The following is a 264,258-nucleotide window of genomic DNA, read 5'->3' as shown; positions in this document are numbered from 1 at the left end:
GTCATGCTGCTGGAATCACAAATCAGTCTCATTCTCAACTTTCTATGTAATTCATGTCAAGCAACCTTGCTATGGTGTACAATCAAACGATGTTTAACCAGTAAAACCATAAACAATCTGTAATACTGTGATCTCCAACCTCTCCTGTAGGATAATAAAATGTGAGGCTGGATGAACACAGCAGGCCAAGCAGCATCTCAGGAGCACAAAAGCTGACGTTTCGGGCCTAGACCCTTCATCAGATGTCAGATGCTCTGATGAAGGGTCTAGGCCCGAAACGTCAGCTTTTGTGCTCCTGAGATGCTGCTTGGCCTGCTGTGTTCATCCAGCCTCACATTTTATTATCTTGGAATCTCCAGCATCTGCAGTTCCCATTATCTCTCTCCTGTAGGATGGCAGCTTGTGTTAGCTTCCAAACCAAAACGTAAAATATAGATTGATTGCTTCATCAAAGTTGATTTAAAACATCAGTAGTGATTTTTTTGCATAAACCTCTGTTCAGGCCTCAAGGTAGCATAAGGAGTTTATTTTAATATGTAAACTAATTTTTAATATTGCTTATATTAACATGCAGTTTCCTAGGGTTCTTGTTGAGACTGTACTGTTCACCTATGATGTGGTGATTGGTACAAAAGGTGTCATAAAGCTTTGTTCTGGCTGTCAATTTAAACTTAAATTGCTGAAATAAACAAAATTTTGTTTTTGTCTTGCACTCATTAGGACAGGATATAAGAATACTAATTTAAGGGAAAAATCAGGATTTAAATAGTACGAGTGGAGAATGCTGACTGGTAGTAGAGAATGCACCAGTAATTAATGATTAGAACATAGAACATAACAGCACAGTACAGGCCCTTCGGCCCTCGATGTTGTGCCGACCTGTCATACCAATCTGAAGCCTATCTAACCTACACTATTCCATGTACATCCATATGCTTGTCCAATGACGACTTAAATGTACTTAAAGTTGGCGAATCTACTACCGTTGCAGGCAAAGCGTTCGATTCCCTTACTAAAGAAACTACCTCTGACATCTGTCCTATATCTTTCACCCCTCAATTTAAAGCTATGCCCCCAGAACTGCTGAATATTAAAAATCCCACAGCACTACTCAATGAAAAAGTCAGCACTCTTTCACTCTCCTAGTTAACACTAAAGCGCAAGCACCAAAACCAAATGCGGTCACCTCAAAGGCAGTTGTGAAATACTAATGTGTGCAAAAATCTTATGCTTTTGCATTAAATAGTAACTTCACAATAGGTTTCATTCTGAGAGCGCAAGGAGCTTTGGGGAGGGGTGTAGTGTCCTGTATTTTAAAGGCATAAAAGCTATTGAATCAATTTCAGTTCTTTTTTCTTTCACTGGCACCCTCTGTGCTTGAATTTTAATGGATATCAATAAAACAGGAGCCTGGTTATGGCTTTTAAAGATGAACTGGAAGAGAAAGGGGGAAATTTAAAAAAGCATAGATTACAGTCAATAACACCAAAAAAAATTAAGATTACAGCAAAAAAAGTTGAATGACATCAATGCTGCGTAGAAATATCCAAAGCAAGTTCTCAACCTGCCTTGACGAAAACGTGTCCTTCAAATTGACATCTTACAAACTATCTGGTCACAATCAACCGAACAACATTTTCTACATTACAATAACAATTACACTCCAAAGGTACTTTACTGGCTGTAATTCATACAGATGTCCACTGGTCATAAAAAGCATGATAATAAATGCAAGTCTTTCTTCCCCTGAAGATATTATGGTCAAGACCTTTAAATTGCTCTGTTGGGGATGATCAACGGACTACTGAGGATAATCTTAATAAAAGTGGCATTTCACAACTGTCCAGAACATAAGATTTTAGGAGTCTTACATAAAGGCACTTTTAAACCAGAAACAATCCTGACATCAAAAAATAAAAAAGTGTAATGCAGGATGCAGAAGAAAAATAGGTATTAGAAGGTTTGTAGCTCAGGTTGTGGATGAGGCTGGAGACATGCTCGCCAAGCCAGCGGGCTCTGCTGTAAATGTTCCGTCACCCTGCCGGCCAACACCGTCTGTGTGTCTCCAGTGGAGCGTCAGTGTTCCGTCCCACCTACCATCCACGTGTCTCGGCCCGCAGGGGCGGTCCATATTACTGGAACTAATACCAGATGACAAACCAAACTTGGGTTCAATCACCTTCTGTGATTAAACACACAAAACCAGAAGAAACCCATCAACACAAATGATATCCTTACTGGGATAAAATTCATGAAAGAGAAGAACCAACTACCCTTCCTGGACATGATGGTAGTTACCTACCAGGCTTTTTTTAAACTTTAAACAAAGCAGATTGACTGCTCAAGCCTGTGCCCGGACCAGTGAATGTCTATCATCTATTTTGTTGAGTTGAAATGGGTAGAATGTGTGTACATATTCTTTCCATCAGCAAACAACAGGGCCCTGTATATTACTATAGCTTCTGATACATGCAAGTGTGCCACTACAAGCCTAACTGACAATCCTAAATTGGTTGTCATTCAGATTCTTTGCATGCAGGATTGTCCAGCAAATGCTGTCTAATTGCAGAACATCTAATATTGGACATTGTTCAAGTATTTTGAGCAGTCTCTGTAGTCAATGCCTTGTTTGCTGCAAGCAGTATCTGGCATGTGCTGTAAAAGGTGCTGGTGAAATGAAATCTAGAGAATTTTGAGCAACTTTAATCCTCTTAAATAAGAGGATTACATTGGAGGCAGTTCAGAGAAGGCTCACGAGAATGATCCCCAGTATGGAGGGATTATTTTATGAGCAAAGGTTATTCCGAGGGTATTCATTGGAATTTGGAAGGAGGAGAGGGCATCTCATTGAAGCACATAGGATTCTTAAGGGGCTTGACAGGATATATCTGACAGGATGTTTTCCTTCATGGGAGAATCTGGGCCAGAAGGTGTAGCATCAGAAATAAAGGGTGCCAATTTGAAACTGAGATGAGGAATTTCTTCTGAAGGTGAGCATCTTTGGAACTTTTTGCCTCAAGAAAGCTATAGGGGTAGAGTCCTTGTGGTTATTCTTGATCAATAGGGTATCGAGGGTTTGAGGCAAAGGGCAAGAAATTGTAGATGAGAGAAGTGTTGAATCAATCATGATACTGTTGAATGGTGAAGCAGATCTGAGGGGCAGAATGCCCTACACCTGTTCCCATTTCTTACAGCTCTTACGATCTTCTGCTGTTGGGTACAATCCAAGACAGGCAGCCTTTGGAGTGTTGTAATAAAGCTGACTACACAAGCTTAGTCATTAGTGAGTCTGACTTGCAACATGGATGGTCTTCGGCTGAGGTGATGTGCAGAAGCATATTTTACATTGAGCACGATGAATATGGTCTATCACTTGGCTATTCACAGACTGAAACAAGAGACAAGCTGATAGTTTTTTTTTGTTCCATCTCCAGGTATAAGAGGTTGCAAGAAGAGAAACCTGTAAAAATTCTCTCAACATTCAGAACTAACTTACTGTACCTGAGATAATGGGAACTGCAGATGCTGGAGATTCCAAGATAATAAAATGTGAGGCTGGATGAACACAGCAGGCCAGTTCGTCCCCTCCCCCCACTGCACCACACAACCAGCCCAGCTCTTCCCCCCCACCCACTGCATCCCAAAACCAGTCCAACCTGTCTCTGCCTCCCTAACCGGTTCTTCCTCTCACCCATCCCTTCCTCCCACCCCAAGCCGCACCCCCCGCTACCTACTAACCTCATCCCACCTCCTTGACCTGTCCGTCTTCCCTGGACTGACCTATCCCCTCCCTACCTCCCCACCTACACTCTCTCCACCTATCTTCTTTACTCTCCATCTTCGGTCTGCCTCTCCCTATTTATTCCAGTTCCCTCCCCCCATCCCCCTCTCTGATGAAGGGTCTAGGCCCGAAACGTCAGCTTTTGTGCTCCTGAGATGCTGCTTGGCCTGCTGTGTTCATCCAGCCTCACATTTTATTAACTTACTGTACCTATTGGGCTGTGCTTTTTAAAGATTTTCACTCTATAATACTGCAAGTCCAGTTCTGAGTTCCCAAATCAATCTTGGCGTTATCATTCTTCTCAGGCAGTCATCATGACCCTTCTCCTTTAAAGTTTATTATTCTGGAAATATTTGACACCAAAAACTTAAGAATGCAAGGGTAGTCCCAGGAAACCTAAGATAACATCCTCAATCCTGGTTCTGACAATCTTTGAGTTAGCTATAAACTGCTGCAGTATGTGAAGGCTGTGCTGCTATCAAAATACTGTTAACATATTAATCCTGCACCAGGATTCTTAACAATGCATCGTTTTGTGTATATAGACATGCCTCTAACTAATGTTTACTATGAGGTTGTGCAGGCACATCTGACCTGCAGTGCTAGTACTGTGTTCTATTTACAGAATCACAGAGCAATGCATCATGGTCAGTCTCCATTATGGGCAGCAGTTTTTTAAAAATGCTCCCAAAAAGGATCATGCACATCACAACATAACAGAGATAGTGAATTGTGTGAGTGTTAAGGTGCAATTTAACCTAGGATCTTGAAATATTAAGCTTCTAGCTTAATCCCTCTTCAAGGATATGATTGTAAATTTGTCCTTTGTGTAAATGTTTAAAATTTATGTTGTTGCCAAAATGAATATTCTTATGGTGCCCAAGTGACTTGTTTGTGGAGGGTGCCACTTCTCAAGTGTTGCCAAAGAAAACCTTGTTAAAAGGGCTAAATTCCTTTATACATTCTAATGCCTGTATTCCACAAACTCCTGTTGTTCGTGAACCTGAGAATTTTAAGGACGGAAAATAATAGGACCAATAGAAGGTGATAGCCAAGCAAGTTGATGGAATGTACCTACCTAATCAACACATCCCTAAACACTATGGTTAATTGGACTGTGGGAGGAAACTGGAACAACCAGAGAAAACCCACACAGGCATGGGGAGAATGTGTAGATATACAGTAACCTGAGAGTGAACTTGAACCTGGGTCCCTGGTGCTGTGTGGCAGCAGCGCTAACCATGAGCCACCATGCTGCCCTTTAGTTGCAGGTAGCCAGGGTGGTGAAGAGGTGTTTGGCATGCTTGCCTTCATTGGTCATAATATTGAGTATAGGAGTTGGGACATCTTGTGACTGTAAAAGATGTTAGTAAGGCCTCTTTAGTGCATACAGTTATGGTTACGTTTCTATAGGAAGGATATTGATAAACTTGACAGGGTGCAGAAAAGATTCAGAAGGATGTTCTTGGGATTTGAGAGTTTGTTATAGGGAGCAGCTGAACAGGCTGGGTTACCCCACCCCCAAGTGTCCAAAGCTGAGGGTGAGCTTAGAGGTTTGTAAAATCATGGAGGGGCACAGATACGGGAAATAGCCAGTGTCTTTTTTTCCAGGGTGGGCATGTCCAAAACTAGGGGGCATGGATTTAAGGTGAAAGCAGAAAGATTTAGAAAAGACCTGAAGGGTAACTGGGTACATGAACAAGAAGGGTTCAGAGGGATATGGGCTAAATACTGGGACATCTGGTCAGCTTGGAGTTGAAGCGAAGGGTCTATTTTTTTGTGATTATTAAGTGATTAAACAGGTTCACTCCAATACCAGTATTTCTCTCAAAGCCTTGAGCATCATGATGCTCGTGTGCAGTGCAGGGGAGGCCGTGTGTCTGGCCCATTGTAACAAGTGCAGTACCACCATCTCCCAGGAAATCTAGACTGTCACGTGCCTGTTGTGGCCTAAGGAACTGGCCAAGCATACTGTGGTGGAGGGGATATAGATGGTGACTACTCTAGCTTCAAGTGAAACACCATCTTGCTTCCAGGTTGTGTTTTTTTTTCAGTAAAATGGGACATATGAATCAAGTAGAGTCCTGCTGTCATTCAGTAAGATCCCAATTGGCTACAACCTTGATCCACATTGCTGCCGACCCATAATTACTCATTGCTTAGATAGGATCTATCTAGGGTTGCTGCTAAATATTCAAGGAGTCTGTTTTAATGATGAGAGAGAAAGTTCCAAAGATTCTAGTCCATCTGAGGAATAAAATGTCTCTATGAATTAGATGGTGACTCACACCCACCCACCCCCCACTTTTGCCATTTTTTAAAACAGCAATCTCTAGTTATAGATTCTCCACAAGAGGAAATGTCCTTTACACATCTATTCTAATTTTTAAAACAAAACCCCTGCTGCCCCACACTCAATGACATATTTTACTCTAAACTTCAGTGCATAATATTCGAGCCTGTCCAACCTCCTCAGCAGACATTTGTGTAATCTAGAGACTAAGAATGAAAACCTATTACAGGAGGGAAAAGAAAACATCGAGGGAAGCAAAGTTTTGATGATAGGATATTTTATTTTAAATTTTGTTTTCTTGTGTTTCAGTAATAGACCAACTTTCAGAAGCATTGGTCTTCATAATTCTGCAAATCTGACAAAACACCACAAAGACTAGATTGTCCTAATGCATTCAATATTAAACTGTTTCTAATGCACACACAGTCACAGATTTATTAACAATACCTGTGAAGACAAAAACATGCTCAAATTCTTACAGTGGGACAATACTTCATGACATCTAAAACACAACACAGGAACAAGCATACAACCCACTCAACATAGTGGCAACAGCTTTGGATGATTACAAATAGTCTAGGTAAAATACTAAGGAAAGTCAGTGGAATTCCTGCCAAAATGCATGCTGGACATCTCACTTAAAAACAAACAGTGCAGATACAAGAGATTTCATTCTAAATTGAAACTGGGGAAGAGGGTGGGTGGTGGGAAGACATTAAATGACTTCAGATAGCTTCTTTCACCAATATAACACAGTCAATCCTTAAAAATAAAGGGGGTTCACTGAACATAATTCCTTTTTCACTGGAATTAACAGAAGAAATTTCATCCTCATCATTCCAAAATCTCTAGATCATACATAATTTTATCATGCCCCATAGCTGTCAACATTTTTGACCTTTTCACAGCAAGAGCTATGGAATTGCTAGTTAAAATGAAAGTCAGCCATTGTGAATACATTTACAGTTTTACAGGCATGAATACCAAGAATATTAACATTGCATATTTTGACTGATCAGTTCTACTTTTACTGAGATGCTTTAGGAATTCCTGAGCTAGTGTTTGGAAGAAGCATCAGGTAATATTAAGTGCTTGGCTTCTGCTGGAACATTTCTTTCTTGTACCACTCTACATCTACAGTTTGTTTAATGGATGACAGGAATTTCTCACTGTCACGTAGAGGAAATAATACTCTTGACAACTGTGGGTCAGTGTGTCTCTGGCTAACTAAAATCAAAAAGTCTGACCATTTTTAAATAACTAATACTTTTTCTAAAAAAAAAGTTGCTGAAGTTTTGATGCTTCAAAAATCATTTGCTAACACTTCCAACCAAGCAATATGTGGCTATTTTTCAATAGTATTGAAAGATATTCTCCAGGAATACAAGTTATTTAAAATTATTTCACTGTGATCACTAACTTTATTGTGGCAATTCACTGGATGATACTGTTGACATCTGCAGCAATAAATTGGATTTGCCCATTAGATTTCCAAAGTATTTTTCTCAATCTTTTGTGTATATAAACCTTAATTTTAATGTTTGTGTTAAAGTTGCAATGGAAGTCCTTTTTTTAAAAAAAACAAACCTATCATGAAGAGAATGGTGAAATGCCTGCCATGGAGCATTTTTATCTACATTTGTTCTAAATTAGGAATTCCTTTCAATGAAATTTATCACACTTGCTAAATTGAGTCTTTGCAACAATTTGAAATGGTGATCCCTGAATTCTGTCTGATACGAGAAATTATTTTTTACAGCACCATTTTAACTCTTTTGCTGTTGCACAATCCAAAATGACCTGCCCATACAAATTATATAAATCAAATAAACATCAGATTTTAGTTTCTGTTCTTTTAGTCAAAAATAAATAACTTTAATTCAATATACATTCTTTAGACTAAATAGTTGAAGATTTAGTTCTGTCGACAAAATAACATAAAACAGATAACTAAATGAGACAACTGAACAGATGTGGATATGCAGAAATGAGGAAAAAAAGGACAATAAGTCCTCATTAGCAATAAAGCTCTTGCTGCTGGACTGACCTGCAGTTTTCATTTTGCAGACTGAATAAACAGAAATTGTTGTAACTGAAAACACACCAATATCGGGACTGAGTTCATTCTTCAGTACACAATATTTGCATTTTACACAACTAAATATTTTGAAACACGAAACACATGCAAAATACATCAAGTCAATTCTGTGTTTTCACTGAAGAGCCAAATTTGAAGACCTAAAACAGCTCAATGGATTATAGGTTTTTATTCAAGGTTATGTTTCATGACACTGTCACAAACATGGCAAACAAACACCAGTCATGTCTTTGTTGAAGATGTGTGTATCACAACCTTAGGAAACAGCTCATTGACCAGCTTCTTTAGGATATTTTACAAAACATCCACATGCTTACATATAAAGTGCTCAGCTTCTGAAGATTGCCTACAAGAACAGAATATTTATTTGTCAAGTGTAGCTTAAGGAGTTGGACACTGAATGGATTTGAATTTCCTTATCCCTCCATGCCCGGAGGTCCTATTGTTACCTTTCAATTAGATTATTATCACTACTTAATCACTGGTAGACTGGTCATTTATTTACACAGTCTTTAAAGTATTAAAGAATAATACTACTCAATGAAATCCATATGTCAAGGATAATATTTGATCTGTGGAATCAACTTTTACATGGATTTTTGCAGTGGAATAATAAGATCTAGCATCATAATCGGTGTTTTTCCATAGCATAGCTAGATGTTTCACAGAGATCACTTCGAGCCTTTGTTTTAGGATGTTTTACCTTACAAAAGATGTTTTGCAAAATTGTTTCCAACAAAAACTGTTCACAACGGAACATGTGCCCGGGCTAAAACGGCACCGTATACAGCAAAAAGCAGCACACTATTAGACAAGGATATACTTTAGGTTGTTACAAATACATAAACACATGCATGCAAGCACGCACTCAAATGTGGGGGGGGGGGGGGGGGGGGGGGGTGGAAATTGTGGAAGCCTTTCACAAAATATTCAGTTCTAGATTTACAAAAAGCTTTCTTTTATATAAAACATTACATAGAATATTTGTGTAGTTACAACCCATTTAGACATTTTGCAAATTGGAAAAAAAGTTTCCACATTTTCAGCTGCACATAGGAAACAGAAACAACTGGTTATGTAATATGGGAGCAGCCACCAGTGTGATGCAAGCCTTTTCCATTGTGTCCAGGAACATTATAAAAACTTAAAATAAAATATGTAACTAGAATAAATGGTTAAAAGAAAGCCAGTTTTAAAAAACCTACTTCAATCATAAGATGAAGTATCTACCACTTAGCAATAAACTGTTTTAATACTTTCCTAAACCATTCTGAAAGTTTACACACCATTAAATTCGTAACTAATTCGTATGACCGATGAAAACCATTTTCAAAAATACAAAATGAAAAGGTTATATTCATCTTTCCCTTTGTATCGTTATAGTCATCTATTAATCCCGGCATTCAGTAAAATAAAAAAATCAAAGCAACTAGAATGACTTATCAGCTGCTAAATATAGAAGGAAAAGTGCAGATTAAGTTCTCCAAATGGAACATTTTGTATCCTATGAAATCAACATGTCTTTTTTAATGTTAGTTATGTGCCATTTGGTGAACTAGTGCCATGAACTTTAGGAGTCTGCGGAGTATAAAATTTTCAGAAATTGTACTCCACCTGAGTTTCTTCAAATTCCTTTCCTGCAGCATTTAGCTACCACCCAATAAACTTTCACAAGCACAAAAGAGGAAATTTCACTAGCATTCAGAATGGTTGTCACGCAAAAATGTTGGTGTGTCTTAACCATGCCCTTTATAATGATGTGATGCTCACGGCTGGGATTTGTTCCCAAATTGAGCATTTATGAGCAGAATGGAGAAAACAATATATTTAAATGATACATTAATCAGGCATATTAAACAAAAGAAACAAAACTGAATTATTAACATTGAAAAGATATATCCACAACCCAGCATGCACAATAGCATATCACAATTGGCAAAATGTCTCAAGTGTATGCAAAGCTATTTCACTTGAGGTCCCCTTCTCCATGAATGGACTTTTTGATGCGTAGTAACATTGTTGTCAACCATTGATCCAGTCGTGATATAGAATCAAATTCCTTCACCTACAGACAGAGACAGAAACAAACCCCATTCAAATTGATAACAAGGCCTAACAAGAATCTAACAAACCTCTGCTGAAACATATTCAAACCCCATCTCCACTGTCTTCAGAGGCAGAGAATTCCAAAGTCGTACAAACCTCCTGGGGTAAAAAAAAATGCTGCTCGTCTCTGTCCCGACCCCTAATCTTTGAACAGTCCTGGATGCATCCACAGGTTGAGACATCCTATCCGTGAATACCTTGTTAAGAATGTTCAGGATCTTGTGTACTTCAGTCAAATCACTCTCATTCTTTTAATATTGGGATAGAAACAATGCAGTCTTCCAACATATTCTCATAATACAACCCACTCATTACCAGTATCAATGCCGTAAACCTCAGACCTGTTGTCAATGCATTCGCATATTCCTTAAGTAAGGAGACCAAAAACTACACGTGCTACGAGATGTGGACTCATCAATGCTCAAACCGAAACAGGGCATTCTAACTTTTATGTTAAATTTCTCCATCTTAATCTTTACGCATCTTAAATATGTAAATTGATCTGTGCACTTTTCACAACTTATCGGTACTTACTGCTTCAGTGTAAGCTTCGCCATTTTGTTCTTCGTGAGCTTCGAGCAATTTCTATTCACAAAGAAAAAGAACAGTCAATATTATTGTAAATGTATATCCAGAGTCTGTCTCTATCACACCAGCCCTGGAGTATGAAGTGACAGTGCAGAGGTGAAGAGAAAAGTTGTGTCATGGAGTTAAGGGGGATATCTAGGGCAATTCTGGTATTTGGGGGGAAAAGAAGGGCTTGAAGGATGGCTTTTATGAAGAGGTTGTTCGTTAATCTTTAGGCATATAGTCGGCAGAACCACAGATGTAGACAGAAATTAAAGACAAACAAGATATTCAGACTGCCAAAGCTAGTTATTCACACACTATCAGTGGCATTGGGTAAAGATCAGGCAATGCTTACGAAAGGCTACGCACAAACAAAGGTACCGGGAGAAACACGGACATTGTAGTGTAAGAATCATAAAATGCATGCTTCAGCCTGTGTATAAAACTTGAAGGTGTACTGCAAACTCTTTCTTTGACAAACCGTCAATGCAATTATTCTCAAGCATCACCTTTAAAAGTTTGCATTCTCGCGAATCGGAAAATGCTGGAAACATTTCTTCGTACTTCTCCAGAGCAAGCTGTGACAAAACAAACATTTAATTTTGTTACATATTCCTGCACCGGGTCAGTTTTTGTTTGTCTTGGCGATATTTACAATTGCTTGGTAGAAGAGGGCATTGCTAAAAAGAGGCACAATATTGAAGCATTCCATCTTGCACACATCAAGATGGGAAACATGAAAGCAGAGTTAGAAAAGAAACAACAAAATTTAAACAGCACAAAAAGAGGGTGTTACTTATTTGGAGTATGGTTGGCAATGGAAACACAGTAGGAAGTGTTAATTGTCAATTTTCACAGATTAAATTTAAACCAGGCAGGTGGGTCAACTAACTAAGATTGACAGTATCTTCAATAGTACTTACACTCTAAGGAGCACTTTGAATATGATTTAATAATATATTCATGCACATAACAGTGCTGGCATCTTCATCACAGGTATCTAGCACCTCCAACCTGATTACATTTCAGTAAATTACATGCCCTTACAAAGGCATGGGAACAAATGCTACACTGGCTCGAATTTTGCAGTGAGCATTGAAGGAATGGACTTTTCCATTCACCTCAATTGCAGTTGCTGACAGAGTTTTAGCAGACCCATCAGTGGAGACTTCCACATGTCCAGCATCCACAAGGAGCATGCTCTGCATGGTGTCTTTGGAGTTGGTGAGAAGGGGAAGAAGCAGGGGAGCCCCTCAACAAATCAGATTGAGGAGACCTCACAGACACTCAGACAGAAAAACAGGAAGCTAAAATAAAAAGCATGTACAAATTACTTATATTGCAGAATTACACCATTTCCGACACTAGCGTGACATCTCCATTAGTCTAAGCAAGCCATTTTGTTGCTTCCGTCAAGCTCTCAGGTATAATGTATTATAGGGGCCTAGAGAAATTGGGTTTATGCTGTTCAAAGTATTTTCATTTACAAGCAGCAGAAATAAGTTTTCAACACACTAGCCAGAATTTGATTCTTGGCCATATCTCGCTGTGCACCCAGTCCCCAAGCAACAATGACCTAGAATGAAGTTACACCCACCTTAGCATTGAGCTCATCAACAATAAAATGGCACAACGCTGCTTTGAAGAAATATTCCTTTGCACTATATTTCAGCAGTGGATTATCCATGGTATTGGTCCCAACCTGAAGGACAAAAAGCACACTTTACTAGTCATAGCATTTAACAGATTATTCCTGAGAAAACAAAAGGGAGAGAGATATACTGTTGATGTTCTTGCCCTGAGCTCATCATAACAAGGGCATGAATACCAAATCTCAAAAGGGAACAACAACTTACACCACATGAAGTGGTGTAAAAGACTGCTCAGCAAATTGATACTAATTGGTTGAAGGTGCATTGCCAGTGATATGCACCAGAAATCTATTGTGTCCCATACCACTATCAGGTTTCCCTTATAAATAAAAGTGCTCTGCACTGGTTATACAGCATTAAAGCACTTGAAGTGATGAGAAAATGTGTCCCCACAAGTTTCCTTTTAATTATTCTGTCTCCTTCAGTTAGTTAAGAGATGTTATCCGTATAGAACTATATCAGGTCACCATTAGATTTGCTTGTTTAAGTGATTCACCTGATATTTTTGAACTTGAGAATTAGGTGTGCTGATTTTAGTTCCAGGGTCAAAATCATCAGGAGAAAATCCAGCATCTGAAAGTGATTTTTAGTGTTTGTTGGGTGCTTTTCTGAACCCCAAAAACAAAACAAAACCTCAAGGGTAGAATGAGACTCCCTCAAAATGTTCAAAGAGGTGAGCCACCCCCATAAGAGTAATCTGATTTAAGAGAATGGAAATGATCCAAGGGAGAAAAGGTTCAAAAGATCAGAAATGACTACAGTGTCATTTCCATTGTAGTTTTCAAACAATGTGGAGGGATACATTACCGAACTGGGATTAGGAACAGGGACAGGAATCAAGGGACCTACAGCCCCAACCCAAACACAGTGGCTCCATATACCTGACTCCAATGTTAACCCTTGTCCTGATTAGGATTAGATAAATGTGACGCAAGAGGTGTGGCAGATGCAGAATAAAACAAGTCCCTTGTTGTAACTGACCTGCTCGTAGATTTCTATCGCCTTCTGATACTGTTCTAGCTGAGCTGCATAGGCAGCTACTTTCAACAGACACTTGTTAGCGGAACTGAAACAAGAATGGCCAAATCAGCAGTGCTTCCGTAATGTTAACAGAAATAGGACATGTGTGTTCACTAGCACTGATAAATACCTGTTCGATTCTTCTCCTTTATAGTAGTCTGCAGCTTGTTCATAGTGAGCAATAGCCTGAAAAATTAAAACAAATACATGACACTGTTTAAGAGTCACAATTCCATCTCTTTGCAGTCTTTACCAGGCTCTGATAATCTCTCCGCTATACATTGCGCAAGAAAACCTCTGTATGTTTTCATAAAATGCTTTATTCCGTCTGCCCCATGGATAGGTTCTTCCTCCAACCCCTAGTGCATAGGTAGAATGTTACACTATATTGGAGGGGATACTTGTTTATATTGTCAATCTTTTCAGAAAATGCAACGATGCAATTATTTACCCTGTTGAACAGATAAACTGTCTCACCTTTTCAAAAAAGTTCTGGTTGTTGGTAAAATTAGCAGTGTGTAGCAAAGATAATTTTGAAGCCTATTTCAGCAAATTATCAAGGCCACTTCATTATTCAAGGGAGATAATCCAGGAACGTCAAAAACTTAGTCATCTAACTGGTGAGAGAGATATCGAAAACTTTTACTGGGAAGAAAGTGGCAAGCGTACGTCGACAAACAATTTTATAGCATCCCTCAAGTGTGGAAACTGTCCATTTAACCCAAAAGGTCCACATCAACTCTCCAAAGAATCACCGAAATTCACCTCCCTACCCTATCCCTGTATCCCCACATTTCCCATGGCTAATCCACCTAACCTACACATTCCTGAAACTATGGGCAATTTAGCAGGGCCAAATCACCCAACCTGTACACCTTTGGACTGTGGGAGGAAACCAGAGCACCCAGAGGAAACCCACACAGATGTGGGGAGGATGCGTAAACACCAGCCTGAGGCTGGGATTGAACCCGGGTCCCTGGCGCTTTGAGGCAGTGCTAACCACTGAGCCACCGTAATTTTTCAAAGCAAATCTCCTGGATTTATAAAAGGATCAGTCGCTAACTCGTGCATTTTTAGAACACAGTTCTGTTACGATCCACATAGAGACAATAAATTCAGAAAGAAAGGAACCCCACAACTCCAACTGAAATAAAACTGTTGAAAAATATTTTGCTTTGTAAAACTTTTACTGTAACAAACCAACCAAAGTCACAGCGAAAACAGTATTTAACAAGTGTACGATATTTCAGATAAAAAGGTAAGTTTCACTTCAAATAGTCAATGCAAAGATATACCTTAAGTAGTTACAAGCCTTCTAATGTGACACCATATCCAAACTCAAGAGGCTTTCCAACTCTATTTCCTACTCAAATCGGTTCTGCCTTTTAATACATTTCATCAGAATTCCATCCAACTACCATGGATGCTGTTAATACCAACAGTTATAGCTCCAGCCTGAGTCATATCAGTGCTGAGGACACAGAATCCCCAGAAACTCCTTTCTCCTTCCAACATCATTCCATTAACCTTGTGCTCCGTAGCTTTTTGTTCCCATCCCCATGGCAATCTCAGGTCACACTGACATTTATTGGTCTATGGATGTCACAATCAGGAAAAAACAACACTCTTTCAGAATAGTCCAAGTTCATCTTAGTCTTAATAGTCTAAACAGGACATCACACTAGACTATAGTCTTTTCCCAGAGCGACCGTAACCTGATTATACAAAATGAGTATGACAGAGTTTTTGCTATTATAGTGAAGAGCAAGGAGTGTGTTTAAAAAAAACAATTTAGTCTAACACAATACCTTTTCAATATCTACCAATTCTGATTCATAAATCTCTGCAATGGTGATATGGTGTTTTGCTGCAATTGTAAACCTCCCCTGTAAAATAAAGAAAAACAAAAATCAAAAGAATCCAGTCAGTCATTTCTTCAGTCTTCAAATGGAATTTATTAGGCAAACATCATCTGTTACTCTGCAGAGTCTGCATATTGATCTATTTCTGAGCACACAGCAATGTTAATGAAGCTTCTTACCATATCTGTGTATATATCAATAGCAGCATTTAAGCAGTTGATGGCCTCTGTGGGGAAAACAATAAAAGCTAAATCAGAAAAGCAATGCCTCCAGTGTTTCAGTGTACAGCTTGTAAAATATATCTCCGTTTTTTTTTACATGTATACGTATCTACTTTTTTACATGTATAACATAGGGGATGAGCTAATAAGAGCACAAGTACCCCACTCATCAATCCTGCTCCATCATAGCTCATCCAATTTACTCCACACTCCTATCTGCTTTGATGACTTTTCACCCTTGCTTACTAAAAATCTCCTTCTACTGTAAAAATATTCAACATCTCTGCTTCCATTGCCATTTAAGGAAATAAATTCCTAAGACTCATCACTACTTGAGAGAAAAAAAACAAACCTTTCTCCACACTCTGATGAAGGGTCTAGGCCCGAAACGTCAGCTTTTGTGCTCCTGAGATGCTGCTGGGCCTGCTGTGTTCATCCAGCCTCACATTTTATTATCTTGGAATTCTCCAGCATCTGCAGTTCCCATTATCTCTGATACTATTTAAACCTTTCTCCACATCTCTGTCTTAAATTGCCCACTCCATATTTTTAAAAACTGACCCCCTTAAACCTAGATTCTCCTGCAGGAGAAAAATTCCTAAATTGATGCCAAGACCCCAAGATCCTGCCAAAATCAGGGGCAACATAGTGGCTCAGAGTTAACACTGCTGCCCCTCAGCACCATGGGCTCAGGTTCGATTCCAGCCTCGGGTGACTCTCTGTTTGGAGTTTGCACATTCTCCCTGTGTCTGCATGGGTTTCCTCCTACAGTCCAAAGATCTGAGCTGAGGCGGATTGGTCATGCTAATTTGCCCATAAAACCAAAAAAATAGGGAGGACTTTTAGAGTTTCCTTTCTCTTGGTTCCAGCCCATTTCTTTCTCATTTTGTAGCCAGTTGAGGGGGATCTGGGTGACTGTAGCAGTCCCTGTTCACCATTGGTACCAGGGACTTTCAACTTCAAACTGGACCATGCTCCTTTGCTGCATCAAATACAGAACAATTGACAACAGCAGGGAATCAGCGCCCATATCTATCAGTAACATCAATGGACCAGCAATGAGGAAACCCAAGCTAATGCTGAGAGGATAACAAGGTGTAGAGCTGGATGGGCACAGCAGGCCAAGCAGCATCGGAGGAGCAGCAAAGCTGACGTTTCGGGCCTAGACCCCGAAGGAGCGTCCAGGCCTGAAACGTCAGCTTCCCTGCTCAGCCTGCTATATTCATCCAGCTTCACATCATGTTATCTGGATGGACGCAATCTGTCGTCTTTGAAGCAGAGAAGGCTGAGCGGGGACTTTGGGAGAGGTGTATGCGGGAGCACGGACAGGGTAGATGGGAAGCAGCTGCTCCCATTACACGAGGAATCGATATCAAGGGAGGAGACATATATTTTAAGGTGAAGGGCAGGGGATTTCATGAAAATGATTCGCACCCAGAGGGTGGTAGGAATCTGGAATGCGCTGCCTGGGTCAGCGATAGAGGCTGTAAATCTCAACTTAAAATGTATGTGGATGACCACTTAATGTCATAACATTCAAGGCTATGGGGCAAGCGCTGGAAAGTGGGTTGAGCAGAGATAGGTCGGCACAGACCTGATAGGCTGAAAGGAATGATACAAGCTGTATGATCCAATAAGGAAAATCTGCCATTCTTACTTAGTTTGGACTAGACCCGCAAAAATGTGGTTGACTCTTTTATGCCAATCAATTTAAGGGCAATTAGGGATAGGCAAGAATTGCTGGCTTTGTCAGAGACAAACAAATGCTGTAAAAGAATAAATACCTCTTGCTAAAGCTGCAACACTGCAGAATTTAAACACTCCCCAGTCCAAATTCCAAGGCTGCAGGGCCAAACTTTCACGTGCCAAAAGCCAGTATAAATTAGAAGCAGAGGGGCCTCCGTTGCAAGACTCAACACAGCATGCCCTCCCAACATCTGCAGCTGAGCGTATATTGCAGCAGGCTCTCCCCTCTCTTGTACAGCAGATGGTCTGGTGCAGTCCTAGTTTGGAAAGCTGTGTAAATGCTTGGTCTGCGATGCTTGTTGCTCTGATCAACAGGATAGACCAGATCTTTCCTTTGCAGCACAAGGCATGGGCATGTTGGCTGCAAAACCAGTTACTTCCCAGCAGTTTTAGCAAGAGCTGGAAAACAACTGGAGACAGAGGGGCAGAAGTGCTTAAAGAAGGGTTAATATGGTTCTGTTTCTCCTGCTCGTTTGAACAAAATGCTTGAATAGGTAAATCAGGGCGGAGTTCTGCATTATAAAGTCACCTACCTTGTGGATCTGCCTTCTTATACGCATTTCCAGCGTCCACAAAACTGGTGGCAGCATCGTGTTTGCTTTGTAACTGTAGATGCAGCTTGGCTGCTTGGCAAAATGCATTCCCTGCAGCTGGTCAATGCAAAGAAAACAGTAAAATCGGATGCAAATCAGCACGTGGTGAAATAGCAACATTGTCTATGGACTCTGTGGAAAGGCCTTCTTATTCAGAACATCTAAACACATTGTAAAGTGTAACACTGGCAACAATTAAATTTTTCCAGTCTGTCAACAGTTCTGCTCTACAGCACTGCACACTAGCAGGACACCTGGACACGTTTTGACGTAATTTGTTAATGCAATAGCATTATTGTATATCAACAATATAACAATTTGACACATGTTCTCCTTTACCAATTTTAAGGATCCCCTAATGAAATAAAACTAGAAACCTAGACAAGGCATGCAGAATGCTTGCCTTCAATGGTCAAGGCATTGAGTATAAAAATTGGCAAATCATGTTGCAGCTGTAGAAAACTTCAGTTAGGCCACGTTTGGAGCATGGATTTCTGGTCACCACACTACAGGAATGACGTGGAGGCTTTGGACATGGAGCAAAAGATATCTACCAGGATATTTCCGAAGAAGGGACCTGACCCAAAAACGTCAACCCCATTTCTAAAGAAACGTCAACTTTCCTGCTCCTCTGATGCTGCTTGGCCTGCTGTGTTCATCCAGCTCCACACTGTATTGTCTCTGCCAGGATATTGTCTGGATTGGAGTGAATTATCTGTGAGGAAAGGTTGGACAAACTTGGATTGTGTTTGCTAAAGTGTTGGAAGCTGAGGGGTGACCTGATAGAAGTATATAAAATTACGAGAGGGCAGGTAGTTGGAGTCTTTTCCCCCCCAGAGTGGAAATGTCAAATACTTGGGGGCAGAGGTTTAAAGGAGATGTGAAAGGCAAGTTTTTTCTTTAAAAACAGAGGGTGGTAAGTGCCAGGAAAGCATTGCCAGGGGAAGTGGTAGAAGCAGTTGTGATAGCAACATTTGAGAATCATTTAGACAGACACAAGAACAGGCAGGGGATGGAGGGAATAAGACCAGATATAGATGGATGAGATTAGTTAACAGAATGGCATCACAGTCAGCACAGATATGATGGGCCAAAGGATCTGTTCCTGCGGCATAATGTTCTACATAATGTCTTCATGAGATATCCTCTGTCCAGATATGAATGTCTAGTTGAAACAGCTTAAAGAAGAACATCATGTGAAAATTTTAAGGGTTCACCCATGTGTCACAAGTGGTCATTTTGAATCTACAATGTCTACAAAATGCCCATAGAAATGCCTTGGCAATTTGAGTGTGCCGAATTATATTGCGTACTCCACGTTAGCAATCCTTCATTTAATATAATTTAATACCAGTTCATTGCTGTGTGTAATGAACAATTAATTATCATAATTATTCACTTATCTCAAAAAAGTTGTTCACCAAAGTTGTTCACAGGAATGCTTCTTGTTTGTATTTTGAAAGTTAAAAATCCTGAATCATAACTATAAGGACATGGCAGGTTGCTAACTTTTAGAACCTGTTGGTTTCTGTTTCATCAGAATAACAGCGATTTTATAATACCTTCACATGTCCTGAAGTACAACTAAATTTCTACTACAAGCACTTCCTGCCCTTAAATTGCTTATTTTTAACTCTTCTCTCATTTCTTTCTGTTTAAATCACCAAGCGACTACATAAATCAACTACGCTTTCACACGATTCAGCTTATTGAGGGTGGGGAGAGAGAGATATTGGGAACTGCAGATGCTGGAGAATCCGAGGTAACAAAGTGTGGAGCTGGATGAACACAGCAGGCCAAGCAGCATCTTAGGGCGGCACGGTGGCTTAGTGGTTAGCACTGCAGCCTCACAGCACCAGGAACCCGGGTTCGATTCCAGCCTCGGGCGACTGTCTGTGTGGAGTTTGCACTTTCTCCCCGTGTCTGCGTGGGATTCCTCTGGGTTTCCTCCCACAGTCCGAAGATGGGATGTTTCAAGGGGCGGTGTGGACTTGTTGCGCCAAAAGGGCCTGTTTACATACTTTAGGGAATCTAATCTAATCTTAGGAGCACAAAGGCTGATATTTCAGGCCTAGACCCTTCATCAGAAAAACAGTTTCACTATATTAAGCAGTGATGTCCTTGTTAGTTACTGCCACTTCCCAGGATAATAGGTCAAAATAAAATTGTAACGCTCTTGTGGCACAGTGGTAGTGACCCGACCTCTGGATCAGACGGTCTAGTTCATATTCCTGCTGTCCCAGGCAAGTGATTTAACATTTCTGAACAGGTTGATTAAAAACCCAGTCCAAGATCACGGTGCAGTAGGACTCCCGTGCCAGAGTTTGTCCGCTGTAACTGCTTTTCTTTTCTTTCTCCTCTCTTTTTTAAAATTACTCACCTTGTCCTGAGCTCAGACAACACCAGCGGCGGTGGGAGCCCAGGGCACGGACCACAAGCAGGCCCAGCGTCAAGGAGAATGGGCCTAGCCTGGGCCTCAAGTAAGCTCCTACTCATTTTTCCAAAACAAGCACGGGTCCCGGGATTGGCAGCAGCTACATTGCTGCTCGGCCTGCCTCTGCCAATGATGGCACCTGACGTTTGGCAACTCACAGGTTGGTTGGGTCCAGCACCAACAAAATGGTAGCAGAAGGGCATCACAGCGACATCCATGAGGTGGGCCCAGCGGTGAGGACATTGGTTGGTCTGGCACAGGAGGCAAAGGAGTCAGCCCAGTGTCAAAGACAGCGCCTGGTGCAGACAGTGGAAAAGCAGGGATGGTAGCTCAGGCGTCATGGTGTGATGCACTGGGTCAGGACTGATGGACCTTCTTTATGCTTTATCCTTTTCCCTCATTAAATTATTCAAACCAGCACCATTTTGGGAGATAAATGAAAGCTTTTCACCATGCTTTCTTTTATTCTTACTGTAAAATACACATGACAAAGACAAAATCAAAACCAAAACATCTGAAATGCAATAGTCAATCGGCCAGGGTTCCTACTGTTACTGATTAACATCAACACCACTAGAGATTCACATCTATCAAACCAGCTGAGGATTTCGATTACCCTTGCTCACACAGACAGACCGTGCTCACACATTAACTGTCCAAACTCACAAGGGAACAAGAAACAAAAGCATGAACTCTGAAGTGGAGTCATACCAGGCTCAAAAACTTAAACTTGTTTCCTCACACCACAGATGGTACTAGGCCTGCTAAATTTCACCATCATAGGGAATGGTTTTGTTTCAGTGATCTTAGAGAAGGATTGGTGTCCTGCTAATAGCACCCTTGAAACCAAGCCAATATTTTTAGGTGAAAAGGAGAAGAAAATAGTGTGAAAAATTCGCAGTGAAAGGAGTAAAGGAAGAAAGCAAGTGTGACAATAAGTGTGATTACATGCTGTCCTCTCAGGGAGTGGTCAACGATAGAAAACCATACATACTTAATAACCAACCCAGTACCTCCCTCACTCACTCACTGGAGTTTAGAAGGGAGACCTTACAAAAACCTATAAAGAACTCTAACAGGACTAGACAGATTAGATGAAAGATGGATGTGCCCAATGGTGTGGGAGTCCAGGACCAGGGTTTATTGGTTAAGGATAAAGGGTGAACAGTAAACATTTTATGACTACGATAAGGCGAGACTTCATCCAGTGAGTGGTGAGCCTGTGGAATTCACTACCACAAAGTGGTTGAGGCCAAAGCATTTTGTGTTATCATGAAGGAGGTAAATCAAACTCTTGTGGCTAAAGGGATCAAGGAATACAGGGATAAGAGCAAGATTAGGTTACTGAACTCAACGACCAGCCACATTCATATTGACTGCTGGAGCAGGCTCGAGGTGTTGAATGGCATACACCTATCTTCGCCTTCTACATGACCACGGACTAAAGCTGCCTCCATCGTTAATAATATTTCAACAAGTTTGAAATCTTGGAAACCCTGACACATCCCAATTAATTTTGGCCCATCCTTGAAAATGTTGCTGAGGATACCTCAGCACAAAATGAACTGAACAGACCCTCGCTAAATGTTGGTGGCATCGCCATTTCCCATTTTCAAAGACTCTATTACATTTTAAACTATCCTCAATCCCTTAAGCACAGCGAAGACCATTTTCAAAAAGATACATGTTACAAACAATATTGCTCAAAGGCACACACTATGACAAAGACTGGAGAGAAGGAATTAAATCTTAATTACTCCTTGCCTTATCAGATCTTCAAAAGATAAACCAGACTTTAAACAACGAGTGACTGGCACAAAATACAGCTAGATAGAGTATAAATTGAAGTCCATATTTACAGGTAATATTACTGATCGATAAGGCATTGTGCTAGAGATTACATGAGAAAGTGAGCAAGAGTGCCCCAAGAGAGAAATGACTGTGAAGTTCATTAGCAACTGCAAAGAGATACAGTCACCAAATAGAGCAAATGAAAAAAATAGATTCAAATCCAGAGAAGGTTAAGGAGAGACCCAATAGCACCACTCAAAATCATTAGGGGTCTTCTTGAGCAAGTTGGAAGAATGTGCTTCCTCTGCTAAGTGTGTTGGTAACCACAAGTTGTAGATCTAAAGTGCAGTGGAAGTCAATTGTATTGCAGATGGTGAAGGTCAAAAGTATGGGATGTTATGGTTGGACTGCTTTAATTTATTTTTTAAAATGCCTCTATTCTCAAATTTTCATTAGCAAAATTAAGGTTAAAATAAAGGTTTACCTTTAAGCAATGAGACTTCCCCAGACTGTCAGCGATTTTAGTTGAGGAAGGGTCACTCAACCCGAAATGTTAATTTTCATTTCTCTCCACAGATGCTGCTAGACCTGGTGAGTTTTTCCAGCAATTTCTGTTTTTGTTTGTGAAGGGAATTCCGTGATTAACTGAACCACAACGTAAGGGACTCCGCTTATAATTGACAATAAAAAAACTACAGAGAAATTAAAAAGTTTTCCCCTACACTCACACAAAGGTATTTCATGAAAGGATGGTGGGATCAGATCCCAGTTCAGTTTATGAAAGGGCAGTTGGACAATGCACTACTAGAGGACTTGCTTGCACGACGATGCATAAGAAAATTTAGGATGTGGGATGAAATTGGACAACTCTTTCAAAGAACTGGTACCAGTACAGTACAAGGACCAAGGGGCATCATTCTACACTGCAACTTCTGATCCATTACCAAAATTCCATTACGCTAATATATCAAAATGGGAGGAAACCAACTGATAATGTAATAAATTGCAAAACTCAACAGTACACACTATCCTTTTGATCTTAGAATAGCAGAATATGACAGTAATAATAATAATATGTAATCTGCAGCAATCCTAGATTTTGTACAAAACTTGATTTCAGACTTATAGCAATTGAATCAGAAATATGCAGAGGAAATGAGGATAAAAGTTTGGGAAAACAGTAGCAATAAGAAAACACAATGAAAGACTTCCAAAATAAATTTGTTTAGATTTTGCAACTGGAAAGACAAAAGACAGATGAAATGGAGCATTGTGAAATACAACACATTTAAAATAAGAAGAAAAATTTTAATCACAAGTACACAGCAAATTGACCCAGGAAAAGATAAGAGGAATCTGGGAGTAATGGTTGGCATGTCACTCTCAATGCGTACACCACTTACTAAGATGCTTAGTTAATATTATGTTAATTTTACAATGAAGTTGAAGATTGTAGAAGTAGAAGGCACTGTTGGAGTAGGTACTTGGAGCACATATGAAGTTAGGCTTGTGGAACGCAGTGTTAGTTACAGGGGCCAGACTTTTGCAGTGTTGTACTCTCTCAATCCATTTAGTACACATTTATTTACATGAAAGATTGGTAACTAGTTCCCTGTTTCTTGGCTATCAGAGATTTAACAGTGTAAAATCAGAAATCTAGATTAGAGACTTTAAGAAATCATGCTCAGAATCAAAACTTTATGGCTCAGATGACAATTATAAACATTATATTCAGCTGTGGGCCACAACATATAGATATGCCTTTAAAATTTATTCCTGAGACCGGAGCGTATCCAGCAAGGCCAATATTTATTAACTAATGCTAATTGTCCTTCATCAGGCTGTGCCAAGCTGTCACCCTCAACCACTAAGGTCAATGTGGCATAGGTACAGCCACAGTGATGTTAGGAAGGGAATAAAAGGTTGTGAGCCATTGACGGTGATGGAATGGCGGTGGGGTCAGTTCCAGATCAAGGTGATAGGTGGATTGGAGAGGAGCCTGCAGGTGATGGTGTTCCTCCTTTGTGCTGGCAATCAGTGGCAAGATTTCTTCCTCTGACTCCCATCAACCTCTGCTTTGCCAGGGCTCACTGATGCCCCACTTGGTCAAATGGTACCTTCATGCGAAGAGCAACCATTCTCACCTCACCTCCTTTATATAAATGTTGTAAAGGTTTGCTTTTTAATAAGTGAAACAGATAATGGAGTGGAAAGAGCAAAGAGTAGGGAAACTTTAAGGCTTGCAGTCTAGAAGGAAGATAACTTAGAAAGGGGATTTTGTGGCTGTGGGAAAGGGTCATAAAAGTATATAAAATATTAAAAAAAGATATTGATATGGTGAATCCAGATTACTACTACAAAGTTAAATTTGCAAGTAGAACAGAATGGCATAAATGGGAATTGATGAGAATCCAATTTATGTCAGGAAAAACCTCGATATTTAATTAGTCCTAAATCCTTGAGATTAGTGACATTAGCAGATGCTCAAAATCAAAACTGAATACTGAGAAGTACTCAGGGTCATGAGATGAATGTCAATAGCCCAAATTAAACTGTTCTTTCTCATTTCCGTGCTCGTCTCAGTTCTGAAGCAGCAACACATCAGATTCAAAATGATTTCTGAAGAAGGGTCCAGACCCGAAACTGCAGCTTTCCTGCTCCTCTGGTGCTGCTTAGCCTGCTATGTTCATCCAGCTCTATGCCTTGGTATCTCAGATTTAAAACGTGAACTCTGTTTCTCTCCCCACAGATGCCGTCAGACCTGCTGAGTTTCTCCAGCACATTCTGTTTTTATCCTTGCCCCTGATTTTTCTGCAAAGGGATGGGGTTCTGCATAACAATGTTCAAAACACACTGTACTGTAACCAAATGTAATCAATGTCTCAAACAAAGGTTATCTACAATCCAGTTTATTACAACACTGGGTATCTCAACATTGACCATTAATGCGGTTGCAATGGTAGGCCCAAGACACCTCACTGTGGTTCTGATTCATTTTGATGCGTAACAAAAACAAAATATGGCTAGATAGGACATTGGTTGGGTCACTTTTAGAATACTGCATTCAATTCTGGTCTCCCTCCCTGTTAAACTTGACAGGGTTCAGAAAAGATTTACAAGGATGTTGCCAGGACTGGAAGATTTGAGCTATAGGAAGAGGTTGAATAGACTGGGGCTATTTTCCCTGGAGCATCAGAGGCTGAGGGGTGACCTTATAGAGGCTTATAAATCATGGGGGGCATGGATAAGGTGAATAACTAAGATTTTTTTCCCAGGGGTAGGGGAGTCCAAAACTAGAGGGCATAGTTTTAAGGTGAGAGGGGAAAGATTTAAAAAGGGACCTGAACGTTAGCCTTTTCATGCAAAGGGTGGTGTGCGTATGGAATGAGCTGCCACAGAAAGTGGTGGAGACTGGTACAATTACAACGTTTAGAAGTCATCTGGATGGGTTTATGAATAGTAAGGGTTTAGAGGGATATGAAACAAATGCTGGCAAACCGTGCTACATTGATTTAGGATATCTCATCAGCATGAACAAGTTGGACCAAAGGGTATGTTTCCATGCTAGACATCTCTACAACTTAACCTTTTGGCACCAGACAGTCAAAGTTTTTGAAGATACATCAAATTTTATACATTGGTATGAAATGTATTAGGCAAAATGAACCAGAATCTATTAGAACCTATTTAAAACTTGGCCCCTTTTTGTTTTATTTTCAAAAAAACAGAGACCCATCTAATCATGTAATTGATCTAATAGTTGAGAGAGCTGATCACAATAACACTCAGGGTTGAGACTCCTGCAAGCACAGGTTTCAGAACCCACATTTGCAAGCGCCTCTGAGTAGATAAAGTCGGCGAATGTGCTGGGAAAAATTAAATTTTAAAACACTGCTTTCTAAAAACCAGCAGCACAATCTTGAACACCCGCACATTGCAAGAGCAGGAATGGAGAGCTGTACTAGAAATCTTTCTGCCATTTTAGGTGCATGTTTCAGCGCAAGAAACTCTAGTCTGAATAAAATCCAAATCAATTTCAGCAGAGTTTGACACAGTGTCACGCCTCAGTGGGGCACTAGAAGTCACTACTCATGGAGTCATCACAAAGTTAAGAATGTTGTGCAAGAGACCCCAATTTACCTGCTGGTTAAACTCAAGATAACAAAAAACACAGACCAGGTTCCTATAGTGAACAAGAGCTGCTTAACAGGAGAGGCTATTTTCACTGGGGCTGAGGATTTTATGGGGTGATCCTATAGAGTAATAGAGGTTTATAAAATCATGAGGGGTATACATAAGGTGCAAGGCAGGTGTCTTTTCCCTTCAGTGGGGGATTTCAAGACTAGGGAGCATATTTTTTAAGGTGAGAGGAGAAAGATTTAAATAAGACATGTGGGGCATTTTTTATAAAGAAGTGATTCATGTGTGGAATGAACTTCCAGAGGAAGTGATAAATGCAAGTACAGTTACATTTAGGTAAGTATATGAACAAGAAAAGTTTGGAGGGATATGGGATTATGTTCGACATGGACTGGTTGGACAGAAGGGTCTATTTCTGTGCTGTATGACTATGACTCTAATATTTACTATAGATAAAGAGATTCTGACTACAGATAAAACTATGAACTGTCAATATGTAACTCGACTAGTTTAAGACTCTATCCTTCCCTACATACATATTCAGACAGATATAGATATACCCAAAAAAAAACTGGTGAAAAAGATGGAGGAGAAAGAAATATGGAGATAGGTGGATGCAGGTAGGAGGTTATTGTGGGAAGGTGGAGTGGAACCAGGGGTTTGTAGTGGGGGAAAGAGGCTGACTGAGCTCTCTTTGGAGAAGAGGAAAACTCCTGCTCTCATCATTTACACCCACAAGCTGGTCCTCTGTCCAAGAACCAATCAGATAGTTCTCATCATGCCTTTGGCATTCACAATTGGTCACAACTCAGCAAACCAATCAGCAACCTGTTGCTGGCTGAATCTTACTGGATACACTGCCTTGTCATTGGCCCATTCACAAACAGCCTTGAACACTGCAACACTGTAAACACGACTTAGAATTAACTTCAACGGCAATTTTTTTTTCAACAGGGCAGTGATTCCTCTATCAGTTCCTTGGTATTAACAGTCCTTATTCTAACTCAGCCCAGAATACAGAAAAGAAAGATAATTTGGTTTTCACAATGTGCTTACGCTAAAGAAAGCAACTCATGTCCATTTACTTGAGAGGTGACACTGGACTAATCTGATCAACCTCTCTCATTTCACATTTGTGTGCAACAGATGGATCATTGCAGGGCTATGTAGAGATATCAGAAAGAGGAGATATCTCCAGATAAAAGTAAATCTACTCAGTCCAAAAAGGAGAAAGGAACAACATTTAGAACTAACATTCCTCATTAATGACTTTTGTCAGCAGTTCTGCCAAAAGTTCAACAATCTGAAATGTTACTGTTTTTCTCTTTTTAAGATTAGATTCCCTTCAGTGTGGAAACAGGCCCTTCGGCCCAACAAGTCCACACTGCCTCTTGGAGCATCCCATCCACACCCATCGCCCACAATTTCCGCAAACCTGCTGAATACTTCCCACATTTTCCAATTTTATTTCAAATCTTGAAGCATCCCCAATATTTAGAGTTTAGCCTCTCCGTGGGGCAGCACGGTGGCTCAGTGGTTAGCACTGCAGCCTCACAGCACCAGGGACTCAGGTTCAGACTGTCTGTGTGGAGTTTGCACACTCTCCCTGTCTCTGCATGAGTTCCCTCTGGGTGCCCCGGTTTCCTCCCACAGTCCAATGATGTGCAGGTTAGGTAGATTGGCCATGCTAAATTGCCCATAGTGTTCAGGGATGTGCAGGCTAACTGGGGTACCCATGGAAAGTGTGGGGGTACAGTGATAGGGTGGGGGGGGGGGCAGGGAGAGAACGGGTCTGGGTGGGATGCTCTTGGGAGGGTTAGCGTAGACTCAGTGGGCTGAATGGCCTGCTTCCACACTGTAGGGATTCTTTGAATTTATTTGGGTGGAGGAAGGAAGCAAAATTCAAATAACAAGAACAGTTAAGAAAATTAAATGCTGAAGCTAAATGGAGAAACCCATGTTTGTTTTTCAACATCGCACACTATCACATTACACGGTAATCCATCGGAATTGCAAACTGTATTTCAAGTTAAAAGTTGAGCTGTTAGCTCCAGTATTAAATAAAATGGCAAAAATCTGTCACTTGGGTTGTGGATGAGGTTGTTGGCTTGCTCGCCAAACTGGCTTGTTTCTGTTCAGATGTTTTGTCACTATGCTGGATGACATCATTAGTGAAGCCTCCAATGAAGTGATGTTATTCTACTCTATTTGGAATTTATACTGTCCAGTCAAACACAGACACACAAGGGGATTCCTAGAAACATGGTTCTCCACCCATACATCAAATCATATAGAATTAGACCCTATTATATAAACCTAACAGATCAAAACCAGAAATGACACTACTCAGTATCGCAGACCTGGCAGTATAAATTCCAAGTACAGTAAAATAACATTGTTTCTTCGGAGGCTCCACTGATGATGTTACCTAGCATAGTGACAAAACATCTGAACAAAAACAAGCCAGCTCAGCGAGCAAGTCAACAAACCTCATGTCAGCTTGAGCGCATGTAGGTACAAACATAACACCTATAAATTCACAAGCTGGAAGGTACAATATTAAAGATAAATCGAGATGGAGTAGCAATTATTTTCAATAAGATAAATCTTACAAATAGATTATGCAAATTAGTGTTAAAATCCAAGAGGCAATTTTGAGCTTCAAGTCGAGTTTCACTTCCTCTCTGCCGGCAAGTGGCAGATGATTATATTTTACAATCGCATTTTTACGGAAAGTCTCAGTCATTGCCTGTGTTTTAGCTTAATTTATACAATATGACATTCCACACACTAAGGCTACTTAATATTATTCCCAAGAATGCAAATTCTTGGCTGATTTCCAACATGATGGACTGGGTTTACATGTAGTCAGAGCTGGTCAAAACACCTCTAAGCACAATAAGCTGACATTTAAAAGGGAAGACATATTTGAATAATTAACACTGCTAGTTAAAATCTGAATTGCCTTTCAAACTCTCAAAACAGTTCACCGTTTCATTGCTGTGTGATTACTGCAAACGTCACAGTTAATCCTCTAATCTCCTTTCATCTATTTGGTGGTTTATTTCACATCCTTCCAACTGCAGATTTATTTTTCTGCTGAACTCCTAGGTAATCTGTGTACTTTATAAATCTGCTCTTCCACCTATTTAGAAGATCCTAAGTGCCGTGCATGCTTGTTTGATGTTAAATTTACCTTGCAAATGGATGATGTTTGTAAGAGAGGTTGTTTACAGATATATCATTTAAAAGAATATTTAAAGCTCTTTCCTTTCATGCTTCGAAATCAATATTACTTATAGAAATAAGCAACTAGCAAACAGAAATGAAATCTGTGACGTGCATTCTAATTTGTGAAATTGGCAAGCAGTACCAGAAATATCATATCCAGGCAGCACAATGACACTGGCTCGATTCCACTCTCGGGCAACTCTCTGTGTGGAGTTTTCACATTCTCCGTGTCTGCGTGGGCTTCCTCTGGGTGTTTCAAGCTACACCTTCTCAGTTTCTGCGCTCCGGTTTCCTGCCACACTCCAAAGATGTGCAGGTTAGGTGGACTGCCCAAGTTAAGTTGCCCCACAGTGTCCAGGGATGTGCAGGCTAGGTGGATTAATGCAGGATTATGGGCATAGAGTAGTGGTTCGTATTTGGGCTGGATGTTCTTTGGAAGGTCTTGGTGGGCTGAATGGCTTGTTTCTATACTGTATGGATCAGCGGCCACACATTCAAAAACAGTCACTATACCTGAAACATTAACTCTGCTTTCTCTCTACATATGCTGCCAGACCTGCTGAGTTTTCCCAGCAATTTCTGTTTCTGGTTCTGGTTCCCAGCATCCCTCAACAGTCACACATGCTTGACTGCAACATCATTTACTTTTGACAGGAAGCCAGTGGTACAGTGAGATAAACCAGAGTCAGTCTGTCACTGCAGCAGATGTGGAGGAAGACAGCAAAGTACACATCCCCTTGTCACATACACAAACACGTCGCCCAAAATGTGCAAACTGTGGAGAATTTTCATTCCAGATAATCAAACCTTGCCCCTGTCTTACACCAGATCTATCAATTACAGCTGCACTACAAAATGCTAAGGGCTAATGTTAGTGGAGGCAAAATGTGGATCATAAAGATTTCTCCAACGATTATTTGACAAGACTGTAGAAATACGGTGAAGCCTCAGAAATGGAATGGAGGCACCGATTTTAAATGCAACTTCACCAATGGTAACTTCAACTATGAATTATGAGGCCCTTACAGTTCAACCCTTCTTAACAGGTAAAAATCCCATTCCCTTCGAACATCATATGCTGACCCTAGTTGTTTAAGCATGATTATCACATTTGCTTTTAACATTTTTAATAGCAACATTGAGAAAGCAATCACCCAATAAACAGTAATCCAGATTTAAACATGTAACTCACCACTCCAGTTTTTAGCCATCTTGAACATGTTTGCAGCTCTGGCAAACATTTCACACGCCTCTTCTACTCTTGCATTTCCTCTGTTAAGAAATAGAAGGTTAAAAGATATAATGCACGACAAAGCATTTATTATCCTGTTCAACTTTCTCACCTGAGGTGTTTAGTCTTGCCCCCAGAATTACCAAATTTCGGCCCAGTCAGTGTTGGAGATGCATTTGTATGGCATACCAAACATGAGCTGTAGCAGACCAGTCAGCACCACAGCTGTTGCTTGATTCAATAAGATCACGGCTGGTCTGTTTGCGTTTCAAATTCCGCACTCCCATCTGCTCCTAATAACCTTTGATTGTGTCCTAACAAGAATCGAACAAACCTGTCTTAAAATATTCAGTGATAATTGGAACTGCAGATGCTGGAGAATCCAAGATAACAAAGTGTGGAGCTGGATGAACACAGCAGGCCAAGCAGCATCTCAGGAGCACAAAAGCTGACGTTTCGGGCCTAGACCCTTCATCAGAGAGGGGGATGGGGAGAGGGAACTGGAATAAATACGGAGAGGGGAGGCGGACTGAAGATGGATAGAGGAAAGAAGATAGGTGGAGAGGAGAGTATAGGTGGGGAGGTAGGGAGGGGATAGGTCAGTCCAGGGAAGACGGACAAGTCAAGGAGGTGGGATGAGGTTAGTAGGTAGGAGATGGAGGTGCGGATTGCAAGAGAGTTGCAGTGGGAGAGAGATTCCCTGAGGTTGGTCCGGAGGGAGGATGGTAACTTCTTCAGGTTAGGCATCCCTGGAAGAGGCTTCGCAGTGAGGTAAAAATTGTATCAGAGATAATGGGAACTGCAGATGCTGGAGATTCCAAGATAACAAAGTGTACAGCTGGATGAACACAGCAGGCCAAGCAGCATCTCGGGAGCACAAAAGCTGATGTTCATCCACTTCACCAACACCTTCCACCCCAACCTCAAGTTCACCTGGGACATCTCCAACACATCCCTCACCTTCCTGGACCTCTCAGTCTTCATCTCAGGCAACCAGCTAGTTACTGATGCCCATTTGAAGCCCACCGACTCCACAGCTACCTAGAATACACCTCCTCCCACCCACCCTCCTGCAAAAATTCCATCCCCTATTCCCAATTCTTCCGCCTCTGCCCCCACGATGAGGCATTCCACTCCCGCACATCCCAGATGTCCAAGTTCTTCAAGGATCGCAACTTTCCGCCTGCAGTGGTCGAGAACGCCCTTGACCGCGTCTCCAGCATTTCCCGCAACACATCCCTCACACCCTGCCCCCGCCACAACAAAGAGGATCCCCCTCGTTCTCACACACCACCCCACCAACCTCCGGATACAATGCATCATCCTCCAACACTTCCGCCATCTACAATCCGACCCCACCACCCAAGACATTTTTCCATCCCCACCCTTGCTGCTTTCCGGAGAGACCACTCTCTCCGTGACTCCCTTGTCCGCTCCACACTCCCCTCCAACCCCACCACAACCGGCACCTTCCCCTGCAACCGCAGGAAGTGCTACACTTGCCCCCACACCGCCATCCCAGGCCCCAAGATGACTTTCCATATTAAGCAGAGGTTCACCTGCACATCCGCCAATGTGGTATACTGTATCCATTGTAGCCGGTGTGGCTTCCTCTATATTGGGGAAACCAAGCGGACGCTTGGGGACCGCTTTTCAGAACACCTTCGCTCGGTTCGCAACAAACAACTGCACCTCCCAGTCATGAACCATTTTAACTCCCCCTCCCATTCTTCAGATGACATGTCCATCCTGGGCCTCCTGCAGTACCACAATGATGCCACCCGAAGGTTGCAGGAACAGCAACTCATATTCCTCTTGGGAATCCTGATGCCCAATGGTATCAATGTGGGCCTCACATGCTTCAAAATCTTCCCTCCCCCGATTGCATCCCAAAACCAGCCCATCCTGTCTCTGCCTCCCTAACCTGTTCTTCCTCTCACACATCCCTTCCTCCCATCTCAAGCCACACCTCCATCTCCTACCTCCTAACCTCATCCCACCTCCTTGACCTGTCTGTCTTCCCTGGACTGACCTATCCCCTCCCTACCTCCCCACCTATACTCTCCTCTCCACCTATCTTCTTTTCTCTCCATCTTCGGTCCGCCTCCCCCTCTCTCCCTATTTATTCCAGAACCCTCTCCCCATCCCCCTCGCTGATGAAGGGTCTCAGCCAAAAACGTCAACTTTTTTGCTCCAGAGATGCTGCTTGGCCTGCTGTGTTCATCCAGCTCCACACTTTGTTATCTTAAAATATTCAGAGACCTCCACCTCCACTATTTGAGGCAGAGAGTTCCAAAGTTCTTCACACCTCTTGTTCTAAATCGGGTGACCTCTGACTTTAAAACAAATTACACTTTCCAGTTTTAGTCTTCCTGTTACAGAAAGGATTTTATTAAGCTGGAGAGGGTTCAGAAGAGATTTACCAGGATTTTACTGGGTATGGACAGTTTGAGTTATAGGGGGTGGATGGATAGACTGGGACTTTTTTCACTGGACCATAGGAGATGGAGGGCTTACCTTATAATGGTTTATAAAATCTTGAGGGGTACAGATAGAGTGAGTGAGGAAATAGTATCTAGGGTGGGGACTTTCAAGACTAGGGGGCTTATTTTTAAGTTGAGAAGCAAAAAATTTAAAGAGGACGTAAGGGGCAATTTTTAAAAAAAGACAGAGTGGTTCGTATGTGGATTGAACTTCCAGAGGAAGCGGTAGATGTGGATACAATTACGATGCTTAAAAGACATTTAGACAAGTACATAAATAAGAAATGTTTGGAGCGGTATAGGCAAAGCGCAGGCAGGTGAGGCTAGTTTAGTTCGGGATTATGGTCGGCATGGACTGGCTAGACCGAAGGGTCTGTTTCCAAGCTGTATAACTATGACTCTGTAGTTCATGACTCACCTGCAAGTGGAAACGTCCCTACACATCCACCCTTTTGAGGTCATTTTGAAACTTACACACTTCAATCAGCAAATCACCCCTCCCTCTTTTAAACTCCAGTGGCTAAAATCCTAGAAGGTTCAATCTTCCCTCATTTCCATCTCCTCCGAACTGCCTCTAATGTAATTACAGCCTTCCATGAATAATAAGACCAAAACTGCACACACTGACGTGATCTCACTGATGCCCTGTATAAGTAAAATATTACATCCTTACTTTTATTTTTCAATTCCTCTCATAATAAAGAATAGCATGCCATTAACCATTTTTATAACTTGCTGTACCCACATAGTACCTTTGCAGGACGATCCAATTAGAGACAAACACAACTAAGTGTGTTTCCCAGTGTCACTGCACCTTAGCTTACTTCTATCAATCCCACATGACCAATGAAAATAGCTACATTTGATCTAACTGCAATCACTATTGCATTGAAGTGTGAATGGGAACTCTTCAATGTTCAACACTGTGTGCTCCCCAAAAGATGATCAGCAAACTTGTCTTTGTTTTCGTCAACCATTTCTACAGTGCTACTCGATAGGTGTCAATGTTTACTGATATATGCCTGAAGAATAAAGCCCAAGCAAAGTCAGGGTTGAGATTTTATACATAAATAAAGCGCGCTTCAAGACTCAAGTGATAGAGGCGTTAGTGGTCCCTGTTTAATTGGTATATTATTATTGGTACCTCAAGGCTATGCAGGTACTGTATAGATTAGAGACAGGGTGTTCAAACTGCAGCTCACAAAATTCAGGAATGTCATTACTCTCTGTACTTACAGTTCTTTATCATTAACTTAACCTATTCAAATTTCAGGCGTTTAGGGACTTAAATTTACACCAAGATGGAATCAGAAGATCAAGGCATTTTTTTTAAAAAAATGTTAAGTGTTTATGGTAAATGTAAGTGAATGGAAACACAGATTTGAATTTTGCACGTGACAGTAAGGTTTCACAATATTGAGCGGTCTATGAAAACAATAAGCTTGGGCACTCCCAGAATCAAAAGGAACAGTTTACTTTTTCTAGGCTCGACACAGTTCGGGAAAGATATATAGTTTCCTCGCAGAGGGAGCACAATGAATGTTCACTGGATCAATTCCTAGGCTGAAAGGGTTGTTGTATATGAGCGGTCAGTCGAACTGGCCTGCACCGTCTGGAGTTTGGTGGGCTGAGATTTGATTCAGAAAGATAGAGTGGGGGGGAAGAGAGAGAGAGAGGGGGGGAGGGGGGAGAGAGAGAGAGATAGAGGGGGGGAGGGGGGAGAGAGAGAGAGATAGAGGGGGGGAGGGGGGAGAGAGAGAGAGATAGAGGGGGGGAGAGAGAGAGAGATAGAGGGGGGGAGAGAGAGAGAGATAGAGGGGGGGAGAGAGAGAGAGATAGAGGGGGGGAGAGAGAGAGAGATAGAGGGGGGGAGAGAGAGAGAGATAGAGGGGGGGAGAGAGAGAGAGATAGAGGGGGGGAGAGAGAGAGAGATAGAGGGGGGGAGAGAGAGAGAGATAGAGGGGGGGAGAGAGAGAGAGATAGAGGGGGGGAGAGAGAGAGAGATAGAGGGGGGGAGAGAGAGAGAGATAGAGGGGGGGAGAGAAAGAGAGATAGAGGGGGGGAGAGAAAGAGAGATAGAGGGGGGGAGAGAAAGAGAGATAGAGGGGGGGAGAGAAAGAGAGATAGAGGGGGGGAGAGAAAGAGAGATAGAGGGGGGGAGAGAAAGAGAGATAGAGGGGGGGAGAGAAAGAGAGATAGAGGGGGGGAGAGAAAGAGAGATAGAGGGGGGGAGAGAAAGAGAGATAGAGGGGGGGAGAGAAAGAGAGATAGAGGGGGGGAGAGAAAGAGAGATAGAGGGGGGGAGAGAAAGAGAGATAGAGGGGGGGAGAGAAAGAGAGATAGAGGGGGGGAGAGAAAGAGAGATAGAGGGGGGGAGAGAAAGAGAGATAGAGGGGGGGAGAGAAAGAGAGATAGAGGGGGGGAGAGAAAGAGAGATAGAGGGGGGGAGAGAAAGAGAGATAGAGGGGGGGAGAGAAAGAGAGATAGAGGGGGGGAGAGAAAGAGAGATAGAGGGGGGGAGAGAAAGAGAGATAGAGGGGGGGAGAGAAAGAGAGATAGAGGGGGGGAGAGAAAGAGAGATAGAGGGGGGGAGAGAAAGAGAGATAGAGGGGGGGAGAGAAAGAGAGATAGAGGGGGGGAGAGAAAGAGAGATAGAGGGGGGGAGAGAAAGAGAGATAGAGGGGGGGAGAGAAAGAGAGATAGAGGGGGGGAGAGAAAGAGAGATAGAGGGGGGGAGAGAAAGAGAGATAGAGGGGGGGAGAGAAAGAGAGATAGAGGGGGGGAGAGAAAGAGAGATAGAGGGGGGGAGAGAAAGAGAGATAGAGGGGGGGAGAGAAAGAGAGATAGAGGGGGGGAGAGAAAGAGAGATAGAGGGGGGGAGAGAAAGAGAGATAGAGGGGGGGAGAGAAAGAGAGATAGAGGGGGGGAGAGAAAGAGAGATAGAGGGGGGGAGAGAAAGAGAGATAGAGGGGGGGAGAGAAAGAGAGATAGAGGGGGGGAGAGAAAGAGAGATAGAGGGGGGGAGAGAAAGAGAGATAGAGGGGGGGAGAGAAAGAGAGATAGAGGGGGGGAGAGAAAGAGAGATAGAGGGGGGGAGAGAAAGAGAGATAGAGGGGGGGAGAGAAAGAGAGATAGAGGGGGGGAGAGAAAGAGAGATAGAGGGGGGGAGAGAAAGAGAGATAGAGGGGGGGAGAGAAAGAGAGATAGAGGGGGGGAGAGAAAGAGAGATAGAGGGGGGGAGAGAAAGAGAGATAGAGGGGGGGAGAGAAAGAGAGATAGAGGGGGGGAGAGAAAGAGAGATAGAGGGGGGGAGAGAAAGAGAGATAGAGGGGGGGGAGAGAAAGAGAGATAGAGGGGGGGGAGAGAAAGAGAGAGAGGGGAGAAAGAGAGATGGGGGGGTGGAGAGAGAGATAGCGAGAGAGATCGCGCGAAATAGAGAGAGCGAGAGAGAGCGCGAGGGGAAAGAAAGAGAGAGAGAGGAGAAAGAGTGAGCGAGAGCGAGCGATCAACAGTGAAGATGCTGAGACCCCATTTCCTATTCTGGAGAGTTCAGGAGTAAGGGCCACAGTGTCAGTTGGAGAATGATGGAGGTAGCTAGTTACAATTGAGATGGCAACATTAATCTCTTAAATTCTCTGCCTCAGAGGGTTCTGGATGCTCATTCATTGCATTGAAGGCTAAGTTTCATAGATATTCGTTCAATGGAAATCAGGGGATAAGCGAAAGGATAAAAAAAAGTGAACTTAAGGTCAAACAATAGCCAACTAGTTACTGAACAGAAGAGCAGGTTTGAAGGGCTCTTATACCCCACTCCTGCCTGTGTTATGTTCCATATGAGAAAATAACCATTATAAATGACAAAGTTAGTAAAATCAGCACTTTTTTTAATTTTAGCAAAATACTATCAGTTCATTAAAATCAAATGTATAGACTAACATCTTGTAATAGTAAAAATTTTGAAAGTGTGGTTAAAAGAAATAATAAATCTTGGCAAAGAGATTTATATAGAGAATTTAGCCAGTGCTGCCAATGTCTCACATCACTTTATACAATAGCTCTTTGCTATTACATAATCAACCTTTTAGTTTCAATGCTATTTTAAATTTTGAAAATCATGTACTTGCAAGAAAATGTTGTGTTGCTCACATTTAGAACCAAAAACAATGTGGTGTAATATGTCTAAATGACCTCCAGGAATTTCCCATTATCTGAGTAAGTAAATCCAACAAGTAGCTGGAACTTACAATCATGAAAGTCTAAAGTTCAGAACTTGGTCTTTGTTTGAGTTCATGATATCTGCTGAGCCAAATGTGGCAGCACTAAAATTAGGTTAAAGGGGGAAAATGGTTTATCAGTGTAGCTGCTGCTAATCATTGTCCAGTGTACCCACAATTCCTATCTCACTGGAGTGTGTGTTTGGGGTGGTGGATGCGTGTAGCTATTTGGTGAATACAGCATTGGGATAGGCTGTGATGGCCACTCAGGTCAAATAGCAGGTTGGTGCTCATCTACATAGTTCACATAAACAATGACCACTTCAATGATTCAAGGGGACATTACTGCAAGGAAGCGGAGACAGACAAAACGGTTCTGAGGATGGGTCATTTGACCTGAAATGTTAACCCCCCGCTTTCTCTTCACAGGTGCTGCCAGACCTGCTGAGCTTTTCCAGCAATTTCTGACAGAAAATGGACTCTTTTAGCCAAATTTTCTTTAATGTCAAATAGGCTGTTAAGTGTTATGTTTCACATGTGTACACCCAATAGGAACAGTGTGGATAAATAACACTTCAGTAACACCATTTATTTTACCCTAATTTCCAAATAATATTATTGCATTCAAAATGTTGATATAACAGATTACATTTCAATTACCTGCCCTCAGTTGAAATAATGAGTCTTTATAGCAGTAAATTCATTTCCTTAAAACCATAACCACTTGGGAACTTTTCAGAGACTTTTATATGCGACCACTCCTGATCAGCATCCATACAACGTGCAAAATGAATCCCAAATCCAGGAGCGTACCGAGAGGCGACGGTGTAACGTTATGCAATGAAATCCCACACATAGTAACAGTTAGAGCCAGCACTGGAGACTGGACAGCTACCGTAACCTTGACGCATACATCTTCTGCAGCTCGCCTTTGTACCAATTTTGCAGACGGAATTAAATTATAATTCCCACCCACACCGCACCGTCCCCCGCCCCCAACACACACACAAAGGAGACGTTTAATTCCCAATGGATGATTATATAACTTCCCACGCGATACTGACACCGCAGATTGTCGAAAAGGAGAAATACCACCAATCCCCTCAAATCCCTTCGTTTCAAGCAAAACATGATCTGAAATTATCCCTCTCTCCTCCACTGGAGGTTAAAAAAAATGGCAGCTAGCAAGCACTGCAGTATTTCCAAAGTAGACTCCATCCGCGGAATGTTTCAAAATAGAGATGCAGTACATATGAAAAAAAAACTGGAATATTTGATAGAATTTTTATTTAAAAATGCATGACCAATGGACTTGACTTCGCAGTAGTCGGTATGTATTAACCCCAAGCCTGTCTGCTAGAAGGGCTATCCCACCTCCTGAAAAAAAACACGACTCAAAACTAAACTGATGCTGCTCTTACCCAAACAAACCTCCAAGAAAGGAATGCGATGATTTCACCTTCTTCTCTGCATCAGCCATCAGTTGCATGGCTTCTTTCTCTTTGCCAGAATTGTCCATGTTATTGATTTTGTTTTAATTTTGAGCCTCTGGATTTTTTTTTTCAATGCAATATGTAATTTATTGCTAATGCAGAGTCAAGCCTTCGTCGAGCTTTGCAGATGCTACAAGCTTTTTTTTCCTCTCTCTTCCCCCACTTAGCCTAGAGATAGAGAGCGCTCTTTAGCCCGCCTGCAACCCACTGACAAGCCAGTGCAGTGCTTGAGTCCTGGGCCTCATCAGCTGATCGAAGGCCGCGCCCCCTCCACTGGGGCCAGTCGGCACGCGAAGCATGCTGGTCATTGTAGTCCTCTTCCACCGCAGCCTCCAGTATTTCTGTCGACCGACCGGTGGAGCGATAACTACAAGTCCCAGAGGGCCGCCCTCACCCCGCCAGCCACCCTTCGCTCCAAGCACCCACGGGTTCGGGATTGTAGTCAGTTTGTGCAGCACAGGGGCAGATAGATGTTAAGATTACTGTTCCAGCCGGTAGCAACGTTTGAAAAATAATGGTTGCATTGTCCATAACCGTGGTTTCCCACTCATAGTGGTCAACAGGGACTGTCACCCATGCTTCCACCCTTCCTTCTTCCCAAAACTCACAACAGGATGAGTCGGTCCCCCTTGTCTTCCTCCCACCAGCCTCCGTATTTAAACGATCATTCTCTGCCATTTCAGACAACTCCAGCAGAACACTGACACCAAACACACGTTCCCCTCACTCCGCCTGTCTGCATTTCACGGGGATTGTTCCCTCCGGCACGCCCTAGTCCATTTATTGACCACTAACCCCAATCCGTCTTCCCATGTAACCATGGTGGTGAAGATGCAACAGCTGCCCATTCATTTCCTCCCTGCTTACCACTCAAGGGCATAAACAGTCTTTCTGATGAAGCTGCATTTCACCTGTACCACCTCCAATCTTGTGTATTGTATTCAGTACACCCAACGTGGGCTACTCTACATTGGAGAAATCAAACACAGACTGGGTGACCACTTTGCAGAACACCTCCAGTCTGTGCACAAGCATGACTCCTGATCTCCCCAAAGCCGGTCCTTTTAAAACAGCATCCTGCTTGCACACCCATATATCTGTCCTGGTTCCAGCAAATCACAGCACAAACCGGAGGAACAACATCTCATTTTCAGACTAGGCACTTTACAGCCTTCTGGACTAAATATTGAGTTCAACACCTTCAAATTGTGAACTGACTCCCATTTCTTCTCTTTCTTTTAGTTTTACTTGTTACATTCTCTGTCACCATGTCCTCTCGCCCCTCCTGGCATGCTATTGGGACTGCTTTCTTCTTCAAGTCTGGCAGTTAGATATACAACTGGTCTGCCATTCTCACATTCTGATCCCTAACTTTGAACTATCAAATCTTTTCTCCAACAGCACTCTACATCCATCACCACCACACACCCCCGCCCATAACAACTATAATATAAATGTTTTTCCCCTCTACACTTCATTTCAGCTCTGATGAAGAATCACCTGGACTGGAAACGTTAGCTTGCCCTATCTCCACGGATGCTGTTTGACCCACTGTGATCGCCAGCTTTTGCTGTTTTCAGAATAAAACTTGCATTGGATAAAATGCATTTTATTTTTATCCTTCCATACCTCGGGCCAAAACTAACCAGTGGGTTACCTTTGACTAGAAACTGAATTTGGACTAGGCATTGTCAATACTGTGTGTACAAGAGCAGATCAGAGACTGTGAATCGTTTGGTGAGAAATCCACCTCCTATCTTCCCAAAGCCATGTCCACCAAGACATAAGTCAGGAGTGTGATAGTATATTTTGACACAACTGGAGTAGGTTCAGGAAGCTGATCAAACTGTTCGAAAAGCTACGAAATTTCTCCATGAGATGTTTTCAGTTTTCTTGGCATGCAAGTTCAATAAGTGGAGAAAACTGTGGGAGATCTCCGTAGATTGTCTTCTGTGGATGAAAGTTTATGTTGCTGAAGAGTCTGGGGCAATATCTCATGCCCCACAAGGCAGTCATTACCTTGGCACAGAGCGAGTTTTACCTGGCTGGGAACATTTGATAACCAATCCAGAAGGGCAAGTTTGACACGTACTTGTCAACTCTTCAAGGATTTGGGCTGATTTGGTGAGAATCAAATGAACTACTTAACAAATTTGCCATTGTTGCGAAGTATTGCTTCAAAATGATCTTTAATGGAAAGGGTGTGATCACCCAGACACTGAACCCTGATTTTTATTGGTCAAATGTGTACAATTCCCAGCCATTCTAAAGTGTTGGGAAACGCAGTAATGGTTACTCCTAAATCAAGAATAAAGGCGGCATTGAAATTCTTCACTTTCAGAATTATTGACCGTAGTTCAGATCATTATCATAGGATCCCTACCATGTTGAAGCAGGCCATTGGGTCCATCAAGTCTTCAGACATCATCCCACCCAACCCCTGTAACCCTACATTTCCCATGACCAATCCCCCTAACCTGCACATCTTTGGACTGTGAAAAGAATCCCACGCAGACACAGGGAGAATGTGCAAACTCCACATAGACAGTCACCGAAGGGTGTAACCGAACCTGGGTCCCTAATGTTATGAGGCAGCTGTGCTAACCAGTAAGTCAACATACCACCCTTCTATCTTCTATTGCGGCGCCAATGACTGAGAAAATCTGTAATTTCCACTTCTTTTATGCTCAATTTGCTGGATTCTCTTTGCTTTACTTTTAACAGATTGTATTGCTGTACTGCTGAAGTGGGCTGAATCACAGACACATCCCCTCCTGGACAATCTTGGCACTTGGGATGTTTCCCTGTGCCGCAACACCAGCATGATACAGTGGCGCCCCCTGCATTGTCCTCATTTTTGACAGGTTTCCTGTTGCAGAGGTAAATGCCATTTGGTTGTAGCCAACTTATGGGTTCAAAATTTGTGTCAAGCTGCATCACGGCTTTGTATTTTGCACCCAGTTTTGCTTTATCCATTAGATTCCTTGCTCCATCATTGAAATAGCTGCTCAGAGACTGGTATCCCACCACCAAGTCATCCTTTATCCACCTGTGAACAGTACACTGGCAATGGTTAGGCAGCTCGAACCAGTGGTGTGGACTGAGGAGATTCTAAATCCTTTGTTTATAGAGGTCAGATATGGCCCACGTTAACAAACCCAATCAAGGACTTCATTGACAATGAGATCCACCTGGATCCAATCACTACAATCTATTTGGACTTTAGGAAACAGAGACCATGCCCTTACATATGCGTATAAGCTCAACCCTCAATATTGCAGCATTACAAAATATAGCTGCCTTATTTAAGTCTTCAGCCGTCTGTAACAAAGCTGCTGGCTACTCGTTTGGAGTGGGTGCATTCATTAAGAGGTCCTTCAGACTAAGATAAGCATTGAACACTGCTAGGGCTGACTGAAAATCTGCCGAGCACACATCTGCACTTCACCTATTCATGATCTTGGGTTCATTTCGCAGTACAGGTGACCCCACTACACTATACTCTCACACACACACTCTCTCACACACACATGCGCATGCGCACACACACACATATTCACACAGACAAATACACACACTTTCTCTCTCTCTCTCACACACACACACACACACACACACACACACACACACAAACATAAATCTATGGGGTGAATTTGCATTTGCAGATTTGTAATTGCAGATACACTCTATTTTGTTCAAAAAGCACACAATTTGTGGATGCAGTCAGTCAGTGGGGCATTTTCTAGATTCCTGCTTTGGAAATAAAACCAGTCTGACTCCACGTTAAAACACAGATAGTTTCTAAACAAAGCCTGACACCAAAAGGCATTGTCTGACCTGAGATGTCACCTCTTGTATTCATTGATAAAACCTTAGGTTATCTCAGGACATTAACATGAAAAATTCAGAGAGTTGAATATTAATCATTTGAAACCTGCAATTCCTTTCTAACTGATTCAAGATTTAACAGGAGGGAGTCAGCCAGCTAACGTAGGGTATTAAATACATTTGAATCAATTGTATAATCCTTTGATTTTTTACATATAAATTCTGCATCTTGGTACTTCTCTCCTTACACCTGAGGAAAGGGCAATACTTCAAAAGTTTGTGTGTTCACTTAAACCTGTGCATTATAACCTGGTGTCATATGATTTTTGACCTTGTCCACCCCAGCCCAACACCGGCACCTCCACATTATGATCTGTTCAGCACTGAGTATAAAACAGTACTGATCTAGGGTTAGAGCTGATTCAAATGGAGACCTGAGGCCGTTTTGCACCTGTGGAGCTGCACTTTCCCACCTAAGTGCATGTATCACATCTTTGACAGAAACTTTGAAGATGGGTAGGGATTGATGATTGGGTGCAGACACTCTGCCACTTCTGAGTTTACCTCTTTTCAGGGGGGTGTTCACCTATTTCACTTCGAATCATTGTACTCCTAAAAACATCGAAGGATTCTTGTCTTGTGGTTCAACCTTTCCATGTGATTGTTCAATGTTGCCTTGTGGCTCTTCAGATTACTCTGAAGAAAACAATTTAATTGGGTGTCTCCACTGCTGTCAATACTTTACAGTATGTGTTCTTTAAATCTGCAAACTCAGAGCACACTTCTGCTTTCCTTTCAGTCCAGGTTTATTGACATGATGGCAAGGCATTCCAGGTATTTCAAGTTCAATCCTTCCTTGCCATACAGGAATAAGCATGTTTTGAGCTGTCTGGGTTCCAACCTCTGAGAGAGTGCTAGTACATATATTAATCAATTGGGTCAATGGGCTGATGAGTGGTTTATAAAATAATGAGGGATATAGGTAAAGGTGAATGACAGGCGCCTTTTCCTGAGGATGGAGGATTTCAAGGCTAGGGGGCATATCTTGAAGGTGAGAGGAGAAATATTTGAAAAAGATATGAGTCTTGGAGCCATATAGCTCAGAAACTGACCCTTTGGTCCAACCAGTCCATGATGAACATAACACCAAAGTAAACTTGTCCCACCTGCCTGCTCCCGGTCCATATTCCTCCAAACCTTTCCTATTCATGCACTTATCCAAATGTCTTTTAAATGTTGTAATTGTATCCACATCCAACCCTTCCTCAGGAAGTTCATTCCACATGTGGACCACCCTCTGCATAAAAAAATTGTCCCTCATGTCCTTTTTAAATCTCTTTTCTCTCTCCTTAAAAATGTGCCCCCTAGTCTTGCCTCTCAACACTCTAAGCTCCAGTGGAAAAAATCACCCCAGCATATCCAGCCTTTATTTATAACTCAAACCTTCCATACTTGGTAACATTCTGGTAAACCTCTTCTGAACCCTCTCCAGCTTGATAATATCCTTCCTACAACTGGGCGACCAGAGCTGGGGGTAGGCAATGTTTTACGCAGAGTGGTTCGTGTGTGGAATGAACTTCCAGAGGGAGTGGTGAATGCTGGAACAATGCAGTTACAATGTTTAAAAGACACTTAGATAGACACATGGATAAGAAATGTTTGGAGGAGTATGGGCCAAATGCAGGCAGGTGGGACTGGTTTAGCTTGGGATTATGATCGGCATGGACTGGTTGGGCGGAGGGGTCTGCTTCCGTGCTGTATGACCCTATGACTGCTGAAGGCACAGTTACATCACCACTTACCACAGAAGCTCAAATATATTGACTAAACCTTCTCTCTTCAGTCTTTGCCTGAAAGCTTTTGCATTGCCAGAGGATTCTGTAGCGGGCGCCATTAACCATTCAAGTTCCTGTCCTTTGACACTTGCACAGTCAGGTATCTGAAGGAACAAACTGGAAGAGTTAAAAGCACTGCCATCAAACAGTAGAGAGGATGGCATCTCAAAGACAGACTCTAGGCATGTCCTCCTGTTCTGAGTGCCAACTGAATGGCTGGAGGGTGAAACTGACACTCTCAGCTGGACCCAGCAGACCCAGATTTTGAGGCTCCCAGAAGCTGCCTTCTAACGTTGTCTCAAAACAGTCACCAAAATCCTGAAGGCCAAGGGTCAAAGCATCCACAAGAGGTATGCTGCCAGCTTCAGGAAGCCTCCCTGTCAGTGAGTGACCAGTGTAGATGATCGTAGTTTCGCCATCTGCTCGGTTAATGGTAAAATGTGTCAAATCCTACTTTGCACAAGGCACTAAGGAAAAATGTTGAGCTTCACCCCGACCTTTCCATCTGTTTCAGTTACTCTAAGGCATGTTTCAAAACTGCCACGTGACTAAGATGCAGATCCAACCTCCTTTGTGGAGCAGAGCCTCTGAGATCTGACCTGTTTTTCTTGGTGATTGTTCATTTGGGGAATGTGGCTGTCACCAGCCAGGCTGGAATTTACTACCCATTCCTAATCATCTTTGAGAGGGTGGCATTGAGCTGCCAACTTTCACTGTGTGAGCATAGTCCCAGGCACTCCAGGTGCAATACCAGAGAAATGTCAATGACCTAGTGAAGCAATACCACACCTTTCAGGTCACAGCCAATATCCCAAGAAGGAAATGACTTCAAAGCAACTGTTTTTGACTAAAATATATTTGTGGTATTTTGACGGGTGTAATTTGAAATTCTGGCTTTGGCTTCGATTCACAAATAGAAAACTCCTGAATAATTTCTTACCGGTCTAATTGCCTTACATTTCTTCCCTCTCAGAATTAGAGCAAAAAAGAGATACTAAGACTTGTACACTTCTGAAATACACATAAAGGTTTGTATCCAGTCACCAAGCCACCCTTTATTTACACATGAAAAGGGAAGTACTTGCCTCATTCAGGGTCAGCTACCAGAATGTTAGTATCGCTGACACTCCCTTTTTAATCTGTCATCCAGGGCTCCCTGATTGGACCAGATTAACAGCCCCAATCAGGGAACTCATATTCTATAAAGTCCACCTGGGCTGACCTTATTGCAATCATTATATCTCTCCCACTTTGCGTCCCAGGGCACAGGACAGTCCTTTAGGTTTCAAAAGCCTTCAGGTGAGTTTTAGCACTGGGTCAGGCTCCCCCAGCTCTGTGTCACTTACAGGTGGTGCGTAACAGACAGGGGTTCACCTCTTGCATTTGGCGTGCCTCCGGAGAATTTCATTGACTTCTTTCGGTGGTAAAGACATCACAGGGGCTACATCGGTCATGTCCGTCTGGGATTCTGAGGAGTCATCAATGCTAGATGTAGAGGGTGAATCCATGGGTTCCTTTCTGAGGGGCAGGGCATGTTTTCCACCCACACTGTTTGTGAATTTGCAGCTTTTATAACGTTGATAAGGACCATCAGACCTCCCTGAACTTTATACATCACTGGTCCTGACCCCACATTGACTATACCTCTTACCATGCTGGGCTATTTCAGTGATCCTTGCTACAACCTTCACCCCCACTGGTAAACTGCCTCTCTCGCTTGGTAGAGCCTTGTGTCTATCATTGACATTCCTGATGACATTTCACCCTCCTCCCCAGGTCCCTGGAAGATCAGACTTAACCTGATCCAGAGACTTCTACCCATTAGCAGCTCTGCCAGTGCTATCTCTACAGAGGCAGATGGGGTAGTCCTGTAACCAAATAGGAACTGGAACGGTTTGGTATCTAACAAGGCTGTAAAAGGTGTTTCTTCAAGCCTGCCTTCAAAATTTGAACTACTCTTTCTGCCAGGCCATTGGATGATGGGTGGTATGGAGCTGTCCTTTTATGTCGAATCACGTTCGATTCTTAGAAATACCCGAACTCCCTGCTAGTAAACGATGGCCCATTATCTCCAGACTCCATGTGTTTTAAAGGATGCGCACAGTTTTTGTATCATCATCCCAAAGTTTGACAAATGGACCCAAGGCGCAACCACCTTGGCTGAAAATTGAAGCCACGAAAGGAACTGTACCTAACTGATTTCAGGGTTTGTCCAGCCATTCCCATGGATGTCGGGGAGTTGCTGACAGTAAGTTTTATCCCTCTTGACATGCTGGGCACTATCCTCACCAAGGCAGCTAAGTCTGCATCCGATCCTGGTGCCAGACATCACTCCGCACCAACATCTTCATTTTGGAAAGATCTCTAGGTTGCCCTGGTGGAGTTCATCCAGTATTTGGCTCAGACCTCCTGACTCTGAGGTAGGCTCACTACCACTATGGCACCATAGCTTTAAATTGAGGGGTGAAAGATATAGGACAGATGTCAGAGGTAGTTTCTTTACTCAGAGTAGTATGGGTATGGAACGCTTTGCCTGCAACGGTAGTAGATTCGCCAACTTTAAGTACATTTAAGTCGTCATTGGATAAGCATATGGACGTACATGGAATAGTGTAGGTTACATGTGCTTGAGATCGGTATGACAGGTCGGCACAACATCGAGGGCCGAAGGGCCTGTACTGTGCTGTAATGTTCTATGTTCTATGTTCTAAGAGTCTTGTAAAAGTGGTAGAAAACAACAGCAGGTAGTCACAGGGCAGCCAGGATCACAATAAATGATTGATTTTGCCATCTTCTAGTATTATGCTAATGGAATAGTTCGCTGTTTTAAAGCCTACAATTGTCTGCTGTAGTTCCAATATGTGCCCCAAAAATGCATATAATGCAAAAAAGGGCAGTTATTTTTCTTAATTTCATCCTCAAATGAAGGAGAAATGTAAATTCGACAGACTTTGGCAAGCAGGTATGGTCAGTAAAAATATATAATGTCTAGTAGTCTCACATTGCCTTACAAAGTAAACTGTCACAGGGCTTCATTTAAACTTTTCTCTCTCAGGTTCTAACGACTTGAGACCTGACGTTTTGTAAATTCATTCATAGGATTCGGAAATCATTGGCTGTGCCAGCATTTACCACTTATCCCTAACTTCCCTTCAACTGAGTGACTTGCTGGGCCATTTCAGACAGTCGGTGAAGAGTCAACCACATTGCTGTGGGTCTGGAGCCACATGTAGGAGAGACCAGGCAAGGACGACATTTTCCTTCCCTAAAGGACATTAGTGAACTACGTTGTTCTTTTCATTTAATACAATCCACAATAGTTACATGGTCACCTTAAGGCGGCTTTGCATAGAATTCAGAGATCTAGGTGGGATTTGAACCCTTGGACCCATCGCACTAGTCTCAGTCTCTGGAATACTACTCTAGCAATGTTGCCACTATGCCCTCATTTGTCCTTCAGCTGATCTCACTGACCTCATATTTCACACCATCATCCAAGTCTTTAATTCTACCCATAAACTATTTACATATTTATCCTATCCTTGTTCCCTTAACCCCCACGCTCTCTTACACAAGAGGCATCAATTTCCAACTGTCTTCATAGATTCATTGGAGGATGTATGCTTGCTATAAGCTTCTCCTTGGAAGGAGATATCAGCAGACTGAGACTTCTGATTCTCAATCAATGCAGAAATATGATGGACAGAGATTTTCATTTTCTCCGCTTTCGTTTCCTTCTTCTTTCTAGCGCATTGGGGAAAGGAGAAGGTATTAGCTGCTCCTAATGGAAAAAAAAGAATCTCAGTCAGCTCCTGTGAAGAATTGTACTGCTATATCTTCAGCTCCTGAAACAAATGAAATATTAAATAATGGCTTATCCATAAATGAATCTGATGAATGAAGAACAAGGAATACTCTGAAGAAAGCTTACTGGTCTTCTTGCTCATCCTGTAGGAATTTTTCCTACTATGCTCTCCTCAGTGTCAATCTACTCCTCACCAGACAAGAGCACCTCTAAATCCTCAGCACAATTTGTAGTGTTACCAATCTCCATTGTAAAGGAAGCTTGAGTATTCAGAGAAATGATTCCTTCCTGTGTAAATGTAGCAATATGAAGATCTGTAGCTTTCTGGTTCCCAGGCTTCATTACAGATTCAACATTATCAGGCATTTGTTCCATAACAGCCACTTGGTCATTTGGAAGAGCCATTAGTTTTGGTACAGTTAAATATCACACAACAGGAGATTACAGTCCAACAGGTTTATTTGAAATCACATGCTTTCGTAGCACTGCTCCTTCACCAGGTTCAGTGAGAGAGGGCATGCAGACAGAGTTTACAGACAGAAAGATCAAAAGATCATACAATTGGTGTGAAGGGAGTGAACAAACATAAAATGGGTGATGGAGAACTCTGTTAGAAAAGAGACGCATGCTTTGATTGATTAAGATGCAAATTCCAGAATCTGTCTCAAGCCATTGCCCCGAAATAATTAAAGGTTTTAACAGTGTCTGCCAAACTTTCCAAATATCAGTCAGGCAGAGATACAAAAGGTGACATCTCAGGTCAGACACTGAATTGTAGGTGCGAGGCCTTGTTCAGAATCTATCTCTGAGTTTTAACCTGGAATAAGACTGGTTTTATTCTGAAAGCAGGAGTTTATAAAATGCCACACTGACTGACTGAGACTAAAAATTGTATGTTCTTTGTAAAAAATAGAAGAGTGTGTGTGTGTGTGTGTGTGTGTGTGAGAGAGAGAGAGAGAGTGTGTAAGTGTGTAAGTGTGTGTGTGTGTGTGTGTGTGTGTGAGAGAGAGAGAGAGTGTGTAAGTGTGTAAGTGTGTGTGTGTGTGTGTGTGTGTGAGAGGGAGAGAGAGAATGTGTGTGTGTGAGAGAGAGAGTGTGTGTGTGTGTGTAAGTGTGTGTGTGTGTGTGTGTGTGTGTGTGTGTAAGTGTGTGTGTGAGTCTATTCCTGGATGTTGCAGTCAGTCTATGCAGTTTATTATCACCTTAAGAGCAGTGTTGCTTTAAGAGTTCAGTAAACAGATGGGCCAAGGGCCAGGAACTCATTACATGATCAGAGATTACAGCCACTCTGCATCCTAGGCCAAGGCTACGTCTATGTATTTAATTCAGATGTAGAGTCATAGAGCCTAGAGCTGTATAACATAGAAATTCACATTTTGGTCCAATTCGTCCATGCTGACATGATACCTTAAATTAATCTAGTCCTATTTGCTAGCATTTGGCCCATATCCCTCTAAACCCTTCCTATTCATGTGCCCATCCAGATGCCTTTTAAATGTTGTAATTGTACCAGCCTCCACCACTTCCTCTGTCAGCTCATTCCATACGCACACCACCCTCTGTTTGAAAAAGTTGTCCCTCAGGTCCCTTTTAAATCTTTCCCCTCTCACCTTAAACCTATGGCCTCTAGGTTTGGACTTCCTCATCCCAGGGAAGAAACCTTGGCTGTTCACCCTATCCGTGCCCCTCATGATTTTATAAATCTCGATAAGGTTACCCCTCACCCCCTATTCCATGGTAAATAGCTCCAGTCTCTTCAGTCTCTCCTGATAGCTCAAACCCTAGCAACATCCTTGTAAATCTTTTCTGAACCCTTTGAAGTTTCACAACATCCTTCCTATAGCAGGGAGACTAGAATTGCATGCAGTATTCCAAAAGTGGCCTAACCAATGTCCTGTACAGCTGGAACATGACCTCCCAACTCCTGTGCTCAACGCATTGACCAAAGAAGGCAAGTATACCAAACAGTTTTTTCACTATTCTCTTTATATATGACTCGACTTTCAAGGTCTAAACTCAGTCTAAACTCACAAGAGAGTTTCAGGTAAATGGAATCAAGATACCTTGTTTGTATTATATATGGATAGTGTATAAGAAATGATTAAGCAGAGACGCATTGAGTTTGACCACCACTTCCTTCAGACATACTGCATTGCCATGTTTAACTGTGGCCTTGAATGTTAAGGGGCCAGTCCACCTCTCACTTACCCTCCTGTCCACTTTACTAACTCTGGAGCCAGGATCTAGATGCTGCCGTGTGAGCAATCCCTCAGAGATGGCTCCATTTCATGGTCCCACATGGGAAAACCTCTCCTATTTCCCTCCATACTTTCTTTCTTCAACCCTCCACGAGTGGGCCTGAAGTCATTCTAAAGGCCTCTAAGAGTGTTCCCCCCAACAACTTCTAGACATTGCCCCTTTCAATAACATATCTTTAAGTGGACTGCTTTAAATGGCAGCTAAGCTACAATTTTGCCCTAATTAAGTTTGTTTTTTATGTCGAGACCAAGCTACCAGTTGACTAATAATGACAGTGTCAATCTTAGAAAAGTACAGGAAGTCAAATTGTCACACAGTTAGCCAGCTTAGTAGTTATGATTATCAGCTCCAAATCCCACAATCTGCATGTATTCCAAGAATATTTCCTTTAAGGAAGGAATCTTGCTTGTTGTTCATTGGGGTAAACTGAGAGCTACTGAGTTAAGATAATAAAATGTGAGGCTGGATGAACACAGCAGGCCAAGCAGCATCTCAGGAGCACAAAAGCTGACGTTTCGGGCCTAGACCCTTCATCAGAAGGGTCCGAAACGTCAGCTTTTGTGCTCCTGAGATGCTGCTTGGCCTGCTGTGTTCATCCAGCCTCACATTTTATTATCTTGGAATCTCCAGCATCTGCAGTTCCCATTATCTCAGCTACTGAGTTAACTCCAGCTGATATAATGGTGGTCTTAGTCAAGACAGAAGACCAACACCGCAGCTACATCTCACTGACTGCAGTGACAAATTTATTCCTAATGTTGCGTGGCTCATTAAGTCTAAGAGGTAGATCTCGACTGACATTCATGTCAATGAATGCTTGAAACCACATGGTGGCAGTAGAAGACTTTTGTTCTGCTTTGTTGAACATTCATAAAGATTGCATTTTTTTAAAAAAAGGATAAACTATATCACAGTTTAGAGTAGCAACTCAGTTTTTTTTGCATCTCTTAAATATTTGAATTGTTTTATGGAAACAAATCCATCTCAGCTCCACTGGGAATTTACATGTTCCCTCTGATTGCAATGTACAACAACTGAGTCAGATTCTCAGATAACAAGGCGAAGAGCTGGATGAACACAGCAGGCCAAGCAGCATCATAGGAGCAGGAGAGCTGACATTTCGGGCCTAGACCCTTCATCTCATTTATGTTCTGATGTTCTGACATTTGTCACAGATTTTGCATTATCTAAAACAATTATCTTAGACTGCCAGCCTAAAACAGATTCACAGTATCTATGTCACACAATGACAACACACGAAATTAAGGAATGAGACCATATTAAATAAGTTCATGACGTGGATCCTGGAAATCTGACCCAACACAGAGACTGCTGCAGAAACTCAGCAGATATGTGGAGAGAGAAAGAGGGCTAATGTTTTGAGTCCAGTATGATTCTTCTTCAGAAATCTTTTAAATAGCCTTCTTCCAAACTCGTTTTAATTTTAAATGGGCACTGGTTTCATGAAAAAATTGGGTATTTTAAAAAGGAAGTACATTTTTTCACTTGTTTACAACCCATAAGGAACACTTAATTGACATGATTATTTTGCAATGATATCTGCCTGATTTTATGATATCCTGACCTTTGGTTAAAACAAAATCAACAAAGTTAGCACAGTCAGTGCTTGTATTATCTGACATCCAGGTATCAACATATACCACACATATATAAAGTCACTTTGCTTTGTAGTGTGATCAATTAATGTTCAGTATTATTTTTATCAGATCAAAACAGTTACATGTTTACATGCTAAAACATCCTATATAAAATGGATTAGATATTCTAAAGCTATATAAAAACCCTCTTCTCTTTCTGCATATCAGTAGGCTCCAGCTTAATGCCATATTCTGTGGACTCTCCCGTTAACCAGCACGTCCTAGAGCAGCATGACATAAGAATGGACATAACTTTCTCCAAGGTTCTCCTGTGAATTTAACAATGTCACACAATGAAATATATGGCTGATACCTGCTTTTATAACGTGTAGATTCCCATTTTACCCCTTCAGAATTTGTGCACTCACCTAACAATCGGTAAAAATAGTTTTATTCGTACACCTTGGGCCCATTTACTTTTGGAATATCAATGGTTTCACAGCTGAGCTTATACACGAAACAGCGTATGCAACTCATAGTTCCCATTGTACATCTTGACTCCCACAAATTGCTCACTATCCTTCCAACAGTCCGCATGTTGTAACTAAAATTGGCACGTGTCTTATTCAACAGCAGTCGAGAGGTAGCAAACAGGTTCCCCCCCTGACTATATTTGTAAGTCAATTTGTACACAGTTCAGAGCACAACACAGGACATTATAAAATAGCTGTTCAAAAGTACGAATTAACGTCACATATCAGATCTTTAAAATGAATATTAATACAGCTATGGATGGGATCTTGTTTGTAAGTTGTACATTCGTAAAATGTGGAATGCCTTTACCTTGGAAGTCAAGTATTCTCACAAATTTGTAGGTGCCAGGTCTCCAGTAAATCCTCAAGATGTCAGCATTGCCTCAGTGACAGTAGTCTTGTCTTTGAGTTGGAAAGCTGGATCTTTAGCACATGCCCTGAGCTGACCCATCAGTCCAGTTCATATTTATTCATTCAGCAAATGCAAATCTTTGGATTCGGGTGCTCACCCCTTTGCTTGCTCAGTTTACGGTGATCTATTCTGCATGACAGGGCAAGTCTGGAATCTTGTAGAGGCAATACCCCTCATAGATCCAACCTTTACCTGGGACACAGACTAATGTCAGGGGCTAATAACCAAGGCTAGTGTTTTAGAGGGCATGGTGTGTTTGGGTTATTGAAGAGCTCCTGTGGTCTTTACAAATCATGTACAGAAAGATGTCTTCTATCAAGCTACTTCAGTGTTCTTACCTTTAAGGAATTTGATTATGAATGTTACGTTAAACTTGGATAAACCACTAGTTCAATCTCAGGTGGAGTGTTGTGACATGTCTGGGGCTTTAGAAACAATGCAGAATGATAGATTTATGAGAATGGTCCAAAAAGGATTCGCCATGGAAAACACGGTGGCTCAGCGGTTACCACTGCTGCCTCACAGTGTCAGGAACATAGGTTCACTTCCATCCTTGGAGTTTGCACATTCTGTCTCCGGGGAGTTTGTCATTCTCCCCATGTCTGCCTGGGTTTCCTCCTGGTGCTCCGGTTTCCTCCCACAGTCCAAAGATGTGTGGGTAAGGTGGATTGGCCATGCTAAATTGCCCGCAGTGTCCAGAGGTGTGCGGGCTAGGTGGATTAGCCATGGAAATGTGGGGTTACAGGAATAGGGTAGGGATGTGGGTCTGGGTGGGATGCCTTTTGGAGTGCCGGTGTGAAACTCAATGGGCCAAATGGCATGCTTCCACATTGTAGGGATTCTATGCTTCTATAAATGATGAGTTGCACAGATAGGTTGGCGACATTGGGACTGTTCTCCTTGGAGCAGATAAGAGTTGGTAAAAGTATGCAAAATCATCAGGTCTCTGGACAGAGAGAGACTGTTCTCATTAGAACATCATTAGGAACAAGAGCTGGGAACAGAGTTCAGATGCTACCAAAGAAGACAATGAAGAGAGGCACTTTCACACAGCGGGCAGCTAAGATCTCAAACACACTGCCTGAGACTGAACTGGGGGCAGGACCAATGGAGACATTCAGAAGGGAGTCAGATTATTCTCAGGAAAGGAAGAACGTGCAGTTACGGAGAGAGGAGGCAGGCACATGGCACTGGCTAAACTGCTCACTTAGAGACCCACTTCAGACAGGATGAGCTGAATGGCCTCCTTCCGCACTCTGTGATTCTGTAGTTATCTAGGGGTAAGTTCAGTGGGAGCAGTTTGTGAGTTTCCTTCGCTGAAAACACAAGCAATTGAGGTTTAAATACTGTTAGCATTTCCACAATCGATGTACAAAACAATTTTGTTGGAAAGTCGAATCGCGTGTGAATCTCAGTGTTCTTTCATAACCCACACAAACATAAATATTAAATACAGGTCACATACGTTTCATAGGGACGTAGGAATAGGCCATTCGGCCCCTTGAGCCTGTTCCACCATTCAATCAGATCATGGCTGCTTTGTGCCCTAACTACCTTTGGTCAATGTCCCTTAATATATTTACTGAACAAAAAATATCTATCCCAGATTTAAAATCATCAACTGATCCAACATCCACTGACATGTGTGGAAGAGGGGTCCAAATCTTGACCAGCCTTTGGGTGTAGAAGTGCTTCCTAACATCTTTCCTGAACAGTCTAGCCCTAATTTTCAGACAAAACTCCTGTGCCCTTCAGACTATTTCATAAAGGCATACCTGGCATTTGCAGCTTTCCTGTTGAGCAATGTATGAAAAGTAAAACCTTCTGCCTTGTGATAAATGAATAGTTCATATTCGTGAAGCATGATTCCAAAAATCTGCATAAAGCTGGTTCCCTATTCCTGGTGAAAAATCCTAAAGGCACAGGAGTTTGGGTTTTGGACAAGGGTCACAAGCTCACACTGTTTGGGAAGTAGTCAAAAAGAAGTGACTTCTTCAAAATGGTCAATTATTGGGCAGAACCTAGGCTCATTGTTTTCAGTTAAATATGGAAGTTTTCTTGAAGCTGAAATGCCAAGTACATATTTGCCTTCGGGTTAATGGACAGCTAACCTGGTTTGCTGTTTTTATTGTTGTCTAATCCAGATGCTGGACTTGGCCAGTCCCAGTAGCCTTGTTCCCAGGTTCGTGCAAGAGCAGAAGAGGAAATATTTTGACAAATAAAGGACCCTATTCTGTTTCAGCCAGATTTAGAGTGTGATTTCTGTTTCCTTGAGCAGCCAGCGATATTAGACACTGAGCACAGTGTTATACAGTGTTTCCTGAAAGAATGGATAATACTGACCCTTCAGTTCTCATGCATGTTGCGTGTGACTTAAGCATTTTTCTTTTTAAAGCCTTTTGTCCCAATTTGCTTTCTCATGATCATATCCTGTCACATACTAATGTGTTTGGTTGCAAGGTTTGCATAACACAGTTTGCACCCTGTTACCTTTTTAATATTTGTGTCCCTTTCCTCTGGAGAAATATTGGATGCTGATATCAATTTGAAATACATTTTGCCATCTGCCTCTATAGTTCTTGCAAGCAAGGGTTGAATGCATTTTCAGTCATTCTCCTTGTATCTTCCAAAATCTCATTAAGTTTTAATAAATTCCTTGGGCATTTTAATTTGACTGAAGACTTAGCATAGCTTGTTTTTCAAATGCAATACTATTAGCAACCAACCCGAGACTGATTTCTCCTTTTATAATCACATCACTGCTGAAAGAATTAATCATCTCAGATATTGTAAATAACCGTGTTTGCAAAGTAATTTATTGAGGATCCAAGAAATTGCTGATTCAATCAGCTGGAATAATGATAAAATGGTTATTTTGCTTGCACTACACTAGGATTTGCTTTATGAATAAGGAATTCCCAGCCTTGGGAAAGTCAACTAGCAACACCCTTGAGGTTTGGCAGTTATCTATTTGTGTTACACCCTGATTATTACTACTGGCACCTTATCACTACTGGCCACTAGGCCAGTAGGTAAAGTTCATACTCCGGGTTGTTTAATATAATTAGCCACCATTCGGACCACCTTTGTCCAACCTGGGACTAGGACTTGCCTAATGATCACTGGTAGATGATACACCACTCCAGAATCTTCACAGAAGAGGCAATGCTCTTGATTAACAAGACAAATTATTGCATGATAACAATAAGTGCAACCACACTGTGTGTCAGATATAATTACAAGAACTCTAAGCAGCTGGTATAGAACAAATCTGTTCCCCTTGAAGGCTAGTGTAGACTATCTCCACCCATGGACTGTGTCGGGCATCAGCAGAATGGCTGCAACTCAATGTAACATGAACATTAAATGCTTCAAAACCAATGCTTTGTACAACATCTGCTCCAAGCTTCTATTCTCTCCCAATGGTGAATCAGTTTTATAATCCACCTAGGTGCATGTGACAATAATAAATCAAATCAAATCAAAACAAATAATCATATATATCAGTGTTTTACCTTTGCTGCGACCCCATTTCCGTCAAGGCTCTGGCTTCATATATACAAGTGGACTGGACATTTCCCTCTATTTTACTTTATCTTATTTATCTTCCTTTCGCAGAGCACTCTCTCTTTCAATTTGAAAAAATGTCGTCTCCTATTTAAGGACTGTTGACCTTGATCCTGCAGATCATTTTTGTGCAGGATATGTTTTTGTGGAGGATGTCTATCCTGGACTGCCTAGCTATCAGTGTGTTATCTTTCCTGGACTAACTTTAATCTCCTTAATTTCCTTCGCAAAAGATTTCTTCCATTCTAACTCAGACAGTTGTCCCCTAACATTACCTGGGGACCATTAATCTTGTGAATGTTCACCATGGGAGTCAGTTGCTCTTTTGAAACAATACTTGCTTCCATATAGAATCCTGGGTTTCTGGACCTGGCAATTTTTTAAATTAGTATCATAGACTCATACAAAACAGAAACAGACCCTTTGGGCCAAATCATCGGTGCTGATCACACATCCGAATCTGACCTAGTCCCATTTGCCAGTATTTGGATCATATCCTGAAAGCCCTTCCTATCATATAGCCATCCCCATGTTTTTTCAATGTTACAATCATATCCATCTCCAAATTCTCTTTTTTGCAAAATTCTGGTTGCTTAAACTGGTCAAATTATCCTTGACCATTTTTTAGTATGTGGGACATTGGTCCAACTCACATAGCGTTATATACAGCTCATTTTCCCCATTCTTTTGATCATGTAGGGCATCTGCACTCAACTCAATTGTTGGAGGCAGATTCTAAATCATGTTACCTGACGTTTACTGCTCGTGCAATGTTATCTTTGTCACTGGCATTGATAACTCTTCTATGTCAATGTATCCTCCAAACTGTTCCACATTAGTTAAAGGTTCATGAGTGAACTCAGATGAGTTGTACTGCTAATTTTTGTTGCCAAAATCATTTCTTTGATCAAACTTTGCTGAATTTTCTCCTTTGATCTCTCTTCATTAATGACGGGAGTGTTTTCCAGAGCTGACAGTCCACTGTCATCATTGATTTCACAACATGTTAGAAGATCTTCATCCTCCTTTGAGGTCCCAAGCCACCAAACCATTTACTGAGCTCTAGCCATTCCTGAGTGTACTTGGTTTACTTTTGCAATACATCTTACTACTGGAACAAGTGGGGTCCTTCAGGCTTCTTAAGAACAAATGAAATAGAATAGCATTTTAATGTTTCAGAACAAAATGCAATCAAAGATTTGAGATTGAACAATCACTCTAATTAATTCACATTATAAGTTTTTCTGTCAGAATAAATTCCCAAGTTTAATATTCTGCAGTCAGGATGCCTGATGAAAGGTGCACTGAAATGAAATAAGCTCAAGCACTAGCTGGTATGATAAATGATATTTACACTCTTCTTTTGACCATCAGTGTAATATGAGATGGAACAAGCACGATTTTGTCATATACAAATGATTCATCCACACAACCTTTAGGGCTTATGTAAAAGCTGGATTAATAGCTCAGAGAGTGTGAGTTTGAGAACCTGAATGTGGTTTTATTTTAAAACCATGTAATTTAAAACGTTAGTGTCAGTAAAAAATGAACATGCAGCAGTAGGATCATTGCAAACTGGTTCAACTTGCCCAGTTGGTTTATGAGTGCAATTTAGGGAATAGTTTGACCTACCTGTGATGCTAGGCTCCACACCAATGTGGTCATGCCAGTGATGTAGCCTGGCACTAAAGAGTCAGTTCGATTGAAATGAGAACAACTGGAGGTAGAACAAAGAGCAAAGAAAATTACAGTAAAGGAACAGGCCCTTCAGCCCTCCAAGCCTGCACTGTCATGTTGCCCATCACAACTAAAACTCTCTCCCCTCTGAGGACCATATCCCTCTATTCCCATCCTATTCATGTATTTGTCAAGACGCCCTTTAAAAATCACCATCATATCTGCTTCCACTCCCCCTGCAGCAAGTTCCAGGCACCCTCTGCCTTCTGTGTAAAAAACGTGCCTCGTACAGCACCTTTAAACCTTGCCCCTCGCACCTTAAACCCATGGCCCCTGGTAACTGACTCTTCCACCCTGAGAAAAAGCTTCTGACTGTCCAGTCTGTCCTTGCCCTTCATAATCTTGTAGACCTCTATCAGGCCACCCTTCAACCTTTATCACTCCAGTGAGAACAACCCAACTTTCTCCAACCTCTCCTCGTAGCTAATGTCCTCCATACCAGGCAACATCCTGGTAAATCTTTTCTGTACCCTCTCCAGAGCCACCACATCCTTCTGGTAGTGTGGGGTCCAGAATTGAACACAATATTCCAAATGCAGCCTAAAGAAGGATCTATAAAGCTACAACATTACCTGCCAATTTTTAAACTTAATGCCCTGACCGATGAAGGCAAGCAAGCCATATGTCCTGTTGACTACCTTCTCCACCAGCATTGCCACTTTTAGTGACCTGTGTACCTGTACACCCAGATCCCTCTGCCTATCAGTACTTTTAAGGGTTCTGTCATTTGCTGTCAATTTCTATTTGGATTAGCCCTTCCAAAATGCATTACTGCACATTCTTCTGGATTAAACTCCATTTGTCATCTCTCTGCCCAAGTCATCAACCTATCTATACCCTGCTGTATCCTTTGGCGGTCCTCATCGCTATTCACAATTCCATCAACCTTTGTGTCAATGGCAAACTTACTAATCAGATCAGTTACATTTTCCCCGAAATCATTTATATATATATTACAAACAGCAAAGATCCCAACCGTGATCCCTGAGGAAATCCACTAGACATAGCCCTCCATTCAGAAACACACCTACCCTCTGTCTTCTATGACAGAGCCAGTGTTTTACCCATCCTGGAAGCTCACCTCTGACCCCATGCAATTTTACCTTTTGTATCAGCCTGCCATGAGGGGCCTTACTAAAGACCATGTAGACAACATCCACTGCCCCACCCTCATTGATCATCTTCATCACTTCCTCAAAAACCTCAACCAAGTTAGTGAGACACAACCTCCCATGTACAAAACCATGTTGCCTCTCGCTAATATGCCCACTGATTTCCAGGTGGCAGTAAATCCTGCCTCAGAGAATCATCTCCAATAATTTCCCTACCACTGACATAAGGCTCACCAGCCTGTAATCAGCTGGGTTTCCTTGCTACCCTTGTTAAACAAAAGAACAACATTGACTATTTTCCAGTCGTCTAGGGCCACCCCCCACCCTGTAGCCAGTGAGGATACAAAGATTTCCTTCAAGGCCCCAGCAATTTCCTCCCTTGCCTCTCTCAATATTCTAGGGTATATCCCATCAGGTCCTGGGGACTTGTCTACATTAATGTTTCTCAAGATCCCCAATACCTCCTCCCTTTTGATATCAACATGACCCAAATAATCTATACCCTTCCCCAGACCCATCACCCACCAAAACCTTCTCTACGATGAATACTGATGCAAAGTACTCACTTAATACCTCACCCATTTCCTCTGGCTCCACACGTAAATTCTCTTCCCTATCCTTGAATGGGCTAACCCTCTCCCTGGCCACCCTGTTGCTCTTTATTTATGTATAAAAATCCTTGGGATTTTCCTTAATCCTTTGGCCAATGACTTTTCATGGCCCCTTTTTTGCCCTCCTGACTCCTTACTTAAGTTTCTTTTGACTTTCTTTGTATTCCATCCTTGCTTCGTGTGTTCCCAAACTCCTAGCCTTGATGAATGCTTCTGTTTTCTTTTTGATTTAGGCTCACAATATCTCTCGTAATCCAGGGCTCCCTGATCTTGCTGTACTTATCCTTCATCCTTAAAGGAATGTGCCAGTCTTGAGTTCCCAGCAACTTACACGTGAAAGCCTCCCACATACCATATGTTAATTTGCAATAAATGCCAGAGATAATCACATCCCAAGAACAAATTAACAACAAACTAATCCTGTTCTGTACCTTTGAATAAGAGAGGACTCTCTAGAGAAAATAGAATGGAGATTGACAGTTCCACAACTCATTCTTGACGACCATTGCTCCAAGATTGGAATTGCTGCAACATCATCTCATTCCATGACAAAGGGGTATAGGAGAAAGTGTCAGATGTGGAAGACACAGGAGTACAATCATAATTTCAATAAAGTCATTCAGAAATTGAATGATTTTCTGGGCTAATTTTTGGATCCATTTCCAAATTGTAAATGACACCTAATGCCAACTTGTCAATCTGAAGGAAGTGACCGTCCAATATTTTGAAAGGAGAAATAAAGGGGAGGTGATGGCCTCGTGGTATTATCAGTAGACTGTTAATCCAGAGACCCAGATAATGCTCTGGGGACCTGGGTTTGAATCCTGCCATGGTCGATGGTGGAATTTGATTTCAATAAATATCTGGAATTAAGGATCTAATGATGGCTGTGAATCAATTGTTGGGGGGTAAAACCCAGCTAGCTCAGTAATATCCTTTAGGGAAGGAAACTGTCCTCATTACCTGGTCTGGCCTACATGTGAATCCAGACCCACAGCAATGTGGTTGATTCTTAACTGCCCTCTGGGCAATTAGGGATGGACAGTAGATGCTGCCCAGTCCAGTGATACCCTCATCCTGTGAATGAATTTTTTAAAAATTAGGTACGCAAAATTAATTAAGTTTCTCAGAACTGAAATAAAAGCAGAACATTGAATGTTTTAAGGTTCATATTGCTGATGTGAATGTGAGAGACGCTGATCTCAGAGAAATAATGAATGCCAATATTTTTTGTTCCTCATGAGAAACAGCTGCTGACCACACCTACTTTCCCAAAAATATGACAAACAACTCGTGTAATTTTGAGTTCAACCTTGACAGTGTAAGTCCAGATTGAGCAAGTATTTGTACATACATGCACACACAGATAACACGAGCAATATCACCAGGCAGTCATTCTGCTGTATGACTGCATTGATAAGACTAAACTTGACCATGAAAAGAAATTAGTGCTTTTTAATCATGTTGTTATTAAATTGCCACGTTGTACCCGTTTATCGCGAATCAAGTACCAGAGGGCAGCATGAAAGAACGTTAAGCTAGAATGCATGGGCATGTACAACCAACAACATTCAGATTCCATGCCCTATAAGAGCACATTAAAAACAGGGCAAATCGGTTGCATGTAAAGCCAGAACCCTGAATTATAACTCAATCACCTGGAAAAGGTTGACACTGTGACAGACTGAAAACATACTCAATTCCAGCAGATCTGGCACGGCAGGCAAACAAAAACAGACCCTTTTCTCAACCACCCACCAGCACAGTCCACACTTCCGTAAAGCAATCACTGCCTCACAGTGCTTTCTGATCCAAGAGGACTCCACTAGGGCATTTTTGCCAAGTCTACTGGGCTCCCCTCACTGTGAGAATTCTCATACACAGCACTCTAATCCCAATCTTGCACCATCTCATCTCTTACTTCAGCTCACCTGTGTCATTTGGCTGGCATTCTTCAACTGCTATCATTTTATCATCAGGCATTCTCTTTTCTTCATAGAGTCATAGAATCCCTACAGTATGGAAGCAAGTCACTCGACCCATCAAGTCTGTACTGACCCTCCAAAGAGCATCCTACCAAAACCTGCACTCATACCTGTCCCCATAATCCTTGAAATCCCATGGCTAATCCACCTAGCCTGCACATCCATGGCCACTATGGACAATTTAGCATGGCCGATCCACCCTAACCTGCACATCTTTTGCCTATGGGAGGAGACCACAGACTGAACCTGGAGGAAACCCACGCAGACACGGGGAGGATGTACAAACTCAAGGGCAAGGGCATGTCATCAGAGGGGCACCCACCTCACCCTTAAACTCTTCGTTTACTTTGATCTGTTGGGTTTATGGATAATGACTAAGCTCATCTTACCTTGGTGAAGCAAATGAAAAATTCACAACACGTATCTGCTCCTGGACTGAGAGTGTTTTAAATTTCATTTCTTACCCACGGAGGTCCAAATGGAATTAGCTTACGTCCCCGCTGGCTCTGAGCTCACCAAACTGTTTGTATGTTATCCACTTTTTACAGCCGCGGCCCAAATTCAGGAAACACATCAGTTGTGTAGCTGCCATCCTCTAAACCAATCAGATAAGGTCAACAATGAACCAGTTGCAAGAGAGCACGAGGAAACTGGAGAGGAGTCATTCAATGGTTTCCACCCAAGTTGCTTCCTTTAAGATAAAGAACTGTATGTGCATCTTCATCGCTCTGTGGGAGTTCTTGCCATGCAATGGTAGCATTCCTACAATAAAAATAAAGAACTGCAGATGCTGAAAATCTGAAACAAAAACAGAAAAGAGCTGGAGAAACGCAACAGGACTGGCAGCATCGGTAAAGAGAGAAAAACAGTTTCTGTTTCAAGGCCTTTTGTCTGAACTGAAAATCGTAGAATCCCTGCAGTGGAGATAGAAGCCATTCACCCCATTGGATCTGCACCAACCCTCTGAAGAGAATCCCACCTTATCTCCACTGCCCCATATTTATTGCAGTTGCCTGCTCATCCCTGGGCATTACGGGAGAATTACCACTCACATAACCTGCACTTCTTTGGCCTGTTGAGGAAGCCAGAGCACCGGGAGGAAGGGCACACATACAGTGGGTAGAACGTGCTAACTCCACTGATGGTGGGATCAAACCTGGGTCCTGCTGTTGTGAGGCAGCAGAGCTAACCACTGAGCCACTGTGCCACACTAAACTAAACTTTCCCATCTATCTTAGATAGGAAAAGGTGATATTCAGGCTGGTGTGGGTGTTGGAACTACGGAGGTGGGAAGTGAGTAGAGAATGTGGTGCTCAGAGAGAGAGAGAGAGACAGAGAAAAAGAACGGATGAGCAAATAAAGAGATAGCTAATGGTAAGCTGAGAGAGTGAAGTAAATGCCGAATAGGGTGCTACCCCTGAGCCAGAAGTTTCATTTTCAAATCTTACCTCATGACTCAATGGCCACAGAAGAAGTGTCATATGATATGGTAAAACAGGGTCTGTGGCGGGCTGTGTGAGTGTCTGAGTTTCCTGTTTAGTCAGAACTGTGAAGGAGCAGCAGAGTGAGCCCCTTGCTTAGCTTCCAACACAAGTCCTCCTCCTGGACACCACCCCCAGGCCTCCTACCCTCCCTCGACCTCTTCATCTCCAACTGCCATCGAGACATTAACCGCCTCAACCTCTTCACCCCTCTCACCCACTCCAGCCTCTCCCCCGCAGAACGGGCAGCCCTCCGTTCCCTCTGCTCCAACCCCAACCTCACCATCAAACAAGGGTGGCGCAGTGGAAGTATGGCACACTGACCTCTACATCGCCGAGGCCAAACGCCAACTCTCCGACACCTCCTCCTACCGCCCCCTCGATCATGACCCCACACCCGAGCACCAAACCATCATCTCCAACACCATTCATGACATCATCACCTCAGGGGACCTCCCACCCACAGCCTCCAACCGTATTATTCCCCAACCCCGCACGGCCCGTTTCTATCTCCTTTCCAAAATCCACAAACCTGCCTGCCCTGGTCGACCCATTGTCTCAGCCTGTTCCTGCCCCACCGAACTCATCTCCACCTATCTGGACTCCATTTTCTCCCCTTTGGTCCAGGGACTGCCTACCTACGTCCGTGACACCACCCACGCCCTCCACCTCCTCCAGGACTTCCAATTCCCTGGCCCCAAACACCTCATCTTCACCATGGACATCCAGTCCCTATACACCTGTATTCCGCATGCAGATGGCCTCAAGGCCCTCCGCTTCTTCCTGTCCCGCAGGCCCGACCAGTCCCCCTCCACCGACACCTTCATCCGCCTAGCCAAACTCGTCCTCACCCTCAACAACTTCTCTTTCAATTCCTCCCACTTCCTACAGACAAAGGGGGTGGCCATGGGCACCCGCATGGGCCCCAGTTATGCCTGCCTCTTTGTAGGTCACGTGGAACAGTCCCTCTTCCGCACCTACACAGGCCCAAAACCCCACCTCCTCCTCCGATACATTGATGACTGGATGGGCGCCGCCTCTTGCTCCCCAGAGGAGCTCGAACAGTTCATCCACTTCACCAACACCTTCCACCCCAACCTTCAGTTCACCTGGGCCATCTCCAGCACACCCCTCACCTTCCTGGACCTCTCAGTCTCCATCTCAGGCAACCAGCTTGTAACTGATGTCCATTTCAAGCCCACCGACTCCCACAGCTACCTAGAATACACCTCCTCCCACCCAACTTCCTGCAAAAATTCCATCCCCTATTCCCAATTCCTCCGCCTCCGCCGCATCTGCTCCCACGATGAGGCATTCCACTCCCGCACATCCCAGATGTCCAAGTTCTTCAAGGACCGCAAATTTCCTCTCACAGTGGTCAAGAACGCCCTTGACTGCGTCTCCCGCATTTCCCGCAACACATCCCTCACACCCCGCCCCCACCACAACCGCCCAAAGAGGATCCCACTTGTTCTCACACACCACCCCACCAACCTCCGGATACAACGCATCATCCTCCAACACTTCCGCCATCTACAATCCGACCCCACCACCCAAGACATTTTTCCATCCCCACCCTTGTCTACTTTCCGGAGAGACCACTCTCTCCGTGACTCCCTTGTTCGCTCTACACTGCCCTCCAACCCCACCACACCCGGCACCTTCCCCTGCAACCGCAGGAAATGCTACACTTGCCCCCACACCTCCTCCCTCACCCCTATCCCAGGCCCCAAGATGACATTCCACATTAAGCAGAGGTTCACCTGCACATCTGCCAATGTGGTATACTGCATCCACTGTACCCGGTGTGGCTTCCTCTACATTGGGAAAACCAAGCGGAGGCTTGGGGACCGCTTTGCAGAACACCTCTGCTCGGTTCGCAATAAACAACTGCACCTCCCAGTCGTGAACCACTTCCACTCTCCCTCCCATTCTTTAGATGACATGTCCATCATGGGCCTCCTGCAGTGCCACAATGATGCCACCCGGAGGTTGCAGGAATGGCAACTCATATTCCACTTGGGAACCCTGCAGCCCAATGGTATCAATGTGGACTTCACCAGCTTCAAAATCTCCCCTCCCCCCACTGCACCACACAACCAGCCCAGCTCTTCCCCTCCATCCACTGCGTCCCAAAACCAGCCCAGCCTGTCTCTGCCTCCCTAACCTGTTCTTCCTCTCACCCATCCCTTCCTCCCACCTCAAGCCGCACCTCCATCTCCTACCTACTAACCTCATCCCACCTCCTTGACCTGTCCGTCTTCCCTGGACTGACCTATCCCCTCCCTACCTCCCCACCTATACTCTCCTCTCCACCTATCTTCTTTTCTCTCCATCTTCAGTCCGCCTCCCCCTCTCTCCCTATTTATTCCAGAACCCTCACCCCATCCCCCTCTCTGATGAAGGGTCTAGGCCCGAAATGTCAGCTTTTGTGCTCCTGAGATGCTGCTTGACCTGCTGTGTTCATCCAGACTCACACTTTATTAAACTGGTTACAGAGAGCTATTTATAGGTTAATTAAGTGGGCAACAAGTTTGTAATGGAGTACAATGTGGGGAAATCTGAAGTTGTTCATTTTGGAAGGGACAACAAGTGAACAGAATATTACTGACATAGAGAAAATCTGCAGGATTTTGCGACACCAAGAGACTTGGAGATACTTGTGCAAGAGACATAGAAAGTGAGCGCCCAGGTGCAGCAGATAACCAGGAAGGCTAATGCAATGTTGGCCCTTATTTCAAAGGGTTTGGAGGATAAGAGCAGGGAAGCCTTACTGCAACTGTACAAGGTGTTGGTGTGACCACTGTGAGCAATTTTGCTCTCCTTATTTAAGGAACATTATCATTTCACTGGAGGTAGTTCAGAGAAGGTTAATGAGATTGGTTCCTGATATCGAGAGCTTGCCCTATGAATAAAGGCTAAAAAGGTTGGGACTTGACTCAATGGAGTTTAAAAGAATGAGAAATGATTTCATTGAAACATGTATTCTTAAGGGGCTTGACAGTGTAAATGCTGAGACGATGTTTCCCCTCAAGAAGGGGGGATGCGAGGAAGTTGTTTCCGTTAGGCGGGGAGACTAGGACCCGTGGGCACAGCGTTAAAATCAGAGGGGGTAAATTTAAAACTGAAATGAGACGACATTTCTTCAGCCAGAGAGTGGTGGGCTTGTGGAATTCATTGCCACGGAGTGCAGTGGAGGCCGAGATGTTGGATGCCTTCAAGGCAGGGATCGACAAATTCTTGATCTCAGAAGGAATCAAGGGCTACGGGGAGAGTGCAGGGGAGTGGAGTTGAAATGCCTATCAGCCATGATTTAACTGGCAGAGTGGACTTGATGGGCTGAATGGCCTTACTTCCACTCCTATGTCTTATGGTCTTATGGTCTTATGGACAAAAGGTATAGCCTCAGAATTAAGGGGTGCCAATTTAAGACTGAAATGCGGAGGAATTATTTTTTCTCTCAGTAGGCTGTAAGTCTTTGAAACTCCTTGCCACAGAGAGATGTGTATATTTAAGGCTGAGATGGATAGATTCCTGATCAGTAGAGGAATCAAGGGTCATGGGGAAAATGCAGAAAAGTGGACATGAGGAATGTTGAATCAGCCATGATCCTATTGAATAAACGAATAGTCTACATCTGTTCCTACTTATTATACTCTTAATGGTCTCATGGTTTATGTAGGTGAAAAGAAAATATTTAGGTCCGACATATGTGGGGAGCAGCAAATGACAGAGAAACAAAAGAAATATTTTGCATTCACCTTCACAGAAAAACTTGTAGAAAATTCCCAGAAAAATTGTGTAATAAAGATAGCTGTGAAACTGAGGACCAAGAAGAAATGAGTATAATCAAAACAGTGGCACTTGAAAAATTCACTGGATTGAAAGTAGTTGAACTCCTTGGTTTAGATGAGCTTTATCCCAAAGTGGGGAAGAAAATGGCTAAGAAAGGTAATGGATGTGTTGGGGCTTATCTTTCAAAACTCCAGAGAGGGAGTGCTATGGAAGTTCAGCAGATTAATAGTGTGATTGTCTTCTGAGAAGAAATTGAAAACCTGGACTTGTATTCTCTAGAGTTTCAAAGGATGAGTGGTAACCACACTGAAATTTACAAAATCCTCAGAGGGATGACCAGGGTGTAACCTGTAGTTTGTGAATCTAAAACGAGAGCACGCAGTGACAGAATAAAAGGTAGGCTATTTAAAACTGAGATAAGGAGGGATTTGGTCACTCAAGAGGGTGTTAAATCTTTCAAATTCTCCACCCAGGAAAGTTTTTAATGCTCAATTGTTGAGCATATTCAAGACAAAATTCATAAGAACATAAGAACTAGGAACAGGAGTAGGCCAGCTGGTCCCTCAAGCCTGTCCCGCCATATAATGAGATCATGGCTGATCTTTGAGACTCAGCTCCACTTACCCGCCCACTCACCATAACCCTTAATTCCTTTACTGTTCAAAAATTTATCTAGCCTTGCCTTAAAAACATTCAGCAAGGTAGCTTCAAACACTTCATTGGGCAGGGAATTTCACAAATTCACAACCCTTTCGGTGAAGAAGTTCCTCCTGACTTCAATCCTACATCTGCTTCCCTTTATTTTGAGGCAATGCCCTCTAGTCCTAGTTCCACCTGCTAGCGGAAACAACCTCCCAATCTTCACCTTATCTATTACATTCATAATCTTAAGTGTTTCTGTAAGATCTCCCCTCATTCTTCTGAATTCCAATGAGTATAATCCCAGCCTACTCAGTCTCTCCTCATAATCCAACCCTCTCAACTCTGGAATCAACCAAGTGAATCTCCTCTGCAACACCCACCCCCCCACCCAGTACTAGTATATCTCTTCTCCAGTAAGGAAACCTAAACTGCAAACAGTTCTCCAGATCCAAATCAATACATTTCTGAAGACTAATGGCATCAAGCATTTTAAAAGTCGTTGAGGAAAGTGATATTGGATCATCTGCATGCTAATTGAACACCTCCCAAAGTCGAATCGCCCTCTCCTTTTCTTATGGTCATAGACTGGATGGGCTGAATGGACTCTTTCCATGCTGCATTATCTTATGATTCTAAGAATGTATAGAAGTTAGCATAGCGAAGTTTATGCTTTTACTGAAAAGCTTTTAATAGGAAAATATCTGAGCAGCCATTTCTAACGTAGATGGAGTTTGGGGGTTGATATTGTAGAATATTCCTACCGAATAGCGGCTTGATCAGATTTTTAAAGAAGAAGGAAATTTTAGTGATGCTTTTCCCAATCACCCTTTCGAATCTTGTATTGTTTTGTGTTGCAGTCGACCACAAGGGATCATCAGGATACTGTCAAAATACAAGAGCTTCTGATGTTGTAATGTAGGAACTGTCCTCAGGAACTGTACAGACATTACAGAAAACAAGCTTTTGACTGCCCTTGAAATCTCCCCCTCTTTTAATGCCAAATTTCTTTAACATTTTGCAGATTGATCAGGTTGAAGCCATGTTGTGGAGTTTCATTCTGGAGAAACTGGTGGGTTTGTGTGCAGCTAGAGCACGGTTAAACTGGCCAAACTGCAAAAGTGTCAGAAAATCAGTTGCTCCCAAACTCAACCTTGGAACTTAGCTTGAGCACATTAGGCATGGTGTCTCCTTGAGAGAGGCTTTTTCCTATTAACCCACAAGGTAATCATTTAATTGAAGCAATGCTTCAGTGCAATTTTTTTTTGCCTTAACGTTGTCCCCTGCAATTAGTAAAGACCAGGCCTAAGTGTGACTGCAAAGGTGCTTGTTCATAATAAATGAAGAGCACTTGGTGAGGCTGACTACAAGGGAGAGGCACCAAATGGCATTAGAGTGGGTGGCAGTGGATAACTGGGGACGTGAGGAGATTGGCGCATTACAAAGTGAGAGAGTAATGAGACAGAGTAGGTTTGACAAGGCAGACTGGGTTGGCGAGGCACTGCAGAGATACGGGGTGTGGATGTTGACCTGGTTAGGTCTTTAAGTCACTTCCGGTCCTGAATCCAAGAGTGTGACACATTGCGGCTGGCTCCTTGGCCACCACCAGCCTTGCCTTATTTATGTCAGTAGCAGATTTCTGTAAGAACTTTCTTGTGTTTTCTAAACATAACACAAGTGAGCGACGTAGATTCATTCTAAACCTACAGCTTCTTCTGGAGAGCAGTGTGCAGTTTTGGTCACCTAGTAATTGGAAGGATATTATTTAAGCTGGAGAGGGTTCAGAAGAGATTTTGCCAGGATGTTGGTGGGAACGGAGGGTTTGAGTTAGAAGGAAAAGCTGGATAGGCTGGGACTTTTTTTACTAGAGCATAGGAGGTTGAGGGATGACCTGAAAGATGTTTATACAATGACGAGGGGCATGGATAAGGTGAATGGCAGGTGTCTTTTCCCTATGGTCGGGGATTTCAAGGCTTGTGGCATACTTTTTAAGTGAGGCAAAAAATAATTTTAAAAAGACATGTGGTGCAACTTTTATACACAGAGAGTGGTTCACTGGTGGAATGAACTTCCAGAACGAGGGGTAGATGTGGGTACACTTACAACATTCAAGAGACATTTAGATGTTTGCATGAATAAGAAATGTTTGGAGGTATATGGGCCAAGCGCAGGCAGGTAGGACAAGTTCAGTTTGGGATTATGGTCAGCATGGACCAGTTGGGCCGAAGGGTCTGTTTCTGCGCTGTATGACTCTATGACTCTATTGCCAGTGGATTCAATTAAAGTTAAACAAATATATACAGCACAGAGAAATCTCCAGTGCTACAGAGAAGAGAACCAGTTATCACAGAAATGCAAGGGCATGTCATTGACAAGTGGCACAGTCTTTGCTCATCTGGAATCCAGTGTCAGTCCCTACCTACACTTGGTCCCAACTCAAGGTGCTTTGAAAGTTGAGATTGTTTTCCATGGGTTTTCATCACACAATTGATGACAAATGCAGGCTTGCTTTTAAATTCATCTTGCTCAGAGATGTTAGTAAAAACCCCGGGATCTGGTGGGGTTTGAATGCAGGCCTCCTAGCTTAGATGCAAGGCACTACCACTGTACCACAAGAGCCTGGTGACAAACACAGAGATTTGACAGTGGCTAAATTGGAATGTCATTGACAGGCACACTGAATTATTGCACAGAGGCAACATGATTGCTATCCACTACACCCCATCCTATTTCCTAGCACACCCTCACCCCAACTAGTTCCCACACACCACAGCTGAGCCCTTGTCTCAGTTCATGCAATAAGAAAAACAATCATGGATCTGTATATCCACAAGACTGTTCCAACCCCACATAAACACCAGCTCTAAAAGACAGCAGTTATCCACATGGGGAATCACAGGTGTCCCCAAACAAAAAAGAACACATTGCAAGTTCTTGAAATCTGACACAAAACAAACATTACTGAAAATACAGGATAAATCAATGAGTAAAGAGGAAAAAAGGTTAGCATTTTGAGCCCAACCTTTTGTTAATTTGTTTTTTTTTGCATTTTAAATGCTGACTTAAGTACCAAGATCTATGAATGAAGTACAGACAATGGGACACAATGGAGCACCTGGTTCATGGGTATTTCTCCTATAAAATGATATCTGAGTTCTTGTGTGAGGTGATCTCACGCTATGGAAAATCATGCCATAGAAAATCGCTAAACCTGTGCAGCAGAAAGTTTGTGTTAACCAAACAGCATCCACTATTCATCAATCTTGTTACAGCCAATTCGCGTTCATGAAACACCCGTGTCGCACACTACCTGTATTGTGGTTCTGTAGTATACAGTGATACTGACAGGTCTGAGACCCCATGCATTATGAGAATTTGGGCACATTTACCATTAGCAGACTGGTACTAGGGAGGCTGTCTCAATGATGTAAAGGTTTTGAGGTTCATCTCAACGATCCACATAAAACAGACAATGGCTATGCATAGGATGTCATCATTAGTTGTAAGCAGTTTGCTTATTGTATGTGGACTGCACCAAACTGTGCCAGTTTCTAAGTACATCTTACATAAAATGCATAAAGAGATTGTATTTGCATTTACATTGGTATCAATCTTGGCATATAGTACAGGACAGAAAGCAAAGAGTAGTGATAAACGGGTCCCTTTCAGAATGGCAGGCAGTGACCAGTGGGGTACCACAAGGTTCGCTGCTGGGACCGCAGCTGTTTACAATATACATTAATGATATAGGCGAAGGCATTAAAAGTAATATTAGCAAATTTGCTGATGACACAAAACTGGGTGGCAGTGTGAAATGTGAGGAGGATGTTATGAGAATACAGGGTGACTTGGACAGGCTAGGTGAGTGGACGGATGCATGGCAGATGCAGTTTAATGTGGATAAATGTGCGGTTATCCACTTTGGTGGCAAGAACAGGAAGGCAGATTACTATCTAAATGGAGTCAAGTTAGGTAAAGGGGAAGCGCAACGAGATCTAGGTGTTCTTGTACATCAGTCAATGAAAGCAAGCATGCAGGTACAGCTGGCAGTGAAGAAAGCTAATGGCACGCAGGCCTTCATAACAAGAGGAATTGAGTATAGGAGCAAAGAGGTCCTTCTGCAGCTGTACAGGGCCCTGGTGAGACCACACCTGGAGTATTGTGTGCAGTTTTGGTCTCCAAATTTGAGGAAGGACATTCTTGCTATTGAGGGAGTGCAACATAGGTTCACGAGGTCAATTCCAGAATGGCGGGACTATCATATGTTGAAAGATTGGAGCGACTGGGCTTGTATACACTTGAGTTTAGAAGGATGAGAGGGGATCTGATTGAGACGTATATGATTATTAAGGGATTGGACACTGTGGAGGCAGGAAGCATGTTTCCGCTGATGGATAAGTCCAGAACCAGAGGACACAGTTTAAAAATAAGGGGTAGGCCATTTAGAACAGAGTTGAGGAAAAACTTCTTCACCCAGAGGATGGTGGATATATGGAATGCTCTGCCCCAGAAGGCAGTGGAGGCCAATTCTCTGGATACTTTCAAGAAGGAGATGGATAGAGCTCTTAAAGATAGTGGAATCAAGGGTTATGGGGATAAGGCAGGAACAGGATACTGATTGTGGATAATCAGCCATGATCATAATGAATGGTGGTGGTGGCTCGAAGGGTCGAATGGCCTACTCCCGCACCTATTGTCTATTGTCTATTGTCTATTTTGTCAATACCTTTTGAGACATATTTGTATGGAGGTAAAGGCTTCACCTTTTCTGATAGTGCCCATGCTACCACTTGTACTGTCTGAATAGTGTCTGTAAGTTGTCACGTTGCACTTACCTCTTTGTTGACATGTTCATGAACCATGGACAGAACCATGGGTTGTCCTCTGGTTAGGTGTTTTGTCAAGAAGTGTAAGCGATGTGAGCTGAATTGACTGCAATCCTGCACCATTACCATGTCTGCAGTGGAGCAGGAGCTCTAACCTATCTGTTGGCCCAAGTGCCAAGGGCCATTAAATTCCTCAGGTCAAGTCACTTGCAAAATTGGATTGTGGGCCCGCAGCACTTTTGGCTCATCTTGAGCATCTACCAGTTGGAGCTAAGACATACGTATGAGTGGTGATGAGATTTAAAAGTAGGTAATAACATTTGGAATTGACCAGATGCTGGCGGTCAATCAGCTGAGAGGCTGGCAGAAAAATAAATAAAATCAAGGCACATGGAGCCCCTCCAAGCCGAATGCCTTACTCTGAGTCTTTCAGGATCTTCAAAGGGGAGGTAACGACATGACGGTAATGGCACTGGGCCGGTAACCCAGATCCCCAGGCTAACGTATGAGGATGTGGGTTAGGGTGGTACAGTGGTTGGCAAGGCTGCCTAACAGTGCCAGAAACCTGGATTCAATTCCAGCCTGGGGTGACTGTCGGTGTGGAGTTTGTACATTCTCCCTGCATCCGTCTGCTTTTCCTCTGGGTGCTCCAGTTTCCCCGAATAGTCCAAAGGTGCGCAGGTGAGGGTGGATCGGTCACGTTAAATTGACCTGTAGTGTCCACGGATGTGCAGGCTGAGTGTGTTAGCCTCAGTAAATGCAGGGTTATGTGGATAGAGTGGAATGCCGTTTGGAGGGTTGGTGCAGACTCAATGGGCTGAATAGCCTCTATCTGCACTGTGGTGATTCTATGAACTGAGCACAGCCTGGAACACGCAGGGCCCATTTCCACTAATGACACAGGAATGGGAAAGGGGTGCCATCCCTTGGGTCTTTCCTTTTTTTATAGCAGCCAGGCTTCCCACTTCTCTTGACTGCTAGTAAATGCCAATCAACTTTACAGACAGTGAGCTGATCCCTGGGGAAATGCGAGGCCTGCATCTTTTCTTTGAAAATAAACCTGTTGGAGTATAACCTGGTGTCGTGTGATTTCTGGCCTTGTCCTCTGAATGTAAAGGCCATATTGATTGCCCATTTTTATTTCTTATGGTAGAGACAAAGCCAGGTTTACACACCCTCTCATGTCTGATAGGAAAGCCTAGGAACATAGGCAATCTGCTGTGTAGAAGGAAGCCAACATGTCTGTGCTGACCAAAAGGGAGTTTTCCAGCCTGAATTCTTGCCGCATATCCATGTAGCGTCTGCACTTCAAGTGCATATCAAACCATTTCTCATACGTATTGAGATTCTCTGCCTCTATCACCCTGTCAAGCTCTGAGTTCTAGACTCAACCACCTACTCTCTAATTCTTTCACCAATTATTTTAAACCAATGCTCTTTGAGCTCACAGAATCCCTACAGCGTGGATTCAGCCTGTCAAGTCCACCCCAACCCTTTGAAGAGCATTCCACCCAGACCCACAACATCCCTGTACCCCTGCAGTTCCCACAGCTAACCCACCTGCGCATGTCTCAACACAATGGGGTAATTTCCCATGGCCAATGCACTCCCCATAACTGTGACCATCTCGCCCTATTTTCAAACCCTTCTATTTCTTTCTAGGTCATACATTACTCTAGATTGCCTCTAAATGCTCCTGTGCTATTCACTTCAAATAATCCTCATGATTGCGAGCTCCACTTTTTCACCACTTGTTGGGTAAAGAGGTTTCTCCCAAATTCCTGATTCAATTTATTCCTGACCATCTCCTGTTTGTAACCCTTAATTCTTGTCACCTTGTAGGTGGAAACGTCCCTATGTCCACTCTATTAAACTGTTCCATTGAAAACATAGGCCAGTCCCCTGTCTTCTCTCTCTGTTCAGTCCTTCCTGATGGGTATACCCTCTCAGTTATGGTCACATATTAACTCCTGAAAACAGTGCAATGGGACTACATCTGGTGGAAATGTATTGATATTGCTTACTGAGGCAGTCTCTCAGGATCGAGGATGATTTCCTTCCACTCTGGGCTCTGGCTAGAGCAGGCAAGAAGGTAGGCAGATGTGAAAGATTAGAGGCATGGATGCCCACAGCACAGAAACAGGCCATTCAGCCCATCGGCGATTTCTCCAGGTGGAAACTTTGCTGAGCTGGCGCACTGAAGGGCTGAGGTGCAGGCGGGAACTGAGGAAGCCAGGAGAGTAGGGTCCAAAATTTAAAGTGACAGCATCCAAAGGGGCAGAGGAACCATTCCTTGAAGTAACAGACCTATGTCACAAAGGGAATGACATTTTGGTGCATGAAAAGAAAGGAGGCAGTGAGAGCCAGGGAATCATTCACCCTGCTTTTTGTCATCCTTGAACACTTGTGGGGATACATTGGCTGGCCTGTGAGATATCAGACCTCAGTTGAACCCATTGATGCCACAAAGTGGTGCCAGATCAGGAACCTTCTCCTTGAACTCTGGGAGGTCTTTTTACTGTGCTGGACAATTCCCACAGCATCTGGAGATTTCTAAACATTCCAAAATCGAAGCCCCTCCCCATTGCCATGGGAACTGGTGTTTTGCCCAGTTCACGCGCTGTCCTAGACACATACAGCACAGAAAACAGACCCGTCATTCCAACTCATCCACGCTGTCCAGATTCCTGAAATTGAAAGGCATCATGGCTCACAGCAACAAGGACCCAGGTTCGGCTCCACCCTCAGGTGATTGCATGGAATTTACACAATCCCCTTGGGTCTGTACAGGCTTCCTCCGGGTGGTCCAGTTTCCTCCCCCAACCCAAAGACGTGCAGGTTCAGTTGGCTTGGCCATGTTAAATTGCCCATAGTGACCAGGGATGTGCAGGCTAGGTAGATTAACCATGGGACAAGTAGGGTTACAGTGATAGGATGGCATGCTCTTTGGAGGGTTGATGTGGACTTGATGGATTGAATGGCCAGTTTCCACACTTTAGGGAATCAATGAACGAGTCCTGGTGACTGCCTTTGGGCCATATCCTTCTGAGCCTTTCCATCCCATGTAACCATCCAAGTGTCTTTTGTACCAGCCTCCACTACTTCCTCTGGCAGCTCATTCCATACACACACTACCCTCTGTGTGAAAAAGTTGCCTCTCAGGTCCCTTTTAAGTCTTTCTCCTCTCCACTTGAACATATGTCCTCTAGTTTTGGACTCCCCTACCCTGGGGAAAAAACCTTGCCTATTAACCCTACCCTTACGAGCTTTCTGCTGAATAACCCATCTGCTATGGACCCCTAGTGGATCATTGCTGGTTTCAGCACCCCCTCCCTGGTTCTGTCAGTGGGTCCTGTGGCAGAAAGATTATGTCCATCCCAGTGCGGCCACCCTGAGCAATTCTGGCAGTGGGTATGGGGCTGCCATTGATTGAATCAACAATTGCCAAACAGCATCGTAAACAGCAGCAGCAAAGCTCTGACCATTTCCAAACCGTAGCAGTGAAAAGCCTCTTGTTATAACTTCCTGCTGTGAATATTATTGTATTGCCCCAGTTATAATGATGGCTCTTTCTTACATTTTGGTTTGCCTTTGTGCTAATCAATGATTGACTGCGCAGAGACTGTGAACCATCACTCACAATGAAATTTACTCCGGAAGGTGACTATTTATGACAGCAGCTCTGGGCATACAGAGATAAGCAACAGGAAATTTCAACGTGAAGGAACAAACTAAAATCTGGTTGTTATGATAGTTTCGAGGCAACAAAGGTGTATTGATATTGCTCACTGAGGCAATCTCTTAGGATCAAGAGTGGCTTGCTTCCACTCTGGTTCAATGGGCTCTGGCTGTATAAACCCACATGTCGGGTAGGTGAGATAACAAAGTGTGGGGCTGGATGAACACAGCAGGCCAAGCAGCATCTTAGGAGCACAAAAGCTGACGTTTTGGGCCTAGACCCTTCATCAGATGGGTTAGGTGCTGCTTGAACGTTGGGTAAGACCATAAGACATAAGAGCAGATTAGGCCATTCAGCCCATCAATTCTACTCTGTCATTTGATCATGGCTGATATGTTTCTCAACCCCGTTCTCCTGCCTTCTCTCCTTAACCTTGGGCCCAATATCAGACCCAGTGACATTGCCAGCAGTGACATGGGGCCAAGATAGACTCATGGCGATGGTAGATTTGCTTTTGAGCTGGCCCAGTACCCAGCAGCATTGGGGGAATCTGCGTTGATGAGGTCCAGTGAGCACTTACAATGGTGAGGGCATCGATGGTGGCAAGATGGCACCAAAAAGTGGGGACTTTCATTTCAGCAGCAGCAGTGTGGCAAACGGGGCTCATGACTGGCCACCAGGACCACGCCAGAGAACATAATAAGAAGGACTGTCCAGTTAAACATTTTCTTTCTTTACTTCTTTACTTTTCTGCCTTTATGTTCTACGTTTTTGTTTATTTTTCTGTGTTTTAAAATGGCGCTGGAGAGTGGCGATGTTATACAACACTTTTCACTGTATTTGTAATGAAATACATGTGACAATAAATAAACCAAATCAGACCATGGATCCCCTTACTAATCATGAAACTACCTACATCTGTCTTGAAGACACTCACTGACCTGACCTCCACCAGCCCCCTGTCACAATGCGCTCCACTGATGCACCACCCTCTGGCTGAAGAAATTCCTCCCCAACTCAGTTCTAAGGGGTCATCTCTTTACTCTGAGGCTGTGCCCTCAGGTCATGGTCTCTCCTATTAGTGGAAACATCTTCTCCACATCCACTCAGTCCAGTCCTCTCTACATTTTGTAAGTTTCAATGAGATACTCCCTCTTTCTCCTAAACTCCAAGGACAGACACAGAGTCCTCAGCAGCTCCTCATATGACAAGCCCTTCATTCCTGGGATCATTCTTGTGAACCTCCACTAGTCACCCTCCAATGTCAACACAGTCTTCCTTAGATACAGAGCCCAAAGTCCTCACAATATTCCAAATGAGGTCTGACCACTGCCTTATGCAGCCTCAGCAATACATCCTCTTGAAATGAATGCCAACATTGCATTTGCCTTCCTAACTGGTACTAAGCTTGCAGGTTAGCCTTAAGAGAATCCTAACTAGGATTCCCAAGTCCCTTTGTGCTTCAGATTTCTGAAACCTTTCCCTGTTTAGAAAATAGTCCATGCCTTTACACTTCCCATGAAAGTGCGTAAGATCACCCTTTCCACATTGTATTCCATCTGCCGCTACTGTGCCTATTCTCCAAGCCTGTCCAAGCCCTTCAGTTACCTCTCTACTTCCTGACCACTACCTGCCCCTCCACCTGTTTCTGTGTCATCTGCAAATTTAGCAACCATGCCTCAATACCTTTGTCCTAATTGTTAATATATAAAGTGAATAGTTGTGATCCCAACACATCCCCTAGGGAACTCCTGTAGTCATTGGCTGCTATGTGAGAAAGACCCCTTTATCCCCACTCTCTGCCTTCCGCCAGATATGATGTGGAGGTTCCAGTTTTGGACTGGGGTGGATAAAGTCAAAAGCTATATGACACCAGGGTTATAGTCTAACGGGTTTATTTGAAATCACAAGCTTTCATAGCACTGCCCCTTGATGAAGGAGCGGTGACAAAGCCATGCTGACTCAACCCTATTTCACCAGCAATTCCAAGTACTCCGCTATCTCTTCTTAATATTGGACTCTAAAATCTTACCAATGACTGAAGTCAGGCTAACCAGCCTATAATTTCTTAAACAGGTGAGTTATGCTAGCCATTTACCAGTCCTCTAGAACCCTCCTTGATCCCTAAAGGATCACTTCCAATGCCTCCAAATTTTGCTCAGTTATCTCATTTAGAACTCTGGAGTGTAGCTCATTTTTCCCAGCATCCTCTCTTTAGTGATGGCCAATACACTCACTTCTGTCCCCTGACCTTTTGAGGTTCTGGTGTACAGCTGGTGTCTTCCACTGTGAAAATGGATAAATGTACTTATTCAGTTCCTCCACCACCACTTCTTTGTTCCCCATACTACTTCTCCAGTGTCATCTTCCAGTAGTCCACTGTTGCCTCTCTCTTACCTTACAGTTGTCTAAAAACACTTTTTCAATCTTCTTTCATATTATTAGTTAGTTTACCCTCGTATTTCATCTCCCTCCTTATTGCTTTTTTTCATTATCCTGTGTTGGCTTTTAAAGGCTTTCCAATCCTCTTGCTACCCACTAATCTTCACCACATTGAATGCGTTTTGTTTAATTTTTGTGCTGTCCCTAACTTCTCTTGTTAGCCATGGTTGCCTCACTCTCCCCTTAGTATGTGTCTTCCTCTTTGGGATAAATTTCTGCTGTTCTTCCTGAATTACTCCCAGAAACTTCCAATAATGCCAATGGACTAAATGCTAATTTTTACAAGAGGGTTTTGAAATATTTCAGCACTACTTGAACTTCATTAATAGCTGTTAATCATATTTCTAATTGTTGGTAAGTACAAGTGTTGAATTGTAATGGGACTGGAATGTTCACACTGGCTGTTGATCTGCAAACAATTCATGGTTTGTGAAAGGATTATTGATGGAGGCTTTGTCAGTTTGGGCTTTTATGATGTTTGTGGTTCCCTTTTAAGTAATCAAGAATAAGAACTATTGTGAGGTTATTATACAACTCAGTATCAAACACTCAAGGAGCTCTCAGAAACATTTTCTAATCAACAAACTAGTTTAGAATGCATTCATTGTTGTTATTTTAGCAGGAGTTGGCCAATCGAATTCAAAGGTGCGCGCAGAGATAGTGATGGTCTCATATAATCAAGGCGAAGATAGACAAATTTTCCATCATTAAGATAATCAAGGGTTATGGGCAAAGTGGAGTCAAGGGTGATAAGATCAGTCACGATCTCACTGAATGGTGGAACAAACTTGATGGGTTGAATGGCCTACTTCTGCTCCAATGTGTTACAGTTTTATGGGTCTCACAGGTTTAGAGCTATCCCACTGAAGTAACTCCTACACAGAAGAAAAATACCTACATACTGCCAGCTGCTCATCCATTAATGCTCCCAATTAACATTCACTGGCAGTCCCTCATAGACAAGAATGACTCTCTTCCACTGTCAGGGTGAGTCTGCAGGGGGCCGTACAGACCGATACAGCTGCCGTGGGCTCTGTGACACTGGGGGCAGGTGGTGGTCATGGGAAAGGGGTGGACGAGGTGTTGCCGTGACAGCATGCTCCTTTTGCTGTTTTCGCCTGGCTTCGAATTTTTGCCCAGATGGCTCGATGCCTTCCTGGATGCTCCTCCTCCACTTTGAACAATCTTGGGCCTGTGATTCCCAGGTGCCTGTGGGAATGCTGCACTTCGCCAGTGAGGCCTCGAGGATATTACTGAAGCACTTCCTCTGTCCACCTGGGCCTTGCCTGCCGCGTCGAAACTGGGAGTACAGCACTTGCTCGGGGAGTCTCATGTCGGTTATGCAGACAACATACCCAACCCAACAAAAATGTTTCTACACTTAACATTGAAGAGGTTTGACAGCTTCCTTTGGAGAACAGTAACAATAAAGGTGAGCCCAAAGGAAATGTACCAAACTTAAATTAAAATGTCGTTAACCACATGTGACAATGCACTCATGAAATGTCTCTATATTGAGTTTGTCCTCCATACGTAGTGGCTTGGAACTGTTCACTCATTGCTTCCAAGCCATTATGCAAACAAAGGGTATACAGATATCAGACCAAAGATGTTTGTGGAGAGAATAATTCACTGTAATTCCATATTTAACACCATGAATTTGTTAAAAGATGTGGCAAAACTGATGGAACTTCTCTCACAGAGATTATCTTGCACAGCTGTAAAGAAATGCTCGATAAAGGAGGCTATAAGTTCAGTTTCTTTTATTCATTAACAGGGCAAGAGTGACACTGAATAGGTCAGCATTTAATGCCCTTCCTTAATTACCCAGTGGGCAATTAAGAGTCAACCACATTGCTGTGGTTCTGGAGTCACATGTAGGCCAGACGAGGTAAATATGGCAGTTTCCTTTCCAAAAGGCAATAGTGAACCAGATGGGTTTTTCCCACAATGGATTCATGGTCATTGTCAGACTCTAATTCCAGATTTTTTTTCCACTGAATTCAAATTCCACCATCTGCCATGGCAGGACTTGAACACAGCTCCCCAAAACATTATCTGGGTCTCACAATAATCAGCTCTGCCATAATACCACAAGGCCATTGTCTCCCATCACTAAGCTCTGTAGCTGACATTGGTTTAACTTTGTCTAGTCAAAGAAATCTCTCTCTCTCTTTCTCTCTCTCTGGACTGAGAGCTACGGGACAGTCAACTGTAAAAGGGGGCACAGGGAGGGTACAGCAGTTGCAGACCATCTCCTGTCCTGGAGGAGGCTAAGCGGTCGCTCATGAGCAGGGTTTATTTTTGGATGCAGAGGAAGCTTCAATTAAGTGAAAGCAACTTCAAAGAAAGCCACATCTCTGTTGATCTTGTGATTCACTCTGTGCTGAACAAACAAATTGCATTCAGTATTAAAACAGTTTGGACGGTGCCAATACGTCAGCATAGGATTACAAGTAAAGAGATATTGAAGCTATTTGTGACAGCTGCATACCACATGAAGTCAATCTTTAATCTCCTGAGGCAACCAATGTATTTCTTAGAACTCCTCTGAACAACAATTGGGCTGCAGTTTGACTTGCTTGGCTTTTTTTTTGGAATTTCTCCCTGGCACATGTTTAGCCACTCTCTTTTGCCAGTTATATCTTAGATATTATGGATTACAGCTGCTTCGTTGAAAGCAAAACAATATCTTTTACACCTGAACTCTGATTTCCAGAAAAGGTCAGAAAATTCAGCTGAACACCCGAAACCTTCCAGAAAGTCACAAGATGGAGATGCCAAAGGGCAGCAGAGATTCAGACTGTCCTTGCAGGTATTTGAAGGAAGATTGCTGCCCCTCCCTCTACAGGGAAAGATATTATTTTTCTCTTATCTTGCTGACTTTAAAGAGATGAAATATTTTGATGGAAAAGCTATTCCCACTTGTTGGGTGGAGGAAACCAAACCCAACATCCATAATAATCAATGCTTCACTGGTAATTCCGATAGGGAATGCAGTAGAAGCTTCTTCATGTGCATAGTGTGATAAAGAGTGTGGGAGGGTGGCATGCTGGCTCAGTGGTTAGCACTCCTGCCCCACAACTTGACGGACCGGAGTTCAATTCCAGCCTCAGGTGACTGCCTGCATGTAGTTTGCATATTCTCCCCGAGTTTCTGTGGGTTTCCTTTGGGTGCTCCTGATTCCTCTCACAGTCCAAAGATGTGCAGGTTAGATGCCAAGTTGCCTGCAGTGGGCAGGTGAGATGGATTAGCCATGGAAAATGTGGGGTATGTCTGGGTGGGCCACTCTTCAGAGGATTGGTATGGATATGATGGCCTGAACAGCCTGCTTCACTCTGTAGTGATTCTATGACTGTGGAGTATTTGCAGTTGAAGGGAAATTAGACAATGATTTGAGGATGTATTGTTATCACTACGGACTCTAAAGCTTCTATCAACTCACTTTTATGGGGAGGCATGGACCTAGTGGTATTATCACTGGACTGTTAATCCAGAGACCCAGATAACGTTCAGGGGACCCAGGTTCAAATCCTGCCACAGCAGATGGTGGAATTTGAATCCAATAAATATCTGGAATTAAGAGTCTAATGATGACCATGAATTCATTGTCAATTGTTGGAAAAACTCATCTGGTTCACAAATGTCATTTAGGGAAGGAAACTGCGATCCTTACTTGGTCTAGCCTACATGTGACTCCAGACCAGCAGCAATATGATTGACTCTCAACTGCCCTCTGGGCAAATAGGGATGGGCAATAAATTCTGTCTGGGCAGTGATACCTTCATCCTGTGAATGAATACAAAAAAAAACCTACATTGTTCTATTCTCTCGAGTTCCTTCTACCCGGGTGTCTGTACAGCATTTTGGAACGTGCCCAGATAAACAAATTGTTCATATGCTGAAATGACTACATCTCTGTCTTAGTAACAATAAGAGTGACTATTGCCCAACTCTCAGTGTACCCTATAGAGTCTTACTTAACATTTTACTGCACAGAATATTGATTACAACTCTGTAGTACAATTTTTCCAAAAAGTTTCAATAGCATGGAAAGGCTGTTTACCCTTGTGGATGAGTCAAGAACAAGGGATACTGTTAAAATTAGGGGTGAAATAAATCATTGGGCCATAAATATTGAATCACAGTACAAGTTGAATAAATATATACAAATGCTTTTGGAAACAGATTAATATATTTGTAAAGTAGAAATTTGACATTTCACATAGATGAAAGTAACTTTCCAGGATGAATTAAATTGTTCAGCATTAGTTTAATTTTCTTTTAACTTTCACCTCATTTAACAAGGTATAATTTCTCATGTGTTTGTAAAGCAAGAATAATAATGTAAACAAGTCAAGTTTCCATCTGCTCAGTAATTTCTAATAGATCACAAACAGGGTCGACTTCATCATTGCCTCTCCAACTAATTCTGTGTTCCTTCAATTAACTGTGTATATATAGATTTCAGAAGTCACAGCAGAGAAGTTAATGGGGGTGAGCAGTCACAATTTAGCTCTCATTTCTGTAACACAGTTTGGGCTCATGCATTTAACTGGAGTTAAATTCAACCTTCATATTCCTAGAAAGTCCAACTAAGAGCCATGCTAAACAACTCCAGGCATCCCAGTACGCATGTGGAAAGGTCAAAAGTTGATATCTGCAGCATGTAGTTAGCAGATATAGTTTGCATTACTTGTAACCCTATGCTTACATGATCACATGGCCTCCGCCAACCAGAGAAAAGGAGCTACAGAAATCTGTAAATGCTATACCCTTTCTGGCCTCCTGCTGAAAAGCTTTTCACTGTCCTCCAGCTCACGCTTTAGAGAATTGGACTCTGATTCAAGAAAGCCAAGGTGTTAAAAACCCAGGATGCCTTTTGTGAATAAATGATTTATATGGTTTCATACAAACATATGAATTATGAACTGAGGTCAGCCACTCAGCCCTTTAAGCCTCCTCCGCCATTCAATAAAATCATGGCTGATTTGATCCCCAGTTCCATCTATCTCCAACAACCTTTGATTCCTTTATCTCAGAAGCATCTATCGCTGCCCTTAAAAAATGACACCCTACCTCCACCACCTTCTCTGAGGCCAAGAGTTTCGAATTGTACAGACCTCCAAGAGAAAAATATTGCCTTCATCTCAATCCTGAATGGATGATCTTTAATGAAAAATTGAAGGACGATCAACACATTTTAATTCCTGGTTTGCTGTCAATGTGGCTGATTATCCAGCTTGATGCCATCAGTTTAGTTGGATGTTTGATGATAACCCTTTAATATGGAGCCAGATTCAAACTGAGGTCAGAAAAGGGAAAATCCAGAATACAGGCATTGCCAGATCCTTTCTCATTGCTTTCTTGGATCTCAACTCCAATTGCTGACACTTTGCCTGCAAAATCTAGGCTATTTCCTAATTAGAGAGCCTTTTGGCTAACCCAAAGTTTATATCCTCCTTTGACTATCAAATAAATTTCAAATTATATTGGTGACAGCTGCTTTACTGAAAACAAAAATGATATTTTTAATTGCTACATACTGTAGTTTGGTCATATAGCATTTCCAGTGAACTGTCTCATTGAGATGGATGAAATTGAGTGGTCACGAGACAGAAAAGTAGATGCACGACAGATCTCATAGTTGGAGAGGGAGCTGTTGAGGGAATTCAAGAACAAAGCCAGAACAAAGCAGCCTGCTTGATTAGCACCACTACTGTAAACATCCATTCCCTCCATCACTGATGTTCAGTCACAGCAGTGTGTATTATCTACAAGATGCACTGCACAAATATGCCCAAGATTCTCAGGCAGCACCTTCCAACCCATGACCACTTCCAATTAGAAGGACAAGGGCAGTAGATATATGGGAACACCACCAATTGCAAGTTTCCCTGACTTGGAAATACATCGCCGTTCCTTCACTGTCGCAGGTCAAAATCCTGGAATTCCCTTCCTAAGGGCATTGTGGTTCAACACACAACAGGTGGACTGCAGTGATTCAAAAAGGCAGCTCACCACCACCTTCTCAAGGGCAACTAGGGATGGGTAAGAAATGCTGGCCTCGCCAGTGATGCCCTTATTCCACAAATGGATAAGAAAAAGGCAATGCCCAGACATTCCATTTCTGCCCTTCCTTATCTAACCAAAGAAATGTTGCATTAACTTATTTTTGGATCAAACCACCACCAAGCACTATATATTTCCACCTCCACAGTAGCATTCTCTTTTATCCTGTCTCAGCTCATTTGAAGTTGACTTTTATTACTTCTCAACTTGACTATTCCAATGCTCTCCTGCCTGGTCTCCCAAATTCTACTCTCCATAATCTTGAGCTTATCCAAAGCTCTGCTGCCTATGCCCAAATTTGCAGGCAATCCTGTTCCCCTGTGCTCCTAGATCTACAATGGTTTTCACTCAAGCAACATTGTGTTGCAATTGCAAGCCAATCCAGCTGAGAAAAATACCACGTCTAGTTTATAACCAATGGTTTTGTCCTTAGTACATCTATGAGATGTGGGGCCACTGGCGTAGCCAACATTTATTGTCCATTCCTATTTTCCCTGAAGGAGGTGGTGGAAGAAGTGATTGGAGGGGATCTCACAAGTGCTGGTGCTCCCATGCATCTGTTGTACTTGCCCTTCTTGATGGTAGAGGTTGTGTGTTTGGTAGGAGCTGTTGGAGAAGCCTTGGAAACTGCTGTAGTGTACCTTGTCGACAGTACTGTACTGCTACCACTGCATACCAAAAACAAAGGCAGTGGATTTGGTGCCAATCAAGGAGGTTGTTCTGTCCTGAATGCTGCCAACCTGCTTGAGTATTGTTGGAGTTCCACTCATCCAGGCAAGTGGGGAGTCCTGTCTTATCCTGACTTGTGCCTTGTAGATAATGGACAGGCTTTTGAGGAGTCAGGAGGTGGGTTCTGATCAGTTCCTCAAACCACAGTATTTACATGACTGGCCTAGTCTAGTTCCTGGTCCATTGTAGTCCCTGCAATGTTAATTCATCCCCGTCCCCACTTCTGGTCATTCGATGCAGTGAAGGTCATTGATGAAACAGCTGACTCCATTCAGCAGGGAGCTTTCCACACTCCGGACAGCAGCCCCCCCCCCCCCTCCACTCCCCCAATTCTTATTGGCTTCCGCTTTCCTCCCTGGTGCCACATTCTGCCAAATGTTGCCTCAATGCCAAAGCTCATCTCTGCCGTTCATCTTTTCTTCGACCAAGGCTGTAATGAGGTCAGGAGCTGAGCGGTTTTGGTGGAATCTAAACAGAACATCAGTGAGCTGGTTACTGATGATCAAGAACTGCATGATGGTTCTGTCACCATCTGTCACTTTACTGATTGAGATTTGACTGACATGGCAATAATTTTCAGAGTGGATTTGACATGTTGATGATCTATCACGCCCACCATGTACTCACAGGAAAGACATCACATTTTGTCTGCAGCAACTCTACAAATTATCTGCTATTGGATGGCTTTGTTTTCCTTTACAGTCAACAGTCCAGTGAATGAGAGGAACAGAGGCAAACATGGGGACTGAGAACAATTATTTATATTCCTGTGATGTGTCCTAACCACAGCAATTATGTATCTTAATCTCCCCCATGAAATGTGAGACCTTGGAATTATTCATTCCCTTCCCATGCCTTCTTCACCTCTGGAATTGCCTATTGAGCAGAAGCAATTCTTTCACCTTACAAGATCCCAAGGGAGAAATTTCAATTTAGCTCAGGGGCTTATCTCTGTGTGTACGATCATAACAGCAGCTTACTCTGCTGTGTGCCATGACCTGTAAAAGAAAACAAAGAACAAAGGAAATCAATACGTCAACAGGATAATATAGCATACAGAGGATATTGGATGTTTTGTGGGAGGGAAGAAAACTGGTACATTTTGTGTAGTTGCTAGCTAACAAGATAACGCTTTGAATAATCTTGTGTCAGCATTCAGTAAATAAGACCAGCTGTGGGATGCATATGAGAGATAATGGGAACTATGGGAACTGCAGATTCCCTGGAGAATCCGAGATAACAAAGTGTGGAGCTAGATGAACACAGCAGGCAAAGCAGCATCTTAGGAGCACAAAAGCTGACGTTTTGGGCCTAGAACCTTCATTAGGGTCTAGGCCCGAAACATCAACTTTTGCGCTCCTAAGATGCTACTTGTCCCGCTGTGTTCATCTAGCTCCACACTTTGTTACATGGGATGTATATTACTGTTATATAATCAGAATGTGTGGAATTTAAAAGGGACCATCTAATCCATTGATTCAAAAAGACCATGCACAATTTTCTACACTCACCTTTACAGGCTCCACCCACGCCTCTTTGACCTGTCTGTCTCCTCTCCACCCATCTCCTTCTCTATCCGTCTTCTATACGCCTCCCCCTCTCTCCCTATTTATTTCAGAATCCCCTTCCCCTCCCCCATTTCTGAAGAAGCATCTAGACCCGAAACGAGAGCCTTCCTGCTCCTCTGATGCTGCTTGGCCTGCTGTGTCCATCCAGCGTTAGACTTTGTTATCTTAGATTCTCCAGCATCTGCAGTTCCTACTATCGCATGCACAACTTTCTATTTTTTTTCTTTTGGGCTTACTTATATTTCCCAACAGAAGCGACTAAACGCAAGTAATACTTTTAAGGAGCTAGAATTATGAACAGTCTCCAGTTGGGCTTATGTTGAATAAAGTACCTCTTCATGCTAGCAGTCATTATAGTCACATATATCAGTTGAGGAGAAGCAAAGACAGCAGTCAGGTGTCTGGTCTGTCCTATTTAAGGGCTATTCCTCAAAGTCGGTCAGAATTCTGGGGTGAATACAGTCCTGGCTGGGACCAAGGCAAACAAGGACTCACTGCCAAAGTTGGGGTGGGGCAGTCAAAGCTGGGAAGGGAAGAAAGAGAGAGATTTGTTGAGGTAGGGACAAAAATGGTGAAGAGTTATGGATGCTATCAGATGGTTTGTTATGGAAAGGTAATGTAGATATGGTATGTTAGATAAATGGACAGGACCAGCAAGCATCCCACGACAGTTGAGTGTGGTTCACGGATACGAAGGACGAACATAACATTTGTACAGAGTGGGTTGATCTCAATTGCTTATGATAATAGCATTCTTTTCCCTCATTAAGTGTCAGGTAAATCTTCTCTTGGTCTCTCTACATCATTCCTGGTCTTTCTTCCATCTGAGGAGGATTGTCCCTGTCTCCAAGCTCTCATCAATATAACATCATGTTTATGGGGGGCATGAAACATAATACAGATTATTTAAAATGCATTTGCTTTTTATTTAAAGAAAAATATAACATTGCTGCATTTTCACAAATGGCTGCCACAGATCAGATGACTTACAAGTTGGTCAGAGTTCCAGGTGGCTCTTCGGATGCATTGGAGAGGGGCAGTATACCTTTGTGGAATTGATCACCTGTTTACTGTTTGGATATACTACAGAACATTGAAACAAAAAGATCTCTGTTCCCTAGTCTTCAAGCCTTGCTCAGAAACAAAACAAACATCTCAAGCAACGTTCAGTCTGCTGAAAGCAACTACCCACCTCCTAAGGCAACAGATCTAACCAGGGATACAGAAACTCCTTCGTAAACATGAAAAGCTCATTAACACGTCACTGACCAGCAACTCATGGATTGAAACACCCTTGGAATTTTGGTGAGTTGTAATTGCACACCCTGAACTTGGCTACCACCAGCTAAGAAAACAAAACACTCAAACTGAAAGTCAGAGTTGCAAAACCAGCTTTGGAGGTATCTTGGCTTTCCTTGAAAAGTAAACTGATCCTCTGTACATAGTGCCAGGAGCTGCTTTATCCCCAGAATTGAAGAAATTCTACATCTCCTGACTCCAGCCATTTTAACCTGTCCTTCACGTGCACTGATAACTACATTGTTTGGCTTTAATATTCAAACAGTCATGCAGCACAGAAACAAACCCTTTGGTCCAACCAGTCCATGCTGACCATAATCGCAAACTAAACTTGTCTCACCTGTGTGCTCTTGACCTATATCCCTCCAAACACTTCTTACTCGTGTACTTAACTTTATGTATTTTAAACGTTGTAACTGTACCCAGATCCACCACTTCCTCTAGAAGTTTATGCCACACATAAACCACACACTGTGTGAAAAAGTTTCCCCTCAGATCTTCTCTAAATCTTTCTCCACTCACCTTAAAAATATGCCTAGTATTGAAAAGCCCACTCTAGGGAAAAGACATTTGTCATTCACCTTATCTATACTCCTCATGATTTTCTAACTTCTATAAGTTCACCCCTCAACCTCCTATGCTCTGGGGAAGAAGTCTTAGTCTATCCAGGTTCTCCTTATAATTCAGACTATCAATTCCTGGCAACATCCTGGTAAAGATGTATAGATATGTAGGTGTGAAAGTCTTTTCTTTTGTCCATTCTTTCTTGTATCATTTCTTTCTCTCTCTGACTCTGTCTCTCCCTCTGGGTGTATGAGAGGTTAAACAAGATAATGCCGAGATTGAATGTAAGAATTAATACCATTCCTGACTCAAATGTAGCAAATTCTGCAACCCGTAACTTTAAAATTGACTTCATAGTGTTACAATCCACTTGGGAAGCTGCCATGATTTTAAAGTCCCACTACCCTTGGGATTACCACTAAAGTTAATGATTTAATCAAATGAACAGAAAACACCATCCAAGTTCCTGTACCTAACGGGAACTACTGTCCATAATAAATAAGTAGAATCTAATCTGGAGAAGATAGCTATGAACTATTTACATGTCGACTGGTTAAACCATGGCTCAGTAACAGCAGTCAGCAGGTTTCGCCGAGATGATAGTTTTGGCTTGCCATTTCCTTCTTTTTCTTTAATCTCTTTTCTCCAGGCTCCTTCATCTCCTTAGAGAAGGCACAGAGTGATTAGCTTGCAAATTACAAATTCTCTTAGTTTCTGGTTAAAGGCAACAGTGCACAGCAATTAGGGACAGAAAACAGCTGGCTTTATTCAGAATTTCCACACTTACTCTCAAAAGTGTAATTTATTAGAAGTCTCGATCTTCACACTGCTACAAAAGAATTAATAGCTCAACAAGACCAGCAAATCTGCAATCAATGCATGTGCAGATGTGTAGGAAATGTCAATGTTTCCAGCCCAATTCCCAATTATTATAATATATTTTTTTTTAAAAAGTAATGGAGCAACAATGCTTTTCAAAATCTCCCGGACTAAAAATATCGTCAAACAAGCACAAGCAGCTTCGCAAGATAGTGGAGTGTTCTTTTTATAGAACTTGCTTTTCCATTTACTCCAGTTGTACACGTGTCGAAGAGGCGAAGAGACACTTGTTATCTATGTGCTTGAGCATTTGGAAATGACGTCTGTGCTCTAGATACCCAATGTATAGCTGATAAAAAGGGTCAGCAGGGGAGGGGAAGGTAAATGGGACACAATTCCACCTCAGCCTGTAAAAATTAACTCCTGCAATCACCAGTGAACACCATCCATTCAAACTGGGTATGTTTTGCATTTCTAGTGCGTAGGTGAAGTGAATGTTTCAAAACTGTTTGGTCTGTTGTAAAATGTTGACTTTTTTTTCAATATAACACAGCACTATTCTAAAGGATTTAGACAGTACAGTTATTCAAATCTCATGCTTAATTGCATAGAACCTGAAGTTACATCGGTAAAGGAACAAAACAATATCTAATTTTATGTGAACGTTTTCATAATTAGGTGTGGTAAGAGAGCAATAAAATACAAAACTGATGTTTCACATTTCAACAGAGTTAAGAAACAGTAAAGATTTATTTGACACTGCAGAATTTTCATTAGCATATACATCCCCATAGAACAGCAGCTGGTATTTACAATACAATCAAAATTTAATTGAAGTAATATTGTATGAATCCATCAAACTGTCTGTATTGCCTCTCCCTTATCTGTTTTCTTGGATTTCCCTGGATGAACCTCCACAATTAATAAAGGTGCAGATTTTCCAAGCTTGCAAACATAAATGACTTTACTGCACATTTTGCAGTATGACTCTGCCACATCTTCATTTTATTTCCAGCATTATTTCAGATGTAGTCGTCTCTGGGCAGAAAATCTACACAGGAAAAGTTGATCACCCTTTCGAGCGTAGATACTACAGCTCTGACTCTGTGGTTAGCTTTGAGTCGTAGAGATGGCAGTTCAATGTCTAATTGGCTATCTCAGCATGTAATTCAGGTAGTCAAACCAGTGTCATACTGAGGACGTGCTGCATTGCCAAAGGCACTATCTTTCAAGAGAGGATCAAACTGAAGCATTACCTTTTGAATGTTTAAGATTGTATAGTTGAATATTTAAGTAAAGGAGACATTATTAATTTTTAAGCAATGCTCAGTGAAAATGAATATCGATAGCAAGTTATTGCAAAACACTGCGTCCATTGATTAGTTAGACCTCAAGACGTAAAATGGTACAGAAATACGTATCAGGAATTCCCAAAATTTGATACAATGCTGACCCTATCACTTGGAGATAGCAAGAATTGAAGATGCTGGAGCCAGAGATAACAGTGTAGAGCTGGAGGAACACAGAAGGCCAGGCAGCATTAGAGGAACAGGCAAGTTGACGTTTCAAGTTGGGGCATCCCCTTTCCCCACAAAAATAGAGAGAGAATCCCCTTTGTCCTCACAGATCACTCCACCAACCTCCACATCCAATGTGTCATTCTCTGCCACTTCCGCCACCTGCAATCTGACCGTACAACCAAGGATATATTTCCCTCCACACCCCTACCTGCCTTTCGTAGGGGACGCTCTATCTGCAACTGCCTTGTTCCGCTCCACACCACCCCCAACACCTTCCCCTGAAACCGTGAGAAATGCTACACCTGCCCCTACACATCCCTCCCCCCGCCACTTCTAGTAAAGGCACAAAACAAACCTTTCATATTAGACAGGGATTCACCTGCACATCCCTCAACTTGGTCTATTGCATCCACTGCTCCCGATGTGGCCTCTTCTACATCTGAGAGCGGATGCTCAGAGACCACTTTGTAAAGCACCTGCGCTCTGTTTGTGACAAACACCAGCTCTCTGAAGAAGGGTCTAGGCCCGAAACGTCAGCTTTTGTGCTCCTGAGATGCTGCTTAGCCTGCTGTGTTCATCCAGCTTCACACTTTATTACCTCTGGTCACAAACCATTTTAACTCCCACCCCCACTCCCTGGGTGACATGTCCTTCCTGAGCCTCCTCCACTGTCACAGCAATGCCACCTCCAAAAGTGGAGGAGCAGCACCTCTTATTCCACCTCGGGAGCCTACAGCCCGATGGCCTCAACACGGATTTCACCAGTTTTAAAATCTTCCTGCTTCCAGCCTTATCCCATATACAACCCTCCCTCTCATCCCCGCCTCCTTGACTTGACACAACCTGTCCATCTTCTCTCCCACCTATCTGCTCCTCCCACCTCACTGGTCAATCCCCTCTACTGCCTACATGCACTTACCTATCACCATCCCACCTGGCGCCAGCCCCTCTCCTCCTCCCTCTCGGTATTTCCCAGCTCCCGTCCTCCTCTCCATTTCTGAAGAAGGGTCCTGACCTGAAACGTCAACTTTCCCGCTCCTCGAATGCTGCCTAACCTGCTGTGTTCCTCCAACTCCTCACGGTGTTATCTGTGACCCGATCACCTGTTGTGATGCATGCCTACCCCTCAACCACTGGAGTTACAAGGCTTTGTAGCGAACATGAACATCGGTCTCGGATGAGGTTGAAGGGGACGTGGTTGGGGTGGGATCTCTCAGTGTAGGCATTCGTGGATCCATGGCCTGGGATCTGGTTTACAGGGCATTCATGGTAAATACTGGACACTACAATGGTGATCCACATCTGTGCTTCTGTTCCAAGTCATAGTTTGAATTCCTGAAGAGGAGACAATATGATTTTTGGCTGCTGTATGGAGTTTTGAGAGCACTTCTTCTGTTTACTTGGAGAATGTTCACTATGGTAAAAGGAGCAGCTGAAATTAGTTGAAGGAAGAGACCTTTCTCTGAGCCCATGAGCATTGGCAGGATCAAACGCATAACTCAACTCAGCACTTACTCCAGGGTGTTGCCCCAGAGGTTTGTAGGCACTGATGGCCCTCTTCTTGTAGGTCAAGTATGCAAAAGGGAAGAGATCAATAGATGTAAATAAAGGGCTGTTGGAGGAGAAATTAAAAACGGGGAATTAAGGAAATGGAAAGCATGGAAAAAGAGTCTTCTGTATCTACCTTCATGACAAAAGACACAAAAGAAAAGTTCCAAATTTAATTGGGAATGACAGGTCCAAAGAAAATGAACAGCTTAAGGAAATTTATATAAGGAAACAGTACAATCAGCAACAAAATCTGACCAATCCCTAGACATTACAGCCCAGGTCCTAGGATGGCTTTTATGGTAATGGTTATAATAGACTAGTTTTTAAATTGCATTTTTAAAATTGAATTCACCTGCCTTGATAGGATTTGAACCCATATCCCCACACCACCAACCCAAGGCGCTACAGAAAACAAAATTCCCAACAACATTACCAGTACACCTTCAATTCAATGAGAGGTAGATGAAAAGAGATTGAGGTGGATATAGATCGGCCAGGATCTAAGCGAACAATGCAAGTTCAAGGTAGCGAGTGACAGGTTTCATTATCTGGACCCGATTGTGAAAGTTAAATGAATGGAGTTGTTCAAGATTGTGAAGGATTATGATAAGATAATTAGAGATCATTTCCAGTTGATAGTAAACCCGTAAATGAGAGGAAGCAAATCTAAGACAATCATTTCAGATACTTCAGCCAGGGACGTGAGAATTTTTAAACAATCCAGTGGAGGTCTCTGCTACAAACCACTTTTGAAGCAGGTTCATTAATCCTTCCGAAAGGAAATTAGAAGAGAGCTTGAAAAAGATCATTAAAAGCATTGGAGTGAGCAGGATAATGAGATTCAACTCAATGATATATTGGGAGAAAAAATATCATCACAGCCTCAAGCGAGATGCTTTCCTGCTGTGTTGTATATTCTATCAACTGAAGATTACATTTGTGACCTTTCTTAAACATGAACTGCTAACTCTGGCCTGAACCTTACAGGTGTGTGAGCAACATGTAGTGAGAAATGTCACAGAATCGGGCGAAAAGTGTAATGAGGGATCTCTCAACTTTGGGTGCAACTTGCAACATCTTTTGATTAAGTTCCAGGCATCGAGGGGAGATTCTCGCTAGGCTTTGGCTGTTATCGCTTGCCAACATCCTTATTAACTATACATCTTGCCTTATTGACATGCACCTTCCTATCTTACCAACTACTAGATGCAAATAATTCTCAATACAGAAGTTAGTGTGTGTTCCTGGTGACATTAGTCGGCTGCTTGCTCCAGAGGACTCCATTCTGGACATTGTGAAATTGGTGCTCAAAGCACACACCATAGGCACTGCCCCCATGCACCTGACATCCACAGATGTTGGCATCTGACATGTGCCAGCTTTTAGGAACCAGCATGGTACATCGCTGATCCACCAACAGTATGCTTCTGCATTTTAGTGCTGCACTGGAAACAAACATTGCAATGCTTGAGCAAGGATAGTGGGACACTAGGAATGTCAAATACCAGCCCAACCAGCAACACCCACATCCACGAGTGAATTAAAAAGAAGCACCTGCACCCAGCTCATGCGTTGGACAAGGCTGCATTGTCTGGGCTGTTTGCTTGCTTGCTTGCTCTCACGGTGTTCATTTACTTCGAATGTACCTGCACGCTCACACTAACCTCAGTGTGCCTTTTTGGCAGCCAGAGATATCAGGCTCAGAACTGCTACTAGTGCTGTACCATTTAGTGCAGACGAGCCAAGAAGTTGGTCATGGTCATCAGCAATCCCAGCACAAGTCAAGGACAGCTTCAGATACTAGTGCAGGGGCTTGGACACAGCAGTGAGCCACTCAGGGCGGCCCCAAGTCAGGATCTCTCCTCATAAAGAGCTGAATGACAGGCATCAAGCCACCAGTCTTGAATATCATCACCTTTCAGGGGGCTGTTTTCTTCCTGAAGCAGAGAAAAGCAGGTAACTGTGGGTGGCATAGTTTTTAACTGCAAGTGGGCATGGGGAATCATTCTGGCTGAGTTGGAAGTGGGTATGTTAGGAGAGACAGCGTGAGCAAGGGGTACCAGAGAGAAGATGGCGGCAATTTCCCTGGCAGAAATGGTCATTGACCTTTTGCCTACACCTGGGTGTTACACCAGATGGCTGAGACTACATTGACCTGGGAGGCAATCCAAGATGGCAATGATCTGGTGGTATTAACTCTTCTGCTGGTGCCGACGGGAGAAATTGAAACATGTCTGCATTATGCTGTCCACCGGATCACTGGCCACAAAGTGAGAACCCAATTTTCCCTTCCCTGCCGTGGCTGGGCAGATGTCAGGAACTGTACAGCTTAGGTCCAGGTGGGCAGCATTAGTCTGGCTGCGGAACAGCCAATGAAAGATGGTGTTGGTGCCAGGGATGCAGTCCATTCGGAGAAACCCCAGCAGCGGCAGGTTGTGCTGGGGACAGTATCAGGGGAGAGGCTTGGCCCAGGGACAGAACTGGTAGTTAAAAGGCAAGTTTGATCAGATACAGTGGAAGACCTGCCCAAGCCGTGCAGTGTAAAATCCTCTATGAAACATGAAGAAACTGATACCAGGCTAAAAAAAATTCAATGTTTTGTTTTCCCTCCTGACGGATGTTACTTGACCAGCTGAGTGTTTCTTATGTTTTGTATAATGTTGTGATTTGTATAGGCTTCTGACTGCAATGTTGCAGGAAGACAGTACTATTGTAGTAAGAAATGTGCTGTAAAAGTTCTGTTCATGCTCTTCTTTTTAAATCCCCTTGTTCTCCCCAGTACTGTCTGGAGGTAGGGTTTTCTAGTCCCATCAGTTAGTTGTCAACTGCAGTACAAGGCAAAACAGTTGGACAACAGATGAGATTTTTCAACTCAGGAAGAGGAAGATTATGTGGGTTGTTATACACATGTGAGTTGGTTCATAAAAGAACGTACTTGTGATCCATGAAGCAGAATGTCACAAGAGTGATGAAGTGATGAAGATATGTTTTGCTAGGGGTGGTGATTGAAGCACAAAACCCTCTAAAAGGAAGGGGTCAAGTATTTGACATAAAAACGCATATGGGCACAAATCAGTAGTGGATGGGCAAGACAAGAAAGTGGGACCTTGTGTACAAAAGCTACTATCTTGCGTTGACCAGAGGATTCAGGGAATCACAGAGTTATCCAGCATAGAAACAGACCTCATTCATGCTGACCAGATATCATACAATGATCTAGTCCTATTTGCCAGCATTTGGCCCATATCCGTCTAAACACTTCTTATTCATAAACCCATCCAGATGCCTTTTAAATGTTGTAATTGTACCAGCCTCCATCACTTCCTCTGGCAGCTCGTTCCATACATATGCCATCATCCACGTGAAATTTGCCCCTCAGGTCCCTTTTATATCTTTCCCATCTCAACTTAAAACTATGCCTTCTAGTTTTGGACTGCTCTACCCTGGGAAAAAGAGACCTTGGCTATTCGCTTTACAAATGCCCCTCATGATTTTACAAGCCTCAGTAAGGATACCTGTCGGCCTCCAACGCACCAGGAAAAATAGTTCCAGCCTACTCAGCTTCTCCCAATATTTCAAAACCTCCAGCCTTGGCAACATCTTTTCCAAACTATCTCAAGCTTGGCAACATCTTTCCTGAAGCAGGATGACCAGAATTGAACACAGTATTCTAAAACTCGTTGAACCAATGTCCTGGCGAGCTGCAACATGACCTCCCAACTCCTATACTCGATGCACTGACCAACAAAGGCAAGTGTGCCAAACATCATCTTTACCACTGTCGACCTGTGACTCCACTTTCAAGGAACTATTACCTGCACCTCTACATCCTTTTGTTCTGCAACACTCCGCAGGCCCCCAACTACATCTTTTGTGTCATCCACAATTTAGATGTCATTCCGTGAACAAAAAATTTTGACATCTATGGTAAAGAAGATTCCAAAAAGCCACAATCTTTCAATACATTACCATTACAGAGGCCTTGCGTCCTTTGAAGATCATGATCTAGATTATTATTGCCTACTGCACTTGATTTCTCTCCATGAGGCAAGTGAATATTAATAACACACCATTCTCAAGATAGGCTAGGATTTCAAATTTATGAAGTGAAATGAGACAATAAAGGTCATACAGTATATACAGTGCACATGTACGTGCATGGTGAAAAAAGCAAAAAGCTCTACCTTTCAAAATGTCATTGTTTTCGATAGCCATAGACTGAAGATTTCTTTGCAACACGCTCGGGCACTTTTCTTTTTAAATTATCATATTCCCTTTACATAGAAATAGAGCAGACAATTCTGCCTCGAGTCTGTTCTGCCATTGAATTCATCGATGCAACGTGATTCCATATCTCTTAATGCATTGCCGCGCGCGCGCGAGAGAGAGAGAGAGAGAGAGGGAGGCGCGCGCGCGCGAGAGAGGCGCGCACACGAGAGAGAGAGAGAGAGAGGCGCGCACACGAGAGAGAGGCGCGCACACGAGAGAGAGAGGCGCGCACACGAGAGAGAGATAGAGAGGCGCGCACACGAGAGAGAGAGAGAGGCGCGCACACGAGAGAGAGAGATTGGTACTTCAATTGTACTGCAGACAAAAAAGTGCTCCCTAATCTAATCAAAATGGTCAGAGATGTTATTACACCACCTCCGGAGCAGGTGGGACTTAAACCTGGGTCTCCCGGTCCAGGGGTAGGGACCATGCCACTGCATCACAAGAGGGATCCAAAGAAGCGTTTCCCAACAGTTGTCAAGAATGACAGGTTTTCAATTTTAAACTAATTTTCCCTTGTCCTCGACTCCCCCAATGAAAGAAAAGCCTAGTTACTTCATCAATTCTTTCCAAAATGCTAAGTCTCTCAAATCAGACAATCTCGAATTCCACTTGCTGTCCAGGGCTCATACAATCTAACTCTTGGAGCCCTATTAACGTTCTGGTGAACTTATGTTGCAGTATAGCTTTTTGGAGGTGCCACAGCAAGCCCATACACAGCACCTCCAGTTATGGTCTAACCAGGGCACTGCACAGTGTAGCACAATCTATTTCCTTCATATTCTGTTCATCCAATTATAAAGATCAACAATTTACAAGCTTGTTTGATTTTCAATAACCCTTCTTTGTCTCTTTAAACCTCCAGCTGTTGACCATTTAACAAGTACTCAAATCTATCAAGTTTTGGCAAAATGTATGGTTCCACATTTAACTGGACTGTATTGACCCAGTCAATCAACAGATGTCTTATGATTTATTTTCACCACGCTAATAATTTCTGTACCACCAATACTTACAGCATTGGCTTATTTGTTAATATGGTTCTGCATTGTTATCTAATAAATATTATCGTTAGGGCTCTAAAACGGATCTTTCTGGCAGACAGCTAGCCCCTTTGTTCCAATTCAACCACGTACACACCATCATTGTTTAAAAAAAATTGGTTAGAAAACAAAAGACAATGTCACCAATAGTCCTGACGTTCTGTGAGCTTGAACTTATGATAATAATCACTTATGCTAAACCTAAATCACAATCAGTATAAACTATCCCCAACTTCATACCCCTGCTTACTAAAGTTACTTCCTCAGAAAAAAAAGTCAATTATTCATTGGACATTCCCAAATCTTTAAACATTTCTTCTGTTGCTCTTCAAACAGCTCAAACATTCTGAATTAGTCACTATGAAATTAACAGTGATTTTCTAATCTACTTGTTCAAAGATATTATTATGTACCTCTAAAGCAAGTTGGATTTGAACACTGGCCTCCTGGCTCAGATTTAGAGACACTATCACCGCACCACGGGAACCGTGTATGGTTAATTATTAATCCCTGTCCAACCAGATGCAAGACTAAGAGACTATAGTTTCCTAGTACTTTCAACATCCAGTGACTTTACATTGTTCTTTTGAATGAGAAACAATTCCTGAATCGGGGAGCTCTAGAAGACTATGAATGAAACATCTGAAATTTATTTACCTACTTCCTTTAAAACCCTGTGATAGGCGCTCTGTGGTGCAGTATCGTGGCCCATCTCTAAGCCAGGAGAACAGGGTTCAAATCCTGCCTGCTCTTGAGATGCATCATAACATCTCTCAGCAGGTTGGTTAGGGAAATGAATAAAAACCCTGGGATAGAAGCAATAATCTCGGCTGGATTCTAGTACAGTTTTCTTACGTTCAATCCAGCAAGTTCCAATCCTTAATTCATTAACTCTTCCTTTTTTTCAAAAAAATTGTCTCAGACTTCATTGTAAAGATTGTTTTCATTTCTTACACTTGCAATATCAACTTCATCATGTGTATGCTAAATGAACCTACACCATCCTTTACTACTCTTGGACTTCTTACACAATTGTGAAATCTTTTTGTGTTAATCTTAATACCACTTGCATATTTTTAAAATTTCCTTTTACAGCTCTATCTTTGTCTTCCTTTACTGTTCTTTACATCTATCCCACTCTACTCTATCAATCAATGTGTGCTTCATGTTATTCCCTTTTCTATTCACAATGATTGTTTCATTTGCTGAATACATCTCTTTCAAATGGTTAAAATAAAATAATGCAAGGTATTTCTTCGATTGTAAACAGTTTGAATATTTTATTTTCTTCCTGATAGTTTATTGGAAAATTTAAACATAGATGAAATATAATTCTTTAAAATGTAACCTGATTCTTTCCCCCTCTTGGATCCCTGCTTTCCCACTCTGACCATCTGTATAATGTATTTTACTTCAAATTAATCTATACCCAATTCTCAACTCTATGGAAAAATGATAAAATAAATGATTAACATGACTCACCCAAGGGCTTACTGAATGCATGCAATGAACATCTTACAGACACAAACCTGGTCCTAAGGTTGATCATCAGGGTAGAGGCGAGGGCACCTAAATGGATTTGAAAAAAACATAGTAACATAAAAGTACACAAAGCTGGATCATGACATTCAGGCCTCCATTACGATCATGGTTGATCACCCAAAATAGTACCCTGTTGCCATTTTCTCCCCAGATCCTTTAGCCCCAATGATTATACCTATCTCCTTCTTTACGAGAGAATTTCACAGGGTCACCATTATCTGGGTGAAAAGAATTCTTCATGTCAGTTGATTGAGGTGGGAAAAGAAACTTTCTTCAACTTGTATCCCCAATTATGTGAATCCTACTGACAGTGATGTTATGGCTATTGGAGATTAGGTTCAAGCTCAATTGTGATGCACTGGAAATTTATCAAAAATGAGGACATGAGGAATTGGAAGTAATTTATCACATGGGTTGGAAGGGGGTTGAGGAAAGAAGAGATGAGGACTAAAAAAGTTTCATTCTCTGACAGAGGAGATATAACAGGAATTTGGACAGGAGTTTCAGCTTTAAATTATGCAGAGTAATAATGCAACAGAAAAGCATCAGATTTCCAGTACATAAGCAGTACGCAAGTTCAGAATCAATACACAAGTTTTCAGAAATAGCAAATGTAGATAGGTTTGTAAGTTTAAAGAAGCATTCAGACCAATTAATTGGGACAAAACTATAGCAGATGGAATTCAAAGCTGGAAGTGTCAGAAATTTGTCAAGACCAATGGAATATTTTCTCCATGATAAGAGATGGAATTGAAATTCAAATGATTTTTAACTTCCTCAGTTCTGGAATATTAGTGGGATACTCATTTGTTGTACCCCAGTTTGGGGTGAGCATAGCACAGATGCAGCAGAACAACACCATAAAATTGCGAAGACCTATGTTATGGACCAGACCAAACCTCTTACAAGTATATGAAGGAGATAGCCTAGACGCAAGTGTAAGGTGGTGTGTTCCAGATTTAATTTGTGATCCCACTCACCTTTAAGCAAAACAAAACATACATTATTCTTACCTCCAACTAAAATACAAACAAAAGGAAGAATTGGAGTAACAACACTATTGCAAACCTAACTGACTACTAGATTAATTAACTACGAAACAGCAACTGTTTCAATATAGTGACATCCAAAAATCACACCCTTGGCAAAGGCAAATTCAGTAAAATAGATTGCATGCAAGTCACTGTCAATCCAGAAGGAAAGAACATTAAGAAAATTCTGGCAGCGAGAATGCAAACATTTAGCTGTAGCCAATGGTGATGTAACAGCTTCAACTGCCAACTTCTAAATCCTAACAACTAGTGCAATCTAAACTAAAATCCTGGTTCTGTGGAATCCTGGCTCTACTCATTCATGCTTTGTCCATTGTTTCAAATTAAAAAAACCCAAGGCCTTTTTTTAAGGTGTTAACTTGATCGGCAGAGTCTCTGTTCCAAGCCAATGTCTCAAATCTCTATTTTAAAAAAAACCCAGGACAAGGCATAACTTTTAAAGCCACAGTATTGTCTTGCTAATGTCCATAAGAAACAGGAGTACGCCATCTGATCCGTTGAGCGTGCTCTGCCGCTCAATAAGATCATGATTGATCTTTTCATGAACTCTGCTTCACTTACCTACCTCCCCACCCACCATAACCTTTATTTCCTTTGCTGTTCAAAAAAAAAATCTATGTTTGCCTTAAAAATATTCAACAAAGTAGCCTCAACTGCTTCACTGAGCAGGGAATTCCACAGATTCACAATGCTTTGAGAGAACTTCCTCAACTTAGTCCTAAATCTGCTACACCCTATTTTGAGGCTATGCCCCTTAGTTCTAGTTTCACCTGCCAGTGTAAACAACTTCTTTGCTTTAAACTTATCTATTCCCTTCAGAATTCTATGTTTCTATGAGGCCTCCCTCCCATTCTACTCAATATCTTCTCATAAGCCAAACCTTCTCAACTCCAGAACCCATCCAGGGAGCCTTCCATGCATCCCCTCCAGCGTCGGTACATCCTTTTCTGAACCTATGAAGGCAGGTTATATTTTTTAAAACTCCAAATTGTTGTCAATATTCTGCTGGTCAGGCAACATCTATGGAGGAAACAGTTGATATTTCTAACCTTTCAAATGGATGCAAGCTTCATAGGCAAGACTGGCCTCTGTTGCCTTTCTCATTTGTCCTTGAAAAGATGTTGATAAGTTGCTAGTCATTTCACATTTTATGTATCAATATTACATGCCACTTACGCTCAAATTTGAATGAGAGAATCTGGCTACATTCCTTAGTTGAGAATACTATTGAAGACTGTTCAATCATGAGCAAACATTCCTAATTCTCAAATTATTCTGGGTTGGGGATGTGGGTTACAGTTGTTGGGGGCGGGCAGAGAAGATCATTGACAAACTAGCTGAAGATGGTTAGCCTATGATTTTACCCTGAGGAAATAAGGGGCTTTTCTTGTACAGTGGTAGTCCCCTGCCACTGAGCCAAGATTGAAATCCCACCTATTTGAGACTGGAGTAATAATCTCTCTGAACAGCTTTATTTTCAAAATACCTATGGAGAAACTGCTACAGCGACATCTAGATGATTGACATCCAACCACAACACCATTTCCCTTCATGTCAGCTCCACTTCTCTAATCAGTGGATACATGTTTCCGATTTCCGCTGGCTTCAAATGTTGGCCTGTTGTCACGGCATGTAACTTACTGCTGGGATTAAATTCTTTTGTCCAGGCTTGGGCCAATGATACATCAAGTCTGGAGTAGAGCAAATCTAGACACACCCAAAATGAGAAGCACTAGGTAGATTACTGCTGATTAAGTACAATTTTGACACTTTAGTAATGATTGAGAGCAGACTGATAGGGCTGTAACTGGCCAAATATGATCTGTCCGGAATTATGCAAACAGGGCATTATGTGAAAAGTAGATGAGCAGTCAGATAAATACTTCAGGAGCATCAATCTTCATTATTAGAATAAGGAATTTTTCAGGATCATGTCTTTTCGTATTTAGTGCCTTCAAACATTCCTTGATTTCAGTGATGTATTTAAGTATATGGTATGCATGAGTTTTTATTCTAGTGTGACATTAACAGTTTTCCTATTCTCTGAAACCTTATCCGAATCCGGAGCATTTCTGAAGATTACAAGCAACACTACCTCTACAGTCCCTCGTTTTAAGGCTGCAGCATACCAAGAATCAGGTCCAGGGCCTAGTCAGCCTTTAAGTACATTAGGTTTGCCCCAGTTAGTTCAGCAGTAAGGGTAGCAAGATATTTTCATAAACCTATTCAGGAGTATTATGCATCTCTGGAGGAGATAAATTTGCACCTAGGCCTCCTGGCTCAGAGGTAGGAACACTACCACAACATCACAAGAGGCCTAGGAGGGAATAACTAAAGAAAAAAGGCAGTAATCTTTTCACTGGCCACTCAATTGGCAGAGAACAAGTGGCATAAAAGATGCATTAGTCACTAACTTGTCAGCCGTTGAAAGCATTTATTTGGCCAAAGGTCTGATTGGTCAGCCATTAGCAGGAGTTATTTACACAGATGCATTCTTTGAAGCCAAGTTTTCACTTAGCCAGAAAAAACTACCTAACTGAACAAAATTGCATGCATTTTATAAATAGGTGCTATGTATATTGAATTAGGTAATAATTGAATATTTACCTCTGCAAATAGCTTACAATTCTAGGGTGCTTAAGTTTTTTTTTGGGGGGGGGTAAAAGAGGATTACAAGAAGCATTTTTTTGGTCTTTTAAGCTGCTCTCATGCACACTACCAAGATTTCAGATACTGTAAAATTACGTTGGTGTGCAGCTTACAGACAAACAAGATGCATTTATGAATATCAGACAAAAAAACTTGTCTATCTGCTTAAAATGTTTGAATTTCATATCCAATACAGCACATTTGAAATTATAGTATTACATAATTTGAGGAAATATTTTATGCACATATATTCATGTTAAACATTTTCCAAATGATATTTTCTTAAACCAGTGAACATCATTGCCACTAATGAAATAAGAACATGGAGAACAACAATCTATTGAACAGACTTACAATACCAACGAAGGGCAATAAATCCTCAGTCAGCAGAACCCACTTCCCACAAAAAAATAAAAAACCGTGAAGCACATGACCATTTTTGAAAAATATTCTATATTATACAAACACAAATTCTGGTTTCTGATAATAAGGTTCCAAAGATAAAAAGTTGCTCAGAATATAGGGGACCCAAAATTAAAGTCAAGGTGTCTTCCATTGGTGGATTCATTTAATATGTTTGCACTGACCTATGAGACTTGCCTTCAGGTGCACAAGTCAAAGTGGGAATGTGTAAATAGCATTATGTGAACCAAACAATAAAGTATTAACAACTTGAATATTTTAGTCTTTAAAACAAAAGTTGTACTGTTTGCATACCTACTGGTTTATGTTGGCATTTAAATTATACTCAACTTTGAAATATGAGCAGAGACATGTCTTTCAGCATCCAAGTGAGTTTGCTTCACAAAAATAAAATGTTAATTGTAGAAAAAAGTCTTTCAATAGTAGAAAATACAAACACTAGTTTCTTAAATGAAGAAAATAGAGATAACTTCAATTTTTGCACAGCAAACAAGCCAACACGCCAAAGCAATGATGGCTCCTTTGCTCAGTCCAATCTCTATGTACTCTCTTCCTCTCTGCTTATGTTTGTCAGTAATGTACCAATAACCCCAGCCACAATTTTGGCATTTAGAAACATCCAAAAATGCTCTGCAGGAGTAGAACACCAGATTGTTTGACCAATGAGCTGGACACTAAAAGGCACCTGAAAAGAAGTAAAGATGCTATGTAGAGAAACACCAAAGCTTTGAATCTAGAAGGATGGCAGCCAATGGTAGTGCAAAAGAAGAGGAGTGCGCAGGGGAATGTATAGACAATTAGAGAAATCCAGAAACGTATATTTTTACCTCATTTAAGACACAGCATAATTAGCCATGATTTTATTTTACATTAAGTACACACCTAAGTATAACAGTTAGGACAAGCAAGATGTTAAGCTTAAAAATCAGTGCTACTGAATGCATATTTCCTGAATATATATATATATATATACACACCTTTTACTGAGGTCCCTAAACTGCTTTTCATGCATAGTGGTTGAAAGATTAAAAGGTAAGAAAGATGTAAATATGTACAGTCAGCTATTGATTGGGTTATCTTTCTACACAAATATTTAAAGACACTAGTTGCTAGTTTTAGACACTATACACCACTGCAGTAACTGTAAATATCCACACCATAATACCTGCTTTCAGATGCTGTGTTGTACAGAAATACAATTTCTACTGAAACAGGTTCTAGTTTCTAAAGCGGCCAGGGATAGAGAAGAGATGCACAGTTGCTGAGCATTGAAAGCCTCACTGTGGATGCAAAATGATTAATAAATAATACTGACATATTTACAGCAATAGACAAATTAAATGTTATTTGCTGTAATTGGTACTCAAGTTACTACTTTGAAGAATGTTGCACTTCCCATAATACAACTGCAAACATACCTCCCAGTTCCATCAATATTGAGTTAAAGATGTTGTTTAAATTCTAAACTTGATGGAATTGTGCAAATAGAACGCTGTTTCCACTTAAGGCACACTAAGAGATACAATGCTACCTCAAACATCAAAGCATAAATAAGATAATGTCATGGAAATCTAGGCTTAAAACTAGATATTAATTAAAAATGGGATAATTTGGCAGGTGTGTGTAGTGGTAAAGTCTAATCCACCTGAGAATGAACAATGTTTTCAAATTATTCAAGTTTTGTTCACTGCTCATTTTATTAGAATCTGGACCCACTTTGTCAGATCATCCACTAATCTTAAATTATTAACACTTTCAACAACTTGTGGATCATCTTTTATAATTTAGAGAAATCAAAATTATATGCAACTTTTAAGACACAGCTGAATTATTCAGCATCATAAGCTGAGGAGCTGCACGCACCGGCCCACAAAACAATATGGTGCGACATTTTACTTATTTAAGAGAAATAAGTGTGCTAAAATGGAACTTAACATTTCAAAGCTGAATTCTTCTTTCAATTCCATGCTAACATACACATCGCTTTTCAATTTTACATTATAAATTATGATAGACGCGACTGTCAACATTCTTAAAACAGAATATTTTAATAGCAATTTTAATGTTATGAAAAAATTGGTGACTGCAGCTGTATCTATTTGTGCGGTTGCTAAAACAAGTATGTATTGTCTTATGGATTTTACAGAAAATGAAAGCCACAGAATTTTCTTTACACACTAATATTTGAACTACAAGATTATTTTTATAATACTTTAATAATGCAGTTACTGCTTCATTACATAATTTTGTTCCTTGTAACATTAATTAGCTCGTTTATACAACAGGCATCCCAGGAGATGCATTATCAAAGCCAATACATGAATTATACAATGAGAACCATGGTTGGCACTTGTCACCCAAATGAGAAATATCGATATATTAACAGCTTGTGTTGCCTGGCCTACAGAGACTTGTTACAACTATGCATAAGGTTTTTACACTATCTAAAGTAAAAAAATAATTCAGTCAATGCAAATAAACACTAGGCCTCTTCTAGAAATACTTTATATATTTCTGATCGTCTAAATATGTCAGAAAAATCTAAAGTAATCACGATGTTTCATAAGAGGCACATTTAATGGCAAAGGAAGTAATGGGTTCATTTTGTGCTTTGATTCTGGCAAAGATATAACTTTCTTTTCAATTAGGTGGCTTCTAGTAAAAGTAATATTGAGCTTTCGTCACCCACAATAGAGAAAAAAAAATCAAAATTGCATTGCATATACTCAAATCTGAAATCACTGCACAAACAATGGAAGGTAACAGAATAAATGTATAATGTAAACATTGATGTGAATGCGTCATGCAAATGCCCCCAACCATAATAAAATTTAAATGGCACATTAACGTATTACAAAATAAAAAGCTATTTTTCCCAGAGAACTGTATATACAATACATCTTTTTTAAAAAAAGAGACAATGAAAACTAAGCACGTAAATTATTGTTCGTGCCACCATGGACCGAGGAAAAAATGGAAATCTAATATTAAAATATGGAAGAATCAAAGAATGGTGGACAGATCAAAATGAACTACAACTCTGCCCTGAGTCAGATTCTGCACTGAATGCTTCCTGCTCACAGCTTTTAATTTCACTTGGATAACTGCTTCCATTGAAGTTGTTCACTGGAGTAGATGGACAATCAAAATGGCTGTCATCAGGACATGAGCAATTGACAAATGCTTCCTCTGTTAACTGTTGTTTCAGTTCCTCAAATTCCTCTACTTGGAAAATATTTGTCTGTCCCAGTACAAAGTCACAGATCCTATTTAAAAACAAAAAAAGGAACAAATTTAGAGCATGTTTAAATGTTCCCAGTTACCTTGTTCGCAAGAAACATGCATTAAATTCAGAAGACAATAGTTTAATTGGTAAGGTTTTGGAGTAGATTTGTAGCTCAGGTCGTGGATGTTGAGGTTGATTGGCTCGCCAAGCTGGTTTGTTGTTCTGCAGACGTTTCATTACCCTGCTGGGTAACAAGAGCAAATAGCTAAATAAGATGACCAGAATCTCTGAATCTCCAGCATATATGCTGTGTTATGCATTTTCAGAACACTACATTTGAACTTAACAACCCAATTATTTGGGGTTGGGGGGGGTGGAGAAATACAGTATCAAGCCTATTTTACTATTCAGCATTGACCACAACTTGCTCTGCTGTGAGGAAGGGCCATCAGACCCGAAACATTAACTATGTTTTTTCCTTCACAGTTGCTGCCAGACCTGCTGGGTTTTTCCAGCAACTTTTTTTGTTCCTGATTTACAGCACCGGCAGTTCTTTTAGTTTTTATTAAGCAACCACTCCTGGAAAGGAGTCAAACCGACATAAACAAGCTGTTTCATGGGAGACAGGAATTAACACTCCTTGATAACCTGCTGCCTCATGATAAATGGGCAATGAAGATTGCCTGTAGAAGCATATTCCTGAAGTAAAGGGATTAAATGAAGCACAGGCTGTTTTAAACATACACCTAACACCAAATGCAACAAGGAACAGGGGAGCTACTTCAGATAAGGTGGCTTGAGGTCTCCACAGTGTAATTAATGTTGGGGGAATGAAAATAAAAACCAAAAAGGATCAATGTCACATCACTAACTTGAAAGAGAAAATTCTATGAGAAAGCAACTTTAGAACTCTCAGTAGAACTTCAAAGGCAACCCTGCACAAGGATCAAACCATGGATACTTCCTCAGACGTGTTTTTTGACTGGAATCATATCTAAATTCCACCACTAATTTGGTGTTAGCCAAGTTGAGTTGAAAGGCTTAGACTTTCTTATTCAATGGGTCTTATTTTGGTTGCCACATGCAATAAAATTTAAATCCATCATTGTCTCAAGGCTTGATTGTTTGAAAGATTTCTTTAAAAGTAGCCAAATTAAAGGTAATTTGCAGTGATTTACCCACAACACACCATATTTTGAACATGTCAAAACAATAAAGATCTTTTCTTTCTACTGACATGCATTTACAGATTTTCTCATTTGGTAACATACAGTTTAGCAAAATTCAAATGGGTATGCTTTGATCTTACTTATCATAGATGAGCCCATCAATTCCACTCTTCTTCAGAATGCTCCTGTTTTCAGACTCATTAGTATCATCACCCCAACAAAAAATGACCAAATCTCTTGACTTGGCTTGCTGGATATAATCCAGGTTTCGGAGCAAGTCCTCTGTGTGAACATTGATTCCCTTTTAACCAAAAACAAAAAAAGCTTTAAGTAGCAGAAAAAGGTCAAGTTATTTGAAAGCATAATACCAAAACAGTAATTCTTCTGCTTAGGTACAAAACCAGAGCGTACCAGAATGTTTTCTGACTGTGCAAAACTCATCGCAATTGGTGTGCTTCGGCAGCGGAGATCCATAAGCTCAGGATAGACGTTAGAATAGCCTTGAGTCAAGAAAAGAACTGGATACTTGTTTTGCTTCTGCCTGACCCTAGAAGGATAAAATTGATCAGTATTTAACTTCAGGAAAACCAAAATAATTGCACTTCCCTTTTTGCTGTTTTAGTTAAGAGGGCTAATGGGAAAAGGACAGTAATATCTGGCGCCTTGAATTTAATTTACTGAGACTTTTGAGTATTCGAGTTATAGGCATAGATCATGTTGCTATTATATATCATACTGTACCACTGGGTGGTAGGAATAGTTGGCAGTGAGACTATGATATTATTGCAAAAGCTTTCAAACTTATTAAACCCTCAGAACTGGTTAATGAGTTTTAAATAAGATCAATTTAATCTATGAAATTGAGAGCCATCTTGTCTGTTTAAATGCATTGCTTCTCTAATTGTTAATGCCGTGATTCATCAGATACAGCTGGAAATATAGCATTTTAGCTTTTATCATTTCACTACACTCTGATCAAAATCTCAGGCACCATCTCATTACACCCATGCAATTTTTCATTTCAGTCACCAAATCTTATCACTTTTATTAACTCAAGTCAATGGATGTTGCCTACATTTTGCATGAAACAGCTGAGCAACAGGTTAGGTGGACTGTGGCATCACAAGGCCACTTTCAAATCCAAATCTAATGTCACACAGCAAATTGCATTGGGCAGTTATGAATTCCTCTCCCTCCCTCACCCCAGTACTCCTGTTTTCTATCTGCTCCAAGTCTACAGATGTGTGTCTTGATATATTGGATGAAGTCAGGAATCAGACTGCAGTCCACTAGGAGAGAAGCTTAAAATGCTTAAGCAGGGCAGATGGCTGGTAATTTTATAGAACAACAAGAAAGGAATGTAAATGTTATCGAAAAAGGTAACATGACAGAAAAATGGTTTATCCTAAATATTTGCAAATATGATAAGAATCAGAATATTGCGATGCACAGGTGAAAATACTAATCCCAAAAATAACAAAAAGACTTACAGTGAGCAAACGTCTGCAACAAATGATGAGAACACTATTCTTCGCTTAGATGCATTTTCCAAAGTGCATTTTAGAATTACATCAATAGCTTCATTCATGTCCAAATAAGTTGGCAAATTGCCCTCCCAGGTACCATCCTATTAACAGGTGAAAGCATAAATAATTTGTGTTTTATTTCGATTGACAGCTAATGCAGTTAAAAACAAATTTTGACAAACAAGCAAAACAGCAAGTGAAACTTCCAATACAATGGTCTACCATATATGGCGCATTAACCTTTATCCAAAACTGCAATAAAACTTGCAAGCCACGCCAATAATTCATTGTAAACTAAACAAAGCTGTACATATATTTGACAATTCCTTCATCCCATGACAGAAAAATGCCATACCAGCAATTCAGAAGGTTCTGCAACAAAATTGCTTATTTCAAGCAAATTGTGCAGAATTGTGATAAATTTCATGCTACAGCCCTGTGCCTATTGGGTTAATATTTTAAATTAACATCCCTATAGGGTAAACAAATTTGAAGTTATAATCTCAAGTTTAGATATAGAAGTGGTTAGTAAATGATGCAAGAATGAATGGTCAGTACAGTCACTCTGCAAATAATGGCCTAGTGGTATTAGGATGGTGGAACTTGACAGCAACAAAATAAAAACTGGAATTAACAGTCTAATGAACATGAAACTGTTGTCGAGTGAAAAAAACCATGTGGTTCACTAATGTCCGTTAGGGAAGAAAATCTGTCGTCCTTACCTAGTATGGCCTACATGTGATTCCAGACCCACAGCAATGTTGTTGACTCTTAACTGCTACTTGTGCACTGAGGGATCGGCCATAAATGCTAGTCCAACCAGCAAAGCCCACATTCCCATGAATAAATTTTTTAAAAAGCCATAAAAATACCACCTCAAACAATGCACCAAAATGGATAAGTATCTTAAATTATCTATTTAGACTTGAGCTTGCAATTGCCTAAGTCAGAGGCAACAGAGGTACTGATGGAGCTAAACCATACCAATACTTGTTAATTCACTGTACCTAGTGATAGATTGAGGCAAATATGCCAATTAGACTGCTGCACATACCACGTCACAAAGATTGTTCTTAATGCTACAACTCTGAGGCTATGCAACTTACCTTTTGTTGATAAGGCCATTTAATTTCAATGTTGAATCCAATATGTTCAGGCACACATTCTAAAACCTTAAAAAAAAACAATATTTACTGCAAGCTAAAATGCATCAATATTATCTGACCCACAAAAAAATGAAATTTCACAAACACTTCATAGCAATAACCTATTAAAATAGGCCATTAATTGCATAAGTGGATGGAACTTGAAAATGCGACAATATTACTGCCCCAAAAGAAAGGGTTTGAACAATACCATAATTCTTAATGAATTAAATAAAAAAACCCCTAACCAAGGAATATCAATCTGGATGTGAGTTTGCTCGCTGAGCTGGAAGGTTAGTTTTCAGACATTGTCACCATTCTAGGTAACATCATCAGTGAGCCTCCGACAAAGCGCTGGTGTTATGTCCCGCTTTCTATTTATCTGGTTAGGTTTCCTAGAGTTGGTGATGTCATTTCCTGTTCTTTCTCTCAGGAGATGGTAGATTGGCTCCAAATCAATGTGTTTGTTGATGGAATTTCGGTTGGAATGCCATGCTTCTAGGAATTCTCGTGCGTGTCTGTTTGGCTTGTCCTAGGATGGATGTGTTGTCCCAATCAAAGTGGTGTCCTTCCTTATCTGTATGTAAGGATACGAGTGATAGTGGGTCATGTCGTTTTGTGGCTAGTTGATGTTCGTGTATCCTGGTGGCTAGCTTTCTGCCAGTTTGTCCAATGTAGTGTTTGTCACAGTTCTTGCAAGGTATTTTGTAGATGACGTTCGTTTTGTTTGTCTGTATAGGGTCTTTTAAGTTCATTAGCTGCTGTTTTAGTGTGTTGGTGGGTTTGTGGGCTACCCTGATGCCAAGAGGTCCGAGTGGTCTGGCAGTCAAGAAATATCAATAGCTGAATTAAGACAGCGTCAATTAGTAGCATATCATTTTTATTCCACTCACTTATAATGTAAACCTCTGCGATAGGGTTAGAGAGGGGTTAATGTTAACAGGATCAAAACATGAAAATGGTGCTTCAAAGTCACCTACTGAATATTCTACATAATCAACATCTTGTTCAATAAATTGCATACCTGCTGCAAGGAAGGAAATGGTTGATTTTCTGAAGCATCATTTTCATCATCCATTGAATTTTCTGTGGAATTAAAAATTTGAAAAAATTAAGCAATTTTAAAAACAAACAAACGAGATTGAATGAGAGACAAAGTGTAGAACTGGATGAACACAGCAGGCCAGCAGCATCGTCAGCTTTCCTGCTCCTCTGATGCCGTCTGGCCTGTGTTCATCCCTCTCTACACCTTGTTGCCTCAGATTCTCCAGCACCTGCAGTTCCTCCTATCTCTGAAATGAGAATGACTACCTTCCTACTAACTAATGGGTAAACACAAGGGTTAGATAAAGCTAAACATAATCATACTTAAACTAATGAATTTTACAAGGCTTTATTTTCCCAGTTTAAGATCTGCTGATTTTCAATACTTTTCAGCATTAAAGAAACCAGCAACAGCTGTGGTAATACGACTAATAACATTTGGTCAAATACACATCTGAGTGCAGTATTTTCAAACAATTTCAAGGAACAAGGCTTGCATTCCTCATCCCTAAATTTATATGCAAAAATAGAAAGATAGGAAAATGAAAATAATACTTCTAAATTCAAGGCAAAGTCAGTCTTGTCATTCACATTAAAAGAATTGTAAGTTACACTCAAAAAAATTAAGCAAACATTTAAAAACTGCTTTAAAAAGAACACTTCTAAATTGTCATTTTGAAGATTATCCCTTAAAAGATATCTCAAAATACAATACTGTAATTATTATTATATCACAATGACATGTGGAACCTTGGAAATTTTACAAGTCTATACGTACCTTTATCGCCATTCACCTTCAAAGCAGCCACATGTGCCAACTGAAACGATAAAAGTGGTAGTGGCTGTGTCACTTATTTGTTATGTATGACAGTATGACTGCAGCAATTCACTGTTGTACCCATACTTCTAAACATTGCCACAACATATAACTTTGTCTGTACAAGTATAAACATGCAGGCTTGCTTACATGCGCATAACGTTTGCATATTATGTAAACTGAAAACTTCAAAATCTTTTTAGACTGCACAAGTTATAAGGCACTGCTGAATGATTAGAAGTTTTCAGTTCACAGTCTTCTGGTCTTGCTCATAAGTGGCTTCACATAAAATAACTGCGAGCAATTTTTTAAAAAAAGCAAATACCATAAATCACCCTGAAAAATAATTTTATTTAAATTATTAAGTCATATGAAAATTCCTCTCATTTTCTGGGTTTTGCATGCCATGTATTACTGCACAGCTTACAGAATGGTAGAAAGGAGACAGCTGAAGAGACAGTGGATGCGTTAGTGGTGATCTTTCAGGAATCGCTAGATTCAGGGAGGGTCCCAGAGGACTGGAAAAATCGCTAACCTGACACCCAGTTTACAGGGTGCAAGGTAAAAGATGGAAAATTCAAGCCGATTAGCCTAACCTCGGCTGTTGGCAAGAATTTGGGAGTCCGTTGTGAAGGATGAGGTTTCAGAATATTTGGAAGTGTATGACAATATAGGGCAAAGTCAGCAAAGTTTCATCAAGGAGGGGTAATGCCTGACAAATCTGCTAGAATTCTCCGAGGAAGTAGACAAAGGAGAGCCAATGGATATTATCTACCTAGACTTCAAGAAGGCCGTTGACAAGATGCCGCACTGGAGATTGCTGAGTGAGATGAGGGCCCATGGCGTTACAGGCAATGTGCTAGCATGGATACAAGATTGGCTGTCTGGTAGAAAGCAAACAGTGGGGATAAAAAGGTCTTTCTCAGGAAGGCAGCTGGTAACAAGTGATGTTCCGCAAGGGTCAGCATTGAGACCAAAACTTTTCACTTTATACATTAATGACCTAGATGATAGAACAATGGACATTCTGGCTAAGTCTGCAGACGATACAAAGACAGGTGGAGGGACGGGTAGTGTTGAGGAGGTGGCAAGGCTGCAGAAGGATTTGGAAAGGTTATGAGAGTGGGAAAATAAGTGGCAGATGGAGTACAATGTGAGAAACTGTGGAGGTCATACACTTTGGTAAGAAGAATAAAAACTATGGACTATTTTCTAAATGGGGAGAAAATTCAGAAGTCTGAAGTGCAAAGACACTTGGGAGCTCTAGTCCAGGATTCATTCAAGGTAAACTTGCAGGTTGAGTCAGTAGTCGGGAAGGCATAGGCAATGTTGTCATTTATTTTGAGAGGACTTGAATATAAAAGCAGGCATGTACTCCTGAGGCTTTATAAGGCCCTGGTCAGGGCGCAATCGGAGTACTGCATCCAGTTTTGGGCCCCATATCTCAGGATGGATGTACTGGAACTGGAGTGGGTTCACAGGAGGTTCACGAGAATGGTCCCAGGAATGCAAAGCTTAACATATGAGGAACATTTGAGGACAGAGGCTATACTCATTGGAATTTAGAAGGATATGGGGGGGGGGGATCTAATTGAAACTTAGAGAATACTGAATGACCTAGACAGAGTGAATGTTGGGAAGATGTTTCCACTGGTAGGAGAGACTAGGATCTAGGGGCAGAGCCTTAGGAGTAAAGGGAAGATCTCTTAGAACAGAGGTAAGGAGAAACTTCTTTAGCCAGAGAGTGGTGAATCTATGGAATTCACTGCAACAGGAGGCTGTGAAAGCCAGGTTGTTCAGTACATTTAAGACTGAGATAGATAGGTTCTTGATTATCAAGGGAATCAAGTGTCACAGGGAGAAAGGGGGAGAATGGGAGTGAGGAACTTACCAGACACGATTGAATGGCTGAGTAGAATAGATGGGCCAAATGGCCTAATTTCTGCTCCTATGTTTTATGGTCTAGTGATTATCTGACTTGCTGCCAGGCCTACAGCACTGTATTTGGGGAAAAAATTATAACTGCTGACTAAGTGAGCGAAACTCATCCTCTAATTTCCATTCTCTCACGTTTTACACCCAAGTTCCACTGGATCAGACACTTAATAATATTCGCGATTACAGATAGGACATTGATGCTAACGTCAAGCCAATGACAGTCAGCTCAGAGATTTAACAACACTTGCTGAACAATTCCAAAGTGCCATAAATTGTACCAATGTAAGTTTCCAATGAGTCATATTGCTTGCTTGAAACTACACATATTCACAAACAGGAACACAGGAGCAGGAAAAAGGACGTCCAGACATTTCACCTTCTGAACTGAACTAAAGTCAATAACTGCCTGTTACATTGAGCATAGCAACTGACCAGTATCAATTTGCAAACCAACCCAAAACCTCTCTAATAGTATGAATTGCTCCCTTTGAAAGTTAGTTTATATGTGTCAGTCTGAAGCGTGCAAGAGGTAAAGCTTAAACACCATATCCTCTCTCTCAGCCATTTGGAACATAAACATAGAACTCATTTCAGATGGCCAAGATTAGATTTAAGACTCAAAAACAGAAGTTGCTGGAAAAAGTTCAGCAGGTCTGGCAGCATCTGTGGAGAAAAATCAGAGTTAACATTTCAGGTGCAGTGACATTTCCTCTGAACTGATGGCAACGAGGAAAAGTTGTTTTTTTAAAATGCAGAAGGTAGGATGGGGGAGTGGATAAAGAGTAAACAGTAGGTGGACATAGTGAATAAAACAGACAACAGAAATGACTTCTATCCTACTGTTCCTAACCAAGGTCACAGCATGTACCATTCGCACAACAGTAAGCGCAACCAAACAATTATAAACTTAAATCGTTAAGTTTAGATTAAGTACACCCAATGGTAAATGAACTTGAATTTCTCTGTAGCTTTAGTTATCATCTAGTTTAAAGAAATAATAATTCCACCAATATTCATTAATATTGCATGTTATTATATTGCTGCTAAGACTCCTACAATTAACTGGCTCACCCAAGGAGCAAACCAGGCGAAGAAAATAAAAACAGATTTTCAAAAGCACTGCAATTCATATTCATACTCATACACACTTATTTCAGCCTGTAACCTTGTAAGCCATAAAGTCACATCGGAGAATTTGATTTGCAATGCAAAGTCAAAATGGAAGTTTTTAGGGTTGTTTTACAGCACTAAACAAAACGTGACTAGCATAGTAAAATTGATGCTGAACAGCACAAACTGGTAACCTAAAGTTCTACAAGCAGTACCCAGGTGCATAAAATGCATGTATTTCAAGCTAAATAAGGTTTACAGACTGTTTATAGCACTACACTGCCCTTTCAAAAATTTTACCAGTTCCTGCAACATGGATTTATCCAATCTGTTGACCACAGTGAGAGATAGCATTATGGTAATATTCATTTTTGTTGCTTCAGCATTATGCCAGAATGCAGAAAAAGTGCTATCTTGCTCATTAGTGAACTGATGGGAAGATTGGAATGGTTCAACAGTTTTGTTGTTCCTTTCATATTCAAAGGCATTTTCGCTTACTCCAACATCTCTACAGCAAATGTTTCTCTAAATAATTTAGGCTTCTAATCGCTGATCCCTCTAACTTCCTTTTCTTGCTCATAACTTCCAAGGTCTGAAGTGATACCAACTTCTGAAACTGGAAGTCAATACTGTATTCCAAGTGGTATGCCAATCACTGCACACATAACATCAGAAGGGCTCAGTGAGTGCTAAACTACCTTTTAATCCATACTGTTCTCATACTACTGTTATCCCCTGGCTAAGACTACTGCTTTGAAGGGAAACAGAAAACAAGGTGATGATGCCAGCAGTTCTGAAGAACAGTCACTGGATTCAAAACTTCAATTTTTTCTTTCAACAAATGCTGTCAGAACTGTGTAGTTGTCAGCACTTTCTGTCATAAGGCACCTGGGTCTGAATATTCCCCCTGATTGAGCACATTCACATTTCCAACATTAGAATGGCAAATACCCTACAAAAAAGTATTTAGTTGAATGAACTGTTTTGGAACATTCCAGGATCATCAGAGTCGCTTTCCAACAGATGAATGATTTTTACCACCTGCAATTGTTTATTATTTGTGCTATACTGTTACATTATGTTAATCCAGATCAATCTAGCATACCTTGCTTTCTGTTTGTCATTAAATATATAACTGGGATGCATGGTACTGTTAGATATTCTTGACTATATTACATTATACCTTTAGTAGCTGCAACTGCTCAAATGTAAGTTCCTTTACTGGAATTTCAAACAGTTCCGAAGATTCTTTGTCCATTTTCTGAAAACAAACAGAAACGGAAACACGAGTAATACATCACAAAACAAAAATCAGATCTTTGACACAAAGGATTGAAAGTTTAAAAATAGTTGCATCATAATAAGTAAAGACATGGAAATCACACTACCACTAAATGTAAAACACAATCCACTTAAAGGAACAGTTAGTTTTGTAGTGATATTGCGAGTGAATTAAAAAAAGTGTACAATGGTTTTTCAATGGGGTATCAATGCCACATAAATTTCCAAAACATCAAATGCAGTTGGAATACTTGCATCTACGTTTTCACCAGCACAGGCAAAAGGAAAGAATTCAAGGTCAAAATATTAACTTCTCAAAAAAAGTGCCCTCCTTTACAAAATGTTTCAGGTTGAAGAAGCTTTTACTCATTAATGCTCTGACATGAAGTAGAATGATTTTAATCAACTGCTGTCATGTTTATTATTTGTGCTGCACTGTTTCATTATATTCATTTGAATCAGTCTAGCATATCTTTCTTTCCATCGCTGCACTCTCAAAATATTAAATACAAGTCACTTCATAGTACTTAATGACTGTCCTTTTGAAATCTAAGTAAAACATTCTATTTTTTCCACCCAGTGTCAACAGCAAATACACTGGAATTCAGGCCAAAGCTTCCTTCAAACCTCAGAGCATTACTGGCATTTCGTGACAATCCCATATTCATACCAGACTGAATTTCCAATGATAGTCAAGTAACAGGCAATTTTACGGGATAGACTGTCACTGGGGAATAGAGCAAAATTATTTTTACTTTCTTGCGAACTTCATAGTCATCACTAAGAATACTTTAGCTCTCATCATTCTGCGTTAGATTTAAACCCGTATTCTGCACAATAAACACACTTCAACACAATGAATCAAGTTATTGCTAGATCCTGCATCATTTTACTTATTTCTAACCTCAGCAGGTAAGGCAGCATCTGTACATATAAGATAATGGGGTTAACATTTTAGACCAATTGCCTTTCATCAGAAACAAAAAGAATGTCATTTAAATTTAAAAATCAAAATAAATGGATTTAATCAGCTTGAAAAGAATCCTTCTGATCTTGTTTTGCAGAACGAGCAATGAATGTCATTAACTAAAGGAGTTAGTAGGCCTCCTGAAATAGTGAAAAATTACAAGCCTGTAGGGCCTGTAACGGTCACAAAAAACTGAAACTGATTCATATACAAAAGAGGAAACACAAAGTGGCTGTTACTTCAGAAGTCAAGTCAACAAGTTACCCTGAAGAATGTTAAACACATTCTGGATGGGCTACAATAAAAATCAGGCCCACCAACAAAAATACAGAATAGAGGGCTTATTGCTCTTTCATAGCTTCGAACCTAGAAAATTTCCTTAGCAAAAATATATTTTTAAAATTTCCTACCAAAAGAAAAAAAAAGTGATTTCAGTAAATTCAAGCTTGCATTGGTACATTTCACACATGGTAAAAAATAGTGACCCAGAAAGCTTCTACCTTTAGTACCAACATGAATGAAATTCACAGGATTTGGCCGTGTTCATAATATACAATGCAGGCATACAGTTTCTAATGTTATCAGCTGGTATCTTTTTCTTAAGGGCAATTCAAGAGAAGAAACTTTGCATACCTTTTTCATTAATATACAACAGGTGAGATCATGGTACACAATAGGAACATGGTCTTTTGAAAGATGGACATCAAACTCTACAAAGGCAGCACCCTGAAAGAAATCAAATACATAACTTATATTCTAGAAAATGTAGTGACAGTATTCAAGTCCTGCAATTAATTTATCAGTTTCATGATTGTTTGCAAAAGCTTTCAATAAATTTCGATTTCTACCTAATTGGTTAAAGTTTAGCGATCAAAACATCTGGTCAATCTATATCCTACACGGTTCCTATGGTGACAAAATGCATGCATTGTCACAACTTCAGATACTCAGAGCAAGACAAATATCCGAATTTCAGCCCTTCAAATGTAGAAACTGCATTAATTTCCTCATTTTCAAATATATTTTTCTCCCTTCCTTCTCTTATAACTTCTTGATGCCTGACTTCTCCCATCTGTGAAAATGTCTACCTTCAATTCAGCATGTCACCAATGGCATAACCAAAAATCAAAAAATTACAGGGAGAAAGTACTATTTAAACACAAGTCTTATCTTGTCTCATAAATGCTTCAAATGTTTCCCCAATCAGTTACTTAAGTAAACATGGTAGCATTTCACACAAAACACTGGATCAGTGCAACTGAACTGCTGATAATTAACAGAAGAATGACGGGCATATCAATGTGCTTCCGAATGCGTTAGGTACAGGGCTAGATTATTTGGCTCATCATGCCCACGCTATTTTTAATAAGATCATGGCTGATTTGATTGTAATCTCAGGTCCATTTCCTGCCCACCCATGAAATGTTTTCATTCTCTTGCTAACCAAGAATCCACTCTGCCATAAAAACAGACACAGTCTTTAGACTTGCACCTGCTTTTGAGAAAGAAATAGGCACTCCTCATTTTTAAAAAGGTGACTACTTGTTCTAGATTCTCCCACACAAAAAGAAATCCTCTCACACCCAGAGTGTAAGACCCTCAACTTTGTAGGGTTTCAATTAAATTGCCATTTATTTTTCCAAACTCAAGCAGTTACAAGCCTAATCTGTCCAATCTTTCCTCTCAAGAAGACCCACCATTTCAGATTGTATCTAGTAAACCTTCTCTAAACTGTAAATAAATTCTCTAAGCATTGCAACAAACAGTAATATTCTATTACCTTTTCAACTTACTTGCTGTACCTACATGCTAGCCTTATATGACACATGAACTGGGTATGCAGTCCTCACTGCACATCAGAACCCTGCCAAAAAGACTTCTATTAATGTTCTGTTACTGCTTATTTGAGAAACTGGAACAGTTAGATGAAGCTTGTTTTAATGTTTTAGCTGGACAACACTTAACTATGTAGCACTCCCTCAGAACTCAACTGCAGTGTTTCCCTAGATAATATGTTCCAATCTCAGAGGAGGAATAACCTACAACCAAAGTTTCATAATTGAAAAACTCACCAGCTGAGTCAAATTGACATAATCAGGAAGCATGTAAAGTCATAACACATACTGCCTTTCAGTACAATGCAATTTAATTTAACCACCAAAATTAAAATGACAATTTGGAATGCAATTCCTCAAATAAAGCAAGACAATTCAATCAATTCATATTTCAACAGACTCCATTAGATGATCACTACTGCATAGGAATAGTGCAAAGTAGGATATAAAACAGGAGACAAATAGGAATACGTGCCCCAGAAAGTATAATTGAACGAAAATCATCTCCACCCTCAAAATATTGAGGTGAATTAGCCAATTCTTGTGTTCATTTCCTTTAACTCATTTAGGCCCATTTAAATGTGATCACTGTCCATTATAGGTTTGTTAAAAGGAATGCTACATTTATGGTCTGGTGTTTCTGTTTTTCATAAAAAATTGTTGAACTCCTAGGGTAGTTCCTGGTGAAGAGTTAAGGTTATAACATTAAAATTTTGTAAGCGTATGGTCAATGTTGTTAAAGATTATCGTTGAAACTCCTGAAAACTAATTTTAGTTACTTGGCTGTTATTTGATATTCCTACAAATTTCTTTCTCCACTATTTAAGAACACTGTAGCCAGAGGACCCACTGTAAAAATTATTACACTGCCAAAACTTTTATTAATCTGATGTTTAAACTCATAATTGGCATTTAACAATTATTAACTTTAGAAGATGTGCCAATAATGGACACATGGCAACCTAATTATACTTAAATATTTAAGACTTGTGTCCAATTTACAGCCTGAAGAGCATAAATAAAAAGAAAACTTCTTAATTTTCTGAAGATTGCTCAACATTGGAATGCACATGGAAGGGGGGGGTGTGACAGTTACATGAGAAATATTAGTGGTAGCTGACAGAACAACTCATCATTCCCAAAAGATGAATTAAGTTTTAAAAATGTGCTGTCAGGGCCACTCAAATACCAGTATATCTGGCCATAATAGGTCACTCTGTCATTACCAATAAGGCAAGTCCTGAAATAGCTTTAATAGTAAAGCATCTGATGCATTAGTCCCTTCTAGGTGTAATACCTGTAAAGTCTATGTTATCCAGAACTCAAACAACCAGAATTTCCCTTAATTTCAGATACCACAAAAAATAGGAATAGGAACAGGCCATTTGGCCCCCTCGAGCTTCTGCTATTCAAAAGAATCATGACTGATCAGACACTCATGACGTCCACTTTCCTACCCTTTTCCCATACCCCTTGATTCCCCTACTGATCAAGAATCTATCTCAGCCTCAACTATACATAAAGACTCTGCCCCCACAACTCTCAGCATCAAGGACTTTCAAAGACTGTCAACTCTCAAAACAATTCCTCACCTCTATCTTAAATTGGCAGCCCCTATTCAAAGACTAGGCACTCTGGTCCAAGCTCTCCTATGAAAGGAAACATCCTCTCAGTATGTACCCTGACAAGTCCCTTAAGAATCCTGTGGCCCCCCGCTACATGAGATGATCACATGACAATTCCAGATGCTTGGTATATGGATAATGGGGATTGTGCTGTGTACTACTAAAGAGCCACTTGGGCACTATTATTTTTAACACTGCATGCCACTAATGAAGAATGGTACTTAATATCTTCTCCGCAGAGTAGAAGCAGCAAACAGGTAGGCACACACCGAGAAAGGAAATTCCAACTACTCCAGTTCAGAGCAGAACAACTGGAAAGCATCAACATAGGTTAAACAATCAAAAAGACTGGAAATGCAACAAGCTTTAACTTGCAGGTAGATGTGGAGTGAGAATCGATCATGCAAAAACAATCCACAGCAAACTAACAGCAAATATCATGAATAATCTTGGAAATCAATCGTCAGTTCTGACAACTTCAGTGATACAAGATATTAATGATATTAATACTACGTTTCTAAGGTAAAAAGAATGCTTCAAAGTATTGGTCAGAGGAAGAATGTTAAATGAGAAAGGGTAGATTAGGAAGTGATAACCAAAAGCTTAGCCTAAGAGATGAAAGATGTACAAGGATGAATCTTGGTGACGAAAAACATTAAGCTAACAATTTTGTGCACAGAATCTGGAGTCATGAAGACAGGCAAAGGAACGAATACACACATGAAGAGCTTGCGGAAATTTTGTAGAAGTAAAGAATGGGAGGTGGGTTAGGATAGTATGAAAGTTAGAATTGCTCAAGATATAATCAAGGTTTTCAGCAATAAATCAGCCAATAAAATGTCAAATTTAGCACAGTGGTAGCTCATTCACAGTTTCAATTCGGCAGTCATGTATAAAAATCGCACTCCTAAGTTTTGAGCACACAATACAACTTGGCATTTTAGTGCTACAATATTACAGGCACTGCTTTCAGATGTGTTATCAAATCAAGGACTGCCTGTTTGCTGGGGGGATGTAAAAGATTCTCTGGCATTATTTGAAAATGAAGTGTTCCAGTGTTCCTGGCCAATATTTATCACTGAACCATCATCATCTTCATCTCAAAAAAATGTGTTAATTTATCTCACTCGTGATCTTGCGCTGTTCAAACTGCTGTTGATAACAAGGAAATTAAGAGCTTAGAACTATAGTAAACAAGGTACTAAAACACAAGAACTCAAGAAAAAGGAAACATAGACCATTCCATTTATCATATCTAATAGGGGTAACTCATTTTCCACTCATTTAGGTAGCAAGTTTTCATTTGCTCAATTTCATTCGTCCTTTCAGGATCTAAAATATGCTTTTCATGTCAACCATGAAACAAAAAATTAATACCTATATTGAAACCTGTAAATTTGAAATGTCACCATAAATTTAACTCCATAATTTACAGTCTAACAAGTCATCAACATCACAAGGGCCATTTGTTCCAATAAATTACTTCTAATAATTTAAGGAAACTATTCATCATGACCTTGAGTGTCACATATCTGAACAGCAGAGTTTTTGTATTACATACGTGACTGGCGGCATTTTTGAAAGAGGCTATTGTGTTTTCTCGAACTTTTGCGAGGCTAAAACAGAATGAGGAAAATCAGCACAATGAAACCACAATGAAACCACGTACAGTTAATAATTTCAAGTATCAAAGGTGAAATAACCTAGTATCTAGTTCCCTGATATTAAACAGGCAATACATGCGCGTTTAAAATAGAAACTAATAAACATTCAGGAAAAAATAAATTATATTGTTGCACCAAAAATACAGAACAAAAGAAATTATTTAGGGAAAGTAACAGGGTTTTTAAAAAAAAATTGCACGATTGCTTTAATAAAGATGCAGGGCGGAGTAAGTGTGGTAGTAAAGAGAAAATCCACAAAGACATGGTGGTCATTTTGACTTTAACTGACAGAAGTTAATTTCTTTCTTCCATCTCCCATCCAGCAGCTGACCAAACTGAAAGTCAGTCCAGCGATGACAGGTGGAAAAATGACAGCAGAAGGCTGCAACCAAGAACGGATCCTCGTGTACTGACTGAGGTAGTTAGGAGAAAGGAGGAAGCAAGGGATTAGACTTGAGGGACTGGGTAGAGAGTCATCTTGCAAGGAATTAGGTCAGATAGTTGATAGAAGGGATGAGGGGGGCAAATAATAATTTGAACAATGGATCAAGGATGAGGTAGTTGGACCCAAAACATCACAGAAGGTCAAAAGTGAGAGCACGTGCATATGTGAGGAAAGGGACCCTAATGGAGGGAAAAGGGAAAATGAAAGGTGAGAGACTGTAGTGGAGGAGACAGGGCACAATTTGAGTGAAGAATTCAGAAACTGCATGGAGACAGGGCACTGCAGGAGGGAACAAAGAATAATGAGAGCAGGCAGATAGACAAACAAAACACCTCCACAGATGAGAGGTGGTGGTAGCGGTTCGGGCTGGGGAGATGAGAGGTCTGATTGCAGCAGATGGGAGAGACAGGTCATGGCTGGGTAGAGTGGAAACCAAAAAGTTTCCTTCAGGTACTCCAGCTCCTTACATAAATTTATAAAATCATAGAGGAATACACACAGGGTGAACAGCCAACATCTCTTCTCCAAGGGAGGGGAGTCCAAAGCTAGACGACGTAGGTTTAAGTGGAAAGTGGAAGATTTAAAAAAAGGGATCTAAGGTTCTTCTACACAGAGGGTGGCGCATGCATGGAATGAGCTGCCAGGAGGAGGAGGAGGAGGAGGAGGAGGAGGGTACAATTACAAAAGGTATCTGGATAGGGTACATGAATAGGAAGGGTTTATAGGGTTATGGGCCGAATTGTGGCAAATGGGACTATATCAGTTTAGAATATCTGGGCAGCGCAGGGGAGTTGGACCGAAGGGTCTGTTTCTGTGTTGTATGACTCTATAATAAGTACGACAGCGAAACTTGACTGTGCATTTCACTTGAAATGCCAGAGCTCTCAACTAAGGCACTATACAAAGAAATATGTAGGACTCCTGCCCAAGTCCTCAGCATTGCCTTTATATAAATTGAGGTTACAAGACAGGAATCATACACGCAAGTCTAAACAACTCAATCCCCATTCTGGAGTTAAGCTTTCAATATTTTCTTTCTAAATCTACATTAACAATAAAAATATCTCAGCAAATATATTGCAATGCAATTGCACACCCACACCAATAGTGATGGGAAAGCAGAAGAGATGAAGGAATGGAGACAGAGGTGAACAACTCAGATAATGGGAGGAAGAGAGAAGGGGCACCTAATTACTATCAATTTTAAAAAAAAACCTTAAAAAAAACCCGTCCAGATTTTCTCTCCCAGCAACAGTACGAACAAATTGCTGCTTCCATATCTCCACATCCACAGGTAGAAATGCCTTTCATGCGGTCCTTGGCCAGTCAGCTCAGTTGGCTGGATAACTCTTTAGTGATACAGAGTGATACCAACAACATGGGTTCAATTCCCACACCAGGAGGACTCTCATTCTCAACCTCTCCTCTCACCTGAGGTGTGGTGTCCCTCAGGTTAAACCACCAGTCATTAGCCTTGCTCTCCTTCTAATGACAGATCAATCTTATGGCCTGGTATGACTATGGCAACTTTATTATTATTTGCATTAAGAGGCAATGTGGCAGTCAAGAGGAATGAAGTACAGAATCAGCTTCACGTTTGCTACACACACATTTAAAGGGGCTGAAGATGGCAATACGCCAGAGCCCGCTTTTCAGCTAAGATGGTCACCATAAATGCTTTCTGAAGGAAAGCTGGGTAAACAAGATGGGTAGAATAAGAATACGATAATTAACTTAGAAAAATAACAAGTTGGATACGCTTGTGTAGATCATAATAATGACAAGCTTGTTAGATTGAATGACATATTTAGTAATTTTAATTAATAATTGAGCACCAGCAGGCAATGAATATATTTATACTGAGATGTAAAACAAACAGGTTTAGAGAAAACCAAAATAAATATTACGGTTATATCATAATGTCAGGAAAGAATTAGTTTGAAACCTACTCAAATTAAAAGAAGACAATGTTGTATACTGGAAATTTTCAGAAAGGAGCTTTGGAAATGCTTAAAAGGCTGCACATGGTCAAATAACTAACCCAGTTTCCAAAGAATAATATTACAAGTATAGTATCAAAATTTATACAACACCTTTAAAGCAGTAAAGGTCTAAGGCATTTCACAGGAGCATTATAAAGCCAAGTATGACATTGTGCCAGGTAAGATCAGTTGATCGAAAGCTCGGTCAAGATGATTAACGTTTTTAAGAAGTATCTTACAGGTAACCAATGAGGTAAAAGGGCCAGAGAAGTGTAGGGAGGCTATTTCAGACCTTTACACTAAGGCAAGCAAAGGTGCAGCCACCAATGGTGAAGTGATTAAACCAGGGGTGCACATGGGGTCAGAAAGCAGTGCAGGCATCTGAAGAGATTGAGGGGGTGGAGATTAGACAGATAAGAAAGGGATGCTGCCATGGATTGTAAACAAGGATGGAAAGTTATTTTTTCTGAAAAAAAAAATCAACATTGGAAAAAAGGACTGACAAAACAAGTTGGAAATCACACTGTGCCAGCAAGTACATCTAGATGCAACATTTTATTCAGAGTTCAGAGCTACTTAGGCCTACTAATAGCAATCATGATTACTTTACACAAAATAAAACTTTTGGTTTCAATATGGACCCATTCTGACAGAGATCAAAAATAATTTATATGCTTAGCTTTAACATTTAAACTTGCACCGCCTACATTACTAATAGTGGATAACGTCAGGTTTTGATCATTAATTCAGCCAAGCAATAAAGTTAGCTCAACACTGGTTTCAGAATACAAATAGAGTGGAGTCACACAGCACAGAAATGAACTTTTGTCCCCAAACTTGTCCATGCAGACCAGGTATCTACATCTACTCTATCCAGGGCTTGTAGTATTCTATAAATTTCAATGAGCCCTCTCCCCCGCCTTCTAAACTCCATTGGGTGCTGACCCAGATTCATCAAACGCAACTCTTATGACAAGCCCTTCACTTCTGGAATCATTCCTGTGAACTTCCTCTGGATCCTCTCAAAAGGCCAGCAAATCCTTGCTTAAATATGGGACCCAAAACTGCTCATAAATATTCCAAATGTAAACCTTACGAGAATCCTGAACTAGGACCAAAGTCCCACTGTGATTCAGATTGTCAAAGTTTTTCCTCGTTCAGCACATTCCACACCTCACCTTATGGTGTAAAAGCCTTTTTTTTAAAACCTCCTCACCTCACATTTCCCTCTTTAAACAACACCCTCTGTTTCTAGATCTGTTTGAGTGGCGACAATTTCTCACTATCCACTCTGTCCAGATTTTTAAATGATTTTTGAAACTTCTTTCAAATTTCCTTTAAGGTCTTCTCTCCAAGGGAAACAGCCCCAAATTCTGCTGTTTAATTAAATAAGAGCCCTTAATGTGAAGGGCATGGATAGGAAATTAACTAATTGACAGAAGACCAAGTAGGAATAAAAGGGATCTTTTTCAGAATGGCAGTCAATAGCTAGTGTAGTTCCACAGGGGTCAGTGTTGGGACACAACTATTGATGTTATACATTAATGATCTAGATTGAAGGACTGGAGGACATTGTTGGTAATTTTGCAGATGACACAAAGATAATTAACGCTGAGGAAGCAGGGAGGCTGCAGAAGGACTTTGACAGGCTAGGAGAGCGGACAATTAAGTAGCAGATGAAATACGACGTGGGAAAGTTATGCACGTTGGTAGGAAGAAGAGACACACAGACTAAAATGAAGATGACAAATAGAAAACAACACAATATGCTCTTCTGCAGTTTGGTATTTTGGATACATTTGAGGAACTGTCAGTTACACGCCTAACCAGAATACACAGAATAGAAACTGCCTTAACACTTACTTTGCAGATGATGTATTTCCAGCACCTCTGTGCCCAACGTCTAAAGCCATTTTGGGTTTCCAATACTTGGACAATGAAGGAGACATGTCACAAATATAGCTTTCCAAGGGTTTAATAACAAGGTAGTCAACTATATGTGCAGATAAAGATATACAGAAGTGGTTAGTAGCTGATATTCCAATTCATGCCATTGAAGTAGCTATATTTAGTTGTGATCCAATTAAACAATAACTAAGACTCCATCCATGAGTGAAAGGCAATGCCATCAGAAAGTTGTATCAGTGATAATGGGAACTGCAGATGCAGGAGAATCCAAGATAACAAAGTGTGAAGCTGGATGAACACAGCAGGTCAAGCAGCATCTCAGGAGCACAAAAGCTGACGTTTCGGGCCTAGAACCTTCATCAGAGACGGGGATGGGGAGAGGGTTCTGGAATAAATGGGGAGAGAGGGGGAGGTGGAGGTGGACTGAAGATGGAGAGAAAAGAAGATAGGTGGAGAGGAAGGGAGGGGATAGGTCAGTCCAGGGAAGACGGACAGGTCAAGGAGGTAGGATGAGGTTAGTAGGTAGGAAATGGAGGTGTGGCTTGAGGTGGGAGGAAGGGATGGGTGAGAGGAAGAACAGGTTAGGGAGGTGGAGACAGGCTGGGCTGGTTTTGGGATGCAGTGGGGGGAGGGGACAAGCTGGGCTAGTTTTTTGTGACTCAGTTCGCAAAATCCTCACTCACCCCCATCCCAGGCCGCAAGATGACTTTCCATATTAAGCAGATGTTCACCTGCACATCTGCCAAATGTGGTATACTATATCCATTGAACCCAGCGTGGCCTCCTCTACATTGGGGAAACCAAGCAGAGGCTTGGGGACCGCTTTGCAGAATACCTCCGCTCGGTTTGCAATAAACACCTACACCTCCCAGTCGCGAACCATTTTAACTCCCCCTCCCATTCCTCAGACGACATGTCCATCACGGGCCTCCTGCAGTGCCACAATGATGCCACCCGAAGGTTGTAGGAACAGCAACTCGTATTCCGCTTGGGAGCCCTGCAGCCCAATGGTATCAATGTGGACTTCACAAGCTTCAAAATCTCCCTTCCCCCACTGCATCCCAAAACCAGCCCAGCTCGTCCCCTCCCCCCAGTGCATCCCAAAACCAGCCCAGCCTGTCTCCGCCTCCCTAACCTGTTCTTCTTCTCACCCATCCCTTCCTCCCACCTCAAGCCGCACCTCCATTTCCTACCTACTAACCTCATCCCGCCTCCTTGACCTGTCTGTCTTCCCTAGACTGACCTATCCCCTCCCCACCTATCTTCTTTTCTCTCCATCTTCAGTCTGCCTCCCGCCCTCTCCCTATTTATTCCAGAACCCTCTCCCCATCCCCATCTCTGAAGAAGGGTCTAGGCCTGAAATGGCAGCTTTTGTGCTCCTGAGATGCTGCTTGACCTGCTGTGTTCATCCAGCTTCACACTTTGCCATCAGAAAGTTGATGACACTGCATGTATCTGCAGTGAAAATACTATACAAAATAACCTTGGAAAATTCCAGTCTTCTCACAAACACATTCAGGGTTTTATCTTTTTCTGCAAATATCAATTGATAAAGGAGCTTCTGTTATGTCCTTAAACTGTGCATTGGAGGTTTTCACCTCCCGATCTCCTAAGAAATGAAATCTTTAGTATGTTGAACAAGTGGTAGCCACTTGTAATCAGGAATGAAGGTCCTGCAAGAGAATGTAATGGGCTTGTATATGAACTTAAAGGACAAAACGATTTAAAGAAAATTAAAAGATAAACGGAAGAGATCAGGAGTGTTCGGTATAATGACTGTAATTTACGATCATCCAACTTAAACCATGTTCTGGGATGTTATCAGAAGTTTTGCTCTTCTAAAACTTAAATGTTGGACTTCTGCATTGTGAATCATCGTTTCTGAGAAGCACAGCCTCAGTCCATCAACATACCACAAAAAATTATTTTAACAGCAATGCAAACAGTATTTTCTTGGCCCAACATCACCCAAAACAAATTTTAAAATGGACTGCAAAGTATGACGAATTGCAAAAATAATTAACAGATGACATAGATAACAAAGTGTGAAGCTGGATGAACACGGCAGGCCAAGCAGCATCTCAGGAGCAAAAAAGCTGACGTTTTGGGCCTAGACCCTTCATCAGACCTCTGAAGAAGGGTCTAGGCCCGAAACGTCAGCCTTTGTGCTCCTGAGATGCTGCTTGGCCTGCTGTGCTCATCCAGCTTCACACTTTGTTATCTTGCATTCTCCAGCATCTGCAGTTCCCATTATTTCTAACAGAATGACAAAGGTCACTTATGGCAGTCAATATGGCCAACAGCTTAGAACAAATCTGTCAGCTCTGACATTGAGAAAAAAAAACAAACACTTGGGGATGTCAACACCACATAGCTTAAAATCTATAAACACATTTGATGAACTGTGAGTATATTTGGAACAGAATAAGAAATAAAACCGGCAAGACAAAGCTAAAAACAAAAAGAGCAGCACGTGAGCGCTGCATTCATATAGCTTTTAACATCCAGGTTATTGAACTGTTGGATAATTTAAATGCGAGTGATTTAGAGCAATTTCATTCTTTAAATAATGTCCCTCCTAACAAATTGTACAGACCGTACCTGGACCAGTATTTAACTTACTATCAATTGTCCAAAATGTGTGTTTAAAGAATTACCATAAGGTTAAGAAACCTCCAAATTAAATGGGCTCAATCACAAACGATGACAAGCACATTAGAGCGGCCATATGTGTCTAATGGTGCATCACTGCAGATCTATCCAACAAATTTTGCAATTTCGAATACTGATACCTTTCACTTTTCCAATAGTTTGTCTAGAATTTCTACTCATGATCGGAAGTGTGATAACTCCACTGGACTTTTCCACAATTGTTGAGGACAGAAGACAGGCTGTTCCAACAAGTCCAGGAAGTGCGTCACCTTGTACTACTGCTACACCCAGCTCTTCCTGTAAAACAGAAGGATAAATTTGCACCACATTTAAGATATAAGTGATCTAAATCATTCACACCAGACAAACAATGCTTTCAGAGAAAAATAAATCCGGGAAGAATTAAGAGTAGCAAAAACACTGTTCTTAACTTGTTGAATATCAGTCAGTCAATCAAGCCCCTTCCGATTGTGTCTATTTCTCCCACAACACTTTGAATCCTTTGCATCATAAAGTACCAAGTCTGTGTGTCTGGTGACAATATTCAAGGATGTCACTTCAAGACCGGATCAACTCCACATTTCTTTTTGGCTTCCACCCCTACATTTTATGTTAAATTCTGCCAGTTTTGTTTTTATGCTGCACTACATTTGTCCTTGCTCATCTGCAGGTACACCATTTTAAAATTCTCATCTTTGCGCTTAAATTATCTCACACAGAGGGGGGTCAATCTAGTCCTGATTTAAAATGGCAAACTGGAACAGCATTAAAAGGATTTTGTCAGAATGAGTTACAATGGAAGCTGCAAATACACAGACTGTATTGGACAAAACCAGTGACTGAACAAGTAAACCTGTAATAAGCAGCAGTATCCTGGAACTGTATTTACTGACACTGTTGGAATGTACCATGGCCAAAGCTTCTGACAGAATAACGAAGGCTTACATCAATAAAGTTGCATCAGTAGCTAAGCATTAGCAGGAGTTAGGAGTGGAGGGGAGGTAAGCTTATTATCCACCGTAAAAATCCAGCTAACAAATATAATGTTCTCAAATAATACAGCAATTAGCTTTCCAATATGAAGGATACATTATGAATTCTTTCCTTCCACCTCTAACTTCAAAATATACAAGCTGATCATCAGCAGTTATTGCTACACAATGATGTTACTGACCATTATTCTGATGCATCGCCTTATAAAGAAAGTTATTTTATATTAAAAAAAGTAAGAACAAAAGTCATACCTCAAAGAAGTCAAAAATTAGTTCCAGGTTATCTGGCTCCATGGTCTGAATGCTATACTCCATCCACTGACCAAGTTCTAAGGCATATCCACACTCTGGCTGTGAGTGACGGGATTTGTATCCACTGTCACTGATTAAGGAGATTTCTAAAGTATTGGGCATTTTCTCCATAGAGGTAGTTAACAGTTTGTCATCATCCTCCTCCTCCTCCTCTTCAAAACCCTCCAATGTCAGCTTTACCCTTTAAACAGCACGGGCATTAAAGAATTCAGATATTAAAACTGCAGGACATTCATTCAACATTCACTTTGCATCAAACAATCTATAACTGTGGTCTTAATAGTTGAAATAATTTTTAAAAAAGAGAAGCAAGCATCCACATATTGGTTTGCAAGGCCAGTCTATCAACTGGGTCATCCAAGAACAAAAACTGAAGTTGCTGGAAAAGCTCAGCAGATCTGGAAGCATCTGTGAAGAAATATCAGAGTTAACAGAGTTAAGCCATTGCTACAGAAATACTACTTAATCATTAAACTCACTCAGACACAAACCAAACCCACATGTCGCGAACTCAATTCCTGTCTAAAATAAATTATATAGCTGAATGTCATCAAGCCTACAATAATCTTAAATTACACGGATTACCCAGTTAAAAACTGAAAGAACTTTGGATGCTGTAAGTCCGGAACAAAAATAGAAGTTGCTGGAAAAGCTCAGCAGATCTGGCAGCATCTGTGAAGGAAAAAGCCGAGTTAACATTTCAGATCCAGTGAAGTGGGTTCTAAGGAAGGGTCAGTTAGCGACACGTGGGTTTGGTCTGTGTCTGAGTAAGTTTAACGATTAACTAGTTGTTCTGTAGCAAAGACGATTGTTTTTAAATTAAAGCAATATGAGAATATGCTTCCAGTGTGCATCTTCAGTTTAGAAAATCAGATTTTGTTTTTTTTTGATTAGGGGAAACATTCATAGCTTGCAAGAAGCTTTTGGGCTTTGGTTTGACAGTTTTTGCAGAAGTCTTGTCTGAAACCAAATATTTTGCTTAATCAATTGCACAAAAAACAAGTTACCTGTGTGAGCAATGTAGTTTAATACCAGAAGTTTTTGATCACAATCCTGAAACAGTCAGCTGAAGCTGAACTAATTCAGTTGTGGGACTGAATGCTCCAAGAATTGGGCAGGGGTAGAGGTGCATGGAGGAGGGAAGGAGAGCGAGAGCGAATGGTGGTGAAACCACAGTTCATTATGCCCTTTAGATATCCAGAAGAAAGGGATTCTCTACTCAATCTCTCCTCTCGCTTCAGGAGGTGGTGACTGTGCTGGTGGTTTAACCTGAGTCACTTCCAATGATGCAGCAGACTACGGTCTGGTAAAATTATGGTGACATTACTTTTTTTAAAATCGGAGTATTTTGTCTCTTATGATTGCTTGGTCTGTGCCAGACATTTGCAGACAACAGTAAACAGTTAGGTGAATTCTGCTTACTTTTTACTCAACTGCAGCTTCCCAACAAAGAAAAAGACCCCTTTTCTTTGACAATCAGGAATGGACGAGCTGACGCTTCCTGTAATTGTGCAGTTGGTAGACAGGAAACACAACTTTTAATCCCCAAACTGTTCCCTAGACATGCCCTCCAAATAGCCAGTGCCTGAGCCTGAATCAGGCCAGTCACAATCCTGACTTAGTATTCAATCCTGTGCCTGCCGTAAGATTATTGGCACTTCAGTCCCCTCCTCGCTTTTGTTACCCTTAGACCTGACTACTCTAATGCACTCTTGGCCTGCTTACCACAGTATGTCCATATTGAAGCAACTGAAACTCAAATACTCAAATACCCAAATCCCAGAGTCAGGTTCACACATCACACCTGTACTTGCTAGGTATGAAATAATTACTTAATTGTATCCTTGCTTCAAAATCGTACACTGACTTTTCTTTTACTCGACCAGTTGGAAAATCCCAAGATATATGTTCCACTCTAATTTTAACTGTTCCACAAATACTGCCCAAGTCCTCAGTTGCCAGGGCTTAGGTTGTGGAATCGCCTCCCTGAATGTCTCAATCAGTTTTCCCTCCTTTAAGACATGCCTTAATACTAAACACCGAAGTATATAGTGCTCACATATCCCCCTCTAGTCAGGATTGTTACAAACTTTGAGAAGAAATAGTTTAGTAACAGCCCTATTTTCCTCCATTCCCATTTCTACCTCACAAAGGATGGACTGCCAATAAACTCATGATGCTTGGATATCGATGTGACAATTGAAAATCCAAAAATTAAAGTAACTTGAAAGGGTTCAGAGAAGATTGACAAGGATGTTGCCAGGGTTGGAGGGTTTGAGCTATAGGCAGAGGCTGAATAGGCTGGGGCTATTTTCCCTGGAGCGTCAAAAGCTGAGGGGTGACCTTAAAGAAGTTTATAAAATCATGAAGGGCCTGAATTGGGTAAATACACAAGGTATTTTCCCCAGTGCAGGGGAGTCCAAAATTAGAGGGTATAGTTTAAGGTGAGAGGGGAATAATTTAAAAAGGGACCTGCGGGGTAACTTTTTCATGCAGAGGATGGTGTGTGTATGGAATGAGCTGCCAGAGGAAGTGGTGCAGAATTTACAACAAGTTAAAAGGCTTGTGCATGGGCATATGAATAGAAAAGGTTTGGAGGGATAAGGGCCAAATGCTGGCAATTGGGACTATATTTATTTAGGATATCTGGTCGGCCTGGACGAGTTAGGCCGAAGCATCTGTTTCCATGCTGTATATCTCTGACTTTAATAATTTTGCAGTAGGTCTGAAAACAGGTAATGGCATTTGATTTTATACCAGTGGCACAAGGAAATATTGTTAAAACTAGCTTTAACGAAGAAATTGTTTCAGTAAAATAATGGTGTATGGCATCTTAGGATCAAAAGATTTACAAAATGCAAAGTGAAGCATCAAGGTAAAGTGTGAAGTCTCTTATACAAGAAGAATATCAAATAATTCATAGACAGTTAGCAAAGCAATGATATTACTAAAGAATAAAGGGGGAAATGGTGCCCGCAGTTTTACTGCTGTGAAGTAAGCTCTCCTGGGATCAACATAAAGTTAAAACATTTTCACAGTTCAGTTACTTTATATAGCAAACATAAAAACTACATCAGTTTCAGAGATAACAAAGTATGGAGCTGGATGAACACAGCAGGCCAAGCAGCATCTCAGGAGCAAGAAACTAAATAACAAGCATGCAAACCCAGAGAGAATACATTGTAGTTTGACAAATTATGAATGTGATTCACATTATATCTAATCAGCTCTTCAGAACATGCAATGGTTTCAAATTCCATTTCTTAACAAGCTAGTCAAGATTTATGTTTTGAACTGTCATAAAGGAGCAGTGTTACATTTTAAAAAATTGGTTTACCTAAATCTGGACTTCTTGAACTTCTTCTTGGATATGGAAACCGGAGGTTTCTCAGAATAATGCAATCTCAACCGAATTTCACTTTGGCAAGTTAACCACCCAGACTCCAACTTCTCAACTCCATCTATAATGACAGATTAAATTGCTTAGTTTATACGCATCAAGAGATATGTTATAAAATGCTTCACATCAGTGTATACTTTTCAAACCCTGCAGAGCTATTACATTTGACAGTCTACATACACACCATTTTGCAAACAGTATTACGTTGCAGTATACATCAGTGATGTCACAGTAAATGATTTATAACTAAATGATTGAAGTTCGGTTTGTGTGTAGGTATATCTACTATTAGTTACATTCTAAAAAGTAGAAGTGTTCGGTTTAGCACCACCTCCACCAAAAATTATAAAATGCTTAATGTAAATGACAAATGTACAATGTACAAAAATATTTAAGCAAGCACTTGAAAGTAATAACAACAGACTCTAAGTCATTATCCAAATTACAAGTCTTCACACAAAACATCCAATTGGTCTGTTTCACCATGTACCCCCTGTAGAATTGTTCAGCGGATCATCTGCACCACTAAACCAACAGAAATAGTGATTTGGGTCACTGTTTTAAAAACTCTAGCAGGCCACTATTATAGAAGTAACAAAAGAAAAAGCTGGCGAATCATGACATAGAAGGGACCAAACATCTTAATTCTGTCCACTTTAGTTCAGCAGTAATCTCTCAATTATAAGACCATAAGGCACAGGAGTGGAAGTCGGCCATTCAGGCCATTGAGTCTGCTCTGCCATTCAATGAGATCTTGGCTGATCCTATAATCTTCAACTTTCACGCCTTTTCCCCTCATGGCTCTTAGTTGTCTTACAGATTATATTTAACCTGAAGGGAAAAACAATCAATGATTATGCCTTACCAACCCTCTGAGGCAAAGAATTCCAAGGTTCACCACGAGAGAAGAAATCCCTCCTCATCTGTTTCAAACGTGTGACCACTTATTCTGAGATTACATCTTTTGGTTCTAGAATCCCTCACAAGGGGGAACAACATTCCTGTACCTAATCTTTCAGGTCCCACAAGAAACTTGAATGTTTAAATAGATTGCCTCTCCTTCGATATTACAACAAGCAGTCTCTCCAAACCTTGTAACAGCACAACTAACTTTCTCTGGACTGCCTTCAATACCAATGTATCTTTCCATTGGTAAGGGGCCCAAAGTATTTCAGCTATTGTCGGACTAGTGCCTTGGGTAGTGACAGCAAAATCTCCCTACTTTCATTCTCCATTCCTTTTGACTTAAAAGCTAACATTCTACCTGCGTTCCCTTTAACTGGTGAACTTGGATGCTAGCCTTTTGTGATTCAAAGACGAGGATTTGGAAATTCCTGTGTTCGATATCCTTCTGTAGTCTAATTAATAAATATTCAGCTCCTTTATTCTTTCTGCCAAAGTGCATAACCTCACATTTCCCCACATCATATTCAACCTGCCAAATTTTGTCCACTCACTGAATCTACATTACTCTGCAGACTCTTCAAGTAATCCACACCACTTACCTTCCCAGGTATTTTTGTATCATCCACAAACCTGCTTATTGCACATTTATCTCATCCCAGTCATAAATATATATTCTAAATGATCATGGCCCCAGCACTGGTCCCTATGGCCCACTTCTGGTTACAGGGTGCCATCTTGAAAATGCCCCATTACCTAACTCTGCCTTCTATTATTTAGCCAATCCTTGATCCACTCATTTACCTCCAGCAACACCCTGGGCTCTTACCAAATTAAGTAGATAACGTATGGTACCTTGTCAAACACAGAAAATCCAAGCACATCACAGCCACTGTTTCCTTTTCATCTATCCTGCTTACTATTTCCAACAATTTTAACAAATTTGTCAGGTATGATTCCCCCTTCATGCTGACTGCTTGATCAAATTCTGCATTTTGAAACGCTCTGTTACTACATCCTTTATAATAGTCTCTAACATTGTCCCAATAACAGAAGTTAGGCCAGACCTGCAGTTGTGTTTTTTTTGTCTCCTTTTTTAAAGGAAAGGAGTTATACTCTAACAAATACTTAAGCAACATATGTGCCTCTGCAGATTAGAATCTAGGGATTCCTGGAAGCTTACTATAAGAGCATCCACCATCTCTGCAGCTATGCCCTGTAATATCCTGGGATATTGGTGCAATGCCCTTTGGGTGGTTGGTGAGGACTCAAAGGGCCAAATGGCCTAATGGCCCATTTCCGCACTATAGGGATTTTACGATACACCAAATACATATCAGGATTTCTTCCTAATGATTTTCAGTGTCTTTCAGATTGAAGATGAGATCACATCTGATGGGCATAAAAGATTCTGGAGCACCTGAATAAAATGTGTTTCCTAATGTCTTAGTTAACATTACTATTTGTTGGATCCTGTACATATAACTACATTTCCTTACTTCACCAGTCACTACACCGTATGTCTACATTATAAAGATGCTTTACAAATGCATTATTTCTTATCTTCAATATTTGGACTGGAAAAAGCCTGATGAAAAACCTTGGAAATTATCTCCACAGAACATTTTTCTAGATAGTGATTCACTCTGATATGTCCTTCTTCACATCATACACCAGAGCCAGACAAAATGTGGAGACACCGTGCCAATGAGGTGGCTAAAGGCACTAATGCTATCGTTCACATGGGTACAAATAACCTAAGAGTTAGCCAGAGATTATGAACAACAAAATGATTTGGAAAAACAACACGGAACAATGTGCTACAAGTTGTTTCGCTGAAGGATGAGAATTTGTTGCAATCAGCTATAATTAAGTCCGTGAACAGCAGTTAACAATTATAAAAGATTGATTACCCAGTGACAATTACTGATTAAGCATTTTAAAAAAGACAAATACTTAGAATAAACACCACCTTAATTAAATATGCAGAGAACAGTACCAGAGACAAAGTATTGTATTTCATTATCAGCAATAGATGATTGAGAAGGATATGCAGACACAGATCGCTTGTGCCAAATTTTCACAAAACCCCACTCACAGATATACAAATACAATTACGTGACAAAGGGAACCAAATACAGAATACCCTCAGGGACAATTTTTTTTTTTAAAAAGAGAAGTGCCTTAGCTACATTCAGCAGCTGACCCATAAAGGAGATGCTGGTACATATGAGCAATAAACATTGATCATTTAGATAAGGACATGTACAAAAAAAATCATTAATGTTCACAATTAAGAATGACAAACTAAAATTAATCAAAGGATAGAGAAAGGAGTTACAACAATTGAATAGCAATCTTTACTTATTTCAAGACTGCCAATTCTGTTGGCACAACTAAACAACTCAAGAATGTTTGCAAGATCACACGCTTGATTTTGTGCTAGTAACAACAGTGAACTGTCAGCATTTGCAATCATTCCTCCTCTGCAACGGACAGCAATTTCAGAGAATGTACAAGTGCAGTTAAATGTAGAAATCCTGATTTTTTTAAAAAAATGAGCTTGTGCATTTAATTGCATGTAGAGAAGAAACAGAAAGTTTCCCTATGGACTGAAATCAGAGAACAGCACTCTTACACTCGTAGTTTTTAAAATACAAAAATCCTTGAAATATTTTATCTTGCTGAAATAGGTGCAAAGGAATCTAGCGTACATGGTTACGCTAATGGCCTGATAAGTGATTTTGTGTTTGTTGGGAGTCAAATTTCTCATTATAAAGGAATTCTACATTTTTCAACGTTATTGTAATGATTACTTTAATTCCACAAATAAGCCCAACTCACTTATTTTACAACCTCTATAATACAACAAACAAAATTGAAAAGATTCAGCTGAAGGCATACCAAGTTGCGTTTAAGGCTTAAATAATGATAAAACTATGTCAATTAATAAATTCAAAGATGTGTTAGCTATCTTCATAGGGGAGGTGCATTATGGTAATTTTACCAGACTTCCAAAGGTGCAGGGCATTGAATACTTCTATGGTGGAGGTATATGGATCCTGTTGGGCAAGGTAATCAAAGTTTGTCAGGGATAGAAGGGAAAGTGGAATGCAAAAGACAAACAAAACAGCCATAAACCTAACTGAATGATGGAGAAGGCTCGAAGGGCTAAATAGCCTTTCCTGCTCTTATTTCTCATACTTGAGTCTGGACCTCCTGGCTTGCTATCTAGCCTTTGATGAACTTCATGGCGTGCTCGCAAAGACTTACAGGACTCTGCTGAAACCTGGCCAAGGGGTAATAACACCTATGTCCTTAAAGTCTTTCCACTGGCAATACCTTCCTCGTCTTGCCATGCCATGACTACTGTAATGACAATGTGGCGTCTGTCACCAGATTACACTTCAACTCAACATCCTTGCTCCTTTTCTGAAACTGTTTGTCAGAGTTTATTACTCTCCTCCTACCTGGAGTCATCAAATCACAAACATAATGTTACCATGAACCCACATCTAAAGTTAAACAGCAACAGTTGACAGCCAATAAAGATGAGAAGCCTCTTCCATGAGACACAGCCCCTTTGCGCTGTAGCTGTAATACTTCAAAAAAAATTAACGCAATACGTTTTATTTGTTTTCAGACTTTTCTATGCTGGTGGTGCAGTCAATGAGATAATTTGTAACTATTATTTTGTACATTCACTTAGCGGCGATTAAAATACAACAGCTTTAAAAATTCATAGCTGACTTTGATGCACTAAAGTACTACAGTCTAACAGGGACACAAATGCAAAGATTATGATACGCTGTTCACATAACAAGGGGTGTCATTATACTATTACGGAGTTAGGCTAATCTACATTTTGGACTTGGAACAAACTCCTCAGAGGGGTACAAGTCCACTTACTGAAGAATACTGACACCAATGCCATAGAATATCTTAAGCAGACCAGAAATTTACAATACCCATATTCTTCCATAAGAATATGAAATTAGCATTAATGCCCTTTCATTTATGTAATGAATATGAATAAATGGAATAAAAGCACACCTGTTTGGTGCATAGTTTAATTAACATTGGTCAAATGTACAATAAATGTGCATAGACATACTAAGCACGTGCAAAAAAGCATAATTTACAACCTCAGTTCAAAATTTCGCTCAGCAATTAATACCAAATCAAAATGATGGGACTAGAAAGTGAGTTGTCCACAGATGGACGATGCATTTATCAGGAACTTTGTGAAATGTAGCATTTGGGATTGTCAGTCACATTAACATCTCAAAGCATACTCAATTTCACCAATGGTGTATAGGGTGGATGCTAAATTTGGACATTCATCACAGGAGTTTATGAATATATTCATATCATCATGAACCCTTAGTAAATAAAAGTAGCAAATGGAAGTACAAGTACAGGGCAGGTCCGTTCTTCAATACTTCCAAAACGACAACTCAAAATTGTAATAACCTATAATCATAGATCAATCCACCCTATGCTGATGGCACAAGCTAAAAAAAAGTTAGCTGGTAATGAATCTAATTATATCTATTGAAGCTAAAGTAAGTCCACTGGTCGTGAGATTGCCAATTAAGTTGTTGAGATAAACAGACAAGGAGCAGCCAAGTTTCAAATCCACTCTAATGAATTTGCTGATATCAATAAGGGCAGATCTGAAGCTCAAACTGCTACTCGTCAAATGTGCACATGCAAACATGCTGTGTGCATTTATTTTTGATGAGGGCTCGACTGGATTTACTTGTATTACTTTAAGCAACCTGCTTATTCAACCCAAAGGCTCAAACATGGAGGCATTTGATAAATGTTATGGCACAATGATGAGCTTAACACTTGGAGTCAGCGAAACCTTTATTTTTGTTTTAAAAAAATCCTATAAATTAAAGACAAGTATTAAAATTCCTCAGCCAAATAGCTAGTTAATGTTCAATGCCTCAATTTGTGTACATGTCCTTGTCACTAAACATTTATGTTTAAATTCACACATACAATTGATCAGATGGCATACTTTTTTCCCCCCCTACAGTAATATTGTACCATGAATAGGAGAGTGCCACATCGTCATGATAGATTTTACTGATGCAGATTCCATTATTAATCTAGATTCAAAAGCTTTAATGGAAACACAAAAATGACAGCAGACAACATTAAAAAGTGGGAACTGAATGCTGTCCCCACATCCTGATCTGCATCTCAACTCTAGTTCAGCTTTATCTTTGTTATGCTTTGTTCTGGTTCCCCACATGCTGTATGTCAGGAGACCGATGGGCACAAAAAAATAAAATCACATCCACTTCATCCATAAATACCTTCTATCTGGAATATTTACCACACTTCATATATCAAGGTTAGATTTAAAAAGGTCATGTAATTTAGGGTCACTGAGTTGAAAGCAATTTGCGATTTATACATTTCACATACAGGTAGGCTTACATGAGGCACTGTTTATCGATTTAGCCTTAACATAGATAAGTTTCACAATAGTCAAATACACACTGCAGTACAGGGCATAAAGCTTCCTGTTCTTATAATGTTTCATTCAACTTACCAGTAGTGCTGCAAAAGATCCTTTATTTTATGATTATACAAAATCAAAACACCGCAGATGCTGGAACCTGGAACAATTGTGCTCTGTAAAAACTCAAAAGGCCCAGTAGCATCTGCGCAAAGAAAAAGCTCATTTATTCAGTCCAAGATGACTCCTACTTGGAGTGGCACCTGAATGTGTTTTATCTCACATTAACATTCCATAATAATAAAACTAATGCAGCAAACTTACTGTGGATTCCAAAATATCCATCATTCAGAATGCACTCTCCTTCTAGAACAGAAAAAATAACATTGGGAGAAGTCAATAATTGTGGCAGTAGAAACATTACCCAGTTGAAAAACAAACAATGCATGCCAGTTTTAAAGCTGGACAAAATTCATTTAAAAAAAAGTACTTTCCCTGATGTAAAGGCATTATTCTTTAAAAACAAAATGCACAGGTGCTTTTTAACCACAGACCTATCTTCAAAATAAAAGCTAAAAACTTTGTACAACACCCTTACTGGGCAGCATACTGTGCACTGAAGGCCATTTCCAGTCATAAAAGTGTAAACACGATTTGTAAAACTAGGAAAAATAAATTGAGTATTTTCATTTCCCACAGCTAGTGAAAGACTGGGAGAATGATGGGGATAATGACAATTGCACCAATTAGCGACAAGGAAATATCAGGCAGTAATAAAGCAAACAACATTACAATTACACAAAGGTTTTAGCTAAGAACACAAGAAATAGGAGGGCTGGCTCACAGCTTCCCAAACCTGTATGCTGTTCAATTTTATTTGGTTGATCAAATAAAGTCCGAACTTCTCTCCATATTCTTTAATTCCCCTACAATTCAAAAAGACCTCTCGATCTGAAGCCGAGTCAAGAACTAAGCAGTCTTCCGAATATGGCACTCCCAAAGGTTCACAACCCTCTAATGAGGGCCACTTTCTTCATTAATCTTAAATAATTGTAAAATGCCTTATTGGTGTGTATGTGTACTGACTTTGAAGAGATCATACTATTGCTGTGAAATTAACTCTAATGCCAAAAAAGGGAAAGTTCAATTATACCACCAGGCAGATCGCAATTAAAATATCATGGATGAACCACTCCACCCTGATGTAAGCCATTTAAACAACAAACATCAGGCAGAAGGCATGCACATGAATTATGCAGCATTCTCACATGCAAATCTTAGCTCTGTGACATAATTAGCATCATCATAGTATTGTAAGTAGGAAGTCATCACGGTGCAACTTCAGCCACCATAACAGCAAGACATGGAAATTTTAAAAGTTTTTCTTTCAAAAATGGGTTAAGAATTGCTTTATCAACCACTGTAATATAATTATAGACTTCTTCTGTGCCCTTCTCCAATGGGGAAACTTATAATAGGGGACAAAGAAATGGCTGAGCAACCGAATACATACTCTGATATGTCTTCACAAAAGAGGGCACTAATCAGACACCAGAAATACTGGAGAATATCAGATGCCAGAAATATTGGAGAATGTAAGGTTTAGTGACAGGGAAGAATTCAGGGAGATCAATATTAGTACGGAAATACTGCTGGGAAAATTGATGGGATTGAAGGCAGGTAAATCCCCATGGCCTGATAATCTATACTTTAGAGTACTTAAGGAAGTGGTTCTAGAAATAGTGGATGCCTTGGTGGTCATCTTCTAGGATTCTATAGACTCAAACAGTCTCTGCAGATAGGAAGGTAGCAAATGTCACTCGAATATTCAAAAAGGGAGGCAGAGAGAAAACAGGGAATTATAGCCCAGTTAGCCTAAAAATCGATAGTGGGGAAAATTCTCAAATCCGTCATTAAATACTTTATAGCGTAGCATTTAGAAATCAGAGTCAGCATGGATTTAGGAAGGGGAAAATCATGCTTGATAGATTTGTCGGAATTCTATGAAGACGTAACTAGTAGAGTTGGCCTCGGGAGCGAGTCACTGTGGTGTACTTGTACTTCCAGAAAGTGTTTGACAAAGTCTCACATCAGAGATTATCATGCACGATTAAAGCTCATGGGATTGGGTAAAGTGTATCAAGAAGGATAGTAAACTGGTTGGCACAGAGGAAACAGTAGGGATTAATGGGATAACAAGAACTGCAGATGCTGGAGTCAGAGATAATGAAGTGCGGAGCTAGAGGAACACAGCAGGCCAGGCCACATCAGACGTACAGAAAAGCTGATGTTTCAGGTCAGAACCCTTCTTCAACTTGGCCGGTAGTAACTAGTGGGGTGCAGAGATCCTTCAGCATGATCTTGCCAACTTAAGTGAGTGGACAAATCAACAGCTGATGCAGCATAATTTGGATAAATGTGAGGTTATTCACTTTGGAAGCAAAAAGGAGGCAAATTACTACCTGACTGGCTGTAGATTGGGAGAGGGAAGTGTGCAATGGGACCTTGGTGTCCTTGTGCACCAGTCACTGAAGGGAAGCATGCAGGGGAAAGCAGTGAAGGGGGCAAATGGTATGTTGGCCTTCAATGCAAGTGTTTTTGAGTACTGGAGCAGGGGTCTATTGTTGCAGTTATACAGGGCCTTGGCGGGGCCACACCGAGAATACTGTGAGCAGTTTTGGTCTCCTTTTCTGACAAAGGATGCTCTTGTTCTTGAGGGAGTGCAGCGATAGTTTACCAGGCTGATTCTGGGGATGGTGGGACTGACATATGAGGAGAGAGATTGACTAGGTTAAGAATGTTCTCGCTAGAGTTCAGACGAGGGGGGGAAGAGAGAGAGAGAGAGAGAGAGAGAGAGAGACACACAGAGTCTCATACAGACTTAAAATTCTAACAGGACTGGACAGGGCAGATGCAGGGAGAATGTTGCAGATGATGGGTGTTTCCAGAACTAAGGGTCACAGTCTGAAAATTTAGGGTAGACCATTTAAGATGGAGATGAGGAGGCAATTCTTTACCCAAAAAAAAGTGGCAAATCTATGGAATTCATTTCCACTGGAAGCAGCTGATGCCAAAACACTGAATGTATTGAAGAGGCAGCTACATAAAGCACTTGGGGACAAATGGGATCAAAGGTTATGGGCAGAAAGCAGGATGAAACTACCGAGTTGGATGATCAGCCATGATCATGATGAATGGCCTCCTCCTGCTCCTGTTTCTACGTATATTTCTATTCTGCAACTAGCTCAGCAGATCTGTACTTGTACTTATCCTGAACCTGATTTTATTCAAAGGAAACTTCCCTACAACATGCCCCTTGACAAAAAATGTGACCAGCCAAAGAATAATTTTAGTAATTTGTGTCTTCATTAACAGATCTGTCAGCAAAAGATTGTTCAAAATTAATGGAAAGTCTTCGCGCTACACTATTTTGCTAATATATTTTTGGATAGGAGCATTAGTTAGATGAAATACTTTTAAACAATGCTCTCATAGTTATTTCCCTTACCTATGCACTTGTTTTAAAACTCATGCAAAGCTACTAAACTGGTGCAAGACTAAAGTTGCTTTAAATTAGATATTCAATAACACTACCTGGATACTTCTGACCTGACACGAACTCTAGCATTTCAAATGACCCTCACTGTGATTGCAGAACAGTTAACAGACGTGAAAATCAATCTGACAATTGCTCAGCCAGTAAGAGCTCTAGAATGGGGCCTTCATTCACTTCATCTCTTTATGGGGATTACATTTGGCAAATGCAGTACTGATGACAAACTGCAAATAATATCTTCTTACGTGATTTTTTTATTAAAAAAACTTGAATGCTGACAACTATCCCACTCTACATAGCTTTAACTTTATTGATACCTTTATGGGAAGACTCAATAAAAAGGGAAAGAATATGTCAATGACATACAGAGGAGAATAACAGGACATCTGACACACACAAACACCAGCAGTGGCCTAAGGGGCTGAATAACGTGTCTCGGTATTCCAATTTGACATTCTGGAACTACGTGTTGCTAGACAGACAGTAGCAAGACCAATGTATTTGACTACATTTGCGAAACTCCAGTTCCCTATTTCGTGTGCTCTTAGATATCCAGTGTCAGGGTCTGGATATGAGGCCTTCAGAGCTCATGTGCATGCATGACAATACCTTTTTCATTCGAGTCTCCTTAATGGCTTACTCCAACATAGCAAAGACAAGTAGCCCGCACACAAAGGAATAGATAAATAGAAACAAGGGAACCTCTGTATACAATCAGAATTTAGATCACTGAACAGTTTCATCACAAACATTATCTTTGTAAACAATCAGGTTTAAACAGAAACATTGAGTCTCAAAGACTGAAGTGCCATTCTTCTAGAATTTTTTAAAAAATAGATTGTATTGATACCTGACATTCAAGTGCTACAGACATTTGATATCCAAAGCTGTTTACCGCCTTCACAGTAGATGTAAAATGTAGGATTTACTACATTTTCAGACACTCGGACAGAATGCCAAAGCTACGCTGCATGAGAAATCTGCACTAATGCAGTTTTATATTCTCAAATTGGATATACTGGGTCCTGGGGTTTGCTTTGAGACCAGCCTCAATTGGACAGATGGAGGCAAAACAGAAAATGGAATTCTGAACTATATATTTCTATTAGCACCAGAACCCAGGATGATGCAGCGGGAGTTGCTGACTCAAAAACACAGAGGGTTAGCATTTTAGGATTAGATTCCAGTTTTAACAAAATTGCAACAAAGACAATGGTGCACTCTGGGAACACTTTTGTCAACTGCATTGCAAATATCAATAAAATTGATAAAAATGGGTTAGTGAGGTGCTATGAGGAAGTTGACTTTTCTTTACTAAAGAAATTGAGTCAGTCACACACTCCAGACTACAACCTGAATGGCCCCTGGTCAGACAGAAGATTTACCTTCTTATAGCAATATCAAAAAATCTAGTGGCAGGCCCAAAAGGTGTCCCATTTTCCTGAAGCAACTGAACATGTTACTACCTGAACGACAGCTGGGAGAACTGAGCCTCTAGTGCTGTATGCATCCTCAAAGACTTTTCTTCAGAATCTGATATTACTTAGTGCTGGTTGTATAGATGGTTACTTTTTCGGGTTTATACACCCTGCTTCTAAATATTGTACTCACCTGCAATTTAATTCAATTCTTCGATGATTTAATTGTTTTCTTCTTCAGTACTTAATGCAAACCTTAATAAAAAAACTTAATGGCAAATTAGGTGCAAAATAGCACACTCAGTGGCAGCACACAGGGAAACAGCTAATGTGCTCTAGGTTTCGAAGAGGAAAGCACAGCTGTGGTGTTGCACACAAACTGTGGAATGCTAGGCCAGAACAGGTGAACTGCATTCCTTAGCAAACCAACATTGCAACTTCTTTCACTCAACATGAGAAGACTGGATGCTTCCCAGTAGCTTATGAAATTGGTTTCAGGGATGCAATAGAGCTAAAGGGTCACCACAAGAAAGGGGACCAAGAAGTGGAAGAATGCTTTAAGAAATACTTACAAAATAAAACATTGTATTTTGAAGAAATCCAAATCTTTAGTTAGAATTACGTGTACAGAATACTCGATAGAAAGCAAATCTTTACATGATTATTTAAAGTTACTTGGGACTAGGGCAAAATTTAATAGTAAAATAAATTTGAAGTTTTTGATCTTTGTAAACAAACAGACACTCTGGGGCAAAAAGTGACAGTCAATAGAAAGTGGTACTAGCTAAAATTTGTGTATGCAAGAAAAACAGCATTGAGACTAAACACTTCCACAAATGCAATAAATATCAGTGCAAGTGCAGCACAGTGAAGCATTTAACCCACCGTAGCCACATACAATAGCACCTTTTTAAATATTTGAAAAAAAATTTGTCCAGTCAAAACAATGCAGGAATACATTGTCCATCAACATGAATTGCTACCAATACATAATTAACATTGTAGCAATACAAATGTGAGGTACGCTATCATTTTGAAATTATGATTGAAACATTCTAAGAAAGCTTAATTCAGCCTTGGTAATAAAATAGCACCACTCTTGCATATAAATTCTACCGGATATGGTAAAATTGAGTGGTCCAGGAATATAGCTGATTAATGCTTCAACATGAGAGGTAGAAAGGCTGTACCCAAAATCTCTCTCACTCCAAATTACCAATGGGCAAAAAGTACCAGATAAAAATGCAGCAGCTTTTCACCAAAGAGGTGATGATGCCAGTGCTTGTGTAATCAATAAGATTTAAAAGATAACAGATTACACTGCATACAGGTTCACATACCCCTACGGTCAGTAATGACAGCAAAGTGTCGACCATCTGTTTAACCTCATTTATGGGGAATGGTGCCAAGAGAGCCAAAAACAGAAAGGGAAAATAAATTTAAAATGGGTTGGTGAACAGTTTATGCTAAATAATTTTTCGAAGCTTGGAAATCTGAGTCAATATAGAGCATTGTGCAGAATCAATAAAATAGACCTTGATGCAAAACAGCTTCTGTGACGTATTTTAAGTTTCATTTGGAGTTGTCAGTGAAGTTCAGAACATCCAAAATACAAATGAAGAGAATAACCATAAAGGTACACAAATATGCAAGGGAGGAATAAACGACTGTTTAGAAGCGCTACTGATCATATTTCCATCCCAATATGACAGATGGTTGGTTCATAAAAAGTCAGAAATATAATGTGGGGGCAAATACTGGTGTTAAATAATATATTTCAAGTCAAAAATTAAGTGATTATTGTCAGATGCTTAATTTTATCACATGTACCTCTGCTATTGCCAATCTGGCAGATAACAGAAACTCAATACACTGTAGTGACATACCCGACGGATTAAATGATCGTGGATGAGGATGAGTCTCCCACTTGTTGACTAGCACTTGCCGAAGATCAGCAGGGTTCTGAGTCAAGTGATAAAAAGATTAAAGCCCTTTATCATATTACAAAAGGACTAGAAGAAAATTCAAGCTCAGAGGACAAGCGATAAGTTTTTTAACTACTTCTGGGAAAGTGTTTACAATTTTTTCATCATGTGCTTTTCATGTAATAACATGACTGACTGAAGTTACCGGTACTGCGGATAACAACCAATATTTAAACTGGATTGACCGCAGTACATCTTAATAACAGCATATCAGAGCACCAACAGTTGGCACCAAACAAGAGATGCAGATTTGAACTTCTCACTGAAGAGTTCCAATCTCAACATTTCTGTCATAGGTCCCATCAATTCCCTACAGAGGAGAGAAAAGTTGGTATGATTGCTATTGTCAGGTTATTGTCATGAGCTTCCAACTGGCTGTCTGACAGAACAGCAGTGCTGGCAGATGCATAGGAACAGGCTGCCAGGTCTGCAGGAGGTGCATAGCCCAGCAAGACCTGCATAGGAAATAAAGGGATTAGTTATTTATGTAAATCACCATACATGCACCATACATACAATTACAAATTGCAGCTTAGACTCACTCTTCAACATTACAAGTAATGGAAAAAAATTACATCAAACTACTGATATATTACGATTGCTGAAATAACAATAAACGCAGTACTCTTAAAGTTGAAGGATCAAGGTAGTATATGGATTAGAACATTCACTCCAGGGACCAATGAGACAAGTCTCTGCCCTCTGCTAACTCTTAACGATCTACATGAAATAGCTGGGCACACTGTGTGGTATGAATGCATGGGCCCCCCATTTCTGATTTTGCTTGTAAGGAGGAAAATAATGACAGGTGTGGGAAGTGAGGCAAAAAAAAGCAAAGTTGGACAAAATATGTGACACTATGGCTTGGCACTGAGAAGTGGAAGGTGTTCCCTTATTAGAACCTACAAAAAACTTAAAGGAACACAAAAAAAACCAAGCAAAAATTCACATAAGCAAGCCCTAAATTTCATATGTATTCTTCCTATAACAATACTCCATCCATTACAAATTTTAAATACAAGTAAATTCGGGAAAAATTATCAAGATTTAGTTCATTTGCTTAGTGGTCAGGGCCTATCTGTGCATCCAATAATTAATATAAACCATACAGCTTAAAAATAATTCAAATGGCCACACACATACAAAGTTCTTCTTGAAAAATGGGAGATTTGTGCAAACAAAATAGGTAAAATTAAAAACCAGCATTGCCAATAGGTCGAACTGTTATACCAACAATGCCCAATACAAAAACAAGTTTTCACTCAAGCCAGCGCTGATTGTTATCTTGCATTCACAGCTCAAGACTTTTTTAAAAAAAGGTAAGAAACCTATCATTGCCAATGCCTTGATGTAATATGATCAAAATGTTCACTCCACACACATTCAATCAAAACAAAAAGTCCAAACATCCTTAAATGCTTAACAGAAATCCTAGTGGCAACACAAATAGTTTAGATTTCATTTATTGAATTTCAGTTTTGTATTAGAGTTAGGTTAGGATAGCAATTGATTTTAATTTTCAATTTTTAATACACCTAATCTTTAATGAATTTTGAGGAAGTCAAAGTAAGTTAAAATTGAAGCTGTTTTACTAACTCCACTAGATGTTGCCACTAAATTTTAAAAACAAAGTATATTAAGACTAAAAAAAGTAACAGATTGATCATTAAAATGGAATCTAATGATAATAAAACTCCAACAATGCTAATCAATAGCCAATTAAAAGAAAAGAAAGATGCTACAACAGATTATTCACTGCTGCTAAAGTTAGCCCGCATTAAGAAACCCTCATGTAAAAAGATAATGCAAAAGGATAGAAAAGGACATGGGTCAAGTCTATGCACTTTCTATAAGAAAATCTTTATCAAACACACACTCAGAGTGAAGGTGCCAATGCAGAAGAAAATGGAACATACAGTAACACGCTACTCTACTTCTACCAGTTAACCCACAATTTATTTTAGCTTTAACTCGAAGAAGCAAGATATCAGTCAACAATACAGATTCATCCATTATATAGCTGAGATTAAGAATCCTTACTAAGAAAAATCTTTAAGTCAAAAAAAAAGTTATATTTTTACTTTGCCATTTTCTCACCCTTATCCTGCAGAATTAACATCATTGGGACAGTCAGCTGTCCATTCTGCAGAAGGAGAAAAAAAGGCCAGACTGCATCCCTTTCCTAGTATGTGCTTACACAATGAGAACTTGAAAGCAAATCATCCACCAGATTCCATAGCAGGATCCTCTAAAAACAAAAATTACACAGTCATGTCCAGAAAACGAGTCTTACCTTAGGCTCCATGACATAACATTTGAAGTAGCGATATTGGACAAGGGTGGCTCCAGGAAGAATAACAGTTGCTTTCCATGTTAGGCTACACAAAAATGGCAAAATTGTAGAAACATTCAAATAAGATGGTCATTTGAAGCTGCATTTTGACGCTGTCACAAACTAAACAGTTCAAGTCTTTAAAAGTATGAGAGCAGTTAACTATCACTGAACCAGAGGGCATACAAATGTGGAGATAAACAAGTGAATTTAGAAAAAAAATTAATGCCCAAGCTATCATGAAACTCCCATTATTTGCTGTAATCTATCCAGCAAAAAACACTTCATGATGGGACGTAATTGGCCCAGATATAAAAAAAGTCAACAAAATATTTCATGAGGAAATTGCCTTCCCAGGATTACTGCTCTCCTGGGCCCAAAGTCCAAATAACAAGAACTGAGCAGAAGTATTCCAACTGTTGAAGGCAGTGGTCAAAAGTTACAGTAGTAATACCTGACCAAACAAATCCCTTTTCAACATTACCTAAAAGGTGTCTCTTGAAACGAGATTTTCATCTCAACTCCAAAACGTTTTCTATTCAAATGGGGGAAGAAACCCAAGTAATAAAATTTAAGAACCGCAATAATTACATGCAAAATAGCAATCTTTCTAACAAGGACACTAGTTTAGACAGCTTACTAATATTCATAGCAATAACCAGACAGACCAAGTCTACAAATTCATCTTCTGAAGGTGATCAACGAAAGGAAAAACAATCAAGTAGGAAAAAAAAGAAAATAGACACTAACTGACAGACCAAATAAATTGGAATTACTGAAGTCCAGTTCAACATGCTGCAAATCTGAAACAAAAACAACTGGAGAAACTCAGCAGGACTGGCAGCATCTATGCAGAGAAAGCAGAGTTAATGTTTCAGGTCTAGTGGCCCTTTCTCAAAGGGATACCATAAATCTGACCATTTTATCCAACAGCAATTTATCATCTCCTACATTCACTTACTTATCATTTTTATTGGGTTCCAGAAGCACAGCTTTTCGAGGATACCAACTGCCAAGTGCAGGTGAATTTCCACATACTGCAAACACTTCACCTAAAAGGTACAAAGTGGGGGAAAAATATCAACTTTTAAAAAAAAGAACGGTAATCACACACACAAAACATTCATAGGTCAAAGCACACAAATATCAATTTTGTAAGAAGTAGTCTTTTTGTAAAATTAGATGCTTATTATCTGAATAATACATTAGCCAAGTTACAATTGATTGGGTTATGCTAAGTTTGGTCAAGTTAAACTAATCACACTATAAAAGCGCACGTAATCCAAGACTGCAATTAACAAACAATTGCATGAAAGAACTGCATAAAATTATTGATATCCCATTTATTTCTGTATTATTACAGCTAATGCCATTAAAGAAACCATTACAAAAGAACAAACAGCACCTGAGCAGATGGCCCCAGAAAGAAACCATTTATATAGTACTTGCATCGCTCCCCAGGCTCAGGCAGTTCTGTGTATGTCACTATCTATCCCTAAAGGGACAACTTAAAACATGGCACTACACGAACAAATCCCTACCCCTTTGGATTAGTACAATGTCAAATAGCAATTGCTTGCACAGTTGTCTCAAGATGTTGATTGAGAGTGAACTTTGTAAATTCCAACATGACTCTCAATTTCTTAGTTAAGTGATGGTGAAATAGCGATTTAACAATCATCTGAAATTCCATAATAACCCAGAGTCTCCCATGCTTTCACTTCTTTGACTCAATGTAATTACACTAAAAGCCAGAACTTCCAAGAATTTTTTTTTCTATAATCCAACAAATTATACATATATTTAAGTTGCTCAACAAATATTTTGTCCACTTTTTAAACTGCCCCAGAAAATTTCCTTCAGGTTTAAACTCCAAAGAACTTGGCACCTTTTAAGGAGAAGCCAGAATCTCTTAGCAGCCCTGCACTCACTAATGCCAATTTTTTTTGTGTTCTAACAATTGCTGGAGTTCATCATACAAAAGACATTCTGTTGAACATGGGGAGTTTATTTTAAGCTAATTATTGAGCACTGCAAAACCAAAAGAATGCTACTGATCTGCAGGAGACAATTACTCAAGAACAAACAAGAATCAGTAAGCCATCAGGGCAGATGGGGCATTACAAAAAGAACTAAAATTCTTCCTGCAAGGAAACCATTGACTGTATACAGATTAATTGCAGAGTTTTTAATGCATGAGACATTAAACTTAAAACATAATGTGTTGATTATCTTACAAACTTTTTTATGCAGAGGATACCATGTTGGAAAAACATTATTTTAAAAACTTAAAACATTCAATTTTTCCAGCAAGTGGAAATTCAACATTGAGAGGCTGTGTAGCATAACCTGGCTAAATAGAGATGGCGATTAGAGAAAATTTCTTTGGCATTATTTACTCAGTCCCAAATTTTTTGCAATTTTAAAGATAATCAAATATACATTCCGTAAGATATTCATGAAAGCACACCAGTGATCAAATTTTATTCATGTGAAGACTATCCTAATTGGTTATGCTTATTGATTGAGCAACTGATGCAGCAATTTGGCCAGTTAATAATCATGTGCATTTAATTCCATTACTTCATACAACTGCTGCCATCATTAAACATTCACATCTACAATGCACAATTTAAAATTCGACCCGTAAGCAGAAATAAAAGATGAAGTACCAGTGTTTAGGCTCAACAGAAATTTAATTTAACAAGAATCACACCGCTAGACAAAAAGGGCAATTTAGCATGATCAATTCAGTTAAATTGCACATCTTTGGACTGGGAGGAAACCCACACAAACACGGGGAGAACATGCAAGATCCGTATAGCCAGTTGTCCAAGGAAGCAATCGAACACAGGTCTCTGGCGCTATGAGGCAGCAATGATCACTGAGCCACCATGCCTCCCTGGCATTTGGTAACATTAACACAAAAGTACTGGCATAGGCAATCATGGTTTATTGGATAGTAAATAAAGAAAATATTCATGCATCTATTAAAAAAAAGGTGGAAAATAATCATAAATGGCCAAGAAACTTTCATTATTTAAAAGAAGAGGTTGACTAAAAATTCCATAGGACAAATAATTGGCCTCTACCAGATTATGCAGGGGAACATTACCAGTATACAACACCACCCAACAAAACTCTCTGCATAATTCCCCTCCAGACAAACTTGTCATACTAACTTGACTAAACTGGTTACAAAGGCATATTGGGCACAAAACAAATAAATGCTGCCTAAAACTGCAGGAGGAATTCTTGAATATGGCATGTATTCCCTTTGTGATGAAGGTCGATATTGCCTATTGCAATTTCATTTACTAGTTGTGCAGTTCTAATATTTCTGCAAAGTTGCCGTGCAATATTCACATTACTTTTTGTAGAATACCTGGAAGTGTAACTCCCTTTAGTTTGAAAGTGACCTGTGAAGTGAACATGCTTGCCAACGCTGAAGGTCTTACTGAATGGCTGACGTTATCTAGAGTAAAACATATAAATTAACTGAATTGTGACAACAGTATTAAACTAACAAATGGAAAAATGGCACACAGTCTGCAGTGACTCATACAAATGAACTATGGCAGTCATTTACATATCCATAAAAAGATACTAGAACCCAACATACGTTACGATAAAATCCTCTACTGACATCCAAAGTCTCTCCCAATTTGCCACAGCATTGAACTATGCTCTCAGCTGTACTGCTGGTAGAGGTGTCCGACATGAGTAAAATTTCTTCTGCAGGAAGTCACATTTATACAAAGCAAAGCAGTAGCTTAGGTGATGCTGCTGGGTTTAAAAGCAGGTCAGCAAAATCTTTTATAGCTTGATTAGAGAGCATGCTATACAATACTAGTCAATTGACAATTTATCTTTCTCAAACCAAGAAATAACACACCCCCTGTTCAAAATGTCCACAATTTTTGAAAAATTAAAAACTTTAGAAGTTCTGATACTTTATCTCAGCAAGCATTTAGAAGAAAACCTCCATGCAACTTCTGCAACAGCAGCAAAACTGTAACAGCCTTTACAAGTCCTAACAGTCAGTGCATTGACTTAAACTTTTAGAGATACTTAGGAAGCAATTCAAGCTTTTAGGTTATTACAGCTGAGGAAATAAAACTTCAAATTTGCTATGTAACCACAATCTGTGAAGCTGCGATTCAAACTGCAGTAAAGTACCACCACCTGCTCAAAAGATAATGTATTGTAATCTCATGTCATTGCCGATATGAGGTTGGCAGATATGAAAGTACTGAATCTGCATTTGGGCACTGTAAAGCAAATGGCAGTGACCTGAGAGGTATTTGTCTTTCCATACATGCATTTCCATGCCATTGCAATAGTTTTTGAGCTTTCAGATTACAGCAGACCAGGGCTTCCCAAACTATGGGCTACAAACCCAATGAAATTTTGGGGTTATGAACGCCAAAGCAGCAACGAACCTTTCATAGTTTGGATTGGATGCTAAATGGTTGTAAGACCATTTTAATTCCTGTTTTTCAAACGGTGGACACAACCCAGAGATCTTTGAGGTCTGACTCACTGTGAAAAGGCAAGTGCTTGCTTCTATTAATATTTAAAAATTCAGTAGTTTAAAGACTCCCACCATGCTGACCATTTGCTCTCACTCAGGAGACAGCCCCACGCCTGGAGCTGAAACAAAGCCTAAGAAAACAGAATTGTAGTAAATCACTGCACACAAGTTGTCACAATGCTTTCATGATACTAAAGATCACGCATTTTCATATTCTTAGTAAACAGGTCTACAGTACTTTTCAACTAATGTGATCCTTGCATTTCACCCCAGAATTCTGTGTATTACTCATTTAATATCATAAGTCATGATGTAAGATCTAACAGGTGATGTGGGCTGTGAGGATGATATTCAGGAGATTAACATACACCCTCAGAATATATTGCACATGGCAAGTGGAAAACAGGGATAGGTTGCCCAGTGAAAAGAATGAAGTATAAATCACAGCAGAAGTCATATAATAACTACTCTGTCAAGTAACTGCTCCATCAACTGCTCGTGAAAACCTGGTACATTAATGAAAGAAAATAAATATACTCTGAAGAGGAGATCACAAGGAGAAGGGACCAGTCTTGGTGTGCTCAACAACACATTCACTTCAGGAACTTGACTATCCTGGACTTGAATAAAACTACCAATTTTACAATCAGAATTTACTGATGACACAATAATGGGTATGAAGCAAAGCTGTCGAGAGAATGTAACCTGTTGAAATTCCTTATTTTTAAAAGCACTAAGTGAGTGGACAAAAAAAAACCATAGGATGAAGTATAAATAAAGAAAATTTAAACTTGTCTACTTTGGCAGCAAGTCTAAATAAACAGTACATTATTTGAATGGCAAGAATTCTATACTAGGAGGGATCTGGTGCCCTGGTATGAATCACAAAAGGTTTTTCTTTATTCACTTCTGGGCATCACTGGCCAGCATTTATTGCCCACCCCTAATTATCCTTGTGAAGGTGGTGATGAACTGTCTTAGTGAACAGTTGTAGTCCACATGGTGTAGGTGACTCATTATCCCTCACAGGGAGGGAATTCCAGTATTCTGACCCAGAAACAGCAAAAAAAAAGTGATATATTTCTAAGTCAGGTTGTCGAGTAGCTTGGAAGGAAACTTGCAGGCTATGTTGTTCCATTTAGAACGATGAGGGCAGGAGACATGTGGAAAGTAGTCGTGGGCATGGAAGGTGTTTCTGAAGGATCTTCAGTGAATTCCTGCAGTGCATCTTGTAAATTCTACACACTGCTGCTACTGAGCGGTGGTGGAAGGAGTGAATGCTTGCAGGTGTAGTGCCAGTCGAGTAGGCTGCTTTGTCCTGGATGGCATTAAGTTCCATGAGTGTTGTTGGAATTACACTCATCCAGGCCTGTGGGGAATATTCCATCACACTCCTGACTTGTGCCTTGTTGGTGGTGAATAGGCTTTGGGCAGTCAGGTGAGGAGTTACTCACTGTAGCATTTCTAGTAAGACCTGTTCTTGTACCCTTAGTAGGTGATTTAGGAATGCAAAAGGTATTGTGGTGAGGATGAAATATAAAAGCAGAAAAACCTTGCTACAATTGTACACAGCCTTTAACCAGGCTACATCTGGAGCGGTGTGCGTAATTCTGGACTCCTTGCTTAAAACATAGTTGTATTTAAAGCAATTTAGAGAAAATTTTATTGAAAGATGGATGATTTAACAAGGTAAATACTGAAAGGATGCTTACCCTCTTAGGGAGGTTTAGATCTAACTGACACAGTTTAAAAATCCAGGATTTACCATTTAAAACTGCAGTCATGATTTGTTTTTTCCTCTCTGAAGAGATCTTCTAGTCTGTGTAATTCATAGTCTATATCCAAAGGAGTTATGGGGAACAAACAGCAAAGTAGAGTTGATGACACAATCAGATTAGCTACGCTATCGAATTGCAGAACAGATCAGGGGATCAAATGGCCTACACCTGCTCACAATTGTGCTTTTGAAAGATGCTTTTGAATAAGCCCTCGAAATAGATGGAATTAGCACAAATGCCATGTATACATAAGCACCGCACTAAACCTTCAACTGCAAAGATTTTAGATCAATCGTTCTTTTGCGTATCTCCATTTCGGACTGAACCATTCATCACATTAATTTCAAGAAATAGCTATGTTTTACATTTCAAAGCGTTGACTGCCGAATCTAATGTGTGATTCACATTGTTCACTTGGCTTGGTGCATGTGCTGACCCCCAATTTTGGCTGGAGTTTTGGAGGCTTTAAAGGTTGAGACATGCAAGTTGACCTACACATTTTTGAAAAATTATTTTATTCAGTTCACCAGCAGCAATGACCCAATTAAAATTATACCTGCAAATAGTCAAAAGATGATGTTACCACAGTAACTTATTACTTTTGTATATACATTAACAAAGTTCTCAAAAAAATTAAATTGCAGCCTCAAATCTGGCAACTTTGCATTGTAATTGAGTCACTATTCACTGTTAATCCCAAAGGTGATTCCAACATGATGGAGAAAGACTGCAAACTTTGAATGTACTCATGCTTGTTGTCCACTGCATGGTGACAGATCATGTTATTGATATATCATCAGAACAATTCATGGCTGACATGCTATAATTCCAATTTTTAACAATAATTTAACTTTCAACCAAATTGATGAGTAACCACGGAACAATGCCATCATCTTGCCCAATGTGGGGCTGGAGGAGCACAGCAGGCCAGGCAGCATCAGAGGAGTAGGAAAGCTGACGTTTCAGGTTGGAACCCTTCTTCAGAAATGGGGGAGGGGGAAGGGAGCTCTGAAATAAATAGAGAGGAGGAGTGGGGGTTGGGAAAGGTAGGTGAGTTGAGTGGAACACCATATCTTGGGAGCAGACACAGCAGAGGTGGAGGAATTGGGAGTAGGGGATCGCATTCTTGCAGGAAGATGGGCAAGAGGATGTGTAGTCTAGGTAGCTGTGGGAGTTGGAGGGTTTGAAATAGTTATCAGTTTCGAGATCGCCACGAGTGATGGATACAAAGAGGTCCAGGAAGGAGAGAGAGGTATCAGAGATGGTCCAGGTGAACTCGATGTTGGGGTGACAGACGTCCTCTTATCTCAAGCACCACTCCCGAACATCCCAGATTTCTCTTATTTAAAAGGTGTGCAACTTCCCCTCTACTTCAGTGGATGAAAATGCTCTCGACCGCATCTCCTGCATTTCCTGTATCTCTACTCCCACATCACTCCCCACAACAAAAACAAAGATAGGATTCCCACTTGTCCTAGCGTATCAACCCACTAACCTCCGGAGACAACGTTATCATTCTCCACCACATCTACCACCTGCAATCTGACCCCATTACCAAGATTCTATTTCCCCCGACACACCTATCTGCCTTTCGGAGAGACCACTCTCTCTGCGACTCTCTCATTCGCTCCACACTCCCCACTAGCCCCACCAACCCCGGCACCTTTCCCTGCAACCACAGGAAGTGTTACACCTGCACCTACACCTCCCCTCTCCTTTCCATCCAAGGACCCAAATAAACCCTTCCACATCAGACAGATGTTCACCTGCACATCCATTAACATGGTCTATTGCATCTATTGCTCCCGACATGGCCTCCCCTACAATCCGTGAGACCAAGCAGAGCCTCAGAGACCTCTTTGAAGAACACCTGTGCTCTGTTCGTGACAAACAACAACACCTTCCAGTTGCGAACCACTTCAACTCCCCCACCCATTCTCTAGACGACATGCCCATCTTGGGCCTCCTTCAGTGCCACAACTACACTACCAGGAAATTGGAGGAGCAGCACTTCATATTCCACCTTGGCAGCCTACAACGCAATAGTCTCAATGTGGACTTTACTAACTTCAAAATCTCCCCAACCCCAGCTTCATCCCATGACCAACCCTCCATCTCATCCCCACCTCCTTGACCTGCCCATCTTCTCCCCAACTATCCACCCAGCCCACCTCACTGACCAATCCCTGCAGTCACCTATCGTCATTCCACCTACCTTCCCCAGCCCCACCCCTCATCCCTCTATTTATTTCAGAGCTCCCTTACCCCTCCCCCATTTCTGAAGAAGGGGCCTGACCCAAAATGTCAGTTTTCCCGTTCCTCTGATGCTGCCCGGCCAGCTGAGTTCCTCCAGCTCCACAATGTGTTATCTCAGACTCCAACACTGGCAGTTCTTACTATCTCTGATGATCTTGCGAGATTAGGTAATTAACCTACTGACTATCAATGTCGCGCAGATTTAAGTTTGCTGCTGTAGTCAAAGCATAACTTCTTGAGTGCAGTATTAACAGAAGACCCAAACTGCATGACAGAACAGGGCCAAGTTACTTTACTTTTGCCTACTAAAAAAATCAGGAACAATAATTGTTCATTTGCCATTCCATTTCAACATCCCTCAATTACTGATGGAGCTAAATGACCTGGAGGTAAGGGATACAAAGTTGATCTAAACTTTAACAAAGATTTCAAACATAACTTTGGTTGGAGGAGTTCAAGGACATGTCTAAACAACCATGCAGAAATCACCCATTTGGCAGATGAGGTTTCAGCCAGGCAGTATAAACAGGGTACTGATAGACTGCAACTATTGGTGTTTCAGCCAAACTGTAGATTAAGGAAACAAAATATTCTTTGCGATTATGTAGCATATAAACAGTTGGCACTTACTGCACACAGATGGTCCTCCACAACATCATGCTGGTTTGTTGTCTCCACTTACAGCTCTTAAAACTCCAGGCCTATGTTAAAAATAAAGTGAGTTACAATGTTTAAAACTAATATCAATTATGTGATATTAATATTACATACTTGACAGTAGCAAGATAATAAAGTGTGAAGCTGGATGAACACAGCAGGCCAAACAGCATCTCAGGAGCACAAAAGCTGACGTTTCGGGCCTGGATCCTTTATCAGATGAAGGGTCCAGGTCCGAAACGTCAGCTTTTGTGCTCCTGAGATGCTGCTTGGCCTGCTGTGTTCATCCAGCTTCACACTTTATTACCTTGGATTCTCCAGCATCTGCAGTTCCCATTATCTCCTCTACTTCACAGTAGCATTAGATTTTGTTAAAGACACTGAACCAGGTTTACATTGCACTTGACAATGCAAAACAGTGTGGGGTATCTGGTCATTCATAAAAATAACTGATGTAACAGGTGCTTTTTAAATTAAAAATTTGTTCAGAACATGAATTTTAAATATTACATTTTGAATTAGTACCATGTGGGTTTTGGTCTGCATGAGGGGGTTTAATCATTAACTTCTAAAATTCCTTCTTAAAAAAATTGTAAAAGTGAGCTCCTGGGTCATATAATGAGAATTTGCTTGTACTGGGGGCTTTATGAGCAAATACAGTAAATACTAAGAAGCATTAGTTTGTTTTCAGGTTAAAAGCATCAAGGTTTTATTGAGCCAAATGGAAAAATAAAGCTTGGAAGATTTTTGCATTCAATTCATAGAAATCCTTGTGGAAGTTATAGATGTGAAATAGATGTTCCCCCCAAAAGAAAGGAGATAGGTTACCCATGTGTCAGTATTTTAGCTAAAACATTCCAGACCAGACGTGTTTGGTTAGAATTCTGAATGTTTTATTCAAAGCTAGTTCAAAGGCAGTCTAAGATCAATTGTGTGATTTATCAAGGAAAAAGAATCAAACACTCAAACTCAGAAACTGAAAGAAACAGTTCAGTTAAAACTCTAGATGCAATGAAGAAACAAACACTATGATTGGCAATTGTAAAATGAGAGTGTGTTGGGATAGATGGGATTGTATTCTTCTGTTTCAAAATTGTTCAAATTTTGCTAGATGTAAATAGCTTGCTTGTTTATTATCTTTTGCATAATAAAATGGTTTTATTGTTAGAATCAAATCTACATCATCATGTGCTGTGTTTTAGTGAAAAACTCCTTTACCATTAAATACAAACTACAAATAAAAAATATGATCTATCAAACCAGATTTCAGTTTAGGATCTCGCTTGTCCAATAACAATATCAGCTGGGATCATCTAGATTTAGTTAGATGCGGTCTCCGTACTCCAGTCCATCAAGCGTGGCTCATCCAAGTATTGTAACTTTCACGAAGAGGCACAATTTTTCTGATCCCTCTCAGCCCCGCTCACCGGCCCAGCCCTCTTGATTTTCCTTCCAGCCATGTCACAAATTTCTAGTCTGTTTCTTCACTGCCTGCCTGTCTGCAGTCATCAGCCCCGTTGAAGCAAGTTTAATTCTGTCTGGTTTCAGTTTCCCTTCAATTTCTCAGAAATTTAAAGTCACTGCCCATTCCCAGAATTTTTCTTTCAACTGTGGACTGTTTCTAAAAAAAAACAAACTTTGCAACCAGAATTAAAGCACCACCCTAAAGATTTGGCCATTTGTACAGACAACAGTTTGCACACTTTCCCATAAACAAGAAAGATTCCATCACAGTGGCAACTAGATTATTGGAGGCTCAATGCAATTTTCTTTACAGGGTACTGGAAGCTGAAAACAAGGGGGAGGTGGCAGTTAGTGGTGTTATCACTGGACTGGGTACCCAGGTTCAAACCCTGTCATGACAGTTGGCAGATTTTGAATTGAATAGAAATCTGGATCCATGGCAAGATGGTTGATTCTGAACTATTTTTGGGCATTTAGGGATGGGCAATAAATGCTGGCCTAGCCGGTGACACCCTAATCCCATTTAATTAACTTTAAAAAGCAGGACAAGTAAAAAAGCCTTATTGAAGAATTCCAGAGAATTTAATACTTTACATGTTTCCAAACAAGAAAAATGGCACCTTCTCCCATATCCTTACCTAGCTCCCACACACCGGGCCTTGTTATCACATGGTCTGCTATTCCGCACCACGCACTGTTAGCCGCTAAATTTTCCTCTAATACCTATTTATTCTTCTAGGCTGATTGTTATCTACTCCTTGGTCTTTCCAACTGTTGTTCTCTCTCTTTGGGGTCTGTCTCCACCTCATTTACTCCTTAACCTTCCCCCCCTACCCACCCCCCCTCACCTCCCATGCTATCTTCTGCATGAAAACCAATGGTTTCTTAGCTACCATCATCTGAGGGTCACTAAACCCAAAATGTTGGTTCTGATTTCTCTCCGCAAATGCTGCCAGGCCTACTGAGCCTTTCAAGCAATTTTTTTGGTTATAAAATATTGTGAATTATTTTTAGACAAAACATCTTACTCTTTAACTAGCAGGCACAAGCAACATCCTGTGCAACTACAATCAAACTGAATTACCCTTTGGACAGCCAACCACACCTTTAACGCCACCGTTCTTCAGTTCTGTGGGACTGTCGTCGTTTAGTTTTACTTTTACGAACCAGATCATAACCAAATGATCTTCACCAGCGACTTCCTTTTCTACCTCCTTGAAGATCATTCTTTGTTGTCTCCAGCAAAAAAAAGGAAAAATTCAATCTATAGACCAAGAGATCAACATCCACATAAACCTTTCCTTGTATTTGAAGTATATTTTTAACTAACTGTTTCTAATACTCAGTACTTGTCCAATTGCCTGTGACAAAATGTCTTCGATGACACCCAACTCCCACTTGCTGATCAGTAGCAACACCAGCTCCACTACATCAAGGCCTTGCAGTGAACTCCAGATTTGTTTACAACTTTGGCATCCTAAAAGACTCCAAGCTGAGATGTATCCTTTCCATCACACAAATAACACCTGGTTTTACCCTTGGTTCAACTGCTGAAATTCTTATCTGTACACCAAACCCATGGAATTTGAATACTTTAAAGCTCTGGTAAGATATGAAATAGGAGCCATTCGGCTGAGTGAACTTGCTCCACCAGTGAAGGCTGATCCAATTATGGTCTTAATGCCACTTTCCTAACTACCCTGCAACCATCAAATCTTTTGCAGATCAAGAATCTTTCTGATTTGGTCTCAAATACTTTTAATGGTCTGGTCTCAACTGCTTTCTATGGAAGAGAAATCCAAAAGATGAAAGTCTCTCATCCCCTTAAGTAAGGTCTTATCAACGTTTTGCACCTTTGCCACAAGTGTTATCTCCTTTAATGCTTCATCCAGTATGCATAAAAGGCAAATTTTCCATTATCACCCTTCATTATTTACCATGCCTGCATGATAACTCACATGAAAGAATGCCCAGCTCCTTCTATTCAACAGCAACGTACAGTTCCTACTTAAATAATGTTTACATTTATTCTTGTGGAAGTGGACACCTCACATTTTCTCACATTATAGTGCACCTCAAAATCTGTGCCCAGTCACCTATCTACATACCTTCACTGAATCTTCTGCACAGTCCTAACTTTGTATAATTAGCAAACGTGGTTATAATGCAGTCTGTTTTTTTGTCCAATCTAATATCGATGAATAGTTTGAGCACTAATTCCTGAGACACTCTACTTGTTACAGTTTGCCAACCTGAAAATGATCCACTCAATCCTGAATCATCTGTCAGCCAATCTTCCATCCACACTAATGTCACTGCCAACATCATAACCTCTGCAGCAATAAACTGTTACATGGTACCTAGAGGTAGATAAGGGACAGAGAAAAGCAGACTTAAGGTCACAACCAGGAATTTAGTGAATGGTACAGCAAGCTCAAAAGACCAGATAACTTTCTGTGGCTCCGAAGGTTGTGTTCTTATAATATGTCTTCTACCATTAAGGTTGAAGTATTACTTCTTTACATCTCCGCAATTTCCTTATTTAACTCCAGTCTTTCGTTCCAAGGAACCAACAGTCATTTCTGCTCGTTTTTATATGCTTGTTAAAAGCTTTGACCGTATGCTTACGTTTCTTCAAAGTTCTCATATTTCAACTTCTCTTTATTTTAGTCATCCTACCACTGATTTTTTCAGTATTATACTGAATTTCTACCAACTTGAAATCACCCATAACTTCCTCATTAAGTTTCCAATAAAATTAATGAATCTTTGGATAGTGTATTCTTAGCATGCAGTCTTTCTTTCTGCATGGAACACACCTTTGTTTAGAGTTGTGAATCACCTCCTTAAATATGTGCCATTCCTCTACATTCCAACGAATTTTTCCATTCCACTTCAGACAACTTTTGTCTTCATAGTCTTGTAATTGCCTTTACGACAAGTTCCAGATACTTACCTCAGTCTCAAAATAAATGAGATATTTCAACATGGAATGATTGTTCTGACCAAGAGGATCTCCAATGAGGTAATGAATGAATCTTGCCTCATTACATATAACCAGGACTAAAACACCTAATTCCCTGTTTGGTTCCAAATTGTACTGTTCTAAGAAACAGTCCAAAATACACTAAGAACTCGCCCTCCAGGGTACCTAACCCATTTCATTTGCCCAATCTATGTAGAGATTTCTCACAAGTACTGCAGTACCTTTCATAGGAGCCATTATTTATTGAATTATCACTAACTACACTGTTGAATGGTAAGGTGGCCCATAAACTACACTTTCTGGTGATTTCTTCCTTTTCCTACCTCCACCCAAACTGAAATCATATCTGGATCCTGCAAATCAAAATCATTTTCCTCCTACAGAAGGGACTCATCCTTTATTAACTGAGCTGCCCCACCTCCTTTTACCCTTCTTCTGAAATTTCAGACAGCCTGGAATACAAAGTCCCAACTGTTAAACTTCTAACAACTAGAAGCTAAAGGAAAAACAAAACAGAAATCGAGGTTTGCTCATTTAGATTATTCAAGAATGGTAAAACATTACGTGTGTGCAGCTCATAATCCCGCACCCCAACCATTGTTTCTTCATGTGTTGTCTCTTAAAATGCTTAAACAATGAATGCCATTCACCAATTAAATATACAATTAATACCACCAGTCACTTTGTTGCTATATCTGTGCAAGAGCTATGATGTATTATTTATTTCTGTTCGTGCTCCAAGTTTTCATTATAAATGCTGCATGCATTCAGATATAGTCTTGCATTTTTTTTTTAAAACCCAGCCTGCATTATTATTTTTGTTTGCTCCTTCCATTCTTCTCACACCTTGCAACTCTGAATTCTTGTCAGAGACATTTTACAGAATTCAGTCCAAGAATGTTTCACAATATTTGGCTATATTGGCCTGTCAGGGCCAAGTGCAAAATTGCTGAATTCTCCTGACACAATTACTCTTTGGTAGTTAATGACATTACAACAATCCAAACTGTTGGGCCCAAATTTGCTTCTGGACTTCTTGGTGACCATCTCCTAAATGAACAACAGGCTTAGACTCTTTTCTCGAGGAAAGGGAAGACACAGAAAAAAAAAATCCAAAAGGTTGCTCCTGCAATAAAGAAAGAAGTAGCCCCTCTACTTGCTTCTCGTCAATTGATGCAAAATGGTAAGAGAGATAAAAATACACCAAAACAAACTAAAATAAAATTACATCACCTATACAGAAAGGGAATGACTTGATGTAGCAATGGATGCAGCATAATAGCAACCCTTGACAAAATTCTCATGTTTAAAATAAAAGATCTGGTCTACAAATAATTGAAGAACTTGACTTGCAACCATGCCTCTCTCTTTGGTTGTTTATTGAAGCCAGATATTCCACAATGGTGCCAGACTAAGCTTCTTAAATGTTGTTACAGAGATAGTAGGAACACCCATGCTGGAGAATCTGATCTAACAAGGTGTAGAGCTGGATGAACGCTGCAGGCCAAGCAGCATCAGAAGAGCAGGAAAGCTGATGTTTTGAGTTGGGTTTAGACCCAAAACATCTGCTTTCTTGCTCCCCTGATGCTGCTTGGCCTGCTGTGTTCATCCAGCTCGACAACTTGTCAGATCAGGCTTCTTAATGTGTTTTTTTGGGGGAGTGAGGTTGAGGAGGAGGATGGAAAGAGAGAAGGGATTGGGAAAATCCCAACCTCTAGGGGTGGGGAGAGGAAGGCGGAATGCCAAGATTTTTTGCCAAGGGAGGTTGGGAGAAAATAAAAGAAATTAAGGGCAAAGGTGGGGTAACAGCAAGGGAAACCAAGTTTGGAAGTGGAGGACTAATTGGGAGTGGTGGGGAGATGGAGGAGAATGACAAAGTGGCGGGGGGGTGAATTTGGTGTGGTGTGGTGTGGTGCGGGAGGGAGAGAGGGGGCAGTTGGAGAAAGCCTAGGAAGGATTTGGCTCAGGCAAGAAGCCAAGTCCTGAGGGTGGATAGGAAGGGAGGACAGAGGAAAGTAGAGCTTATTTTGAGTAGGGCAGAAGGGAGAGTCGGGAAGCTGAGTGCTTTTGGGGGCATGGGGTTGCAGTATGCAAAAAGGTAGTCTTTGTACGGAGACGGGAAGAAAAGGGACTAAAAACACAATCCTTGGGGGCAGTGGTGGTGTTGACCGCCGAGCTGCGGGGGTGGGGATGTTGAACTCCCGAGTTTTCGTGGGGAGAGGGTAATGGTGTTGAACACCGAGTCTTTGGGGGGGGGGTGGGGAGGTGGAATGGTGTTGAACGCCAAGAATTGGGGATGGGGAATGGTGTTGAATGCCAAGTCTGTGGAGCGGGGGGCGGAAATGATGTTGAACGCCGAGTCTTGGGGGGGGGGGGGGGGGAAGAATGGTGTTGAACGCCGAGTCTTTGGGGTGGGGGGGGGATTGGTGTTGAACGCCGAGTCCTTTGGGGGGGGGGGGGGGATTGGTGTTGAACGCCGAGTCCTTTGGGGGGGGGGGGGATTGGTGTTGAACGCCGAGTCCTTTGGGGGGGGGGGATTGGTGTTGAACGCCGAGTCTTTGGGGGGGGGGGGGGTTGGTGTTGAACGCCGAGTCTTTAGGGGGGGGGGGATTGGTGTTGAACGCCGAGTCTTGGGGGGGGGGGAAGAAACGGTGTTGAACGCCGAGTCTTGAGGTGGGGGGGGGGGGGGTGAAAGCCGAGTCTTTGGGGGGGGGATCGGGTTGGAGGTGAAAGGCCAGTTTTTCGGGAGGGGGGGGGGGAGGGATGAAAGCCGAGTCTTTACGTGTGTTCAGAGATAATGGGAACTGCAGATGCTGGAGAATCCGAGATAACAAAACGTGGAGCTGGATGAACACAGCAGGCCCAGCAGCAGGGGTGGGGGTTGTGGCAACGGTAATGAAGGACCCCTCCTCCCTCACGCACCGGCTCTACCGGAAAAAAAACCCGATCCGCCCAGAACCGGTTCACTCGGCGGCGGCGACAGCAGCATCGAGCAATCGCCTCCTCTTACTGACAGCAGGGCACTTGTCTGAGACCTACCTGAAGCAAATCATCAATCCGACTTCTGCCTCAACGACGACGACGAATTTTTTTTTATATACGAAAAAGGAACCGGTGAGCGACAGTTGGGGGGAGAGCAATGAGGAAGCCCGGTTGTGATCCCCAGAGCAGAGCAAATCCAACAAACCGACCGATTTACTCCGATTAGAATATCCGGCTCAACCCCCCCCACCCACCGCTCCCGTGCCGCGTCCCATTGGCTCCGCCGTCGCTATCCTTTGCCTGATTGGTGAGATCCCCCTGTCAGTCAGCCTCCCCTCCCCCTCCCGAAGGATGAATTGTCGTTGCTAGTCACCGAATATTCTCGTTCTTCGTGGTGAGGGCCGAAAACGCTGCATCTACACCCGCACCCCGCAGTGTATTTACGTACGTGTTTTATTTTCCCCCACTCCCCCCCCCCCCGCCTTGTAAAATTGCTGTCAAGGCCGCCACGTCGCTCTTGCTCATCGTGAATGACCGGCCCCCGCATCGAGGTTTTAGTCCATGAAAGGACGAGTTATTTTCAATATACAAGGCAGGGAAACAGACCCTTCAGTCCACAATCCCAAACTAAACTAGACCTACCTACTTGCCTGCACTTGGCCCATACCCCTCTAAACCTTTCTTATTTATGAACTTATCGAAATGTCTTTTAAACATTATAACTGTACCTATCCACCGTTCTCTGGCAGTCCATTCCACTGACGAGTGTGTACAAAAAAATGCCCCGGTGCTTTTTAAAATCCTTCTCCTCTCACCTTAAAAAATATGGTCCTGAGTCCTGAAATTCCCAAACCCTAGGGAATAGAGACCTGCCATTCACTTGAACTCTATCACTCATGATTTCATAGACCCCCTTTAAGGTCACCCTCAACCTCCCACGCTCCAGTGAAAGAGATCCCAGCCTTTCGACTCAATATCTCAAGCTGTTCCTTCCTGGCAACATCCTTGTAAATCTTTTCTGAATTCTTTCCAATTTAATAATATCCTTCCTATAGCAAGGTGATTGGAACTGAACATAGTACTCCAGAAGAGCCCTCTCAAACATTTTGTACAACCTCAGCATGACATCCCAACTCCTAAACTCAAATGTCTGAGTGATTAAGGCAAGCTTGCTAAATGCCTGCTTAACTGCTCAGTCTATATTTAGTGCAAACTTAAGAATTTTGTACATGTATCCCTCAGCTGTTTGGTCTACAACACTGCTGAAGGCCTTAATTTTAATTGTAATCATCCTGCCTGTTTTTTTTACCAAAGCGTAGTACCTTGCATTCATCCAAATTAAATTCCAATTGCCATTCCTCTTGATCCAAATCAAGATCTCTTTATAATCTTAAATAAGCTTCTTTACTGGCCACTATACCACCAATTTTGGTGTCATCTGCAAACTTTTTTACCATCCCTTCTTCATTCTCATCTAAATCATTTATATAAATGACAAACAAAAGTAGACCCAGCATTGTCCCTATGGTACACCACTGGTCACAGGCTTCCAGTCTCAAAAACAGCCCTCCACTAGAGTCAGAGAGAGGAAGAACTGCAGCCGCTGAAGTCGGAGAGAACACAGTATGGAGCTGGAGGAACATAGTGCACCAGATAGCATTAGAGGAGCCGGAAAGTTGGCTTTTCTGAAGAAGGTTCCCAACCGGAAACATTAACTTTCCTGTTCTTCTGATGCTACCTGGCCTGCTATGTTCCTCCAGCTCTACACTATGTTGGTGCCACAACAGTCTCTCCCTCCTGCCGTTTATTCAGTTTTGTATTCAAGTGGCAACCACACCCGCAATCCCATGTGATCTAACTTTACAAATTAGTCTACCAGGCTTTACTAAAGTCCACGTAAACAATGTCCAGTGCTCTGCCCCTTTTAGTCTTTTTGGTTACTTTCTCAAAAAACTCAATCAAGTTTGAGAGACATGATTTCCTTTGCACAAAACCATGCTGACGATCCCTAATTATTCCTTACTACTACAAATGCATATAAACCCTATCTTTCAGAATCACCTCCAACAACTTACCCACCGAAGTCAGATTCACAGCTCTATGGTTCCCAGGCTGCTGCTTGCATCATAAAATATATGCATTCTTCCCCTCCAGCCATCTGAATCCTTGTTGTTGAATTCTAATGCTGTTCTTTTATTCAGTTCACATGATACTTTGCATATATTTCTTTCAGTATTTCAGAATAATAGTTCGAACTTGAATTTAACTTAATAATAGGCATGGTTTGATTTTACTGGATCTGAAGTGTTAACTTGGTTTTTTCCTCCACACATGCTGCCAGACCTAAGTTTATCCAGCAATTTCTCTTTTCATGTTTGATTTTTATACTGCCCAGACTATACCAGAATTGATACTTGAGAAAAGTTCATATAAAGACCATAAGATAAATGAAGAGGAATTCAAAATTGCATCAGTAAAAAGAACTGTTGGAAAGTGACATCCAGATGTCAGTATTTTTGTTTATCCATGGGCAGCAAAATAATTTGTGATTTATAAGCGTTTCATTGTAAATCTACAGTTTAGCACAAACACCAGTTTCCGTATTTCCATTTTCAGAAGCTAACTCATCACTGGAGCAGGAACCAGATTTTTTTTGTGTAAATTAAACCCAAATACCAAACAAAGGACTGGGGATGCTGAAAATCTGCAAAAATTGCTGGAGCAACCTAGCAGATCTGGCAGTATCTGTGAGGAGAAGACAGAGTCACTTGTTCAGATTCAGTGACCCTCCTTCAGACCAAATTATCTAATCGCCTGACGAACAAATTACAAACAGTTGGGTTTGGAGGAATACGGGCCAGGTGTAGGCAAGTGGGATTAGTTTAGTTTGGAATTATGTTCGACATGGACTGGTTGAGCCAAAAGGTCTGTTTCCATGCTGTATGACTTGATAATGATGACTGTTGACCAAGGACAGTCTTACAATAAAAGTAATAGATCAAATTGGTGTTATGGCGTGAATTTCAAAGTAATCTTATACATCTGGAACTGGGTAAATTTTGATTAAAATATTGTTTTCTAATTGCACAGAGCTAATTTGTGAAAAAAGCATGATTAAAATGCTGGCTGATAGGATCATCCTATTGCCCTTTAACACCATCCTGTCAAAACGCTTCTTAAATGGGCAAGGTTCAAATTCAAGTAAGGTACGTTCCCACACAGCCTGTGAACAGTGTACTTAAGGTAGAAGGCAGAGCGTGGGAACTATGGGTTGCCAGTGTAAATGTGCTCATCTTTCCCTTCACAACATTCAAAATCACACAGCAATTAAATGCCAATGCCTCTTTATGTAATGCCTTTAACAAAGTAAAAAATCACATGGTGTTGAACAGGAGCATGATCAAACAAATCTGATATTGAGCCACATATGAGGCTATTATGGAGATTACCGAAATCATGATCAATTGCTCAATTTTGATGAATAACTTTCTTCAGCCTTTCACGTGGCATTCAGTAAACATTGCAGTGTTTGTCATGTGGTGATGTTACGATGTCCTATGTTACATTATTATGTAACAACATAACTTTTTTAAATGCTTGTGCAAAGCTGTGGGTGTTTTGCTGACCTTTGGAATTCAGTATGGTAGTATCAGTTATCAGACTGTCATCAGCAATGGGGATGTGGCTATTGCCTGCTGTTTTCAGAAAAGTTCAGCAATTGAGTGGTTTGTGAAAGAGAGCATAAATATAAATTTGCTTTAAAATCTAAAAGCTGTAACATTTGGAGCTGCTATAAAAACATGTTTCACAGGGATTTCTCCACTCTATGTTATTATTGCAATTAGCATTGAAAATGTTTTCAAAATGTAAACGTATCAGCTTAGCAATTTTTCAACAGAAGTTACAAAGATAATCATTGATCTGATTCAAAACCAGCATTATCAATATAATTATTAAACAAAAACACAGCAGTTTGCTGGAAACGTTATGTTCTAGCAGCATTTGTAGAGAGAAATGTTAACATTTTGAACACCTTCATCAGAACTGTCTGAAGCATTGTCTTTTGCTTTAAAGTTTTGGCAAAGCTCAGGTTGTGGGTGAGGTTGTTGACTTGCTCGGCTAGCCGGTTGTTCTCATTCAGAAGCTTTGTCACCGTGCTAGGTGACATCATCAGTGGAGCCTTCGATGAAACAATGTTATTCTACTCTGCTTGGAATTTATACTGTTTGGTCCATTCTGGTGAGTAGTGTCATTTTGATCAGTATGGATTTGTATATGAGGTCCAGTTTTGTGTGTTTCTCGATTGCATTATGGGTAGAGAACCATGCTTCTAGAAATTCCCCTGCATAACTGTGTTTGGCTTGGTCTATTATGGTTACCTTGTCCCAATTAAAACTTTTGGCGTTCATTGTCTGAGTGTACCGATATTAAGCAGAGTTCGCCGTGCTGTTTTGCTGCTAGCTGATGTTCATGTATTCTGATGGCTAGTTTCTTTCCCGTCTGTCCGATGTAATACTTATGGCAGTCGTTGCATGGTATTTTGTAAATCATGTTGGTTCTGCATGTTGTGGGAATGGGGCCTTCAGTCCTTATATGTGTTTGTTGTAGGGTGGCTGTGGGCTTGTGGGTTGCCATGATTCCTAGTAGTCTTAGGAGTCTTGATATCAGTTCGGATTTAGTCTTGATGTATGGCGGTGTGGCCAGTGTGTTAGGGCGTACTTTGTCCTTCTGTTGCTGTCTGTTTACTAGGCATCTGCGATGAAGTTGCGGAGATATCCGTTTATACCCATACAAAATTCTCACTATAAATAGATATCCCTGCATCTTCATCCGCAAATTTAAATTCAATAAGTAGCCATAAAACTACCAGATCATTTTTAAAAGCACACCTGGTTCACTAATGCCCCTAGGGGGAAAAAAACCCTGCCATCCTTAACAGTCTGCCCTACAACAGACTCCAGACCCACAGTAAAGTAGTTAGCTCTTAACTGCCCTCAGAAAGGCCGAGCATGCTACTGTCATATAAAACCACAATAAAAATGTCAAAAAAGACCACTTGGAAAGCGCTATCTGGCATGAACCAAGGGACCAGAAATGTCAAAGTGCACCATGCTCAGTTTGAGAACTGTTTCTCACTAACATTTGAAGACGTGTGCAAAATGGGACTATTCACAAACTAAGCAAGCAACTGCCCAGCACAGTCAAACCCACTAACCATATTTTAAAGTCAATATCTTATATTACTCCATTACCAGTAGAAAACAGTTGGGAGGGAATATCCCTAAACATTGACTCCAGATACCATGAAGTATATGGCATTAAACCAAAAAAGGGCAGGCTCACCTCCTGCAGATTATCTTCCACTGCCATTGAGTCAATACTCCTCTATGTTGAGCACTACTTTGTAGTATCACTGCGGATAACAAGGGTACACTTCAATGTCATCAGCAACAGTGGCTCAATAGCACCAATACTGACTGACCACAACCTGAAAGACAAATCTGCCAGACAGGCCTGAAGCAGGTGGTAACAGAACTATCAATAAGGAAGGACTTAAGTAACCACCCTCACCAAATCTACCCATTTCAGATGCATCTGTGTATGAGAATACTGATGGAGTGACAAGCCCATAGATCTTGGAGTGTGAATGTGCTTCTTACCCACCAATTGTGTTGGAACTCCACCAATATGATGAATGGGATAGATTCTAGCAGTTTCTAAGCTGGGTATGTAGAAAGTGCTGTGGACCTTTGGCAACAAAATTGTATTCCACCACAGTCCATAATCTCATGGTCCAGAATATATCATACTCTATCATTAACATTAAAGCAGTGGAAGAATTTTAGTCCTGTCAGGACTGCAAGAAATCATGTCAGGAGGAAACTAGACATATATTAAACCAGTTGCCAACCTGGTTAAGATAGAATAGAATCCCTACAATGTGGAAGTGGGGCATTTAGCCCATTAAGTCTACACAAACCCTCTGAAGAGCATCCCGCCCAGACCCAAACCCCCTGTCCTACCCTTTAACCTTGCATTTCCCACTAATCCAACTAGCCTGCGCATCCCTGCATACTATGGGCAATTTAGCGTGGGTCAGTCTACCTAACCTGCACATCTTTGGACTGACCACAACCTGAAAGACAAATCTGCCAGACAGGCCTGAAGCAGGTGGTAACAGAACTATCAATAAGGAAGGACTTTGGACAGGAAACCAGAGCACCTGGCGGTAACACGTGCAGACATAGGGAGAATGTACAGATTCCACACAGACCGTCGCCTGAGGCTGGAATTGAGCCCGGGTTCCTGGCGCAAGCCCTTGTCCTCAATCTGTCTGCAACCTTTATGACTGTGCATTCCCTCACTACCATCATCCAGCTGGGTGGGATTTCATTTACTTGTTTCCTTTCTCATCTATCGAGGCATTGCCATAGAATTGTCTGCCATGATCTCTTCTTCATATCCCATATAGTTACCTTTGGGTTCCCCCAAGGATCTATCCTTGACTCCTTTTTCTCATCTACAAGCTGCGTCGTGACAATGTCATCTGAAAACAGTGTCATTTCCCATGTGTCGTCTGACATCCATCAGTTCCTCCCAATTATCTTTCTCTCGTGTCCTCTGTACTTTCTACATTGTCAGCACGTTTAACTAGCATCCATTGTTCCAAATAAATATTGGGAAGATCAAAGCCATTGGCCTCAGTCCCAACCTCAGTGCCTGTTCCCTAGCCACTGACTCCTTCCTTGCCCCTGGCAACCCCCTGAAAATTAACTAAATTGATTGCAAATTTAGCATTATCAGAGATAATCTTTGAAGTGCAAATGCAATTCATCACTAAGCCTGCCCATTTCTACCTCCGTGATGTTGAATAATTCTACACTGCTGAAATTCGCAATGTAGCCTTTGTTACCTCGTGACTTGACCATTACAGGACATTCCTGCCCAGCGTCTCAGATTTAACTCTCGATAAACCTGACATCCTCCAAATCTCTGTTGCCCATTCCTACATTGTCCCATTCACCCATTATCCCATACTTGCTGACCTACATTAGCTGAGAGTTAAGCAACTTGCTAATTTTAAAATGCTCATACTTGTCTTTAAATGCTCATGGTCTCTTACCTTCCTATCTTTGTAATCTCTATCTGAATGACCCTCTGAAATATCTCCATTCATCTAATTCTGACCTGTTGTGCATCCTGATTTTAATCAGCCACGTTGGTGGCAGGGCCATAAGTTTTGGAATTCTCACCAAGCCGCTCTGCTTCTCCTTCTTCCTTTAAGACTCTTAAAGCTAATCCTTTCACCTAATTGTTAGTAATTTGTCCAAATATTTTATGTAGCTTGGAGGCAAATTTTGTTTGATAATGTCGTTGTGAATCACCTTTGGATGATTTAAAAGCTTCTCAAATGAAAATGATTGCAGTTGTTGTGCTCCCTCTGTAAAGTTGTAAGAAAACAAAGAATGGGAGAAGGGCGATCAAGCCAACCAGAATTGTCACATTAATCCATTATAGGCTGTTCTGAAGAAGTGCCACTGGACCTGAAATGTTAACTCTGATTTCTCTCCACAGATGCTGCCAGACCTGCTGAAGTTTTCCAGCAATTTCTGCTTTTGTTCCAAGTTTCCAACAACTGCAGTTCTTTTGTTTAATTTATGCAGTAACAGGGAATTGATTCTACTTCTTTAATTTCCTCAGTGCAAGTCATTTTAAACACTGAAGATTATCAGCTAAACATTTGCATTTTTATGCATTTCCGCATCTCCATTCAATTACATTGCTGATTAGTTTTACAAGATTTTATACTGCTCTTCGTTTTCATATAGAAAGGAATTGTGTCAAAGGGACCAATTTCTTCCTTTTTTGTGTGTTTAAGAAGAAGCCAGCAATGGTTAAAAAAGCTTTCTGCTGAATTTGATTTTTTTAAAATTATTTTAGCTGTAGAAGAGGAAGCATCTAACTGTGACCTCACCGATGATCTAAATAAGGTTAGAAAAACATGTTTCTACATGTAATCAAAATGTTCCTTAAAACTTCTATACTTCACATGGCTCTATTGCAAAAAAAGCCAGGCAATGAAACTTTAACTTTGAAAGCAACGGAAATAAAAATGATTAAAGTTGTAAAAGGATGTGCTGATTCACTGTCATCCTATTACACAACCTCAGACTTTACAAAAGGGAGTTCTTCTAATATCCTGGCTAGTATTTATCTTTCACAGCACAATGAAACAGATTAACTGATCGTGGATCATTTATGGGACATTACGCAGTGCTAATTTCCTGGGAAATTTTTGCTCATATGTATTATGAGACTATCTCAGTGGTGCAGTGTTAATGCATCTTAAAAACGCTGCAGTGCATTATCCTGTATTTGGCTGATATTGCGATGTAATTTAAGAAACAGTTATAACCTCAGGTAAATAATGGTCACTGCGGACTATAAGTTAGAGGATGAATTGATCTATAATAGAATTATTGTGGCTTTGATGTGAGTGGCTATTTTTACTTTGTCTTTATGAAGAGTATAATAAGGTGCTGCTGGCCAGAGTGGTCGCCCTGAGATTATAAAATCACTACCTTTCCTAAGGGCACTTCAGATAAGTGACGTAGAATTTGTTGGAGGGACCCATGGGAGCACCAAGATAGTTGCTAAATTTTAATGCTGCTTGTATGATTATTTAAGTCTTCATATTTCAAGAAATTTGGCTGCTACCTTAATCAGTTCAGCAGTGACAACTCCACGTTTTGCTTCGAGGAAGAGGTTTTTGAACTTTTTGTTGAACCTTTACTCTGAAGTTTTCGTTTATTGACAGTGAACAAGTTCCAATCAGATAACCTTGTGATAAACTGAAAAAGAAAACAGAGGCCAAATTACCAAACCAATAAAAGTCTTGCAGGGCAGGAGATACTTGCTGGTGGGGCCTGGAGGAGGAATTTAACAAATGTTTTTCTCAGGATTTATGACTTTATGGATTTCTGCTTAATTAAGTTTCTCAAAGAAAAAGCAGATACTTCATTCACAAGCTAGTGCAGGGACTTTGCTAACAATTTGTTAATAATCATTACTAATATCTAAACAGTGGAATAGAATGGCACTGAAATTGTACTCCTCTTTTATAGCACTTGTTGCCATATTCTAATGCTTAAAGTTCACAAACCCACACCCACAGCTATTGAGAGAAGATAAGTAAGCAAGTAGGATGGCACATGGTTTGGGGAGAGGGAATGTTGGGGGGGTGGGGGCGCAAGGTGCATGAGGAGTACCAGTGTCAGATGGGTTGAGAATAGGGTGGCAGATGAGTGAGGAATACAGGTGGCAAGTAGATAGGGGGATAGAGGCCAGTTAGATAGCATGTTAGGGCGTGGGTTTTGGTGGATATTTTGTGTCTTGTCCAAGGGTGGTTTGACGTTTGTGGGCATCTGGGTTTTAGGGTTGGGTGAGACAGGGGGGTCAGCAGTGGTTAGTGCTCTGTTGGTGGAGAGTGGGTCACTGGTTGCCAGGAGTTCAGGAAACATAGAAACAGAAACTGGGAGCAGGAGGAGGCCATGTGGCCCTTCAGACCTACACTGCCAATCAGACCAATCATGGCTGATCCTCTATCTCAGTGAAATGTCTTTAAAATCTAAAAATAAGTAACTCTTTTTTTGATTACACTCAGTAAGTCGGTCTCCACAACCTTCTGTGGTAGAGAATTCTGATCTTCGCATGAAGAAATGTTTTCTCATCTCAGTTCTAAATAGGCTGCCCCATCTTTAAGACTGTGTACCTTGGCTCTCAACTGGACTGTATCCAGTCTTTAGATGTTTATGCTTTTCAATCAGATTCTCTCTCTTCCTTCTAAACTTTAGTGAATGCAAGCCCAGTTGAATCATCACTTCTCATGGTATCTCCTGGTATCAGGCTAGTGAGCCTTCATTCCACTCCCTGTGTGGCAAACATGTACCTTATAAAGTAGGTAAATCAAAGCTGCACAGTGTGCTCCAGGTGCCATCTTTAGTAAGACATCTCTACTTCTGAACTCAAATCTACTTTCAATGAAGGCCAATTTAACATTTGCCATCTTAATCGCTTGCTGAACCTACCTGTATACTTGCATTAACTGGTGTACAAGGATTCACAAAGGCCTTTGAACAGCCACAGGCCTTAATATGTCACTATTTAAATATTACTTACTTTCTATTTTTTGCACCAAAGCGTATAACTTCACAGTTAGCCACACTGTAATGTATCTGCCATGTTTTTGCTCACTCGCTGAACTTGTGTAAGTCACCTTGAAGCCTCCTTGCCTCCTCTTCACAACCCCACCCAGTTTTCAGTCATTGGCGAACTTGGAAATGTTGTATTTGGTTCTCTCAGCCAAGTTATTTATATATGTCACAAATATCTGGGGTTCAAGCATTGATACTTATAGAACCCCACTAGTTACTGCCTGACACTCAGGATAAGACATATTTATCCAACTCTCTGTTTCCTGTCCATTAACAAATTCTCAATCCATGCTAATGTATTACCCCCACCACAATGTGCTTTAAATTTGCCCACTAACCTCTTACAAGAAACCTAATTAAAAACCTTAAGAAAATCCAAATACATGACATCCACTAGTTCTCCATAATCTATTCTAAAGAACAAAGAAAATTACAGCACAGGAACAGGCCCTTTGGCCCTCCAATCCTGTGCTGATCGAGATCCTCTATCTAACCTGTCATCTATTTTCTAAGGGCCTGTGTCCGTTTGCTCCCCACCCACCCATGTACCTGTCCAGATATATCTTAAAAGACGCTAACCTCGTATTTGCCCAGATTGAACTTCATCTGCCATTTATCCGCCCAACTCTCCAGTCTATCTATATTCTGCTGTAATCTCTGACAGTCCCCTTCACTATCTGCTACTCCACCAATCTTAGTGTCATCTGCAAACTTGCTGATCAGACCACCCACACCTTCCTCCAAATCATTTACGTATATCACAAACAACAGTGATCCCAGCACAGATCCCTATGGAACACCACTAGTCACAGGCCTCCAATTTGAGAAACTCCCTTCTGCTACTGCTCTCCGTCTCCTGTTGCCTAGCCAGTTTTTCATCCATCTAGCTAGCACACCCTGGACCCCATGTGACTTCACTTTCTCCATCAGCCTGCTGTGGGGAACCTTATCAAACGCCTTACTGAAGTCCGTGCATCTACAGCCTTTCCCTCATCAATCAACTTTGTCACGTCCTCAAAGAATTCTATTAAGTTGGTAAGACATGACCTTCCCCTGCACAAAACCATGTTGCCTATCACCCATTTTCTTCCAAATGAGAATAGATCCTATCCCTCAATATCTTCTCCAGCAGCTTCCCAACCACTGATGTCAGGCTCACCGTTCGATAATTACCTGGATTATCCTTGCTACCCTTCTTAAACAAGGGGACAACATTAGCAAGTCTCCAGTCCTCCGGGACCTCACCTGTCTTTAAGGATGCTGCAAAGATATCTGTTAAGGGCCCAGCTATTTCCCTTCTCGCTTCCCTCGATTACCTGGGATAGATCCCATCCGGACCAGGGGACTTGTCCACCTTAATGTCTTTTAGGATACCCAACACTTCCTCCTTCCTTATGTCAATTTGACCTAGAGTAAGCAAACATCTATCCCTAACCTCAACATCTGTTATGTCCCTCTCCTTGGTTAATACCGATGCAAAGTACTCGTTAAGAATGTCACCCATTTTCTCTGACTCCGTGCATAACTTTTCTTCTTTGTCCTTAAGTGGGCCAATCCTTTCTCTAGTTACCTTCTTGCTCTTTATATATGAATAAAAGGCTTTGGGATTTTCCTTAACTATGTTTGCCAGCAATATCTCATGTCCTCTCTTAGCCCCCTTAATCCCTTGTTTCAGATATGCTGTACATTCCCCATACTCTTCCAAAGCTTTGTCTGTCTTCAGTCGGCTAGACCTCACGTACGCTTCCTTTTTCCTCTTGGCTAGTCTCACAATTTCACCTGTCATCCATGGTTCCCTAATCTTGCCTTTTCTATTCCTCATTTTCACAGGAACATGTCTCTCCTGCATGCTAATCAACCTCTCTTTAAAAGCCTCCCACATATCATATGTGGATTTACCTTCAAACAGTTTCTCCAAATCTACATTCCCCAGATCCTGCCGAATCTTGGTATAGTTGGCCTTGCCTCAGTTTAGTACTCTTCCTTTAGAACAACTCCCATCCTTGTCCGTGAGTATTGTAAAACTTATGAAATTGTGGTTGCTATTGCCAAAGTAGTCCCCTACTGTAATTTCAACCACCTGGCCAGGTTCATTCCCCAACACCAAGTCCAGTATGGCCCCCTCTCGAGTTGGACTACATACATACTGCTCTAGAAAACCCTCCTGGACACACCTTACAAATTCTGCTCCACCTTGACCCCTAACACTGAGTGAATCCCAGTCAATGTTGGGAAAATTAAAATCTCCCATCACCACCACCCTGTTTCTCCTACACCCTTCCATTATCTGTTTACATATTTGTACCTCTATCTCATGCTCGCTATTGGGAGGCCTGTAGTACAGCCCCAACGTTGTTACTGCATCCTTCCTATTTCTGAGTTCTACCCATATTACCTCACTGCTTGAGTCCTCCATGGGGCCCTCCTTCAGGACAGCTGTGATATCGTCTTTGACCAGTATTGCAACTCCTCCACCCCCTTTACCTCCCTCTCTATCCTGCCTGAAGCAGCGATATCCTGGGACAACTAGTTGCCAATCATGCCCTTCCCTCAACCAAGTCTCAGTAATAGCAGTAACATCATACTTCTAGGTACCGATCCAAGCCCTAAGCTCATCTGCCTTATCTACTATACTTCTCACATAAAAACAAATGCGCCTCAGACCACCTGTCCCTTTGTGTTCATCATCTGCTCCTCGACTACTATTCCCTTCAGTCACACTGACTCCATTATCTAGTTCCCTACAGGCTTTCGTACTACCTCTTTTCTGTCCAATATTTGGTTCCCATCCCCCTGCCACATTAGTTTAAACCCTCCCCCGCAGCATTAGCAAAAGCACCCCGGAGGACGTTGCTTCCAGTCCGGCCCAGGTGTAGATGATCCAATTTGTAATAGTTCTATCTTTCCCAGAACCAGTTCCAATGTCCCAAAAATCTGAACCTCTCCCTCCTGCACCATCTGTCAAGCCACGCATTCGTCCTGGCTATTCTTTCACTTCTGCACTGACTAGCACGTGGCACTGGTAGCCACTGAGATTACTACCTTTGACTCTACTAACTATATAGTCAAAAAACTCCAGTAGATTTGTTAAGTGTGATTTACTATTTGTAAATTCATGATGCTTTGTCCAGTCCCGTTAATGATTTTCAAATGTTCTGATATGAAATGCTTTATAATAGACTCCAACATTCTCGCATTTACTGGTATTGAGCTAAATGGTCTGTTGTTCTGTGTTTTTCCTCCCTCATTTTTTCAATAATGGGGTTACATCTGCGACCCTTGAGTCTGAAGGAACTGCTGCAGAGTCGATAGAATTTTTGGACAATGGCAAAAGAGTTACAGCATGTTTTAATTCCTCTACATTTCGTGTCTAATTATTAAGGTTGGATCCGTACAAAGTCTCTGACTCAAAATTAGAGCTGGAAACTTATTCAGTGATTTCTTGATGCTGGATAATTATCCAGCTTTCTGGGCAATTCCTTTGGAGTTAGCAGCATGGGATCTTTACATAGTCCCAAAACGCAACTGTAGTTTACAGTTCAGCAACATCAAGTTCCCTCTTGAAAGACCTGGGCCTTTGTCAACACTTAATAACAGAAATTATCCATGTTAGAACCTGTATTGCTGCAATTATTCTCTCCGAGCAGTGATGGAGTTTATAGCATTACAGTTGTGTGCCTCATCTCAGCTTCAGCTTCTCTTCAGAGAAAGTCTCATGCTCCAGCCAACTCTACTCCTCGCACTTTCTCCTTGAAATGATGACTGTGAATTATTTTTAGCCTATTAAAAACAAGACTTATATCAACATCAATTTTCTGTCCTTAAAACCTGCTCTCTATTGCTATTCTTTTTATCACATGTTATTTAATGACATTTTGCAACTACAAATGTCAATATCCTCATTTCTATTGGAAGTCAGCAGTATAAAACCTGGGGTGAGGGAAGAATAAACTGGTGAAGTAAACTAAAGAAGAGCTTGCACTTTTGTGACTTCAAGATATTCCAGAATGTTTTAAATTGTAAAGAAAGACTTGCACTTATTCATGGCTACACAACCAATACAATACTTCTGAAGTGTGGTCACTATTTTAAATAGGAGAGATAGCGACCAATTTGTTTACAGCAAGCTGCCATTAAAGTCAATGAGTTTATGACCAGATATTCTGGTTTGGCACCTTCCTTGAGATAATATAAATATTAACCAGAAAACCGGGGAGAACTCCTGCTGTTTTCGAAATAGTGCCATTGAATCTTTTACATCCAGTTGAGAGCAGTTGGGGGTCTCGATTTATTGCCTTCATTCGAAAGATGGCACCTCTGATAGACTAATGCTCCCTCAGTAGCACAGTGTCAGCCTGTACCATTTACTCAAGTCTTTGTTGGAACCTGTACCCACAACCTTCTGATTCAGAACTGACCACACCTTATGAAAGTATATGTTTGTTAAAGCAGAATTGCTATGGTTTATAAATGTGCCTTCTGTGTACATAGTTTATAAATTAGCTTCTCATTTTTCTGTAACAGGATTATGTCTACAAATGAAGTTTTATCAAGTAACCTATCAGAGTCAAATAGTGTACTGGAACTGCCAAGTACATACAGCTTACCAAATATAAGTGAACAGCTGATGTTTGAAGATATTGTCAGAAAACATTCAGATTCTGTTGTTATCACTTCTGCCTCAGCGACGCCCATTACAAATATAGGTATGTAACAGACTTTAATAGATGTTTTCATTAACATAATGAATTGCATAAATTTTACAAAGGGTAAAAATTATGTTCTGGTAATTTTGGATGAAAAATAAAGGTAGTTCAAAACCAGTATCATGGAAGTATCAAATGAATATTTGTTGTGAAGCATTGACATTCCAGGAAATATTGCAATAAAGTTAAAAGACCCTTTTACACTGCACAGAATTAAAATTTCAAAATAAAACAAAATAAAACACAAAAGCATTTGACCCTTAAATTTATAAGGCAATGGGAGAATATAACACTGGTAGATTTGGTTTAGATGAGGCACAACATAATTTACAGTGATAAAGACCATTCAGTCCTTGAAAGTGATCCTGACAATCTCCCATTGCAGCACCTAATTTGATTCTTAAATTTTTCCAGGATTTTTACCTCCACTTGCCTATTCAGGACGAGCTAAGTAATATTAGTGTCCCAGTGCTCCTGTCATGGTTGAAGTCATGAAGTCCTTATGTCTGTCCGATATAGCAAATGGAGAGAGATCCTTTCCTTCCGGTCAACATTCTCCTGTACTGTTTTTGTCACCATTCCCTGCTGTTAACCAGTTATGTTGAGTATTTTACCACATGCAAAATCATGTTGGCACCCTGTTTACTCCACTAAGAGTGCCCATATATGATCAGGAAGGCTGAAGTGTTTTACAGCCTTTTCTTAGGAGGACAGTTCTCCTTTGGGATGTTCTGCAGTGGCTGCTTGCTGTTGACATCTACCTAGGAGGAAGAAATTTGAGAGAAAGCAGGGTAACATGTAGTGGCCAGTTGTCTTCAGATGTAGTTTGATATAAAATTTCCTATATCTTCCTTTTGGTAAAGTGCAATGTCAAAATGATACTTGTCACCTCATGCTTGCTTGTTACAAAATATCATTTTGTTGTTTATACAGCATTATTGTTCATTTAGATGCAATCAAGGACATTGATGACTATTATAAGTTGTTTCAGACTGTAACAGAAATTTATGTAAAGTTATCACTAAATAGCATTGATCAAATGGAGTGGCGCAATGTATCACTTTATGTTCCAGTCCTGATCTGTTTTTCTTGTGCTGTGGCTAGATGATGCATCTATCTGGAAAAGGTTTCTCTTTTAGCAAGGTACGTTGGTGAAGTTACACTTACAGCTTTTAAACTCTCTACTATTTGATTCCACAACTCAAAGAAACTTGGACTGGAGATTACGTTGACACAATTCGCACACTTATTTGCTGTACTGCTTCAGTGCAATTTATTTAAATGTGGAGGCTGAACAATAATCACAAATGTCAAATATTATTAATTTTAGATGTGATTTCTCATTCTTTAAACATAGCTCAAATTAAACATTTAAAGGTTCTTTCTTATCAATTTCTTGTTTTCCTTTCTTCCATTCAACCTTCTTTATTCACTTTCTCACTCACCTGTCACATAGCTATCTATTTTCCATACTAATTTGGGCCTATCAATTTATTTCTATGTTCCTACTATAAAGGAGGTTTCATGTTGTAAGCAACATTATAAAAACGTTATTCAGTCAAACTTGTTGCATTTATTGGGTTCTTACCCCTTTTTATTTCATAATGTTTAACTCTTCTTAAAAAAGTGATTTACATTATTCAACCAATTCTTTTGTTGAACTGAGATGATTGAAATTCTTTAAATGTTTTTGCCACTCAAGCTGATAGCATATCCTTCCAGTCAAGTTGTTTCTGGTGATCGCAAATGAAACACTGTAAAACAGCAAGTAATCACAGATTATCCCATATATGTGATAGTGCTTCTTTCACTAGAATTGACCTAAAAGACTATTCTGGATAAAGAATGCTGTTTAGTTTCTTACTTGGAATCAAAAATTTCAACACACAAAGAAATAAATTGTTCTATCATACCTGCACTAATACGATCTCTTCAAATGAGAACAATTTATTTAAAACACAGTTGCCTGTTCTTTTCTTGTGTTGGTTAATATTTATCTGCTTTAGCTATGAACATATGAAAATGCTAAACAGACAAAGGACTCCTAATCAATGATACTTGCCCCTCATGTTTAGGTTGCCTGAAGTATTGTGATTAGACACAATGTACCTGCTAGTAGCCGTATAATCTTCAACTCACTCGTGAACATGGTGCCAGGTAAGCCAGTTGCTTTGGCTTGGATGGTGTCAAGCTTTTTGAGAATTGAAAGGAGCTGCACTCGTACATGCAAGTAGGGAGTATTCCCCTGACTTGTGTTGTGTAAATGGTGCACAGACGTTTTGGAGTTGGGCCCAACCTCTGATCATCTCTTCTCACCGCGGTATTTATATGGTTAGCCTGTTTCAGTTTCTGTTCAACCATAACTCCAGGATCTTGACAATGGACGACCCAGTGATGGCAATGGCATTGACTACCAGTCAGCAATGATTAGATTCTGCCTTGTTAAAGAAGGCATTTATCTGGCATTAGTGTGGCATGAATGCTGTTTGACACTTGTCAACCCAAGCCTGAATATCCTCCAAGTCTTGTTCAATTTGGACATGGACTACTTTCAGTATCTAGGGAGCAATTCACAACAGTCAGTGAATTTCTTAAGATGGAGAGAAGGTTATTGATGAAACAACTGAAGCAGGCTGGGCCTGGATCAGTGCTTCTGCCAAAATATCCTGAAGCTGAGATACAGCTAAGAAGCTGCGGAGTGAATCAAATTGGATAAAAACTGGCATCTGTGATACTGAGATCTTCCAGGAAGGCAGAGATGGATCATCTACTCTGGCTGAAGGTTGTTTCAAACCTTTCTGTTTCATCTTTTGCACTGAAATGAGTCTCCCACACCTCCCCCACCCTACATATTTAGGGATATTTGTGGGCTTCTTCCTGTAATGAGTTTTTTGATTGCCCACCATAATTCACAACCAGATGTAGAAAGGCCGTGTGGCTTAGATTTGATCAAGTGGTATAGAATTGCTTAGCTTTGTCTATCACTCACTGCTTATGCTGTTTGGCATGCAAATAGTTCAGTCTTGTAGCTTCACAAGGTTGATCCACATTTTTAGGTATGCCTGGTGCTGCTCCTGGCATGCCCTTCTGCACTCTTTATTGAACTAGGATTCCCCCCTCAACCCCGGCTTTATGGCAATGGTGAAGTGAGGGATACACCGGACCATGAGGTTGCAGATTGTGTTGGGGGTACAGTTCTGCTGCTGATGATGACCCACAGCACCTCATTGATGCCCAGTCTTCAGTTACTAGCTATGTTCAAAATCTGTTGCATTTAACATGGTGAAAGTCACAAAGGATGGTATCCTCAATGTGAAGATGGACCTTCATCTCTACAAGGACTGCGTGGTGATCACTCCTCCTCATGCTTTCAAGTGCAGATTCATCTGACTAGGCACAATGATGAGCATGGGATCAAATATGTTTTTCCTTTTGTTGATTGCCTCACCATCTGCTGCAGACCCTGTAATGCCCTTTAGGACTGAGATAACTCAGTCAGTACTGGTGTAGCCAAGCCACTCTTGGTGATGGACATTGAAAGCCCCCATCTAGAGTAAACTCTGCACACTTTGCCTCCCTTGGTGCTTGCTCTGCAATGAATACTGATTCATCAGTTGAGGGGAGATGTGGTATGTGGTAATCAGCAGGAAGTTTCCTTGCCGTTGTTTGACCTGATGCCATGAGATTCCATGGGGTCTACAGTTAATGCTGAGGACTCCCAGGGTAACTGACTCCCAAATATATAACACTATGCCACCATTTCTGCAAATTCTGGCCTGCCAGTAAAGCAGGACCTACGCTGATGGTATGGTCTAGAACAGTCATACTCACAAAATTCCAACTTACAATGACAACTTTTTGCTTGATGAGTCTGTGAGACAGTTCTCCTGATGTTAGCATTAGTCCCCAGGTATTAGTACGGAGGACCTTGCAGAGTTGATTGGTCTGGGTTTGTCAAAGTTGTTTCCGGTGCCTAGGTCTATCCCAGTCTGCCTGTCCAGTTTCACTTTATTTTAGACATCTTTACAGTTAGATACAATTAATTGGCTTTCTAGGCCATTTCAGAGGCCAGTTGATAATCAATCATATTGCTGTGGATCTGGAATCACGTAGTTCAGGATGGCAGATTTCCTTCCCTAAAGAGCATCAGCAAACCAGATACATCTCTATGATAATCATTGTCATCAACAGTCTTTTAATTCCAGAGTTTTTAAACACTCAAATTCCACCATCTTCCATTGGAATAAGGCCCCCTGTTCCCAGAATATTACCTTGGTCTCTGGATTACTTCATCCAGTAACAATGATACTCCACTGTCACCTCCCCTATTTCTTTTTCCAGCGAGTCGTGAGCCTCTGAAGAACATTGTTGGATTGGCAAACGTTGGCTTTCTGGATACCTTCAAAGGAGAACAAACTTGCCCTTGATTGCAACAGAGATCACAACACATACGTTAATATTTAATCTGAAGCAATCTGAACTGGTTTCAATTGATTGTTTCTGGCACCTCTGTTTCTTTGGTCTCTCGCAGGAGGCTATGAGGTTTAGTAAGTCAGAAATAGGATGTTGATAGTGACAAGGTGTGTTTAGCCATAGTGCTCCAGCCATCATAGTATGAGGTGGGCTTGATAGACCTTCCAGCCTTTTCCTCCCCATCATTTTTGAGTGCTTGTACCTTATAAAGCTGATCCTTTTAGTTCTTTGCTCTAAAATCCTAGCTCAGCCTTGTACACAAAATAACAAGATAATTCAGGATGAGGAAGGCCATTCAAAGCCTTGCTGCTGCCTTCTCCATGGCAGAAATTCCTGCTCCCCTCTGCTCTACTGTACTTCGTGGATGGCCCCAATATGTAACAGTGGTTAGAACAATGAACTGTACTGGTATATGCATATTTAAGGTACTGTACAGCATAAACACAATTCTTGAAAATTCAGCAAAAGATCCCACAGCATCCTGTTTGTGTCTGTGATATTACTTCTCACGGCTTCAACACGGTAGATCATATTTACTATGTTTTACTGACAAGTAAAGTAAGTTGAAGGGAGTACTTTCTGTATCAAAAATAGTAACAAAAATGTTTTGCAAGAGAAACTTATAATTGAGGCCTCCATTTCTCAAATTTGCATTGTAGACAGGAAGTGCCTGTTTATGTCATCAGTACTATTTGTACTTTGTGCCAGATGGCTGGAAAATCTGCGTATGCCTGATCCCATAAAAAAAATTCTGCTGGCTAGAGTTCAGCTGTTCATTTGACTGCTTTTAATCTATAAAAAATATATTTACAATCTGTGGAGTTGGAAACCCTACGTGACCCTGTCACTTTATGCAAATATGGAGCGCTGCTTTCCTTTCTCCAATTAGGAGAATTGTTGTCGCTAACTTAGAGCAATACACAAATGCTGCGAGTCAATTGTGTTCAAACGTAATGGGGAGAATTTTACCAGCCGCTTTAATTGTTGGAAGCTGTGGTAGATTGGCTCTCTGACCACATCTCGCCATTGGTGAATCTTTACCAAAAATAAGAAGAGGCTCATATGGGTATTCTGCTTCAAGGAGGTAGGCAGCCAGTTAGAATATGCAAAACCGCTATTAAAGGCCAACTTGTCAAAATGTTGCTGTTTGTTCATGACAGATCAACTCCCTCACTCCCCCAACCTTCTAGAAGTTTACAATTGTGTTAGGAAGTTACTGGGGATTAGCTTCTCTGTGTTTTTGTCATCTATTATGTAATGTTAGTCAATGTTGATTTTAGTTAAATTATTACAGTAAACATCTTGAGATTTGTATGATTCTTTTGCATTTGGCGCTGGGAAATTTATGACTTTTTTTAAAAGTTATCCACCTCCATAGGAATCATAACTCCTTCTCTGCTTTAAGGAGAACAATGTTAGTTTCTCTTTCTGTCCTTGTGACTACAAGAATAAATCAGAGGCTAGGAACCCTGCAGCAACTTTGTAACCAAGCAACTTTATGAACCCTTCACCCCCGCCCCTCCACAGCTGGCCCACAGTTTACAAGGCATAAGTTTGGAACGTGACTGGTATACTGTCCACTTGCTTGACAGAGTGCAGTTCTGACAATACTCAAGAAGTTTGACACCATCAAAGTCAAAGCAACCCATTTGATTGACACCACATCCATAAATATTCAGTCGTTCCACCACGGACACATAGTATTCGCAATGTATACCACCTACCAGATGCACTGCAGAAATTCACCAAGCCTTCTTACACAGCATCTTTCACAATCGCTACCAACTAAAAGGACAGGGGGCAGCAGATACAGTGAAACATCACTTGCAGAGTTCCCTTCCAAGCTACTCACCATCTTGACTTGGAAATATATTGCTGTTCTTTCAGTATTAGTGTATGAAATTCCTGGAACTCCCTCCCCAACAGCAAATCGCCTGCAGCAACTGAAGAAGGCAGCTGTTCACTACCTTCTCAAGGGCAATTAGGAATGGACAATAAAATGCTGGCCTATGAATGAATGAATATAAAAAACCTGAATGTGAAGCTTGGCATACAGCACTTAAGTACCTAACTATTGCTTGATCTAGCAAGCTTTCTTGTTGGCCAGGGAGGAGACTTGATCATGCCAGCCCCAGCTTTTTGGGGCACAGAGATTGGCTTGTGTCTCTATTTATAAAGGATGAACTGTTTTTGCCGTCTTCTCAACTTGTCTTGCCACCAACAATAACATTATGCAGAAACCCCCAGGTCTCTGCATTAGATTTCATCTGTCATATAGAATCATAGAGTTTTTACAGCATGGAAAGTGGTCCTTCGATCCATTGTATCCACGCCAGTCATCAAGCGTCAACTATTCTAATACTATGTTCCAGCGCTTTTCTCTAGATTTGATTGCTATGGGGTTTGAGTGTTCATCTAAATAGTTCTTAATTGTCTCGAGGATTCCCATCTTTGATTACCCTTTTAGGCAGTCAGTTCCAGATACCCTCGACCCTCTGGCGAAAAAGACTTTCCTCAAATCCCTTCTAAACCTTCTGTTCTTTACCTTAAAATTGTGCTTCTAGGTTATTGACATGTTAAGCAAGGGGAAAGATGTTTCCCAATCTACCTTATCTATGGACCTCAGAAATCTGTACCACTCAATCAGTTTCCCTTCAGCCTTTCCTGCTGTTTAGAAAACAACCCAGCCTACCTAGTCTCTATTCGTACATGAATTGTTCCAGGCCAGGAAACACCCTGATGAATTTCTTCTGCACCTTCTCCAGTGTAATCACATCAATCATATAGTGCGGTGATCACAACTGCATGCAGCACCCTAGCTGTGGCCTATTGGTTATATACAGTTCAGTCGTTGTATTCCATGACTTGACTAATGAAGGCAAGTATTCCACATGCCTTTTTAACTACCTTATCTACCTATGCTGCTGGCTTCAAGGATTGACGGATGTAGTCGCCAAGGTCCCTGTCATCCTCTTACAGGGCCCCACCATTCAGTTCCCTGACCTTATTAGTCCTCCAAAAATATATCACTACACACTCTTCGGGATTAAACATTATTAGCCACAGTTCAGTCCATCTGTAGTGTCCTATAGTCTAAGGCTTTCCTTCTTGCTGTTTACCACACCATCAATTTTCACATCAACTTTGAACTTATTGATGATACTTCCTGCATTTATGTCTAGGTCATCAATGTACGCAATAAACAGCAAGGACCATGTGGAATGCCATGGGCTTTCAGGCACAAAACACCCTTCGACCATTGGTCCCTTATTTTAGCATTCAGCCAATTTTGGATCCAATTTGCCAAATTGACCTGGATCCCATTGGCTCTGAGCTTCTTAACCAGTTGCCATGATACACCATGTCAAAAGCCTTACTGAAGTTAATGTAGACTATAGTACCTTGAGCTCAAGTACCATGCATGCAACAAAAAGTTAGGTTTGGTTTCATGGTTCTCTCCCCAAAACTTTACCAATTAAGATAATCCAGTGTGTATCTTTAAGTCATATCATTACTATGATCTCTCTCTTCCATTTATGTTTGTAAAATGTTTATTTTATACAATAAAGAATGCCATTTGTTACAGTCGAAACTGATATGCTGAACTAATCAGAATGGCCTGCCCAAGGGGTATCACAGAAACTTATGCAGTTCAGGAGTGAAGTCAACAGGATAGGTGCACATTGAGTAACACAGGCTTTTGATACCATATATAATTATGGACTGGACATCATACCATATAACATGTCTATCTTTTACAGACTAGGCAGTCATTCCCATAGAACAAACTCAATAGCAACTTGTGCTGTTCTTGGAAGCCCACGTTACCCTGGTGCATCCCGAGCTTCAGAGAAAAATATTTTGGTAGGGTTAGAACATAAGATGTGGGAGGAAGCTCGTGTGGAACATAAATATTGGAATGGAGCAGATGAGTTGAATGTCCTGTTTCTATACTGTACATTCTTTTAATAGTCATTTTACCTGGAAAACTCTACAAATAACTAATGAAGTCTGAAATAGCCTGTTTATCCCAACTAATCAGCAGTGAAACTAAATCCTGAACTGTCATCCAGTAAGATGTAATTTACACAGAGATAAGAGGAAGTGGCAATCTATCTTCAATTTGTCAAATCTAACTTTTAAAATTGAAAGCCTGAGAATCATTATTTTGCTGTAATGATACCTCTAAAGTTAGGAAATGAGGTTGTAACACATTCATTAACAGCTTAGAGATCTAGAATCACAATGACGGAAAGACATCAGGTAGCCTTCATTCTGCTAAAATATTTCTGTATATCACATATTGCACACCATATTCTTTGCCGTGATATTTACTTTAATAACTTGAATGTATAATGTAAAATGCTGACAGTGGGCCTGTGTTCTTGAAGTGAATACTGTTGATTTTCAAGTGATAGATTAATAATTTTAGAAAGATGATATGAAAATTGTACAGCCAAGAGTTGAGGCTGAAATTATTTGGAAGCTAGAAATAGCCCTGTTAGCAGTATTATCTAGCATCATTTAACATTTATTAATAGCAAGGGTAAAATGATTCACATGAGTCATAATGGCACCTCTATGATTATAGAACATGCTCAGTTGGTATATGTTTGGAAGAATCATGTTTCAATTTTCTATTGATAAATATTGTTATAAGCTTATTTGGTTCCTTTACTGGACAACACTAAGATTGTAAATCTTCTTAAACATCAGATCAGAATAATCAGCTGGAATGAATAAGATATACAACTGATCCTCCTACCTGCAACAGGGATAAGAAATTATGTGATGTCTTGTAGTTTGAATACAGTCGATGATTTGATTTATTATTGTCACATGAACTGAGATACAGTAAAAAAGTATTGTTTTTATGTACTATTCAGACAAATCATACCTTAGACAAGTACATTAGGGTAATAGAACAGAGTGCAGAATATAGTGTTACAGCTACAGAGAAGGTACAAAGAAAGATCAACTCTGATGTATGAGAAGTCCATTCATAAGTCTGATTGGTTAAGAAAGCATTTAACCTGTTTGTCTTCATTGCTCAGATTTTTGAGTATAAGAGTTAGAATGTCATGTTGAGGTTATACAGAATGCTGGTGAGACTTCTTCTGGAGTATTGATTGATTTATTGTTATCAAAAAAACAGTGAAAAGTATTGTTTTGTGTGCTACACAGGCAGATTGTACCAGACAAAGTACATCATGGTAAGAAGCTGCTCTTGAATGTATTCATACATGCATTGAAACTTTTATATCTTCTACCCAATAGAAGAGCGTAGTAGAGAATATAAACAAGGTGGGAGGTGTCTTTGATTATGTTGGTTGCCTTCTTGAGGCAGCGGGAAGTATAGATGGAGTATATGGATGGAAGGCTGGTTTGCATGATTGACTGGGCTGAGTTCACAATGCTCCCTAGCTTTCTGCAGTCTTTGGAAGAGCAGTTCCCAAACTACTCCCTGATACATTCCAATAGGATTCTTTCTATGGTGAATCTGTTAAAATTGATAAGAGTTCTTGGGGACGTGCTAAGTTTTGTTAGCCTCCTGAGGAAGTAGAGACATTGTTGTGCTTTCTTGATCATCATGTTGACATGAGTTTACCAGGACAGATTGTTGGTGATCATCACTCCCGGGAACCTGATGCTCACAACCATCTACACCTCAACACCATTGACGCAGGCAGGGATGTGTCCTCCACTCTGATTCCTGAAGTCAGTGACCAGCTCCTTCCTTTTGCCGACATTGAGAGAGAGATTGTTGTCTTTACATCATGTCATTGAGCACTCAATTTCTTTCCTGTATTCTGTCTCGTCATTGTTTGAGATCTGACTAACGATTGTGGTGTCAACCTGTAAATGGAATTGTAGTGGAATTTGGCCACACAGTTGTGAATTGTCTCTGGCTCTGGTCGTTCTGTTATAGGAAGGATGTTATTAAGCTAAAGTGAGTTCTGAAAAGATTTACCAGGATGTTGCTAGGGATGGAGGGTTTGATTTGTAAGGAGAGGTTTGTTAGGCTGGGTTTTTTTTCACTGGATCATAGAAGATTGAGTGGTGATCTTACAGAGGTTTATAAAATCATGAGCAGTATAGATAAGGTGGATGGCAGGTGTCTTTTCCCTAGTGTGGGGGATTTCAAGACTATCGGGGATATTTTTAAGGTGCAAGACTTAAAAATTGATTTGTGTGTGGAATAAACTGCCAGAGAAAGTGGTGGATGCAGGTACAGTTACAGTATTTAAAAGAAATTTGGATAAGTTCATGAATAGGAAAGGTTTGGAGTGACATGGGTGAGGCACAGTCAGGTGGGTTTACATTAGTTTACGATTATGGTTAGCATGGACTGGATAGACCAATGGTCCTGTTTCTATTGCAGCGAGGAAAGTGCTGTTCTTGAATTGGTTGGTGTATGTTTTCAAATGTTTGTATTTTCAGCCTGATGGAAGAGAGTGGAAGAGAGCATAACCTCAGGGAGCAGAGTTTTTGAATGTGTTGGCTGCTTTCCCAAGGCAGTGGGAAGTATATAAAGTCAGTGGAAGGAAGGCTGGTTTTCATGATGGACTGGGCTTCATTCACAACTCTGTGTAATTTCTTGCAGTCTTGGACAGAGCATTTGCCGTATCAAACTATGATGTACCCAGATAGGATGCCTTCTATGGTACATCTATAAAATTTGGTAAAAGTCATTTGGACATGCCAAATTTCCTTAGCCTTCGAAGAAAATAGAGGTGTTGGTGTGCTTTCTTGGCAGTAGCATTAATGCGGATGGACCAGGACAGATTGGTGATATTTAGCCCTAGGAACTCGAAGCACTCAACTATCTCCACATCAGCATCTGAAATCCAACTGACTATGGTGGTGTTATCAATAAGTGCGTGAATGGAGTTAGAGCTGAATTTGGCCACATATTCGTTAGTATATAAGGAGAATAGTAAAGGGCTGAGTGCACAGCCTTGAGGACCACTGGTGTTGAGGATTATCGAGGAGGAGGTGTTGTCGCCCATGCTTACTCATTGCAGTCTGCGGATCAATAAGTCAAGGATCTAGTTGAAGATGGGGGAGCAGAGTCTGAGGTTGCAGAGTTTGGAGATGAATTTGACTGGAATTATGGTGTTGAACGTGGAGCTAAAGTCAATAAATAGGAGTCTGACGTAGATGCTCTTGTTATCCAAGTGCTACAGGGATGAGCCTGGGGAAAGGGAGATGGCGACTGCTGTGTATCTATTTACAATGTTAGGCAAATTGCAGTCGATCAAGGCAGTCTTGAAGGCTGGAATTCATGTGTGCCATTACTAACCTCTTAAAGCATTTCATAATGATGGATGTCAGAGCCACCAGGCAGTAGTCATTGAGGCACTTTGCCTGATTTTTCTCTGGCACCAGGATGATAGTGGTCTTCTTGAAGCAGGTGGCACCCTCATTTCGGAGTAAGGAGAAGTTAAAGATGTCTGTGAATACTCCTGCCAGCTGGCCTGCACAGGATCTGAGTGCATGGTCGAGGACTTCATTCAGACCAGTTGGTTTCCATGGGTTCACCTCAAAAAAGTCAATCTGATGTCTGTGACAGTGACTGTGGGTACACGTGCACCTGAGGCTGTTGGGGAAGGAGACATCATTTCACTGGCCATCTGTTCAAAGGAGCACAGAATGCAGGGAGTTTATCGGGGAGGGATGCATTGTTATTTGCGATTCTGCTCGCTTTGTAGCCCATTATGACTTAGACTTAGAAGAATGGCTTAGAATCCCTATTGTGTGGAAACAGGCCCTTCAGCCCAACAAATCCACAATGACTCACAGAACATCCCACCCAGACCCATTCCCCTATAACCCACCTCATCTACACATCCCTGAACACTATGGGCAATTTAGCATGGCCAATCCATCTAGCCTGCACATCTTTGGACTGTGGAAAGAAACCAGAGCACCCGGAGGAAACCCATGCAGACACTGGGAGAATGTACAAACTCTACACAGACGGTCAGCTGAGAGTGGAATTGAATCCAGACCCTTGATGCCCTGAGGCAGCACTGCTAAACTACTGAGCCACTGTGCCGTATTTCGTGCATGCCTTGCCACAATCGACTTGTAGCCGTGTAGTTAGTTTTGGGACTCCAGTTTAGTCTGATATTGTCTCTTGGAATCCTTGATGGCTTTGCAAAGATCATACCGAGATTTCTTGTACAGGTCAGGGTCACTCGACTTGAACTCTTCAGACCTAGACTTCAGTTGGGAATGGATCTCCCAGTACTTCCAAAATTTTCAGTTGGGGAACACTTGGATTAATTTTAAGACGGAAAGAACTGCAGATGCTGTAAATAAGTAACAAAAACAGATATTGCCAGAAAAGCTCAGCAGATTTGGCAGCATCTGTGCAGAGAAATCAGAGTTAATGTTTTGGGTCCAATGGACCCTTCTTCAGAACTGACAGTAGCTAGGAAAATGTCAGTTTATTCACAGAAGATAGGGTGGGGGAGGAAGCAAGGAGTAAATGATAAATGAGGATAGAGAGAGAAGAACAGTTTGGACAAAGGAGTAGATAATGATCTGGTTAGGAGTATGAACAGCTATTGATGGGGACTGTTAGTGGCTAACAATGCGTTTTGTGTAATAACAAACCATGTGATAACAAAGCCGGTATGTGGGGTTTGGTGAAAGGACATGGGAGAGCTCAAGCCCTAAATTTATAGAATTCTATATTTAGTCAGAAGGCTGAAGGATGCCCAAGCGGAAAATATGCAGCTATTCTTCCAGCTAACGTTGAGCTTCACTGGAGCACTGCAGCAAGCCTGAGGCAGAGACAAAAACAGAAATTTCTAGAAAAGCTCAGCAGGTCTTGCAAGATCTGTAGAGAGAAATCAGATTTAACATTTTGGGTCAAGTGACTGTTCCTCAGAACTGCTGAGCTTTTGCAACAGTTTCTGTTCATGTTTCTGATTTACAACATCCACCGTTCTTTCAGTTTTTACTGAAGCAGAGATGTTGGCCAGGGAACACGATGATGTAACAAGTTGTGGAGCCGGATGAACACAACAGGCCAAGCAGCATCTTAGGAGCACTAAAGCTGATGTTTCAGGTCTATACCCTTCATCAGAAAAGGGGGAGGGGCAGCGGGTTCTGAAATAAATAGGGAGGTGGGGAGGTGGAGAGGAGACAGACAAGTTAAAGAGGCGGGGATGACAAGAGAGTTGCAGTGGGAGAGAGATCCCCTGAGGTTTGTCCGGAGGGAAGCGGGTAACTTCTTCAGGTTAGGCATCCCTGGAAGAGGCTTTGCAGTGAGGTTAAAATTGTATCAGAGATAATGGGAACTGCACCATCAGCTACCATTAGTTCTGACGATGAGTCATTTGAAACATAGAATCCCCACAGTGTGGAAGCACGCCCTTCGGCCCAACAAGTCCGCGCAGACCCTCAGAACACCCATTCAAACCCATCCCCCATAACCCACCTAATCTACACATTCGGGAACACTACAGGCAATGTAGCAGGGTGAATCCACCTAGCCTGCACATTTTTGGACTGTGTCAGGAAACTGGAGCACCAGGAGGAAACCCACGCAGAAACAGGGAGAATATGCAGACTCCACACAGACAGTTGCCCGAGTGTGTAATTGAACCCAGGTTCCTGGCGCTGTGAGGCAGCAGTGCTAACCACTGTGCCACCCAGGGTCATTACCTCTGATGTTTCTCCACAGATGCTGCCAGAACTGCTGAGCTTTTCCAGCCATTTCTGTTTTTGACTCGGATTAATGTCTTTGGCACGCAGTCCTCTACACACTTAGCTTCTATTTCCTGAGGAGGTGGTTTGTGTATTTATGCAAAGGATGTTTTAATTCTAGTTAGTAATATTCATATAATCAAAAATATTCCCCAAAAATATAACACCTCAAAAGTAATTGTCAAAAATCCAAAATCTAATACGTACTTATGATTAATGGTTGGTAAACTGGTCACTTATCTGTCAATGACAAAGAAAGAATTTGCAATTATGTTGGGATAACACGGTGTGAAGCTGGATGAACACAGCAGGCCAAGCAGCATCAGAGGAACAAGAAAGTTTGACGTTTCGGGTCGGGATCCTTCTTCAGAAATTATGTTCTGTTATTTCTCATCTACGTGTATCCCATTGTGCTTGAAATCCACCTAATTGTTCATTCACCTCCTCAATTCACTTAGCAAGAGCACAAAGTTAGAAGGTACAGGAAACACACACACAAAGCAAAATACTGTGAAATAAAAATAAAAATGTTTGACATTTTCAGAACGTTTGGTGGCATCTGAGGAGAAAGAAACGAGTTAACGCTTCAAGTCGATATTGTCTCTTGAAACTGGAAAGTCAGGGATGTAACGGGTCTTAAATAAATACCAAGTAGTGAAAGTGGGGTTGGGGACAAAAAGAACAAAAAGAAAATGTGGAGGTGGAGGATAGAATGATTAACTGACAAAAGGAGATGTTAATGGGACTGGTAATGAAAAAAAAAGGTTGGTCCCGAGGTGGTGTAAACAACAGAACTATTACCCAGAGGTAGTAAGAACTGTAGATCCTGGAGTCAGAGATAACACAGTGTGGAGCTGGAGGAATGCAGCAGGCCAGGCAGCATCCGAGGAGCAAGAAACTTGATGTTTTGAGTCAAGATCCTTCTTCAGAAATGGGCATCCTCTGGCTTGAGTGTTCCTCCAGCTCTGCACTGTGCTACCTCTGACTTGAGCATCTGCAGTTCTTACTATCTCTGAGTAAGTTATAACCCCGCTGCAAAGCAACTTCCAAGGATCCCCACCTTGAAGAAGTTCGCTCCACCCAGAAAGACCTCAGTGGATCTCTCTCCCACCGTAACCCCCTGGTAACCACTTCGGCCCATTTCTGAAAAAAGAATCCCGACCAGAAACATCAACTTTCCTGCTCCTCTGATGCTACCTGGCCCGCTGTGTTCCTCCAGCTGCACATTGTAGAAACATTACCAAGAGCTGTTGTCCGGAAAAGATGGTAGAGTACTGAGGACATTAAATTTGTGAATTCAGTGATGAGTTTGGAGGGCTATAAAGTGCTTAATTGAAAGGAAGGTGCTGTTGTTACAATCCTTGTGGGTAAACTGGAATTCAAAATGACACATTGACCAAATAACTTACAAAATGAATAAATTACAACCAGGGTTTAACTTTATATCACAGTTATTTTAATTTACAGTGATTCCATTTTACATTAAATGTTGATTAACCATGGTGGCAGATTCACTCTGTGGTTAGCACTGCTACCTCGCAGCACCAGGGATCAAGCTTGATTCTACCCTCAGGTGACTGTCTGTGTGGAGTTTGTACATTCTCCCCATGTCTGCGTGGGTTTTCCCCAAGTGGTGTGGTTTGCCCCAGCAGTCCAAATATATGCAGGTTAGGTGGATTGGCCATGCTAAACTGTCTATAGCATCCAAGGTTTTGTAGACTAGGTGGATGAGCCATGGGAAATGCAGGATTACAGAGATAGAGTGGGATGCTCTTCAGAGGGTCGGTGTGGATTAGGTGGGCCAGATGGCCTGATTCCACACTGTAGGGATCCTATGACTCTTATGAAGTGACAAAGGATAATTTAAATAAAAAGACAAATTTCACATGAAATGGTCAACATAACAATTATACATCTTACAGGACCACAAGTACCTGTAACATAAATGACACCATCTAATGGTCCAAAGTTCTCCAACTCATTTTTGGTATGTAGGATCTTTACTTCCCCACTCAATCAGTTCAGGACCTGAGTTGTCTTCACTAATATTTGTATTGTACCAAAGTTCTTGGAGATGGTCATCATCTAAACTGCACAATTCTGCTGAATCGGTTGATTTCCTACAACCTTGATGGCACCAATTCCCTAGGGACTGCTTTATCTGACGCTTTTAATAACCCTTATTAAATAATAACCCCTGTGAAATAGTCTTGTTAGTTGTAGCAAGACTGAAACAAAAGCCAGTACAATGTTTCAGTTTACAATCCCCACCCTAACCCAGTGTGCCTTTCTGTCCAGTTTAATTATATTGCAAATGCACAGCTCCTTGTGCGTGTACCTTTTGTTCTCCCTCTGCTGCAGCTCTTCTTTGTGTCTGGCAACGTTGTTCTTTTTGTTCCTTATCTTTCTTTTTATGCATCTTCAAAATCGAGACACCATGTCACATGGACCCTTTTATGTTTGATGCAAACACGTAACTCTTTTTAAAACTTACCTTTTAAACAATTGTAGTTTTCTGAAACACTTTAAACAAATTACAAACCTTTAACATACTGCTTCTTGGTCAAAGGTTATTATATTGTTGCTTGAGCTTCTTTCATCTTCATTAGAACATCGTAGGAAGCTAGCACCATAGACATCAATGTGGGAAATAAAAATTGAAAATTTTGGAAATAAACTTCAGGTCTGGCTGCATATGTAGAGAAAGGAACAGAGTTAATGCTTCAGAACTGTGATCTCAAAATTGAAATGTTAGCATTGTTTCTCTCTCCAAAGAAACTGACAGAACTGCTAAGTAATCCCAGCATTTTTTATTTCAGATTTCCAACATGTGCAGGAAGCGTTTTCCTTTTGAGACCAAAATGACTGTGGGTCAAATAATTAAAATGTCAAGGCTCACACCCATATCACTCCTGTATTGAGTAAACCTTCTGAACTCAACATCAAATTCAAAGGCTGGCAAATTAATCATCAGTCCGTGCACTACGTTAGTATTTTCTTGAGACCAGAGCGTAAATTGTGCCCAGTAATGTCGATTCTTTAAAATGTTCATAGATGGAAGAGTAATTTAATTCCTTCCAAGTTTCATTATGAAATAAACAAAGCTGAGTTCTACTCTAGTCACACCGCTTAGAAGTTGAAATCTGTGTTTTAATGAGGCTGTTATTTCAGGTTATATTAAAACACTAGAAAATTTGACTTGGTTTGATTCTCCAAGACATACTTGTTTTAACCAGGATTTGATTCAGTTTGTCAGGAGCACAAAAGCTGACGTTTCCGGCCTAGACCCAAAGGGTCTAGGCCCAAAACGTCAGCTTTTGTGCTCCTGAGATGCTGCTTGGCCTGCTGTGTTCATCCAGCCTCACATTTTATTATCTTGGAATTCTCCAGCATCTGCAGTTCCCATTATCTTTGATTCAGTTTGCATCCTTGCAGAATTTACTATATAGATGTTAGTAGGAAATATTTTGTAAATTTTGAAGAAATTGAGAATAATGCCAATTTGTTCACTTGTACAAAGGGTAAGGAAATAAATGTCATGTTTTACTTATTGTTCAATAAAAATTAAACATTTATTTTTGTGGCTCACGATTTTTGTTTCTGAAGGCTCCAGGTTCTGTCACATTTCTGTTGCCCAATTAAAAGAGCAAGCAGACAACCTACTGGCAGGTCAGTGCCAGTGCTACTTTTGATGCATCCAAGGGGAGTGATTTAAGCTTGGCTCAGGCAGACATGTCCATTAAATTTTCATCTGAGTAAGATAAAATTTGGAATGAGAACCGTGCTTTTAAGCCACCTAGCTCATTCAGGGCTTCTTCACTGACACGAGTTAATTCTTTCAGAAAAGAGGCTGTAAAGTTAGATTCATGAATCTATCTTGTCCTCAGAATGGTTTGTGAAATTGTGCAGCTAGTTTAGTTTTAAAAACAATTATATAATTTAAACAAGATTAAAAATTAGTTTCTTTGTACCATTACAGGATGCAGGCTTTTGCTGGCTAACTCATAATTTATTCCCCATCTTTAATTGCCTTTGAGAAGATACTGCCTTCTTGAACTGCTGCAGCCCCTGGTGGTTAGGTACGGCTACAAAAATGTTAGAAGTTCCAAAACTGTGAATTGGCAACTGCAAAGGAATGGTGATATAGTTTCACATCAGGTATATGGCTCGGAGGGAACTTAAAGATAATGGTACTGTCAAACATCTGCTACTCTTGCCCATCAAGAAAGTAGAGATCATCGATTTGGAAGGTGCTGTTGTGGGAATTGTGGTGAACTCCTTCACTGCATCTTGTAGATGGCACTAAATGCTGCCATTGTGTATTTGTGGTGGGGGTCAATGAATACTGAAGAGGGTCAGTTAGGGGGTGATTAAACAGGCTGCTATGTCCTGAATGGTGTTGAGCTGCCAGGGATGTGGGTTCCATGCCAAACTTTGGGCAACTGTCTGTGTTGAGTCTGCATATTCTACCCACGTCTGCGTGGTTTCCAATGGGTACTCCGATTTCCTCTCACATTTCAAAAATTTACAGGTTATTTGGATTGGCCATGCTAAATTGCCTGTAATGCCCATGGTTAGGTAGATTGACCATGATAAATAAGGGGTTTGTAGAATCATAGAATCCCTTCGGTGTGGAAGCGGGCCATCAATTCCACAGTGACCCTCTGAACAGCATCCCACCCAGACCCACCCCCAACCCTAGCTCTGTAACACTGCATTTCCCATGGCTAACCCACTTAGTGAGCGTATCCCTGGACACAGTGGAGCAATTTAACATGGCTAATCCACCTAACCTGCACATCTTTGGACTGTGGGAGGAAACCCACACGGACACGGGGAGAATTGTTCAAATTCTGCACAGACAGCCGTCCAAGGCTGGAATCAACTTGGTTCCCTGGCACTGTGGGGCAGCAGTGCTAAGCACTGAGCCACATTGCTGCCATTACAGAGATAGGGTGTGGGATTTGGGACAGGTGGGATGCTCTTCTGAGGACTAATGCAGACTCGATGGGCCAAATGGCCTCTATTTGCACTGCAGGGATCCCATGATTCTATGATTCTTGACTGCTGTTAGGATTGTAATAATTCAGGCAAGTGAATCTTGGAAATGGTGATTGATGGTACTTGTATGGTGCATGTATTCTTTGCTGCTTGTTAGCCCAAGCCTGAATGTTGCCTAGGCCTCGCTGCATATTAAAACAACCAGTGTCTGAGTGAACCTTCCCAATTTGTTATGTATAAATCGCCACCAGTTAACTTTAATTCAGTTACTTATTCTTACAATTGATTAAGTACTGAAGCAATAATTTACTGTTATTACATGTGGCAACCAAAATAAGAGCTCTCAAGTAATCAAATGAAGCCTTGCAACTCAACTTGGCTATTATCCAATTAATGGTGGAATTTAGCTATGATTCCAAACAACAATGCCTGTCTCTTAAGTATCCAGAGTTTGATTCTTGTGCAGTGTCATTCTTTAAGTTCTGCCAAGGAGATTCTGGTGTTGGATTCTTGTACACTTTTCTGTCTTTCAAGTTTGTGATGTGACATTATCGATGATCCTGTAGATTCTAATATTGATTACCCTTCTGGAGACCTCAAGTCTGTGGCTTGGCTTCTTAACAGAAGGAGATCCTTGTTCCTTGTCACGATCAGTATTAGCTGTTTAAAACAGCCTGTGTTACAATTAACTCCTTTACTTCAGGACATGCAAGCAGTCTTCATTGCCCATATGTCACAACACAGCAGGTCACTGAGCAGTGTCGCCTCCACTCTTCTAGGAAACAGCTTGTTTATGTTGCTTTGACTCCTTTTTCCCCAGGGACAGTTAATTAGCATGTCGTTTTAAATTCCTTTAAAACACTTTCTCTTTGATCCTTTCATCTTGGGAAACAATTTATTCCAGAAAGAGTTATTGCTGATCTTCTCAATGCATGAAATATAAAAAGGATGTTGTTAAACTAGAAAGGGTACAGATAAAAATTACAAGGATGTTGCCAGGATTGGAATGTTTGAGTTATAAATAGAGGCTGGACATGCTGGGACTTCTTTCCCTAGAGCGTCAGAGGCTGAGGCATGACCTTATAAAGGTTTATAAAATCATGAGGAGCGTAGTAAAGCAAAGGGACCTAAGGGGCAACTTTTTCACACAGAGGATGGTGTGTGCGCTGCATGAGCTGCCAGAAGAGATGGTGGAGGCTGGTCCAGTTACAGCATTTAAAAGACATCTGGATGGATACATAAATGGGAAGGGTTTAGAGGAAAATGCACAAAATGCTGGCAAATGTGACTGGATTAATTTAGGATATCTGGTCGGCATGGACGAATTGAACTGAAGGGTCTGTTTCCATGCTGTACATCTCTATGACTCTATGAGTAGCCAAGGCTTTTTCCAAGGGTAGGGAAGCCCAAACTAGAGGGCATAGGTTTAAGATGAGAGGGGAATGGTTTAAAAGGGATGTAAGAGGCAACTTTTTCGCACAGAGGGTGATGCACATATGGGATGAGCTGCCAGAGAAAGTGGTAGATGCGGGTACATTTACAACATTTAAAAGTCATGTGGACAGGTACCTGAATGGGAAAAGTTTCCAAGGATGTGGATCAAACACAGGCAAATGGGACTATATCGGTTGAGGATACCTGGACAGCGTGGATGAGTGGACTGAAGGCCCAGTTTCTGAGATGCATGACTCTATGAAGTCCTTAAAGTTGTGACGTTTACATTGTCACAAGACGGATTCCCCCAAATCATTAAACTCTTGGGCAAAGAGGGATACATTCGTTCCCCTTCCTGATCACCTAATCCCTCAGTTGGTTGCAACTGATTTAAAATTTAAAATGGATCCTTCCTTTGTGGACTTTTTTTCGCAAACTAAATTCATTCAGGTTTTGAACAGGACTGATTTAACCAGGTTTTCTTGAGTTAGTATAAGAGTGAATTCACTAGTTAATAAATCCAAGAGCAAGTACTCATGTAACACATGTACACAGATTAGAACTAAGCAGTGAATCCAAAGAAAGTTAAAAGTTTTTTTTAAAAATACAAATGGGTTTCTTTGTCTTTCTTGAAGAGTACGTCCTGGACTGTTGCAGCCATTACAGACTGTAGCAATTCTGTGATTATTTCTGTGGTGCAGATGGCACTGGCATTGGGAGTTGAGCAGTCTGTTCCAGAATTTGCTTACCCTGATGCACTCCGGCCACATTTCACACCAGATTAACAACTAGCTGAGCTCCTTTCTCAAGTTGCCTTGAGTGGTTCAAATCTTATTGGCATTTACTATTTTGTTCCTTAATAGCTTCCAGCAGTTGCTGGTTTTACACTCTAAATGTTCTAATCAAAGTTTAGCCCAGTTGGTTGCTTCCTTTGACTAACTATGTAGCCTTTTCACCTTCACTTTTCTTGTTGTTTGCTTTTAATCTTGGACTGCTTTCACCTTTTGGTTGAATATATGTCCAGCTTGAGTTGTTTCATTGGAGCGTGATTACTGAAATTTATTTCTGAAAGGCTATCCTGGGAATAATATATATTTGTTTTTTGAAGGAACATTATTTGCACCAGCATTACTATGAGCTCAAACTAATGTTTTGCAGCTGCTCCTGTGGACTTTCGTCTGTTTACAAGTGCAATGCTCCAGATTTTCCTGTAAACTGGCAACCTTTTCATTAGATTGATGGTACACATCTTAGGTTCACCCTGCTTCTTATCTTTATCTCACAGCACTTCAATTCATCTTTGTGAATTGAGCAGAGTTAATCCTAAAGAATTTATCCTCTCAGAAATGGTACTTCCAAATGTATTACTATCCTGAGCTGATTGTTTCACCTTTACCTCTTCAACTTTCATGTTCCAGTCCGCAGCAGAGAGCTTAAACTTTAGCTCCACTACTACAGGAAACAGTGAAGCATTCTGTTCTTCTTTCATGCTCAGTTCTGCATGTGTTTCTTAAAGAATCTGCTGCAATTTCTGTTGTGCCCCTAATGTCGGACTGATTCCACTGGTCTGCCAGTCCTGGATATGATTGGTATGAAATCGTGACATGCTGGTATGCTGCATTTGCTAGCCCAATAGTGTCTACCATGTAGAACATCTTTCCAGGCAGATTGTTTGCACTTGCATTCCAGCACTGTTGATCCTACACATGGAATTGGTGAACAATAGTTTTACATTCATATGTGTAGCCGTATCTTTACTTCTCTGTGGGTACCTTTTTTAAATTTTACGTTGGCACTTGCCCTGTGTTAATATTTGCCAATAACTAATATTCATCAGTTTCTGAGGACGGATGATTTGTAATTTCGCAAACATTTCAGACAAAATGAAAGCAATGATGTTTTCCACAAAGTTGACAGCGAGATATGTTCAGCAATATTTTACCTATCGTGGACACTACCAGATGTTGTTTTATGGCATGCATAGGCTTTTAGTGAGAACTGAGATGGCCTTTATTGGACTTTGAAGGGACTCCACATGCACAGTCTGTCTGGGCCATTGAGTGGCTCTTTGTAGCTGCCTCAGCCATTGTCCTACCACACTGACTATACCAATGGCTGTTTCTGCCACACACCTTGCGAAATTGATTGAAAGCTAAGGATTTCCTTGGTTCATGCAGAAGGCCACACCTCCTACATATCTTTCGGTGTGTGAATTTTCTAGTGACTGTGCATTGTTAGTGGGGCACTTTGGGCATGAATGAGTTAAGCTATAAATCCACATGAAGTTAAAGCTGCGATTAGAATAAGATGGACAGTTTTAGTTAATTTCATTAGCAATGATCATATAAATTATTTAAGATGCATCTTTCATTTAGTATATTCAAGAAAGTAGTCACATTAAAAGAAATTGATTTAAACCAAATAAACACACTCAGATGCTGGTACAGCAGACAGTTTCTGTGAAAATTCAACATGGCTGGAGCAACACTAACCCTGAGGCCTAATTTGGAAATGGAACATGAGGATGACGTTATACCATGCTGAGAAAGACAAAACAATGGGATTTGTTCAAGGTTGAGAATGAAGGATGGGCTTCAAGGAGATAAGATGCCACCTGGGAAGATAGAGAGTAGTGGGACCAGAGGTAACAGGCACCTTGCCACTTTTGGATTATGTGAAAATAAACAAGGTATTTATCTTAAACAGATCATTTTGAAAATTGAGTAAAGTACTGCCTACATGACTTACAATGTATTAAAATCTGATGAATCCTCATTGAGCTTGAGTGCTACCTTCCAATCTTTTCTGGGGTAGACTCTCGCAATGTTGGCTCAGTAAATTATTATTGAACTGTACCACGTGGCTCCTGAGATTATTTTGAAAGAAAAAATCTACAACAATCAGCTGTGGACCTATGAGCTTCATTGATTTGTCAGGATTGCTTCATACTTATATCCATCGTCAAGTAGCCTGTCAAAGCTATGTTTTTGATTTGTCTTGCAAGCCTTTCTGGAAAGCTTCCATAGGGATGGATGCAATCACAAACTTAACAATTCTGTTTGCCACTTCCCATGTAATGAGCCCTTTCCTCTGAATCTGCTCACAAAGTGGTCTATGGATTCTGCAGGCTTCTATCTAAATTAAATAATTTCTGGTTGATGAAAATGGATGCTCAGTCTTTCTCAGAACTAGACTTATAAAGAGATCCATATCTTTTAGGGATCTTTTAGCTGTTTGACTGTTAATCCTGATGTGTTATGCCTACAAGAGATTATCATTAAAATTTGTTAAATAAATCTTAGTGAATTGACTTCCTGCATTAGACACACCCAAATCCAAAAAATATTGCTCTGAAAGCTGTTTAAATGTTTTAAATTTTGGTCGGCGGTCTGGTGTTTCCCAACTCATCCAGAGAATTTATGGATATTCTGGAAATACGCTTATGAGCTTCCTTTCCTTGCTATTTATATGGGACACAGCCTAATCACTGACCTTCTCAAGTGAGATATATTGGCCTTTTGATAGGGATTTGGCTGTTAGCTGTATTTTCAACTCTTGGCTGTAATGAACTAAGATGTTGGGAGTTGCCTTATGTGCTTAAACTTCCTATGACATTTCCTTTTCCAACTATAAGTTACAAACCTGGTTGCTGATAGCACTGCATCAGTACCTGCACCTTGTAATATTTCATCTTGCCCCTTGTACCTGGAAATGGATTAGCCCCTTCATCATCTAAGGCTTTCTGCATTTCTTTTATTTTAAATCAACCGTGTAGCCTTTCAAAATACACTTTTTCCAAAATAAACTGTCTGTGATTAAAATTGTTACTGGTATTTTTAATTTAAACATTATCCAATAAAATTTAGAAACTGTTCAGTCACGTAGAACTTCAGTTTAATAGTAAAAGGACAGAACCAAAGGCTTTGTATCTAAGTGCGCAGAACATTCATAACAAAGCAGATAAATTGACAGATTAGGTAGAAATAAATATAGATGATCTGATGGCCTTTACAGAAACATGGCTGCAACATGACAAAGGTTGAAACCCAAATATTCAAGGGTACATAACATGTCAGAAGAATATTTAGGAAATTTAGGCAGAGGTATCAGGATAGCTGTCGATTAAGGATGATATTGGCACAATAGAATGGGATGACCTTACTTTTTTTTGCATTTTTTAAATCTTACATTATTTTATAAATCAGTTTTGAACAGTAAAAGATGCATGTGACACATGGAGCACGAAAACCAACAGCTTATTGGCAGCAGTGATAATTAAATGATGTTAGGTGACATACACACAATAATAAAACTTGCTGGAAATATACTACGAGCTTGTGAGCATCAAGTCAGCATTTCAGTGAGAGCTCATCCTCAGCCATTTGGGTACTCCCTTTGAAAACATTGTGCTGAATTCATTCTACACTGAAGTAGAATTAGTTTGTGTAGAGGTAAGTAATAGCAAGAAGTCATTTGTGAAAGCAGCTTAAAGGTCCCCTAATGGTAACAAAACAATAGGGCAGGGTATGTAGGAAGAAATAGTGGGGGTTTGTGATAAAGCTACACCAATAATCTTCGGTGATTTTAATCTACATACAGATTCACCAAATCAGAATGGCATGGGTAATGCAGATAGTGAGTTCCTAGAGCATTTTGGGACATTTTTTCTCAGAACAGCATGCTCTAATCTAGAGTCACCGAGTGAGTAGTTTATTTGAGATCCAGTAATGTGCAGCAGGTCTGGCTTAATTAATGACCTTGTACTAAAGCCATTCCTAGATATCATAACATTATATCATTGGCTTTCACTTTAAGGTTGAGCAAGAGAAGACTATGTCAAAGACTCGTATTTTAAACTTAAATAAGGGCAACTAAAAGGGTATGAAACTGGCTGAAGCGAACCTGGAAATTAAGTAAATAATACATCAATAGAGACATCATACAGCCATTTAAGGAGATATTTCAGTACACTTGGGTAAAATATACTCCAGTGAGAATGAAAGATTCTTGGGGAGGGATGCAGCAATCATGGGTAAATAAGGAAATTAGGGAAAGTGTCAAGTTGGAAAAAGAAGCATACAATTGTTAGTTTGTCCAGAATATAAAAATCAACTAAGAATTGTTAGAAATATAAATAGGGAGAAATTAGAATGAAAGAATGCCAGCTAGAAATATATAAACAGATGGTGAATGTTTCTGTAGGTATTTAGAAAAAAATGAATGGATCTGGGGAAATCATGATGGAAAATAAGGAAATGGCGGAAGACTTAAACATATTCTTTTTATCTATCTTCATTGTAGAAAAACGTGGAAACATACAGATACAAAGTAGGAGCAGGAGTAGGCCATTTGGCCCTTGAAGCCAGATCTGCCTTTCATTATGATCATGCAACTCAATAGCATGTTCCCACTTTTCCCGATATCCTATTATTCCTTCAGTCCCCAAGTGCTATATCCAACTCTTTCTTGAAATTATACAAAATGTTGACCATTGCTTTCTATAGTAGCAGATTCCACAGGCTGACCAGTCTCTGGGTGAAGAAATTTTTCCTCATCTCAGTTCCACATGGTTTATCCTGACTCTTTAAACTGTGACCCCGGTTCAAAATCCTCTGAAAGTCCAAATAAACCATGCCCACTGGCTTCCTTTCATCTCTACTAGTTACATTCTCAAAAATTCTAGTAGATTTGTTAAGCATGAGTCCCCTTTCATAAATTTGTGCTGACTTTATCCAATCCCATCACTGCTTTCCGAGTGCTATGTCATGCTCTGAAATGTTTTTCATAGACTCCAGTATATTTTCCCACTACCAGTGTCAGGTTGACTGGTCTATAATTCCCAATTTTCCTTCTAAGTACATAGAGGCATAAATGATCGGGCCCTGGGGATTTAAGAGCCTTCAATCCCATCAATTTCCTCAATACCATTTCTCTACTAATACTAATTATCTTCAGTTCTACCCTCTCACTAAACCCTGTTTTCCCAACATTTCTGGTGTATTTTTTGTGTCCATCTTTGTGAACACAGAACCAAAGTATCTGTTTAGTTAGTCAGCCATTTCTTTGCTGTTGCCCCGTTTCAGACTGTAAGGAATATACATTTGATGTCGCCAATCATTTTATCTTCGAATATGTGCAGAAACTTTTACAGTCAGTTTTTATGTTCCCTGCAAGTTTACTCGCATTCTTTATTTTCCCCCAGAGAGCAATAGAGGCAGGGTCATTGAATATTTTTAAGGCAGAGGTAAACAGACTGTTAAGCAACAAGGGTAAATGCAAAGCATATCCAGGGATAGGCAATTGAGGCCACAAGCAAATCAATCATGGTCAAATTGAATGGAAAAGCTCCTCTAGGGGCCAAATGGCTTATTCCCACTCTTAATTTGTGTGTTCACATCTTCAATCAAGACTGAATCAAGACTAGAGCTCATAAAGGATACAAGATCTGGAATCCTTGCTAACACTGAAACCAAGGAAATAGTCCAAAAATCCAAAAGTGTAGCATTTATTTAAAGGCAAAGGCTGGTTCTTTCCAGTGTGAAAACTAAATGACATTGATATTTCCAGTACAAAATAAACAGTTCAAACTTGAGCTTTCAAATATAAATGTTTGTGTTTCTGGGTGGTATGTAGCAGGAATTAAATATAGCTGTACAGATTTGATTGGTGTAAGTAAGGAAATTGTTGGATTTTTGGTAAATGTTTGAATTTTGCTTGAACATCGTAGTCAAGGATCTGTAATACTTCGAGGAAATTAACTTCATTCTATCAGATCTAATAATTTATTGGTAAAAAAATTTTTTGGTTCATGAACATCTGAAACATATTACAAAGATCTTCATGCTTTCAGAAGATTTTAAAGCTTACTGCATTGTGGCTGTTGTATCTGTACTTCAGCAAAGTGTTCTTTCTAATTTAATATATTTAACAATAAATAGTCAAAATATATTAGTCATTTAGTTTTCTACATTAGTAAGTTATCTTAAAATGACGCAACTTTGCGCTTCTGTCTGCTAAATTTCATTCAATTTGTTTTGATGCTCTAATGTTATCCAAAGTGCTTCATTTGAAGCTAATGTGCAATTTAATGTAATTACTACCTGTTAAATTTATTTCTGTTGCAAAACACTGGTCGTATTTCATCGTGTCTGTATAATGAGATGATGTTTTTGATTCGTATTGTTTTTCATCACCTGAACATTGTAATATCCATTTTGATACGCGATCTTAGTTTGATTTTACTTGCAATCTATCCCTGAGGAAACAACTATCATATGTGTGGCATAGGATTAAAACTCTACTAAACTGTGACAGCACAGTTGCTAAGCTCAGTTTCCATGGATGAGTGCTGAGCAGAAGGTGGTACATCTCTTTCAAGGCAGAAAATTTTAGTGTTAATGACCTGTCTTCTTTCTTAAACCCATATTATCCTCTAACAAAATCCTAATTCACTTGTTCCTTGGCTTGGACCTGTTACTTTAACTTGTTTTAATAAAATATTTGTAACTCTGCACCTAATTGAACATAAGAAATTCTTGCCCATAAATTGCCTGTAATGTTTCAGAGTGTCATAGATACAACTTGTCAGTCACATTTATTGATCAGCTCATGAAGTCTTTACCCCTTGATTATTTTGATTCACTCGTTCATGAAGAATTTGTGAAAAAATCTAGCAATTATAATTCAATAAACTAATTGAAAAAACCACCAAGAACCTGCACATTTTATAAGATCAAACTTCAGCCTGATTTATAGATGGCCTTGTGGATTGAGGCCACAGTAGGACCTGGCAGCAGGGTGCTTCCAGGTCAGTGCAAAGTACATTTTCCAGATAAACCTGCCTCATGTTTGTGCTGTATGAAGTAAGCAACCAATATCATGTTTGTAGGAGAAACACCATTTCCCTGTGAAAATCACAGACTGATTAGGAAGGGAACATCGCTTTTGATCTCTGACAGAATTACCCAAGATTGAAAAGATTCTACGAAGCCATCAAGCTCTTAATGTCAACCATATGGCCTAAAATAAGACAAATGCTTACATATTAATATAAGTGGCCTACATTGGTTGAGGTTGAGCAGTTTCAGAAAGGATACCTGCAATTCCAGATTTCCCAGAATGCCATGGAGTTTTAACTCCATCTTTGTATTTGTCAAATTTCCCACCTGCAAGTTAATATTATTCACGGGCTTAATTTCTGGTTGTACAAGGAGAAGTTCGGAGCAGACAGCCATAACAAGTAGATTTGATTGTCACAACAAAATTTGTGGTGGGTATTCCCATCACAGGAATTGGGTTCCAATCCATGACTGCAGAATTTTTGTAAACAGGTGTGGAGGGTCTGATTCAAGACCTTGGGAACTGGGGCCAGGTAGAGACTAGTATTTCCACTTCTCCTGATCCACAAGCAATGTTACCTCCTAACTGGAGTTGTCCTCACTTCTGTTCAGCTGCTGGCTTTCCAGAGGCCTAGGAAACCTGATGGCTATTAAACCTGTAAGGAAGGATGAATCAGAGTCTACCAGCTCTGTTAAAATATTTATTTTATTAACTCACCTCGATTGGAAGTGGGAATGCTGGCGTTGGGTTTCAGATTTTCAGAATATTAATAGCTGTTTTGACCCCTATCCACCCTGTTTTTTACATGCCAGAACTCAGGCAAATATGATTGCGTTCAGTTGTTGCATAGGTAACATCTGGCAAAATAAAAATTATGAATATGAATGATTGTTATTCACAGAGCAAACATTCAGGTCTGAACTTTCCCAATAACTGGCCCCTGTCAATTTTTGGGCATTTTATGAACAATCTGTAACCTCGAGCAAGTTTTTTTTCATGCAAATTTGCACTGCTCACACCATTAACTATGCACTGTGCCCCATAGCACTGTGCCCAAGCTAACTTACGCTATCTTGGGGATGAAAGTGCCTACTGCTGCTGGAACTATCCAACTATCCGAGGCATATTTGAATCCCAGCAGTGCACCAGTTCAAGGCTGCAAACCAGGAATTTAACAGTTACAATTGCAACAATTTACCCGCAGGTGGCCAGTAGAAACAAGTGTGCTGGGACTGGATAGTAGAAAGGAGGGCCTCCACCTGAGGTCCTCAGATGGAAGATGTCAGGAGAGGTCCTTTTTCCTCAGGACTATGAGAAGGGACGTGGCAACAGATGCTTCATGCCTGATCTGAAGTTTTGTCTCAGGTCAGTGCGAGTCCAAAGGAACTTCCAACAGTGCAGGCGGAAGATTAATAACTTCTGCACAAAGATAACCATCATTATCTTCTTACTGTGGCCTCACACTGTAACTCTGCTACTTCAGCCAGTTTGCCACCAAGGCATGTGGATCCACACACAGTTTCATATTGGGAATTGTTGCAGTTTCGTTTCTCTTCATTGCTTGGGAACAGCAAATTGGATATAACAGAGGCAAGATTAATAACGAGCTTTTTCAGGCATCCAAGAAGGCCTCTCACCACTTGCTAGCTAGATTTTCATCCAACACATAAAAACTTACATGCAATATTGGTTTTTTCTCTCAATGATAACAATCCCATTGTTGTTTGTTTCCACCATATTTTCAGAACTGCTTCCACATTTTCAGAGCCTTGAAAATGTCACCAAATTTTGATGATGCTATGCTGTTCGGAAGTGAATGAAATATTGGGTAATACTCTGAAAAGACTATATTCTGTATATTCATAATATAATGCAAAAATGGCTAACAACACAGGTATACCTTGGGGTCTGAAATGGTACCTCCTGGATGGCATGTATGTTCCCAGTTTACGTGTGTGTGAAGCATGATCAGTCACACTGGAACTCTGTACAAGACTAAGAAGTACACCTAGCCCTAATGCCACAAAACATATCTCTCTTTGTGTCTGAGGTATTGTTTTGCAGTCTTTACTCAGTTAAATGTTCTCTAGCATTGAGCTTTGACCTATGTTTTGACTAAGTGGGCAGCCATTACGCTCAATTTATACCATTTCCCTTTGGGCATTTACAGCAGTAGTCCTGTCAACCCCTCAGATTTAGAGTAAACAATAGGGTTGATGGTCCTCAACAGCCGTGTGAAGCAATCCACCTCCACCACAACTATAAATGGTAAGCTGTAACCCTGCAGGAGTTGCTACCTCATCAGATTTTATGCTTCCCAGCCAAGTATACAATACTGTGAGCGATCACTGCTTTCATGTATGGATAGCTTTTTGAGATCATGGGGAGGAGCTTTCCTCACAAAATCTGATGTCTCTTGGCCCCTCTGAACAGTAGTAAATGGTAGACTCTCGAAATCATGGCTTTACTGCCTCTTAAAGATAATTCCAACTTTTGTTTTGCCAAATATCTTGAGAAGGAAATAGCTTTTTAGTACTGTTTTTTTCTATAGTGCATTCATTTGGTCCTGGCATTAGATCTTATTAGATGCAAAAGGAAAACAGTGCTCTGTGATTCACACAAAGTATGGTATATAATCCAGAAAAGCATATGCTGAAAACTTTAAACGCATTCATTGATTTTTGTTTGTAGTGAATGTCAGACAATGACACTAACCATCAACTGAAAAGATATAAACCTCATTTTATCAGATGGGTTTAATTGTAGCCTGAGGGTCCTCACTGATCCTTACTTGCATAAATTCAATTTAAACCTTTATTCTGTCTGCATTTGGACATCTTTTTCCTCAGGCTGAATACAGATCTACAGGATCTATCTCATGCCTGTGCCAGGATGCACATTAGTGTCCAATATTCTAGCAATTTGCTGTGTTTTAGGTTGAAATATTACAATGCCTAAATTAAGTTATTCTTGTATTGAATAATTCAGCAAATGGTTATTGTAAAGTTAAGAGTGGGGTCCCACTCAGCATGACACACGTTTTAAGAGAATACTTAGTCGAAGGTATTTTTAAGTGGGGGCTTAGTGAAGTAGTGAGTTATACATTGACTCTGAATGTCTGGAACTTGGATTGAGACCATCCAAAGTTGATGGGAGAAGTATCATCTTCCACATGAAAGTAATTTGAGCACTTTCAATCAGATTTAACATGGCAGCAGGAGTGGCAAGATTGAACGTGCCAAACAGGTGCAACAGAGAGTTGTGATGCTGGATCAAGAGTTTGAGCTGCATGGAACAGTGCTTCAATTAAGTTATGACTGCTTGATGATGAAACTGGATAACCAAAGTGGTAAATATTCTCTCATCCCCCACCATAACAAAAAAATCATTTTCCATAAAAATCATTTAAAACTAACTGAAGGCTGAAATGCTATTCCACCCCATTAGCCCTGTTCCCTTCTTTAATTGCTTACCTTTGTTTATTTATCAGTACTTACTTGCACTGAGTCATTGTAATTTTAGGTGTAGGTTTATGCAAATAAATTTGCCTATAATTTCCCTTTTGATAAAGCTAACAAAGTGTTGGGTACATTCTGGATGCAGGTTGCTGACTATATATTTCGTGTTAATTCCAGGCCACTGTTGACAATATAAATGAAGAAAAAGCAGAAAAGTCCTCTAATTGTGATTTAATGAAGCAGTAAACTCAACTCATAAAACTAAATAAATTCTAATGGATTTTTGAGCTAGTGTTGTTGATAATCATGGCTAATTGTTAAGCATTATTTTGAATGATAATTTTGGGAATTGATGTATCTCATATCTGGTCTTGCATACATTGGAAAATAGTGGCCAGGTGGCCTATAGCACTCATCTAATAAACTATTCTACTTATTGGCAGAACTTGGCACACTTTATACATTGTTTTACTGTACACTTTTAATTCAGAATTTACAATAGAGATATAAACAATAGTTTCTGAAGAGATTGGAACTTATGAGCAGAATTGCACTGCAATAAGTGAAGTTGAGCAAGATCTGGGCATGTCAATAAATGTAATATCCAGTGGTACATTTTCGGATTACTGCAGTTGGAACAGCTTGAATTTCTGCAACTTTAAAATGTAGCTGAGATCAACATCCCAATCTCTGACATTTTGGATGAGGACATAAGAAAAGGATTAGGTCTTATTGGCCCCTTGAGGCTCTGCCACCATTTTACAAGATTATGTCTAATCTGATCTCTGATTTCTGCAGACTGCACAAATCTATCAGTTATAGTGTAGTGATTGGAACCAGCTGGATCTTGTTGACAACAAGATCCTTGATTAAGGTTATTAACCTGGGCCAATCAGGAAAGCCCTGGCTGACCTATACAACAAGAAATTTATAATCTCCTTGATTCCAGTGACTGACTCTAACCTGGCTGGTTACAGCCAGTGTACTGTGCATAAGTAAATAAAGGGTGACTTGATGACAGGATACCAGCCTCTGTACAGTTATTTCACTGAGTCTTCAATGTATCCATAGAAATCTGGGATGGAAAATTTCAAAGATTCACGACCCTCACTTCAGTCGAAAATGGTTTCCCCCCCTTAATCTGAGACGACGCCTCCAATTTTTAGAATTTCCAGCCAGAGGAAATAGTCGCTCAATATCGACCTTGATTGACACCCCTAAGAATTTTATGTGTTTCAATGGGAGCACCAATCATTCTTTGAAACTCAAGAGAATAAAAGCCCCTCCTGTTCAATCTCTCTTTATGTAACAACATATTTCATTCTCTGGAACACATTTCCTTGCACATGTTCTTTGGCCCTGCCTTTAATCCTTGTCAAGGGTCTGCATGTTCAAAATATTTGAGTTTCATTTTATACGAATACTGACTTTGCGAGTCTTCAATCCCAGCTTGAAGTCCAGCTGAAGGTGGGAATGAGACATGAAATTAAAGTGCACAATCTTGCACACAGAATTCACTACTTGCCTCATTGTATGACTCAACCATGCTAGTACGTGCTATAGGTTTGAAGATGCCTCCATGGCATTGTAGAACTATTAAAATGAGGTCCAATGCAATGTTTCACAACATTGCGTAAGATTCCTTTCTCCCAGTTCACCAGCAGCCAATGTTTGCTTCATTCATATTAAACACTTTTTGTCTGGGAGATATTTTCTGCTTCTGCTTTGAAACATAAGAACTTCAGATAGACACACAACATAGGCCTTTGCTTCACTTTTCTGTCTGCTTCTATAACTCTTGACTCACATAATGACCAAAAATATGAATATCTCAGCCTTGAATATTTCCAAGACTAAGCCTCCCCATTCTGTGTAGAATAGAATTCCAAAGATTAACATTTTTCACTTTCTTTCTATCTCTTTGCAGGTGTGTTCAATTTGTCATCCAACAGTTTCCTGAAATTTGGCAATTAGCAGCAAGTTTGAAAAGAATATTTTTTTTTGTCTGTTTACATGCACTGTATATCAGGTGATACATGCTAACATGAACATCATAGATCAATTCTTGCAGACTTTGACACACTTTCCTCTGTCCATCAGATGATCATTTTGACCTGAATTTTACAAAGAGTTGGGGACTGAATCAGAGCCAAGTGAGCCATTTGAGAGAGGCCAGCCCAAGGTCGGCATGGCTACCTACCTACAAGCAGCAAGTAGGCAACAGCCATTCATTAAATTTAATGACCTGTTCAGGCCCCATTCCCTCGCTGACTACAATTTCCTCTTGATGATGTGACCGCCCCACATTCCATGCAATGGACTCAGGGCAAAAAGGGGACGGTGGAGTGGGAGGAGGGACACTCTTGTTAATGTGAAGTATCTCCCTACCTGTAATCTCCTACTTGGCAGCCAAGTCAAGTCCGTGGTCAGAAGTTGTGGCATTTTAAAACTTAATGTACATTCCACCTGTCTTTGCCAGTGACTGTCTACATGCTCACAGTGGCAGCTCCCTCTTAGGCTGACGAGGTTTTCTATGTAGCTTCAGAAATCCATGCTTTGTCCATGTTTGGAATGTGTACCCTACTTCCAGGCCTTGGATTTGCCGAGCCTTCAAGATTGTGTTGAGTGTTTGTAGGGTCAGAATCCCACACTAGCTCCTGTGCACAGTTCCTGACAAGAGATTAAAAATTCAAAGCATTGTAGTGACTCCCCGCCCAACTATCCCCTTTCACTGCGGTGAAACAGAAATATGATGAAAGCTACAAAGTTTTCAGGTGGAATTTTGGTAAGAATCTGAGCATTGTGGGCGATGATGAGATTTGTGGCAGAATCATACGGGAAGTCCAGTAAGGTCTATCTTGACATTGGGAGCATTTCACTCAACTTGTAATCGTTTTGCCAAATGGCAATGTGAGTTTCTCACAAGGCAGTGGCAAGTTGCCAATTAAGGCAGCTTGTGAAACACCTATAAAAAAAGCAGCTCACCTCATTAATTTTCAGCTTCCCATATTACCAAACCAGCAGAGTGTACAAGACAAACTAATATTTTCTTACTGCAAAGTGCTTTGGGGAGGATGAGAAGCTCAGAGCATTGCAATGTGCATGCCAATCCTTTAAATGTAAGAACGCTCAACAATTTGTGAAACAAAACGTTTCAAATCATAGAAACCCTGCTGTGTGGAAACTGGCCATCCAGCCCATCAAGTCCACACCAACCCTGATGGACATCCCACCCAGGCTCATCCTACCGTTCTTTCCCAGTAACCCTGCATTTGCTGTGGCTATTCCACACAGCCTGCACATCCCTGGACATTATGGGCCATTTACCGTGGCCAATTCACCTAACTCGCACATCTTTAGACTGTGGGAGGAAATCGGAGCACCCGGAAGAAACCCACACAGACACAGGGAGAAGGTGTAAGCTTGAGGGTAGAATCAAACTTGGGCCCCTGGCGCTGTGAGGCATTAACCACTGAGCCACTGTGCCCACCCAATTGCTGCACAGCTCGAGAATCTGTAACCTGCAAAATTGATGTGATGTAGTGCCTTCTTGGCTGGAAGAAATCATTACCAGGCAATATATATTGCAGAGGCAGCTTTCATTATAACTGCAGGTGTTGGAATTCAAAATAAAATGTTTGGCACAAAGTTGTGTCAAAAATTGTCTCAACAGGAAGTAAAGTTTTATAGATAGCTGTGTGTGTCCAAAAATAAATACATGTTTGAAGTCTTTCTTCTACACCCAGTTCCTCTTTGTAAAACTTGCTCTTATCATGTTTTCATTACAATAAAATATAAAAACAGGAACTTACTTCCTTAAAAATAGCAAACAATATACTACGTGGAAGGACAGAGAAGTCTGTTAGTAGAGCCAATGTTGCCCTATTACTTGTATTTAAATGGGAAAGCTACTGTTGAGTGATGTTCATAAAAATCTGCTCTGTAGCATCTAAAGTTTTATAGCTAATTAACTTCTGACATGGAGTCACTCTTACATAGAAAACAAGAGCGCAGTTTGTGAACAGTAGACTCTAATGAACAGCAATGTGATAATGGCTAGAAAATCAGCATGACGTTGAGCGAAAATGTCACAAGCAGTAATCCCTCTAACTCTTTTGTGGATCTCAGAGGCTTGTGCGTTGCAGCAACTTCCAGAATTGGAAGTCAGTGCTGTGATCCTCATCAGTACACTGATTGAGTTGTGCAGAACATTGGAGTGGAGCTTAGATGAACATTGGCCACAAGGGGTATTGTCCTGCTCTTCTTCAAAATAGTGCCCTGAAATTTTTTTTTATTATGTTGTGGGGTAAGGGACAGGTTGCACCTGAATTGGAGGGGGGAACCAATATCTTGGTAAGAAGATTTGTGATAGTTAGTTGGGAGAGTTTAAACTAGTCTGGCAGAGAGCGCAGGGTTCTAAACAGTTGTGAGACAATAAAGGAAGTTGAGGCTAAAAGAAGTTAAAGAGAGCAAGTTAACTAGATAAGGCATGCAAGAGCATGATAGGGAATGAAGGAAGACTGATATTATTTCAATTTGTGAGGCTTGACGGGTAAGGCAGGTGAACTCAAGGCTTGGATGAGTACATAGGACTGGGATGTCATAGCTTTTCAAAAAAATGACTGAAGGAGGAACAGAACTGACAGCTCATTGTTCCGGGATATCAATGCTATAGGAAGGATAGAAGAGGAGGCAAGAGAGGAGGGGGAGTGGTATTTTTGATTTGGAAAACATCATGATAGTACTTAGAGAGGATTATTCCTAAGGGGTTGTCCAGTGAAGCTATGTGAGTAGAACTGAGAAATAAGAAGGGGATGATAGGATTGTACAATAGGCTACCCAGTAGTTTGTGGGAAATTGAGGAGCAAATATGTAGGGAAATTGTAGATAGCTATTAGAATAATAGAGTTGTAATAGTAAGGGATTTTAACTTTCTAAACATGAAGAATATAGAAGGCGTAGTTAGTAAGTTTGCAGATGACACCAAATTGGTCATATAGTAGACAGTGAAGAAGGTTTTTTTCGATTATATAGGGATCTTGATCAAATGCATCAATAGGCTGAAAAATGGCAGATGGAGTTCAATCTGGATGAATGAGAGGGATTGCATTTTGGGAAACAAACAAGGGTAGAGCTTATACAATTAATGGTCGGACCTTGGGTACTGTTGTAGAACAGAGGGACCTAGGGGTGCAGATACATAATTCTTTGAAGTTTGCATCACACATAGACAGGGTGGTTAAAAAGGTATTTAGCACACTTGCCTTCATTGCTCAGTCCTTCGAGTATAGGAGGTAGGAAGTCATGATGAGGTTTACAGGCCATTGGTGAGGCCTCTTCTAGAACACTGTGTCCAGTTCTGCTTGCCCAGTTATAGAAAGGATATTATTAAGCTGAAGGGGGTTCAGAAGAGATTTACTAGGATGTTGCCACATATGGAATGTTTGAGTTATAAAGAAAGGCTGGATAGACTGGATCTTTGCTCACAGGAGTGTAGAAAGTTGAGAGGCGACCTGTTAGGAGTTTATAAAATAATGAGGGGTATAAGCAGAATTCGTGGTAATTGTCTTTTCCCTAGGACAGGGGATTTCAAGACTAAAGGGCATATTTTTAAGGTGAGGAAAGGGAGATTTGAAAAAGACATGGAGGCAAATTTTTTTGCACAGAGGATGGTTCATGTGTGGAATGAACTTCCTGATGAAGTGATGGATGTCTATACAATTACAACATTTAGGAGACATTTGGATAAGTACATGAATAGTAAAAGCTTGGAGAGATATGGGCCATGAACAGGCAGGTAGGACAAGTTTAGTTTGGGGTTATGTTTGGCATGGACTGGTTGCACCAAAGTCTCAATTTCCATACTGTATGACTATATGAGTGGGCTGACATGATGTCTGGATGGGGTGGGGGGTGGAATTTGTTAAGTGTCTTCAGCAAAATAATCGCAATCAAAATGTAGATGGCCGGACTACAGAAGGGGCAAAACTCAACCTCCTCCTGGGAAATAATGTGGGGCAAGTGACTGAGGTTATTAGTGGGAGAACACTTTGGGACCAGCAACTGTCATTCTATTAAATTTAAAATAGCTTGGAAAAATCCCTTGAGAAGTATTGGGAGTTAGCATCACACTTAGGAGGGAAATCAGGCGGGCAAAAAGCAGGCATGAGATAGCTTTGGCAGATAAACTGAAGGAGAATCCAAAGAGGTTCTATATTAGAGGCAAAAGAGTAACTAGGGAGACAATAGAGACCCTTAAATATTATTGGGGCTGCCTGTGCATGGAGCCATTGGAGATGGGCGAGATCCTAAATGAATATTTCTCATCAAGAAAAATGTGGAAGCTAGAGAACCCAGGGAAGTATATAATGAGGTCTTGAAAAGTCCATATCACAGAAGAGGAGGTGTTGGAGATCTTAAACCACATAAAGGTAGATAGACCCTCAGGACCTGATCAAGGATATTGTGGGAAGCTGGGGAAGAAACTGCAGGACCCATAGCAAAGATATTTGTATCATCAGGAAAAGGTGAGGTGCCAGAAGACTGGAGGAGGCTAATGTTGTGCTATTATTTTAAGAAAGGCTGCAATGAAAAGCTGGGGAAACTACAGACCAGTGAGCCTAATGTCAGTGATGGTTAAGTTTTGGTGGGATATTGATAGACTCAGTATGCATTTGGAAAGGAAAGGACTATTAGGGATAGTCAGCACAGCTTTGTGCTTAGGAAATCATGTTTCACAAATTTGATTGAGTTTCTTGAAGCGATGACCAAGAAGATAGATGAGGACAGTGCCATAGATGGTGTTTACATGGGCTTCACCCAGGCCTTCAACAAGATACTGCAATGGTTGATTAGTTAGTAAGATTAGGAGATGTAGGATCCAGGGAGAAATAGCTAATTGTATACAAAATTGGTTTGATGGTAGGAAACAGAGGGTAGTGGTAGAGGGTTGCTTTTCAGACAGGAGGTCTTTGACCAATGATATGCTGCAAGGACTGTTGCTTGTTTATCATTTCCACAAATGATTTAGATGTGAATATAGGAAGCATGGTTAGTAAGTTTATGGTTGACACCAAAATTGGTAGTATAGTGGACAGTGAAGAAGGTTATCTAAGAGCACAGTGATCAGCTGGACTAGTGTGCCAAGGAATGGTAGATGGAATTTAATTCAGATAAATATGAGGTGTTGTATTTTGGTAAGACAAGCCAGAGCAGAACTTACACCGTTAATAGTAGGGGCCTGGGGAGTTTTGTCAACAGAGAGACAGGTGTCAAAAGTAGACAGGGTGCTGAAGAAGGCATTTGGTACGCTTGCCTTCATTGGTCAGAGCATTGATTACAGGAGTTGAGACGTCATGTCATGGCTGTACAAGATGTTGGTGAGGCCACATTTGGAGTACTGCATACAATTCTGGTTTCCCTGATATTGGAAAGATATTATTAAACTGGAAAGGGTGCAAAAAATATTTTTAGGAATGTTACTGAGACAGGAAGATTTGAATTACCAGGAGATGCTGGGTGCTTTGGTTTCCTCCCACAGTCCAAAGGTGTGCAGGTTAGGCAGATTGGCCATGGGAAATGCATGGATAGGGTAGGGAGCTGAGTCTGGGCAAGATACTGGGTAAGAGAGTCGGTGTGGACTTGTTGGGCCGAATGGCCTGTTTCCACACGATAGGAATTCTATGAAGTCACTTGAACAATAATTTCTTGGAAGTTTTGTGCTTGAACACTGTATATGTCATATATTTGCCTTAGGCTTGGCTTTGGAAATTTCCAGGTGATGTTTTCAATGCCAGCAATTTATTTTAATGCAGTTCTCAAAGCAGCAGTGATCCATAATATTGAGAATATTAGCTATCTTCACACTCATACAAGCAAGAGCATTAGATGAATTGTACTATAAGAACTGCTGCACTGTGTTAATGAAAAGCATGAAAATTCAAGGATAGACCTGAATGATTTCCTTATTACTAATGGTAAAATTGACCAGTTGAAAAATTAAAATGTTCATTCACTATCTTCAACATATATTTATTTTCAACATATCAAACACTATGAAACAGAAAATAATCATTTCCAGAAAAGAAATTATGTTGATTTCCATCTCTATTACCGGTGCAATTACTGGACACAATGCTGAAATGGAAATCTGATGGCATACCCTTGAGAGAAACCATCATATTTTTCTGTCATGAAGTAAATAACAGGAGAATCAAGCTGGTTCTAGAATGGGTGGGCAGTCACAACCACCATATTTCCCTTCCTGCTCTTAATGCTTAAGTGAGAATGATAAACTTTATACTTCTAAATCAGTAATTCATTAGCAACTGGTAGATTTAATAAATGGCCAGTACAGTCACTGAGAGATATAATTCAGATTATGAACACTATGAGATTAATGGAGCTATGTCAAGTAGAGCATATTTATGACATAGTTCAACTATATGAGATTTCCAAAGATGTGCAGGTTAGGTGGATTGGCCATGCTCAGTTGTCCATAGTGTCCAGGGATTTCCAGGCTAGGTGGATTAGCCATGGGAAATGCGGGGTTACAGAGGGTGGGTCCGGGTGGGATGCTCTTTGAAGGGTCGGTGTGGACTTGAGGCGCCAAATGGCCTGCCTCCACACTGAAGGGATTCTATGATTCTATGTGTTAATACAGCTCTATTATGTATTCTATTTACATGGTAATACTACAGTGCTCCTTTACCCTTACTCCCTGTGATTTCTCTTTCTTTGCTCCTAGAGAGCTGAAAAATTATAAGAAGAACCATCAGCAAACGTTATTGAAACTGTATTGTGACACATAATGCAACAAAAGCAAACATATATCAGGATTACTTTGTTATCATTTTATTATTTTCCATTTGTGGAATGCAGACATCATCGGCAAGACTTGTGAGGACATGAGTGGCTTGTTAGGCATTTTTAGGGAGCCGTTAAGAATCAATCATGTTTGTTGTGAGTCTAGGTCCGACCAGGAAAGGACAACAGATTTTCTTCCCTAAAGCACATCAGTGGACTTGACAGGTTTTTATGCCAATCAGTGATAGCTCATGTCATCATTACTGAATCCAGCTTTCAATTACAGGCTCTATTAATTCAGCTTACATTTCTACCAGCTACTGTTGTAAGATTTAAACTGCACCCCCACCCCCCACCACCATCTCTACCATCAACCTTGGCCTCTGGATTGATGGTCCCATGGTATTACCGCAACAGCACTGTCTGTGTTTATTTCAAAGTGACTGATTTGAATACTGACAAAATAATTATTTTTATTTCCTACTTTTGGCATTCAGTATTAGCATGAAAGCCTGTAAATGATAGCCATCGTGGAAGTAGCAAAGCACTATCTACCAGAGGTATAGAGATCTGAACGCTCAACCTCATGGCCTCATAGTGTATCCCTACTGTAGCAATGCAGAATTTTCAATTTTCTCTTCCAACTCTTTTTATGAAACCTGAATTAGATTGCCATTCACTGTAAATCAATTTCCTCCAAGTCATAAAATTTAAAGATTGGAATATTGGTGAACTATACCAAACTGCCTTCCTTATCCATGTTTTATTTTAATTCATGATTAGGCTAGGTAAAGTTTTGGAACGAGAAAATTGTATAGCAGAATATTTCTGTTAACTGCCAAAAACTAAAAGTGCATATTTCTATTTCATGGTGCAATAAATTACTTAATTGAAGTATTCCATTGCCAAGTTGAAGCTGAGGGAGACACTGCTTAAACCTTTGTTCACCTTTTACCCTCATTCAGACACCGTTCTGTTGCAAGACACATATATTTTTCATGTTTTCTGGAATTCCTATTTTAGAATTTGATGGACTGAGATAGACAACAAAGTGGTGTAGAGATCTAGGGGGAAAGTTTTGTTGCGGCACAAACACAATTCATGTCTGTAAACATTCTAAAAATTATTGGCATTGTCATTGTCTTAAATAGCTCTGAAAGTCGATACTCAGCAGAAGTTACTTGTGCCTTTGAATGTAATTATTGTTCCAGATTGATGTTTTGATATGTGTATAAAATGCAGCCTTTTTTCAGAGGCAGTGTTGTTGGTTTTTTATTATTTCTTTTCAGGACATGGACAGTGCTGACAAAAAGAGATGTTCATAATCTCGAATGCTAAAACACTTCTTTCACTGTAACATTTCTGATCACTAATGAATCTGAACATTACATTTGAAAGTCTATTAAAGTTGCCACTCAGACACGTAACAAAGAATGGTGACAGCATTCAAAGTTAAGCTGTATTTTCTTGCAGACGAAGTGTGCTGGTTCTTAGAAACCTTGGTATGATGGAATTTGAAAAGTAACTGTATAATGATTATTGAAAGCCATGTAAAGAATGCCATGTTCTTCTAAAATGTTCTCATTTGCATTTAGTTCAATTTGAAATAAACAGCCAGTACTGAGGAAGGGTCACATGACCCAAAACAGTAACTCTGATTTTCTCTTCTCTGATGCTGCCAGACCTGCTGAGCTTTTCCAGCAACTTCTGTCTTTGTTCTTGATTTACAGCATCCGCAGTTCTTTTGGTTTGTGTCTAACTAAGTTTGGCTTGTTTTTCTACATTCTAAGTTTAGATTAGACCTGCAAATGTAGTCAGCTTTTTTCATTTTTGCCTGAACAAGGTACTGATAGCCTTGAGACTCTATTCTGTTTTTGGCACAAATCTAATTTTGAATTCTTCCTTTGTTAAAGGAACCCTGACAGTCTTCTTCCCAGTAAATCTAAATAAAACCAATGTGCCTTAAGCAGCAATTCAATTGTATTGTCATTGAAGGGAAGAGGTGAACAAAATGACAATGTTGCCATCAGTGAGAAATAATATATCAGAGATCTCATGGAAATGTTCTAGTTTATATAATGACAGCTCTGTTTTATACATAAATTGATCTTCATTGATAGTGAGCACAGAAAATCTGAAATAAAAATTGAAAATTCTGGATATAAGTTTGCTCGGTGAGCTGGAAGGTTCGTTCTTCAGACGTTTCATCACCATTCTAGGTAACATCATCAGTGAGCCTCCGGTGAAGCGCTGGTGTTATGTCCCGCTTTCTATTTATGTGTTTAGGTTTCCTTGGGTTGATGATGTCATGTCCTGTGTTGGTAACGTAATTTCCTGTTCTTTTTCTCAGAGGGTGGTAGATGGGCTTCAAAACAGGACATGACATTCACCAACCCAAGGAAACCTAAACACATAAACAGAAAGTGGGACATAACACCAGCGCTTCACCGGAGGCTCACCGATGATGTTACCTAGAATAGTGACAGATTGTCTGGGAACAAACCTTCTAGCTCAGTGAACCAGCTTACATCCAGAACAAAATAAAGACCCACTCTTTTGTGGACCGAGGAGAAGAGAGCGCGACTGTGTTGGAGGTGGAAGGAAGACGTCGGGTTGGCTGTGCACCCTTGCAACCGGTGGATCTTAATGCTGGCTTCAGCCTAACGCTGGTTCAGGGGAGCAGCCAACCTGCAACGATGGCTGCAGTGAGTGCTCGTGCCCCAAGTCAGGGGGTCTGGAGCACCATCCATGTTTCCGTGAAGAAGGTGGATGAAGGTGCACCTGTGGACCGCACCTTCTTCATGAAGAGGGTCCTGTTGGACTGTTGTGGGTTCGCTGCTGCAGGCATTTACTGCCTGTAGGATTTCCCTGGAGGAGGTTTTTACGATGTAACCTTCAGGAGTGCTAAGCTTTGTGAGCGCTTCCTGGAGGTTTTTAAGGAGAAAGGAGGTGAGGGCCCCCTCTCTGTACTGACTGCTGTCCCGCTGCTCATGATGCCGGTGCAGAGGAGACATATGGTGACTGTACACATGTTCAACCCGCATGTGCCAGCAGTTGATGTCCTGACCTTCCTTGGAAGGTACGTGAAGGTGGAAGGGGACCTAACCAACATCGTGGACCCCTTCGGGATCTGGACCAGTAAGAGGCAGGTCAGGGTGACGCTAAGGATGGGCGCGGACGGGAACATCATACACCCACTGTCCAGCTTCGTGATCGGCGGAAGCAACGGCTACCTGACCGACACAGGGCAACCCAAAGTCTGCCATGCCTGTGGTAGGTCAGGTCACGTGGCGGCCGACTGCAAAGCCACCATCTGCAGGAACTGCAGGGAGGAGGGACACCTTGCAAAGGATTGCCCAAAAGAAAAAAGCTGCAACCTTTGCGGGGAAGCGGGCCACCTCTATAGGGCATTCCCGCGGCGGGGAACCACCCATGCCCAGGTTGCCGGCATGGGCAATGCGGGGCAAGCCCCCCCGGAGGAGAGGAAGGCACCAGGCCCCAGCAGGGACCCCTCTAATGTGCAGGAGGGCCCAACCCCGCAGGACAGACCCGAGGCCAGCAAAGTGCCCCTGCAGGCTCTGCTCCCCCCCAACAACCCGGAGTTGATGGAGGAGGTGACAGGTGACCCAGGGGAGTGGACGACGGTCTGGAAGGCGAGGAGGAAGGCGCGCCGGAGGGCCCCGGCACTGCAACCATCAGGCGGGAAGAGGTAGCTACAGGGGGACTATAAGAGCTCTTCTGACGAGGGGTATTTGGAGGAGGCCCGCCCAAAGCAGAAGCTAAAGATCTCAAGGGAGAAGGAAAGCAGCACCCCGATCCCAGGTGACGGGAGGCGTCCTGAGGCTCCCTCCGACACCCAGCCACACGCCGCTGGGGCCCTGGAGGGCCTCTCGGAACTTTCAGGTGGGAAGCAGGAAACAGCGCGTCCCCAGCCTGACCCAGAGCCGGACTCTCCTGCCTCTGTACCACCGATGGGGGGATGCCACCCGGAAGGCAGCACGGACGGTTTCCTGAGCCCGGAGAGGGTCCAGCAGTTCGTCCGGGCAATGGGCATGAAGGGACAGATGGAGGGCCTGGACCTTGGACTTGGGGAGGGTACTGCAGTCACTGCCCACAATGGGGGTATGAGTTGCAAGCGTTAATGTGTGCAGCGTCAAGTCCACCGCAAGATGTGTGTCCACGTTGGCCTACCTGACCACCATCAAGGCGGACCTCCTGTTTCTGCAGGAGTGCGGGATACCGCACCTCGGCAGGTACGGGAAATGGTCCGGCGCCTGGACCTGTGGGCCTTCGATCTGGTCGGGGGGTAACGACTGTCGCTCCTCGGGCCTGGCTATTCTGCTGCAGGGGTGCAACTTCACCGTCTCTCAAGTTCAGGAGGTGGTGGGGTGCGCCTCCTAGTGGCTGATGCCACCTACAGGAATGCTCCCCTGAGGCTGATTAACGTGTACGCCCCAGTGGTACGGAGTGAGCGGTTGGCCGTCCTGCAGCAGCTTCCACCCCTGCTGGCTACGTCCAGGCCGGTCATCTTAGGCGGAGACTTCAACTGCATCATTGATGCAGATGGAAGATCCGGCATGCAGACAGGGGGTGGGGGAAGTCAACTGGACGTCATGTCCAGATTCCTGATGGGCATGGTGAAGGACACCAAGCTCCTCGATGTCTTCAGCACCCCTGCAGACGGAGCGCAGCGGAGATACACCTGGTCGCGGCCAGACGTGTTTATCCGCTCAAGGATAGACTTCCTGTTTGTGTCACGGGCGTTCTTGGTCAGGTCCACTGGCGTCGAGCCAGTGTTCTTCTCTGACCACTGCCTCCTGCTGGCCGATTGTCACTTACAGGACGACCAGCAGGCCAGCAAGGGGACGTGGAAGCTCAACACAACTCTGCTGACCCCAGAGAATGTCGAGGAGCTTAAGAGGGAATATGCTGGTTGGAGAACCATGAAACCCCTCTTTTGAGTCTCCGGGCGACTGGTGGGAGACAGTGAAGGAGAACATCAAGAGGTTCTTTGTCCTCAAGGGTGTTCGGAAGGCGAGAGAGAGGCGGGGAAAGCTGTCGCGACTCCAGAAAACGGTACAGAACCTGCTCCTTCTGCAGTCGATGGGGGTCGATGTCACGGAGGACCTCCGCGAGGTGAGGGGCCAGCAAGCCTCGCTCTTCGCCACGGAGGCCTCCAGGATAATCTTCTGGTCCAGGGTCCGCTCTGTGGAGCAGGACGAGACATGCTCGCGTTTCTTCTTTCAGAAGGTGCACAAAGACAGTTCTGTGCTTAGCCGGCTGAAGGAAGACGATGGCTTGGTGGTGTCGTCTCGGCCCAACATTTTGAGGATCAGCAGATCCTTCTATGCCGGACTGTATGACGCAAATGAGAGGAATAAGACTCCCAGGAGCGATGGCTTACCGGTCGAGCTGTATTCCGCTCTGTGGGACCTGCTCGGCCAGGACCTGCTGGAGGTGTACGATAGTGCGCTTCGGGCAGGGGAAATGTGCAAGTCCATGAGGAAGGGCATCATCACCCTCATTTACAAGAGGAAGGGGGAGAGGAAAGAAATTAAGAATTGGCATCCCATTTCATTATTGAACGTGGACTACAAAATCCTGGCCAAGGTCATAGCCAACCGGCCAGGTCTGTCCTGGAGTCGGTGATTTACCCTGACCAAACTTGTGCTGTGCTGGGTTGGAAGATCACTGAGGGCCTCGCGCTCATCAGGGATACAATCGCCTACGTGCAGGACAGGAGGGTGGACACCTGCCTCGTAAGCCTGGACCAGGAGAAGGCCTTTGACAGGGTCTCTCATGCTTACATGAGGGACGTCCTCTCCAAATTGGGGTTCGGGGAGGGCATCCACAATTGGATCCGGCTGCTCTGCACCATCATCGTTAGCGCAGTCTTGATCAACGGGTGGGAATCGGACAGTTTTCCTGTCAGATCTGGAGTCAGGCAGGGCTGCCCGCGCTTTCCTGCCTTGTTCGTGTGCTGTATGGAGCCCTTCGCCGCATCCATCGTGAAGGACGTGAGCTTGAAGGGCGTGATTATCCCAGGCAGCAGAGGCCTTCAGGTCAAGACCTCTCTGTACATGGACGACGTCACCATCTTCTGCACCGATTGTCAGTCAGTGAGTAGGCTGTTGGACATCTGCGGCCAGTTTGAACTGGCCTCGGGTGCCAAAGTCAATAGGGGTAAGAGCGAGGCCATGTTCTTCGGGAACTGGGATGACCGCTCCTTCATTCCCTTCACTGTCAGGACAGACTACCTGAAGGTGCTAGGTGTTTGGTTCGGTGGAGCTGGGGTGTGCACTAAGACTTGGGAGGAGCGTATCACCAAATTGAAGCAGAAGCTGGGCAGGTGGACGCTCCGGTCCCTCTCCATCGCGGGTAAGAACCTGGTTGTCAGGTGCGAGGGGCTTTCGGTACTGTTGTATGTAGCGCAGCCTTGGCCTATTCCCTGGACCTGCGCCGCTGCGGTCACCCGGGCCATCTTCTACTTCATTTGGGGATCGAGGATGGACCGGGTCCGCAGGACACCATGTACAAAGACCTGGAAAATAGGGGAAGGGGCGTACCGAACGCCACCCTCGCCCTGACGGCTACCTTTGTGTGCGGCTGCATCAAGCTGTGCGTAGATCCTCAGTACGCAAACACCAAGTGTCACTACTTCCTGAGGTTCTACCTGTCTCCGGTGTTGCGAAGGATGGGCCTGGCCTCGTTGCCGCGGAACGCTCCGAGTAGTTCGACCGTTCCGTACCACCTGTCCTTCGTGGAGAAATTTTTGAAAGGAAACACCTTTGACCACAAGGCCATCAGGCAGTATCCTCAAGACCCTTTGGGAAAAGGAGAGGGTGGATCCCATCGTGTGGTTGCCCACGCAGACTGCCAAAGTCATTTGGCAGAATGCCTCATCACCAGAACTTTCAAACAAGCACAAGGGCATTGCTTGGCTGGTGGTGAGAGGGGCTCTGCCAGTGAGATCCTTTATGCACACCCGGAATCTCTGCACCACCGCACGCTGCCCTCGAGGCGGCTGCAGCGGGGACGAGACTGTCGATCACCTCCTTCTGGAGTGTGCCTATGCGTAGGAGGTCTGGAGGGGAGTGCAGTGGTATTTGTCAAGGTTTGTCCCGAGCAGGTCCATGTCACAGGACTCTGTGCTCTCTGGGCTGTTTCCCGGGACGCACACCGAGACCAACATCAACTGCGCCTGAAGGACCATCAATGCGGTGAAAGACGCTCTTTGGTCTGCCTGCAACTTGCTGGTCTGTCAGCTGAAAGAACTGACCCCGACCGAGTGTTGCAGACTTGCGCACTCCAAGGTCCAGGAGTGCTGAGGGACGCACTAAAGCTTGGGGCAGCCGCCGCCAAGGCGCGGTGGGGAAAGACCATCGTATGAAACCCATCGTCCAGAATAGAAAAAAGGGCCCCATCTGGTAACTTGGCCCAGTTGACGTCTTCCCCAACTGGTCATGGGGCCAACGGGGACTGTGCGGGGAGACGACTGCCGGGGTATTTTCTTTGCTTTGTTTTTTTTTACTATGTTTTGTTTTTGCCTTTAGTTGGTGTACGTACCCCCTGGGTAACCCGGAGCGGCTTGCATGACTGGGTAGGTGTATAAATGTTTTATTTTTTGTACATTCTATGAATAAAGTATATTTTTTCAAATAAAAAAAAGGTGACGAAACGTCTGAAAACGAACCTTCCAGCTCAGCGAGCAAACTTACATCCAGAACCTCAACCTGAGCAACAAATCTTCTCAAAACTCGATTGAAAGTTCTGAAGCTACTCAAGTTAGGCACCATCGATAGAGGGTAAAAACAGAGTTAATGAGCTATATTTTTGTTTTCGTTTTAGGAAATGCAAGGTAGATCATTTCCTGATATCCTGTTCCCAATTTCAGCAAGTCAGCCTGTTCAGTCAAAATTCTGGTCTCCAAGGATCAGCTGCAAGCTAACCGCTTCTGAGGCCACTGCCTCTGAGGGTAAGCCCAAATTGGCAAAAAAGGTGGACTTACTTTGAGCTTGGCTGATTGTTAAGTCCATCTCTGTTTACTCGGACTGGAACTCCTGTTCCTTTCATGGCAATTCACTTCCCTAGCACAACCTTTCATCTACCAGTATCAGCATCAATGAAAAAGTCTGACCAAATGACCAGAATCATTTCTCGTCCTTATCCTCATTATGAATGCCTGACTAAGCTCCAAAAGCCACTCATAGATTCACCTCTGAGTGTATTTTTAACTCAGTTGCAAAGAGATCGACTTGCTTTGTTTCATTGACAGTACAATAAGCCTTTATTTCTTTGAGGAACTTTCTAAATGTCTAATGGTTGATTTGGTCAAAGTTAGGAAAATGTTGTGTTTTTTAAGTGGATTTAAGCTTTTTTTTCCTGAGAAAATGTAAATGAACAATTTTCTGAGCCTGTAAAAGGGTTAATTCTTTCAAAGGGGATTTTGAACTAGCTGATCGTTTCTCATATTTAATGAGCATTTGAAAAAAACTTGCCAGTGTTGTCAAATGAATCATTCATTCTGTACATATTGAATGTTGGAAGAGTTTATCGATAGCCCATCAGATGTTAGGACTTTGAATCAATGTGAAAATCAATCACAGGATCTCCTGCTTTTATGAACATTGGATTCTCAATGTTGTTGAATGCATAGAGGACTTCATCCCTGGATATAATACTCTAATGCATCTGAATTCTTACACAATACCAGTGAATTGCATGGTCTTTTATCATCCACTCACAGAGCACTATGATCAATAAATGCATTTACAATATACTCAATGTGTCGAACAATAACATTACAATTAAAGTTGGAAAGTTTTTTTAAGCTTACCTGTCATAGTTCTATAACAGATTGTCCCATTGTTCACAATCTGATTTAGATGACACGATTACGACAGCCTTCAGAAACCCATTTGCCTTCACAAAAATAGGGACCAGTGGGAAATTTATTCTTGAATTAGGCATATGAACAGTGGTGAACCCAACATCACTTTAGGTTAGCATCATAATCTTTCACATTTCCCAACCAGAAAAAAATGGTTTACAGTGAGAATGGCCTGGCAAGTATGAAGTTGTAGTCCCTGTGTGCACTATTTGGTCCTCCCAAGCATGTTTGCTCATTGTCCAGCCAAGGAATTCAGCCCAGTGTTTCAGATCTGTCAGATAAAAGGTCACACACAAAATATTGACCCTGTCTTTTTCACTTCACATGTGCTGCCTGACCTGCTGATTGGTTCCTGTTTTTCTGTTTTTATTTCAGTTAACCCAGGACAAGCTACATTACTTTAATCTCAATATATTGTATTCCCTTCTGTCATTGATTTATCTGATGATTAAATTTTATATTATTACAAGGAGACATGCTGTTGTTCACATGAAACTGAGTTCTGTCACCAAAGTGACTTATGCAAATAAAAAATGAATTAGAAACCTGAACATTCACCTTCAGATGAATTGGGCTACCCTTTAATGCTTCAAAAATTGACTAAACGTCTTTTTTATTGAATGGCAGGACAGATTTCAAGGACTAAATAGCCTTCTGTTTCTATGTTCCTTTGGGACAGAGCTATCAGTTCTAGGGCTACACTTCACTGATCTAAATAAATTATTACCTTTTATAAACGGTAATTGGTTTTCCTTAATCAGAATTCTTTGTTCTTATGATATTGACCTATACAACTGTTCTACTGAAATTAATGAATTCAAATTTATCTACCTTGCAATCACATTTAAATTTAATAAAAGGAAAGTTAATAATCTTTTCCAGATGGAGGCTGCAAATTTATCTTTTTCAATGTAGATCAGATCAAGATGCACATAATTTTAAACTTTAACTACAAGATCAATCTAAAAGAATGCTTCGGTCAAATATGAGAAGAATTTCAGTTTGCAAGTTTACCCATACAAAGGCTGTATACGTTTTATCATTCTAAGTAGTAAATTTGGTCACGTTAGTCACGGGTTACAGCATCAGTTATAGCTCAGTTGATAATATTCTCATCTCTGAATCAGAAATTGATTTTCATACCAGACACCTGAGCTCAAAGCCTGTCACTTTCATACAGAGCTGAGCATGTCTTGCACTATTAGAGGTGCCGTATTATGGATGTTGAGCTGAAACCCATTTCTCCTCAGCTGAATGTAAAGAATGCCATGGCACAATTTCAAAGCATAGCAGAGGGGGTTTTCACTTCTGTGTTCAGATAGTTCTTCTTACTGAACCAACATTATTGAAACGGATTAAATAGTCATTATCTCGTCTATTTCACATTGAAAGCAACACAATGAAGCAAAAGTTATCGTGACAAGTTTTTAAAAAATTTTTGTCTGCTCTTTACAAGGCAGAAACCACTTTAATTGGACTGGGAGTCAGTACTGCAGAGTTCATAGCAAGCCTTCATGCTTCCCACAAAATTAGGTCCTAAAAATTTGAACTCCCGGCCCCTTATATTTCTCACTCTGATTCTCATCTCAAACCAGTTAGACTGACATCAGCTCCGTTAGAGAGGAGACATCATTGGTCAACAGTCAGGACTTCATCAGGAAATGGCCCAGGGCCAGGTAAATATTTATTAGAAATTGTGAGGGAAGGATGGATTAATTGGTAATCTGTTAACAGAAAAGAACTTGTTCTTACAAAGTTATCCTATAGCTTTCTTTGAACCATTAATAACAATACATACTTTAATCTCCTTTGTTCAAAGTCCCTATGGCTGCTAGTATTCACAGGTGTGTTGGGACACAATGCAAGCTATACTTGGGCATGTTGTAAAATGGTATGTATACCCCAAGTATGTCAGTAGGACATTATGATGTTGGTTAAAATAAACCCCTGTTCCTCTTGTTTGTGTGACCTCCCATTCTAAGTCTAAACAAACCAACTGCACCTCCCAGTCGCAAACCATTTCCACTCCCCCTCCCATTCTTTAGATGACATGTCCATCATGGGCCTCCTGCAGTGCCACAATGATGCCACCCAAAGGTTGCAGGAACAGCAACTCATATTCCGCTTGGGAACCCTGCAGCCCAATGGTATCAATGTGGACTTCACCAGCTTCAAAATCTCCCCTTCCCCTACCGCATCCCAAAACCAGCACAGTTCGTCCCCTCCCCCCACTGCACCACACAACCAGCCCAGCTCTTCCCCCCCACCCACTGCATCCCAAAACCAGTCCAACCTGTCTCTGCCTCCCTAACCTGTTCTTCCTCCCACCCATCCCTTCCTCCCACCCCAAGCCGCACCTCCATCTCCTACCTACTAACCTCATCCCACCTCCTTGACCTGTCCGTCTTCCCTGGACTGACCTATCCCCTCCCTACCTCCCCATCTATACTCTCCTCTCCACCTATCTTCTTTTCTCTCCATCTTCGGTCCGCCTCCCCCTCTCTCCCTATTTATTCCAGAACCCTCACCCCATCCTCCTCTCTGATGAAGGGTCTAGGCCCGAAACGTCAGCTTTTGTGCTCCTGAGATGCTGCTGGGCCTGCTGTGTTCATCCAGCCTCACATTTTATTATCTTGGATTCTCCAGCATCTGCAGTTCCCATTATCACAGAGTAGGAAAATGTCAGGAATACAGTACAAAGCTTTTTCTTCAATCACCTGAAGCCCCCATTCATGCTGTTGTTGTTGTGCAAAGGTCTAATAAAAAAAAGTGGCCCGTTTAATTTTTTACGCCAGAAGCAGAACATCAGGAAAATGTGCTCTGTGTTTCTTTATTCAACCTCATTAAGCTTTTCCAGCTGAAGTCCAATCCATTCTACATCAATTAGTGTCAGTCTTGCCTTCACGATAGCACTTTTCTGTTTGGGTTAAAAGTTTATCTGATTGTTATCTGTGGGTTTTCAGTGTGTCATGATTGCTGTATTTACATTTGTACCAGCATTCATTACACTTCAAAAGTTATTGGATGTCTAACTGGACACGAACAACAAAATATAAATAATGCAAACCCTTCTTGGTAAAACTATTTTTATATTTATCCCAATAATGCAGTTTAAATGAAACGCATAAAAAGCCTTACAATTTCATTTTGATACTTCAGATCCCACATCAGCAAGCTATTTGCTCTATATAGGCACAACATCCTGATTAATACCATATTATTTCCAGTTTTGTGTTATGATTTTGTATCTGTTGGAAATAAGTGAAATTATCCAAGCTGTTTTCATTTTGATAGCCCTTGGGAGTGAACATTTTCAGACTCTATGGGTTACAGTTCATAATTCTGCAAAAAGTTAGGCTGTTTTACAAATGTTAATGGTTTAGGCTGTATCAGAAATACTTCAAGTATGTATGTTTGTAAACTTGAAAGAAAATACAAACAAAAGCAATGTTGAATCTGGCACAGTTACTCTCCATTTAAAATTAACAGAAAATGGAGTACAATTAGCATCTCCTTTTAGGTGTTACATTATATACATTACTGTACAGAAGCTGCAGGGTAATAAACCAAGCTATTGTGAGCTCAAGCAACTCAAACAAGACCCTTGAAGTATGTTTTTGTTGATACTGATTAGTTTGCTCTCCATGCTATTGTAGTTAATTGATAGTTAAAAGACACTGCAGCTAAAATAATGCTGTTTGAACCACATGAGTATAAATTGTGTTGGATGGCGTACTGGAAGCTTTTTATTTTGTCTAAGATACCTAAAGGGCATCTGTGCTTTGGGACATTCACATAATGTGTGCAATCACATATTTTGTGATTAAAACTGAGGTTCCTCCCATTGAACTTCCCACATATGTTGTGCTATCACAGTGGACTCCATGAGCTGAAGGAAAAATCCCCACAGACACAGGTTGAATGCCTGTTCTCCACTGGGACTATGCCTCTGGAGACTGAATTTACCTCAGAGTTCAACCATCCATGAATCCAAAGCCATCTAAAAACATACTTATGACCAAGGAAATCAAGAACCACAAACTACCAAACAGGGCAAAGCCAATTGAGGAAGCAAGCAGAGTGAAAACACCAGGCCGAAACCAAATTGAAAACTAAAAGTGAAAGCACCAGGGCACATTAAAGGAGGAGTCTGTAAGAGGGTGAAAATGGGGCACCTGGAAATGTAGAAAAACCTGGAATTGAGAAATTGTTAACTAAATGCTTTAAAGAATACTTTAGTATTGACCTTGGAGAGGAAAATATACTCCAAATATACCTCTTCTAAGAATTGAGAAAAATCTGCTCTGCTGAGCCATTATGTGGCTGAGAATGGAACTGCACATTGTCAGAAGTCTTGTCAACGAACAGTGTGCATGTGTGTTTGTTTCTGACCTTGGGACATCCTAAAGCACTTCATAGCTTTGAAGTGACTTTGAATGGTAACATAATGCAGTATTACTGGAGTAGTAACCCAGAGGATCAGACTAATGCTCTGTAGATAGAAGTTCATGGCAGCTCATGGAATTTAACTTTGATGAATAAATCTGGAATTAAAAGTGAGACAGTAGTGTCGTAAAAATCTTTCTGGGAAATCTGCAGTTTCTGCACTGTTTACATGTGACTCCATAGCCACAAATTTGTGATTGTATCCTAAGTAGCCTAACAAGGCATTCAGTTGGACCAAACGTCTGCAAAAAAGTGGTATGAAAGGTTGGATAGGTACACCATGTGACATTGAACCAAGCTCCAGAAATGACCACAATATACTCTGCCCTGTCAACCCTGCAAAGACCTCCTTATTAACATGTGGGAGCTTGCACCAAAATTGATTTCAGTAACCAAAACAGAAATTGCTGGAAAAACTCAGAAGATCTGGCAGCATCTTAAAAGAGAAATTAGAGTTGACATTTCAAATCCAGTGAATCTTCTTCAGAACTGATGGTGGCAACAAACTACATCAATTATGCAGAAGGGTCATTGAACCTGAAACCTTAACTCTGATTTCTCTCCCCAGATGCTGCCAGACCTGCTAGGTTTTTCCAGCAATTTCTGTTTTCGTTTCTGATTTCCAACGTCCATAATTCTTTCAGCTTTATCCACAGATTTCAGCATCCAAGAAGTCATGAATAATGTAAACACATTGTACGTAGTCATCAGCAAGATAATTCCATTTCTGACTTTATAATGTAGGGAAAATCATTGATAAAGCTACTGACAATACCCCAAAAAGCTCCTTCAGCAATCTCTTGAATCTGAGGTGAGCAGGCTTTCGCAGGACGATCAGTGTATGACTCCAACCAGTGAAGTATTTACCATTTGCTTCAATTTTGCTACAGCTTCTCAATCCCCAATGCAGTCAAATGCTGACTTGATTTCAAAGGCAGCCACCCTCACCTCACTTCTTGGATTCAATTCTTTTACCTATGTTTTGAACCAAGGTTGTAATGAGATCCTGAGCCAAGTAGACCTAGGAAAAGCCAGAATGAGCATGATTGAATAGGTTATTACAGTGTAGATGCTGCTTGATAACGCTGCTGACAACACCTCTTCTCACTTTGCTGATGATCAAGAGTAGATTGATTTGTAGTAATTAGCTGGATTGGATTTATCTTGCATTTCAGTAGTTTTCTGAATCGTTGGTTAGATATCAGTGTTTAAAGTATACTGAAGCTCCATCGTAACATAGTTACAAAACAGCCAAGTATTGCACAACAAATGATCAGATAGTCTGTCTTTGATAGCGTTGGTTTAGGGAAAGCTAGAGAAAATCCTGTCATTTAAATAGGGCCATAGACTGTCTAAATATGTGTAAAATACTCAGGAGCTTGATTTAAGACAATTTCAGGAATCGTAGCTGTCTCTCAGTACCATACTGAACTATCAGTTTAAATTTTATGCTTGAACATCTGCAGTGGAGTTTGAGCCCACAACCTTCTGATTTGAGACGAGAATGTTAACACTGAGTCATGGGCAATGGCAAGATCCTGTAAGAAATTAACCAGGGCAGACATGATAAGATATCTAGAATTGAAGTAAAAATCTACAAGCTCTGTTACTATTAGAGCTTGTCAAGAAAGCCTGTAGATGTTACATGACCAATATTACAATAACAGTTCTTAGCTCTGCATTTTCGTTGAACTTTTAAGTAAGGCATTTTTTGTGTGAAAGGTAAATAAAAGGACAAAGAATGTAAATTCTGAGAAAGTAATTCAGTCATAGTTTGGAAAATTCCTGTGTGGGTTATACCCAGTCCTATGAATCATCATGGAATGTCATACCTGGAGGGTGTCACTGAATTCAATTAGAGACACTTCAAAGGAGGAGATGGAATGCAAAGGTGACCTGTAATCTGAGATAACGAGGTGTAGAGCTGGATGAAGACAGCAAGCCAAGCAGCATCAGAGGAGCAGGAAAGCTGACGTTTCGGGTCTGGACCCTTTTTCTGAAGTAGGGTCAAGACCCAAAATGTCAGCCTTCCTGCTCCTCTGATGCTACTTGGCCTGCTGTGTTCATCCAGCTCTACACCTTGTTATCTCAGATTCTGTAGCATCGGCAGTTCCCACTATCTCTGAACTGTAATCTCGTTTGGTTGCCGAATTAATGAAGGTCAATTATCACCACCAGAAACTGCATCCAGTGAATTATATCCCAGCCTGTGGATGTAACCCTTAAAAATAGCAGTTCTGGGTGAATGACAAGCTTGTCTTTGCCTCTTCCAGGAATATACAAAAAAAGGCGTAAGGAACTAAATGCAAACCAGATTTTGGTGTGCTAGTCTAGTGTTCTGGTTTCATGGCGTTGGTGTGCGCTACAAAGGTCATTGCCAAAGAACATCCACAAGGCAACCCTGTATTTGCAGGTACACGAGAAAGTATCTCTCTCACTGATCGATGGGAGCAAATTGCAAGCCAGCAAAGTCGCAGTCAAAAAGGAAACAGGATAACTCCCAACACCTGACTTGCAGAATCTACTGCTGAAGTCAACACCACCAGAAGCATCCAATTCAGCGACCTCAATGTTTCACCAATAACTGCTCACAGACAGGCCAAAGACTGATTCATATGACTTTTTTTAAAACTGCTATGTGTTTTGTCACTTATCGTTTCTAATCTGTGAGTATAGTGTTTTACTATTCTTCCTCATGTTTTACTAAATGACAAACTAACCCTTTTTAAACTTGGAAAGCTTGGTTAAATTGGCTCCTTTTAATGCATATTACGTTGAAACTTCGCAACGTACCCGAGGGTGGGAATCCCTTGTGTTAAATTAATCTTGTTGCGACCAACTGAGGCATATGGGATTTGAATAATAAAGGAAAGCCACTTCCTCCTTCCTCACCCTAGATTTGAATGATCTGGGAGTGTGCCAGGCTGAATCATGATAAACTGGCCACATTTACCTGGGGACTGGTCATAGCACCATCTTAAACATCTGGTACCAATTCATGGGAACAAAACTCAGGAGTTACCGACTGTGAGGTAGTTTATTAGTGAAACTTGAAATGAAACAGCAATGCTAGATTTGAAAAGGGAATTATTTAAGACCAAGGCAAAACTTAATTTCTAATAAACTTTAACCTGTAATATTGGAATCAAAATAGAGCTTAATTCTAGTATCTTTGATTTTTTTTTTAAGTAATACTGTCCATGGCTTTGAAAGAAGAACGAGATACGATGATTGCCTTTTACTATGATAGAGATTTGAAAGCAGTTTGGTCAAGTTTTCTCTTGTTATCTGTATTATAGAGTCAAGATAACAATCTGTTTTATAGAATCATAGAATCTCTATAGTGTGGAAGCAATACACTTGGCCTGATGAGTCCACACTGACCTGACCCTTCAAAATGCATCCGGTCCAGACCCACCCTACCCCAGCAACCTGCATTCCCCTAATCCACCTAACCTACATATTATGGGCAATTTAGTACGGCAGATCCATCTAACCTGCACATCTTTAGACTGTGGGAGGAAACCAAAGCACTCAGAGTAAACCCACGCAGACACGGGGAGAATGTGCAACCACTACACAGACAGTTGCCGGAGGGTAGAATCGAATCCAGGTCCTTCATGCTGTGAGGCAGCAGCGCTAACCACTGAGCCACTGTGCTGCCCTACTTTATACCAATCAATGCTTTAGTTGCTATGTTATAGTAATCAAATTTCATAACTGGAGGATTGTGAGAAGCATTAAGAACAAACGACTATGGAGGGAAAGGTATTATATAAAGCCTTCTGCTAAGAGCTTTTTACCTCCATTATCGAGCAGCTTCTCCTCTACTTTTCTGCCTCTCTTTCATTTCCCTCTCAAGCTGCAGTTCAAGGAGAATGGTAACGACAGCTCCCATCACGAGAGACCTTACCAGTACCTTTGTGAAGCCACAACAAGGCCAACCTCATGTGCAGCACCATCTTTTACCAACTCAGCAAACCACTAAGTTTTCTACAAAGTCATATAGAGCCACTTGAAGTTAATCAGCAACTAACCTGCAAGCTATTGCTGATCCATTTAAGTAATGTGGTTGGATGGTCTTTCCTGTTGTTGAGCACATGTTTCAGTTGTGCATGTTTAAGTGAGATATTAATTGGAGTGACAAGCTCAAAAAAATGGCCACGGTAGCAAAATCAGCATTAGACACTGGCTGACGGCAAGATCTACTGACACAGCATACTTTCCACTGGATAATAAAATGTGAGGCTGGATGAACACAGCAGGCCAAGCAGCATCTCAGGAGCACAAAAGCTGACGTTTCGGGCCTAGACCCTTCATCAGAGAGAGGGATGGGGTGAGGGTTCTGGAATAAATAGGGAGAGAGGGGGAGGCGGACCGAAGATGGAGAGAAAAGAAGATAGGTGGAGAGAGTATAGGTGGGGACGTAGGGAGGGGATAGGTCCGTCCAGGGAAGACGGACAGGTCAAGGAGGTGGGATGAGGTTAATAGGTAGATGGAGGTGCGGCTTGGGGTGGGAGGAAGGGATGGGTGAGAGGAAGAACAGGTTAGGGAGGCAGAGACAGGTTGGACTGGTTTTGGGATGCAGTGGGTGGTGGGGAAGAACTGGGCTGGTTGTGTGGTGCAGTGGGGGGAGGGGACGAACTGGGCTGGTTTAGGGATGCAGTTGGGGAAGGGGAGATTTTGAAACTGGTGAAGTCCACATTGATACCATTGGGCTGCAGGGTTCCCAGGCGGAATATGAGTTGCTGTTCCTGCAACCTTCGGGTGGCATCATTGTGGCACTGCAGGAGGCCGATGATGGACATGTCATCTAAAGAATGGGAGGGGGAGTGGAAATGGTTTGCGACTGGGAGGTGCAGTTGTTTGTTGCAAACTGAGCGGAGGTGTTCTGCAAAGCGGTCTCCAAGCCTCCGCTTGGTTTCCCCAATGTAGAGGAAGCCACACCGGGTAAAGTGGATGCAGTATACCACATTGGCAGATGTGCAGGTGAACCTCTGCTTAATGTGGAATGTCATCTTGGGGCCTGGGATAGGGGTGAGGGAGGAGGTGTGGGGGCAAGTGTAGCATTTCCTGCGGTTGCAGGGGAAGGTGCCGGGTGTGGTGGGGTTGGAGGGCAGTGTGGAGCGAACAAGGGAGTCACGGAGAGAGTGGTCTCTCTGGAAAGCAGACAGGGGTGGGGATGGAAAAATGTCTTGGGTGGTGGGGTCGGATTGTAGATGGCGGAAGTGTCGGAGGATGATGCATTGTATCCGGAGGTTGGTGGGGTGGTGTGTGAGAACGAGGGGGATCCTCTTTGGGCGATTGTGGCGGGGGCGGGGTGTGAGGGATGTGTTGCGGGAAATATGGGAGACGCGGTCAAGGGCGTTCTCGATCACTGTGGGGGGAAAGTTGCGGTCCTTGAAGAACTTGGACATCTGGGATGTGCGGGAGTGGAATCTCTCTCCCATTGCACCGCCTCCCCCTCTCTCCCTATTTATTCCAGAACCCTCACCCCATCCCCCTCTCTGATGAAGGGTCTAGGCCCGAAACATCAGCTTTTGTGCTCCTGAGATGCTGCTTGGCCTGCTGTGTTCATCCAGCCTCACATTTTATTATCTTGGAATTCTCCAGCATCCGCAGTTCCCATTATCTCCAATACTTTCCACTGGACCTCACTTTACAGGTGTGAACACCATCACCAGGATGGAGATTAGCTTGAGTCAAAAGTATTGTAACCCTGCATCTTCAAGGCTATATGTTGTCTCCAAAATATTAGATCTGAATGCATCTGAGTTTTGCAGCAACGCAATCTTTAAATTGCACTCAGGATTGCCAGTATTAACTTTAGTAGCTTATGAAGAAAACTACTTATTTATTTAATACAGATGTAAAGTCTTCCTTTTTGACATCAAAATATTTGCAATCATAAAGAGTACATTTGCCTTGCTGCATGGTTCTCTGCTTTGAACATAAAGTAAGCCATTCCTCTTGATTGAATGAAATATTAATGTAATTGCAGTTTCCTTTGGGTATTGTCTATTATTCATTGATTCCAGCTTTCAAGATTCAAGCCATAAATAATGTGTGCACAACAGTTGGCTTGATGGTCATATTTGAGTAGAGCCTGTGAGAGATTCTTAGCAATTAATTATTTTGATTATAAAGGCTAATCTAAGTGCTCTCTAACACTGGAGGTGTTATGAAAAGAAAGACTGTCGTTATGTCCATTTTCTCAATTTACAGTGGACATGAGTTGCTGAGTACCATCATATATTTGAAGCACTGCAGAAAGACTCATCGTACTGCAGGATAGATATAGACTAAACCTGATGAGTTGGTTTCACACTGCTGTTAAGGGTCAGATAAAACTATAAGCATTGGATTATCAGAAATATACCTTGATGCAATTCAAATGTCTACTGCGCATTTGGAAATTCATGACAGGTTCATTGCATGGTCATCAAAAACAAGATAACGACTGATGTAATAAGCAAGAAAAATAACATTAACGCCAGAAAACCAAAATTAAAAGTTACAAATTTCACAATCACCTTCACAAATGTGCTGATATCATTATCTTAAAGATGAAATGTTAAAAACTGATGAAAAGTTGAAAGAAAGTACGCTGAACAGATAAGCAACGTATAATTCTGTATTGCCACAGTACAGACCATCTTAATCACTCAATTTAAATGTACACTAATTCTACTTTTTAAACATATAGCAGCTCAACATTTGAAAGACACTGCAGATAAACATTTCAAACATAGAACAAGTTCATACCGATAAATGTACAGCAGCACTAAAGCCTACATCAGATTCACGATGTTAAGCGTGCTGCAGGTCCCCATTTTGAATATACAGCAGGGCGTCACTGCTCAAGGGGACTGTTAACCGGAAGACCCAGATAACGTTCTGGGGATAATAAAATGTGAGGCTGGATGAACACAGCAGGCCAAGCAGCATCTCAGGAGCACAAAAGCTGATGTTTCGGGCCTAGACCCTTCATCAGAGAGGGGGATGGGGGGAGGGAACTGGAATAAATAGGGAGAGAGGGGGAGGCGGACCGAAGATGGAGAGTAAAGAAGATAGGTGGAGAGGGTGTAGGTGGGGAGGTAGGGAGGGGATAGGTCAGTCCAGGGAAGACGGACAGGTCAAGGAGGTGGGATGAGGTTAGTAGGTAGCTGGGGGTGCGGCTTGGGGTGGGAGGAAGGGATGGGTGAGAGGAAGAACCGGTTAGGGAGGCAGAGACAGGTTGGACTGGTTTTGGGATGCAGTGGGTGGGGGGGAAGAGCTGGGCTGGTTGTGTGGTGCAGTGGGGGGAGGGGATGAACTGGGCTGGTTTAGGGATGCAGTAGGAGAAGGGGAGATTTTGAAACTGGTGAAGTCCACATTGATACCATATGGCTGCAGGGTTCCCAAGCGGAATATGAGTTGCTGTTCCTGCAATCTTTGGGTGGCATCATTGTGGCACTGCAGGAGGCCCATGATGGACATGTCATCTAGAGAATGGGAGGGGGAGTGGAAATGGTTTGCGACTGGGAGGTGCAGTTGTTTTTTGCGAACTGAGTGGAGGTGTTCTGCAAAGCGGTCCCCAAGCCTCCGCTTGGTTTCCCCAATGTAGAGGAAGCCACACTGGGTACAGTGGATGCAGTATACCACATTGGCAGATGTGCAGGTGAACCTCTGCTTAATGTGGAATGTCATCTTGGGGCCTGGGATGGGGGTGAGGGAGGAGGTGTGGGGACAAGTGTAGCATTTCCTGCGGTTGCAGGGGAAGGTGCCGGGTGTGGTGGGGTTGGAGGGCAGTGTGGAGCGAACAAGGGAGTCACGGAGAGAGTGGTCTCTCCGGAAAGCTGACAGGGGAGGGGATGGAAAAATGTCTTGGGTGGTGGGGTCGGATTGTAAATGGCGGAAGTGTCGGAGGATAATGCGTTGTATCCGGAGGTTGGTAGGGTGGTGTGTGAGAACGAGGGGGATCCTCTTTGGGCGGTTGTGGCGGGGGCGGGGTGTGAGGGATGTGTTGCGGGAAATACGGGAGACGCGGTCAAGGGCGTTCTCGATCACTGTGGGGGGAAAGTTGCGGTCCTTGAAGAACTTGGACATCTGGGATGTGCGGGAGTGGAATGTCTTATCGTGGGAGCAGATGCGGCGGAGGCGGAGGAATTGGGAATAGGGGATGGAATTTTTGCAGGAGGGTGGGTGGGAGGAGGTGTATTCCAGGTAGCTGTGGGAGTCGGTGGGCTTGAAATGGACATCAGTTACAAGTTGGTTGCCTGAGATGGAGACTGAGAGGTCCAGGAAGGTGAGGGATGTGCTGGAGACGGCCCAGGTGAACTGAAGGTTGGGGTGGAAGGTGTTGGTGAAGTGGATGAACTGTTCGAGCTCCTCTGGGGAGCAAGAGGCGGCGCCGATACAGTCATCAATGTACCGGAGGAAGAGGTGGGGTTTGGGGCCTGTGTAGGTGCGGAAGAGGGACTGTTCCACGTAACCTACAAAGAGGCAGGCATAGCTGGGGCCCATGCGGGTGCCCATGGCCACCCCCTTAGTCTGTAGGAAGTGGGAGGAGTCAAAAGAGAAGTTGTTGAATGTGAGGACGAGTTCAGCTAGGCGGATGAGAGTGTCGGTGGAGGGGGACTGGTCGGGCCTGCGGGACAGGAAGAAGCGGAGGGCCTTGAGGCCATCTCCATGCGGAATGCAGGTGTACAGGGACTGGACGTCCATGGTGAATATGAGGTGTTGGGGGCCAGGGAATTGGAAGTCCTGGAGGAGGTGGAGGGCGTGGGTGGTGTCACGGACGTAGGTGGGGAGTTCCTGGACCAAAGGGGAGAAAATGGAGTCCAGATAGGTGGAGATGAGTTCGGTGGGGCAGGAGCAGGCTGAGACGATGGGTCGACCAGGGCAGGCAGGTTTGTGGATTTTGGGAAGAAGATAGAAACGGGCCGTGCGGGGTTGGGGAACAATGAGGTTGGAGGCTGTGGGTGGGAGGTCCCCTGTGGTGATGAGGTCGTGAATGGTGTTGGAGATGATGGTTTGGTGCTCGTGTGTGGGGTCATGATCGAGGAGGCGGTAGGAGGTGGTGTCGGAGAGTTGGCGTCTGGCCTCGGCGTTGTAGAGGTCAGTGCGCCATACTACCACTGCGCCACCCTTGTCTGCGGGTTTGATGGTGAGGTTGGGGTTGGAGCGGAGGGCTGCCCGTTCTGCGGGGGAGAGGTTGGAGTGGGTGAGAGGGGTGGAGAGGTTGAGGCGGTTAACGTCTCGACGGCAGTTGGAGATGAAGAGGTCGAGGGAGGGTAGGAGGCCTGGGGGTGGTGTCCAGGAGGAGGACTTGTGTTGGAAGCGGGTGAAGGGGTCAGTGGAAGGAGGGTTGGGTTCCTGGGTTTCAACCTCACTAGGGCAGATGGTGGAATTTGAATTCAATAAATATCTGGTATTAACAGTTTAATGATGACTGTGAATCCATTATCGATTGTTGGGGGGAGGAAAAATTACCCATCTGGTTTAGGGAAGGAAACTGCTATCCTTACCTGGTCTGGCCTACTTGTGACTCCAGACCCACAGCAATTGACTCTTAACTGCCCTCTGGGCAATTAGGACAATAAATGCTGCCTTGCCAGTGACACCCTCATCCAGTGAATGAATAAAGGAATGATAAAGCTCCAGGCTTACCCAGCAAGAAGACTTCTGTCCACAAACCCTTCAAGAGATGAACGCCCAATATGATCCTGAATAAATCAGGTCGAAGTCCCCTCCTTTTCATTACAAATGAAATATTTAACAGCTTCTGCACTGGTCTTGACACTGAAAATGCTACTGTCCTCTGAGCTACGTTTGCCTTTCCTCTTTAGCATTGACAACCCTTGGTGGCCTTTTTGTGTCACCCATTCAGCTGGGAGTCAGTAGAGAAAGAGGGAAGCAGGAACTGGAGCCCTGATCAGCATTGATAAGGTTTGGGTGAAGCCAGAGCTGATCCGGATTATAGAACCATGCAGCCCAGGATTATCACTGGGGCAGACTATGTACTCCAGGGGTTAAAAAGTGAAGCTATCCAGCATTCATTTTATTCCCTATATTTGGAAGGTTAAAGAGTGATTTGCTTGAGGTATTCAACATATTAAAGGGAACAGAGAGATTAGTTAGAGCTAAACTATTTCTGCTTCTTGGGGTGGGAAGTACTGAGTCTCAGGAGCATAGTTTGAAAATTAGAAGTAGACCTTTTTAGGAGTGAAATCAGGAAACATTTCTACACGTGAAGGGCAGTAGAAGTTTGGCATTCTCTATGTCAAATGCTGATTGATGACAAAATATTTTAAAAGAGAGCTTGATGGATTTTTTTTAACTAAATGTTCTAAAGGATATTGGAAAGGGTATGGAGTTAAATCCAAGATCATCTATGATCTCATCAAGTGACTGAACAGGTTTAAAGAACTAGATTACCTCTCCTGCTTTTATATAACGTATTAGTTTCTGTGCTGTTTGCTTTGTATAAAGGTTTCAGTTGCCAGTGAATCATAGGACTGTAAAAATGGATAGATTTTCAGGAGTTTTGCTTGAACAGTTTATGCGGCACTCCCGGGAGGGATGAAGTAAATTAGTTCATAAATCAATCTGCTAAAAGTTTTTGTATTATTTGGTTAGAATTCTATGACATTTGAACATGAACATTTATTTCTATCAATCTAAATTTCATTGAATTTTATCCATGTAGTTTAGCTATTTTTCTTACTGTGTACATAGTCACTCAATAATTTCAATTATATTGCTTTATATATGATAACACTGGCCAGGAACTTGGAAAAAAAGATGTCATTTCGATGGAGGATATTTGAAAATAGTCATTTGGTACTGAACTTGAGTATTATTGAAAAAAAGACTGAATTTTTGAATCTTTTCGCCTTGCACTCATCAGTACAATTCACGAGAATACGGATGTAGAGAAAATGAAAATGTAATGACAAAATTTTTGGCAAAAATGTTTTGTGGCAATACTCAAGAAGATGCTCAAGGAGAAAGTGTGATGCATCCTGGTAAACAAAAACTGCCGTGCCATCTTTAATTAATTCAAGTGAGGCTCAGAGTCTGTGTTTTAAAATGGCATTTTAAACAATCCATTTCAGATTTGGCAGCTGTCCTTAAATTACATTTAGTTTTTGTATCTATCACAGATTGCTACGTATTTCTGGTTCATCATATAGTTATATTCCAAGGATAAAGTCAATCTGTGAAGACATTTTTTTAAAAAAATTGGTTAAATATTAAAGATTATTTTGCACTGGTATCTTTTAACATAGTTAATGAAAATGTAAAATTGGTAACAATTGTAGTTACAGCATTGTGAGCTTTTGTTTGGTTATATCACCATTCATTGTTGTTAAGGTGATATACAAAAGTTGATTGTTTACAAATAATGTCTTCGACAGATTCAAATCATTCAAACTCTGAAGATTGCAACTCCACCATTGGGATAGCAGAATTGCATCCAAAAGTAGAAGGTGAACCTGGACACATTAACGTTGCCCAGACAGTGGAAGATTTTTACAACGATGCAGGAGAAAGGAAACTGGTGGAGTTGGACCCCGTTTCAGAACGAATTGCACATCTGCTGACATCAAAGATTTCACAACTGAAAGAAGAGAGAGGTGGTCAGTATTTACTGCGAAGCTTCCAAATGGCCCTTGTTTTGTTTACTAGACATGGTGCCGACATCTTTCCAATAGGAAATTGTAAAGGTGGGCATTTCTCCTCTGTCAATTCTGCCTTCAATTCATTGGAATTCAGCTGTTTGCCTGGACTCTCAAAGGATGTTGTCAGTTTTATTCTGCAAGAGTTTCAAAATGAGCAGATACAATGACATGAAATATATTAAAAATGTTTAATATAAAATATTTTGACAATAGTAACCACAATTATTATCAACAGTAATTACAATATGTTTGCAATTGTAAGGAAGTGCATTCATTAAAATATCAGAGGGATATTATGCAAATGATTTACTATCTGACATCCAGTATAACTGAGTGTTTTGTAGGTTTAGATTTTAAGATGTAAGATTGATTTTATGTAGAAATTATCTCATATTTAAAAGCAATGAAATTTTTAGTTATCTGCAATGTAGAAATTAATGTTTCTGTATTGTAAGTGTAAGCAATTGCGATGAAATGCATACCAGCCTATTAAATACTTGTCATTTTTGTTCTTTTTTAATGAAAACAAACAAAATCAATCTGAGTATATTAATTCACCAAGTTGAAGGAGAAAATCTGATCCAACAAAAGACATGAAATGAACTGTAAGCCAGCTACTGAATTCCTGGCTTTTGGTCACAACATATGTGTATTTGATTTAGTAGCAGCAGTAAGTCAATGGGCCATGAGTCTGCTCTGCTGTTCAATAAGATCGTGATTAATCTGTCTGTGTTTTGCATTTCACATTTCCACTATGCACTTTGACTTCCTTGCCTAACAACAATTTACCGACCTATGTTGTGAAAATAATCAATGCGGTGCTTCTGCTACCTTCTGAAGCCGAAAGCAACAAAGTTTCAAAACCCTCTAAGAGTAAAGAAGACTCCTCACCTCTGCCCTAAAAGGGCAACACCTAATTTTTAAACTATTTTTAAATATTAGTTTTAAAAGTTTAAAAAATATTTTGTATTTTATCTTCTAATTTTCTGTATTCAAACACAAGAGACAATATCTTTTCCATGTCCAACTTTTAAAGTCGTTTGGGATCGATATATTTAAACACGTCACCCTTCATTCATCTAAACTCCAATGAATATAGCTAAGGTTCTTCAGTCTTTCCACATAAGACAATCCACCAATTCCCGATATCAATCTATTAAATTAAACCAAAAAAACACAGATGCTAGAGATCTGAAAGAAAAATGAAATTGCTGGAGATCTGGCAGCATCTGACAGAATTGATGAAGAGTCACCAGACTCAGAACTTTAATTCTGCATTCTTCGCATAGTTGCTGCCAGGTCTGCTGAGTTCCTTCAGCAATTCCTGCTTTTGTATCAATCTAATAAAACTCCTCTAACCTGCCACTGCTATCTTTATGTGCTTCCTTAAATTAGAAAACCAAAACTGCACAGCTTGTATGTTACCCTACATTCTGAGCCACTACTTTGTGCTTTACCTACTTTTAATGCAGCATCAAGTTAAATGTCTTCTGGAAATCCAAGTATAGTATGCCCACAGGCGCCACTTTATCTTCAGAGAACTCCAATAAATTGGGGTTAAGCATGATCTCCCTTTCACAAAATCATGCTAACTTTTCCATACTGCCTTTTCTAAGTGTCCATTTATAAATTCCTTAATGATTGATTCTGACACTTTTCTCATGATGTCAAGCTGAATGACCTAATGGTTTCCTTTTTCTGCCTTCCCCCCTTCTTAAGTAGGGGAGTTATATTTGTTTCTTTCCGGTCTGATGGAACTTCAATGTATCTACTACCTCATTCCTCACCTCTTTTAAGACCCTAGGATGAAAGCCTATCAGAACCTGGAGATGTGTTAGCTTGCAGCTCTGTCAGTGTGCTGAGTACCACTTCCCTAATTTCACCAAATTCCTCTGTCCCTCACAACTCCTGATTTACAGACATTACTGGAATGCTTCCTGTATCTTGTGTAGTGAAGACAGAAGCAAAGTATCTGTTCATTACCATTTCCTTATTTCCTACAACTTTCTCCCCATTTACATTCTCTACAGAGCAATATTCACTTTAACTTCTTCATTCATTCAAGGGATATTGCTGTTGTGTTGCCATAGTCTTATCAGACAATCAGGCTGCTCTCTCATTAGATAGAAATGACTGGTGGTGATTTAACCTGAGGGCCACCATACCTCAGGGCGAAGGGAGAGGCTGAGAAGGAGAGTCCTCCGTGGTAACCAGAGCCAGTGATGGGAATTGACCCCACACTGTTGGAATCAGAATGCTTTGCAAACCAACCATCCAGCCACATGAGCTGGCTAGACTAGATTTATTAGCTATGTCTAATTGTCCTGAGGGCAATTAAGATTTAACCACAATTCTGTGGGTCTGGATTCACATGTTGGGGCGAGACCAGCTAAGGGTAGCAGATTTACTTCCCTAAAGGATATTTGTGAATCAGATGGGTTTTTATGTTACATGGCTGCTATTAGACTATCTTTTAAATTCCAGATTTCTACTGAATTCAAATTACACCATTTTTCATCAGAATTGTGAAAACTTCATGCAAGCATGAGGAATGGTAAAGCTGTCTCACCAGGTCAAAGAGTAGAAGCTGGGGAGAGTTAGTTAAACCAAAATTAAAGAGTCAGGACGAGGGGAATATGTCTTTGGAATTGAGCATCAATTAAAGAGTATTTTTCATAGAATCCCTACAGTGTGGAAGCAGGCCATTCAGCCCATCAAGCCCACACTGCCCCTCAAAAGAGCATCCCACCCACACCCTTACTCTATCCCTGCATTTCCTGTGGCTAATCCATCTAGCCCCACATCCCTAAACACTAAGGGCAATTTAGCATGGCCAATCCACCTAACCTGCGCATCTTTGGACCGTGGGAAGAAACTGGAGCACCCAGAGGAAACCCTCATAGACACGGGGAGAATGTGCAAACTCCACACAGACAGTCACCCAAGGCCGGAATCAAATCCAGGTCCCTGGCGCTGTGAGGCAGCAGTGCTAGCCACTGAGGCACTATTTGAAACTTTATTTTTGTTGTGCAAAGATCTCTCAAATTGTCGTATATATAACTTTTTATTATTATTTTCTTTTGTGCAATAAATGTTGTAAAATAAAATCTTCAGCTTCGTGAATATGCTTCAGTGACTAACCATTATGCTAACCAACTGCAAAAGTAAAATCTTTGATTCATCAAACCACGTTTCATTCTGGAATCTGCCGTCCAGTATAGCTATCTGCAGGTTCATAACAATACTGGTATATAGGTTCTGAAGCTAGAGATAAATGAACTTTTATTAATGACAGGACGTATAAGTTTATGAACTTTCAAATAGAATATCCATTGTGGTCTTATTTATTTCTAAGCCAGGTTAGAGTTCAACACTGGATACCAAATAACGGCTGAAAACAACTCTTGTTTATATACCACGTAGACGTTTCCTCAGTAAAATCAGATAATTTGCTTTGAAACTTCCAATTCTCAGATTATTGCGATGTGATCCTCATGGGTCATATCCTACGATAACAGTTTATGGCACTGTTGAACATTGGTTCTTTGTAACTTCAAAGTGGAACTCAGCCCATTTCCTACAATTGAAAAATGGAATGTTTTTGCACAGTTATAAACACATTTTATAAAACACTAAGCTAAACTGGACATGTTAAGGTGGATGTTGATCTTATGTGATTGCGTAAGGTGGATGATAATGAATTGGCAACCATCTCACCTCTCCTCTAATGCTTTCTTCCACTGAAATCAAAATCCGGTGATTCTTTGTCCCAACGCATTGATTATTCATGGCAAGGATGGGGTTGCTGGTTCCTTTTTTGCCCACTGATTTACAGAAGGCTTGGGAATCAAACTAGTTCCAATCTTTGGTAGATAAACAGAGGCTGGAAGATCACAGCATCTGGAGGAAAGGAGTAATCAATGTTTTGGATATTACCCTTCTTCAGGACTGGATGTGGGGATAGTGGGAGCAAGAGATAAAGAGAGGGGAAGAGGTCTGGCAGCGGAATGGTAGTGATAAGTAGTAGGTACAACCTGGTTGGTCAAAGGGAAGGATGAATCTGGTGGTGGCTGGAGGGGAGGGTCAGAAAGTGGAATGGAAAGGAGGAGATGGGGCAGAAAAGGGAGCTGGGGAACTATTTGAAATTGTAGAATCAACGTTTAGTCCTCCAAGCTGTAGGGTGCCCAGGTGGAAGATAAGGTGGTTTTGTTCAAATTAGCAAGTCACTGCGACACAGGAGGAGGCCGAGGATGGACATGTCGGAGGGGGACCTGGGCAGGGAGTTGAAATGGCGGTGACTGGGAGGTTAGGTTGGCCGTAATGGACCAGGTGAAGATGCTTGGTGAAGCAATCGCCTAGTCTATATTTGGTCTCACCGACATAGAGAGCACCACATCAGGAGCGTTGGATGCAATGGACTAGGTTGGAAGAGATGCAGGTGAAGCTCTGTCTCACTTGTAAGGACTGTTCAGGGCCCTAAATGGAGGTGAGGGAGGTGGTGTGTGGGTAGGTGTTGCATCTTTTATGGTTACAGGGGAGAGTACCAGGCAGGTTGGCACGGAGTGTGGCACAAACTAGGGTGTGGTGAAGGGAGTGGTCCTTACAGAAGGCAGAATAGGGTGGAGACTGGAAGATGTTCCGGGTGATGGTGTCTGATTGGAGTTGGCTGAATTGTTTGAGGATGATATGTTGGATGCAGAGGCTCGTGAGGTGGAAAGTGAGGCCAAGGGGGTCCCTATCATTATTATGTTCGGAGGGAGAGAGGTGGTTAAGAGCTGTCGAGCAGGGAATGGAGGAGGCATGGTGGACGGCTGTCTGGAGGACTGAGGGGGGGAAAAGAGCGCCGTTTAAAAAAGGCGGACAGCCGGGATATTTGGGAATGGAACGTCTCCTCGTCAGCCAGATGCAACAGAAACATAGGCATTGGGAAAATGGGATGGAGTTTCTGCAGGATGCAGAGTGGGAGGAGATGTAGTCAATGTAGCAATGAGAGCCTGTGGGTTTATAGTGAATGTCAGTCCATGAACAGTCGCTAGAAATGGAAATGCAAAAGTTAAGAAAGGGGACGGAGGTGTCTGAGATTGACCAAGTGAGTTTGAAGGCAGGATGGAAGTTGTTAACGAGGTCAATGACCTGCTCCAGTTCAGCCTGGGTGCACAACGCAGCACCATTGTACTCATTGCTGTGACAGCGGAACAGCTGGGGACCCCCACTGAACTCATCTCTTCCTACCTCAAATCCATTGTCTCCTCCTTGGTCCAGGCATTCCCCACCTACATCTGGGACGCAAACCACACCCTCCACCTCTTTGGAAACTTGCAGTTCCCTGGAACCCACTGCTTCATCTTTACTATAGACATTCAATCTCTATACACATACATACCCAACAAGGATGGCCCAGAGGCCCTCAGTTTTTCCCTCTCCAGCACACACTTCCAGTCCTGCCCCACCACCAATACCCTCCTCTGCCTCGCCAAACCAGTCCTCACCCTCAATAACTTTTCTTTCAACGTTTCCCGCTTTCTTCATATCCAGGGGATTGTCATGGCCACTTACATGTGCCCAGCTATGACAGCCTGTTTGTCAGTTATTGTTGAACAGTCCCTCTTCAGTACATTCACCAGCATGTTCCCCATCGCTTTCACCGTTACATCGATGACTACATTGGTGCTGCATCCTGCACCCAGGCTGAAATGGGGCAGTTTATCAACTTCACTAAAGACTTCCATGCAGCCCTCAAATTCACTTGATCTATCTCAGACACCTCCCTCCCCTTTCTTGACCTCTCCATTTCCATTTCTGGCAATGGTTTGCAACTGACATTTACTATAAACCCACAGACTCCCAAAGCTACCTAGATTCCATCTCCTCCCACCATGTATCTGCAAAATCTCTATCTGGTTTTCCCAATGCCTATGTTTCTATTGCAACTGCTCTGTTGACAAATTGTTCCACTCCCAAACATCCCAGATGGCTGTCTTTTTAAAACAACGCTATTTTCCCCCTTGTGACATCCAGACAGCCCTTCACTGCGCCTGCTCCACTCCCCACTCCACATCTCTTAACCAACCTCCTCCCTCCAAACATAATAAAGATATGGTTCCCCTTGACTTCACTTTCCACACCATCAGCCTTTGCATCCAACATATCATCCTCAAACAGTTCAGCCAATTCCAATCAGACCCCACCATCCAGAACATCTTCCACTCCCCACACATCTCTGCCTTCTGCGAGGACCATTCCCTTCACCACTCCTTAGTCCCACACTCTGCACCAACCTGCCCGGTACTTTCCCTGTAACTGTAAAAAATGCAATACCTGCCCACACACCACCTCCCTCACCTCTATTTATGGCCCAAAACAGCCCTTCCAAGTGAGACAGAGATTCACCTGCATCTCTCCAACCTAATCTACTGCATCCAGTGATGCCAATGTGGTCTTCTCTATGTCGGTGACTGCCTTACTGAGCATCTTTACCTGGCCCATTATTGCCAACCAAACCTCCCGGTCACTACCCATTTCAAATCCTTGCCCCTCTCCCCCTCTGACAAATCTGCCCTCGGCCTCCTCCAGTGGCTCAGCGAATTGCAAATTTGAACAAAAACACCTTATCTTCCAACTGGGCATCCTGCAGTCCAGAGGACTCAACATTTATGTTCCAATTTCAAATAGTTCCCACCCATTTCCCAGCTGCCCTTCCTGTCCCACCTCCTCCTTTCCATTCCATCTTCTGACCTCCCTTCCAGCCACCAACTGGATTCACCCCTCCCATCGACCAACTAGGACTTACCCACTACCGATGTCCACCTATCACCACCATTCTTCCTCCACCGCTCCCCTTCCCTTTATCTGCAGCTCCCACTACCCTCACATCCAGTCCTGAAGAAAGGTAATAACTGAAACGTTGACTGCTCCTTCCCTCCAGAAGCTGCCTGGCCTGCTTTGTTCTTCCAAACTCCTATTTGTCTATCTCTGATTCCAGCATCTGCAATTTTTTCTTTCTCTAATTTCAACCTCTGATGAATACATTTATAACTGACAATGCATGTTCGAAATGTCCCAGCTAGAACAGTTGTCAATGCCTCCTATTTTATTTTAAATCAACTTTTCATTGGTTAAAATACTCATGCTTAGTCCAAAGGTGTGGCACGATGGCTCAGTGTTTAGCACTGCTGCCTCAAAGCACCAGGGACACAGGTTTGATTCCACCCTCGGGTGACTGCCGGTGAGGAGTTTGCACATTCTCCCTATGTCCGTGTAGGTTTCGTCCAGCCGCTCTGGTTTCCTACCAAAGTCCAAACAGGTGTAGGTTAGGTGGATTAGCCATGCTAAATTGCCCATACAGTCCGGCGATGTGTAGGCTAAATGGGTTAGCTATGAGAAATGTAGAGTTACAGGGGTGGAGTAGGAGGGTGGATGTGGGTAGGATGCTCTTTAGGGAGATAGTGTAGGCTTGAGGAGCCAAATGGCCTCTTTCTGCATTGTAGGGATTATATGATACCTACATTTGCCATGTATGTTGTTCTATCAATTTTGACCCTTGAGAGCTACATTTAATGTACAGAAATATTTTTGACTTTAATTTTAGCTTCGTGAGTCTCTTGATTTTAGAAAATCCTGTCACATGTAATACTATTTTTGCTACACCAGTTCCATAATGAGCCTTGTATAATCGATGGCAGCATACTTTCAGTTTTCTTTCACAGACTAGTTATAAGTTGTGCCTAAAATGTTATTAGCAGAAGATACTGAAGCTTGAACACACACACCAGCAGGTTCAGGAACAGCTTCTTCCCAGCCGTTATTAGACTGGTGAATGGACTCTCTAGCCTCAAACAATGCTGCTCTTGCTAATTTTGATCTCACCTAGCGCACATTCTGTGCAATGTAACTTGTATGTCTCAAAGTCCTTGTACAACCTGAGATCTTGTACATCCTGGCTCACGATGATTTGCCTGTACTGCTTGTAAACAAAGTTGTAGTACTGTGGTGTACATGACAATACATGACATGATAGCTGCATTCAGTTTAGTCACTGGGGTATATGTCCAGCTATGAAACCTACAAAAAGAGCCACTCAGTCTTGCCAAAACCTGTGACAATGATCCAGTCAGCAGGTGTCATTTTACTTCTCTGAGCTATATCTTCACCCTTATTTGTTCTGAGTTCCTGGTCACTAGTGATTGTCAGTCAGTTTTTACTCTTCCAGCATACACATTCTATATGTATAGTTTCTAATCAACCTGTTCAAAGATGTTTTATACACCTTTGGAGCAGATGGAACTTGAACTCAGGCCTCCCGGTTCAGAGGTAGGGATTCTGCCATTACTCCACAAGAGCCCCCTTGAAACATACATAAGCCAAGTAGGATTTGAAACTGACAGGCATCAGATTTCATACTTTATGGTTACTATTGTCAGAGAAATCTCATCACACTTTAAGGGGAAATGTGGGAAAGGGATTTTATTTATTTGGCGTTGAAGCAAAACAATGATAATTAATATTTAAATGCACATTAACAGACTTAGAACAGAAAGATGTAGCTATGAGTACTTTTTCAAGGCATAATTGGAAACATTGCCAATCTGAAAGAAGAATGAGATATAAACCAACTCTATGGGAAGTTAGAAGCCATCACAACTGTATACTCTTTATTGTTGGGGGGGTGGGGTAGGAAAAGGGAAACACGAGACGAGGCTGCGCATCATTTTCATTTTAGTAATGTCACAGATCAATGACACGTCTATATAATGACTAAGAGATAACAAACTTCCAGTGTTCAATTCATATCAAGCAAGCAGTTACTTTATCTGTGAACTAAAGAGAAAATAAAAGGCTGTAAGCTTTCTCTCTACATTTGGCATCTCTTTATTGGTCTTTCTTTCATCCGATGGAAGAAGAATTGCCATTTTGATTGAAAATACACAGGTAAAGTTACTGTTGAGACTGCCTGTCACACTATTTTATCATTCAACACGAAGACCTCACATGACAAAATCTCACTATTATGATGATACTGTAACTTTAAGAGAAATGTTCTGTGTTGTTTCTCTCGCAGAGAGGTGTTGTCACAATGGTATTGAAATGTCTTCTCTTCAAACAGGCAGTTGGTAAACTGCTTTGAGTTCTGTGTGTGTGTGTGTGTGTGTGTGTGTGTGTGTGTGTGTGTGTGTGTGTGTGTGTGTGTGTGTGTGTGTGTGTATGTGTGTTTAAAGTAAGACAAAAGAATCATGAATGGCCAGGGTCAGGTAAATATACAGACACAAATGGATTTTGGTTTAGCTCTCAATTAGTTGGATGATTTTGTTGGCTGCTGGAGCTGAAAGCTGGATTTCTCTGCTGCTATAGTGAAATCTTAGACAGAGAGACTTCCTCTTAAAAAAAATCCAAAAAGTTTCTGGAGAAGGGTCCTGACCTGAAACATCAGCTTTCTTACTCCTCTGATGCTGCCTGGCCTGCTGTGTTCTTCCAGCTCCACACTGTACTATCAAAGGGGGCAGATTGTTTCTTTCAGTTTGTTTCTACTTGACTGGAGAGAGACAGCATGTGAGAATAATACCTGTGTTGCTGAATTGCCTTTGCCAAAGGTGTGTTTATGGGATGCTGCCCATATTGGAACACTTGATGATAAGCGGTTAAATAATACCTTATCTCTTAAGTACTTCGATGGAGTAAAGCTATGACAATTCTTCCTTTCGTTGTATTTTACCTGTGTGCAAGAGTAAAATGTGGACCAATCTGATTGAATCTGGACACAGCACCTTACACTTGCCTTTTTGAAAAATATGGATGTTAGGGTCTAGGCTGTCTCTCTAATATGTTTGGAGGTCTGGTCTGGTCCGTAACACTCAAAGACAAAGTGGATGAGATTTGGTAAAATTTCATGTCATGGGCCAAACGAGAAGTGCTATGATCGGAAAACTTAATTTCAACCTATTCATAAGGCTTATGAAAAATCTGATCTATCCCAACTGAATGTAAACTTTCATATTAATTAATGATTGTTGACCTAACAGTGACAGTCACAAAACTGGCATCAAAATGGCCTAGAATATGCTGCATTTAGTAAATAATTCATTTCACATATCTCATGTCATTACATGAAATAAAACTTTTGGCAAAACTTCACTGATTAATCTAATTGGGCTTGTTTTCAATGGAGCCTCAGATAAATTATGTTGTCAATCGATTGCTGAGTTAATTGCTTCTTTGTGTAGTGCATGGAATGAAGTGAACATCAGGTTTAAATTCAGAAATAGTCGTGTTGATCCTTCATTGCACTCTATGGTTAAAGGAATAGCACTTCAAAAAGAAAATAAACAGGTCTACACAGAAACAAGAATATTCCCGATGTAAAGTCTATCTAATCACAGTTAATGTTCTGGAAGGGGATTAATATTAAATTGATGCTGCCTCAACCTTAACAATAGGCATTTCTTAAAAACAATTGTGCTAAATGCGGTGTCATCTTGCTCGATTTTTAACAATAGGTTCAATGTGGAGACTCATAAATACAGTTTTAATAATATTTGTTCTATTTCAATTCATACTTATCAGTGTTCTGCAGAAATCAGATGAATTGAGATCAGACATTGACTGAGCAACAGAGTCATAAAGTCTCAAGTTGCTGACCTGTTTGATATTAACTTACCTGTACATATCTCTCTTAATAACAGTTATTTTTCACAAAATGACTCAATACGTTTAGATTATTAGTTTTTCTTGATAACCAGTAAGTGCCAATAATGAAAGAAAAATGATAAATTCCTTTATCAAATTAATTTCAGGCAGATGATCATCTTACTTCCTTTTCTTAGCTGAGATGAATGATTAAAGCTTGAGTAATGCCACTCCTCACTGATGAGGAATCTCTTCTACTTTCAGCACCTTCCATGTAAGGTATGGAACAATTGGTAGGTTGATCATCATCTTCTGTAGGGGTGCTTTCATACAATGGTTACATGGAAACAAGTCTTGGAATAGGACTTGAATGCAGTGTTTTTGACTCAGTGTAGGAAGTTAGCTACTGAACCACCATTTTCCTAATGTGGTCACCTATGGTACACTAAATAGCATGGAACTATTTCTTCCCATAAATGAAACTTGAAAAATATACTCAATTTGTTAGTAGGACTAATTAATGTATCATAAAGTCATAGAGCTGTATAGCATGGAAACAGATCTTTGGTTCAACTCATGCATGCTGACCAGTTGCCCTAAAGTGACCCAGTCCCATTTGCCAGCATTTGCCCCATACCCCGCTAAACCCTTCCTATTCATGTATCCCATCCAGATGCCTTTTAAATGTAACTGTACCGGCCTCCATTACTTCCTTTGGCAGCTCATTCCATAGATGCACCACACTCTGTGTGAAAAGAGTTGCTCCTTAGATCCCTTTTAAATCTTTCCCCTCTGACCTTAAAACTGTGATTTCTAGTTTTTGATTCCCCCAACCCAAGAAAAAGTCCTAGTCTATTCACCCTATTTGTGCCCCTCATGTTTTTATAAATCTCTAGAAGTGACCCCCAGCATCCAAACCTCCAGGGAAAATATCCCCAGCCTATTCAGACTCTCCCAGTAGATTTTGAAATTAAAATTGTGAAAAGTTATCATACAAACAGTTTCAGTATGTATTACAGTGCCTTTGTCTATTATTTTAAATGTGTGATCCTGCTTCTTTCACTAATATAATTTAAGAACATAGAATTAGGAATAGGAGGTGGCCATATAGCTAGGTAGGCATTTAGCATGCTTGCATTCATTGCTCAGACCTTTGAGTATAGGAGTTGGGACATAACGTCGAGGTTGTGCAAGATATTGGTGAGGCTTCTTCTGGAATATTGTGTCCAGCTCTGGTCACCTTGTCTTAGAAAGATATTATTAAGCTGGACGGTGCTCACATGATATTTACCAGGATGTTGCTGGGAATGGAGGGTTTGAGTTAATATGAGAGGCTAATTAGGCTGGGATTTTTTCACTAGAGCATAGAGGTTGAGTGGTGACCTTACAGAAGGTTGTAAAATAATGAGAGGCATAGATAAGATGAATGGCAAGGTGTCTTTTCCCTACAGTTGGGGATCTCAAGATTAGGGGACATATTTTTAAGGGGAGAGGAGAAGATTTTAAAAAAGGCATAAAGGGCAATTTTTTAACACAGAGAGTGGTTCATGTGTGGAACAAACTTCCAAAGAAAGTGATGGATAAGGATACAGTTACAATGTTCAAAATATAATTAGATAAGTATGTGTATAAGAAATGTTTTGAGGGATATAGGCAAGTACAGGGAGGTTGGACAAGTTTGGCTTGGAATTATGGTCGGCATAGACTGGCCGGGCTGAAGGGTCTGTTTCTGTGCTGCATGACTCTTTATAACTCTCAAGCCTGCTCCACTATTCCTGTGAATCAAGGCTGATCTTTGATCATTTCCTCACCAAATCCACATCCACCTACAGTCCAAAAGTAAATTCATTCTGTCTAGGATATGTCCAAAACTGTACATCTGCAATTGTTGGTGCTATACTGTGAAACTGTGCCATCATATTCTGCATGCCTTAGCTGGTTGAAACAACTTCTCAATGTCTTCGTGATAATGGGACCTGCAGATGCTGGAGAAACCAAGATAATAAAATGTGAGGCTGGATGAACACAGCAGGCCCAGCAGCATCTCAGGAGCACAAAAGCTGATGTTTCGGGCCTAGACCCTTCATCAGAGAGGGGGATGGGGTGAGGGTTCTAGAATAAATAGGGAGAGAGGGGAAGGCGGACCGAAGATGGAGAGAAAAGAAGATAGGTGGAGAGGAGAGTATGGGGGGGAGGTAGGGAGGGGATAGGTCAGTCCAGGGAAGACGGACAGGCCAAGGAGGTGGGATGAGGTTAGTAGGTAGGAGATGGAGGTGCGGCTTGGGGTGGGAGGAAGGGATGGGTGAGAGGAAGAACAGGTTAGGGAGGCAGAGACAGGTTGGACTGGTTTTGGGATGCAGTGGGTGGAGGGGAAGAGCTGGGCTGGTTGTGTGGTGCAGTTGGGGGAGGGGACGAACTGGGCTGGTTTTGGGATGCGGTGGGGGAAGGGGAGATTTTGAAGCTGGTGAAGTTCACATTGATACCATTGGGCTGCAGGGTTCCCAAGCGGAATATGAGTTGCTGTTCCTGCAACCTTCGGGTGGCATCATTGTGGCACTGCAGGAAGCCCATGATGGATATGTCATCTAAAGAATGGGAGTGGGAGTGGAAATGGTTTGCGACTGGGAGGTGCAGTTGTTTATTGTGAACCGAGCGGAGGTGTTCTGCAAAGCGGTCCCCAAGCCTCCGTTTGGTTTCCCCAATGTAGAGGAAGCCACACCGGGTACAGTGGATGCAGTATACCACATTGGCAGATGTGCAGGTGAACCTCTGCTTAATATGGAAAGTCATCTTGGGGCCTGGGATAGGGGTGAGGGAGGAGGTGTGGGGGCAAGTGTAGCATTTCCTGCGGTGGCAGGGGAAAGTGCCGGGTGTGGTGGGGTTGGAGGGCAGTGTGGAGCGAACAAGGGAGTCACGGAGAGAGTGGTCTCTCCGGAAAGCAGACAAGGGTGGGGATGGAAAAATGTCTTGGGTGGTGGGGTCGGATTGTAGATGGCGGAAGTGTTGGAGGATGCTCAATGTCTCCTCTTCCCCCACTGCATCCCAAAACCAGCCCAGTTCGTCCCCTCCCCCCACTGCACCACACAACCAGCCCAGCTCTTCCCCTCCACCCACTGCATCCCAAAACCAGTCCAGCCCGTCTCTGCCTCCCTAACCTGTTCTTCCTCTCACCTATCCCTTCCTCCCACCCCAAGCCGCACCTCCATCTCCTACCTACTAACCTCATCCCACCTCCTTGACCTGTCCGTCTTCCCTGGACTGACCTATCCCCTCCCTACCTCCCCACCTATAATCTCCTCTCCACCTATCTTCTTTTCTCTCCATCTTCGGTCCGCCTCCTCCTCTCTCCCTATTTATTCCAGAACCCTCACCCCATCCCCCTCTTTGATGAAGGGTCTAGACCCGAAACGTCAGCTTTTGTGCTCCTGAGATGCTGCTGGGCCTGCTGTGTTCATCCAGCCTCACATTTTATTATCTTGGATTCTCCAGCATCTGTAGTTCCCATTATCACTTCTCAATGTCTGCCTGGCAAGCTGCCTCAAAATCTTATGTTTCAATGAGATCACCTCTCATTTTTCTATCCTACATAGAGCATGGCCCTCTGAAACTCAGCATGGGTCAACCATCTCACCAACTGTGTAAATCTTTACTGCGAAATCACTCAGTCATGTATACTCTCCCCAGATAATTTCAACATCAGTGGGAATTGAATCTTATCTGCACGTCATTATAAGACATAGCTCACACAAAATTAATGATAAACAGAAGAAGCTGGAAATATCAGGGTAGCCAACTTGGTTTTAACTCAGATATTGTCTGACCTACGAGGTGTTTCCAGCACTTCTGTTTTATGTCAGATCTTTATGGTATTTTGTGCTTTATTTTGAAAGGTTGGTCCCCTGTGCAAAGTATACCTTTTCCATGGAAGAGTCAGGTAAACTTCCCTATATCCGATTAACTGAAATATCTGATGAATCAGCATTCAGATAGGCTCAAGCATTACTACACATGTTCTCTTCTGACCTGGTAAGAGTTCAGGTAATTAAAGTATTTATGCAATGTGGATCAATTGAACAATACCTTAAACAGGAAATTAATCAATCTATCAAGGGTTGAATCATTATCTGCAGCTATGGTAGTGATGGAGGAATAAAGTTGCTCCAAAGCTTATATACTGTCGGGTGCAGTTGGTCAAAACTTTGTTGACCATTTCCCCCAGAAATTTAAAAAGCATTAAAAGGCTAATGTAAGGAAAATTCCAAAAACCACAGGTATTAAGGATGTTCACATTAAATGAATGTATTGTTTTAAACTATCATCTCAAAGCACCTAAAGGAAGAATGCTAAACTGGGGAAAGGCCAACTATAGCTAAATTTGGCAGGAACAGGGGAATGTGGATTGGGAGCAGCTGTTTGACAGTAAATCCACATTTGGCATGTGGGTGGCTTTTAAAGCGAGGTTGATTAGAGTGCCAGACAGACATGTCCCTGCGAAAATGAGGGACAGAAGGGACAAGATTAGGGAGCCATGGGTGACAGGTGAAATTGTGAGACTAGCAAAGAGGCAAAAGGAAGCATACGTAAGGTCCAGGCCACTGAAAACAGGCAAAGCTTTGGAAGAATATCGGGAAAGTAGGGCCAATCTGAAATGAGGAATTAAGAGGGCGAAAAGGGGTCATGAAATATTTTTAGCAAACAGGGTTAAGGAAAATCCCAAAGCCTTTTATTTGTACATAAGGAGCAAGAGGGTAACTAGAGAAAGGGGTGGCCCACGCAAGGACAAAGGAGGGAAGTTATGCGAGGAATCAGAGAAAATGAGAGAGATTCTTAATGAGTACTTTGTGTTGGTATTCACTGACAGGGACATGACGGATGTTGAGGTTAGGGATAGATGTTTGATTACTCTAGGTCAAGTCGGCATAAGGAAGGGGGAAGGGTTGGGTATTCTAAAAGCATTAGGGGGACGAGATTTATTCCAGGTTACTAAGGCTGGGGCCTTAACAGATATCTTTGCAGCATCCTTGAGCACGGGTGAGGTCCCAGAGGACTGGAGAATTGCTAATGTTGTCCCATTGTTTAAGAAGTGTTGCAAGGATAATCCAGGTAATTATTGACTGGTGAGTCTGATGTTAGTGGTGGGGAAGCTGCTGGAGAAGATACTGAGGGATAGCATCTATTTATGTTTGGAAGAAAATGGGCTTATTAGTGAGAGACAGTATGGTTTTGTGCAGGGAAGATCATATCTTATCAATTTGATAGAATTCTTTGAGCAAGTGACAAAGTTGATAGATGAGGGAAGGGTAGTAGATGTCATATACTTGGACTTCAGTAAGGCATTTGATCAGGTTCTTCCTGGTAGGCTGATGAGGAAAGCGAAGCCGCATGGGGTCCAGAGTGTACTAGCTAGATGGATAGAGA

At 41.3% G+C, this 264,258-nt stretch overlaps 3 protein-coding genes across 11 annotated transcripts; 1 reads left to right on the top strand and 2 right to left on the bottom strand.

Moving 5' to 3' along the window:
* Positions 1–6,334: 6,334 nt before the first annotated feature.
* napbb (N-ethylmaleimide-sensitive factor attachment protein, beta b) lies at positions 6,335–39,214 on the bottom strand. 2 transcript variants are annotated; one of them, XM_048536586.2, is made up of 11 exons: positions 38,888–39,214; positions 30,731–30,810; positions 17,883–17,999; positions 15,562–15,608; positions 15,329–15,406; positions 13,651–13,706; positions 13,482–13,566; positions 12,446–12,550; positions 11,358–11,426; positions 10,813–10,863; positions 6,335–10,237 (listed from the first exon to the last, which is right to left on the bottom strand). In XM_048536586.2, exons 1-11 carry the CDS (start codon positions 38,983–38,985, stop codon positions 10,139–10,141), a joined length of 885 nt encoding a protein of 294 aa, XP_048392543.1. In that variant the 5' UTR covers positions 38,986–39,214; the 3' UTR covers positions 6,335–10,138. The 2 variants fall into 2 exon arrangements, with proteins under 2 accessions (XP_048392543.1, XP_048392545.1); XM_048536588.2 differs by lacking the exon at positions 38,888–39,214 and adding an exon at positions 38,127–38,376.
* Positions 39,215–106,386: 67,172 nt separating this feature from the next.
* Positions 106,387–162,826, bottom strand: gpcpd1 (glycerophosphocholine phosphodiesterase 1). Its single transcript, XM_059648813.1, has 21 exons — positions 162,685–162,826; positions 160,110–160,127; positions 154,297–154,386; positions 151,873–151,963; positions 150,873–150,957; positions 148,481–148,556; positions 141,945–141,986; positions 135,179–135,302; positions 131,782–132,022; positions 130,678–130,834; positions 127,841–127,970; positions 123,448–123,502; positions 119,060–119,152; positions 117,362–117,439; positions 113,092–113,131; positions 112,294–112,355; positions 111,231–111,296; positions 110,089–110,225; positions 109,010–109,145; positions 108,739–108,899; positions 106,387–107,469 (listed from the first exon to the last, which is right to left on the bottom strand). Exons 1-21 carry the CDS (start codon positions 162,824–162,826, stop codon positions 107,226–107,228), a joined length of 2,268 nt encoding a protein of 755 aa, XP_059504796.1. The 3' UTR covers positions 106,387–107,225.
* A 4,586-nt stretch (positions 162,827–167,412) lies between these two features.
* LOC125455079 (shieldin complex subunit 1-like) lies at positions 167,413–251,265 on the top strand. Of its 8 annotated transcripts, XM_059648343.1 has the most exons (5): positions 167,914–168,012; positions 171,643–171,807; positions 175,510–175,559; positions 182,307–182,488; positions 247,957–251,265. In XM_059648343.1, the coding sequence occupies exons 4-5, from the start codon at positions 182,311–182,313 to the stop codon at positions 248,385–248,387; spliced, it is 609 nt and encodes a 202-aa protein (XP_059504326.1). In that variant the 5' UTR covers positions 167,914–168,012; positions 171,643–171,807; positions 175,510–175,559; positions 182,307–182,310; the 3' UTR covers positions 248,388–251,265. The 8 variants fall into 8 exon arrangements, with proteins under 8 accessions (XP_059504328.1, XP_048392576.1, XP_059504326.1 ...); XM_059648345.1 differs by lacking the exons at positions 167,914–168,012; positions 171,643–171,807 and adding an exon at positions 167,413–167,700; XM_059648344.1 differs by lacking the exon at positions 175,510–175,559.
* The last annotated feature ends 12,993 nt before the right edge of the window (positions 251,266–264,258 follow it).

Source organism: Stegostoma tigrinum, chromosome 9 (genome assembly GCF_030684315.1).
Source record: "Stegostoma tigrinum isolate sSteTig4 chromosome 9, sSteTig4.hap1, whole genome shotgun sequence".
NCBI classification, from domain to species: domain Eukaryota; kingdom Metazoa; phylum Chordata; class Chondrichthyes; order Orectolobiformes; family Stegostomatidae; genus Stegostoma; species Stegostoma tigrinum.
This window is presented reverse-complemented; position numbering and strand designations above follow the sequence as displayed.

Coding starts and splice junctions, on each gene's coding strand:
- napbb (XM_048536586.2), bottom strand. CDS start 38,985: ATGGACAATTCTGGCAAAGAGAAAGAAGCCATGCAACTGATGGCTGAT. Junction 18,000..30,730: donor GATGGCTAAAAACTGGAGTG/GTGAGTTACATG, acceptor TGCATTGACCAG/CTGCAGGGAATGCATTTTGC. Junction 11,427..12,445: donor TTGATGAGCTCAATGCTAAG/GTGGGTGTAACT, acceptor GTTTTGTCACAG/CTTGCTCTGGAGAAGTACGA.
- gpcpd1 (XM_059648813.1), bottom strand. CDS start 162,826: ATGATCTTCAAGGAGGTAGAAAAGGAAGTCGCTGGTGAAGATCATTTG. Junction 127,971..130,677: donor AACTATTGGAAAAGTGAAAG/GTATCAGTATTC, acceptor CTGCACATATAG/TTGACTACCTTGTTATTAAA. Junction 112,356..113,091: donor GAAGGTGAATGGCGATAAAG/GTACGTATAGAC, acceptor TTAATTCCACAG/AAAATTCAATGGATGATGAA.
- LOC125455079 (XM_048536618.2), top strand. CDS start 170,749: ATGGGCAAGGTTCAAATTCAAGTAAG. Junction 170,775..182,306: donor AAGGTTCAAATTCAAGTAAG/GTACGTTCCCAC, acceptor TTTCTGTAACAG/GATTATGTCTACAAATGAAG. Junction 182,489..247,956: donor GACGCCCATTACAAATATAG/GTATGTAACAGA, acceptor TGTCTTCGACAG/ATTCAAATCATTCAAACTCT.